General features: G+C 37.8%; 3 protein-coding genes and 1 pseudogene across 14 annotated transcripts; 2 read left to right on the top strand and 2 right to left on the bottom strand.

Moving 5' to 3' along the window:
- Positions 1 to 1,324: 1,324 nt before the first annotated feature.
- On the bottom strand, positions 1,325 to 107,683 carry ZZZ3 (zinc finger ZZ-type containing 3). Of its 8 annotated transcripts, none has more exons than XM_036255169.1 (17): positions 102,288 to 102,538; positions 100,792 to 100,872; positions 72,872 to 73,030; positions 63,804 to 63,937; positions 63,609 to 63,724; positions 62,413 to 62,566; positions 55,161 to 56,716; positions 25,708 to 25,846; positions 22,374 to 22,521; positions 22,083 to 22,198; positions 21,501 to 21,572; positions 20,225 to 20,326; positions 19,301 to 19,396; positions 18,073 to 18,225; positions 7,583 to 7,717; positions 4,767 to 4,867; positions 3,185 to 4,466 (listed from the first exon to the last, which is right to left on the bottom strand). In XM_036255169.1, the coding sequence occupies exons 7-17, from the start codon at positions 56,663 to 56,665 to the stop codon at positions 4,322 to 4,324; spliced, it is 2,712 nt and encodes a 903-aa protein (XP_036111062.1). In that variant the 5' UTR covers positions 56,666 to 56,716; positions 62,413 to 62,566; positions 63,609 to 63,724; positions 63,804 to 63,937; positions 72,872 to 73,030; positions 100,792 to 100,872; positions 102,288 to 102,538; the 3' UTR covers positions 3,185 to 4,321. The 8 variants fall into 8 exon arrangements, with proteins under 8 accessions (XP_036111069.1, XP_036111070.1, XP_036111062.1 ...); XM_036255175.1 differs by having other exon boundaries at positions 3,191 to 4,466; positions 22,083 to 22,195; positions 102,288 to 102,539; XM_036255172.1 differs by lacking the exon at positions 63,609 to 63,724.
- An 11,737-nt stretch (positions 107,684 to 119,420) lies between these two features.
- USP33 (ubiquitin specific peptidase 33) lies at positions 119,421 to 176,897 on the bottom strand. 5 transcript variants are annotated; one of them, XM_036255973.1, is made up of 24 exons: positions 176,807 to 176,897; positions 159,857 to 159,988; positions 159,618 to 159,671; positions 158,663 to 158,725; positions 157,338 to 157,490; positions 152,153 to 152,255; positions 150,604 to 150,673; positions 148,731 to 148,844; positions 144,754 to 144,832; positions 142,947 to 143,364; positions 140,160 to 140,300; positions 138,816 to 138,937; positions 137,487 to 137,659; positions 137,291 to 137,385; positions 136,117 to 136,150; positions 130,696 to 130,741; positions 130,328 to 130,508; positions 129,635 to 129,761; positions 128,534 to 128,703; positions 127,359 to 127,440; positions 126,517 to 126,625; positions 121,968 to 122,070; positions 120,123 to 120,191; positions 119,421 to 119,722 (listed from the first exon to the last, which is right to left on the bottom strand). In XM_036255973.1, the coding sequence occupies exons 1-24, from the start codon at positions 176,843 to 176,845 to the stop codon at positions 119,565 to 119,567; spliced, it is 2,835 nt and encodes a 944-aa protein (XP_036111866.1). In that variant the 5' UTR covers positions 176,846 to 176,897; the 3' UTR covers positions 119,421 to 119,564. The 5 variants fall into 5 exon arrangements, with proteins under 5 accessions (XP_036111866.1, XP_036111867.1, XP_036111869.1 ...); XM_036255974.1 differs by having other exon boundaries at positions 137,291 to 137,361; XM_036255976.1 differs by lacking the exon at positions 176,807 to 176,897 and adding an exon at positions 161,655 to 161,811.
- A 14,840-nt stretch (positions 176,898 to 191,737) lies between these two features.
- LOC118626739 lies at positions 191,738 to 192,508 on the top strand (annotated as a pseudogene).
- A 6,386-nt stretch (positions 192,509 to 198,894) lies between these two features.
- MIGA1 (mitoguardin 1) lies at positions 198,895 to 281,242 on the top strand. Its single transcript, XM_036256415.1, has 16 exons — positions 198,895 to 198,956; positions 205,012 to 205,125; positions 213,967 to 214,144; positions 216,383 to 216,519; positions 218,823 to 218,949; positions 222,858 to 222,991; positions 224,286 to 224,409; positions 249,811 to 249,911; positions 268,497 to 268,615; positions 268,876 to 268,948; positions 269,636 to 269,722; positions 271,647 to 271,745; positions 273,722 to 273,856; positions 275,833 to 275,886; positions 278,549 to 278,665; positions 280,434 to 281,242. Exons 2-16 carry the CDS (start codon positions 205,027 to 205,029, stop codon positions 280,650 to 280,652), a joined length of 1,803 nt encoding a protein of 600 aa, XP_036112308.1. The 5' UTR covers positions 198,895 to 198,956; positions 205,012 to 205,026; the 3' UTR covers positions 280,653 to 281,242.
- The last annotated feature ends 6,374 nt before the right edge of the window (positions 281,243 to 287,616 follow it).

The following is a 287,616-nucleotide window of genomic DNA, read 5'->3' as shown; positions in this document are numbered from 1 at the left end:
CTGGGACTCGGACCGAGCACTTCCACTCCAGTGCCCCTCCCATCACACTCATCTAAAACCATGGCTGAGACGCAAGACACATGCCCAACTGGGGTCCCAGAAAACCAACATCTTCTCAGCCACCAAGGCAACGACATCCTCCAGAGAAGATGGGACACAATTCTTCAGTCCTCTCAAGATTTCCTGCGGCGAACCCTCCACGGGCCCACCGACATGCTCAGGGAGAGAGGATGTCTCTTACCTTCCCAGAGAAAAATGTAATTCACTACAACACGGGTCATACTACCAACAAAATAGATTTATTGAGATCTAAGAGCCAGGCCCCAGGACCAGACCGACATGGACAGCCTCTGTCCTCATGGAGATGAATGTGACACCACTCTCAATAATCCACTTAACGAGCTTGCACGAACCATGAAAGAAGTTATACTCTCTTCTGAGATCATTAAACAGAAGTATATTTTTCATCCAGGTAAGATATTAAAAACAGCCCTGGCTGGTGTGGCTCAGTTGGGTGGGCATGGTTAGGTTCCTGGTCAGGGCACATGCCTGGGCTTCGGGCTCGATTCCCAGTAGCGGGCATGCAGGAGAGCCAATCAATGTGAAAGCAGAACATCAGTGTTTCTCTCTCTCCCCTTCTTCTCTAAAAATCAATAAAAATATTGTTTAAAGAACAAATACTTTACAGCCTAAAACAGACAATGCCTCCATGACCTTGTGAAAACCCCTGCTTGTCATCCAGACTTCCAGTCCCAAACAGTGCACCTAGGACAATGGTCTTCCTCTTGCCCTGGCAGGTTTGGCTCAGTGGTAGACCATCAGCCCGCAGACCAATGAGTCGAGGGTTCGATTCTGGTCAAGGGCACGTACCCTGGTTGCGGTTCATTCTCGGCCCTAATCGGGGTCATGTGAGAGGCAGCCAGCTAATGTGTCCCTCTCACAAAGTATTTCTCTCTCTGTCTCCCTCCTTCCCGCTCTATCTGAAGATAAGTAGAAAAATATCCTTGGGTGAGGATTAAAAAACAACAACAACAACAAAACACTAACAAAATAAGCAACTTTGCTATCCACAGTAAAATATAGTTTATATAGCATGCCATGTTATGTTTATAACTAAAAAATGGACATTTCACAAAACGTTTATCCTTACAACATGTGATGTACTATTTTCTCTTTTTAAAAAAATGTTCCTTGTACTTCAGTAAATTACTGTTCACAAATGGACAAGGCATACCGTTAGGTTAAGTGAGAGGCACCAAGCACGCTGGGAAACAAATGCTCCCGAGGCCGGAGACGCAAGCCTAGTCCCAGCTCTGCCTAAAGCCTCAGGCCACACGTTTGCTGCCGAGTTGGAATATGCAAATTCTGTGTATGTGTGCTTTCAAGGTCTGTTCATCACAGCAGACCACGTCAGTGTTTTTCCCTCATCCGCACACAGTGCTTCTCCAATCTTTGCTAAAAACCGGGGCATGTCTCAGGTTTGTACTTAGGAACCACACCACAGCAGGAAAAAAGAACTAAAAAGCAACCCCTGCGCACCGCCACCTCCACCACCTCAGTGCCGCCTGCCGCCTGACTCGAAGGCGGACAGGGCCATGAGGCAGGCGCTGCCGGCGGAGCAGTCCGTCTAGGTTAAAACCCGAGCATCACCACTGTACTAACGATACAACACAACCTCAGGCAAGTTATTTAACCTCTCTGACTAGATTTCCTCAAATGAAAACAGAATAAATAAGCCTGCCTCATAAGGTTGTGAGAATGAAATCTGTTCCTCTCTCCTGCTTGGCACACAGTAAACACTAGTATTATTAGTGCACATCTCACCCATCAAAACCTCCTTTGCCGAACCTTAATGCAGTGGTTTAAGGTGTCATTAAAAGTTCCTTCAGTTCTTATCAAATACTTTGAGCATATTATTTCAGGAAATACTACATCTGACCTACTGAATGCTACGGAACAAGTAGCCCTCTAACAAGCGGGTCTCTGTTGTTTCTTATGGCCATGCTGCTTCGTAGATGGAAGGCCTACCCTGCCCATTCCTGAGTCCTCAAATCAAACCACCACCATTACCACGACTACTACCCTGCAGGGTTTTTTAAAAGTATGAGGACTATTTGCCTGGAGCTGGAGAAAATGCAAAACAAATACATCTTTGCTCAAGCAGAAAATAATCCTCTTTGCTACTCAAATTTCTCAAAAATCTTTGCCCTTAAAAAATACATTTAAGTGGATTTATTTTGTTTATTCTGTTTATGTCATTCAAAGCCCTCTTCCAAAGCATACCTCATCCTTGATGGGATGTTTGAATGGCCCTGAACGGTGCTCCAAAACTAAGTAGTATTACTTCTATGCAAACAGAAGTTACGCAGGTTGCCATCCAGTGGTGCTGCCTGGCTACAAGCTGAAGACAGACCTTCTGGAATGTTCACTTGACATTTAATATCAAAATGCCCAGGATTCTAATAATTCCCCTCTTTATCCCCCAACTAATCATTTCAAGGTGAGAAGTTATGTTCAAGTCCATTTCCTTTCCTTTCTGATATATTTTATCAACATCATCGTAATTTTTAATTAATATATTATGTTAAAATCCTGTTTCTGTATTTAAAATTATATTACTTTTCTGAATTAAAAATATTCAGGGTATGGTTTTAGTACCCTACAATGTGTTAAAGAGGACTTGTAAATGATGTTCCCGTGATTTAAAGTTAGAAAATAACAGCAGAGTCTCAAAATTGGGTCAGTATAATGAATAATCTTAGAATATTTATATTGTCTTTTCCAATAGTCACTAATTTTCAAGGAATACAGTGGTTTTCAAAAAACACCTATTTAAACTAAATACATGGGGGGCTTATTTTCATCAAAAAGAACGAGTAAAATTTTCCACCTGTTTAGTTTTCCTATCTGAACACAATTGCCTTTTTCTTTGACCCTAGGATGTGCTCTTTCGTAACCTGGTTTAATTTAGTTTTTAGCACACACTGAGTGAAAACAGGACCATCGTTTACAGAGCTTCTCAAGTTCACCCTCTTTCCCATAATAGAGTCCTTACTCTTTTGAAGGGACAGATAGGTAAAGCAAACCCTTAAAAAATTTTTTTGTTTGTTTGTTTCAACACTGGTAAAAAAAAAATATATATGTATCCAAAATCTAACCAAAGGAAGTTACAACAAGCATTCTATAATAGAAACAGACAGTATCCACATAGTTTATTTCTCACAGTTCTCCTGACAAATGAACATTATTCAAGAACATACTGCATACACAGATAGGAAGAAACATACAAAATGTTTTAGATGATGCACAAGAAAATCCAGCAGTATAAAAGAATGCATGTGAACCCTTGCTCACTGTGCAGACTAAATTTAATCACTTGTTTAAATAGTAATAAAAATACAATCTTTTATGGATCTTGTGCAGACTACAAAAGAGGGAAATTATTACCATATATATGATCTTTATATTAGGCAGTTTTCTTTGATGAGTTGCACTGACAACTCCAAATACAGAGGCAGAAGGCTGTGTATTTTAAAGGAATTAATGTTGTGAATTAGACTTTACACAGTTACTACCACTGGCACTTTTCACCATAGTTTGTACACATCACATGATCATCTTATATAACATTACATTTAAAAAATATATCTGAGTGACCGTTTTATAACATTCACACACCCGGAGCTGGCGAAGGAAGCCCTGTGACGCTGCCCCTGCAGTGCTTCCTGTTGGTAATGAGGACAGTTCATTGTGGTTAAAAGAAATTAGACATCGATACGGTTAAGCAGCTCCAATGTACTACCGGCCGTCAGTGGCCACCACCGGGACAGTGAGTTCTTTTAAAGTGTATATTCTAGAAGCAAACACCTTCATTGGTTAAAACTTTGTCTAAAGAAGTCAGTTTCTGTGCTGAAAACTATTTTCACAAAACTGAAAGCTACTAAACTGTTTTAATATAAATACTTTTGTCTTCTCATTATCATATTTATGACCAAGTTCTTTGAAACCTTTGGAATTGCCTCACTTTTTAATGTGTGCTCTCATTTCCCTCTCACCTATTTAAGCCCACCTAGAAGACTTTAAGGTGGTGGTGAGAAACTCACCAAGGAAACCCTTTGCTCACCAGGAATGTTCAGCTGCTGAACAGTGATCTAGAGCCACAACAGGGCAGAGCTGGACTTGACGAGAACACTCAGGAAGCTGTCGTGCTGTGAGTGTCATTTCGGGGAAAGCAGAGAACCTTTCCAAACTGTGCACATAATTCACAATGATACCATTGCTATGTGTTGAAGAGGACTAGTATATGATGTTCTCTTCCATGTCATCTGTTTGCTGGAAAGTAGTTTGGGTCAAGGTAATTATAACTGGCGCCCTGGGACACACAGTAGTCTCTGTCTAAAAATGTCTCCGACCTATAAACAGGTTCTAATTGGTGATCTTCTTTGTGAATATCTGTTTCATGTAGGCTGCAAAGAAAACACACACACAAGCACATTATTATTACATGGCAGTGGATGTATTTTGGCCTAGATATTGCAGAACTTCCTCATAGCTTGACTGGTTTAAATCCATTAATCTATCAAAATCTCTAATGGAAAGTTACTTGAGACATATAATGATTAAGGACAATTTCTTTATTGCCTTAGAACAACAAAGTTTAACCCACTAGATATGGTGATTTTCTTAGCCTGGAAATCAAATTCACTAGTTGCCAAGGAGATTTTTACTTGTCAAAATTTAAGATCGGCAATGTAGAAAACACTTACCAGTCTGAACAAGAATCACAGAAATCCAAAGACATCTCTGGAGGACAATCCTGGCAGTGCCACCGAACACCCTGGATAGGTTCTACGCCACAGTTATCACACTATCAAAGATTCAGAGAGAAAAAGCATTAAACTACATTGTTCCCAAACTGTTTTTTCTGCTGGAAAACACATGATGTGCACACAGACATCCTCTCCTCTCGCCCCACTCACTAGAGAGTGGTCCAACACAAAAATGGTTGTGAGATACAATTTCTAGCACTAGCTGAAATTCCATCCATTTAAGAAATAAACTTTAGTCCTGGCCGGTTTGGGTCAGTGGTTAGAGCGTCGGCCTGCGGTCCAGAGAGACCTGGGTTCGGTTCCCACTATGGGCACGTACATCGGTTGCAGTTTTGTCCCCGGCCCTGGTTGGGTCATGCGGGTGGAAGCCCCTCGATGTGTCCCTTTCACGTCAATGTTTCTCTCTCTCTTCCTCTCTCTCCCTCTCCCCCTCTATCTGAACAAAAAAATGGAAAACCATGTCCTCGGATGAGGGTAAAAAAAAAAAGAAATTAACTTTAATATGTTTTAACTTAATTTTTTTAATTTTAGGTAGATCACCTACAAACTTGGCCACTTGATTACTAATCACTCATTTGAAAGGTACCTCACACACCAGTGTACAATGACTGTGATTAAGAACCATCCCTTAATACCGCAGTTAAAACGATCCGAACCTGTTACAGAATACTGAACAGACCATCGTACCTAACGGTTACCAGGTGAACACAAAATCCTCTCTGAACTTTTCTTCTACTGAATTCCTCACCAAAACCCGAAGCGTCCTCATGACCAAGGACCATCGTGAAGAAAGGAAGACTGAGCTCGTTCTCAGTGTGGTGGCATGTGGAAGCCCTCAGTGTTTTCTGTGCTGTTTTAGAAATCAAAGTAAATCTCATTTCTAGTTTCTTTGATCACCAGGCCAACAAGCCAATTTATGAGAAGTGAAAAGTTTCCTCTTGAAAGGCCAGAACTGTCAATTATCAAAATCTCTAAAAGAGAAGCAGGATTACTGAAAGACCAAGAGAAAAAATCATTTAATATAGTCTGGCAATGGCCACGCCAGAAAACCAGAGGTATAAAAATGTTATTTTAAATTTCAATGTATCCATCACAGCATACATCAGTATTTTATGTATGCCACTACCAGCAAGTCTCATTATATATCCTCCAATCCCATCAAGTACAGTTCATTCTAATGCCTCAAGTGTTCTTGAATCTGTCAATCTCTATTTCCACAGCCACTAGGCAAATTCAGGAAATTCTCCAAAAAGATTCTAACCCAGTCTCCCTGCCTCCGGCCTTCCTTTTTTCCTATCTATTCTCCATACTAAGGATAGAATAATCTTTTTCTCCTTCACTTTTTTTTCAATTTAAGCAACAGAAGTGAATACATTATTTAAAAAATTTAACAACATAGTGTTTAGAAATTAATAGTTATCCACTCTAAACCTACGGCCTTCCTAAAGATGACCAATACTAATAGTTTAAGAATGACCTTTCTGAAAATGCAAATTTCCTACTCCTTTCTGCTGGAAATCCAGTTCTTCAATCCTTTAGGAAAGTTTAAACTCCTTAGCAAAATTTCCAAGGCAGCCCTGGCCGGTTTGGCTCAGCCATTGGAGTGTCGGCCTGCAGACCAGAGAGTCTGGAGTTCGGTTCCCGCTAGGGGCACGTACCAAAAACAAAAAAATTTCCAAGGCACCTCAATAGCCCCTCACTATTCTCCAATATGCACTCTAGTCATTATCAAATATTTTCTTATTTAATTTCTCTGAACTCCTTGAGATGAAAACAGAATAAGAGCATAAACAGAATCTGTCTTGTTTATTGCTGAATCTCTAGCACTTAGCAAAGTGCCCAAAACATAATGGGCATTTCAAAATTGTATGGAATGAATAAATGTATTTCTACTAGCCCCTGAAAAAATAAGCAAAGATAATTGAATCCGAAAGGGAAAAGAAATTTCTGATCCAGGAACAACAGTAACAAAAAGAGAAATAGCTCCGTGGGTGCATGGATAAAGAAAATGCCACACACACGCACGGACGTACACACACACGCGCACGTGCACAATGGAGTATTGTTCAGCCATAAAAGAGAAGAAAATCTTGCCATTTTTGACAACGTGGATGAACCTAGAGGACATTAGGCAAATTGAAACAAGCCAGACAGTGAAAGACAAATGCTGTATGATCTCTCTAATAGGTGGAATCTAAAAAAGTCAAATTCATAGAAGAAGAGAGTAGACAGGGCTGGGGATAGGAAGAGGAAAAGTGGGGAGGTGTTGGTCAAAGGGTACAAACTTTCAATTATAAGATAAATAAGTTCTGGAGATATAATGTACAGCATGGTGAATATAGTTAATAATAATTGTCAAGTATGCAGTATTTAAAATTTGCTGACAGTATATCTTGTGTGTTCTCACCACATACCCCAAAAAACTGGTATCTATGGAAGGTAATTTTTTACACCTTTAATATATACAACTTTTATCTTCAATTATATCTCAGTAAAGCTAGAAGGTAAAAAAGAGAAACTGCAAGACAAAAACTTCTCACCTCACATTCTACCTCAAAGTATAAAAACCTGTATGTCTGTCTTCTCTCTTCTAACTGTGGCATACTCCTCTCCATAAATGGACAGGACAAAAGCTAAACTTACTTTTACCTGTATGCTTGGAACTTGTGGCATTTAAAGATCTGAAACCACCTTAAATATCTCTTATTACCCTTTCAAAAGCTAAATAAATAGTAAGATTAAGTAGAATTTACCTTGAAGCCCATGTGTTGTACAAATCCACTTTCAGCTTGCATTTGCTGAAGTTTCTGCTTCTTTAACTTTTTAAACTGTAATAGTTCCTTATATTCAGGTAAATTCCTATACATAATAGGAATACTTTCTTCATCCTATTGAAATAACAAAACACAAAACAAAAATGTTAGTCTGATAATTAAAGTGAATGATGTATAAGAAACAGTGATAAAAAATATTTTCTATCAACAAGATTTTTCACTTTTAAGACACCTCACCTTTTAGAAAATTAGCAGCGCAGAAAATTAGTGTTGCTATTAGCAATATTTCAGACGTATACTTTCGGAGGGCCTCTTAATGCAACAGCAATATTGAATTATAGTGTGCCACCTCACAATGCAAGTACCAGGGGAGCACGGCAAGACTTCCACCTCTGTCACACACTAATGCTGATGCACTCCATCCTGACACATTTGTGGCTACTTGAGAACCACCTGATAATCTACTTCTCCTTGATCAGCAGGAAGCGCCTCTTCTTCAATCTAACAGATTTTATGCTTCCTTGGGTAAAAATGACATTTTCTTAACAACAAGCAAACCAATCTCCGCTTTGCTTTCTACTCAGTACTCCCAATGATCAAGGCAGTACATATGTCTCTTACTCAAGGGGATGAAATGAGTTATAAAGATGATTATTTAGAATAGAGTATAAAAGAAATGAGTAGTAAAAACTATATAAATATGTGAAGTTGAAGTTGATAGATTGAGTCAATACTTCCTATTCCCCAATGTATTTGTGCTCTGTCACCCAGAACCCATTTCTTCCCTTTGCTACCTCATGACTGATCCCATGGTCACTGATTTGCACAGCATCCCTAAAAGCATACTCAATTTACCAAACCCATGTTTTATCAATTCCCAATCCTGAACCAGACAACCTCTGCCCCTCTCAGCCCTCCTGCTCTCCATGTTAGGTATTATTCAATTACAATGTTTATTTTATGTCAAGGAAACTGGCCTTTGTAAAAATTATAACATTTACCCAAGCTCAATAGCTTTGCGGAGTCTGATGGTTTAAATCTAGGTTGGTCTGACTCTTTAACTCCCTACATACTCAGGAGCCAAAGCCTATGTAAAAGAGTTATCCTTAATTTTTCACTGTCTCATATCTAATCCAACAAATTCCGTTACTACTTAACACTTTCTAATATCTCTCATTATCAATCCTCTACCGTACCCTCTCCACCATCACGTAAAATCTCCCAAATAGCTTCCTGACTGTCTACAGCATCAAGTCCAAAGTACTTGGCTAGATAAAACATTCTTTACAATCTCACACTTCATTTGCCTTATCTCCCACTATTTTTCACCCATTTAAAATTCTTGTCAATTAAAGATATTAAATAATAGCTATTGCCTTCCTATGTCACCACTAAGACAACAGGAGTAATCTTATAAATACACATAATACTAATAAATATGATATACCTAACCCTAAATAAATAATATAGTAAGAAATATTATAACACAATTTATTGAATTCATATATTTTAATCAAATACAAAGAGTACAGACTGTTAAATTTTTTAATTTGCATTTTAAGTCTAAGGATATTATTAAATTTGGTCAATAATAAGATTAAGAAAAGTTAAATTACCTCACACCCACTACCGTGGCTACTATCAAAACACACACACACACACACACACACACACCCATCCCAATCCATCATGCCTGGGACATAAATTGTTCCTTAGTCCAGGGTATCCAAGCTGTGTGTGCTACCAGCCTATTAGTCCCTTAGTAACAGTTTTGGGGATCATACTCCTACAGTATTGCAGCGTTTGTGTTCAAGTCCTTTATTTTACTTAATGATGTCCCCAAGTCACAAGAGTAGTGATGCTAGCAATTTGGAAATGCCAAAAAGGAGCTCTAAAATACTTCTTTGAAGTAAAAAGGTGAAAATTCTCAACTTAATGTGTAAAGAAAAAAATCATACGCTAAGGTAGCTAAGATCCATGGTAAGAACAAATCTTCTACCTGTGAAATTGCCTAATTTATAAATTAAACTTTATCACAAGTATATACATACAAGAAAATACATGGTATTTATAGGGTTTAGTACTACATGTGGTTCTAGGCACCCATTGGGGGGCTGAGGGGATATCTTGGAATGTATCCCGAGGATACATCTGAAGAGCTATTTTAAAGTAATCAGGATGATTTGAACTGGTGTTCATGTAAAAACAAAATCAACCAAACAAAAGTTAAACCTACTATATTATATTTTGCCAATGCTCTCAAATGTAATTCTTTTAAATATCCCGCCACTACTCCTCACCGGCTAAGTTTAATTGTCCTTCTATGGCCAGCCTGACTATCACTTCCTCAGGCCTCCCACTTAAATCCCCAATCTACACTAAGTGCCTCTTAAATAATTATAGGAGCACCTACTTTTGGAGCACTTTTTAAAACTCGTTATTGATGTGATTTTACATTTATCTCCCCTCACAAGATTAAAATTTATGAGAGCAAAGATCACAGATATTTGTTTACAACTATTTAGCTGAACTCTAACAGAGCCTGACACATACTAAGTGTAAATATTTCCCAAATAATTAATTCTAATATTCACAAAGTAAAAATTATATACAAATGAAATTGGACAGCTACTTGCAAAAAAAAATGAAGCTAGACCACCAATTTACACCATACACGAGAATAAACTCAAAATGGATAAAAGACTTAAATGTAACTCGTGAATCCATAAAAATTCTAGAAGAAACCACAGGCAACAAAATTTCAGACATCATACGCAACAGAATTTTCACTGACACAACACCTAAGGCAAGAGAAACACAGGAGAAAATGAACACATGGGACTTGATCAAACTAAAAAGTTTCTGCACAGCAAAAGAAACAACCATCAAAATGGAAAAGGATCCCACTATATGGGAGACCATAATCACCAATGATGCATTAGACAAGGGGTTAATTTCCAAAATATATAGAGTGCTCATACAACTCAACAAAAGGAAGACAAAGAACCCAATTAAAAAATGGGCACAGGAGCTGGGTTTGGAGACACCTCTCCAAACAGGACATACAAATGGCCAAGAGACATACGAAAAAAATGCTCAACGTCACTAATCATTGAAGAGATGCAAATTAAAACAACAACGAGGTATCACCTCACACCTGTCAGAATGGCTGCCATCAACAAATCATCAAACAACAGGTGTTGGCGAGGGTGTGGAGAAAAGGGGACTCTGGTGGGAATGCAGACTGGTGCAGCCACTGTGGAAAACACTATGGTGTTACCTCAAAAAGTTCAAAATTGAACTGCCATTTGACCCAGTGACCCCACTACTAGGAATATACCCTAAGAAACCTGAAACACCAATCAGAAGGAATATATGTACCCCTATGTTCATAGCAGCACTATTTACAATAGCTAAGATCTGGAAAAACCCAAGTGGCCATCAGTATATGAGTGAATAAAAAAGCTGTGGTACATGTACACAATAGAGTACTATGCAGCTATAAAAAAAGAAAGATCTCTTATCCTTTGAGATGGCATGGAAGGACCTGGAGAGTATTATGCTAAGTGAAACAAGCCAAGCAGAGGAAGACAAATATCACATGATCTCACTTATTTGTGGAATATAATGAACTAAACAAACTGATGAACAAAACTGATCCAGAGACACAGAGGTGGGGTACAAAGCCTCAGAGAAGGGGGTGTTGGGGGGGAAGAGATAAACCACAGAACTTATATGCATGTATGCATGACCAATGGACATAGACAACAAAGCTGGGGATGGGGAGGAGGGTGTCAATGGGGGAAAAAGGAGAAACATCTGTAACAAAAACAAATTAATAAAAATAAATAAATAAATTTTAAAAATTTAAAAAAAAATTATATACAAATGGCATATCTTAAGACATGGCAGATATTAGCTGTTTTCAAAAGACAAGTTAAAAAATTTTTAAAGAATAGGCATTTTTATCAGTACACTGTTACAGCACAGGCCTGCCCCCACAATCTGGAAGTGTCTCTCACACACAGAGAACTACAAGTAGACTGGCTTCCCTCTTCCTATGTGACCTTGACCTCTCCTCACAACTTCCTAACACTTATTAATTCATGAAACTGTTTTTCTCAGTGCAGTTTTGTGTGTCCATTGGATTACAAACTTTATTGAAAAATACAAAACAAAACCAAAAAAAAATAGGCATTTTATAATAGTTCAATACCAAAGTATATAATCAGTATCTGATTAATCTAGAAACAGAACAAAGGACACTTACTTTTATTTGCTGACTTTTCATTAAAATCTCCTTTTCCAATTATTATATATAATCAAAGTATTAAGAAAGATACAAATTAATTTCTATGTCCTTTAGGTAAGGAAACAGAATCATGTTAATTATTGAGAAAATGAATTTCAAGATAATAAAATAAAATCTATTAACAGCAATAAGAAGGAATAGCTAAAATAGAAAGTAAAATGAAAAGAATTAACTAAATTAGCATTCAGATGATGAAACAGAGAGGAATCATTTCAAGAGGATTTAAAAAGTGTAATTTGACTTTACTTCTATAGTAGGATATATCCTGAGGCAAAAAATAACTGAAAAAAAGTCTGTTTTCAGCAATCATATCACTGATGGTGGTGTAGGTATTATATTCTGAGACTGTTGTGAACAGTGTAAGATGAAGAAAGTGAGCATTACTATGTTAATGTTACTGATAAATGGGATTTTTTAAATGGGAAAAAGGAGATACATATTTAAGATCAATTGCGGAGCCCTGGCTGGTTTGGTTCAATAGTTAGAGCATAGGCCCTCGGACCAGAGAAGCTCAGGTTTGGTTCCCATTAAGGGTGCGTATCTCGGTTGTGGTTCGTCCTGGACCCGGTTGGGGTTGTGTGGGTGGCAGCCAGCCGATGTTTCTCTCTCTTCCTCCCACTCCCTCCTGCTTTATCTCAAGATAAATGCAAAAATGTCCTCGGGTAGGATAAGAAAAAAAAATCAATACGGGAAAGTAAAATTCCCATAGTCCTTAAGTTGAATTTAAAATAAAAATATGAGAGGTGGGTCAAGATGGTGGAGTAGGTAAATGCAGTATCGCATCCTCCCACAACCACATCAAAATTACAACAAAACTACAACACAATCATCATTCAGAACTGCTTGAAATACAGCTGAATGGAAGTCCTAGAACTACGAAATTAAAGCAGCCACCACATCAAGATTGGTAAGAGGGGCAGAGGTGCAGACAGGCTGGTCCCACACCCATGTGTGTCGGATAAAAATCAGGAGGGACATCTCAGCTGGGAAAGTCCTCCCTGAGGACTGAGGGTCCCCATCCCACACCAGGCGCCCAGCTCAGGGTTCCAGTGCCAGGAATAAAAGTCCCCATAACTTCTGGCTGTAAAACCAGCGGGAACTGAGACAGGGAGGCTAAGGCTGCGGAAGCCCCAGCAGTTCCTCTTAAAGGGCCCGCACACAGACTTACTCAGACCCACTCTTTCTAAGCTCCGAGAGGAGACAACTTGAGGGGCACCAGGGAAGAACTGAGCTGTGTGGCCTCCGAACGAGGGCTGGAGGGGCAGCTTTCTCCTGGACAGACGTGCTGGTGGAGGCTGTTATTCCTTTGGTGGGCCCTGCCCCCACAGGGCAGGCAGACAGCCGCCATATCTGGGACTCCAGCAACCTGGCTCACACAGTTGGCCCCACCCTAGTGATTCCCTGAGGCCCCACCCAACCAAGCTGTTTCCAAAGGCTTTAGCATAGGATTGGCCTGTCTTGGATCCTGCTTCAGAGATTTCTAAAATTTCTCAAACAAGCAGCACCTGGCACCATCGGGCCAGTTGACACCCTGTGTCAACAAAGACCAGTGCACAGTAGTGGAGCTGTCAAGGTGCCAGTTGCGTAAATCGCAAACAGCTGGGAGCCCAGCACCATCCCTGGCAGTAGCAGACCGATCAGAGTTGAGATATACCCCCAGCAACGGAGGCTGGGAAGCAGACATCCATCCCCAGGCAACAGAAGCACAGACCAGCAGCAGAGAACTGTCCCCTGCCAAAAAACTACAGCAAAGGCTGAGCAGGAGCTGAGCCCCACTGGGCAGTAGCACTCTCCAGCCACCAGCAGCAGAACCGGGGGCTCCATAGGGCCCTGTGTGACCCAGTAGCCCACAAGAGCAGTGTGGAGCCGGGGCTCGAGAGGGGCCAGTCTCAGTGAGCCCCATTCCTCTCGTTAAGTGGCCTGGCACTATAAGCAGCCAGCCTTGGTTCACAACTTGGCTTTTCCTGGACACCTCCAAGCCCAGCACAAGAAGCAGCCATCTGCAGTTCACGTTGTAGCTTATGCCTGGTGGCCCTGGATAGAGCACAGGCAGTGTCTGACCTTGCCCCAGAGCCAGCACACCTGGTGGAAAGCTTCAGAACACATCGAAACACCACCACCCAACCACCTCCATAAGGGACACACTCAATGAGTGGACTCAGTAGGTACCAGAGCCCTGCTGAAGTAAGTCTTGCTCTGTGTGGTGGGCCCCTATGCAGCTGATCCTCCAAGGTAGTGGCAAGTGGTCACAGCCAGTCCTTGCAGGTGACTAGCCTGAGTCAACCCCTCCCATTGATGTGCCAACAGTAATCAAGACTTAATTACAACAGAAGGGTATACAGTCCACACTAGGGGTGCACGAGGGCGCAGTTGGGGTGATCAGGGAGAATGTGCCACTGGATCCTACAGGACACATACAACAGAAGGCCACTCTACGAAGCCTGGGAGACATAGCAACTCTGTGTAATACACAGAAACAATCACAGGGAAGCAGGCAAAATAAGGAGACAAGGAAACATGTCCCAAATGAAAGAAAAGAATAAAACTCCAGTAAAAGAACTAAACAAAATGGAGATAAGCAATCTAACAAATGCAGAGTTCAGAACACAGGTTATAAGTTTGCTCAGGGAACTTGGTGAGACATCCAAGGGACTTAGTGAGACCTTCAAGGAACTTAAGGAGACCTCTGAGGAACTTAGTGAGAACATCAACAACATAAAAAAGGGCCTGTCAGAAATTAAGCATGCAATAACTGAAATAAAGAATAATTTACAGGGAATCAATAGTAGAGTAGGTAAAGCCAAGAAGCAAACCATCGATTTGGAAGGTAAGGAAGCAGAAAACACCCAACTAAAACAGCAAAAAGAATCCAGAAAAATGAGGATAGTGTAAGGAACCTTTGGGACAACTTCAAGCGTGCCAACATTTGCATCATAGGGGTGCCTGAAGGAGAAGAGAGAGAGCAAGAAATTGAGAACCTATTTGAAACAATAATGACAGAAAACTTCCCTAACTTGGTGAAGGAAACAGACATACAAGGTCCAGGAAGCACAGAGTCCCAAACAAGTTGAACCCAAAGAGGTCCACACCAAGACACATCATCATCAAAATGCCAAAGGTTAAATACAAAGGGAGAATCTTAAAAGCAGCAAGAGAAAAGCAGTTTGTTACCTACAAAGGTGCTCCCATAAGACTGTCAGCTGATTTCTCAAAAGAAACTTTGCAGGCCAGAAAGGAGTGGCAAGAGATATTCAAGTTGATGAAAAGCAATGACCTACAACCAAGATTACTCTATCCTGCAAAGCTATCATTTAGAATCGATGGCCATATGAAGCGTTTCCCAGACAAGAAAAAGCTAAAGGAATTCATCACCACCAAACCAGTATTATATGAAATGTTGAAGGGTCTTCTTGAAGGCGAAGTAGAACAAAAATATGAACAATAAAATGGCAATTAATACATATCTATCAACAAATGAATCCACAAACAAAATGAGCAAGCAGAACAGAAACAGTTTCATAGATACAGAGAACTTTTTGTTGCTTGCCAGATGGGTGGGGGCTGGGGAATGGGTGAAAAAGATGAAGGAATTAAGAAGTACAAATTGGCCCTGGCTGGTTTGGCTCAGCGGTTAGAGTGTCGGCCTGCGGTCCTGAGAGACCGGGGGTTCGGTTCCCGCTAAGGACATGTACCGAGGTTGCAGTTTGTCCCTGGCCCTGGTTGGTCGTGCGGGTGGCAACTACTTGATGTGTCCCTTTCACGTCAATGTTTCTCTCTCTCTCTCTCTCTCTCTCTTCCCCCCTCCCACTCTATCTGAACAAAACATAAAAAAAAAAATAATGTCCTTGGGTGAGGATAAAAAAAAAAAGTACAAATTGGTTGTTAAGGCTGATGAACCTCGCCCTGGCCGGTTTGGCTCAGCGGTTAGAGCGTCCGCCTGCGGTCCGGAGAGACCCGGGTTCGGTTCCCGCTAAGGGCACGTACTTCGGTTGCAGTTTGTCCCCGGCCCTGGTTGGTCGTGCGGGTGGCAGCCACTCGATGTGTCCCTTTCGCATCGATGTTTCCCTCTCTCTCCTTCCCGCTCTATCTGTACAAAGAGTGGGAAAATGTCCTCAGGTGAGGGAAAAAAATAAAAGACTGATGAACCTCAAAGGAAAGGGGGAGGGAGGGTAGGATGAGATAAACCAAAGAACTTCTATGCATATATGCACAACCAATGGACACCAACAATAGTATGGGGAAGGCGGGAGGGGGCAGGAATGGGGAGAAGGGGGTTAATGGGGAAAAAAGGGAGAAATATCTGTAATACATTCAGCAATAAAAATGAGTTTTTAAAAAAAATAAAATAAAAATATGAACTTATGATGTGCTTTATCTTTGAACAAAAATGTAATTCCCAGTTGTGGCCACTAAACAGGTCTAGAAACAATGATCAACCAAGCAGCAAGTAACATTCCCAGAGTCAGGATATAGTCTACAAATACCATTTCCCAATAAAAGAAAGCAGGACTGACATTAACTCTGAAGCAGGAGATACACAAAATGAACCCAGAATTTCCTTGTCATACCAGACAGTAGGAAAGCTATCAAAGATTACTAGAGTCTTATCAAAAGCATTCAAAAAAGAACGTGAACAGGTTACAACTATCAATGTACTAAAACACATTTAATGCATTTAAGACTAACAGTTCTTAAGAATACAAAATTTTAAAAACTTAGTAATTTTTGGAGGATATTAGAAAATAAATTCATTATTTTCAAAACAAAATAAAGGGACGAATCAAGCAATGGCCTAAGCTGCTCTAAAACTATCAAGTGTTCATGTTGGTGGCTGGGATTAGCTTTATTTCAAAGCTAATTTTTTAAAAATTACTAAAGTAATAAATGCTCACTATAATAAGCAAAGAGTAAAGGTATCCATACATAGTTTTTAAAAGAACAATTAATAATGCTCTTCCAACCTTACCCTATTCCCCCTCCCCCTCAAATACCAGTATGAACAGTTTCTTGTGTCTTTCCACTTCCCCTTCTCTCCCCCAGGAGTTATGCTGATTTTTCTATATGTAGAATAATCAAATAATTGATGAGAAGGGTTTACTTTATATTCTATCAAATAAATGAAGAAGAAATAAAAGAATATCACTATTTTGTTTTATTTTTATTTATTTATTTATTTTAATCCTCACCCGAGGACATTTTTCCATTTCTTGTTCAGATAGAGTGGGAGGGAAGGAGGGAGGGAGAGAAACATCGACATGAAAGGGACACATTGAGTGACTGTCACCTGCACGACCCATCCAGGGCTGGCACAAACCGCAACCGAGGTACGCGCCCTTAGCGGGAACCGAACCCGGGTCTCTCTGGACCGCAGGCCGAAGCTCTAACCGCTGAGCAAAACCAGCCAGGGCGAATATCACTATTTTGTAACATCTAAGGAATTAATGGATCTAGGCAATAATCAATGGTTGCTATGTCAAAAAGGAGATGCCCAGACTGATGAAAATACACACGAAATAGTCCTGCAAACCCTAACAAACAAATCTGAGTCTGATCAATTATCTAGACCTATCAATTTATAGGAAATTCAGGGAATAGAGAAACAGGTTAAATGACACCAAAGAGATGCAAACAATAAAATCCACAGTGGTAAATTCTACAAGACAAATGACCCAGTTTTTCAATAACAACAATAGCAAAAAATTGTGAGAGGGGTAAAAGGAGAGAGGGAAGGAGAAAATCTATTGCAATTTATGATTGGGGAGATGTGAACTGACTGTATATTTGATCATACAAAGAATTACCTTTATAAACATAATGGTACTATGTAATGTCTAGGACTTTCTCCAAAATAATTTTTGACAAAGCTGGGGTAGGTAGGAAATATAGATGAAAATGTAAGTTGCATTAATTGATAATTGTTGAGGTTGGTTGATGGGTGCATGTGGGTTTATTCTATTCTATTTTATTTATTTAAAAATATTTAAAATATATTGTAATAAAAGAACCATAAATTTGACTTGTTAATTTAAAAAAAACAAAAAACCCAACAATCTCTGAAGAGCAGGAATAATGAGAAAATCCTGGTGCTCTCGTTCTGTACCCTGACCTGCATAATGCACAGATAAGTACACACATACAGTATAGATAGATAGCTTACTGAAGCCTCCTCGATAGCAGTGCTCATGTGGCTATGAAAACAAGACCGGTCATCGTCTTCATCCATATACACTGGTGGTTCGTGGGAAGTCATAAAAGTGGAAGGTTTAAAGAGATGCTTATTAAGTGGGTGCTGCCGTCTGCTTGTTGAAGACTAAATGAGAAAACAAATTTTTAATTGGTACAGTGGAAAATCATTAAAAGAATCAAGAAGATAAAAATATAAATGTTACTTCCTACAAGTCTATTAGAAAGAATTCACCTCTATCTTTCATCAAACTCTTATGTGGCTGCTTTTTCTATGTTATGTGGATTTTTAAAGCACTATTAGCCTTAAAAAAAGAAATCCCCCAAAACAGAAATGGGGGGGGGGGGCAGTATCCAAATAACAAGACCACAAGCTCATTCTCTTTATGTCAAGGATGATGGCAGTGGTGGAGGAGAGGAAGTATGATTTACTAAGGAAATAAAATTAGGCCATTATGTACTTAATTTTTTGCAATTAAAGCAAAAAAAAAAAAAAAAAAAACACAAAACTGACTACAATTTGATGCAGTGTTCTATGTAGGAAAGGGACAGTAGCCTTTTCACTATAAAGATAAGCAGAGAAAAGGGGAAATGGCTTGAGATCATAATCAGAGGATCAACGGTTCCCGGACTTAATAGCTATGTGAGTAGACAATTTACTCAACATATCTTAAGGCCTAGTTTTCTCATCTATAAAAGGTTGTACAACAGTACCTGGCCCAGAGCATTCAATCATGAGAATAACAGCTAGCTACTAACATTATTATCAATAAAGTGAAGGTGGAAATATTACTTACACTTCTAAAATAGTAGTGAGGATTAAATAAAATATCTTAAATTTATTTCTAGTCTTGGATTTAAGTCACCTATCTAAAAAATGGAAACTGATTGTGTTTATTAAAGAGTCAAACATTCTAAAAACTTTAACATCACAAAGTCCTTTCTGATATACATTCCATCTAAAATCTGTAAAGTAGCACTCATTCATATAAACTAACCTACTCCTAAGAAAATAATGAACAAACATCACTAAAGCAATAATGCAATCCTACCCTGTTTATGCCCAATATAACGAAACACTAAAGTAGAATTTTAATAAAACAACTCTATTCTAATAAATGTATACACTTTTACCTAGCAATTCTGACTCTGACGAGTTTAATCTAAGATCTAAGGTTTACTTTAATCTATTTTCTTCTTACCTTCTTGGAGTATATATATAAGTTTGGTGTTCTGCCTGGGACTGGAATGCCAGCTTTGGTTAGCTTTATGAAATACTTTTGCACCCGGCTAGCAACCTAAGGAAACATGACAAGCCTTTTAACATGATGCTAAGACATGCAATACCTGAATAGTTTGGGGATTTTTGCACCACTTTGAAATTTATTCATCTAAGTGTATACGCTTTCCATTAAAATTTAAGTCTCTTGAGAGCAGGTACTGGAGGTCCTGAAGGACTGTCAAATTGGGATTCACCACTAAACATTCCACATTAATCTATTCTGTCTTACACCACCATTTATTCCCTTGCTACTGGACTGCTCCCATCAGCATACAAGAGTGTGTAATACCTGAACAGTTTCTGAAAATTAAAATGTATATGTGTACCTAAATGAATGCTAACAATTTAAAACATCATAAATCTATAAATAATTTTAAACTGCCACCAAAGATACTTACATTCTAAAAATGTTTGATTCTAAAGCTAATATATATTTTCAACGTTGTGATACTTATGCTTGTAACACAAAAACACATCTATTACTATCGATGGAAACGTGAAGGCAAAAATTGCCAGATTTTTTTTTGGAGAGGCAAGCAGGGAATACTAAGGCTATGTCATACATCTATTACCACAGTCTAACCAAAAAGTACATGACTGGTACATCATGAAGCATTCAACAGACACTAAGTCCATTACATTTTATTTAGTAATGATCCACAGCAGGATTATATCAAGTTTTTTCTGAAATCAACACAAAAACATGCAATGCTAATTTTAAAACCCTACATACTACAGCACTCTGTAGCCAAAAATGATGCTGCAGATCCACTGATGTCAGCTGCATTATCCTTCATAAAAAACTATCAAAAACAGACCAGCAATATGGGGCCATCTCAATTACCTGCTTTGCTGTCCTATTGCCCAGTTCATCAGCTATCTTCTGCCAGCGTCGTGATTCTACTTCTTCAGGAGGGTATTTCAGGAGTAGCTGTTCAAGTTTTTTCTACGCCAAATCCAAGACCACATATAAGAAAGCTTAATACTGAGTTTCTAAATAAATACGTTCACAGTTCATTTTAAATTATACTATTCCCTCCCCAACTTTGGGGGTTAGGTACTAGAAATCCTCATGGCAGAAAATTTTCTCATAAACAACTTAAATATTTCACAGGGAAAATGAGATTAGAGAATAAACCTACAGATGACCTTATAAAATTTTCTATTCAATTCAGTAAAAAGATAACGCAGCCCTGGCCAGTTTGGCTCTGTGGTTAGAGGATCAGCCTGAGGACTGAAAGGTCTCAGGTTCAAATTCTGGTCAAGGGCACATACCTGGGTTGCAGGGTCAATCCCTGCCCCCAGATGGGGCCCTGCGGGAGGCAACTAATCGATATCTCTCTCTCACATCAATGTTTCTCTCTCTCTCTCCCCCTCCCTTCCACTTTCTCTAAAAAATTGATAGAAAAATATACTCAGGCGAGGATTAACAAACAAAAAAAGACAGCACAAAAAATTAGTATTTTACACATCTTGGTGATTTGCACTGACCACCTTTTCTTGCCAGACTGTGTTTAGGCTCACCCTTATACATCTGACAAAAACATAAAATCATTTGGATTTAGACAGGAAAAGAGACTTTCCCTCCTTCAAATATTTAATTTTAATAGTCTGACCTATTCCTAAATCCTCCCACAGTCCTAAAGATGCAGAATAATCTGGATGATTCTTATGCTTTTAATAAACTCATTGCAGCTGTGCAGTTAACCCTCCTATGAGACAGAAGTGTGTCTCAAACCTACCCAGACAATCCTAGCTGTGTGCCAAAATGGAACAGAACACTCTGAACTGGCTGTGTCAGCTCCCCTCCACAGCAAAATCGAGAACTCACTGAGCCCCAAGTTTTTCTCTCACCCAGAACTGTATTACAAAAACTTTATTTTGTCCATTTCACGTTTTCAATCCCCCCACAACACCCAGGTTCCTTCTTTAAAAATCACCCCCAAACCGGATTTCATATGTTCTCAAAATCCAAAATTCTCGAAGTGTGCAAAATGTATACAGAAATAAGTTTAAATTCACAGTGAGGAGTGATTATATACAATAATATACATTTTATTCATAACACTGGCATTAATCTTAATTCTTTTCAACCTACACAGTTTGGGAATATCTATTACCTGTTCTTCAACAGTCCACAACTGGTTAAAGGTTTCAGGTTTGGTATCATCACACAGACGTCCTCTTATCATCTGCATATAAAACAAAGGCTTTTGTCAAAGAGAAAGTAACAAAGACTATCCTCTGATATAGTCAAATAACAAATTGTGAAACATTTTTATTAATTCCATGATATGTTAGTACATTTACTTTGTAAAGTGTACATGTTTTATTGTTTACAAAATGTTTTCACAATCCTTTACTTCATTTAGATTTATGAAATAAAACCACTGCATTGGGCATATTACACATTTACTCATTTAATCCTCACAACAACTCTACAACACAGGTAATATTAATCATATTTTATGTAAGAGAAAACTGCAGATTGGAGACCTTAATCATAAATAACACCTGAAGTTCCACAGCTAATTAAGTGCGAGAGTTGGGAATGCAACCCAGCTTTCTCTTAACTTCATAGTTCATGTCCCTGCTATCTTCAGTGAAAGACTGCTTGAATTTTAAGAATACAAACCAGCAAAATATTAAAATATTCTGTCTACAATTCAAATTTTCCTACTCCAACATTTTAAACTGCTTACTTGAGGACGACTGTTTGAGCCTTCCGGACCATCACTCAAAGGCAACATAGAGTATGAAAGGGACTCTCCATCCTTCTTAGGATCTGAAGGACTTTTTGGTCTAGCAGGTAAACCTACTAAATAGAAGACCATGTATAGGATTATTAAAGCAAGACTTTGCCAGGTATTTCTCTATTCAAATTCTTTCTTTTTTTTAAAATTAATTTATTTTTGTTACAGATGTTTCTCCTTTTTCCCCCCATTGACACCCTCCTCCCAATCTATTCAAACTCTTATCACATCATTTCTTACCTTTATCAAAAACTAGCTTAACTCTCCTAGTATGTCTTTTACGATTTTTAAATTCTCTTTCAAAGTTCCCAAGGCTATTGGTATATTGGTCCCATACGATCTCGGGCAATTGAACAACTCTCTGTGGATATGGAAGCCCTATATCAGCCTGGAAAAAAATAAAATAACCTAAGTTTAATTCAAGAAATTATCAACTATAGATGGCTCCAAAGCCAAATACTTGTCAACTGCGCATTTCTAATCACTGCTGAAATCCAATAGCCAATGAAGTTAAGATAATGTCATCTAAACATTAAATGGTAAAGATAAAGCAAGGAAAGAAAGGATCAATGTAACAAAACATAAGCACTATTTTTGGAGCTCTAAAGCTGAACTACATAGCTACATAGATATATTGTACATTATCACCAACAGAAATTTTTTTTTATCCTCACCTGAGGACATTTTTCCATTTTTTGTTCAGATAGAGTGGGAGGGAGAGAGAGAGAGAGAGAGAAACATTGACGTGAAAGGGACACATTGAGTGGTTGCCACCTGCACGACCCAACCAGAGCCAGGGACAAACTGCAACCGAGGTATGCGCCCTTAGCGGGACCTGAACCCGGTCTCTCTGGACCACAGGCCGCCGCTCCAACCGCTGAGCCAAACTGGCCAGGGTCAGACTTTAAATATAAATAGCAAAGCAAAGAAAGGTTTTTATGTCTAAGAACAGCATATGAAATGTGTCTGACTGCAACAGAGTTTAAATGTACCCCATGTTCATGACTTATCCATGAAACAGTGAATTATTTCCACAATATATACTCTCACAACATGTAAAAAAAATTATGACATGTTGAGAATCAAAATTAACCTTTAATTTACTTGGAATTCAGTTATTTTATCAACCACCTTTCGAGAAGTCATTAGTTGTCATAGGTACTACAACCAGGTCACTATGATCAATATCTTTTAATAGGGATTTGGGTATTATGATTCCTCTGTGAATTTCATTGTATGAAAATTTCACCTTTAAAAACCTTAAAAAAGAATTCTAGGTAACACTATGCATTCTGAGTGTTTTGGTATAAAGTTAACATACGTCTGCAACTTTGAAATGTATCAAAAGTATTCTATCTCAAAATAAGATGGAATGATGGATTGAAAGATTGATAGATAAGTGAGAAAGCAAATACAATAAAATGATCATTGTAGAATTTAGGTGGTGGACATGTGTATTAACTCTTCAGTACCTTCAATATTTTTATACCTTTAACATTTGTCAGAGTAAAACATTGAGGGGAAAAATCACATCATAAATTATGAAACTGGAAAGTAAAATCCACTTTTTGACACAGAATCTTAATGTTTATATTATTTATAACATATTCCATTATCATAATCATTATCATAGTAGTACCTATAAGCCTAAGGTTCAACTTTTGCAAAATTAAAGCATCTTTTAAAGTAATGATGGTACTACCAAAGAAAGCTAACAAGCCATAAATGTTCCCTGCATTCTATATACTAATATACACCACAAAATTCCTCAATTTGAATGAGTTTATACATGTCCACTAAAACAAACAGATCATGTCAACTACTTAATAGGGTAAACCTGAAGAAAACAGGCAAATGAAGTATACATGTGTAAACATAGAAAAACAAGAGTCAAACATCTAAAGTAAATCCAGTAGAAAAATTTCTAAGGAATGTAAGTTTTTTACCTTTATTAAAGTACCTGGATTTTATATACACCTAAACATTTTTTTGTTAATAATTCTTAAGATGGTCTATATCACATCTCTTACTGAGATACAAAGAAAACAAATTCAGTTTTAAACTAAACCTGAAAATGGAGAACCAGCAAATAACCAGCTGCACACAACTCTAGTAAATGTGCCTAACTCTACGTTCTGCCCACCCGGAAATGTGAATAATAAAATTAAGGTTAATAAATGGGTTATTAATATTTAATTTTCTTACACCATCTGTTTTACTTGGAACCTTTTTAAGTAATCATGGTAAGTACTCTATCTTCTTGCTACAGCAAACTGTTTAATAAAAGCAATGTAGAATCAATAAACACCTAAGTGGGCCTATAACAGGGAGGATGCAATAGGTTCCAGAAACTTTAAGTTTTAACAAATCAATATATAGATTCTACATCCATTAAGATACTCAGCGTTCTTAAAGCATGGAGAGAAAGAAATGTTTGCCAACTAAACAGTAGAGCTAGAAAAATCCAAATAATAAATTAATACCTGGTAGATTGCTTTTGTGTTTCATTAAAAACAGGTAACTAATAACTACACTAAAGTTGTTAGACTACACAAGCTAGGTTTTTGTTTTTTAAGGTGAAGAAGAGGATTCTCTTTTATAGTGTTACAGTTTCAATCTTTTCACACAACGCTGGCTAACAGTATGCAAATATATTGAACAATCAGTGGGTACCTAATTCAAGACACCTGCTATGGCATTATCTCCATATTTATACACTAAAAAGGTTATTATAAAAACTTGAATCACTTTCATATGGTTAAATGTTAAATATGAAATTTCTGTTTTAAGGAAAACAAAAAATTACAAGAAATTTTTACACTAAAATAAAGGACACTTCAAAATTAAGTAAAATTTATACCTCCACCTCATGGACTTGGCAACCATAACATTAAAGACATTTAAAACAGAGGTTTTTTTGTTGTTGTTGTTTTTTATGTTTTATTTATTTTTTAGAGAGAGAGAGAGGAAGGGAAAGATAGAAACATCATGTGAGAGAGAAATGTCGATCGGCTGCCTCCTGCACGCCCCTCTCTGGGAACCGAGTCCCCAACTGCATGTGCCCTGACTGGGATCAAACCAGGACCTCTCAAGTCCACGGGATGGCGCTCAATCCACTGAGCCACACCAGCCGAGCTAGAGTTTCTGTTTTAATTCACCACTGTTTTCTATCTATGTAAAGAATTACAAAAGTAACTTGAAACTAAAGGAGTTGGTAAGTCCTGAGGTTCTTTGTTTTGTTTTTTAGCTTCACTCAAATAAAGAAAACAGAAGAAGGAAACAAACTAAGATGGGGAAGGTAACAGGAAAAGACCATAACACTAGTTAGGGAATAGGACATCAAATTCCTCTATGAACATCCAAATAAAGTTCCTAGCAATTTTCACTAGGATATATTTTATGTGTATTTGGTGGGGCTTTTGTAATGGAAGACAAGTATCCTGCCTTCAGTAGTATGGTTACTTACAGAAGGGGGAAAATATTAAACATTTTAAAATATATATACCGTATTTAAAAAAAAACAAGTTGTTACCCAATACACCTCAGAAAATCTTATAAAGTGCTTCATATATACCTTCTTCTGGAGTTTCTCCACAAATCCAATGGGATTTTTTAGTGCTTCTCTCTGATGTCTGCTTAAACTTTCAAGGTCCTGGACTGCTTGAGAACGCTGAGCCTCAAGTACAGCAATCGTCTGTAATAGTCTCTGATAACTATAGAGACAAAGAAAAATACATCACTAAAATTTTCTAGTAACAATAATAAATAAAAACTGAGTTCAAGCCATTATCTACTATTAAGTCACACAGTCTTTTTAAAGTTACCTGAAAGAGTTTAGTAAAACATATTACTGGGAATAAATGAGGTCTTCCTGAGTTACGAAGTACCTAGTTAGAAAATATCAGTTAGAGAAAGCAAAGCCTTATTCCCCCATCAAATTTTTTTTTAACTTATATATTGATTTTTAGAGAGGAAGGTGTGTGTGTGTGGAAGAGAGTAAGAGAGAGAGAGAGAGAGAGAGAGAGAGAGAGAGAGAGAGAGAAACCTCGATCTGTTGTTCCACTTATTTATGCATTCATTGGTCAACTCTTATGTGTTGCCTGACCATGGATCAAACCTGCAACTTTAGTGAATGGGGATGACACTAACCGAGCTACTCGGCCAAGGCCTCCCCCATTTTTTAATTCTTGAAGCTGAACGAGTACAAAAAATAAGAAAGTATCTTAACTTTCTAACAATCGACATCATCAAGAAACTGCTAAATAAAAGAAAAATTAAAACCGTAAGATTTTAGCACTAGGAGAGATCACCAAATTCAGCCCCTCTATTGTACTCTATTGGAATGAGGAATCTGAGGTACACTTTCTTGTCCAGAATTATAGGAAACTGTCACATAACTCAACGTCATCTTATGTGTCATGCTTCTCATTTGCTCTATTATACCATTCCAGAGGAAGTTTACTTTCCTGTCGATTCTTAAGTATTAAATATTTTAAAAGAAGATAGGCCATAAAGATATTTTTTACTTCCCTTCCTACCAAAGTCCAGTTAGGGCAGCTAACATATAATTTTACCCACACAAATCTACTTACTACCTGCCATTATCCTGAAATTTCACTATGGTACATGTATATTAATTCCTCCCCTCCCCCCCATTTCCCTCTAGTTCAAACTGTTTAGCCTCTCTGACTAAGGTCTAATTTCACATGTAGATACAAATGTGTAAACCTGTTGACCTCAAAGCCCTAAATGCTCAAATACATTTTGCAGAATCAGGAACAAGTCATTCCAAGATCACTTCAAAATAAGTGGTTAAGTCCTTAAAGTATTAATGAAGCACACTTTTTCTTTATGGCCTCAAATAAATTGCATTATTTTGTCCACTGGACTGTAAACTCCACAATGGCAAACACATCTGAAAAGCCCACTGTGTTGTTTATCCAGTGTGCAGCACACTTCCCAGCATTAATATGTGCAATAAATATTTTTTGAATGAACAAATGAATGGACAGATATTCTGTGCAGTCAAAAATACACTGAATCTTTTAAGTTCAAAGTCAGCAAACTCTCAGAAATTGCAAGGATAAAAAAAAATGCAATTTTGAGATTTACAAACGTTGCATACTGCAACGTGACATCACAACACTTTCTCAGCTCCCTAAGACATAGCTAATTCTTGTTCTCAAGTCCCCTGTTAACTAATCCTTGGTGAAATGCTTAATAATTAAGGTTAAAAAATGCTAGCACTGAAGGGTGAGATTCCTCTCAAGCTAGAAATATTCTATTTAAAAGTTAGAACTGAGTTGGAAAGCAAGGGTTGTACTCAGTCACTCCGGGAGAGTTACAAAAGTTAAGTCTAAACTCACTTTCACTATGTCTCTGTTTGCTTAGAGGTGTGTATGGAGTATACAAATCTGCCTGTGCTGGCTGTTTTGTTTCTTCCAAGCAGGTTCACCTAGGCTCAGTCTTAGGGTGATGGCAGTGAGCTGAGTGTCAGAACCTATCCCCTCTATAATGTTCTTAACTGCCATATTTCATCTCTAGAACTCCTACTATGCTAGTTGAATAAGCAAGGATTTGTCATAGCATCTCTATAATATGACTGACCTGTTTTATTTTATTTTTATTTATTTTTTATTTTTTGGTACATGCCCCTAGCGGAAACCGAACCCGGGACTCTCTGGTCCACAGGCAGACACTCCAACCTCTGAGCCAAACTGGCCAGGGCTGACTGACCCGTTTTAAACAGGAGTTGCACAATTCTGTAGCATCAATATAAAAATAATTGTGAGTGTATTAAATTTCAGCAACTGCTGAAAACACAGTAACCATCAATAAGGAATAAGAGTAGTTACAGGAAAAACAAGCAGAGGCTGGAATAAAGTGCTACAGTCAGTTATCGACACTGGGTAGAAAGGCCTCTATCTGAAGCCAATAAATTTTAATAATTTTTACTGTATATAAATTATTATACAATAATTCTGACTTTAAAGAAATAATTCCAACAAAGATGACAAAGAAGGTATAACTTTTCAACTCCTATTTCTCTTCTCTTTAATTAAGATAAAATGATTATCAGATTGAAAAGCCTAAGATAAGCACTGGTAAGACTTAAAGTCCAGAATAAGTGAGAAGACCAAGAAAACAGTGAATTCAAGTCTTCTAGGAATTATTTCCTAGAGTACTCAGAGACTTACCAGTAAGATTACCATATACATCCCTATACAGAAATGGAAGGAATCATTAAAAACTGTGGTGACATCTAAAAACACAGTGTGATACATACAAATCTATTTTCAATCTTATCCACTTAACCTCCTAAGCAAACTACTGGAAGCTGATCTAGGCATCAATCAAGACATGATTCATTCACTGAATCAGTAATTATTTACCAAGAGAAGACACTATTCTAAAAGCTTCAGTAATTATGAAGGTAAATGAGGCATGGAGCTTAGGTATAACAGGGGAGCTACAATTACATCAGAGAGGGAGAAAAGGAATTAGATAAAAGGAAATGGGATAGAATTGGGCCATGCTGTTGGGAGTTGGAGGGTGGGTATGGAGAGTCCATCATACTAGTCTGTCTACTTTTTATATATTTGAAATTCTCCACAATGAATTAAAAAGAAAAGTCCAACTTCAGTCCATATTAATGGGGGACGTGACCACTGCACTCTTCCTGGGTTGGTCAGATCACACCTGCTACTATATTCAGCTCTGCTTTAAGATAAGACAGTTCAGAAACTATGTAATAAGAAAAAACAATAGTGTCTAACACATTACATTTACTGTGTACTATACAGGGTGTGGCAGAAGTAGGTTTATAGTTGTTTATATGGAAAATAATAATTAGTAAATAATAATACACGAATAAATTGTACTCACAATTGTATACCTACCTTTGCCCCACCCTGTATTCCAGACATTGTTTTAAGTGTAGTAACTCAATCCTCACAGATATATAAGATAAGGTACTATTATGCTTACTTTACAGATAAGGAAACCAAGGCACAGATGAAATAACTTGCCAAAAATTAGACAGGCCATTTATAGTATAGATGTGATGTGAGAAATGGTTAAAATAACTGAGACTATTTAATCAAGAAATGAAAACCTCCAACAGGAAATTATTCCAATCTTTACTTAACATGCAGCTATGTGAAAAAGAAAATAGACTTGTTTTATAGGGTACAAAGGGTCAAACCACAATAAAATTGTGGTAACTACACAATATGTACAAAAAGGCTTATCTCAGTGAAAATCAGTAAAAGATAGCCCTAAAGGCAACCCAAGCACTAAAAATCCCCAATCTCTTTAATTCCAGTATAAGATGCTACTTTCACTTTGGATATTCATAATACCAAGTAGGAGAATGAACTAACTTTTTGAATGTATACATTTTTACATGAATGCATATATAGTTATAGTAAGCTTACCTGTGGCAAAGAATTGTTCATTGTATTTTAAGTCTTGAACATAAAATATCGTTAGCTTTTATATTATGGAACTGTATTTGTCTAAAATATAAATACTCAAGTCTATGTCTATTTTCACTACCTTTCATTATCCAAGTCTTCTTTATTCACTTCCGTGAATATAAAAACATATGAAAGATTATAAAGGTAAAAATCCTGATGTCTGGAAGATAATACCAAGGAATTAGCAATCTAGAAGTTTAATTTTATTGTCCAATTTTTAAGCAATATTATTACACACACTGGGGGGGGGGGGGATTTTCAACTGAACCAGAATCTTTTTCAAGGAATCAGTTTTCCATTTCTATTATAAAAACAAGTCTTAAGGTTACACGGCATTTGTAATCTTAAAACATTTTTTTATTCCATTTTTTGTTCAGATAGAGTGGGAGGGAGAGAGAGAAAGAGAGAGAGAAACATCGACATGAAAGGACCATATCGAGTGGCTGCCATCCGCATGACCCAACCAGGGCTGGGGACAAACTGCAACCGAGGTACATGCCCTTAGCGGAAACCGAACCTGGGTCTCTCTGGACCACAGGCCGATGCTCTAACGGCTGAGCCAAACCAGCCAGGGCAAAAGATTTTTTAAAAATTCAGGCTGAGGGACAGCCTGCCAAAAAATTGGCCTGATTCTTCATACAGTCATTAAATAGTATCATTAAAGACAAAACAAAACCAAAAAAAAACCCAAAGCTATTCTAGATCAGGAATCTACAACCTATGGCTCGCCCATTTTTATAAATAAAATTTTACTGGAATACAGTCACACTCATTTGTTTACATATTGTCTATGGTTGCTTTCCAGCTACAATGAGTAAAGTGGCTGTAAAGTGGACTTGGTCCCCAAAGCCTAAAGTATTACTCTCTGGCCCTTTAAGAAAAAATGTGCTAGGCCTGCTCTAGATTAAAGGATACTGAGAGGTAACAACCAAATGTAATGCATAATTAGATCTCAAAGAAGGGGGAGGAAACATTTTGGGGGACAGACGGGAAAATTTAGATTGTGGATTATATCATTTTATTGTATTAATGTACGTCTGCTGGGTTGTAATAAGGTATTCAAGGTTATGCAGGAGAATGTCTTTGTTTTTAGCAGATAGATACATATACACACACTGAAGTATAAGGGTGATGAATCTACAACATACTTTCAAATGACTCAATAAAAAGTTTCAAAATAGCCCTGGCCGGTTTGGCTCAGCGGTTACAGCGTTGGCCCAGGGACTGGAGAGTCCCAGGTTCGGTTCCCGCTAAGGGTATGTACCTCTGTTGTAGTTTGTCCCCAGCCCCTGTTGGGGTTGTGTGGGTGGCAACCACTCGATGTGTCTCTCTCACATCAATGTTTCTCTCTCTCTCTCTCCTTCCCTCTCTCCCTCTCGCTCTATCTGAAGATAAATGTAAAAGTGTCTTAGAAAAAGGGCATACAGATGCTTATCATCATATATATATATATTTTTATCCTCACCAGAGGATATTTTTCCATTTTTTGTACAGACAGAGTGGGAGGGAGGGAGAGAGAGGAAGGAGAGAGAGAGAGAAACATCGACGTGAAGGGACACATCGAGTGGCTGCCACCCGCACGACCAACCAGGGCCGGGGACAAACTGCAACCGAAGTACGTGCCCTTAGTGGGAACCGAACCCGGGTCTCTCCGGACCGCAGGCCGACGCTCTAACCGCTGAGCCAAACTGGCCAGGGCTATCATCATATTCTTTTAGCTTTTCTAAGTTTTATAATTCTCCTAAATAAAAACTGAGTAATGAAGAAAAGAACAGCTTGATTATCCTATGAATACTGACCTTGAGCCCTGGCCGGTTTGGCTCAGTGGTTAGAGCATTGGCCTGCGGTCCGGAGAGACCCGGGATCAGTTCCCGCTAAGGGCACGTACCTTGGTTGCAGTTTGTCCCCGACCCTGGTTGGTCATGTGGGTGGCAGCCACTCGATGTGTCCCTTTGACGTCGATGTTTCTCTCTCTCTCTCTCTCTCTCTCTCTCTCTCTCTCTCTCTGTTCCTCTCTCTCCCTCCCACTCTACCTGAACAAAAAATGGAAAAATGTCCTCGGGTAAGGATAAAAAAAAATATACATTGACCTTGATTAAACACACTGGAAAAAACTAGAGGACATAAAGTGACATGAGAATAATTGCATTAGTCTAACTCCACTGTAAGTAAAGGGAAGTGGATATAGAAAAACTTACAATCAGATGAGTTAACCAATGTTTTCACCTATGTGCATATGTGCAAATGCACACATGTATGCACTGCTGAGGACAAGGAAATAAAAGAAGAGCAAGACATACATTAGATTTCATGACAAAACTACATAATGAAATGGTTCTCATGAATAACAATCAGGCCACTGATTTGTTGTAACAAATTCCATGCTAGCAATTTACCAGTGTAAAATAATTTAGGGGGAAAATGCCTCAATCTAACTACACCATCATTTTAATCAAGTGTGATATTTCTCCATTCTGGAAAAGAGTTAATTAGGCATACACATGACTGAACAGAAATTGTTTTTATGTGAGTGGCACAAACATTTTTTAAAAATTACCTATTTGGTGAAATAGGAACTGTATAAATGATACTTTCTTCATGAAAAGAGTTTTAAACACTGAAACTAAAGGATCTATAAATTCAACAGTTCACTGTAAATTCAATAACTCACAAATGATCTCTCACTCACTCTCTGTGAAAATAAAGAAGTCATCAAAGGGTGATCAAAAAGCCTTTTATGATATTCTCTGTTAAGAGAAAAACTAGTACAGGGATACCTCGGTTCTCGAACGCCTTGACTTTCGACCAAATCGGTATTCGACCAGGAGATTCGAGAAACTTTTGTCTCGGAATCCGAACAAATATTTGGAACTCGAACTTCCGAGATGAGCCGAGTTGAGCCGAATGGCGTTCATTCGGCCCAGCGCGCCTTGCTTGCGTCATCAGTGTGAGTGCAGAGAGAGAGTCACGCTTTGTGGAGTCACGCTTTACACTGAATTTAACCCTTAGACATACTGTACACTTTTATTTCTTGTTGAGACTTCTGTTTTTCTACATATTATATACAAATTAGGCCAGTAAATAGGCATTTTCTGGGGCTTGGAACGAATTAATCCAGTTTCCATTATTTCCTATTGGGTTTCATTGCTTCGGTTCTCGAACAATTTGGTTCTCGACCGTCCTCCTGGAACGAATTATGTTCGAGAACCGAGGTATCACTGTATCTGTTTCTGATAAGATGTCTTTCCAAGTATAAAGCTCAACTCTGTATTAAAAATAACTATGTTGCCCAGCCAGTGTGGCTCGGTTGGTTGACCATCGCCTCATGCACCAAGAGGTTGCCAGTTTGACTCCTGGTCAGGGCACATGCCTGGGTTAGAAGCTCAATCCCCAGTAGGGGGTGTGTAGGAGGACCTAATCGATGATGTTTCTCTCATGGATGTTTCTCTCTCTCTCTCTCTCTCCTTCTCTCTTCCTCTTTCTCTAAAATCAATAAAAATAAATACTTTTTAAAAATAACTAAAACTGTTGAATTAAAAACAAGAAAAATAACCCATGTACTTGTTCATTTTAAAAGCCCTAAAGGCAGCCCGGCCGGTGTGGCTCAGTGGTTGGGCTTCCACCCATGCACCAAGAGGTCGCCAGTTCGATTCCCAGTCAGGGGACATGCCCAGGTATGGGCCCAATCCCCACTGGGGGGCATGCAGGAGGCAGCCAATTGATGTTCTCTCTCATTGATGTTTCTATCTTTCTCCCTCTCCCTCTAAAATCAATAAAGAAAAAATATAAATAAATAAATAAATAAAAGCATTGAAGGCATAAACTGGGATAGTCAAATGGAGCACAAAACTGCTTTGGACTTGAGGGCAGATACTGAACCAGGCACGCCTGAGCTCAATTGTCTGTGTTTCACTTGGCCAGGGTACAAAAGACAAAGCCATCAAGGAAGGTAGTCTAATAGGAGACCCATTTCCAGCAAGCTGCACTCCTACCTCTCACTTCTATCCCATAGAAGAGCTGCTTTGGAACTGAGAGAAAAAGCTGATAAAAATTTCAACCATAAATAGCTGTTACCATAAGACAGTCCTTGTATGTATTTGCTGCCCCAAATCGTATTACCTGGGTGGCCTTAAAGAACTAAAGCCATGACTATAATTTAAAGCAGAGCGTCTGGAGTGGTTGAAACACCCCTATCCCCTGCCAAGCTATTCGCAGAAGCAAATGCAATTTTCTCTGGAGGAATACATCTCCATTGTAGGCCTCAAAGAAAACCAATAAATAATTTTCCAAAGAAAGTGAACAGTTCACATTCTAAAATTACCAAGCACACAAGAAAGTAAGACACAAAGAATAAAAGACAAGCTTAAAAATAGCTACAGGGAATAGGAAGCTACAAAAACTGTATGTAGGAAACTACAAAAACTGAGTATGTAGCTTTGAAAAGGAAGCAAATTCAGATTTTAAAAATACAATTAAGATGAAAAGCTCAATGAGAACAAATTTCTACTTCCTAAAAATGCAGATGAGGCAAATTCAAAACAAATTCTTCATTGAAGACAAACTGGAAAAAAAAAAAAAACACCAAAATTAAAGCTCTTAAAAGCATCAAAGAGCTAAGAGAATCATAAGATATTACCTAAGGTCAAGATCCAGGAGAAGATGAAAACCAGAAATTTAAAACACTTTTTGGGGCACTTTTGCCCTGCAGCAGTTTACTGATCCAGAAGATGTGGCCGAGGCTGAGCAGTGCTTTTGATAGCTTGCAACGGAAGAAGATCAAAGCTGGAGTCTAGGGCTAACCAAGGGTAGAGGCTCTGGGAAACCCGCCTACGCTTTGGCCTGGGATCCTGAAGGGCTACACCCTAGGAATAAGGTGAACAGGAAGTAAAAAGGCTTCTCAGAGAAGACTAGAATATCTGTTTGTAATTAACTAATAAGGCTGAAGATGCACATATGCACACAAGACATCCCATATGTAGCTAGGTAATCTCAAGAAACTCCTCAATATACATAGCAACATATATTTAAACAGCCTTACTCATAATCCAAACCCAGAAACAACCTAGATATCCATCTAAGCAGAATGGATACTGTGGTACAGGTACAATGAAATACTGTGCAGCAATGAAAATGAACAAAGTACATTGATTTATGTCAACACAGGTGCATATGAAAAGCATAATGTGTCATAAAAGAGTACAAGCAGTATTGTTCAAACTGAACTAAACTTTCTTGTTTAGGGACACACAAATAGGTGGTTTAATCTTATAAAATAGGAAAGAATAATTTTGAAAAAGACAGTGGTTATCTTTGAGAAGAGGAAGAGGGTGTAACTGAGAAACTATTCCCTGGGGACTTCTAGAATGTTGTCAATACTGTATTCTATAACCTGTATTGTGGTTGAACAATTATAAGCTGCTTGAGTTCATAATTACTCTATGTCCATATGAAAATATTTCATTACTGTCGCATGCATGAGATATTGCAGTTTTGTTTTGTTTGTTTTTTAACGAAAAATTTTCAAGGAAGTAAATGTTACAGAGGTCACTTCTACACTTCTAGAACTTTTAGATTCACATAGGAGTCCTGGCTCAAGTTCCAGCTCTATCAGCAACTAACTATGGTACCTTATTCAAGTAATTAAATTTGGGTCTTAGCTTCTTCAGTTATGAAATGGGAATGGACCAGATAAGTGACTTCCAAAAGCTTTTTTCAAAGTGAAACATTTTAGAATTGTAATTGCTTGACTTTGGTCACTCCTTATTATACATTCTTACTGAGTTAAAAATGAACTCACTTTGTATTGTAGACATAAATACAGCATTAAATCACTGTTTTCTTCATATAGAATTATATCTAAGACCGGACTTTATCAGCTCTGCCCAAGTGAGAAGTATGCCAAGTAACTGCTCTGAGAGGAAGGTATTTAAAAAGATATAAGGGATTAAGTTTCTCCTACTTCACAATGGCTACTCATGATACATTAATGGCTTTTCTCTCACAGCAGTTACTTCCAAAAAGAAATTATCTGAAATATAATGGCTGTGGTTTATAAGGAGACTGGCTATTCCCCAGTTCAATGAATAGTATACTTCCTGGAAGTATACTTAAAATGCAAATCTTAAAAAAAAAATGCAAATATTGTCTCATTTATTACATTGTGCAATCCTTGAAAGTCATTTTTCTACTTCTTTAATACTGTCCCATAGCATATTAAGGTTCAAGAGACATAAAGATAAAAACAAACAAAAGCCACAAAAGAATGCCCGACTGGTGTGGCTCAGTGGTTGGGCATCAACCCATGCACCAAGAGGTTGCCAGTTTGATTCCTGGTCAGGGCACATGCCCAGGTTGTGGGCCAAATCCCCAGTGGGGGGCATGCAGGAGGTGGCCAATCAATGTTCTCTCTCATCGATGTTTCTCTCTCTCTCCCTCTCCCTTCCTCTCTCTCTAAAATCGGTTAAGAAAAAAAAATTTAATAAACACAAAAGATATGAGCTGAATATTTATTTGAATGAATGACTTTTCAGTGGTTAAACAACTGTATACAAAACTGTTTTAATGGTATGTGTGTTCCTGAAGTATGCTAAAGGTACATAAAACCTTGATTTTTTTTTTTTAAGCTTAAGACTTGGACACACAAGAGGGAAAGGCATACTTACCAAATTCATGGATGACATGAAACTGAGGATAGCAAATACTGTAGATGAAAAAAATCAGGATTAAAAATAACAAGCCAGCTAGATAAAATTTACCACATAAACAAGGATATCTGGACTTGTAAAACAAAACAACCAGAGAAGTACAGGATGGCATGAACTTGCCTTAACAAGCACAAAAACTATGTGCCTCCCCATGGATCCTAAGTTCAATTATGAGGATAAAATGTAAAATGGCTGCTCAAAAAGTTTATATTAGCTTGAACCTGTATGGACACATTCAAACACTTACCAAGCATACTCGCTATATACAGCACTTCTTCAGCTGTTCTGAAGGGTATAAGAATAATCAATACGGCCCTGGCCGGTTTGGCTCAGTGGTTAGAGCATCAGCCTGCGGTCCCGAGAGACCCGGGTTCGGTTCCCGCTAAGGGCATGTACCTTGGTTGCAGTTTGTCCCCGGCCCTGGTCGGTCGTGCGGGTGGCAGCCACTCGATGTGTCCCTTTCACATTGATGTTTCTCTCTCCCTCCCACTCTACCTGAACAACAACAAAAAAATGTCCTCGGGTGCCCTGGCCGGTTTGGCTCAGCGGTTAGAGCGTTGGCCTGCGGTCCAGAGAGACCCGGGTTCGGTTCCCGCTAAGGGCACGTACTCGGTTGCAGTTTGTCCCCGGCCCTGGTCGGTCGTGCGGGTGGCAGCCACTCGATGTGTCCCTTTCACATCGATGTTTCTCTCTCTCTCTGTTCTTCTCCCTCCCTCCCACTCTACCTGAACAAAAAATGGAAAAATGTCCTCAGGTGAGGATAAAAAAAAAAAAAAATGTCCTCGGGTGAGGTTAAAAAAGCAAAAAAGAATAATCAATACGCAGCCCTACCCTCAAGATCACTATAATTTAGGTAAGAGAGTGTGCATGTATACACTGGTAGTTGCATATTTATAAGAATGATAATGTTTAAGATACTATAAGAGAAAAAGACATATGTAAAATTTAACCATAATGAGTTCATAGCATGCTATGAACAAAATGATCATTCCAGGGAGACCCAAACAATATTTCACATAAGAAGTAAAAACCAGCCCTGGCCGGTTTGGCTCAGCATTTGGAGCATCAGCCTGCGGGCCAGAGAGTCCCTGGTTTGGTTCCCGCTAGGGGCACACACCAAACAAACAAACAAACAAACAAACAAAAAAGTAAAAAACCAAGTTAAATCCTGAAAAATATGTGGTATTTCAAAAGGAAAGGCAAAGGAAGTTAATATTTGCCAGACAGAACAAACAGTGCAGGAAAAAGCACAGAGGTAGCTTAAGTGTGATGCAAGTTGAAAAAGTTGTCATAGTATGAAGACAACAGAGCATGAAGACAAGTCTTTAAATGATACTAAAAAGGACTGTAAATCTGATGAGACCAAGAAATGCAGGTTCTAATCCCATTCTGACAAGCTGTGGTCAAGACCAAATCAATTAGCCTATCAGGCCTTCAGTTTCCTCTTCTACAAAATAAGAGTCTCTAAAATCACCTTTTTTTTTAAGATTCACCATGAAAAATTAATTTGGTGTAAAAAATGTATAATACTGGCATCTACCCTTAAATCAGTTTATGTATGAAACCATTCTCTCTTGCAGAATACATACTGGCAAAGAAATGTAATGTAAAAATCACTTTCCACTTCTAGAATCCCCAGGAAGTACATACAGCTTTTACACAATAAAAAAAAAAAAAAAAAAAAATCCACAGGTTATTCTGAAACATGCCCTGCATAAAGAAGAGCCACTCTAATGCAATAAGGAGCTATTGCAAGTAGTAAATAATGAAGACATAAGAAAACATTTGCATTTGGAGGGCTAATATAGCTGCAATGAGTTAAGATAAACTTAAGAGATAAAAATGGCAATGAAAACCACATAGAAAGCTATGTAACTGATGTTTAAGATTACATTCTAACATCATTTTAAAACTTAAGTGTACCCAGAAGTTGTCAACAGCTAGAGTTCTGAAAAGGAGAAAAGTTAAGAAAAGTAACTAGCAGAAGAGAGCATATTAAAGCTGTCTTCAAGACATGAAAGCCTGCTATATAAAAAAGGGAACAGCCATACACACTCCAAGTTGCCCCAAAGTCAAACTCACATCACTGAGTAGAAGTTCTAGGAAGGAATCTGAGATCAATCCAAGGAAAGACTTCATAATGTAGTAAATTCCTTGTCACTAGGTAAGTTGAAATACATACTGAATGACCACTATAAAAGATGGTGCAAAGGTGTATTATTATATCTAGTTTGGACTAGATTTCCATCAAGGTCATTCCAAGATAGTTTATAAGGATACTAGGAAAGAGCTTTCAAAAAATAAAATCATTCAATCTAAAAGGCTACTACATATGTTATGATTCCAATTATATGACATTTTGTAAATATAAAACTAGAGAGACAACAAAAAAGATCAGCAGTTCCCAGAACTTGGGGAAAGGGAGGAGGATAGAATATATGATGCAAAGGGGATAGTTTTTATACCAGTTAAATTATCCTGTATGATACTATAATGTTGGGTGCATGGCATTATGCAATTGTCAAACCCATAAAACTATAAAGCATAAAGAATAAACCTTAATGCATGTACATTTTAAAAAATCATTTAGAAGGTTAGGGGATCCTAGGAAAGAATGTGACACAAGGACTTAACTTATTATAAGTGTGTGAAACAACCTCACTGAGAGGGGAAGGAAAAAGGTCTGACCTAGGTAACTCTGGAAACAAGTGGCATCTCTAAGAATAGAGGTAACAGGAACTGCACATAAAGCACTATTTCTAGTTGGCATAATAATTTCCCATGAGGGTGAGAGTTAACAATTAAACAATTAAATAAATGGGTGGTGAATGTCCGGGTTTGCCAGTGCTGGAGTGGGAATTTAAAGATAAGCAAAGAAAGGAGGCTAGAATGATCCATGTGGTAATATAATGGATTAGCAGTAGTCAAAATATGAATTCATGTTCAGCTTAGTAAAGATACAGATCACCTATAGAAATATTTATAGATATGTGTATATACACAAGTTAATACACACACATGTATTTTCTTGCTCTGTCAGCTGAGACAGCTAAATAAAAGCAAAAACAGCCCCCAGTAGCAATGAGCATACAAACTACCCAAATACTGGTTTCTAACACTGTTCTCAAATAAAGGGAACAAGTTTCTTGGAGAGACAGCTAATCCTAGAACAGCATCAAGAAATATAGAAGATGAGCTGGAAAGTTAAGAAACTGCTCAAAAAAAAAAAACATGCAACAAAAATATACCACTTTGTTGGGACAGAGGAGGCAACAGAAGGTCCCCAATAACCAAAGCTAGAACAGTTTGGGCAACAAAATAAAGTAGCACTAAATTTTAACTCAATGTATAAAAATAAATATTTGAGTCCATACTGCTATAGATCAATGAATTCAAAGAACAAACAAAAAGAAAAAGAAATTTCCCACACAGAATGCCAAATAATTTATGTAGATACTCTGTCCTCAAGAAGCGAGAATATAACTCCATGTTCCTAAGTGTGGGCTGTGCAGAGTGATTTCTTTCCAAAGAATACACTATGGATGGGGGAGGAAAAAAAGAGTAACTTCACAGCGGAGACACCTGACAAATACTAGCTCAGTCAGATCAAGGTCAACATCAACAGCAGTACATCATATTGATAGCATATAACCTTGTTATGATGTGATAAAAATGACACTCTACCTCTGTGGTCTTCCTCCTAATAATTCACAACTCCAGTCTAATCATGAGAAAAACATCAAATTCCAATAGAACGAAATCTATATATAATACCTGACAAATACCTCAAAACCACACAGGTCATCAACAAGTTTGAGAAACTGCCAAAGCCAGGAGAAGCCTAAGGAGACGTAAAAACTAAATGTGATGTGGTATCTTAGATGAGATTCCAGAACAGAAAAAGAATATTAAGTTAAAACTAAGGAACTCTGAATAAAATGTAGACCTAATTACGTTACATATTAATATTAATACATATATTACATATACATATTAGGACATATGTATATAGTTAATAGCAATATATCAGTTTATTAATTGTAACAAATATATTAACATCAGATGGTAATACAAAAAACTGGGTAACGAGTATATGGAAATTCTCTGGACTTCTTAATTTTTCTGTAAACCTAAAAGTACACTAAAAAATAAAGTCCATTAAAAAAAAACAACAAGAATTTTATAGTTTCTTCACTGGGGTAGTGAAATTATACTAACACCTTTAAGACTGATGTGCAAAAACAGTAAGAATAATTTAAAACTTTTATAAGAAATCAAGAGTAGAAAACACCTGACATGAGTCAGGACACTTGGAACAAGTGGCAACTCTGCCACTAGCTTTGAAATCTTGAATATGCTCCTCTTTTCTGGTCCAGGCTTCTACACCTACACATTGAGAGAGAGAAAGAGAGCTTCTGAAACCATTATCATCACACCAAGAGTAAAGTGTTAGAATAAATCGCTTTAGTAGATCATAATAGTAAACAAAGAATTGTGCTCTACCTCTGATTTCTAAGAGAAAAATAAAAGCCAGGTTAAATAACATAAACCATTAGCACCATAGCTCTGCCACTTCTATTCCTAGGTGTTGATTCCCACCACTGAACCCTAGATCTACCCTAGTCATCTATTAGATAAATGATTTATTAACGACTGTATCTTCTTCCTAAAGTAGCAAAGAAATAGAGGTGCAAGGGATAACTGGCTGTAAAAATCAGCAGTGTGTACAGGGTTATGACATGAAAGGAGGAGGAAGCGCCTAGGATGTGCCTGGCTTAAAGTTCCAAACCCCACAAAATATTTATGTTTATCTATTTTCAATTCAAAATGTAATTTTGGATTCTAACCATGGCTAAAGTTACAATCCACTTCCAATATTAGCAAATCAAATCTTCGGAGCAGCACAAAGAACAGGGTGGGAGAACTACACAGCATAATGACAAAGGCGGAGGCATCCATCCAGAGCCACCGCAGCCTTCACAAGTGCATCCTCAGTTGCTCCCTCTTCTTTTTTCTCTGCTTTCACAACTGATGAGCAGCAGACCAAATAATTCAAGGAAGCGTTCTATTGAACCCAAAAATGGCAATACCACCACCACCACAGTAAATGAATTTGGGATAGTCAGGGGTCACTCAAAATTAAACAGACGGAGAATTACAGAATATAATCAATGAGGGTGGTTTACAAACAGTATTTCACAGAATTTCTTACTATGATGGTTAGAGAAATGAGACAAAGGAGAAAAAAATCCATAAAACACTGTGAATCTTTAACAAGGATGGCAACAATTAAATCAATGTAAAGAAATCATATCATGTGCAACAAATTTGGTCCCTAGTTTTAAGAAATTAACAATCTAGACAAGAAAATAGTTAAATTAACAATTGCTCCATTCAGTATTAAGTGCTAAATGATGCAAATGCAAAATAGCTAGAGTTGTTCTGAAAATTTTCAGAGCCAAGTTTGAGTCACATTTAGTTCAGGTTAGTTAGAGATGAAAGAACATCAGTTCCTTTATTTATAATTTTACCTTTGACACAAAATATATATTTCACCATGTTATATTTCTACTTCAAACTTAATTAAGAATATTTATTTGGGCGGGGGAGGGGCAAACTGTGGAGAGAGATACATTGTTCAGTTGCCTCCTGTACACGCCAAACCAGGAATTGAACCTACTACTTGGGTATGTGCCCTGACCAGGAACCAAACCCTTGACCCTTTGGTGCATGGGATGATGCTACAACCAAGTAAGCCACATCGGTCTGGGCTTGATTAAGAATCTTAGCAAAAATTATCCTTTAAAAAGTATTGCCACTGAGGATGTTCTGCAAACTGTTAAAAAAGTTGAATTACAAAAATATTTTGAGCAATGATGGTTGAGTCCAGCAAAGTGAGGCACTAAAATCTGTAAGGTGAAAAACATTCTACTTCTTTTTGCTTTTAAAATAAAGCTTAGCAAATCAATAGTAGTACCTTATATTCATGGGGTACCTAATATAACCACAATGCAACACCTGTATGTCAAAGCCCCCAACAAATTAATTATTTCTGTTTAATCACACATTTAAAACAATAACCATAGCCCTGGCCGGTTTGGCTCAGCAGTTAGAGCGTCGACCTGCGGTTCTGAGACCCGGGTTCGGTTCCCGCTAAGGGCACGTACCTCGGTTGCAGTTTGTCCCCGGCCCTGGTCGGTCGTGTGGGTGGCAGCCACTCAATGTGTTCCTTTCACGTCGATGTTTCTCTCTCTCTCTCTGTTCCTCTCTCTCCCTCCCACTCTACCTGAACAACAACAACAACAAAAAAACAATAACCATAACACGAAACCTTCCCAAGGGCCTTAAAATCTACATACATTATATACTCTGCATTCTTTTTATCTTATTAACAATTTATCTCTTAAAGAATTCTCATTAATTGGCCAGGCATGCTTCCTATCCCCTCCCCCTTTGCAAAAATCTAATTCCTTTCCCCCAAAGAATTGATTTTTCTTTAAATATCTAGTGTTTGTATTTATTATCACTAGTACTATTGGCTTCACAGCTTCCTAGTATGAAGAATATCCCCAAGTCACAGTATGAAGATTATTAACAAGTCTCTAATTCCCAAGAACCCTTTGGTGTTCTTAGGAACAACTGTCATACTTAAAATGTCCAATTATAACATCACACAATTTAGCTAACCCAAGTCAGTTTCCAGGCTGAGTGGACGCTAGCTGAGCACTGCAGTTTCTCTAAACACATTATTAAGATTCTATAACCTGTCTACTTCAAGAGATAATCTGGTAATGTCTTTAAAAACTCCCTCTAAATATTGAAGCAAAAAATGAATGACTGTTCAGTAGTTTTTTCTTGTTTAAACACCGATTTTTGTATTTACACCAACCACTCCTACTGTTAAAAAAAATAAAAATTGAGGTATGTGCTTCTCATATAATGTATATTTACTTATAAATTGTTATACTATACTTATTATATACATTATAAACATCTTCAAAGAAACCCAGGATTTTTTCTTTCTTTCTTTTTTTTAATCCTCACTTGAGGACGTTTTTTTTTCCATTTTTGTTCAGCTAGAGTGGGAGGGGGAGGAGAGAGAGAGAAACATCGACGTGAAAGGGACACATCGAGTGGCCGCCACCCGCACAACCAACCAGGGCCGAGGTACGTGCCCTTAGCGGGAACCAAACCCAGGTCTCTCCAAACCGCAGGCCGATGCTCTAATGCTCTAACTGCTGAGACAAACCGGCCAGGGCGAAACCCAGGATTTCTTAAGAATGAGGAATAATAGTCGTAAATAGCATTTCTTCCTATCTCCCAGTAGATTATTTCAAGCATCCCTAGTATGCACATACCTCACCCATACTTTTTTTTTTGCCATTCTTATTGTATTAAAATTCACATAATATAAAATTAACTATTTATCCATTTTAAAGCATGAAGTTAAATTAAGCGGTGTTTAGTACACTCACAATGTTGCGCAACCACCAGCCCATGGCAACATTTTTTTGTTTGTTGTTGTTTTAATCCTCACCAGAGTATATTTTTCCATTGATTCTTGGATGGAGTGGAAAGGAGGGGCGGGGGATGTGAGGGGAGGAGGAGGGAGGAAGAGAGGGAAAGGGAATGAGAGAGAGAGAAAGAAAAAGACATCAATTGGTTGCTTCCTGCACAACCCCATCCGAGCCAGGGATTGTATCTACAACTCGGGTGCATGCCCTTGACCGAGAATCAGACCTGCAACCTGTCGGTCTGTAGGCAGATGCTCTTAACCGCTGAGCCAAACTAGCCAGGGCAAGCTCATGGCAACCTTTAATCTGCTTTCTGTCTCTATAAATTTGCTTACTCTGGATATTTCATATAAATAAAAATCACATAATGTGACCTGTTGCGTCTGGTGTCTTTCCTTCATCTATGTTGTAACATGTAGAAGTACTTCATTGCTTTTTTTTTTAATCCTCACCAGAGGACATTTTCGCATTTTAGATAGAGCAGGAGGGAGAAAGAGAGGAAGAGAGAGAGAGAGGGAGAGAATTATCTATGTGAGAGAGACACATAGCCTGGTTGCCACCCACACAACCCCAACCTGGGCCGGGGACAAACTGCAACCATGGTACATGGCCTTAGCAGGAACCAAACCCGGGACTCTCTGGTCTGAGGGCCAACGCTCTAACCACTGAGCCAAACCAGTCAGGGCAATACTTCATTCCTTTTAGTGGCCAAATAGTATTCCATTGTAATAATAATACCTCATTTTGTTAATCCATTAATCAGTTTATGGACGTTTGAATAATTCCCGTCTTTTGACTACTGTGAAGAGGGCTGCCATGAACATTTGTGTGCAAGTTTTTATTTGAATACCTGTTTTTAATTCTTTTCAGTAGAAAGGCTGGTAATTTTATGTTTAACTTATCAAGGAACCAACAAATAAATTTCCACAATGAACGCACCATTTATTTTACATTTTCACTAGCAATGTATAAGAGCATTATCCATTGTATGGACAGCTAAATGGGTAGGAATATAATTCGACCCAAAACATGAAATGGCCAGTAATGGGCATGTTTTGACACCCGTATCTTTTCTGAATGATATCCTTGTGGAAAGACAATGCCAATACAGACTTTACTTTCCCTCTCCTCCCTCCAATAACTCCACCCCTAACCATTTGTAATTTTGCCAGGGATGGAAACCTGACCCAGGGAAGTCAATTCACTAAACAGTCAATAACCAGGTCCTCTTGACACAATGTGAAGAGGTTCTGGAGAAGAGAGGTCATGTAGATTTGGGACCAGGATAAGCACATTGGGAAGTCATTGCCATGACTTACCAGAAAAAATTAAAAGTATGCCAAAAAAAAAAAACAACCCATTAGTAAAAAGAGAAAAATCAATCTACACTGCACAAAGAGAAGCAGAAGTAATTAAATAGTGACAGGTTACAATTTTTTGAAGCCTAGCTAGACTTTATTTTCTAACCTTGGATATTCATAAGACTGTTTTTTTTTAAAAAAAAAAAAACTTTTATTTGACATACTTTGACCAGGTTTTTGATTTCTACAACCAACAATCTCTTACTAAAACAAGCTCTAACTACCTCGACTTTGTTTATTGCCCTTGTTGGCTTTTAAAATAACCTACAGAGGTTCCTTACTAGTTACTGGATTGTAATAGCTGTGTTCAACTGAATACCTTTTGAAGTACCATTCAAAGGTTTTCACAGGGAATTTTTTAAAGAATGTGTCAGTAATTTTTTTAATCCACATTTTATTCAAACAATGGGTGTGTTTTTTCCAGATTTCTTGTGATAATAAACCTTAAAAGATGATCTTTTAACTTCTTTCTAGTACCTGTTTTTCTAAATCTATTCATAGAATTCTCGACCCTTTCTTCTTAAAATAGGAAGCTGAATGCAACTATACTGTGGTCAATATTATAAAAGCTGCACAATCATCTTGAAGAAATCCTGGCCACCTGGTCAGATCAAGAGTCACATATTCTCCCTTCTCCGGAGTTTTAAATCACCCATTCTAAGAAACAATCCATTGTAATATCTAAAAAGTTCACACTGTATTCTGGAATTGCAAATACATAAAAGTATCATATAATAGAAACAAGTTAGTAATGTCTAGTTATAAACTAACAGTCTAGCAGGCAACGCAGCTCAAATATAGGCAAACTACATATCTGTTAAGTTATCTGTATAAAATCATTTCACAGTTTCAAAAGCACAGAACATATTTTTAAATTATTTCTAGCATCTACTCAAATATGCATATAAGTTTATACAGAAAAATTTATACATTTTCTTTCAAGTCTTTCAAGTCAAATTCATAAAGGCAATCCCAACCAAACTCTTACCATTCTGTATGCTTTCTAAAGCCTAATGGTAAAACTCTAAATTGTGAAAATATATTTGAAACCATATGAAACATACTGATCATACCAAACTTGTACATTTGCTTTGTAGCTCAAGCTGGGTTGCCCCAGGCGTGGCATAGGCAGCAACTGACCTTGGCCTGTGCCTTCCAGGAAGCCTCAAAAACAGCACACTCGGTGGATGGCTTCAGATGAGGCTGCATCACCACCCAATGCCCTCTACAAGTGGCGCACTTAAGTGGACGACTTAGTGGGCACTAGAGCCCTGCTGAAGCGAGTGCTGCTCCATGGAGTTAACCTGTCATATCCTCCACAGTGGTCGTGGTCAGTCCTTGCTGCAGATCAGGTTGGGGTAAATCCTTCCCATTGACTTGCCAGCAGCAATTGAGACTGAACTACTACAGGAGGGTGTACACAGCAACAAGGAGGCTCTGCCACTGGACCCCACAGAACCCCTACTACATAAGGCCACTCTAAAAAACCCTGGAGATGTAGCAGCTCTAATATATAGAAACAAACAGAAGGAGGCTCTCACAATGGGAAACAAAGAAACATGTCCCGAACAAAAGAACACAACTCCAGAAAAAGAACTAAATAAAATGGAGACAAGCTATCTACTAGATACAGAGTTCAAGACACTGGTTATAAGGATGCTTAATGAACTTAGAACTTCAATAGCATAAAAAAGAACCAGTCAGAAATATACTAACTGAAACAAAGAATAATTTATAGGGAATCAATAGAGTCAATGAAGTCAAGAATCACCCTGGCAGGTTTGGTTCAGCGGTTAGAGCGTTGGTCTGCGGTCCAGAGAGATCCGGGTTCGGTTTCCACTAAGGGCACATACCTCGGGGTTGCAGATTGTCCCCGGCCCCAGTTGGGGTAAGTGCGGGAGGCAGCCACTCAATGTGTCCCTTTTACGTCGATATTTCTCTCTTTCTCTCTCTCTCTCTCTCTCTCCTCTCCCTCCCACTCTACCTGAACAAAAATGGAAAAATGTCCTCGGGAGAGGATAAAAAAAAAAAATCATCAAATCTGGAAAAAGTGATCTGAAATATAAGGAAGCAAAAAAACACCTAATCAGAAAAGCAAAAAGAAAATAATAAATGAATAAAATCAGGATTCTGTAAGGAGCCTCTGGGACATCTTCAAGCATACCAACATTTACATTATGGGGGTGCTGGAAGGAGAATACAGAGAGCAAGAAATTGAAAACCTATTTGAAAAAAATAATGAAAGTTTCCCTAGCCTGGTGAAGGAAATAGACATACAAGCCCAGGAAGCACAGAATCCCAAACAAGATGAACCCAAAGAGGCCCACACCAAGACATCATAATTAAAATGCCAAAGGTTAAAGACAAAGAGAGAATCCTGAAAGCAGCAAGAGAAACGCAATTTTTAACCTACAAGGGAGCTCCCATAAGACTGTCAGCTGATGTCTCAAAAGAAACTTTGCAGACCAGAAGGGATGGGCATGAAATATTCAAAGTGATGAAAAGCAAGAACCTATAACCAAGATCACTCTGCCCAGCAAAGCTAACATTTAGAATTGAAGGACAGATAAAGGGCTTCCCATACAAGAAAAAGCTAAAGAAATTCATTACCATCAAACTAGTATTACAAGAAAGGTTAAAGGTTCTTCTTCTTCAAGAAGATAAGTTAAAAAAATATGAATTAAAAAAAAAAAAAAAACTAGGGTAGTAATGCTTATACCAGACAAAATAGACTTGAAAACAAAGGCTATCACAAGAGACAAAGGACAAAGCTATTCTACTTCTGGATATTTACATGAAGATACCCAAAAACTTTAAATCAAAAAGACATACATCCATATGTTCACTGCAACATTATTTACAAAAAACAAGATATGGAAACATCCTCAGTGTCCATCAATAAATGAATGGATAAAGAAGAGGTGCATATTGTACAATGAAATATGACTCGGCCATTAAAAAGAATGAAATCTTGCCATCTGGAACAACATGGATGGACCTAAAGGGCATTGTGCTGAGTGAAATAAATCAAAGACAAATGCCATATGATTTCACTTATATGTGGAATCTAAAAAACAAAATGAATGAGTAAGCAGAATAGAAACAGACTCACAAATACAGAGAACCTTTTGATGGCTGCCAGATGAGAGAAGTACTGGGGGCGAAAAAAAGGTGAACAGATTTAGAAGTACAAATTGGTAGTTACAGAATAGGCAACAGCATTGGGAATATAGTCAATAATATTGTAATAACTATGTATGTCAGATAGGTACTAGATTTATCAGACTTATCACTTTCTAGTTATATAAATGTCTGATCTCTGGGTTGTACACTGGCAACTAATATAATATTGTGCATCAACTATAATTAAAAAATAAAGTTACTTTCAAAAAATTAGAAATGAAAAAAATGAAATAATTTCCATAGTGTTAACCAGCAGAGTGTCATAAAAAAACCAGTTAATGCATATTAAAATCAAATCACAGACTTCAGATTCCAGACATGACAAATTAAGTAACACCAAATACCCTCCTTGTCATACACAACCAGAAAAGTGGAGAAAATACAGAAACAATTATTATTAGACATCGGACAACAGGCAGCACAAGACTGTGATCTGTGAGAGGGCAAACAAATTAGATAAGCCCTATGATCACACTCACTCTCTACATGGAGGACCATCAGTACTATGGAACAGGTCTTCTTCTTTTTTTTTTTTTTTAACTTTTTTGTTAAATATATTTTCATTGATTTTAGAGGTAGAGAGACAGAAACACTGATGTGAGAGAGCAACATCGACTGGCTACCTCCTGTAATCCCTATACTGGGGATTGAGCCCACAACTGCAGCATGTGCCCTGACAGGGAATTGAATCATTGACCTCTCAGTCCATGGGCTGACACTCAACCACTGAACTACACCAGCAAGGCTGGAACAGGTTTTGATGAGCAGATACAGAAAACAGTTTGATGAAGCTGACGTAGCTGGAATTTGAGGGACAGAACACCAAGAGAAAGATGCAAAACAGAGACAGAAAATAAAGAAATCTGCAGAGATCCCTTGAGCCTTTGGCTGAATACAAAGCTGCAAGTGAAGAAAACAAGCAAAGAACAACTATCAAGGAGCTATACATGGAATAATTACCAGTGTTCTCCAGAGGTTAGTCATTCAGGTTTCAACCAGACAGGCAGAGTAAAGACCTTTTTAAATGAGACACAAGAAAGGCCCTGCTATAGAAGTAAATTAAACCTAGAATACAGGCTATCTGGACTTTCCCCCCTAACCCAGATAAAAACAAAAAGCCTTAAGAGGATCAAGCTTATTATCAAGTAAATTAACTGCTTGTTGGAACAAATTTTAACATTTTCTAAAGAACGAGAAAAAAAAGAGAACAAAATCCAGATCCTCAACAATATATTTATTGTGTCCACCATATAAGTATTACTAGACATGTGAAAACTAAACCGTAACACTATAGAGAATTCTGCTTGAGAGAGCCCTGAACAAATTACGCAGTCTCCTCTCACTACTTTACAAATTTCTCTATGTTAAAATTAGAAATTAAAGAGACAAGTTGAAGCAGCTTTCCATAATAATGTAAATAAAACAGGGGTAAGGTAAACAGATCCCACAGGAGAGAGGGAGGGAAGAGAGAAATAAAGGTCACAGACAGATCTTCCCATTAATTACTATATAATATCTGATGACATGATCATCACAGAAATAGATGTGGTATACTAGTTTGCTTAAGAAATATGTAAAAATACATTTTTGAGCCTATTATAAAATTATGAAATAAACTTCCTGAGGCTAAAGCTTCCATTAAGTCTCAAATGGTAATTGTTTTAGATGAATTTTATTTCTAATGAGTATTTATTACCATATATCAAGAAAAAAACTATTCTTTCTCCATTCAGAAATTTAGATAGCTGGTAAACTATGTAAGACCCAGCCTCCAAACCAGAAAGCAAGCAAAAAGAAAAAAAAAAAAATCACTCAATTAAAACAAACATCCCATGCACTAATACTTATCTGTACATTCAAAGATAAATTCTTCAGTGCACCATTCAAGAATCAAGTGACATAATTCTGACAAGCTTGGTTATTTTGATTTCCAAGTTTAAAGAGAACTAAAAGCAGTCACTTAGAAGGGAAGGATGAGTTATCAGAGGAAGGAACCATGATAACACAAGTGACTAATGAAAGCCAACAAAAATGAATATGAAGAGAATTATAGGAAGCCACAGAATTTAGAAAAGAAGTCAAATTATAAGAACTAAAAAGGCAGACAAGCCCAAATCCTTTACCATAGGCGAAAACAGACCTATTCTAGTAGCGGTTATGCAAGAAAAGTTCCACTACCTAACCTGTGTCCATAAAGATGGCCCTAAGTCAAGAAGAAAAGGTTAAATTATACTTAAGTACAAATATATTTGGATTACAGCAGAGAATTGTTTTTAGAAAACACTGACAGTTGAAATTTAAAATGTTGGTATTCAAAGGAAAAAACGAATTCACTGAATATTCTGATTCATCAATGACTTACTCTACTTTCAACCATAAATTTTATACTTAGGACACTTATCTCCCTCGTGCCATTATTAATTGAGCCCAACTAGAGGGGCCAACCAATTTGGCTATTATACTTCATAGCCTTTTCCAATGAGTTGAAAAAGTACACCAAGCTTGAGTTTTCCCTAGTAACCTTTGACTTTAATATACCTAACTGCATTCTAAATGCCTCCAAGTATTTTTTTGAAAACTATCCAAATCCTCTATTTAAAGTCAAGATATAGCTGTAGTTTATTTCCATTTGTACATGCCAATTATTCTTCACAGATATATTAACAAACTGTTCTTTACAATGAACGTGAAAGTATTTCATTCAATAAATAGAACAGGTTACTTACCTACAATGCTGCTTCTCTGACAGACAAAACCAAATAATCATGATGACAGTTACAGAGTTCAAACTAGGGCTAAAGAGTTTTGAAAACTGAGTATTCAAGATCTGCTCCATGAGAAATCTTAACCTAGAAACTCCAAAGTCCATGGAATAAGTCCTTATTGGATGAATTATCCACATGTAGTTCAGACTATGAATTAGTTTAAAATTTTTTTTTTCTTTATTGACTTTATTTTTATTTTATCTTTTAATCTCACCTGAGGATATTTTTCCATTTATCTTCAGGCACAAAGGGAGCGAGAGAAACATCAAAGTGAGAGAACATTGACTAGCTGCCTACTGTGTGCCCCGCCCCCCAACTGGGAATTTGGTCCACAACCAGGGCATGTGCCCTGACCAGGAACCAAACCAGTGACCTCTTGGTGCATGGATCGATGCTCACTGAGCCACTCCAGCCACGCCAGACTATGAATTAGAAAGCAGTAACTCTAATCCCATTTCTACCATCAATTTATCATGATACTTTAAATAACCTAAAAACATTAATTATGAGTTAGGAAATGTGAATTATACAATGCACCTATGTTGTCTACTTAAGAGTTGTTATATCAAATAGATGACTCCAGGATGACTCCTTTAGTGCTTTCTAAGCAAAATCCATCCCCAGTCATGAAAGAATTTACGTTTCACAAACATTAGAAGTAGTCTGAGAGGAAGTGAATCTAAATAACTGATGAGGACTTTCTCTATAGACTTCTCAAATTGATGAAGATATCAAATGACTCATCTTAAGTATGGTTCACTAGAAGGACATAATTATTTAGTACATTAACATTTTCAGAGGACCAAATCTGAAACTACAATTTTTATAAATATTCTTTAATATGGCTTGGAAATAAGGCTCTTACCAAAAGACCTCAAGAATCTAGTAACCCTAAAGCTGACTTTTCACCTCCTTTCTGGTCCATGAAAGGTTAAATCATTTAACAAAGCTTTCTAAGGCCCTTCAAATATATATACTTTAAAATATTCTTGTACAATGAGAATTCAGAGGCAAGAGACCAAATCACATTTTTATCTGAAAATTTATTTTCCAGTGATTACCTTCTAAATTGGAAGAAAAACTCTGAACGTTAGAACCCAGGACCTATAAAATCTTCCACACCTGCTCTCCCTAGAGCCAGAACTTCAAAACTTAGAGAGATCAGTTTCAGTTTTTCTGATTAAAAAATCAGCAAAAGGTCAATTCCCAAACAGAAAGGGCAATCTACAGTTAAGTACACAATCTCAGTCAGTCTGGCTATTTTGGTCCAGAAGGGAGTCACTAGGTATTATCTACCACTATAACAGATTTCATCAACCTTAAGATCAAAGCGTTTGAGATAAAGTATATTTCTTTTGATTCCCCATCCCCTAATCTTTGAGAAGGCACATCTGGTAAAATAATCCACAGCTGGAATCTTGCCAGAGAAAAAGATACTCATTAGTCCCTTGCTCACAGTGGAGTTTCCCATTTGGTAAAATAAATATATAAAAGCACACTGTAGATTTATGTCCCGGAGACGAGAGGAAACAGGGTATAAGTACCCAGAACATCTGCAAATTCATTTCACTGGCCTACGGCCTAATTACCATGAAATGGGTTTAAGGATAAGACTCTACACTCAATAGCTTTTCAAACATTTACAAGTGATTACATGATCCTATATGTGATATTGTCACAAACAAGATGAATAAATTGCAGACTGTATGCTAGGATAGAAGGTTGCTGATTAAATAATCAATGTTAATTTAGAGGATAGTAGCAACTGAAATAAAAAAAGAGCTACGTCCTCCTGGCTCCAGACAAAGAACTATGCCATGCTCATTTTTTTTTATTAATAATATACATGTATTTTTTAAACTGGCTACCAGGAAGTACTCATTCCCTAGTAGTAGAGATATTCGTGTGAAGGCTGGGCAATGCCCATTTCCTAGTTTCAAAAAGCAATTATCTGGAGAAATTTTCCAGTATGAGAAGAAGAAAAATAATATTTGATAGGGTGTATGTACATCCGTGTGTACAGAACAGTAATCCATCTACCCCATTTGTCTTTTATTTTTCCTTTACCTCAAGTGCCTTTTAACAGTTTTAAACTGCCAGAAATTTATTTGAGACTTGAAAGCACTTAGATAAGTATCATTACGCTATTACTAACAATGACAATTTGGGTTAAAAAGAGCCAACATTACATCCAACCATCTCTTGGCTCTAGACCAGCGGTTCTCAACTTGTAGGTCGCAACCACTTTGGGGGTCGAACGACCCTTTCACAAGGGTCGCCTAAGACCATTGGAAAACACATATTTCAGATGGCGATTCGTAATAGTAGCAAAATTACAGTTATGAAGTAGCAACAAAAACAATTTTATGGTTGGGGGTCACCACAACATAAGAAACTGTATTAAAGGGTCGCGGCATTAGGAAGGTTGAGAACCACTGCTCTAGACAAAAAGCATAGAAATAGGGACTTGAATCCGGCCAGTGTGGCTCAGTGGATTGAGTGTCATCCAATGCACGGAGGTCCCCGTTCGATTCCTGGTCAGCCCACATGTCCAGGTTTCAGGCTCCATCCCCAGTGGGAAGTATGCAGGAAACAGCCAATTGATGTTTCTCTCTCACATCAATGATTCTATCTCCCTCTCCCTTCCTCTCTCTCTCTAAAAAATCAATAAAAACATTATTAAAAAAAAAAAAATAGGGGCTTGACTGAAATAGATTACATCCAACATAATCAAACACCCTCACCCAATTTACCTTAAATTATCTCTAAATAAAATGTTAATCAAGACGCTCCCTCTCCACCTCACTTCTCATCATTTGTTTCCTTTGGGGGGAAAAAAGTCAAAAGTGAAGAGTCAAAAGGTTCTATTTCAAAAGATTTGAAATAAGGCAAAAAAGCAAGGAGTGATTTCCTTTTGCTCAAAGTCACCCAACAAGGCACTAATTTGAGAATAATAACATGGCTAATAATAAAGCAATTATTATCAAAATTCAAAGGACTACATATCCCAAGGAACCCAGGAAACTGCACTGCTCTCATTTTCAAAGCTTAGGACTATGGAACATCATTCTTTAACAACTGTTATACAGGAACATCATCCTTTAGCATCAGCATGAGGGGAAACCTTACCAAAAAGTAACATTAATGAATTCATGGGAAAATATTTTTCTTCATCATTAATCAGTAAAACCTTAAGAGAGCATCCTTTTTGCCAAAAACAAATAAAAAGGAAATAGAATTAACAGAATATCATTTTGTAAAAAATGCACATTTCTCGAGTTTTTGGTATTTCCCCAAGACATATGCTCTGCTTCCTTGCACCTGCAGATAAACAATTCTACTTTTAAAAACTGATACATAGTACTAATGATAATAACTCAATTTATCTCAAATTGGAAAAACTTCAATTATGAGTTGTTTTTCTATCTCAAATTGGACTTCAAACATTTCAAATACATAAAAATGCTAAAAAGTTCCACAAAAGAATGAATAAAATGCTCAGACAAAATGACGTCTCTATTAAACCCAGTAGTAAAATATTATTTATAAACCGAAGAAAATTTTCAGAAGACTTATGCTAAAAGGCCACCAAATCATATACAAATATGAATTATGTGTAATGCATGGCAAAATGATTTTTATGTTCCACAACCAGGATTTGATACTTTGTTCTGATACATACTAGGATCTAGCAATTGTCACAACAAAAGCATTACAAAGGTTCTTCAAATCAGTATTTTTATGTAGCCTATATAATCTGATTGTGATAGTAATTCAAAAGCGTTCTCTGTAACAGTAAAAATGATTAACATATATATACATATGTATATGTGTATATATGTCTATCTTTTTATGAAGGTTTTTTTTTTTATGAGTTGAGAAAATTATGGTAAACCTAAAACTTCAGTTAAAGCATTTACTTTTAGCTGTAATAAAAATGCTATGAATAGACATTTATGAATACCGACAACTTGGGGAATAATAAACAAAGCAGAATTCATGGTTACCATATTTACACATACTCTTTGTTGTGTTTCAGTGCCACATGATCTGATTCAAAGTAATAAACATCAGGATCATCATCTTCCTCTTCTGTAATGTGGGGATTGGCACTCTCTTTGGCAGATGGCAAATTTCCAATATTGAGTCTTGCCTCTGAGGGTGGCTTACTTTGTCCTTCACTCCCATAATTTTCAGAGTCACAACATATCCCTTTTTCATTCTGAGAAATTTCATCAGGATTTGTGGGAGATTCACTCGTATTATCACTAACAGTTGCATTTGTTTCATTGGGACTAAGATTATTCTCCTCAAATTGTCCATTTTCTCTGCAAGGAGAACTGTTTTTAGTGGGACTACTTCTGGTAGGGGCCGCCCTTCGTGGTGAAGTTCTCAGAGTATATCGATGTTCTTGAGGTTCTGACAAAGACATTGTTTGAGCTGAAACACAGTCTAGAACAGAAGATGGTTCCAGTTCTCCGGAGACTGGCATACTCTCAAGTCTTGAGTCCAAGGCGTTATTGGTGTTTTCATTACACTGCTCTTTTGAGGCACTGCTATCTCCCACCACATCTACTTCCTCCTCAGAATCCCTTAAAGATGACTGAACTTCAGGAAATGGGCCTGTAGCTGGCTCAGTAGTCAGCTGATTAACATGTTCCACAGGAAGGCAGGCAGTTACTATTTTGTGGTCCTCCAACTTGACCCGCACTTCTGAATTCGTGCAAGGCACGTTATGGTCTATACAACTGTCCTCCTTCCTACTATCAAGGAACACTGAAGTACGGGTGTCCGAATCCCCATTTTCAGCTACTGATTTTTCCTGCAACACATAGGAACCAGTGCTGTTTGGTTTAGTGTTCCCATCAGGCTGACAGTCATCAGAGTTTATACCAGCTGAATCACTGTCATCAACACCATTGACAGCCAAATAGCCTGTGATTTCTTCAACTACCGCAGAATTAACTGGCCCTTCCTCACTGACATTCACCTTTTTAATTTCCCTTTTCTCACAATCATCCAGTATAAGACATCGACAAGCTCGTTTAGTCCCTTGAAAATCTGCATCATTGTCCACTACTGTACTTCTCTGTTCTACTGACTCCTTGTCTGATTTTATAGGTGAATCTTCTTCTGAACTGTTTGGTACTTCAGATCTAAGACAGCGCTTAATTCTTTTTAAAACTGGTGAAACAGGTTCTGTTTGCCTTTTCTCACAATTTTCCACAGTCTGCCTTTCTACATTATCTTTTTCAGAAGAAGAAAGTCCTCTTTTCCTAGGGCTTACCCACGATTCTCGAGTACTCTGCTGTTTTAAATTAGTAGTTGTCCCACTACTATTTCCCTTCTGAATTTGTACAGGCTCTGGTCTCTTCTTTGGTGATCTTGATCGTACTTGAGAATGAGAAGAGATTTCTTCAGGGTGAGCAATGCTACGATTCCTTAAAGTTCTACCACAAAAAGATTCATCCAAGCCGTTTAACCCCACTGTTGATCTTGTAACACGAGTAGATCGGGAAGCAGCCATACTATGGCAAGTCCCTACAATACGGTCATCATGATCCACTCATTGGGAAACCTTCAAAAATGTAAACAAAATAATGAGAAAAAGGTAATAGTTAATATACCTAAAACAAAAGTATAAAGCTACAACTTTTTAATCCAAGTATAGTCAATATCAATAAATTACTTGATATAATTTATTTTATTAACATTTTCAAAAATGTTATTAATAATAGCTAACCATTCATTATATGGCAGTTAATGTGTTCCAGGAATCATTCTATATGCTTTACATACATTAACTCAGTTAAGTCTCACAATTAGAATAGGTGCTATTAACATCCCTACTTTACAAATGAGGGGATTGAGCCACACATATTTTAAATTATGTCCAAAGCCACAGAGCTAAGTGGCAGGGCAGGGCTTTAGAGACCAAGCTCTTAACCTATTTGGCTGTGGATCTGACCCAAAAGAGACCTCTCTCAAAGGCAGGATTTCATCTTGATTATTAAAATAATAATCTTGAATTTATACAGTAGCTATCACAAAAACTATCCCAATCATTTTTTGTTTTCTAAAAATATTCCCGGAAGGTCAAAGGACAGGAGTTGCTCTTTTTAATTCACTCTTACTACAAGGTTAAATCCTTTGACAAGAAACTATGTGGTATCCAAAAAGTTCTGGTGGTAGAATTTTTTGTAATTAAACAGATTGACAGAAATCACAATCTTAGCTTGCAGTGGCTAAGAGCAAAACAGAGCAAAGCCAAACCTCCCTAATTCCTAGAAGTAGAGCCATAAATTAGCAAGTGAAACAAAGTATTCTAAAGAGGACAGAAGACGAAAGGAAAGTCCCCGAAGCAAATACTATCTTTAAGAAATCAGTAGTACACATAAACCCCATCCTTTCCTTCTTAAAACTCCCATATGTGTGTGTACACCAGTTTTAAGGTATACTAGGAAAAGGAGCATTTTCTGATGTGAACGCTTGGTGTTTCTAAAATAAATATATGAGGAAAATTGAAAAATGCCCCCACTGATCCATTTGGATGAATTCTGAGGGGTTTAATGGTTCTTTTCCAAAGGCTCCCTTATCAAGCAGAATAAAGGAGCTGTTAACATTTCAAGTCTCCATTCTTCTGCTCTTCTGTTTAGCTTTCACAAGATACTTTGGCACTTCACTGTCTAACTGTGAATGAGGTGCAGGACGGACAGAGAAAGAAGCCAATAATGGCTGTAGTACAAAATTTCACAGTACCTCTCTCCCTTTTCCTTCCTGTCATCCTTCCCACAGCCTTCCTCTCTCCTACAACCTCTCAATTGCCATTCTACCCCTGCCCCCCAAAATTGAATACAATTTATCCTTTCTCTCAATTAAAAGTATCTAACAGTGGAAAGGTTATGAAGAACCACAGAAGACACAGCAACATGTTATCACATACAGAAAAAGAAACATTAAAAGAAATTGTCTTGTTGATCCTGCCTGCGGACAAACGAACCGAACCGAGTGAGAAAGTACCCTGTAACATGTAAATTGGCTGAATTTAGTTTTGTTTCAGAATATGGCATACTTTTAAAAGTTTAATTAACAATTTTTTAAAATTTTACAAGAATCACAAAACGAGCTCTGGAATAAAAGCATGAAATTTTGTTGTAGAGAATTCCACAGCAATCACATGAACAATAAGTGAGGGACGCCAATCAGAACTTAGAAATACATTCCTCACAGTAAACTTTTACTGTTTTGGGTTTCATTAGAGGAACCTGACATGTAATTCTCTTTGTTAAAATCATATTAAGATTACAGTCTATTATTTTTATTCACAGATAACAAACACTGTATGACCCATAAATATCCACTTTTAATTACAAAAAAAAGTAAGTTAAACTTTGAATGATGTTTCAAAAGAGCACAAACTAAAAAATATTAATATAAATGTATTTGTCTCATGTACCCAAATCTGGAGCTCTAAAATTTGAAGGTAATTATTTTAAAATATTAAATACCTATGTAAATATACAAAGAAAACAAACCTGACTTATAAAATCGAATGCAAACATCCTTAATGCAAATTTAATTATATTCATGATTTATTGCTCAAATATAATGTTGGGAATAGTAATATTTTACAAACACACAAAAACAATCTGGCAATCTTGACTTTTTAAAATGTGATGCCAATTATGGGCATATAAATCTTAAATGATTCCAGTAACAAGCATTCCTAACCCTTTTCTTTCCACACCAATCCGAATGAGAGCAAAATCCCTGCCTTGTCATTATAAATAAGTCTATTATTAGTAGTACCCAGAAGTACTATAAACATATATATCATTATAAAACACCACCAGTGAGGACCCATTTTATTTCTTCCCCATCCCAGTGATGAAAATACTGATGAATATGAGAGATTAAACCTTTTTGTTTCTTTTGCTAAAAATATCTTTATTCCATTCAACAATTACAGTGAAACCCACATTTTACAGTCCTTAAATCCTATGCTCTTGGGCCATATTTAAAGAGAAACTGTTTTATAACAAAGACCCTTTTGGTACCTCAAACTCAAAAGTGCGGCCTCAGGACATCATGGGCATCTCCTAAACGCTTGTTAAAATGCATAATATCAGGCCCTGCCCCAGACCTACCAATTAATCAGATTCCCAGTTAACTTATATGCCATGCCTATGAGGGTTTGAGAAGTAGTGCCTTAGACTACTGCAATATTATATTAAAATAACAGTGTCATCAAGTTTCAAACTAAATTAGACCTATTGTTAATATATCCTTTGAGTCTTTGTTTGATTCCAATAATAAAAAATAAATAAATAAATAAAACCATGATCTCTTTAGCAAAGGAAGCACCAAATAGAGGGCTGTAAAACTCTTGCCTAAAATTAGCATATTGCATGCACTTAAGGTAATAAATTGCTTAAATTTCTGAAGATGAAGGTTAAAAGAAACTTTTTTAATATTACTTTTTATTTTATTTATTTATTTTTAAAGATTTTTTTTTAAAGTTGAGTTTTAGAGAGAGGAAGGGAGAGAAACATCGATATAAGAGCAAAACATCCTTCAGCTGCCTCCTGTATTCCCCCCCTCCCCAATGGGGATTGAACCTGTGACCTAGGCATGTGCCCTGACTGGGAATCAAACCAGTAACCTTTTGGTGCACAAGACAACACCTACCTAACTGAGCCACACCAGCCAAGGGAAGTTAAATGAAATTTTAACACTCTTCCTTCTGATGATTTTTCTTCTGTTCTAACCTTTTTCTTCATCTTTTCTATTTTAGACAGGCATACCTAAGGGCATATACTTTCTGCAGTTATCTGATAAACTGAGTGCAAAATTCAACAACCAAAAGGGACTCAAAAAAAGTCCTGGTTACATCAACTAAGTCTCAACATTGTTTTGCCATGCTTAGGAAAGTATTATAGACTAAAGAAATTTTTTTTCCCATTTTAGCTGCCTAATACAGTTATTGAAGAAATTCAGAGAATTTCCTTGGAGCACAAATTATATTCCTGACAAAATTTAAGTTGCAAAGGGAACAGAAAAAAAACTCAGTTACAAACTAGTATCTCAGAAAAGATCTCTGCTAGCTAACTAAATAGGAGGCAATGAGGAAATCCTTAGCCAGCACTTAACTACAACTGGAAATTCAGTCACTCTAGTTTTAAAGTTAAAGGAAGCTGTCTGGCCGGTGTGGCTCAGTGGTTGTGCATCGACCCATGCTCCAAGAGGTCGCCAGTTCGATTCCTGGTCAGGGCACATGCCCAACTTGTGGGCCCGATCCCCAGTGGGGGGCATGCAGGAGGTGGCCAATTGATGTTCTCTCTCATTGGTGTTTCTATCTCTCTCCCTCTCACTTCCTCTCTCTCTAAGATCAATAAAGGGGGAAAATTTTTAATTTAATTTAATTAAAGGAAACTGTTAGTTAACATATTCATATGAGCAAAACCCAATCTAGCAACTAGAATAAAGTTTGCCCTATGTAATCCACCACTAATAAACATGGTGGTACTTTCTAGAATAGAGGAAAGCAAATATGATGAATCACTAGCATTAAACAGACCCCCTTCCTCTCTTCTCTACCATCATAAAGTTTTCATATTATTGGAGGGCTTATCTGAGAAGGACACCAGTCAACTAAATTTCAGCCTCTCCTTTCATATTAAGCCCCAAATCATACCCCAAATTCCACATATCTCGCTCATTTATTTTCTGTTGAATTATACTCCCCCCCCCCCGTTTGAATCTACTTTTACCTCAAATTTAATAGGGGTCTGAAACAATATTAGCTATGTTTTAGATCATAAATTTCTAGCCCCTGTGATCACATCACCAAAAGTGTATCAATAAGAACTGAAAGGAATAATAAAAATTAAACTAAAAGGGTCCAGCTGGTACAACTCAGCTATCACCTTTACTTAAGAAAAAGAAATCTCAAAATGTTATTTCAAAGACGCTGCCTGTAACTTTTGCTCTTACTATAATTACCAAACTAGTATAGTTTATTTTGGGGATTGAGGGACTGGTAATCTTCCATTAACATCAGTGTTCTAGCTGATATTATCATAATATTTAGTTTTACTAAATGAACCATTTTTAGGAAACTGGTCATGATACCAGATGGACAAACCAAAGTGAAAAGCAAAAAGAGCAAGAGCAGTTGGAAAATGTTATCAATATGATTCTATCTGTCTAGAACAGTATTTCAGGCAGACCGCTCTGATGGGAGTGGGGGGTTACAGGAGGTGGGGTCATTGAGTGAAAAACAAACAAAAAAAATAAGACATCATTCATGGACACAGACAACAGTGTGGTGACTGGGGGGTGGAGGTGGGGGTAGAGGTGGAAGAGGGTGGTGGGGGGATAGAGGGTGATAAAAAATAAAATAAATATTTTTTAAAACATACAGTACCTGACTATTTGATCAGGGGCACTAACCTCTTTTCCTTCAAATAAAAATGCCAACAGCCAACACAACAATAGCCATCCAGTATGAATGAATCAAACTTACACCTTTTTTTTTTTTTTTTGACAGATTGGCAAAAATATATTTTTTGGTGTGCTGCAAAATTTTAGTAGTTAGTTTATGTGTGCCATGAGATGACAAAGGTTGAAAATCGCTGCTCTAGAGCATAAGCATAAACTGATTAATAATGGTTCACACTATCGTTTTCACACAATTCTTTTAAGATAAATTTCTTCAGTCGAGCAATTACCATTATTTCTACTATCAGGTTAAAAGTAGGAGAGTGAAACCTTAGAACCACCTATGCAATTCAACTTAAGGTTCTTAATATTCACCTCTCTGAAGCCTGGTAACTCTATTATGTATTGTCTTATATAAAAGGATCTCCTTTCTTTCCCATTGAGACAGACACACGATAGACAGGATAAATAGGATGGATGGATGGATGGATGGATGGGGAGGGAGGTAGGTAGGTAGATCAAAATGAATACACACTTAAACAATTGGGGAGAAAGAAAAGTCAAGGAATTTCATAAGGTCCTGGAATCAAAAATACCTAGGGTGTCAAATATGCTCTAGAAATGCCAATGTACATAACTACTTCATATATTCCCCTGTTGGGAAAAGAGTGGAAACACATTTCCTCCCTACCCATTCCCTATAGCTCCACATTCCTATGAACTGCACAATTTTTCATGCAGAGAAGTACATAGAAAAATAAGAAGCTCCCGCCCCTTTGGGGGGGGGGGATTAAACTGTAGATATCTCCACTACCACAAAACTAAATAACTTACCTGTATAACCAAAGATCTATCATTGTGGAAATATTATCTCTTTTCCTTATATCCTGAAGGAGTTGGAGCTATGATCTAGAATAGAGCTTAAGCATCAGGGTTTCAGACTCTCAGCTTCGGCCATGGAGAATACTAGAACCTCCTAAATTCCTTTCTTTAAAATAAAATAATAATAAAAAAAAAAAGAATTAAAGAAGCACATTAACTTATGCTAATAGATTCACCCCTTCTATAATAAAAGAAAACAGCAGGTAACAGAGTATCCGTTCACTATAACATTGTTGGTGCTTCTTGGCAATTTTGTAGCCACAGAGATACTAAGAAACTAGAACAGGATTTCTGGGAACCAACAAAAAAAGCTCAAGCTTGACATATACTAAATCCTTATAACAGCTCAATATTAGTTTGAGTAAAAATGTGACTCAGTTCTTTTTCTAGAGTCTCAGGCAATATTTTTTGGAGGTGACCCAAAGACTGCCTTAGATAAGATATCCTTTACAGAGAATCTGGCTAAATGGGTTATTATGAATGCCCATTTGGAAACAAGGAAAAACACCAGGAAAAAGACTAGCGATGTTTATGATGGAGATGATCACTTTATTATAAACATAAAACTAGATATTCTAAATCCTTCACTATTTTTAGTGAAGGATTACAATTTTAAAACTGATGCATTTATCAAGCTTTGTAAACTAGAGTTTCTGTGTAATAAAAATAGATAATGGTTTTAAGTCAGCTACAAAGCAAATAGGGCTGATATCTAGTATCTATAGACGCAACCTTTCCCAAATATACCTTGTAAATTCTTGAAAAGCACAAGTTAGGAAAACTATCTACGTAAAATAACTTAATACATTCAAAAAAAAATGTTTGAAATTGATATGAGGAGGGTACATAGTGAAAACATGGTCCTATAAAAAAGTAACCCTTAATTTGAAAATGTACTCTTTGTATAACGAAGATTCCAAATGCCAGTTCCTTTGTACCCAACCTTTCACAAACATGTTAAACATTACATTCTATAGTGCGTGGTGGTGATGGCAATCATCAGAGACAAAGAGAATCCACAATATAAGATGTGTCTTGATATACACTAATATGCACAATCTAGCACTCGATCAAGTTCTAGTAGGTAGCCACATTACTACCTTTTTGTATAGGGTTTATATAGGAACATCATCCATTAGTATATTTACCAAGCAAGGATATCTGCAACTTCTATTTTCACAAAAGAACTGATATTTACAGCTGAGTTCTACCAGTTTTCAGATAGACAGGATCATGTAGATGTGTTCCTAAACAGTCTGATACACTAAAAAACAAAATTTAGTCAATTACTTCTACTAACACTACAGCCGGCTTGGTCTTAATTAATATTACATTTTTCTTACCTTTTAAAAAGTGTTTCGCCTAGTATTTGATTCCCAAGCGTCTGTATTTATCTGTCAGCAGTGTTAATGTCCATGTTACATTGAGACTTCAGGTATTAATTATTTATATGGTTGTACTAGCACAACTTGATTATCTGTGAAGGGAAACCACAATATAGTCACTATGGATGTGTAACTGTTTACAGATTTGTGGATAAAACTTATATTTCTAAATACACAGCATACTGCATTTTCTAATAAATTACAAAAACATAATTTCTTATATTTAGCTACAAAATGTACTATCTTTGATGATAATTTGCTAATAACACTCTTACAAATGCTTCTCAGAGTACCCACTCACATAAAATATTTCAAAATTTAAATTCTTAGGAACTCAAAAGCTCCTTAGATACCTTTTATCTACCAACATAGATATATATCTTTTTCCAGAAGTCTGTAATTTCTCAGACATTAATAGAAAAGTACTACTTTTGTGTTTTACAAAAATATTAGGGAATAAACTTATAATGCTTGTGAATGCAGTAAAAGAAGATCCCTTAAATGTGACTTTAATATATTCGATGCCTTTTAAAGTAATATTTTTGCTTTGGTTAGAGTACCCCTCTGACTAATTTGTCAACATTATTTTGGAAGTAAATAGAAAATAAATGTGACAAAATAAATGAAGAAATAAACCAAGATGTAACTGTACAAAACATTCCTTAAAAGTAAGCTTCTTAAAAACATAGACTTGGGCCCTGGCCGGTTTGACTCAGCGGTTAGAGTGTCGGCCCGCGGACCAGAGCGTCGGTTCCTGCAAAGGGCAAATACCTCGGTTGCAGTTTGTCCCCAGCCCCGAATGGGGTTGTGTGGGTGGCAACCACTCAATGTGTCTCTCTCACATCGATGTTTCTCTCTCTCACTCTTCCACCCTCTCTCCCTCCCACTATATCTGAAGATAAATGCAAAAATGTCCTCGGGTGAGAATAAAAAACAAAACAAAAACATAGACTTGGTTATAGATCACAAGTCTGAAAAAAACATCGATGTGCTTACAATGAAGAAAAGCATTATATACTTATTCTTATATATCAAAGACAGAAACCTATGAGTGGCATTCTAAAATGATTCACCATGGTATGTCATTACAAATTCCTATGTAATAAAAAGAAACCGAATAAAAATATACCAAGAAAATGCAGATAGCTGTTTCATGGATGTGCTTACAATAGTGCTTACAAGTTAAACAAGTCAAAACTCTTATATTCCCTACATTGTACAGTTCATTTCACTCACTCTACATTTCAAACTTAAGCATCCTGTACAAATGCCATATGCTTTTTGGAGCAAATAAACTACTCTGAATTGTGAAAATCTACCATTTTTATTTGAATTATTTAACTACTTACTTTTGGAAGTAACTTACTTGCAAAAATTGTTTAAAATTACCTATTTTGTGTTTTAAAAGCATACAAGAAGGGAAACAACCCATTTAAATCCTATTCCTAAGACCTCTTTATTTATTCCCTGCCACAGAGCTTTGCTTGTTTTCACGTACTAATAAAATTCATTGACTATTCAAGAATTTCAAAAGCAAATCCAAAAACCAATCTTGACTGAAAAGAATTACTTTTCCTACTGTCTGCAAGCTAACACTGGTACTACTGTGTCAAACAGATTACGGGACCTCAGAGTCATGGCACATGTGAAATCACTTCAAAAGACTACAGAAAATCTCACTAGAAAATAGTATCAGTTCTAACAATACAGCAAAGTTATAAGCCACACAACTTACTATAAAAATGAAACTCTGAGGTCTAAGCTAAATGCAACCTAAATTATAAGGCACTGAGGTTGTTTTTAGTTTAAGACCTTGAAAAAAACTCAAAAGAAAGATTATACTATATAGACTCATATTTGCTACCCAATTTTTCAGTGTTATAAGTGAAAATATCAAATATGTGCACTATTATGTCTTTAAATAATTTTAAAAGAAATAGAAAGGGATATTCAAAGTCAGTTGTAAAAAGCATTTGGGATAATGGTCAAAGACAGAAACACCTTTCCCATACAATTAAGCTTTTCAGTTACTTGCTATAGAGAGCTGAACTTTTTTTTTTTTTTTTTTTTTTTTTTTAAGGAACTAAAAAAAAAACAAAACTTTGTTCATTGAGGGCAAGAGAATGCAAACAATATAAAAATCAAAAACTTGCCCTGGCCGGTTTTGCTCAGTGGTTAGAGTATCTGCCTATGGACTGAAGGGTCGCAGTTTGATTCCTGGTCAAGGGCATGTACCTAGGTTGTAGGTTTGATCCCGGGCCCTGGTCAGGGTCATGCAGGAGGCGACCAATCAATGTCTCTCTCTCACATTGATGTTTTTTCTCTCTCTCTCCCCCACCCTCCCTCCCTTCCTCTCTATCTAAAAATCAATGAAAAAATATCCTCAGGTGAATATTAACAAAAATAAAATAAAAAACTTATCTGGCCTTACTCGGCTTTTCTTTCTCTGGTCAAATGGGGGAGGAATTTTATTTGTACATTTTCTAAGGGTCCCAGTCTGCTCAAGAAATCTTTATACAGGGGGGAAGGGAAGCTGTGGGACAGAGATTCCTTAAGTGACCCACTGGCCTAACTCTTATTAGGGCAGAAGTTAACTGCTCAGTGCTGCCAACTTCCTTCCCTTCTGCTTCAGGTGTACTACAAAATAGTCACTGCACACAATGGTGAACCTAGCAATTAGTGAAAAGAAGTTCTGGAATCCCACTGTCATTTCGGCACTGGTCCAGGTCTTTCATTATTTTGTCCCCAGTCAGATTTGATAAAAACCTAGGAAACTTCTTTTCCATGACTACTCTCAGGTCCTCCTTTGTTAAGCAGCCCTTATCCCCAGCAAATCTGTGAAACGTGAACATGATGGTTTCCATGGCATGTCCCACTTGAGATGGCATTTTGGTGAGGTCTTGGTCAGGGTCGTGGCAGGATCACTCACTCGGCTGGACTGAGACCCAGGGCCGTGATGAACCAAATTTTAATTTGTACAAAGTATGACCAAAAAAGAGCACATTTTCCTGGCCCATTTAATGTATTTGGAACCACAAGTCCCAGTGTCTTGGATGCTTTCTATAGATTTTAGAGATAAGCCTATTTCAGTGTCAACGGAGACAGCACAAAGAGCATCAGATTTGGTGGAAGAGATGTATGAATTCTGCCCCCAATACCAACTGATCGTAGGCAAATCACTTTGTGCTTCTGCATTTCATTTTTTCATCTATAAAACAAGAGATATAATACCAGTAAGGCTCAAAAGAGATTATGTCTATGAAGTACTTTAGTTTATTGGTTTTCACACTTCAGTGTGCCCAAGAAATTCTTGAAACCAATCAACCCAGAAATTCAGATTCAGCAGTCTGGACATGCATGCGTAAATCTTTATTTTTAATTAACCACTTCAGGTCATCCCCAGTCCCAATGGGGGCTCCCCAAGGATGAACATATTTTGAAAAAACTGCATCAGTTTCTTCTGAGACATTAGCTGTAAGCATTACCCTAGGTATTTGTTTGAAATGAAAATTTCTAAACCTTATCCTTAGAAATTTAGATTCAATAAACGTGGGTCAGAGCGCAGAATCTTAATTTTTTCATATACTACTGATGACTGAGATGTAAATAGTACATGATCTAATCCACCCTTTTAGAAACTCTGAACTAGATTCTCCTCCCTACATATTTTTCAAATCCTTCCTGACCTTTCTAGTTTCATCAACTATGACCAAACTTGGGCCTCATCATCATTTGAACTAATTAATGCACCTGCCTTGTAATTGATTCCTCCACTTTAAGTCTTGTCCCTTTCAAGTGCAAGGTCTACAGAGTGATCTAAAATGCACACTTATCTAAACCCAAGTGACTTCTGCTTCTAGCCAAGGCAGAGTAACAGAAATGAGATTTATGCTCCCACCTGAAACAACTAAAAATCTGAACAAATATATTAAAGTTGTTGTTCATCAGACACTGAAAATCAGATAAAGAGGGACAGTGATCAATGAAAGAGGTGAAACATAAAGCAAAGCCAATTGCCTCAGATTGCTGCTTAGTTTCCAGGCTGCAGAGCAGAGAGAATTATCCCAGACAAAGCATAGCAGTCTCCCTGAGTTAAGAAGATGAAATGAGGAGTCTGGGGAGACCAAAGTAGCTATGATCCCCAAAACACTGAACCAGAGTTGAGAGGTAGGAGCTGTGGAGAAAGTGAAATAAGACCTCAGAATATCGGCAGAGATCCACTTAAAGTCTTGAGCTGACTACTGATCACACTAGAAAATCACTCATAAGGAGTACAGAGAAAGATTATCCATAGCCAGGGATATGCTGGAAAATGTGTAACAACTGGGGGAAGTTGGTTTATAGGGTTAACAATGTCTGTGGTGTCATTATTCCCACCCATCAAGTGTTAACACTGAGTGTAAAGTTAGGAAGAGATACATTGCTGCACATGAAACACTGTATAGTATTTCTAGTACAGAGATACAATAGATTTAAATTACCACCAGAGCACAAAAATAGTAAAGTGTAATAATATAAGTAGAAGGTAATGAGTTTTGAGTATTTATTACTTTTGTTCTTAATATAATTGATTTAATTATAAGCTTATATGATTTAATTCTATTAAGAATTAAACCAGCTCATAAGCTTCCTGACATTTTAACAATTGGCCCACAGAAGGCCTATTATATCACTGCCCATGGCTCACACAGAGCCAGGAATACCTACCAAACAGAACAGAAAATATAATTTACAGGACATCAAGTACAGTGCTCAGAAGATCACGGCCTCAGTAGTAGGGCAAAATGAGATCTAAAATAAATATAGCTTTAGTCCCACCTAACAAAATTAAAAGTAAGTCTTAAAAGAATAAAGCCACTTCTAAGGAACTTAACTGTGTCCCACAACAAAGCTCAAGAATATTTATAGGAATACAAAAATGTCCAGCACCAAACAAGGTAAAATTGACAATGTCTGACAGGAAAATACCACCCATCATGAGAAAAATCAATCAAGAGAAAAGAACTCATACATGACCGATTTATCAAATAAGAACATTAAATTAGTTATTATAACTGTAGTTCATATGTTCAAAAAGGTAAATGGAAAGATTAAGTATGTTAGGTAGAGATAGCAAAGATTTTTTTAAAAAGAACTTCACTTACTGTATTAGTTTTTAGTATACATTTGGTTTTTAAAATAAACTTTAAGAATTATCAAGGTGCAGTCATCACTGCCTATGCCATTTGATATCTAATCAGATAGTATTGTCTTTCTGTACTTTGTTACATCTATTCTGTCTAGAGAATTAAAATAATTTTTTGTGTACAATGACTTTATGTGCTTTGTTATAATCCTTAGACATATCGTTTTCTTTGACAAATATAGAACTCAGGCTTTTATCCGCATTTTATATAACATTTTATGTTATATTCACATTTATTTTCTTCTAAATCCAAAACTATATAATTCCCGTCTTCTACCCAATAACATTTGTATACCGTATCTTCTTTTTAACATAGAGGTACATTATGATTTCTTTTTTTCAAATTATCTTTATTGCTGAGAGTTATCAGGGGAGAGTCAGAAGAGATTAACCAAGGAACTTATATGCATAACTCATGGACAGAGAATAGTGTAGTGAAGGCCTGGCTCGGGGGTCAGGGGTGGGAGCAAGGTGCAGGGGGGGTCAATGGGTAAAAGATATTTTTTTAAAAAACAAATTGAGCCCTGCCAGTGTGGCTCAGTGGATTGAGCGTCGTCCCATGGACTGAGAGGTCCCAGTTTGATTCCCAGTCAGGGCACATGCCCAGGTTGCAGGCTCGATCCCCAGGAGGGGACATGTAGGAGGAAGCCAATTGATGTTTCTCTCTCACATCAATGTTTCTGTCTCTCTCTCTTCCTCTCTCTCTAAAAAACTCAACAAAAACATATTGCCCTGGCCAGTTTGGCTCAGCAGTTAGAGCATTGGCCCGTGGACCAGAGAGTCCCGGGTTCGGTTTCCGCTAATGGCACATTCCTCAGTTGCAGTTTGTCCCCGGTCCTGGTTGGGGTTGTGTGGGTGGCAGCCAGTCGATGTGTCTCTCTCATGTTGATGTTTCTTTCTCTCTCTCTTCCTCCCTCTCTCCCGCCTGCTCTATCTGAAGATAAATGCAAAAGTGTCCTCAGGTGAGGATAAAAATAAAAACAAATTTTTTTTTTAAAACAACAAATTGATTCTTCTAGTAATGAAAAATGTAAAAAAAAATTTTTTTTTTAAAACAACAAATTGATTCTTCTAGTAATGAAAAATGTTGGTTGGGTTTAACAGCAGATTAGACACTGCAAAGAAAATGCTAATCAACATAAAGACATAGCAATAGAAACTACACAAAATAAAACAGAGAACAAGAATGAAAAAAGGAAAAAGCATGAATGAGCTATGGGATAATACCAAACACCCTAATATATGGGAAATAGGCATGCCCAAAAGAAGCAGAAAAAAAAAATGTCTGAAAAAGGTAACGGCCGCAAAATTTTCAAATTTAATGTAAATTATAAACCCACAAATCAAAGAGACTAATTACAGCCAAGCACAAGAAACATGAAGACAACTATAGTAAGTCACATCAAAACCAAAATGCTTTAAACCTGTAATATAAAGAATATTTTTAAAGCAAACAGAGAAAAATGACACACTGTATACCCAGAAGAAAAATAAGATTGACAGCAGACTACGCACTGGAGACAAGACAGTGAAGTTTATCTTTCAGATGTTGAAAGAAACTATCAACTAAGATTTCAAGAGCCAGAGAAAATATTTTAAATAAAACTAAGGTAGCCCTGGCAGAGTGGTTCAATTGGTTGGAGCACTGTCCAATACACCAAAAGTTTGCAGGTTTATTTTCCAGTCAGGGAATATACTTAGGTTGTGAGTTCCATCCCCAGTCAGGGCATGTATGGAAGGCAGCCGATCGATTATTTCTCACATCTCTCTCTCTCTCCCCCCTCTCCCCTCTGCTTTCCTCTCTAAAATCAATAAAAATATATTTTTAAAAGATAATAAAATGATAACAAAGAATGAAAGAAAATACTTGCAAAAAACAAAAACAAAACTCATAGACACAGATAATTTGGTGATTACCGGAGGGAAAGGAGGTGAGGTAGAAGAGGGTAAATGGTGATAGAAGGAGACTTGACTTGGGGTGGTGAACACACAATACAAAATATGGATGATATATTATAAAACTGTACACCTGAAACCTATATAATTTTATTAACCAATGTCAGCCCAATAAATTCAATAAGTAAAAAAATTAGAACCATTACAACTTAAAAAAAAAATCTCGGCCAGAATGGCTGCCATCAACAAATCATCAAACAAGTGCTGGCGAGGATGTGGAGAAAAGAGGGCTCAAGTACACTGTTGGTAGGAATGCAGACTGGTGCAGCCACTATGGAAAACAGTATGGTGTTTCCTCAAAAAATTAAAAATTGAATTGCCATTTGACCCAGTGATCCCACTTCTAGAATATATCCTAAGAAGCCTGAAACACCAATTGGGAAGAATATATGTACCCCTATGTTCATGGCAGCACTATTTACCATCACTGAGATCTGGAAACAGCCCAAGTGTCCATCAACAGATGAGTGGATAAAAAAGTTGTGGTACATATATACAATGGAATAGCATGCAGCTGTAAGAAAGATCTCTTATCCTTTGAAACAACATGGAGAGACCCTGAGAGTATTATGATAAGCGAAATAAGCCAATCAGAGAAAGACAAATACCACCTATCTCACTTATTGTGAAATATAATGAACAAGGGGGGGCTGATGAACAAAATAGACCCAGAGACACAGAAAGGAGTATGGTTCAAATTGACAAACCTCAGAGTAGGGGGGTGGGAGAGATGGATGAGATGAACCAAAGAACTTATATGCATGTATACATAACCAATGGGCACAGACAACAATGCTAGGGGGGCTGAGGGGGTGGGATAGGGAGAAGGGGGTCTAAGGGAGAAAAAGGAAAAACATCTGTAACAAAAATGAATTAATAAAAATTGGAAAAAAATAAAAAATAAAAGTTGAACCATAAAAGAAATTTTTTAAATCTCATTTAAAAACAGGCCCCAGTCAGGGTCATGAGGAAGGAAACTAATATATATACCTCTCTCACATATCTCTCTCTCCCTCTCTTCAAGTCTTACATGATAAAAAAAAAAAAAAAAGGTACATATACATATATATATGGATAAAATATCCTCCAGCGAGGATTCATTCACACACACACACAAAACACTTTTTTTGGTATGGTAGACTCATGAACCTTAAAGGGAAGGTGGAAGGGAGGGCAGAAAGAGATAAACCAAAGATCTTCTATATATATATGCATAGCCAAGGACACAAATAATAGTGTAGGGAAGGCAGGAGGAGGCAAGATTGGGGAGGAGGGGGTCAATGGGGGAAAAAAGGAGGAACCTCTATAATACATTCAACAATAAAATTTAAAAAAATAAAATTAAAATTAAAACAGATAACAAACTTGAACAGATATTTCTGCAAAGATGATGTACAAATAACCAAAAAAACACATGAAAAAAGTGCTCAACATTATTAGCATCAAGGAAATAACAAATCAAAACCATGATGAGCCCTGACGGGTATGGCTCAGTTGGTCGGAGAATCATCACATACACTGAAAGCTGGCAGGTTGATTTCCAGTCAGGGCATGTGCCCGGATTGTGGGAAAAGGCAACCAATCTATCCCCCCACCCCCCCACCCCACACACACCCCTCTCCTGTCCTCTAAAATCAATTTTAAAAAGTTAAAAAAAAAAAAAACCCGATGAGATAGCACTTCATACCCAGAAGGATGAATACAATAAAAAGATAAACAATAACAAGTGTTTACAAAGATATGGAGAAACTGGTACCCTCATACATTGCTGTGGGGATATAAAACAGTACAGCTGTTTTGGAAAAGTTTGGCAGTTCCTCAATAAGATAAACATAGAATTACCATATGATCCAGGAATTCCACTCCTAGATATATACAGGCATACCTCATTTTAATGTGCTTCTCCTTATTGTGCTTTACAGATGTTGCATTTTTTACAAATTAAAGGCAAGACCCTCCACCAGCAAAAAGATTATGACTTGCTTTATTGCAATCCTTTATTGCGGTGGTCCGGAACCGAACCCGCAATATCTCCCAGGTATGCCTGTACCCAAGAAAAGAAAACATGTTCACACAAAAACTTGTTCACAGATATTCATAGCAACATTATTCATAACAGGCAAAAAGGGGAAACAACTCAAATGTCCATAAACTGATGGATAAACAAAGCATGGTTTACAGTAGAATATTATTCAACCACAAAGAGAAATGAGGTTGTTAATACATGCTACAACGTGGATGAACTTTTTTTTTTTTAATCCTCACCTGAGGACATTTTTGCATTTATCCTCAGAGTGGGAGGAAGAGAGGGGCGAAGAGAGTGAGAGAAACATCGATGTGAGAGAGAGACATCAACTGGTTGCCACCCACATGATCTCGACCGGGGCCGGGGACAAACTGCGACCAAGGAACGTGCCCTTAGCAGGAACCAAACCCAGGACTCTCTGGTCTGTGGGCTGACACTCTAGCCACTGAGCCAAACCGGCCAGGGCTGGATGAACTTTAAAAACATTATGCTAAGCCAGGCACGGGTGGTCACATGATTCCATATATATAAATTCCCAGAACAGGCAAATTCACAGAGATACAAAGTAGATTAGTGGCTGCAGAGAATGAGAGAGACGGGAGATGGTAGAAAGTGATTGCTAATAGGTATGGGGTTTCTTTTCAGAGAACAAAAGTATTTTGTATTTAAATACTGGTGATAGTTGTACAATTTTGTGAATATACTAAAAATCACTTAATTATATACTGATGGGGTGATTTTATTTTATCAATTTTTTTAAACATCTTTATTGTTGAATATATTACAGATGTTCTCCCCCTTTTTTCCCTACTGTCTCCCTCCTCCCCAATCTCGTCCCCCTCCTGCAGTCCCCACACTATTGTGGTGACCCCTGGTTATTCATATATGCATAGAAGTTCTTTGGTTTATCTCATCCCTCCTTCCCTCCGCCCTTCCCTTTGAGGTTCATCAGTCTAAAAACCAATTTGTACTTCTTAATTCCTTCATCTTTTTCACCCATCCTCCCAGCCCCCACCCATCTGGCAAACAACAAAAAGTTATATCTGAGTCTGTTTCTGTTCTGCTTGCTCATTGTGTTTGTAGATTCAATTGTTGATAGATATGTTTTATAGTACATCTCAATTTTAAGATAACATAAAGTGTTCATGTAAATAAATAATTTAGATGAAAGGACAAATATTCCTTTAAAGATCACTAATTACCAAAGCTCACCCAAGGGGAAATGGATACATAAAATATCTCTATAAAGAAACTGAAATTATAGTTTAAAACTTACTAACAAATAAAACCAGACCCAAGGGGCTTCACTGGTGAATTCTAACTACACTATTATACATTTAAGGAAGAAATACAAATCTACTGAAACTCTTCCAAAATAGTGAAGAGAAATACTTCTCAACTCATTCTATGCGGCAGCATTATTCTGATACCAATACCAAAAGCATTACAAGAAAACAAAACAAACCCATATTCTTTATGAACATAGGTGCAAAATTCTAAACAAATCGACTCTAATAATATATAAATAGATAACACATCATGATCAAATAACGTTTATCCCTAAAATGTAAAACTGTTTTTTTTAAATCCTCATCTGAGGATATTTTCCTATTTATCTTCAGACAGAGTGGGGGGGAGAAAGAGAGAAACATTGACGTGACAGGGATACATCAACTGGTTGCCTCCTGCAAGACCCCGACCAGGGCCAGGGACTAACTGCAACTGAGGTACATGCCCTTGGCAGGAATCGAACCCACAACTCATTGGTCCACAGGCCGATGCTCTACTGCTGAGACAAACCAGCCAGGGCTGTGAAACTGTTTTACAAGTACATATAGTTGGTTCAATGCAATTCACCCTATGTGAACAGACTAAAAAACAAAACCTTAAGATCACCTATACAAACATATAAAGACCCTTGATGACAATCCACATCCCCATCTATAGTGACTAAAAGAAGATCAGTGGTTGCTAGAGTTTGGGGGAGAAGGGTGCAATGGTAAAAAGAAATTACAAAAAGGCATGAAGAAACGTTGAGGGGTGATGAATATGTTCATTATATTGATTGTAGTTATGGTTGCACAGTATATAAATATATAAAATCATCAAATTATTTATTTTAAAGTATTGTGCAGTGAATTATTCCTCACTAATATTCCAAAATAAACCCAAAAACAGAACATCCTTCTAGAGATACAGGTTAAAATCTAAGCTTCTTAATGGGGATGTACAACTTGTATCTGGTCGTTCCATCTCTACCCAATTCTACTCTGTATATCCCCAGCGGCCAATCTGATGTAAACTGCAATCTCCTATCATATAGTTTTTTAACCATGGCTAAGTATCATCTATAACAGGAAGGAAGGAAGGAAGGAAGGAAGGAAGGAAGGAAGGAAGGAAGGAAGGAAGGAAGGAAGGAAGGAAGGAAGGGTTTATGATCAAAGGGAATACAAGAATACATGACATTTTAAGCAAAAAAGTGACAGTACTGTCACTTGTTTTCATTCATTCAACAAATATTAATTGGGACCAACAGTAGTCCTGGCACTGTCTGGACACTGGGAATGTAAAGAAAAGTTTCTGCTTTCACAGAGATTATATTTTGAATAAATAATTCAACAGATGAAGTGCTACAAAAAATAAAGCAAGATAAGATAATGAAAAATGGAGTGGTCAGCAAGAAATTCTCTATTGACCTAACATATAAATAGCAATTATGTAGGGCCTGATAAACTACAGTAAGGACTTTGGATTTTTCTGAGTAAGATAAAAGGCACTGGAGAATTCTCATCAAGGGAGTAACATGATCTGACACTTATTTAAAAGGATCATCCACATTCAGCTATGTGCAGAACAGACTGTATATAGCAAAAGAGAAGAAACATGGAGGATGGTTTCAGAGGCTATTTATTACTATAGGAGAAATAATACTGCAATATCAGTGGAAGTGGTAAGAAATTATCCACTTCAACACAGATTAGAAGGCAGGCCCAACAGAATTCAGTGATACACTGGGGCTTAGAGAGAAAAATAAAATAAAATAAAATTTTCTTAAACTACTCTCCCCTCTGTTCAGGGTGTACTCCTCAAGGTTCTATCATAGTCCCCATTCTGTTACTGCCTTCTTTTATCCTTGCACAATAACTTCAAATACTGAGAGCACCTAAATCCATGTCAGCTTCTACATTTCCCCTCAGAGCTTCAGTTCCATAGATCCAACTGCCTGCTGGATGCTACAAAAACCTCAAATTCTACTTGTTCAAAACTGAGTTCACCCTCTTCCCTTCAGCCCCAATACCAAAACCTAGTTCCTCCATCAGAATTCCTTATCTAAATAAATTACATTATAAAATACCCCACTGTCCGAAACAAAACCCTGAGAGTAAACTTTTAAATTTCCTTTTCTGTTACCATCCAAATCAGCTACCCATACACATATCCAATCTTTCATTATTTTTTGGTACATAATGTGCATTTTAATAAATGTCAGTACAAGGGTGACTTGCTTTCTCTGACTTATAGTACATAGGTGAGTAGTATATAAATGAATGTTCTAATATTAGTTCAAAGAAAAATCCGAGGGAGTAAAACCTTCAGCAAAAGATTACATTGTTCCATTTTAGAAGTAGAAAATCTCAGGCTAATTCTCAAAACATGAATTGTCCACAGATGCATAACTTATGAATTACAGCTTCAGCCGTGAAAGCAAATTAATTCAACCAAGACAAGTTAGAATAAAAGAGATTTTTGACAGAAACTCTGAAGGTATCAGTACCCATGTACCAGGGTAGAAAAAAAGAGACAATACAAGAAACTGACAAAAACTATCAGAGAGATGGGACAAAAATCTGAAAAGAGTAACAATCAAACTCTGTTTAGGCTCTTGGGTCCCAACAAATTGGTCTTCAGAGAGTTGAGTAAAATACAAAATATATACTTCACTTTCCATAAAGCTAGATTTACTCAGTTTAAAGAATTCCATTATTCTGAATTTATGTCACTCCTCTTTAGTGTGAAATGAGGTTTCTGTAAGTTTTCTACTTGTTCTTTTTTAACAAAATTAAAAGTGGACAACCCACACTAATACCAAAAGATTTTTGAAAAGTATACTTTTGAAAAGTATAAAATTTTAAAAATATTTTGTTAGGGGGTGGGAGTGGGGAGAAGGGGGTCAAGGGTGAAGGGGGGGGGCATTTATAATATACTCAAAAAACAAAGGTCAAAAACAAAAACAAAACCACAGCCCAGCTGGTGTGGCTCAGTGAACTGAGCATCGCCCCATGGACTGAGAGGTCCTGGTCCAATTCCAGGTCAGGGAACATGCCCTGGTTGCAGGCTCAATCCCTAGTAGGGGGCGTGCGGGAGGCATCTGATAGATGTTTCTCTCTCTCTCTAAAAAAATAAAAAATAAACATATTAAAAAAAGAAACAATTACATTAACTATAAAAGGATTAAACACTCCAATCAAAAGGCAAACAAAATAAAAATAAAATAAAAATGTTTTGTTAATTAAATACAGTAACTTGGAACCACTGAGGTTGTAATAATACTGACATTATGACAGCATACACAATGAAGAACTAAAAAGACAAATAACTATCAGGCTGTCATTTCTAAATATTACTCAACAATTCCATTTTATATTAGTGGATCAAAGGAGTACTGAATAAAGTAAAAACATAAAACAAGTGAATCTAAGGAGGTAAGTGTTTTAAAAACCCATTTAGAAGCAATTTTTCTATAAGCTACAGACTCATTAACCAAGAAACTATTTCCCATGAATTTCAGAATTATATGCTGACTTATATGCAATAATTCCATTAATTCCACACTTCTCAAAATTTATTATTCATTCTTATGCTGATAATTTCAAGTAGTAAAATAACAAATTTTTATTTAGGTAGTATTTACTTTAAGAATATTATGAGACAGGATAACTAGTGCATCAAACCAATGATTTCATTAAAATTTTTTAAATTGAGGCCAGGCAGGAAACAGTTTAGTCAAAGAAAAGTCTAAAGTAAAGAATTATATAGATTATATCCAGATACAGTAAAAATGTAGTTGTAAAAGGATTAAGATTTGGGTAACAGTGTTATTATTTTGACCTACAAACACACAACAAATTATCTTTCATAAACACCTATATGTAACTCCACATAGAAGACAAATTCCAAGTTGTTGATAAAATTCATAAATCCTATTTTATTTTTCCAATGACTTATAAATTCACCTTCATAGATGAACTGTCAATCAAAAATCTTTTGTTCCCAAATATACAAACCTTTCCACACAACAGTCTTTTAAAAATAAATTTTAAATAAAGATATAGTGTCAAGCTCTGGTTGGTGTGACTCAATTGGTTAAGTATTTTCCCATGCACCGAAAGGTCATCAGTTCAATTCCAGGTCAGAGCACATGACCAGGGCTTTGGACCAGGGATCATGCAGGAGGCAGCTGACCGAAGTTTCACTCTCACATTGATGTTTCTCTGTCCCTTCCTCTTTCTCTAAAATCAATTTTAAAAAAATATTTAAGATACAGCACCAAGTGAAGGAGTTTGTTTGAATACTATCCATTTTACAGCAATGAAGTGAAATGTCAAAAGCTGTCATGTAGTAGGTACTTTGACTAAGACTACTTTAAAAGTATCCATTAGCTTTCAAAGTTCAAAAAATGGCCAGTGGGTCTCAGATTCCATTCCTGGTAAGGGGCACACACCTGGGTTGCAGGTTTGATCCCTGGCCCCGGTCCAGGTCCTGTGGGAGGCAACCAATCAATCGTCTCTGTCATGTGGATGTTTATCTCTCTTTCTCTCTCTCTCTCCCTCCCCAATCCTTCCCTTTCACTCTATCTAAAAACTAATAGAAAAATATCCTCAGGTGAGGATTAACAGATAGATAGATGGATTGATAGATGGATTGATAAGATTAGATAGATAAATGGCTACATCAGAAGGGGGAAAAAGAGCCTCAATATAGTTCTTCAAATTTCCCTTTAACAAATGGCTATTTCTATTTCCCCAGACTCAGAATTCAAAAACTTCACCCAGAAACTTTTAAGGCTAGGTACCTGTTCACTTCTGGGTCTTTTGACCTTTTCCTCTGATTATAAAGTCATTACAGTTTTGTATGTTAACTTCAAGTAAGCTCCTTATAAACAGAAATAAAATCAAATCATATTTTTCCATTTCCAGAGGTAAAATCTTAAATTACTCTGTAATATAGCTAATTCGGCCAGACTCAAGGAATCCAGTGGTTTGTAAACAAACCATTAACTGTTCTTAATTATATGTTAACAAAGCATGTTTATTTCGGTAGTAGAAGCTCTGGCCTACTGAACAAATTAAAGAAACCCAGGAATGTAGGGATAGAAGATATTTGAAAACCATGAAAATACACAAAGTTCAGTCTTTGAAAAATTCTGTAAACATACCAATCAAAGGTGACTTGTCTATATGATATAAACATAGCTAGAGCATAAATTTGAAAGGCATCTGAGTACAATGGGAAAAATAGTTTTAGGTTCCAATCCAAACTAAACCACTTACTAGTTATGTGACCTTGATCAACTGACTTCTGACACTAATTCCTCATCTGTGAAAAGGGGGGGAAAAGCCTTCGTACCACATGGAATTGTCCCATGAATTAAATGAAAGAATTTAAACACTCCGAGAACATAATGTATAATCAATAGATGTATATAATATTGACTGTTAACTTTTATGATGTCTAATATGCCAGGCACTATACTTTATATACTCATTATCTCATTTAAAACACTCAGAAAAACTATGGAGATAGGTATTATTTCCATTTTACACATGAGAAAATTGAGGCTTTCAAGTTAAATATTTTATCCATACACAGCAAATTAAGTGGCAGAAGCGTCTTAACCACTCTACTGATATGATGTGCTTTACAACAACAAAGAACTTTCTCATACCCGCACAATAATGTCAAAAGTAGGCATCTTCATTTCCAGTATATGGCAACAACTCAAGAAATGCCTATGATAATACAACTAATAGAACCAGAACTTGAATCTAGGTCTCCTGACTAAACCAGACAGAGTCCAATCCATGACTGTGGCTCTCTACATTATGCTAGTAATTCTATAAACACTGTCAATGAAGAACTCCTTCCAGGAGGAAAAAAGACAGATTATGTCTAAAAAACTAGATTGATACATGATATTTATTAATTAATGCTTATTCCCAATGGCTGTCAACATTCAAGTTTTCCAGAAGTTAAAATACAGATTCATTTGAGAATATCAACAACTTTATTTTTTTATTTATTTATTTTTTTAATCCTCACCCGAGGACATTTTTCGATATTTTGTTCAGAGAGAGAGAGAGAGAGAGAGAGAGAGAGAGAAACATCGACGTGAAAGCGACACATCGAGTGGTTGCCACCCACACGACCCAACCAGGGCTGGGGACAAACTGCAACCAAGGTACATGCCCTTAGCGGGAACTGAACCTGGGTCTCTCCGGACCGTAGGCCGACGCTCTAACCGCTGAGCCAAACCGGCCAGGGCGAGAATATCAACAACTTTATATTGCTTATACAAAATCTGTAAGAATGAAAAATAGCCCAATGTTAGTCAAAAACAGAAGCTATTTTGACAGGTCTATTTATTGTTTTCTGTAGTATGTTTCTTGCTTAATGAATGACATCACTGAACAGAACTAGAGAAGAAAGTTTTATACTTCTCTGTAAGTCATTCACTCTCTCCTGCAAAGTCATTCCCTCTCTTTGTTCATAAAGAGGGAAAGGATATCCATCTATGAAGAGATGTGAGCCCTGAACTTATTAAGGCAGTGCATAAGGCTTGCTACGAAAAGTGCATATCATTTTATTTACTTCCTATTATCTCCTAGAACAGAAAACTTAAGAGAAGCAAGCCAATTACATAGTCAATACTGATGCATGATCAAACAAAGGATTTTTAAGATCAAAATTATAATTTTTTATTCTAGAATTACCTTTACTTTTGATGTTAGCTTTGACAATATTTTTATTTATTTTTTTAATATGTTTTGTTGATTTTCTGAGAGAGAGAGGAAGGAAGAGAAAAAGAAACATTGACAAGCTGCCTCCTGCACACCCCCTTCTGGGGATCGAGCTCACAACCCGGGCAAGTGCCCTGACCAGGAATCGAATTGGTGACCTCCTGGTGCATGGGTCAACACTCAACCACTGAGCCACATGGACCGGGCTAAAATACATTTTTAAAATTCATATAAACAAGTAAGAACAAAACAGACAACCCAATATTTTTTAAATGGTCAAAGACCTGACCAGGCATTTTACACACTATGGATATCCAATTAGCCACTAACATGAAATGATGCTCTACTTCATCAGTTGTCAAAAAAACAAAAATCAAAACCACAATGAGTAAGATTTTTAAAATTTTTTTCTTTATTGACTTTTAGAAAAAGAGGAAAGGAGAGGGAGAGAGAGATAAAAACAAAAATGAGCGAGAACATCGATTGGCCGCTTCCTGCATGCCCCCCACTGGGGATCAGGCCCACAACCTAGACATGTGCACTGACCAGGAATCGAACTGGCGACCTCCTGATGCATAGGTTGATGCTCAACCACTGAGCCACACTGGCCCAGCACAAGTAAGACGTTTTTAAAAGACAAAACCAAATATTGACAAGAATGTGGAGAAACCAGAATTCTGATATGTTACTGGCAAGAGTGTAAATTAACACAACCACTTTGAAAAACTCTTTGGCAATATCTACAATTCAATAAATATAAACTATCTGACCCAACCATTTGAATCCTCAGTATATACCCACTAGAAGTACATACATATGAAAAAAAAAAGAAATGCCTGCACATATTCATCTTAAAACATGTACAAGAATGTTCACAGCAGCAGTATTTCTAACTACCTAAATGCCCATCAACACGATATATAACGTTGATTATTTACACAATGAAATAGTATATAGCAATGAAAATAAGCTAAAAGTTCATGCAACAATATAAAGCTTACAAGCAGAACTATTTAGCCAAAGAAGACACAAATGAGAGCATACTTTACATCTCTGTTTATGTAAAATTCGAGAACAGGTAAAACTAGTGTGGTAATACAGTTAATTTAAGTGTGGCTGACCCCATCTAGATGTACACATGTATATGTGTATACATGCATGCATGTGCACGCGCTCGCGCGCACACACACATAACATATGATGCAAGCAGCACCAAGCATAGTCCCTCCATGAGATCTGTTATATAGCTAATGAAGCAGCCTAACAGACAGGATTCTCTCTAGGGTAGCAAAAAACATGGCTGAAACTCTCAGTAGCCAAGCAACAGAAGGAAACAGCCCGAAAAGAACATCATTTAAACACTTTCATTTAGTTTTATCTGAAGCCAGATAAACAACCTGAACTTCTCAATTTCATAAATCAAAAAATTCCCATAGTTGACAGGTGACTTACAGGAAATGACATGAGAAAGCATCTATATATCATCCGCAGGTCCAACCTAACTTGGTTATTCCTAGAACAGACTAGCTCAAAAATGATTCTTGAACTAGCAAGACTGATCCATTTCAAGATACATTAATTAGGCACGTTTTGTTCTATGCACTTATCATCATCAAGACATGATCTCAGCTCTGTGCAACCATTTATCTTTAATGGACACTTGCAACTTAAATATTAATAATTCAGCAAGCCCTATGTGAAATGTCTGTTGTAAGGATCCCTCTATTCAAATTTTAAAAATGTTCTCCTTTTACCAATTTGCAGTTTTCCTCACTAAAGCTATTTTTCATAGTTGCCTAACTGTATATAGCATTTTTTAAATGCTCACAAATAATTTTGATTCTTAAGTTCTTGCTTTAAAATAGTTAAAACGAGTCTTACATTTATATTGACTTTAAATTCAAATTCCACAATTCTGTACTTAAAATGGTTATGAATTTGTCAATTAGTAAAATTTAGAGAAAATGCTAAATTTCCATTAATTTCATTCAGTGATGTTTATCTTTAAAGATGTTGTTTAATGCCAGTTTCTTTAAAAGCCAGTCACAGTTTTTTTTTTTTTGAATTTTTATTTATTTTTTTGTTACAGATATTTTACCTTTTTACCCCATTGGCACCCCCCACCCCACCCCACCTCCGCCCCATCACCGGCTTAGTTGTCCATGTCCATTGGTCATGCATACATGCATATAAGTTCTGTGCTTTATCTCTTCCCACCCCCCCACCCACCCACCCCCTCTTCTGAGGGATGTCAGTCTGTGCCCTACTTCCATGTGTCTGGGTCTACCGTATTCCTCAGACTGTTATGTTCATTATATTCCGTATATAAGTGAGATCATGTGGTATTTGTCTTTTTCTGCTTGGCTTCTTTCACTTAGGATAATACTTTCCAGGTCCCTCCATGTCGTCTCAAAGGATAAGAGATCTTTCTTTCTTACCGCTGCATAGTACTCCATTGTGTATATGTACCACTGCTTTTTTATCCATTCATCTACTGGTGGACACTTGGGCTGTTTCCAGATCTTAGTTATTGTAAATAGTGCTGCTATGAACATGGGGGTACATATATTCTTCCTGATTGGTGTTTCAGGCTTCTTAGGGTATATTCCCAGCAGTGGGATGACTGGGTCAAATGGAAGTTCAATTTTTAATTTTTTGAGGTAGCACCATATTGTTTTCCATAGCGGCTGCACCAGTCTGCATTCCCACCAGCAGTGTATTAGAGTTCCCTTTTCTCCACACCCTCGCCAACACTTGCTGTTTGATGATTTGTTGATGGCGGCCATTCTGACAGGTGTGAGGTGATACCTCATTGTTGTTCTAATTTGCATCTCTCTGATGATTAGTGATGTTGAGCATTTCTTCATATGCCTTTTGGCCATTTGTATGTCCTGTTTGGAGAGGTGTCTATTCAGCTCCTCTGCCCATTTTTTAATTGGGTTCTTTGTCTTCCTTTTGTGGAGTTGTATGAGCACTCTATATATATTGGAGATTAACCCCTTATCTGATACATCATTGGCAATGATGTTCTCCCATACAGTGGGTTACCTTTCCATTTTGATGATTGTTTCTTTTGCTGTGCAGAAGCTTTTTAGTTTGATGTAGTCCCATGTGTTCATTTTCTCCTTTATTTCTGTTGCCTTAGGTGATGTATCAGTGAAAATTCTGCTCCGTATGATGTCTGAAATTTTGTTGCCTACATTTTCTTCTAGAATTTTTATGGATTCACGGGTCACATTTAAGTCTTTTATCCATTTCGAGTTTATTTTTGTGTATGGTGTAAGTTGATGGTCTAGTTTCATTTTTTTGCATGTAGCTGTCCAATTTTCCCAACACCATTTATTAAAGAGGCTGTCTTTACTCCACTGTATGCTCTTGCCACCTTTGTCAAATATTAATTGAGCGTATTGCCTTGGGTCCATTTCTGGGTTTTCAGTTCTGTTCCACTGGTCTATATGCCTGTTCTTGTGCCAGTACCAGGCTGTTTTGGTTACAGTTGCTTTGTAGTATAACCTGATATCTGGTATTGTGATCCCACCTACTTTGTTCTTCTTTTTCAAGATTGCTGTGGCTATTCGGGGTCTTTTTTGGTTCCATATGAACTTTTGAAGTATTTGTTCTAGTTCTATGAAATATGTCGTTGGTATTTTGATGGGGATTGCATTGAATCTATAGACTGCTTTGGGTAGTATGGACATTTTAATGATGTTAATTCTTCCAATCCATGAACAGGGTATGTGCTTCCACTTTTTTATATCTTCCTCTATTTCTTTTTTCAATGACCTGTAGTTTTCTGCAAATAGGTCCTTTACTTCTTTGGTTAAGTTTATTCCTAGATATCGTAATTTTTTTGGTGCGGTGGTAAATGGGATTGTTTTTTCAGTTTCTCTTTCTGTGAGTTCATCATTGGTGTACAAGAATGCCGTCGATTTCTTGACGTTAATTTTGTATCCTGCTACTTTGCCAAATTCATTTATTAAGTCTAATAGATTTTTGATGGAGTCTTTAGGGTTTTCTATGTACAATATCATGTCGTCTGCAAATAATGACAGTTTCACTTCCTCCTTTCCAATTTGGATCCCTTTTATTTTTTCTTCATGTCTGATTGCTGTGGCTAAGACTTCCAGTACAATGTTAAATAAGAGCAGTCACAGTTTTTAAAGGATTATTTCACCCTTTCTAAAAGCCATTCTCTACCTGTCCTAAAAATTCTCAACAGTTTTAGTCAACACAACAATCAAAAACAATTAAGACTAGAAAAAGTCTTAAGAACAAATAATATAATCAAGAGGGGACAAAACAATGTAAAGATTTATCATGAGTCAGGACATTATAGCAATCCTCTCTCAGGACAGAGTCCTCCCATCAGAAATATTTTTTGATACCAATATCAAGGGCTGAATACCAAAATGCAAGGAATCTTATCAGATCTAAAGAAATTCCTGCATTTTTATTGTCATTTTCTCTCAAAGAGGACCAAAAATTTTCACCAGCACACAAATCTACCTCTAAGAGGATGTTCTACCACCTCTAAGAATCTATTGTGGAGGTTAAGGAGTTCCCAATCTAGTTTCAATTATTTCAAAAACTTATAACTGCCATACAAATTTCATATAGAGTTGAATCTTATTATTTGCAGTACTTGCATACTACTAAGTTGCCACAAACTCTGAATTAGCCAATACAGAACCATTTCTATTAAGGGAAATGCAGGGTTAAGTTCCTGCAAACCTCTGGTCACAGTTTCATCAGCCATTCAATACATAACATTGTTTTATGTGTGCTTCTGTTTAAAGATACCTTATTTAATATATACTGATTCATTAACACTGAATGCATTGCCAATAGAACTATGACTCATACTTGAAGAAAATGTATCTAACACATTTTCTCCACAAGATACATCATAACCTTATTGCACTTAGGAACACTACACAGCGCTTCAGCACAACACCTGGGGTAATTATATTTTTTATTTTTTTACTTTTTTGGTACGTGCCCCTAACAGGGACCAAACCGGGGACTCTCTGGTCCACAGGCCAATGCTCCAACCGCTGAGCCAAACCGGCCAAGGAATGGGGTCATTTTAAACAGCAAAACCTCACCCCCAAAAAAACACAAAATGCCAAAGATCTAACACTAAACAGACCATGAAAAGAACACCATTTACCATATGACTGCTGAAAGAAGGCAGGGCATAACCTTGTTCAAGCTTAGTTGAAAACATATGTCATGGGCTAACCAACTTATTATTTCATTTAGTTTTTTTCTAATAAACCAAATCAACATTTTAAATGAAAATATTTAATCTAATATTTTGATTAAAAAGAAGAAGAAAACTGGGGGGAGGGTTGAAGGGAGGTGGAAGAGGGCATAGAGGGAAAAAATAAAATAAAATGAAATACAATAAAATAAAGAAAACTTCCTTTCAAAAAAAAGTATGACTGGAGGTGTGTGGGTGGAGAAGGTCTCAGATTTATATTATTAAAAAACAAAAATCAAGCCCTGGCCGGTTTGGCTCAGCAGTTAAGAGCATCGGCCTGCAGTCCACAGAGGCCCAGGCTCAGTTCCCGCTAAGGGCACGTACCTTGGGTGCAGTTTGTCGCCGGCCCTGGTTGAGTCGTATGGGAGGCAGCCACTCAATGTGTCCCTTTCATGTCGATGTGTTTCTCTCTCTCTCTCCCTCCCACTCTGTCTGAACAAAATAGAAAAAAATGTCCTCAGGTGAGGATAAAAAAAAAAAAAAAAATCAAACCTGAAGATGGCACATCATAAATACAGGGTGGGGCAAAAAGTAGGTTTACAATTGTGAGTACTCAAAACACAATTTATTCTTGTATTATTAATTATTATTGTATTATTTTCCATATGAACAACTATAAACTTACTTTTGTCCCACTCTGTACAACAGAAATCAATAAAGGTTAAAAGAAACACATGCTAGAAACTCTAACAAAGCATTCTGATTTCTACTCAAGGTTACAAAATGGTTACAAATGCTGATTCTGACTGAGGTACTTTAATTTACCTAAGAAAATTTTTCTTATTTGAAAAACCAGAGTAACTGGACACTGAGATAGCAACATATATCAGAGAAACACACAGATTCCAAATATCAAATACTTGATTTTCAGAACCCGCAGTATAAAAATTATTTACTGAGGAACACAGGACATCAGGAAAGAAAAATATGTCAAGTGTCACCAAACTTCCCTACAAAAAGAAAGTTTTAGCCCTCTCTGGTCAGTTTGGCTCAGTGGTTATGGCGTGGGACTGCAGACCAAAGAGTTGTGGTTCGATTCCCAGTCAAGGGCACATACAGTCGTCCCTCACCACTCTGCGCTTTGACTTTCATTTCTGAAAAAAACACAATAGAGTGAAGCCATGAAAAGTCGAAGCACAAAGTGGCGAGAGACAACTGTATATAAAGAATCCTACTTCTCAGAAATTCATTTATCGTGGTAGGGTCTGGAACTGATAACGAAGTCCAACTATACCTCGGTTTTGGGTTCAATCCCCAACCCTGGTCAGGGTTGTGAGGCAACCAATCCATGTGTCTCTGTCACATAGATATTTCTCTATCCCTCCTCTCCTACTCTACCTAAAAAAAAAAAAAAAAGGAAAAATATCCTCAGGTGAGGATTAAAAAAAACAATAATAAGCCCAGCCAGTGTGGCTCAGTGGTTGAGCATCAAAGAGGTCACCAATTTTATTCCCAGTCAGGGCACATGCCCAGGTTGCAGGCTCGATCCCCTCTGTGGGTGTGCAAGGGGCAGCAGCCAATCAAAGTGTCTCTCTCATCGATGTTTCTATCTCTCTCCCTCTCCCTTCCTCTCTAAAAATCAAAACATATTTTTAAAAAATAATGAAAGAAAATTTTAAGCTGTCTTGCCTTACCAAAGTCTTAATTTCTGGTTTTAATTTCAAACACTTATCACTAAAGCCCTTTATCTTTTATATGTCTTTCCACAATACCCCTGATACCAGTATCAAAACCTTATAAGAAAACCACCTAAATAGGGTAATCCAAATTAAATCCTGCTTTATAATTAAACTACTTTGATAACTTTATTTTTCACTTAAAAATGTTTTTATCTTTACTCAGAAGAAATAAATTAATGTAATTTCTGTTCAATTCTATGGAAATGTCAGCATCAAGTTCATCATACAAAGCTATGAAATTTCTACACACTATTGGAAAAGTCAGTGCAGACTCACATTTTAAACTAATCAGACAAACCCAGGGGTGTGGCTCAGTGAATTGAGTATCTCCCATGGACCAAGGTCCCAGGTGGATTCCCAGCCAGAGCACATGCCTGGGTTGCAGGCTCAATCCCTGCAGGGGGTGTGCAGGAGGCAGCTCATCAATGTATCATTTCTCTCTCTCTCTCCCGCCCCCTCTCTAAAAATCTATTTAATAAAAATATACATATATTTAAATTAATCATACAAATACCTTTTCCCTAGAAGCAAAAGGAAAAACTTTCATGATTCTGTAATATTTAGGTTTAAAATCTTTCAAAATCGTATCATTTACATAAAGTATAAAATCAGAGGAAACTATTCATTATACCATTTCATTACTTGAAAACAGCTGTCCCCTCTCAGCCTTCACTAGTCATTCCTTCTCCACAGTAAGCACTTTCAGTTCCATCAGTGGTTCTCAGATACTACATTCTAATTACCCTCCTCTTGCACATTCAGTTTTTCATTTACTGTTCTTAATATGCAGCTTCCAGAAGTGAGGCCAACATTATAAATATGTTCTAAGCAATATGTAAAACATATAATATGTCTTATTATGGACAGAATTCTCTTAATGCTGTCTGGTAATTTTTCCCTCCCTTTTTAAGCAATTCACAGTTGGATCTCTACAATTATGCAAAACCAAACTCTTAAAAGTCTCCATTAAATCCAGCTAGTTCTTTCCCCCAATTCAAAGGTTTCTCTTCTCAGTCCCCACACCATTAAATCCCTCTGAATCTTTTAACCAAGTCTTCACTTCCCTCCTTCCTTTGAAACTACTATCTTTGACTTCCACTTCCTTCTAGTTTTCCTCCTACTTGTAAGGTAAATTTTCCACATCGCTTCCTCCCCACTTTTTCATGCATTGTGACTCTCCCTCTCTGCTGCCCCCAAAATGACACGCCCCTTTTGAATCCTCTCTCCATAGGTAAAATCATTAAAACTCTCTTACAGCTAATTTTGACCTATAAACAGTTTATACCTCTATCCCCAACCTCCACCACAAACTTCAGACTGGCATATTCTGAGCTCTCAAGCTAGATGTCCCCAAAGTACCTTGTATTCAACAAGTACAAATCCCTAGTCATTTTCTTCCTACCCCCAAAAAATGATCTCTTCCTATGTCAACAATTTCAATAATGTGTAACCACCAAAATTAAAAAACTTTGTGACATCTTAACTCTTTCCTTTTCCCACCAATATATCAACAAACCCTACTCATTCTACTTCTAAAATGTCTTAGAAAAAACTGTCTGCTCTTTCCATCCCAATGTTATTGCTCCAGTTCAGGCCATCATTACCCCATTAAACAAGTGTAATAGTCTAATAGTCTAATTAGTTTCCCATTCCAATTTGTTCTTTATCTGCTCACAAATATATGTCTTCATAAACACAGCCTTGATTCTAATTTTTAAAAAAGGCACAGTGACTTTCCCCCACCTTCAATTCCTGGAAAATTCCTCAAAGCCCAATTCAATGATCCATCAGAATTAACTGCTCTCTCCCTCACTCCCATAATGGTTAATTCTTCTATAACAGAATTTACAATGTATAGTTTCATACATCTGTATTTCCTACTTGATTATAGGCTCCCTGAAGGAACAGTGCTGCAATTCATTTTTATTCTTAGTACCTTATTTTGGTGAACTGAACAGAATTCTGCTCATAGAACTTTTTCAATTAAATTTCACACTTTTTAAAATTCCTTACTTTTAAGCAACTCACACTATAGGTGCCTGCCTGTGGTTTCAGGCAAAATTTTAAAAGTTGCTTTCATTATCTATCCTTGCATGCTAAGTTGTTTAGAAATGTTATAAGCACAACTGTATATTTATCCAAAGCATTAATAAAGATATTAAAATGGACAAGGACAAAAACAACCTTTTTAGATACATATCTAAGTTTGACAATGATATCTTTTAACACTTAATATAGGTTATTCTACACCTATTAATGTTGCATTCTTTTTTTTTTTTTTTTTTATCCTCGCCCGAGGACATTTTTGTATGTATCTTCAGATAGAGCAGGAGGGAGAGAGGGGGAAAGAGAGAGAGAGAGAAACATCTTCGTGTTCGAGTGGCTGCCACCCACATGACCCCAACGAGGGCAGGGACAAACTGCACCGAGGTATGTGCCCTTAGTGGGAACCGAACCCGGGTCTCTCTGGACCGCAGGCCGACACTCTAACCGCTGAGCAAAACCGGCCAGGGCTCTGTTGTATTCTTAATGCTGACGAGCTACCCTATATTTCTCTACCTCACCTCTAAGGACAGAAAATGATTTCCAAAACTACTGTTTTCTTTAAGACTTTTTATCTGTTTCTAGTCTTCTGGAATACTCTGAGTCACTACAAATTAACAGAAGCAATTAACACCTCAGTTTCTTTGTATCATTTAAATGTCATTTAAAACCTGTGGCATTAGCCAGATAGGTACTACAGTTTCCTGGAATACAATCAAGTGGTGAAGCAATGTGGGTGGGATTTACAGAACTTGATCAGGCAATGGAGTTAAAAAAAGAGTTACAAAATATTTACGAAAGGCTTAAACTTAAGAAACCCAAGGGTGCCCTGGCCGGTTTGGCTCAGCGGTTAGTGCATCGGCCTGCGGTCCTGAGAGACCCGGGTTCGGTTCCCGCTAAGGGCACGTACCTCGGTTGCAGTTTGTCCCCGGCCCTGGTCGGTTGTGCGGGTGGCAGCCACTCGATGTGTTCCTTTCACATCGATGTTTCTCTCTCTCTCTCTGTTCCTCTCTCTCCCTCCCACTCTACCTGAACAAAAAATGGAAAAATGTCCTCGGGTGAGGATAAAAAAAAAAAAAGAAACCCAAGGGCATTGTCTTAGAGTTCCACTGTAATTATAGGGACAATTTTTGTTAAAAGTTCAATGTGTCCATCTGTGGCATGAGAAAAAACCCCTGCACAAAGGCAGCTTCCAAGGTCAATGTCAGGCTGATCATCAGCCTGTCAAGATATGGTAACCGATCATGTCACAGAAATTTCAACTTGCTTGAGACAACAGAACACTGCCCTTAAATGACTAACCAACCTCCAAAATGAATTAGAATTAAATACTGAAATTAAGTATATCAAACCCATGATATTAATATTTCTTTTAAGTTTAAAGCTTTATTTTTTGAAGTTCTTATAATATTTAAGAAAAATTTAATGTTATAGAATCTGACAGCCTCATGATTCTAAATTTAAGATAGTAACTGACTTCAGACTTGTGACTTTAAGTTTAAAATTGTAAGAGTATTTGGTTTGGTTAATAAGCAAATTTGGAATGTTTAAGAGAAATTGTGACTCACTACATTTACAAGTTTCATTTATTAACTTGAAAAGAATTCTTAAGTATTTAGGAAAGTCTTGCTTGTTGAAATTTCACATTTATTCCATACGGCATATGAAGTGCTAAAAAAAATAAAATAAGGGCTAGTATATATTAACTGTATAAACATAAGGATTGTAATTAAGTTAAGCAGCATTAATAGTAGTAGTACTAATAGCTAACATTCAAAGTACATTTTCCTCCTGCTCAACATTGTTCCAAGTACTTTATAGTTAAGCTCAATTATTGAACAAATGATCACTGAGATTTACCATGAACTAGGCATCATTTCAGGCTCTGAGAATTAAATCAATGAACAAACATACTTCAACCTTCATTGGTCTTCTATTTAAATAAGAAGAGACAAATAATAACTATCAGGTATGATAATTACTATGAAGAAAAATAAACTGGGGAAAGTGAAAAAAGGAGGTACTGTTTTACATGGCATAATGAGGATCACACAAGTGAGCACCATTCACACAAAAGTTTATGTAAATGATGCACCTTAAAAACTCCCTCACTAGGGAGAACCTCTCTAGACCAGGTAACAACCGAACCTGAGAACTGAGAGGGCAAACGATGCAAGTATATCAGAAGAGTATTACAGGAAAAGAAAACAAGTACAGAAGCATTTTACCTGGGAAGGGTTATTTTAAGGAAGATTTATTTGTTCAACTAGAATTACTAAAATATATTAATCAAAGTGTCATCCCTCACCCCCACACAGAAAAATAAAATTATTTGTTTATATTAAACTTGCTTTTTTAAAAAAATCCTCACCCGAGGATATTTTTCCATTTATCTTCAGACAGAGGGGGAGAGAGAGAGAGAGAGAGAGAGAGAGAAACATCGACGTGAAAAGGACATGTCAACTGGCTGCCTCCCACATGACCCTGACCAGAGCCGGGGGAAACCGCAACTGAGGTACCTGCCCTTGATCGATTGGAATCGGAATCGGAGCAACTCAATGGGCCGATGCTCTACCGCTGAGCCAAACCGGACATGGCTCAATGGGTTTCTTTCTTCCTTACTGATCTTGCTTTGCATTTAGTTAAAACTAGCCCTTTCAGTTGTCCTTGAGCATTTTTGCAAACTTTTAACTCATTCAGAGCTCTAGCCTCCCCACATTCTTACTGATAAATAACTTTTTTGTACTAACCATTTATTACGTACAATTACTTACGTACCATTACTTTAGTGGGTATTTTTGATGTTTTCTTTTGAAAAATATTAGAAATTATTTATATGGAAGTCATAATAATTCCTTTAGATGACACCTACATTTTCCTTCCCTCAATGAAAATTTTTTTTGTAATTTTAATAACAGGTTTCATTTTTAAGAACCGGTTTGGCTGAGCGGCTGGAGCGTCGGTCTGCGGTCCGGAGAGACCCCGGATTCAGTTTCCACTAAGGGCACGTACCTCGGTTGCAGTTTGTCCCCAGCCCTGGTTGGGTCGTGTGGGTGGCAGCCACTCGATGTGTCCCTTGTTTTTTTTGTTTTTTTTTTAATCCTCATCCGAGGACATTTTTCCATTTTTTGTACAGACAGAGTAGGAGGGAGAGAGAGGAAGAGAGAGAGAGGGAAACATCGATGTGAAAGGGACACATCGAGTGGCTGCCACCCGCACGACCAACCAGGGCCGGGAACAAACTGCAACTGAGGTACGTGCCCTTAGCGGGAACCGAACCCGGGTCTTTACGGACCGCAGGCGGACGCTCTAACCGCTGAGCCAAACCGGCCAGGGCTCGATGTGTCCCTTTCACGTCGATGTTTCTCTCTCTCTCTCTCTCTCTCCCCCTCCCACTCTATCTTAACAAAAAATGGGAAAATGTCCTCGGGTGAGGATAAAAAAAAAAAAGAAAAGAACCTTCTATATATATTGATTGTTCATACCATCTGTGGTCATTACCAATCTCTTCTAAGTTTCTGAAAACAGCTTTTCTATGAATTCCTACCTAATATAAACTTCAGGCTGACATAGTCACTACCTCTGATTCCCATGACTTTGCATTTCTTTTTTTTAATCCTCACCAGAGGACATTCTTGCATTTATCTTCAGATAGAACGGGAGAATGAGAAGGAGGAAGAGAGAGAAAAACGATGCGAGAGAGAGACATCAAAAGGTTGCCACCCACACAACCCCAACAGGGGCCAGGGACACTGCAACAAGGTACATGCCCTTAGCGAGAACCAAACCCAGGTCTCTCTGGCCCGCAACCCATGCTTCAACCACTGAGACAAACCAGCCAGGGCCCATGACTTCCATTTCTATCTGGGAAGCAAAGAATAGCGTTTTGGAAAAGCATGAGCTTTGGAAATCAGGTATTTGTCACATAGAAGTGTAACAAATACCACATTAATAAAATAACAAATAGCATTTACTGAGCACCTATTTTATATCAAGTACCTTTGTATATTCTATATAAGTACTATATCATTTATAATGAGAAAAACAAGGCTTAAAGATAAATAATTTGCTTAAAGTTACAGAGCTCATAAATGCTACAGCCAGGATTTATTCAATTCAGGTCTGATTCTAAGCTCATGTTCTTTTCACTACACCACAAAGCAGTAACTAAAACATGGGTCTGTTTGCCCACAAGACATGTTCAGTGATGGTTAATTCCATATGCCCCTCACTGCTCTTCCATGTTGGTCAAAATCAATTTCACACCAGCAATTCTCTTCAATTTATAGATTCAGTGGCCAGCAAAGCATTTATTAAAAGCTCTGCTAATCTTTATTAGTGAATTTTATTAATCCACTAATTAAAACCAAAACGATATCACATTATGCCAAACACATTCTTAAGATATTTTTTTTGTTTAAAGAGCCTTACATACAAAAATAAAAACCCATGTTAAAAAGTCAGGAAGCCCAACTATCTAATTTGGTATACTGTGCTATTCTTCCTCAAAATTCTTAAAACACACAATGTGAAGGCTTATAAAAATAAGTCATTCAGCCCTGGCCAGTTTGGCTCAGCGGTTAGAGCGTTGGCCTGCAGTCCAGAGAGACCCGGGTTCGGTTCCCACTAAGGGCATGTACTTCGGCTGCAGTTTGTCCCCGGCCCTGGTTGGGTTGTGCAGGTGGCAACTGCTCGATGTGTCCCTTTCACGTCAATGTTTCTCTCTCTCTCTCTTGCTTGTCTCTCCCTCCCCCTCTATCTGAATAAGAAATGGAAAAATGTCCTCGGGTAAGGATTAAAAAAAAAAAGTCATTCAGGCTGGGTGAAGGGGGGCAAACGGGGTGGAAATGGAGGACATCTGTAATACTGTCAACAATATTTTTTTAAAGTCATCTGTGAATTATTCAGATCAAGACAACAGAAATACTTACAATGGTTTTCCAGAAACCAAGCAACCACCAAACAGACAAGAACTCTACAGTTGTATCATCATGGAACTATAAATAACAAGTTTCTCTTAATTATCTTCTCATTTTCTCTTCATACATTAGATTGTGAGTAGCCAAATTAACTGAATGAAAGAATGTCTCCTAGGCCAAAACATTACCATTCTTACCACTTCAAAACCTACAAATCAAGTAAACTGATCTGAATGGACAAAAATAAAGAGCTAGAATAATAATATATATTTCCAGTTTCTTAAAAGTGAAAAAAGAAAGGTTTATAAGTAGGTTTCTACAACTAAACTGTAGCATCATGGTTTTATACTGAAGAACTTCTAAATGCACCAACTGACTTTTTTTTAACCTACAATAGGCTGAAGTGAGAATGACTTAAAATAGGCAAAGAAAATCTTTTTGGATTGATGAAAATGTTCTAAAACTGAACTGTGGGGATAGTTGCACAACACTGTAAATTTAGTGAACATTACTGAATTATACACTCAAAAAGAACATGACTCAGATATCCTCCATCAAAAATCTCTAATTATTATAGTGTCCAGAATGCTCCTCCCTCAACTTACTATCTTGAAATTAACAACAGCATTTAGATCTATTGTTCTGTAAATCGGCATATCTTAAATCTTACTTGAACTGAACTCCACTTCAAGTAATTTTAGCATATCGGGGCCTCCAGGTACTGAATTACATTATAGTCCTTCCTCTTTTATAAACAAATGAAGTTTGACACCACAGTACAAAACTTTATCTAAAACACCGTAAGAAATGCCTTGCCCTGGACAGTATGGCTCAGTTGGTTGGAGCATTATCCCTCACTCCAAGAGGTGGAGGGTTGGGTTTCAGCTAGGGCACATACCAAGGTTGTGGGTTTCATCACCTGTCAGGAGTGTGCGGAAAGCATCAGATCGATGTTTTCCCTCTCTGTCTCCCTGACTCCCTCTAAAATCAATACATCAAAATAAAATAGAATAAAATAAAAGCCTTACTAAAATTACACACAGAAAACAAGATGTATGAGGAAACATAAGAGTTTGGATAAATAACATGACGAATGCCCTGGCCGGTTTGGCTCAGCGGTTAGAGCGTCCGCCTGCGGTCCGGAGAGACCCGGGTTCGGTTCCCGCTAAGGGCATGTACCTCGGTTGCAGTTTGTCCCCGGCCCTGGTTGGTCGTGCGGGTGGCAGCCACTCGATGTGTCCCTTTCGCGTCGATGTTTCTCTCTCTCTCTCTCCCTCTCTCTCCCTCCTACTCTATCTGTACAAAAATTGGAAAAAAAATAAATACATAACATGACGAATAACTTAAAAGTTCTACTTTTAAAGATCAAAGTACTGAAATCATAGCTACTTCCAGTTCTGATGGTTTTTATGTCTAAAAGTCCTTGAATATAAGATCTGGAAGAAAAGTCAAATATCACTTTAAAATGTGATACAAAAAGCCCTGGCCGGTTTGGCTCAGTGGTTGGAGTGTCAGCCTGCAGACCAGAGTCCCGAGTTCGGTTCCTGCTAGGGGCACACAAAAAAAAAAAAAAAAAAAAAAAGTGATACAAAAAAAGTCATTAAAATTAAACATATACTATGAATACTTAGGTTCATACCCCAAGCCCAGAATTAGCACCTGTGCAGCACTGAGCAAGATACTTAACCTCTCTGCTTCAACTTGCTCATTTGCAGAATGAGGGTAACAGTAACCATACTTACAAGGTTGCTGTGAGAACTAAATAATAATGAGTCATTCTGTGTTGTGTTATCTAGCACACAGAAAATTTTCAGTAAATTTTGACTAGTATTACTTTTATAGTAGTTTTAAAAACTATTTAGAGCAGTCCTTCACAATCTTCAATAAACATTCAACTACCTGGGAAACTAGTTAAAATGAGATTCTATTGTTTGGGACGATCTGGGTAGGGCCTGAAGTTGCCGTTTCTAGTAAGTGCCCAGAGAGGGACCAAGGAAGGGCACTTTTAAGTTACAAGGATGGTTCTCAAAACTTCAGCACACATCAGAACCACTTGGAAGGCTAGTTTAGCACATAGAATCCTGGGTTCCACTCCATAGTTGGAGAGAATTTGCATTTGTAACAAGTTTCCAAGTAATGCTATGCTGCTATTCCCAGGCGCATATATATATATATATATATATATATATATATATATATATATAATTTTAAGTTTATATACCTTTTTTTAAGATTTTTTATTTATTGATTTTTAGAGAGGGAGGGTGAGAGAAACATGGATGGAAGAAGGGAACATAGATCAGCTGTCTCCTGCATGCCCCTCCGGGGGATGGAGCCCAAAATCTGGGCATGTGCCCCGACCAGGAAGAGAATCAAACCGGCAACTTTTTGGTACACTGGCAACACCCAACCGAACCACACAGGCCAGGGCTGATATTTAGAGAACTACTGCTCAAAGGTTATCAGCTAGGATGTACATCAGAATCACTTGTGAGGTATTTATCTGTGTGTTTTTGATTAAATGTAGGAGCCCTAACTATACCCTAATATTGGTTCTCAAAGTGTGGTCTTATAACCTACTAAATCTGAAACTTGAGGGATGGGGCCCAGCCACCCATTATTTTTTATTTAAAAAAAAAAAACAAAACAGAAACAAACAAACCTTCTAGGTGATTATGATGCATGCTAAATTCTGAGAACCACTGCTTTATAGTTACAAATTAATCAGAATTTCTTTGGTGAAATTTTGCTTAACTACAGAAAGAAAAATATCTACCTATGTTGGCTTAGGTCTAACTGGAAAATGTCCTGGCTCATCAACTAAGTTAACAACAGCATTTATTCAAATTTAGTGGTAACTCTGTAACAGGTTACTTAAGTCAGTTACTCTCTATTTCATTCTTCATGAGATAATGTTCTCCTATACATTGCACCCTCCACCCCAGTCAGACATTTAAAATCTCCAAGCCAAACACACACACACACACACACACACACACACACACAACAAAACCTTTTTAAAGAAATAAATCAAAAACTCAGCCTAACATTTAATTTCCACAAACGCTCAGCAAATACAAGGATCACTAGAGTCTGAAATGTAGGTATGTGTTAATCTTAAATTATTCTGGAACAAAATAGCTAATTTCAACAGCTAAAGGCCATTTATAATATTCTGGGGCTAAATTACCGGACAGTAACCAAAATTTATTTATAGAGAAATTAATGTATCTTCCAGGCTAACCATTAGACTTATCTGAAAGAAAAAATATGTGCATGAACACAGTAATAAATCTTTCACTGTGCCTTTCTTAAAATTAAGAAAGCAAAATGGGAGGCATAGAAAAGAAAATACAAAGGGAGGATTTCTGATAAGAAAGTTGCATTCGCACTTGAAGCCAGCCTGAAATACTAAGTAAGGCTCTAAGCTGATTCTCAACATTTTAGTAGCCCACGGTTTGATTTTATAATCTGCATACCACAATGTTGTGTTTATAAATATAAAACAAATACCTTAAAAGTAAAATGGCTTAAACGTAAATTGGGATTTTTTTCTTGGCAGGTGGGGCACCCACAACACTCTCAGAAATAATACAGGATACCAGAAGGTGGCTGTCATAAAAATTAGAATGGGAATGAATAACTGCTTGAAAGGAATTCAAAGAATGAAAAGAAAGCTGCCAAGTCATAGGATAAAAGTCCAAAAAGCCATTAGCTGGTCAGGAATGCTGTACTAAAGTATTCAAAACAAAAAAATTTAAGTGGAAAAATAAAATAAAACTGAGATGCTGTTGTAGGCCATCAATGGCAGCAATTAAAAGTATCCTGTTTACCCAAATAACATTAAAACACAAACAGGTCTAGCACACTATCTGAAAGCAAAGCAAAGGGTTTTCTTTGATGACCAACCCTTTCTAGGGAATTCTTGAAAACTGAATGCCGTAAGAAAAAGTCTAAATCAAAGTGCTGAAATATCCAGGTATAAATTAGATTGAGTTCTAGGATTTCTCAGGTTACTCATATCAAAACAGAATAAAGATGCAATAATATTTATACATCAAATTGAAGTTCAAAAGCATGCAAAATGATGCTATAGTACCAAGACAACAAAATAGTGGTTTCCCATGGAGGAGAGGTGAGTTTTAATGACCAGAATAGGGCACAAAACAGTTCCTGGGATTTGGATAATGTTCTGTTTCTTACAGGTGTGTTCACATTGTGAAAATTCACTGAACTATACACTTCTGGGAACTTTTTGTGTGTATTATACTTTAATCATATTTACATTTTTTTTAAAAGCAGGGAGGGATAAAAAGGAAATTTCTCTCTCAGGAAATAAAACATATTACAGCAAACAAAACATTTAAATATTATATTCAATGAAGACAGTTAAGATTAAGAATTACAGGTCTGGGTGGGCAGCAGAGAGTTAATATAGAGAAGTATCACAAATTCAAAGACTACCAGTAGATAAATCTCACAAACACACACACCTTCTTCAGAAGGAAAAAGTGTTGCTATCTCTATTATACAGCCAAGCCAAATAAAGCATTATTTCACTTTATTTATGAAATACATTAAAATCTGCATACTAGTGGGACATATATACAAATTGCAGATCTGTTTTCCTTACACTTCTATCCAATTAAAAAACAAAAAACAGCAACTAATAAGGAGAATAAACAAGTGCCAGAATATAGCAAGAACCTGCTATTTCCTGGACCATTTCAGTGCCATTTCACAAACCATCTCATCTCTTTATGGGGTAGCTGAGTTGCAGTAGAAACAAAAGGTATAAATTATGTTCCACTCCCTTTAAATCTCATCCCAAACCAAGGGAGAAAGGAATTTCATCACATCAAGTTCTTCATCTGTAACGCTCTTTAAGTGATGATCCCCAAGCACAAGACACATCTTTTCAAATATTTACTATAGTTTCACATTCAAAGTTAATCTGGTTTTTCTTCCTAGCATTAATGCAATCATACTAATCTGTAAACAGCAGAAAATGTTAAAATAATAGATTTGGAGCCATTACAGTTTTGAAATGTAAATAAATACAAATATCTTACTTATAAGAATATCTTATAAGAATTATTTTAAGATCTTGAATAATTATTTCATAAAGGGAAAAGAGATCACACACTTTCAACATTAAAAATGCCAAGCCCCTCCTTGCATGGATGCCCTCACCAATGGTCACTTGGAATTTAGTTTATTCATTATTAAATTTCAGTAAATGTACCACATTGCCATTTTGTTAACAGCTGAAGATATGGTGATTCTGTAACTTGAGTACTAGAACTACCAATTTGCACTCTGTTATTAAATATATTAGAAGCGTTTGATGTCAACTTTTACATTACTGTATTTAACAAAGAAAACACCTTAAGCACACATTCTAAATTAAAGTTTACTAGAAATGTATTTATCTAATTCTACAAAATCACCAAAGTAGTTTTTCTCTTTATAGCCTCTAGTACTGTACTCTTAAGTAGTTTCATATTTTGTTCAAGAAAGAAATTGCTTCATTGAGTTCTACTAAATTCTGGAGTATGAGAAAGAAGTATTTCAAATTTTGGCTGACAAGAAAAGAAATTATAAACATTGTTTTGTTAAGAATGAGCTTTATTACCCTCAATTTATAAAGTGCTCTTAAAAATCAAGCAGAAAGCAAACAATAGAGACCAGGGCAAAGTATATTAAACATGTCAAAGAATCATTTAAAAAACAGTATTAATATTTTTTAAAGTTTAGGGTAAAAATAAACAGTATCAAATATAAACATTTAAAATGTAAAAATGAAACATAAAGCAATGAAACATAAAAGATTATTTAACAGAGTTAAGACAATTACCAATTTGGAGGAAAACATTTAGACTTTCACTTCACACCAGTATCAGATGAGGTTAAAAATGTAAATTTATTTAAATCTAACCTAGAAAAATTAAAGAAACAGTATTAAATCAGTATTGTTTATTTATTACATTTCTGGAGAAGAAGAAATTTCATAAGATTAGGAGTAGTACAAAATTAGGTCAAAAGATTTGTTTACATTAATTTTAAAATTGTTTATCTTAAAGATTCACAAAATAAATACATTTGTTAAACATAATGTTTCACCTCAGTATTAATCTAAGAAAAAATGTGATATGACCTACACCCTACTAAGTTTTTATAAATAATATCTAATGTTCAGTTATAGAGCAACAGCCACTTCAATCTAAACATAAATTGATACTTTTTATAAATATTATGACAACTGGTTGTAAGAACCTTTAAAATGTACTTAAAATAATTTCTAGCAATATACTAGACAGTAATACTATTTATAGGAAACATGTATAAACGTTCTTCACACTGTTATTTATATATGCAAAAACTTAGAACAGGGGAAATGATACATCTACACTTGGAACATCAAACAGCCGTTTATAATGATGATTATTATGAAGACTCATTGTGAAAATGGGAAAATGTTACCTAACATTAGGTTAAAAAGCTGGACATGAAATTAAATATATGTTTGATTTACAAGTATGTAAAACATGTATTTAAAAATAATAGAAGAAACCTATCAAAATATTAATCTAGTTATACTAATTCCCAACATTAAAAATTCTCAAACCAGCCATTAAAAGTTAAAACACACACACACCTCTTATACCTAAATCAAAACTATCTACCATCATTCAACCACTGAAGGAAGCTTGAGGTTTAAATTAACATATTAAAAGAGACTAAGAAGGCAAGCAAAGAAACAAAGAAAATCTACTACAATATGAAACATTTCTCATCTCAGGACACTCAGTATGCTGAGGATAAAGACTCAGTATCAGGGTTCAAAACCATATAACAGAATAATGCAGATAGAACATTTACTAATTCTAATTATCTGCTTTGAAAACTCCTTTATCAGTAAATGTTCTCTAGTCTTTAGACAATTGGTTAATTACTACTAATATCAAATATTAAATGTAACAGAGCCTTATTTGGAAGGTAATCCCTTGAAATATTAAATAGGGAAATAAATTAAGTACATAATGGCAACAAAATTAAACAAAATAAATTCCATACACAACAGCACCATTTTTATTTGGTACCATCAGATGAGTTCTTAAGTAAATGTTCTAGAAAACTGAAATGCATTAACAAAACTTTGAAAACATTTACTGTAAAACAATCTTGTTAAACGACACCAATTTCTTATTTCCTTAAACACAGTACATGGAATAAAAGTTTATTTATGACTGAGGTCATGATTGTGACACATCATGTACTACATACATCTCTACAATAAGGAATTCATTTGGAAATTAATGATTATAATACTGTATGTCTCCAGGTAATGACCTTATAGCACCATTAACTTCTATAGTTCCATCTTCTTTTTAATAGCTCTTCTTTCCTTCTCCCTTGAAATAAGATGACAGACATTTCAGCTTGTCAGTGTGCCTAACTCCAATGGCCAATTCTGTGGATAATCTGTGAGCTAAAAAATCAAATAAACCAACCCTGTTAGGGCTGCAAAAAGTAAAGTTATTTACTACAATTAGTAGTTTCTGAATAAAAACCACAGGATTATTGTAGTTGGTTACAGTTATTTTGAAGGCTCAAGATCCCTGCTGTTTCAAGTAGCTGGTATCACTAGTACTCAAAATGCCCTTGAATTACTAATAAATATACTAGAATCCCCCCAAAATGATCATAATAACGTAACTGAATATGCTCTTTGTTACTCAGGGACAGTTACTCAACTCGCTTGTCTCTCACAAGACAAAAATCACCTACATGAATGAGAAAGTAGAGCTAGAAAGAAAAAACACACACACACAGAAAGTGGTGAGACAGACAAGACAGACAAGTTCAAATAAAATAGCAAAGTCCATATTCCATGGACTTTAGAAGTCAAGGCTTAGGACTTTGGGAAATATTTACTAATACTGTTTTTTAAGTATAATTATAGTACTTACCAGAGTATTAACTACAGAAATTTGCACCACAATGTATATTAAATACTACTATAAAAATAAAAAAAGTCTTCACCCTGGCCAGTTTAGTTCAGTAGTTAGAACAGCCTGCCGTGCCCTGGACAGTTTGGCTCAGCGGGTGGAGTGTCGGCATGTGGACCAGAGACTCCCGGGTTCAGTTCCCGCTAGGGGCACATACCAAAAAGAAAGAAAGAAATGGAAAGAACAGCCTGCCAGCCGAAGGATCACTGGTTTGATTCCAGCCCCAGTCAGAGTTGTTCGGGAGGCAGCCAATAGCTGTGTCTCTCTCACATCGACGTTTCTCACGTTCGCATGCTCTCTCTCTCTCCCTCCCTCACACCCTTCCCCTCTATCTAAAAAGCAATGAAAAAATATTCTCAGGTGAGGATTAACCGAAAAAGAATAATCTAAAAGTCTTCTAGCAAATATTCTTTAGTTATTTTTTTAAAAAGCACCTGCAGTGTGCCCAGCTGGTGTGACTCCGTGGATTAAGTGTCATCCCATGGACTGAGAGGTCCCAGTTTGATTCCTGGTCAGGGCACATGCCTGGGTTGCAGACTCAATTCCAGGTGGGGGGGCAATGCAGGAGGTGGCTGATTGCTGTTTCTCTGTCACGTTAATGTTTCTATTTCTCTCTCCCTTCCTCTCTCTCTCAAAAGTAAATAAAAATATATTTTTAAAAAAGCGAAGGGGGGTGCCAATGGGGTAAAAAAGGAGAAAGATCTGTAACAAAAAAATAAATAAAAATATTATCATTAAAAAAAAATAAGCACCTGCAATGTACTTTTTAATTGATTTTAGAGAGAAGAAGGGGGAGAAAGAGAGAAACATCTATGTAGGAAACATGGATCAGTTGCCTCCCATAAACACCCCCAACCAGGACCAAACCCACAGCCTGGGCATTTGCTCTGCCTGGGAATCGAATGAGCAACTTCTTGGTGCATGGGACTGCACGCTCAACCAACCGAGCCACACCAACCAGGGCTGCAACGTACTTTTATTGAAGTTTCCAGTCAAATAATTTACTGTAATCTCTCTTGGACACTGATTCAAAAAGAGGTAAGAAATAAAATGTATATTCTTGATATAATTAATAGGTAATATAGATATAACATTATAGTTTACTAAGTTACAGGTCTATGGAAATTAGCATTGTGTTAGATCTTAAGAAAAAAATTCCAAGTGAAGACAAATTAGTTTTATATTATCAGTTATTAACTTTATCTGATTACTGAAGCTCATGTAGCTGTCATAGATCACTTCTATGATAGTAATAATTGACAAAAAGGAAAATAAAATTTCTTGGTTAAGTTTTACTCAAGCACACTCAAATCATGTAAGATACATTTCTCCTCTTCCTTGGATTTTCTTAGTATATTTCTTCCCAGTACCTCAGATAATTTAGTCTGTATCAGTCTGTAAAAGACTGGTAATTCCCAAGAACACTACCAAAAGCAGTTTATAAAACAAAGTTGTTAGTGTAAGGAACATATATTATTGTGAGGACCAGATGCACAGGAGAACTACCAAAGGCTCAATTACCAAGCAAAACTTTCTAGATACCTTTGCAAAGGCCATTATAGTTGTAACCTTTGTATCCATTATAGTTTTCACAATTTCCTTTTTTTATTTATTTATTAATTTTTAGAGAGAGAAAGAGGGAGGCGGAAAGAGAGAGAGAAACATCGATTTGTTGTTCCACTTATTTATGCAATTCATTGGCTGATTCCTTTACATGCCCTAACATGAGATCGAACCCACAACACTGGTGTATAGGGAGAATGCTCTAACCAATTGAGCTACCTGGCCAGGGCAACAATTTCCTTTTAAAAATAATAAAATGTATTCAAATAAATGTTATTTAACAAAAGGGCTACTATACCTAAATATGGTTTCAATAAAATATCAACCTCAGTTGCTGACTTTTTTATATAGACATCAAGCAATTTTGGGGGGGAGGACTGAAAACTGCCTTAAAATTTTATTTAACAGGAAAAAAATACCTCAAATACTGATTCCAAGTTCTGGTCAGCCCAGCTTTATGTGCAACAATCATCATCAGCCTGCCTATTCTTGGACCATAGCTCTGTCAATTTTCTACTATCCTCTCTGCTCTGCAACTTCTCCAACTCCATTTCAGTATCAATCTATACACTCCCATGTCTTCTTTCCTCCACATCACACCCTTCAAATATAGTTTTTATTAACTATAACCAATATTCCTACCTGAATTATTACAATATAAAAAACACACTGCCCAGGAAGAGTGGACATTTCTTTTTATGTGACGGGTCTAATAAATAACATTGCTGGTAAGCTTGGAAGGAAAAATACAAAACAATTGCAAAATGCTGCTTAGTGATTTTTGAATAAACATATATTTATATTTATATTAACTACTAATACATCAACCATCTGTTAAACTCACTACATTTCATGGTCAGAACATTACTTTAATTGAGCTGTTAACTTTTTAAACTTCTGGAAAACTCCTAGTCACATACTTGGGTTATAGTTTACAATATGAAAGTACTATAAAATATAAACATATGAATATAAAGGTAAATATATTACACAAATATTAAATATGAAAATATAAATACCAAGTCATAAAATATTTATTTCTTTCAATCCTATTTTACAGGAACTTCATTTTTACCAAGCTCATCATACTAAATCTCTAGCACAAAAATAATTTTATCACCCAAAACATTTTCATAAAACTACACCACCCAAAAATCTGTACATACAAAAAAATTTTTTTCATGCAAGAATGCGTATGAATCAAGACAACAGGCACATATCACTAAATAAAAATGTAATTGAGTAGAAAAAATTGTACTGAATATGCTAATATTGTGATGGTGCATCTTAAAACAACACCCCTCCATTTCCTTAACAAAACAAACTAATACACAGAAATATCTGAAATAATACACAGCTACCACTAAGAGGTCACAGAGATTTAAGACTAGGGAAGGCAACTGGGTAGAGTGAAACAGGGAGCCTTTACTCTCTACACTTCTCTGCATTAAGTGATGAGACAAATAACACTTTTAAAACCCTATGAATGGATTACTTAGTTATCTGATTCGTTTTGTAAGGAACTCCCCACAAAAAACACTAAATAAATCCAAAGAATGCTCAAGAATATGAAGTCTACTGTAATTCATTTTTGATAAGAGTTGGAGAAAAATGTGATGTCTAATTAATTTAAGAAAAATTGGACTCAAACTCTGATACCAAGTTTATGAAGAGACGTTTGCTCTTAATTAAAAATTTGACTTGAAACATTCCTCTACTACTTTAAATATGTAACCTAAAACTATCCTTGAATCAAAGATGGCAACCTTGTAACACGGTAATCAAAATCTCATCAGTAATTATGAGTAAAAAAGCACGTACGTACAAAAAAAATTAAAAGGACAATTTTATTCTGACATCAAGCATTGTCAAAGACATTAAAGGCTCCCTCCAAATACTACCAAAAGTTATTGTAAATACAAAAATAAAGTGATGAGGAATGGTCAATGACAAAATAAATGGGGGTAAATGATGCCAGAGAGAAGAAATGAAAGGCGCTCTGTTTTCAGCCTAAGAATGGCCAGTGGAGAAAGGTACCGCGGCAGAAACAAGCGACAGAATGGTTAACAGGTCTGGAATTCTTCAGAAAATGGCAACAAGGGGGAAAACTGACAAGAACGTTGGAAAGTACGAATAACGGTATCCAATGGAATCGTCACGTCAGCGTGAGCACAGCTCCAGACTTCCAGTGAGTTGGGACGGGGTGGAACCACTACAGCGCGAGGGAGAAGGTGCCGGGGCAGAGGGATGCACACTGCAGGTGGCGGAGCGCCCGCAGGGGGGTGGGGAGGAAGACCGTATCGCCTCAATGGGGTCAATGACTAGAGGAAGCTGACACAGCACGTCTCCCAGCACCGAGAGGCACACGCTCCCGGCCCCTCCCTAACAACTTGCCTTGTAGAAAGAGTTGCGGGTCCCAGGCCGCCGGAACCCAAGGCTCCGCCATCCAGGACAACTGCTCTGCCAACAAGGTCCCGCGAGAATCGAGGGATCTCGCGATACAAACCCACTAGTATCTCGCGAGTTTCCCCTAGAACAACATGGCGGCACAGGAAAATCAGTAGTTCAGAATTTCGAGAGTGCATCATTAATGGACTGAAAACGTGTAAAACAGAAAAAGAGCAGTAAGTCTTATCTGCGTTACATTTCTCATTCTATTTCCCCTAGTGTAAAAGAAAAGTGGCAAACGATCCTAAAGATCTCCGAGGACCGATTAGACTATACACACAGCATCCCTCCGCCTCAGCCAGCCTGTCACGTGGAAGCCGATCCTCGACGTGCCCATCACGTGGGCCGCTACAGAGCGAGCGCGCGTCCGCCGCCCTCCCCGCCCCCCTCTCGCCCGCGCACACGTGCGCGCGCACCCCGCCCCACGTGGGGGCTTCGCCGCCGCCGCCTCCAGTCCACCCCCTCCCAGCACTCTACTCCAAATCCGGGTTCCAGAGCCGAAGGTATCCCCGGTTCCTTCCTCTTCTTCCATTCTCCCTCCCGGGCGTCTGGCCTTCACCACGTGCCCCGAGCGCCTGCTCACCTTTCTCGTGGGGCCGGTCTCCGCGGGCCACTCGGGGAAGTGCCGCCGCCGTGGCCGCTCTCCGCCCCCGCCACAGCACTTGCTCCGGTGGCCGGCGCCGCCGCCGCAGGAAGCTCGACAGCGGGGCCGCGGCGCTTCCAGGTGGGTCCCCGCCTCCAGCTCTTGCCACTTCCCGCAGTACCAGCGGCTCCTTCCGGTCCCCTCCTTTCTCCTCGTCGCTGGGACGGGCTGGCGGCGGTGGCTGCAGGCGCGCTCACTACACCGCCTGCTGGTAGCTGCAGCCGATGCAGTGCCGACGGGCTTGGGGCCGCCGAGGTCCGCCCCCGCGATCCGCCCCCGACCCCGGGCGACGGTTGGTCTGAGGGCAGGACCCAGTCCATCCCTTGCGACAGCCTAACTTGGCCCTATTCTTGTAGGAAAAGTGTCCCAGTAGCTCCGCTGCTGGAAATCCGCTTCATCCTGCCCTCTGTGGCCTCTTGAGAGATTTGCACACCCTACCTCTCTTAGCAGTGTGGTCTCACGCTGGGAAAAGAACCATGTATGTTACAGATGCTCCTGCCTACCTCATCCCAAACCGCACGGCCCCCTCGCTCTCCCCTCTGGCTTTCAGCCTGTTCCTGCAACACGCAGGCTCAATCCACCTCAGGACTTTGCTGTTCCCTCTGTTAAGAACACGTCTTCCAGATTTCTTTTAACTCGTGGATGTTCAATGCATAAAGTCCTTTCTCAAAGGTCAACATCTGAGACTTCTCCGACCGCAAGAGCACACTTGCTCCGCTGCCCTCAGGCTATCAGCTTGTATTCCTTCATGAGTTATAACTTCGAGACCTTATGTTTTGGTCACCTGCTACCAAGAAAGTGAGAGAGATCCTGAGAGGCAGGAACTTTTAACTTTTGCTCATTGCTGTTATCCCAGACCTCTGGCACAAAGCAGTGTTTAATAATTAGTCTAATAAAACAAAACAAACTATTTTGAACATGCAAGAAAATAAAGCCCTACATACACTGTTTCCCTCTGTATGATTATAGAGCCAGGTTTTATTTATAACACTTGAGTCCTGTGTCAGGCAATATGCTATGTACTTTTTATACCTTATCCTATTTTAGGCTTGCAATTGTCCTGAGATAGATACCATTAGTGTTGGGCATTGAAATGTACTTCTCAGATCCCCTTCAAGAATGGAGGACTCATTACCCCAGCAGTCAAGATTGTTGCCCACAGCCTTCAGCTGTCAACCTCACTGGCATTGCATAATGTCATCCCCCTCCCAAGGGGGCCACATCCAATGACTAATCAACTCAGGGCTACAAATAGTATCAATCTAAGGATTGTTGGAGGGCCCAGCCTTCTCATCCCAACTTGGGATCATCCCATCTCCAGAACAACCTGCAACAGCTGCAAGTATACCATTAAAACTGCATCACAGCTCAACTTCTCTCTCTGCCTGATCCTTCCCTTCCTTCTCACCAGTGATGACTCCAAGAACATTTCCTAATAAATCTGCACACAAATCAAGTAAGAGTCTGCTTCCTGTGGAACCCAGCCCATGATACTATTCACATTTTTTCTGATGAGAAATTAGGCTTAGAAAGGTTAAGAAACTTGCCCAAGTTTGAACTGCAGAAAGTTCTATAAAGAGATATAAATAAAATATTGTAGGAACAGGAAGACTTGGAAATGGCTTTTTATAAGGGTTGCCATTTGAGTAACAGCATGACCTTGCAAAGCAGAGGAAAAAGACCATTCTCAGCTGAGGGAGTAAGAGTGTGTGGGGATGTGAGAGGGGAACTACAAGTAGCCCCAAGTGATTGGACCTAGGGTCTTTGCAGCAAGCCCTAAAGGGGTCGGGGGAAAAGACCACTTCATTAATGGTAAAGAAGCTAGTCAAAGAGATAAAACTATAGAACTGGGCATAGGTCCTAGATGAATAGAAAGGGATGAGACCCTCAGATCATTTATCTAAAAAAGGGAAAGAGGAACTTTCTTGCTTTTGGCAAAATGAACCACTGCCAGCCTCTTTAGCAAAGGCCACTCTCAAAGTATATCGCTATATGGGCTTTCTTACTTTCATCTAGGATCACAGAATATTGAAGATGGAATAGACTTAAGATCGTCTAATTCAGGGGTTTGTATGATATTTTCTGAAGCACTAGGATTCCTTTTACAGACCAGAATCCAATACTTAACCCAAATAAAAGATGACCTGGGAATGGGCAACCACTGACATTTTCCTTAGTCCCTTGCCATGGCACATAAGGCACTGCCTCAAAACATGCTTAGAAAACCATTGATGCAGATCATTTATTCTTTTCAATAAGTATGCCAGGAGCTGTACTAGGTGCTAGAGAATAGTGAACAAAGCAAGCAGAGGCCCTACTCTTACAAAGCCTATAGCCCAGGGAGGGAGATGGACGTTCAAGAAATAATACAGATACATAGATTCAAACTGATAAGTACCATGAATGGAAAGTGTAAGTTACAATGAGAATATTTCCATTATGCCTAAAAGAAAACGTTTAAGGTTTTTGGATAGAAGGAAAAGGAAGGCCCTCCTGAGGAAATATTCAGGCTAAATGTGACCCAAAGTATGAATATGCATTTAGGAATTAGGCAAAGGGTGGGAAAAACCTTCCCCAGACAGGCTCTGACCGGGTAGTCAGTTGGTTAGAGCATCATCCTGATATGTCAAGGCTGTGGATTTGATTCCCAGTCAGGGTACATACAAAAAGCTACTAAGGGATGCATAATAAGTAGAACAACAAATCGATGTTTCTTCCTCCCATTTTCTTTCTAAAATCAATCAATCAATAAAAAATTTTAAAAACAAACATCCCACAGGCAGAGGAGTTGATACAAAGGCCTCTATGAGATTGGAACTTCCACTAATACTAACAATACAACTACCAGAAGGAAGCCACCATTTTTTCTATGGGTATATATAAAATCTGATTAAATAATGTAACCTATCTCTCTCATAAGATATTCTCCATGTCATTAAATAGTTTTTTAAAACCCCAAGAGATACAATTTATTTAACCATTTTTCTATTTGGGGGCATTGGGCTATTCCACTTTCATGCTATTATAAATGATTGGTTTGCTGAATGTCCTGTGTCTAAATATGTATCCCGGTATTCTGGGAGTTGAATATCCAAGATTTGGGTAGCTGAATGAATTTGTGGGTAAATTAAAAGAGTCTAGGATTCCTAGCATGAGTGACCAGGAGATGGAAGTGTCAGTGGTGATCATGGGAAATACTAAAGTAGGAGCAGATTTAGGGGGGAAATGTGTTTAGTTAGGCTATGTTTTTCGAAGTTAATTCATACCTCCAAATGAAGCTGCCTAGGACTCAGTTGAATAGATATGTCTGGAATGCAGGTCCTAGATCTAAGCTGGAGGTATGATTTATGAGTCTTCAACATACAGGTAATAACTGGAACCTTGGGTTGGGTTTAGATTAGGTTATCCAGGGATGCACAAAGAGAAGAGCTGAAAATGAAGAACAAAACCCTAAGAAACTCTGAAATTTGGAGGCAAAGAGAAAAAGTGACATCTATAGAGGGGAAACAAGGGGCCAGAACAGTAAAGGAAACACTGGAATAGAATTGTACCTGCAAAAACCAGGGATGAGAGTATTTGAAAGAGGGAATCATCAACATTAATTAATAAAACAAATTTTCCAGATACCTATTTTGTGCCACACACTGGGTTAAGCACTGGAGGAACAAGACAGATCTTTTTGGAACTTACCGGTGGGGAAGACATTGTTGTACACCACTAAAAAGGTCAATATATTTGGCATATTTTTAAAATATGTTTTTATTTATTTTTTAGAGAGGAAGAGATAGAAATATTGATGAAATCATTTGATGCCTCCTGCACACCCACTACTGGAGATTGAGCCCACAACCAGGCATGTGCCTTGACCTGGAATCAAACCAGCAACCTCTTGGTGCATGGGACAACACTCAACCAACAGCCACACTGGCAGTTATTTGGCTTTTTTTTTTTTTCCCCCTTGATTTTAGAGGAAGGGAGGAGGAGAGAGAGAGAACATTGAATGGCTGCCTCCTACATGCCCCCTACTGGGGATTTGGCCCACAACCTGGGCATGTGCCCTGACCAGGAATCGAACCAGCAACCTCTTGGTTTGTGGATTGATGCTCAGCCACTAAGACACACTGGCCGGGCTATTTGGCATATTTTTAAAAATTATACCTTGCTGGCCTGGCTGGTGTGGCTCAGTGGTTGAGTATTGACCCATGCACCAAGAGGTCACTGATTTGATTCCCAGTCAGGGCACATGCCCAGGTTGGGGGCCCAATCCCCAGTGGGGGCATGCAGGAGGCGGCCAATCAATGTTCTCTCTCATTGATGTTTCTGTCTCTCCCTTTCCATTCCTCTCAAATCAATAAGGGAAGAAAAAAATATTTTTAAAACATTATACCTTGCTTATTTCTAAAACACTTATGTGGCTCAGGGGAAAAAATGGTATAATAGGTAAAATGGAATTTAAAATGGGAAAATTTGGGCAAAAGGAAAATAGAAGCAAGAAAAGTAATGTGCAATAATACATGTTCTAAGGTCCTGAACACTTGCTTAAATCTTTCTGGCAGATATAACAAGGAAAAACAAGATCAGTTATAACTCTGGGTTGCTCAGAGGAGGCATTACTATTCCTAGTACTAAGACCAAAGATACATTTCTCCCATGGTTTCTCAAAATCAGATCATGCAATATAATGAATAGTGTCCTCAACAGCATCCTTATAGTAAGTCTGACAATTTATGGGACTCTTTTCTTTATTACAACATCTCAATCTAGACTGAAGACAGTACTCTAGGCTTGGAAGAGGTGAAAAGCAAAGCCCCGGTAAGAAATTCTCTTAGAAGTCTGATTTAATACAAGGTAAGATTTCCAAATATTTAAAATGATGAATGATCCTCCATTCATTTAGTTGATATAGTCTATGGATAATAGTCTCTCACTGATCCCAGCTGACCCCAGGAACATCAAATAAGTACTGGTTTCAACATTTACCAATTACAAGTCCAGAACCCCTTTCCTCTTTTTCCACAATTCATTTACAGGGTTAAGGGTATTTTGAAAAAGTCCCTCAAAATGAATGCTGGAATTAGAAAATCATTTTGCAACCTGTAATGAAATCATTGATTTAGGCAATAATTATTGGCTGAAAAGATCAGAACTGTATAATGGAAGGATTAGGCTTTCACCATCTGTACCCATTGATCAATCCTTGTGTCATTAAAAGTGGGGTGACCAGATACTGTGTGACACTTTCCTGCTTCCTTCCCCTTGCTTTACCAAGCTGGTCAAATGGGGTAGTCGGTTATATAGATGTCTCCCAATGAACTATTCCTCCTGGTATTCTAGCCCTCATGTAGTTCCCTCCCAGTAAAAGATGGCAGAAATGACACTGCCAGTTCTAGCCCTAATCCTTTAAAAGCCTGCAGCATTTCCTTTCAACCTCTCGGAACCCAGCTGCATGCAGTGAGGAAGATCCGGCCATGCTTGAGGGAGATGCCCAATGAAGACACTCTGAAGGATGAGACCTGGTAGAGAGACCTTGATGAAGATAAATGTAGTGTCTCAGCCAATAGTCAGCACCAAGCCCAGTTGTTAGAACCTTGGACTTTCCAGCACAGCCTCTCACCAGTTCCATGCAACCTCATGACAGACTCCAGACAGCACATGAAACAGAAGAACCACCCAGACAACCCACAAAATTGTGAAAATGAATTGTTTTAAACCAGTAATTTTTTTGTTGAAAGTATTACAGATGTCCCCTCTTTTCTCCCCCATTGACCCCCTCCTCCCCACTCCCACCCTGCTCCTGCTTTCCCCAAACTATTGTCTGTGTCCACTGGTTATGATTATATGCATATATATTATTTGGTTTATCTATTACCAACCCCCCACCCCCCTTCCCTCTGAGGTTTGTCAGTCTGTTCCCTACTTCCATGTCTCTGGATCTATTTTGATCGACAGCTTATTTTGTTCATGATACTCCATAAATAAGTGAGATCACGTGGTACTTGTCTTTCCCTGACAGGCTCATTTCACCCAGCATAATACTGTCCAGGGCCCTCCATGTCATCTCAAAGGGTAAGAGATCTTTTTTCTTACAGCTGCATAGTATTCCATTGTGTACATGTACCACAACTTTTTTATCCACGCATCTACTGATGGACACTTGGGTTGTTTTCAGATCTTAGCTATTATAAATAGTGCTGCTATGAACACAGGGGTACATATACTCTTTCTGATTGGTGTTTCAGGCTTCTTAGGATATATTCCTAGAAGTGGAATCACTGGGTCAAATGACAATTCCATTTTTAATTTTTTGAGGAAACACCATATTGTTTTCCATAAACCAGTACGTTTTTTAAAAATACGGTTTTATTGCTTTTGGAGAAGAAGGGAAAGGGGAGGAGAGAAAGAGATAGCCATTGATGTGAGAAATGGCACAGGAATTGAACCAGCAACCTTTTCGTGCATCAGACAACGCTCAACCAACTGAGCCATAAAACCATAAGTTTTTGGCCAGGGCTAAAACCATTAAGTTTTGAGATGCTTTGTTATGCTACAAAGATAGTCTTCAATAGCATCATGACTTTACAGCTAGAGAATTACACCTGCTCCTATATTCATGAACAGTTTCACACTTCAATGTCCACAGGTTCTGTAGCAGAAGTTCTCCTTATGAGGGACAGAGAAGTGAAGGAACTTAAACCTAAAGGGCTCATCTGGTAAATCTATACTTGAATAGTTGCTCTCATAAATAATTATGCCTCCATAATTTTGCCAAACATATACACTTCAGACATGAATTATTGAAGTCATTATCTACTTAGTACTTTGAGCCATATTAGGAAGATGGACTGGTATCCACTGGTAACATGAAAAGCACTATAGGACTATGCATCTGGCAGGGCATGTTATCTGCAACAAAGATTGGAGAATAGTGATATTGTGCATTTACTATGTACTTTGTATCTTTAAAACACTTGGTTTCAGGCCAACTCAAGGAGATACTCATTTTCCAGGTGAGGAAAATGAGGTCAGAGAACTTGCCAACATCACAAAGCTAGTGAGTGGCAGAGCCAGTATTCAAATATAAGCAATTTGACTACATTAATGGCCTTAACTGTTCACATCTTTGTATCCACACTTTTTGCCATGACTTGCAGTTTTCTCATTTAAAGGGGAATCTGAACAGCCCCACCCATGAGTTCCATCATGTAACTTGCTTTGTCCAATGAAATATTAGTAGATACAACACATGCAGACTTGAAAACAACTTGCTCCTCTTCCATGACCAAGAGAACATGCCTGGGTTAGCCTGGTGAAGGACACAAGAAACAGTTTGCTCCAGTCATCTCAGAAGCTATCCTAGATCAGTTCAACCCAAGACAAAGGGTGAGCCCAGCCAAGGTCAGAAGACCTGCCTAGCCAACCCACAACTGACTGCATGTACACAAGTTAAGACAGCAGCGATCAGCCATGGCCGGATTAGCAGAACTCCACAGACTTGTAAAATAAATAAATGTACTTGTATACCACTGGGGTTTTTTTTTTGTAGTTGTTCCATAGCATTACTGTAGCAGAACTAACTGATAAACTGGTTCTGGAGCCCATACTCCTAATGACTATATTGCTTTTCAAAGGGTTGAGTTTTGGGTGATAGACATGTGACTAGATATATTCAGCAGAGTTAGAAATTTGAGACTAGAGTTTGGAAAAGACATTATGGGTAGTGAAATATACTTGAGAATCATTTAAAAAGATGTGATAGTTGAAAGAAAGGCAGTGAAGGAACTCTCTAAAGAATATATACAGGGGATGGCAAAAGTAGGTTTACAGTTGTAAATACACGTTTATTCTTGTATTATGTATTAATTATTGTATTATTTGTATCACAACTGTAACCTACTTTTGCCCACACCTGTATTTACAAAGGTAGCATGATAGAGATTTATCATCCAACATCCAGAGTGAAAAGTAAAAAGAGAAGACACAGTAGGCAGATATGCAATGGGGGAAAAGTTGATCAAATGTAGCACCATGCAAGTTTAGGAAGGAAGTTTCAGGATATAGTTGTGACTGAGAAACAGTCATTGGGTTTTCTATTGAAAATTTACTTATGACTGAGAGAGACATAGGTTTTGGAATTAGACACACCTGGGTCTGACTTTTGACACTTAATGTACTTGGCCATATTTAATCTGTAAATATGTTTAGGCTAGTGTGCCTGACATTTGCTAAGAACTCAACATTAGCAGTGACTAGTGTGGTTGAGTTATTACAACAGTTTTGAACAATAGCCCATTTTTCCCCCTAGAGAAATAGTTTTACCTAATCCCCTCACCCACAGTCCCTCAAAATGGTAACAAGTATATTCAAACTAATCACCTTCCTTTATGAGTTAGGGGAGTAGTTTCAAAACCCAAGGAAATTACCTCATTCTGATATAATTAACTACACATAATATTTCAGTTTGTTATGAGATGGTATGTTTACTAATAGGCCATATAAGAGAAAGATTTTTTGAGCAGGGTGACAGTAGTAAAAGCCAAATAGTGGATTTGAGAAGGAAAGAAGGTGAATATTGAAGTGGAAGCAAAGAGTGTAGTCCAATCCAGTAAGAAATTTGTTGATAAAAAAAAGAAGTCAGTATTCCCAGCCGGTATGGCTCAGTGGATTGTGCATCATCCCATGGACTGTGAAGTCTTAGTTCAATTCCCAGTCAGGGCACATGCCCAGGTTGCAGGCTTGATTCTCAGTAGGGGCATGCAGGAGGAGGCAGTCAATTGATGTCTCTCTCTCACATCGATGTTTCTATCTCTCTTTCCTTTCCACTCTTAAAAAAAAAATCGCCCTGGCCGATTTGGCTCCGTAGTAGAGCGTTGGCCTGCGGTCCAGAGAGACCCGGGTTTGGTTCCTCCCAAGGGCATGTACCCTGGTTGCAGTTTGTCCCCAGCCCTGGTTGGGTGTGCGGGTGGCAGCCACTCGATGTGTTCCCTTCACGTCGATGTTTCTCTCTCTCCCCCCGCCCCCACTCTACCTGAACAAAAAATGGAAACATGTCCTCGGGTGAGGATTAAAAAAAAAAAAAAAATCAATAAAAGGGTATTTTTTTAAAAGTCAATAAAAAACAGGTGTGGCACATTAGTCTGGTTAATATTCATTTCTCTCATCTCCTTTCCAGTAGGGGAATATATAGCACATCTGAAGGCAGGGGAAGGTGCTAGTGAAGAGTGAAAGTTTTGAGATTTATGGTGGACATTTGATTTCAAAATGTAGAGGGGCACGCTCTTTCTCGCTCTTGAACACACCTGCGCCTTTTCCCACCCCCATCTTTCCCCAGAGAGCGCTCTCTCTGGAGCACACTTATGCCATCCCCCTAGCCCTTCACATCCTCCCCATCCCACCCCCCACCCCGTGCATTCTCTCTGCCTTTTCCCTAAACTCTAAGGACCCTTCTTTTGCCTCTGTAACTTGTCTCCTGAGCCCACGCAGCCCAGCTGGCTCACTTCCTCTACCTCTGTAATTCTTAAATAAACTTTTGCTCATTAAAAAAAACCGTACAGCCCTGGCCGGTTTGGCTCAGTGGTTAGAGCATCGGCCTGCGGTCCAGAGAGACCTGGGTTCGGTTCCCGCTAAGGGCATGTACCTCGGTTGCAGTTTGTCCCCGGCCCTGGTCGGTCGTGCGGGTGGCAGCCACTCGATGTGTCCCTTTCACATCGATGTTTCTCTCTCTCTCTCTGTTCCTCTCTCTCCCTCCCACTCTATCTGAACAAAAAATGGAAAAATGTCCTCGGGTGAGGATTAAAAAAAACCAAAAACGTACAGGCAAGTGAGAGAGGGCATTAAAAGTACACTGAGTGCCCTGGCCAGTTTGGCTCAGCGCTTAAGAGCGTCGGCCTGCGGTCCGGAGAGACCCGGGTTCGGTTTCCGCTAAGGGCAGTACTTCGGTTGCAGTTTGTCCCAGGCCCTGGTTGGTCGTGTGGGTGGCAGCCACTCGATGTGTCCCTTCATGTCTATGTTTCTCTCCCTCTCTCCCTTCCTCTCTCTCCCTCCCACTCTATCTGTACAAAAAATGGAAAAATATCCTCAGGTGAGGATAAAAACAAAACAAAACAAAACAAAAGTACACTGAGTGAATCAACTAATTAATGGGGTAAGAGGAAATCAGAAAGGCAAAGAGAAGGGCTTTTTTCTCTAATCTAGAAAGACAAATATTAAGAGATGGAAACAAAAGGAAGAATAAGGAGTTTATAGCTCCTCAATCTTAGCAAAAGAGGGGTAAGGTTATCTACTACAGCCAGGTGAAGAGCAAGGTTTGGAAGAGCTGGGAGGTAGTATGCTATCCTAAGGAAGTCACATATTTTGTATGGTATATGTAATATATTTCTATGTTATTACAATAAAATAGAGAAAAGAAAATGTTATTAAAAAATCATAAGGAAAATATTCACAGTAGCTACAGTAAAAAAAATCCATGTATAAGTGGACCCACACAGTTCAAACTCATGTTGCTCAAGGGTCAACTGTAAAAACAATTTTAAAAAAATTCAAACAGACTTAATGGCTGATTAATAAGCTCATCATTTCATTAAACATCCTTCTGATTAAGACATAACAGAAGGACATAAATATTAACACTTTAGCCCCAGCCAGTTTAGCTCAGCGGCTAGAGCATCGGCCCGCACACCAGACAGACCTGGGTTTGGTTCCCACTAAGGGCATGTACCTCGGTTGCAGTTTGTCCCCGGCCCTGGTTGGGGTCGTATGGGTGACAACCAGTTGATGTGTGTCTCTCTCTCTCACATCGATGTTTCTCTCTCTTTCTCTTCCTCCCTCTCTCCCTTCCGCTCTATCTGAAGATAAATGCAAAAATGTCGAGTGAGGATTTAAAAAAACAAAAAATTAACACTTTATACCCTTCACTGTAAACATCAATCAAATAAATTCAACATCCAAGCTATACATTTTAAAATTGTTTTTATTGAACTAATTTAAACAACACTGTTTTAGTTGGTGGTAGATGCCCCCAACAAAAACAAAGCCATTGTGAATGCTATTCAACGTATTAAAAGTAACCCAGTTTGGTTCTGCACTTGGAATATATTTAAACTTTTGACATCACATAATCAAGCAAATAGCGGTGCATACTCTGTTAATGACTTTATGCATTTCTTTTAAAAAATCATTTTGCAAGTGGCTTCAGCTTTATAAACAACCTCACTGACACATTCCATACTTCATGCTCTCAAAATAAAAGTGCCCTAAAACTAAGTTTCCTTATTGATAATAATGAATACTATCCAAGGTTGTAGATAGGAATAGTAGTTTAATATTTTACAGTATAAGAGGCAATAAGTTACTGATATCAGCTGACACAAATTCCACTCAAACTAAATACATCCTTGATACATTCAAAAAGACATTTTGCAAATATTAATATGCTAGTTTATGTGCTGCAGTGCAAAAGAAGTGACACTCTAACGTTTCCTGAGCTTTAGGAAATTAACATTTTTCTGACTATGACTCAATTTAAAATAGGATCTTTATTATATGAAGCCATGTCAAAACTACGCAATTAAATTAGGTTTTTAGAGAACTGAAAAGATTGGTCAGAGTTATGATGGTTTACAGTAATGAAAACGTTTTCAAAGCAAAATTATTTACAAAACTATAAAGGATACTGTGGATTTGCACGTAGTATAAAGATCAAAGATAATCTACTGATTACCAAATAATCACAATTATTCCTCTTTCAAAAATATTACACTGAAAGACTATGTTAAGTTAAAGCATGAAATATACCAACCTGTAGTATATTAAACATTTTAACACATTTTTGCATAATGCCCAGTAAAAAGAAATGAGATAAAATATTAGAAATCAAGAAAATAAACATGCTTTTAGGAATGTTTCTGCATGTATATAGGACAGGGGAAGTGAAAATTATTTCTCATTAGAACACTATTATCTTCAAAATTACAAAGACCGAGTTTCTACTTCAATTTTTTCTTCTGCTTGTAGTATATCCGGGTCAACGTGAACAACTGGAGGTCGTAGAATAACTTCAGGCCCTCCACCATATATTGACTGTAGAAAATTCCATGTTTCTTCAGAAATTTGACCAGAATCTGCTCCTAAAAGTAAGTGTATATAGAAAGAATAGTATTTACAAATCTACAAATTCATATTGCAAAAGTTTTCATAATGTACCACCTTTCCCCCTCCCCCCACCCCAAAGCATAAATTTTCTATGGATAATTGAGACTTTTGGAACATGAATCTTCAGACTACCAGCCCATATTATCAAAAGCTGCAACTTTATGGTATGTCTTAAAAAGTTAAAAGATCCTTTTTCCTAGCTCCAATCAACAGCCTTAAAATCTTTCTTCAGAAAAATTAAACACTAGCAGCTTTTCCACTATTTGTCCTACTTCATGGATGAATTACATCATTAAGCTGAGTTTAAAAAATGGCACAGATGGCCAGTGATGTCTTAACAGTGACAATAAGTAAAGGCTTAAATGTCAAACTTACCTTGCCTGAGCATTACACTGCCACATTTAGTGATTGCTATTTTAGTGTTATCAATAGGACCTGGAGGATCTACGTTAACAGAAAAAAACAAATAATCAAAATGCATAGTTTTCAAATAAATGCACCAAATAAATGCACATTTCTGTGCCTGAACTAACTGAAGGGTATAACTATACAATCAGATTATTTTTTAGTCAGATTATTACACTAAATTCTCAACTGTCTTCTGAACTTCTTCTTTCTTATGTCTTAGTTCCCCCAAAACAGAGCCAGGAAAGAGAGACTCTCTTACTACCACCCAAAATCTAATTGAAATGATTTCTTAACTATCCAAGTAAAGATTACAGGTTAAAATGCATGTTTAATTATATAAAAGAACAATTCCTTTGTAATTTAAAAAGAAAATATGCAGTTTTTAATTTCTTTCAGATTGTCATTAAACTAAAAACAATAAAAGCATTTTAAAATGAAATGTTAAAATATATCCTTTTTAAATTTTTACTTTTTAATTGAATTTACTGGGGTGAATTGGTTAACAAAATCCTACAGGTTTCAAGTATACAACTCAACACATCATCATCGACATACTGCATCATGTGCCCATCGCCAAAAGTAAAGTCTCTTTCCATGTCCCCATTTATACCCCCTTTGCCCTCTTCCACCTCCCCTGACCCCACTTCCCTCTGGCTATCACTATACTGTTATCTGTGTCTACGTGTTTTACACACACACACACACACACATATATGTTTTTTTTGCTTAATCCCTTCACCTTTTTTCCCAGTCAAAATGTATCCTTTTAAAAAATATGTATTTTTTATAATTGACAGTATTACAGATGTCCCCCATTTTCTTCCCCTTGCCCCCTTCCACCCAGCCCCTGCTCTACCCCAGGCCTTCACCACACTATTGTCTTTGTGCATGGGCTATGCATATATGCATATACATTCTTTGGTTAACCTCACTCCAAAATGTATCCTTTTCTAAGTTAAGAAAACTCCTTATCTGTTTTCCCCTTGAATACAAAAGTACAGTGTGTGTTCATTATCAAAAGCTGTAAAAAAAAAAAAAAAAAAAAAGTACAAGGAAGAAAATACACTGTATTCCTGCTATAAAAAGATAAGCAAATTGTTTTAGTACTTGCGTGGTCTTTTTGCCTTTGCATATGTTTGCTAGTTTTTTAATACAAAAGGTACAAACTATGCATATTGTATTGCAATGTTTTTTACATATCAATAACTTATTTTTTGGGACAATATTACTAAATATTATCACAAAAATTATTTGTAAAGTCCATCTAGTATCCCACTGTAATGGATAAAACCATAATTTAACTAATCTTATTGTTTGGTGGATTATTTTTTCACTCTTCAATATTAAGATCACAGACTGGCCCTGGCTGGTGTGGCTCAGTTGGTTGGGTGTCGTCCGTGCCCTGAAAGGTTGCCAGTTCGATTCTCTATCAGGGCACATCCCCTAGTTGCAGGTTTGATCCCTGGTAGGGGGCTTGCAGGAGGCAGCTGATAGATGTTTTACACTCACATTAATGTTTCTCTCTGTGTCCCTCTCCCTTCCTCTTTCTCGAGAAATCAATAAAAACCACAGACTAATATTGTTTAGTTCCTTTATTCCTACTATGAATGTTATAATTGATGAAACAGATTTTAAGAAAATTAGAAATTCCCAGAACCAGAATATAAACTAGAATGTAAGATCCCTGAGGGCTGGGATTTTTTTTCTCTCTTGTTCACTGCTGTAATCCCAAGTGTATATAGATATTCAAAAAATATTTGTTAAATAAACAAGAAATCTGCACAGAATTTCATTTTTCCGTTAACCACTTACCTCCATCTTTACCCTTCACAAAACTTTCCCATTCTCTAAACCACTGCATACTGATGCAGTAAAAAGTAGCTGGAGAGTCCTCCTCTTGGAATGCTCTGTTGAGCTATAGGGAGGAAAAAAAAAAAATCATTCACCTAATATTTAGAACTTCCTTTGTAGCAGAACAATACAATCATCCTACTTCAGCATCTGACAAGGCCAATTTCTCATACACAAAGAATGTGATGTACACTGATGCTGTTACCTCAGTACTAGCATACATATAACACCTATTAAAAAACAATTCTAGATTATGTCTTAAATTTTAGCAAGTACACAAAGAAAGCACATAAAAGATTGGATAAGTGAAGACAGTCAAGGCAAAGTCTTCAAAACAAATGCTCTACATATTTATTAAAAATCTGATGTGTAAATCTTCTTTAAACATACCATAGTCACTGTCTATATATACTTGTGTTCACTTAAGATATTGGTGGACATGTTGCTATTACAAACACAATGCTGCAATGAATAATCTTATATACATCATTTCACAGACAATATACATATATATATAGAATACATTCTCAAAAGTGGTAGACAGTCCCTGCGATGTTCCACTCCTTCCTCTAGTCCTAATGCCTAAGGAATGGGTCTGTGACTCAAACAAGGCAAAACTCAATTAGAAATGTAAATCTTCAGAAAAGTGGCCTAATGGTTAGAAGGGAGTCATTCCAATGTCAATTCTGTTAGCTATATATTAGGAATACCTTGGTTCCTGAATTTCTGGAGGTCTGGCTATTCAGTTTTTCTTTTTCTTTAATATGTTTTTATGATTTGAGAAAGAAAGGAAGAAAGAGACATAAACATCGATGAGACAGTAACATTGATTGGCTATCTCCTGTATGCCCCACCACTGGGGATTGAGCCCACAACCCAGGCACATGCCCTGACCAGGAATCAAACCGGCAACCTCTTTGTGCATGGGATGACACTCAATCCACTGAGCTACACTGGCCAGGCAATTGAATTTTTCTTTTCAATAAATTTCTTTGTAGCTTAAGTTAGTCATTCTGGCTTCTACTGCTTTCAATTAAAGAAACTCAATTAACAAAAAAACTGGTATAGCCCTGGTCGGTTTGGCTCAGTGGTCAGAGCGTTGGCCTGTGGTCCAAAGAAACCCAGGTTCGGTTACCGCTAAGGGCACGTACCTCGGTTGCAGTTTGCCCCCAGCCCTGGTTGGGTCAGGGCTGTGTGGGAGGCAGCTACTCGATGTGTCCCTTCCACGTCGATGTCTGTCTGTCTGTCTGTCTGTCTGTATCTCTCTCTTCCTCTTTCCCCCTCCCACTCAAGCTGAACAAAAAATGTCCTCAGGTGAGGATAAAAAAAAAATAACTGGTATAGAAAGAGGTGGAGGTAGCAGTGACTGAGGAAAATGATGGGTATTTGGAATTTATCTAACTGTAATAGTGTGAAAAGACAGTGAGAGTCCTAAAAATATTTCATGATGGGCAACTAAATGCCCATAGTACACACTATTGGTGGACAAAAACAAGTTCAGACCATATCTCTCCTATAATCAAATCTAATCAAAACCCTGCCATTGTCCCCAAAGATCCTTATAATAGCCCAGAAGTACCTCCATGATCTGGCCCCATGATTTTATTTCATCTTCTAATACTCTCTTCCTCATTTATTCACTGTGCTCACATGGACCTTTGCTATACCCAGAATCAAGCAAACACATTCCTGCCACTCAAAGTTCTTTCATGCCTATCCCTTCTTTTTGCAGATATCTAAATATCTCCCTCACCTCTTTCAAATGTTTGCTTAAATGTCACCTTCTCAGTGAACCCCATCTTTATCATCCTACTTAAAATTGCACCTCACGCCTGGCAGGAGTGGTTCAGTGACCCATGTACCAAGTGGTCACCAGTTCAATTCCTGGTTGGGCACATGCCCAGGTTTCAGGCTCAATTCCCAGCAGGGGGCGTGCAGGAGGCAGCAGATCAATGTTTCTCTCTCTCCCTTCCTTTCTTTCTAAAATTAAAAAATATATATATACATATATATTTTTAAAAACTGTACCTCACTCCCCTATCATCACTATACTCCTGATCTCTCTTATCCTTTTAGATATTTTCTATTGCCACAGAACTCATCACCTCTACTAGTTACTTATTAAATGTATGTTCTTTGAGGTCAAGGATCTTTCTGGGCATAAGGTATCTGCTTCCACAGAACAATGAAAGGCAATGAAAAATGTGACTGTCTCTGATGGTTAACAAAGAAAGCATGTTTGTCTCAAGATATAGCATTAAAGTTAGGACTTTCTGTGATGTACAACTTATATCTAGAGAACTGAGAGTTCTGGAATGTAATGTCAGACTAATTCTCCCAGATGAATCATTTCAATTCATAGCATTACCTGGTCTGGACACTTTTAGGACTTTCTTTTTCTCTGGCATTAGGCCATTTCGTCCTTACGTGTCTAGGGGAGGACTTTTAAAATTTTAGTTAAGTATATCACCTCATTAATTTAAAAGCATCTGTTTATCTCCAGTTCTGAGAAATTTCTCTAAAATGTTGCTCTAAAAGTAGTTCTGCCCTCTATGCTCTTCTGAAATTCCTATTAAAAAAAAACATTGGAGCCCTGGCCGGTTTTTCTCAGTGGTTAGAGCATCAGCCTCTGGTCCAGAGAGACCCGGATTCGGTTCCTGCTAAGGGCACGTACCTTGGTTGCAGTTTGTCCCCGGCCCTGGTTGGTCGTGCGGGTGGCAGCCACTCGATGTGTCCCTTTCACGTCGATGTTTCTCTCTCTCTCTCTTCCTCTCTCTCGCTCCCACTCTATCTGAACAAAAAATGGAAAAATGTCCTGGGGTGAGGATAAAAAAAAACAAAAACAAAAACAAAAAACATTGGATTCTGTATCTATCCAATATGTTGAAACTTTTGTTTTCTACCTGTTTATCCTTGCACTTCATTTTAGGAGAAACTTTTGCTAGATCTTTCAGTACACTAATTTGCTCTCCAGCAGTATTTATTCTGCCATTCAATCAACCCATCTATTGAGTTTTGTTTTCAGGATATATCCTTATGCATCTCCCTAAGGATTAATATTTATTTTATGCGTAATCTAAGAAATCATAATTCTTTCTATCTAGGTGTTACAAGCCTTCTAGGCATTACACATTAAAGAAGGCTAAGATAGCCCTGGCTGGTTTGGCTCAGCAGTTAGAGCGTCGACCCACGGACCAGAGAGACCCAGGTTTGGTTCCTGCTAAGGGCATGTACCTCAGTTGCAGTATGTCCCCGGCTCCAGTCGGGGTTGTGTGGGTGGCAACCAGTCGATGTGTCTCTCTCTCACATCGATGTTTCTCTCTCTCTCTTCCCCCTTCTCTTCTTCCTGCTCTATCTGAAGATTAAAAAAAAAAAAAAAAAAAAGGCTAAAATAAAGCATTCTTTAACTGACCAAGTGTCCACATTCACTGCTCCATCCAAACAGACACCTTTATGCTGCTGCCTCATACAGTGCAGAGGAGAATGCTGAGGTCATTATTGTATGTCACTTCTAAGCCAAGAAGCCTGTGTGGTCACTTTATATAGCTTTGGTTTACTTTTTCAAGTTTTAAAAAAACTTTTTCTTTATTGATTTTAGAGAGAAAGGAAGGGAGAGATAGAAATATCGATGACAGAGAATATCGACTGGCCGCCTCCTGCACGCCCTGACTGGGGATTTGGCCCACAACCTGGGCATGTGCCCTGACTGGGAATCGAACCTGCGACCTCCTGGTGCATGGATCTACGCTCAACCACTGAGCCACACCAGCTGGGCTACTTTTTCAATTTGATCCTATCTGCTTTTATAATTTTTCAGAAACTTCACTTAATCTCCAGTCTACCAAAGGTACCTATTTTGTATTCCAGTGTTATTATTTATGCCAACACATTGCTTTGTTTAAAAGGTGGGTGTGTGTGTAGAATAAGATGAATTTGGATCATAAGTAAATAGTTAGAGCTGTGTTACTGACAGCGGCACTTTGAGGAGACTTACTTCTTGCAACCTCAATAAATGGAACTGTACTAGTCCTTGTCCATAAAACTTGGTTGTTCAGCCCTCCCTGCTGATTCTAGGATCAGACTTTCTGTAGCTTGCAATCAAGGAACACATAATAAACTCACTTTGAAGAAACTAGGTATATTTATAAGTACAGAGTGTCCCACAAAACAATATTATATCTCACAAAGGGATGGAAATAGAGAATGCAGTCTGGGTAAATGCTTACAGAAAAACACTAACTTAAGGAAACCAATAATTTACGGCCTCAACAAGGAGATTTCTTGCAAGTGCCAATCCATAAAACAAAATTTATTACCAATCCATGAAAACAAAAACCCACAAAAAGAGAACTAACTCATTTCATTGTCGTGATCTGCCCTGTGATATACTCAGAGCACTTAAAGTCTATTGCAACTCTTTCAACCAATCATTTTTAACATAACACGGTTCTGCTAATTGTCAGTTCATCCTAGATCATATTTATAATTTGAAAAGCATCACTTTTTTTACCCGAATAAAAATTTCCAATTCAGTTTTTCTTCTTTTTTCAATTTTCTCTGCCTCAATTTGGCAAGTGTGACAAATGTACAGATGGTTGACTGCTGGTCCTCCTCCATACCTAAAGCATAAAAATTTAATAATTATGATAATCTTGAAAAAGAGCTGATGCTCTAGAAAATTTGTCTCCCACTTTTAGACAATGGTTAAATCCCTAGTAAATAAATCCTCACAGAAAAATTGTCAAATTTAAACTAATGTAAAAATCAAATAATCATAATGGTTTGACTTTATGTTTATCAGGGTCAGCGACTTTATCAGTTTATTAACTAATCTGCTTTACCTATATTTCAACTTTCCCTTATAATTACTTCTGCTACAAATATGATTGAAGCAACAACACAAAGTAAAAGAAGTGGCTTTCAAAACTTAGCATAGAACATATAACTCTTAGTTATACTGCCATACTCCTCATCAACTTTTAATGAGAGGCTTCCCCTGACCTCTCAAGTAAGAATTTATATAATAAATTATTTTCAATATTTCACTAAGAAAATTACATGTAAAATACTTTAAAATAAAATGTAAAACTTTAAAATTTAAGAGTTAAATATCAGAGAATACTTTTACAGATGCAGATAATCAGAGCATAAGAATTACAATTAATTATCTAGACTAGGGACAAACTAGCTACAAAATCTACTGACTCACACTGAATAAACAAAAGAAAAAGGGGACATTCTACTTAAGCAACATAAAGCTCAAGAAGCATATATAAAATAATCCAATCCCCTTCTAATGAGTTTCACAAACTGATTTTCAAGATACCATATTGTCTGATTTAAAAAACAAACCTGCTATATAGGTTATCCCAAATGTTCTGAGGCAGCATCAAAACCAGGTCTTCAATACAACTAGCTTTTCGTGGAGGAACCCCTAAAAAAAAGTTTAGGTGGGTCTATCTCATTCTTAAATTGCTTTATATTACTCTCAAAAGTTAAACTCATTTTTAACTGATTAATCATTAACATTTTTCAATCATTATTCTTGAAATCCCTCCCCAAAAGGTTAAAAATTAAGTAACTAGAACATTTTTGGTGACTATGCTCCTAAAGATGAGTGCATTTCTTGAAATAGAGAAAAATCAGTAAACCAAGATCTTCAAGTATTTAACTTATATAAATCTTTACTAAATCTTAACTATGTAGTGGTGGAAGTCAGAGATAAATAAGAATCCTTTCTTCATGGAGCTTATTTAGTAGCAGAAGAAATGAAACACTTATATAAATAAATGTAATAAGAGGTAGGTACAGATAAATGGCATAAAAGGTTCATGGGGAGATTCAGAACAGGAGGAGCCTTATGTTAGTAGTTCAAGTTGGGGAATGAGAGAAAAATTCACATACAGATATATTTTCAAGGTTTGGGTTTCTAAATCCAATACAGGATATCCCTACTATCTCTTGAGTTTCACTGAAAAACATAATGAGAATATCAAGTCTTCAACCATGAAATGTAATCAAGGTATCACACCAGTGTTATTTTCATAGAAACAAACACTAACATAGCCAATCACAAGTACATAAGTTATATTTAGCGAATAACATTATGAAGTTTTTGTTAAATTCTAAATATATTTTCATACCTAAAAGAAACAGATTTTCATTTAGCAAAAGGGATAGGAGTCACAGATAGGCACACAGTTGGTAGCTGGGTGCCTCTTTGCTGAGAAAAATGGTGTGTAATATAAGTGCTCACTGTACCATAATTGCTTGTTTATGTAACTGTCTCTATTACGAAATTAGAGCTTTGAGAACAAAAATATCTGTTCTATGAAGAGACTACAGATAGTCTACAATTAGAAGAAAAAGCCCAATTTCTGAAACCATAGCAAATTAAACACATTTAAGTTAGATTGCAGATGGGGAAATCAGAAATAAGTGAAAGAGGAAAATTCCTGGGTCTTTCCTAATATGCAAATTACTTAACAGCAAATCCTTACCATTATTTCCATTACAGAATTTCTTACCTCCATGAATACAGAGAAAATCGTTATTTGAGATAGGGCCAGGTTCAGCAAAAGTCTTAAATTTATTCAGCCACTGTTGAGAAATATAAAACTGAAGGAGACTTGGTTCCATTATGTTCAACAAATTTGATATCCTCTGTCTCTCTTTTTGTGCCTCTTCGCTGCTCTTCCTATTAGGAACAAGGATTCTTTAAATTCAATGTGCATTTCATTCTATTAGACTAGTAATTGGGTTTTTTCCTCTTCCTTATTAAACTTACCATATATATTAATACTACTCTTATTAGATCTTGGGAATTATTCAAGCAAAATATACTGTGTATCAGCCCCCAAAACTACATTATACAATTCTAAGGGCAATACGGTATCTTAACTATTGGTATCCATATAAAGATTTATTAACAAATATTTGTTAATAAAATCAATCTAAATAGTTAATCTGTTTGCTGTTTCAGTAGCTAGCACTTAATCTTTTATAAAATTGGTATTGTCAGTACCTATATATTTTTTTTAATTAAAACAAATATTCCTAAAAGAAAATACAGTTGATCTCTGAACAATGCAGGGGATTAAAGCAACCAATACACCCTTCCCCTGTACATTTGGAAATCTGTGTATAACTTTCAACTCCCAAAAACTTAGTTGTCCCTTGGTAGCCACAGAGTATTGGTTCCATCCCCACTGCAGATAACAAAATCTGTGAATGCACAAGCTCCCTATATAAAACTACATAGATCAATACACAAAATTACATAGTTCAATGCATACAGTCAGCCTTCCACATCCACAGACTCCCAACCATGAAGTACAGGTATTTATTGAATACTACAGGTATTTATTAAAAACAATCCACATAAAAACCCATGTTGTTCAAGGGTCAACTGTATATTCCTTTGCCCTTTAATTAAATGATTTAACATTTTCTTAACTGATCGTTCTGCATGCAACCTTTCATTTTATTTTACTCAGATAATGAGAGTAAAACAATTTCTAATCTTTACACAGCAATCTATTTTGAAAGTCTTAGAAGTTACTGATTACCCCAAAGTGAGATGTAATTTTATATTTGTTAAAATAGCCTATCTGTGAGTTATTCCTTACCTGTAAAAAAGAACATAAGCTTCTGCATTTTGTACAGTAGATTCTGAAACACCAGTGACACTCTGATCGTCAAATTCATACCAGAGCTTATTTAAATTGTTTCGGCAGTAGGCAATATAGTGTCCACCTGAATTTAGAAGAAAAAAATTTGAATCAATCAGGAATACCAATAAACTACTTTTATATTCCATTCTTAGCAGAGACTAAGATACAGCAAAAACTATGCTAATATTCTCTTCCAGTATGTATGTAGTATCCTTACCACCAATATTTGAATAAATGTAAATAAGGGTAGAAAATGTAATCTTAAAAATACCCAGGGTAAAAATGATGTTAAAGAATTATTATTTAACTATATACAAAATACAATTTCTAGTATTTCAAACTTCAGTTAAATTATTTAATTTCCTAAAAAATTTTAATAACCAAAATTTTAAACTAAATAAATAAAATTCTATTTAAAAATTTTTTCTTTTGTTCAATCAGGTCTTACTTAAAAGATCAACTCAGCGCTGGCCGGTTTGGCTCAGCGGTTGGAGCATCAGTCTCTGAACCAGAGTCCTGGGTTTGGCTCCCGCTAGGGGCACGTACCAAAAAATAAAAATAAATAAAATAAAATAAAATAAAAGATCAACTCAGATATTTACTATTTTTAATTTAACCTAAAAACATATGTCAAACCTGTATACTTACTACTTGCAGTTCCATGATGACAAATGACTGACAGAAGATCATAGGTAACAATTTGAGCTGGACTATCTTTAGCAAGAAATGGCTGAAGATCTAGGCCTTCCAGTGGAAATGAAACATGGGTACTGATTTTGGTGGAAAACATCAGTTCATGTCTGAATCTTTTAAGATGGATACATAAAATCTAAAAGAGAAAGGCAATATTAAGATTCTGTTGCTAATTATATGCTAGATAAAGGATAATTTCAATAGGTTATACATAGCAACTAGTCAATAGAAATAGTCCATTCTTTACCCCATACTAAAAATTTACTACTAATGCTTTATGTTCCTACCAGATAAAATAAGTTGAATTATAATAAAGCCCATACCTCAGGAAACTTTTGTACTTTACAAAACTTTACTCCATTCCTCAACCTAAAGGAAGAAATGAGAAAAACAGTTAAAATAAACCCATTTCCCATATGAATTGACAAAAACTTTATATTTTCAAATATTCAATAAAATATTTTAGAAAATGCAGAGACAAAAGGCATCAGACTAGAAATGCTCACTACTGCCTGGCTGGTGTGGTTTCAGTGGATTGCATGTCATCCCATAAACTGAGAGGTCCCAGTTCGATTCCCAGTCAGGGCACACACCCCGGTTACTAGCTCAATCCCCAGTGGGGGCAGTGCAGGAGGCAACCTATCGATGTGAGAAACATAGATGTTTCTCTCCCTTCCTCTCTCTCTTAAAAAAAAATCATTAAATACATATTTAATAAAAGAAACATTAAAAAACGCCCTGGCCAGTTTGGCTCAGCGGTTAGAACGTCAGCCTAAAGACCAGAGTCGCGGGTTCAATTTCGGTCAAGGGCACATACCTAGGTTGCGGCTTGACCCCTGGCCCTGGTTGGAGTCGTCAGGGAGGCACCCAATCGAGGTGTCTCTTTCTTCTTTTTTTTTTTTTATCCTCACCCGATGACATTTTTCCATTTTTTGTTCAGGTAGAGTGGGAGGGAGAGAGAGAGAGAGAAACATCGACTTGAAAGGGACACATCGAGTGGTTGCCACCCACATGACCCAACCAGGGCCAGGGACAAACTGCAACCGAGGTACATGCCCTTAGCAGGAACCGAACCCAGGTCTCTCCGGACTCCAGGCCGATGCTCCAACTGCTGAGCCAAACTGGCCAGGGCTCAAGGTGTCTCTTTCACATCGATGTTTCTCTCTCCCTCTTCACCCCCTCCTCTCTCCCTCCCTGTATCTGAAAGTCAATGGAAAAAATATCCTCGGGTGAAGATTTTTAAAAAAGCTTACTACTGAATTATATGCTACACATTTAAAAATAATACACACTAATAAAACATGGGAGTACCTTATTGTAAAAAATTATTTAAACTAAGATTCAGTAATAAAAATGCAGTGAGTTGTGTGATTCTTTGAAGGAAATTAAATTTTTTATAATGAACAATCAAAACAGAAACAAACTCATAGATATAGGGAACAAAATGATGGTTGCCAGATGGGAGGGGGGTTAAAGGTGAAAAAGGTGAAGGGATTAAAAGTACAACTGGAAGTTACAAAATAGTCATGGGAATGTAAAGTACAGCATAGGGAATATAGTCAATAATATTGTAAAAACTATGTATGGTGTCAGATGGGTACTAACTTATCAAGGCAATCTCTTCGTAAGTTATACAAAGTGTCTAACCACTATGTGTACACCTAAAACTAATATAATACTGACTGTCAACTATAATTTAAAAGAAAATTTAATTTTTAAAAATATAAGTCCTACTATCTATGACCTGGTTACGCCTTTATCAACACCCAGATTATCATGTAAAACTGGGTAAAATAAAATCCCAATATAATAGAATTGTTTGGTCATGTCAATATATTATAACCATTATTCTTAAAAAAAAAAAAAAAATTTTTTTAAATTACCACAGAATTGGCCTGTCTTGGCTCCTGCTTCAAATATTCCTAAATTCTCTCAAACAAACAGCATCTGGCCTCAGTGAGCCCCATACATCTCACTAAGTGGCCCCAAGCCTGGCACTAGAAGCAGCCAGCCTTGGTTCACATCTTGGATTTTCCTGGGCACCACCAAGCCCAGCACAAGAAGCAGCCATCTGCAGATCACTTTGTAGCTTATGCTGGGTGGCCCCAGATAGAACACAGGCAATGACTGACCTTGCCCCAGAGCCAGCAAACCCAGTGGACAGCTTCATAACACGTCAAAGCAGTACTACCCAGCCACCTCCACAAGTGATACCCTCCAGGAGTGGATCAGTGGGTTTCCAGAGCCCTGCTAAAGTAAATCTTGCTTGGTGCGGTGGGCCCCTGCAGAACTGATCCTCCAAGGCAGGCAGAAGCCAGTGGTCACTAGGCACAGCCAGTCCTTGCAGCTGATCAGCCTGAGTAAATCCCTCCCACTGACGCACCAACAGTAATCTAGACTCAATTACAACAGAAGGGAGTACAGTCCACACGAGGGGTGCACCTCGAGGGCCCAGCTGGGTGATCAGGGAGGCTGTGCCACTGGACCCTACAGGACACCTACTACAATAGGCCCTATGAAGCCTAGGAGACTTAGCAACTCTATCTAATACATAGAAACAAACAAAGGGAGAGAGCCAAAATGAGGAGACAAAGAAACATGTCCCAAATGAAAGAATAGAACAGAACTCCAGGAAAAGAACTAAACAAAACGGAGATAAACAATCTAATACATGCAGAGTTCAAAACATTGGTTATAAAGATGCTCAATAAACTTAGTGAGGACCTCAAGAGCATTAAAAAAGGGCTAGACAGAAATGAAGGATGTGCTAACTGAAATAAAGAATAATTTACAGCGCCCTGGCCGGTTTGGTTCAGCGGTTAGAGCGTCGACCTGCGGTCCTGAGAGACCCGGGTTCGGTTCCCGCTAAGGGCATGTACCTCGGTTGCAGTTTGTCCCCGGCCCTGGTTGGTCGTGCGGGTGGCAGCCACTCGATGTGTCCCTTTCACGTCGATGTTTCTCTCTTTCTCTCTGTTCCTCTCTCTCCCTCCCACTCTACCTGAACAAAAAAATGGAAAAATGTCCTCGGGTGAGGATAAAAAAAAAAAAAAAAAAAAAAAGAATAATTTACAGGGAATCAATAGTAGAGTCAATGAAGCCAAGAAGCAAACCATCGATTTGGAATACAAGGAAGCAAAAAAACACCCAATCAGAACAGCAAAGAAAAAAAAAAAGAATCCAAAAAAATGAGGACAGTGTAAGAAGCCTCATGGACAACTTCAAGCGTACCAATATTCACATCATGGGGGTGCCAGAAGGAGAAGAGAGAGAGAAATTGAGAACCTATTTGAAACAATAATGGCAGAAAACTTCCCTAACTTGGTGAAGGAAACAGACATACAAGTCCAGGAAGCACAGAGAGTCTCAAACAAAATGAACCCAAAGAGGTCCACACCAAGATACATCATCAAAATGCAAAAGGTTAAAGACAAAGAGAGAATCTTAAAAGCAGCAAGAGAAAAGCAGTTAGTTTCCTACAAAGGAGCTCCCATAAGACTGTCAGATGATTTCTCAAAAGAAACGTTGCAGGCAAGAGATATTCAAAATGATGAAAAGCAATGACCTACATCCAAGATTACTCTATCCTGCAAAGCTATCCTTTAGAATCGATGCACATATAAAAAGTTTCCCAGACAAGAAAAAGCTAAAGGAGTTCATCACCACCAAACCAGTGTTATATGAAATGATGAAGGGCCTTTGTGAAGAAAGAGATTAAAAATGTGAACAATAAAATGGCAATAAACAATTATCTATCAACAATTGCATCTACAAACAAAATGAACAAGCAGAACAGAAACAGACTCATAGATACAGAGAACTTTTTGATGGTTGCCAGATGAGAGGGGTGTTTGGGGGATGGGTGAAAAAGGTGAAAGGATTAAGAAGTACAAATTGGTTGTCAGACTGAGGAACCTCAAAGGGCAGGGGGAAGAAGGGGAGGCAAGAGATAAACCAAAGAACTTATATGCATATATACATAACCAATGGACACAGACCATAGTGTGGAGAAGGCCAGGAGAGGGGTGGAAGTGGGGAGGAGGGGGTCAATGGGGGAAAAAAAGAGGGACATCTGTAATACATTCAACAATAAAGGTAAGTTTAAAAAAATAAAATTTAGCCATGGCTGGTTTTGCTCAGCGGTTAGAGCGTCGGCCCACGGACTGAAGAGTCTCTGGTTCAGTTCCAGTCAAGGGCATGTACCTCGGTTGCAGCTTGTCCCTGGCCCTGGTCGGGGTTGTGCGGTAGGTAACCGATTGATGTCTCTCTCTCATGTTGATGTTCTTCTCTCTTTCTCTCCTCCCACCCCCACTCTATCTGAAGATAAATGGAAAGATACCCTTGGGTGAGGATTAAAAAAAAAAATTGGGGGAGGTAACTTTGGTCAATTATTATTTAAGTTTCAAGTGTACAATTCTATAATACATCATGTGCTGACCACCCAAAGTCTAGTCTTCTTCCATCACCATATATTTGACCCCCCTTCCCCTATGGTAACCACCATACTGTTGTCTGTGTCTATGAGTTTGTTTGTTGGTTTTTTTGTACATTTGTTGCTTTCAGTTTTATATCCCACATATAAGTGAAAAAAATTATATGGTTCTTGTCCTTTTCCATCTGACTTATTTTGTTTAGCATAATACTCTAAAGACCCATCCATGCAGTTGCAAATACAACCTTCACTCTTAAATGTGGAAACAACTTGAGATAAATAAAGGCTGATTATTACTAATAATTGATATTAATATATACTTGACAGATCTCTACTTTGGATTTGGGAGTAGATGCAAGATTCTTTTCCATCTTCTCTAGTATTATCTTTGTCTTAGTTGGTGAATTTTTTTCAAACCAGGTCCCCCCCGAGGCCAACACCCTTTAGATATAGCTTTAAGGACAAACTGACAATACTTTCCAATTCTCTAAAAGTGTAATTTTTTCTAGAAAGTACAAGGCAGCCTTTCATCCTTATTGACCAAGTAGCTGCTGATCAACATTTCTCTGTGGTTACTGCCAACAGTCAGAGTTTGTATTATAAAGATTCTAGATCTTTTTAGGAGGTAATTATTTTTCTATTACAGAGATTTAAAAAATATTTACCGTTTCACTATCCCAAACATACTTGCCTTCAATTTACCAATTACTTTTCTAACTTACCACCAAGCCTTAAAAACATGAATTTATTATAGCACACAACAAGGCAACTACTAGTAGATATAAAGAAACAAAATAATGCTTTGCTTAACTGTTTTTCTATTCTGCCATCAACACAGCAGTAACATCAAAGTTGGTAGAACCTTTCTCAGTTTTACATAGATTTGAAACTGGGTACATTTACAACTACCTTCACTTCCTGGATCTAGTCTGATAACATGATAATCCATAAGAGAATATCCCTTATTTATGATGATAAAACTTAATCTATGTAATGAAAACATGTTATATATTCCAGTATAGCTTTTATAATGCATGTGTAATGTTTTATATAAAATTACATTTATTTTAAATCTCAAAATATACTTTCACATATTAGATAAGCCTATTAAATTTAACATTTTGCCTCAAATTTGTTTTACAGAACAACCAGCCTCTCTATTTTTATTAAGACAAAGTTTTACTAGCCTTTATTTTTCTAAATAAAGCCAAATTTTAACTCCACATGCCCAATTCAAATAACCAAAAAACCTCCCCAAACCAAAACAATTTAAAATACAGAACATGCAATTAAAAGCAATGTCAATGACACTTACTTTTTGCATTTTTCACAACTGTACATATTGTCACCTGAAAACAGAACAGATCTGGTCATTCCTCTCAAATTAAAAGCAGTGTCTTTTCTTTTGGTTCTGCAATTATTTTGAGCTTGCCACATGCTAACCTTGTAGCACAGTACCACACGGCTCACATTTTTTAATCTCTGCTTAAGAGTCAGCCCATATTGTGTACCTTGCCTAAAGCACTTTTGACCTCCCTCTCTTTTTAACCTTGAAGGCCTCTCTTTTTCAAAATTCTTTTCTTTATTGATTTCAAAGAGAGAAGAAGAGAGAGGGAGAGAGAGATAGAAAGAGAACATCAACTGGCCACCTCCTGCATGCCCCTCACCGGGGATTTGGCCCACAACCTGGGCATGTGCCCTGACCAGGAATCAAAACGGCGACCCCTTGGTGCATAAGTCGATGCTCAACCACTGAGCCACACTACCCAGGCATTGAAGGCCTCTCTTAAAGAACATTCTTTCCATTTACTCACTCAACAAAATTTACTGACTGCCTGTTAGATATCCAAGCAAGGTGCTGGACATATAAAAATACTGAAAGATCTTAAATATTATGGAGGAATTCCCCTTCACAGAGTAGTTCAGATATATATAAGTCTTTTAATTAGTTGAATTTCCCCTTCTTGGAATCCCTGAGCAGTCTTAAGACACCTCACATATCGTCTTGTACTATAGGAACTTCTATAAATTATTTCAGGATATGATTTGAAGTATTTATATCACCATGGTAGATACTGGCACTATGGCAGTAAGAGCAAGTACTACTTAAGCTCCTTAAAATTTAGCTTTTATGAATACATTTTTAATTTAGTCCTACTAATATTTTAAATAATTTTTTTTATCCTCACCTGAGGACATTTTTCCATTTATCTTCAGACAGATTAGGAAAGAGGAAGAGAGAGAGAGAGAGACAGAAACATCAATGTGAGAAAGACACATCGAATGGCTGCCTCCTGCACGACCCCAACCAGGGCCGGGGACAAACCACAACCGAGGTACATGACCTTGGCCAGAATTGAACCCAGGTCTCATTGGTCTGCGGGCCGACGCTCTAACCGCTGAGCCAAACCGGCCAGGGCAGTCCTACTAGTATTTTAGATCACTCACAACAATTTAGCCATAGATGAAAACTGTTTTATATTTCTTACCTTTTAGTTCATCTCTAGTGAAGAAGGCAGCTAGACAATCTTGCAAGGTTACTATTGGACCCCAAAACCAGCTAGGGACACATGAGACAACAAACCTGAAACATTATTGATAGAAAAAGAAAAAGGAAGTGTTCTGCCAGTATAGCAGAAACAGCAGTTTCAACAATCAATCAATTTTTTAAAAATGCACACATACCTCTTCACATATTCCATGAAAAAAGCTATCCACCCTTGTGGAGCATATGCTTCTCCACATGATCCTGCTTTGACTATGGAAGTTGGATGACTCGATGAATGCAGCTTAGCAAGGTCTTCCTTGCCAGGAATAGGCAAGGATAGATCTTGAAAGGTCTCCAGGGTTACAGACACCTAAAATTGTTTGTGTTTTAAGGATGGGATGGAAACAATCCAGTAAACACATTTATGAGGACAGATGTTATACTGCAAAGATCAAATCAAGTTATAATAAACAAACATCAAACTGCTTTATGGTAATAACAACAGCAAACTATTTGCTCTGTACCAAGTGCTGTTCTAAATTTAATCTTCCCATATAAACCTTGTGAGATAACTACTAAGATCCTATTAGTCAAGGACACTGAAGCATGGAGAAGTATCACACATCCAACCACTGTGACGTGAGGTCCAAACTCTTAAGCACTACTGCATTTATTTTTGGAAATGACCTCTCATGATAGTTTTTAAATGTTGTGTTTTTTTTTAAAGTTGTAAAACCTAGCATGTAATTTTTAAACAGCTGAAAACAGTTCAGGATAAGTCCATTTAAATATTTGGTACCAAATTAGCATACATTGAAATGACCCTACTGGAGGTCCTTAGGTTTGACTTAAGATTTTCACACAATGATTGAAAACTTACTTCTGTGGGGTTTTGTTGTTGGTTTTTTTTTTTTTTTTTTGAGAGATGTCATTTTAATTTCAGTAGTTATATTCAATCCTGCACTGAAGTAAAACCATTCTTAAGAAAAGTTCAGAGAAACTCAGGGATTTAGAGGTATTATTAAAGCACTAATGATAATTTTAATGTATGCTCTTATGTATGAATCTGAACCTTTATTCTCCCATTCCAATCTTACGGGAAAGTATTCACAAGCTATACAACCAAAAGTAGAAGGTACAATCACAGTCTAGTGCCTGTGAACAGCAACAGTTTCCCAGCATATTAATTTCATCAGCCTTATAAGAATATGCATGCTACCAGTTCTTATTGCTGAGCAACATATTACCTTTATATGTGACTAGAGATGAAGAATGGCGTTAATTCTTCCTGCTAATGCAAGCCTGTCCAATGATGGGTCAAGACTCATCCTTTAAGAACTATGTTGCTATTACTTCCAAAAAACAATTCTACTCTTAGAATCAATTATACTGATGTAAACACAAGAAACACTCATCAGCAGCTCCTTGCTACTGATGAGGAGTTAAACTTTTCATACCACTTTGTCATTTTTTTAAAAACCAACATTTAACAAAAAATTTGTGTATTATAATTCCTTCATACTCACCCGGTCACAAGTTAGACACTGCACTGAACTAATGATTGTTCCATCAAATATGTCTGAAATAACACTTCGGTATTTCTTGTGCTGTTTTTTTCTCTTTGGGGATGATGCAGATTGAGCTAGGACTGAGAAACAAGTGTTGAAATTTATTTTAAAAAATCAAAGTAGTTCCTTTAGCATTTTTCTCTGGAATCTTTAACAGTAAGATTTACTATGCTGAAGAAATACCATTCAAGAGCACTGCTTAAAAGAGAGAGAAACCAAGTGAAATAGAAGAGGTTTAGTCTCCCCATCTTGACTTCAACCAGAACAGTTTAGCTTTTACTTGTTTGTTTTTTATACTAAGTAAAGCTATATTTGAAGAATTGATTCTATAATTAAGTTCTGAGAGTTCTTTATATAGTCTAGATACAAGTGCTTTGACAGTTACGTGATTCGCAAATATTTTCTCCCCATCTCATCTTTTTTTCACTCTTAATAATGTCTTCTGCCAAGAAAGTTTTACATTTTTTTCTTTTATAGATCATGCTTTTGATTTCTTTAAATAATTCTTTGTCTAACACAAGGTGATTAAGACTTTTTTCCTATGTTTTATCTAAGAGTTTAATAGTTTTACAGTGTATAATACTGGAACTCTCATTCATAGCTAGTAGAAACACAAAATGATATAACCACTCTTGAAAACGTTTCATACGACATTAAGCATAAAACCTAATAACCCCACTTCTAGGTCTTTACACAAATGAAAAATTATGTTCATAGAGAAACCTATATACAAATGTTTATAGCAGCATTACTCATAATTGCCAAAAACAGGAAACAATTAAAATTTCCCTCAATGAGTGAGTGAATAAACAGTAGTATAGTCAGGCAATGAAATAGTAATAATATAAAAAGAAACTATTCAGACATGCAACGTGACTATTATCTCAAATGCATTACACTACATAAAAGAAGCCTGTTTCAAAAGACTACATACTGTATGATTCCATTTATATGACATTCTGAAAAGGCAAAACAATAGAGAAGAGGGCAACAGAGCTAGTGCTTAGAAAGGAGTAAGTGGATGGTCTGAACAAGAAATAGTATAAGGGAATTCTTTGGAATGTTGGAATTGTTATATATTCTGTTTGTGGTGGTGGTAACAAGAATCTATGCATTTGCTAAAACTCAGAACTCTAACCAAGAGTAAATTCTGTTGTATGCAAATTTGTGCCACACATAACAAAAGAAATTAAATCATGGCTGTGTAAAATAATGCTGTCAATGATAAAGGATTGAATACGATTTCATAACTAATACTTTAGATGATCAAAACAAAGTAACCTGAGTAACTGAAACATCTACCTTTTTTCTGGGTGGGTGCCATTCCTGGCCACAAATTGCCTGATTTGGGAGGGCTTGCTGATAAACGTGGATTAACCCCTTCATTTGATGGAAGGATCTGTGGTGTGGACAGGTCATTCAAATGGACATCAGTAATATATTCTGTAATATTTAAAATTTGTGTTATTACCTTAAATAGTAAATTATTCCACCTGTCAAATAATTATGTTAAAGGTTTCTTCATTTGAGATTTTGAACACAAGTCACATTAATAAATGTTGGGTGAAATACTTGATAGACAAAGTGCTAAGGGAAGTAACAGTGATTTTCCCCCCTATGAACACAATTAATATTTATAAGACATTACTGTTGTAGACAATTCAGAAAGTGAGTAGTGGAAATATAAAGCCAAAGAGAATCATATTTGTCCTTATTAATATTTTAAAAAAGATATTTAGGGCATTTGTTTTAAAAAAAAAAAGCTTTTAAAACAATGTGGGAGAAAAAGATCATCTTCCCAAACTAACATAGTAATCAAAATCTAAGAAGAAATTTAGGCATAAAATAATTATAAAACTATTTTATTCTTACTTTGATAAACAAAAATTGACACCTGTCGGCGAATAACCTTTTTGGGAATTAAATTATGAATCAAGAAAATACAAGTTCTATGAGTGCTATCTTGATAGTTTGCTGTTGGAGTCTCAGTACAAAACATGCATTCCAGAGTAAGGGACTGTGCTCAGTAAGTTTTTGGGTAAAGAAAAGAAAATTGTGCCCTGGCCGGTTTGGCTCAGTGGTTAGAGCGTCGGCCTCTGGTCCAGAGAGACCAGGGTTCGGTTCCTGCTAAGGGCACGTACTTCGGTTGCAGTTTGTCCCTGGCCCTGGTTGGTCGTGCGGGTGGCAACCACTTGATGTGTCCCTTTCACATAGATGTTTCTCTCTCTCTCTCTCTCTTTCTCTCCCTCCCACTCTACCTGAACAATAAATGGAAAAATGTCCTCGGGTGAGGATTAAAAACAAAAAAATTGTTCCTAAGAGACCCTGAAACAGAATAACCGCAGGAGTTTTTCCAGATAATGCAAAATAAATTACTTCACATAGGCATTCCTCATTATCTCCACCAGGACTAAAAGCAGACTGCTTTTAGAGGGAGAGAGGGGAGGAGACTCACTCTAGGCCTTTCTGAAGGGAATAAAGTTAACATGAGCTAGGTCAGGGATTGGTAAATGTTTCTTGTAAAGGATCAGATAGTAAATATTTTAGGTTTTGTGTGCCATATATGGTCTTTATCAAATCAGGTCTTTAAAAAATGTAAAAGCTCAGCTTCCTGTTCTAGGTCATCAATTAGTTACTATGTATAAGAACAAACCTACTATGGAGCAATAAACAAGGAGTATATTCCTTAACCAGGCTTTTTACAAGGACGGCTGGACAGCAGTCTAAGCTAAGTATTTCAGTGCTGACATTTCATATATTTATTAACTATTCAACTTCTAAATATATCTAAACTTCTAAACATAAAGACAGTATAATTAAGGAGCCTTACACATTTTCCTGACTAGAAGGCATTTATGCACTGTACACAGGTCAACCACAAGCATTCCTCTGGTTAAGAAAACATCCTTTTCCTCAAGGAATTTTGGGTTCATTCAAATACCTAAATAAACTGTTTAGCAGTTCTTACTCTTCAGTAATTACAGAAGATAATACACTATTTTTGGTACTTGTCTGCCACTTATTTTAAGATCAGAAAATCTGAACCTCTGATGATTTAATTTTACGTGCTTTGGAGAAGTAAATACCATATTAAGCAAAGGTAAGTTAACTCTTGAAGAAATAAATTTAAAATACAAAGCAGTCTAGCTCAATATCTTTCATTTGACCCACTGCTCTTTCTCAAAGGAACACTGACTATTCTTAGAATATATCATATGAGGTTCAGTATAAACTCCTACACTAACACCAAATATTTCGTAGCTGATATGACTCCAATCTAAATATAATAGTGTATAAGTTTACAAAACTGCAATTGAATTACTTTGCTTTTTCCCAGGATCTGAACAGAATCTGTTTGAAATGTCATAAACTTAATACTCATATGCATATACTGTTAAACTCTACTAGTTAGAAAGCCCAAACATAACTATTTCATTCTCTTTTTCTTCAGATTAGTATGGTTAAACTATAATGTCACACACTACACACAAAATACTAAGCCAAAATTATTAATCATTCTATTTCGTTTTTATTATGCTAAATATAAACTGGTAAATTAGAACTGTTTTTTAAAAATATGTTTTTATTGATTTTTTAGGGAGAGAGACAGATAATCATAGATCTGAGAAACATCAATAAACTGCCTCTTGCACAACCCCTACTGGGGATTAAGCCTGCAACGCAGGCATGTGCCCTGACCAGGAATTGAACTGGGACCTCTCAATCCACTGAGCCACACTAGCCCGGCAGAAGTATGTTTTGATTTTAGCCATATGCCATGATAATTTTCCCTCAGAAAATCTGAAAATGATGAAATTAAAAGTATAATCTTAAATACAAATATAGTATCATCTTACACCCACTGTGTACCAGTGAAACACTACCATTTTCAAATTATTAAAATCGTCACCTGAGCCCGGTCAGGGTACGTGCCCAGTTGTGGGCCAAATCCCCAGTGGGGAACATGCAGGAGGTGGCCAGTCAATGCTCTCCCTCATCAATGTTTCTATCTCTCTCTCCCTCATCCTTCCCCTCTCTCTCAAATCAATAAAGTAAAAAATATATTAAAAAATAAAATAAACTCGCCACCTGAAGCTCTGCTGTGGATTTGCACTTTGACCGTCTCCTGGTTATTCAAATCAACTGTTTCAGACACAGAGTCTTTATCTTTATCTAATTCTCCTTCAGAATTTACTTTAGTAATCTTATTACACATCTTCTCTTTTTGCCAATCTTTTGACATTTCTGAATTGTTCTCATCATCTTGAATTAACATCGTTGTCTCATTATTATCTTCAGAAAAGCCTCTAGAGCCATTGTCATTTTCAGCTTTATCACTGCTGCCACAAGATTCACAGGACTGAAAATCTACATCTGATTGGCTCTTGTCTTCTTCCATGGCCTCCTCAGTTGTTATTGTTTGAGGATCTTCTTCTACTTCCATGACCTGTTCTTTCAATTCTTCATGAAGCAGATCCATTAAACATCGAAGGAATTCTTGAGCATCCTAATATAAAAGCAAAACAGATATTACTGCTTCATTAAAAATGTCTATGCATGTAGAAACTTAAGGAAAAATATGCAGAATCTGGTTATCAACTACATGTGTAGCATTATACTGAGGAAACACAACTTTGTAGAACCATAAGGTATTGGAAGTGTGGAAAGCACTAAGTTCTAAAAAGTTATATAAACAAAACAGAAGTAATTATAAAACTGAAGATGATCTGGAGGTCAGCTTTAAGTAGTACTGCTAATTTTAAAAAGTAGAGGAGTAAAGTATAAAAAAAACATGGATTTGCTTCATGTGACGATTCCAAGAGATGTCCTACATTCCAATATTTTATAAGTGTAGCTTAAAATTAAAACTTTATCCCATCTTGTACTACATCCAAAGAGAAATCCTTAATCAAGCTGAAATGCTTATTAAATATATAAATTTGTAGGTCCCACCTCATATCCACAAAATCAATCTCTGGTGATCCAGGAATTTGCACAAGAAAAAATGAACAGAATAGGTATTGTTTTGAAAAAGAAAAATATGTTAGGGCCGGGTAAGAATATTTGGCTCAGCGGTTAGAGCGTTGGCCTGCGGTCCGGAGAGACCCGGGTTCGGTTCCTGCTAAGGGCACGTACTTCGGTTGCAGTTTGTCCCCGGCCCTGGTTGGTCGTGCGGGTGGCAGCCACTCGATGTGTCCCTTCACGTCGATGTTTCTCTCTCTCTCTTCCTTCCTCTCTCTCCCTCCTACTCTATCTGTACAAAAAATGGAAAAATATCCTCGGGTGAGGATAAAAAAAAATAAAAATAAGAATATTAAAAGATATTATATAAAGCTACAATAATTGAAACTATCATTGGTACTAATAAAAAAAATGTAGGTCAATGAAATAGATTAGAAAGCCCAGAAACAGACTATTTTTTATATTAATATAAGGAAGAAATTTTTAAAATCATATTTAGAAAGTCTTAAATTTAGTTTGGTATAATTTGTTAGCTGCTTATGAAAAATAAAATTTGGATCATATTGTAATATGAAATAAATAACATTTATTGAAGAATTAAAGCTTTTAAAAATGAAAGCATAAAGATATAGAAGTATAGATGAAAATGTATCTCTGATGTGGAACTTTTCAAAGCTAAAAGCGAAGAAATATATTGATATATTTACCCACCTAAAATTTAAAATTTGTAAAAAAATATAAAATTAAAATAAGGTTAGAAAAATATATGCAAAAAATAAAAGATTATCCTTGGTTAATAAAGATACAAAGGAAGAAAATAAAAATAAATTATATAGGAAGAAATACAAATCATTACATAATAGCATAACGTATAATGGCATGTTGCAAATTTATTAAAGATGAATATTATGAATAAAAAGCAGTGAAGACTTACCTGCTGAGAATACCCTCGAAATGTTGGATTTACAGTTTTAATTCCTTGAAACAGATTAGTAGGCACAACAGATCCTGGTCTAAGGAAAAAAACATTTTTAATGAGAAATTTGTGATTTTTTGTTTACTTAGAAATTAGTAATCAAGAATTGAAGGCATTAGCCCTGGCCGGTTTGGCTCAGCGGTTAGAGCGTCGGCCTGCGGTCCGGAGAGACCCAGGTTCGGTTCCTGCTAAGGGCACGTACTTCGGTTGTAGTTTGTCCCCGGCCCTGGTTGGTCGTGCGGGTGGCAGCCACTCGATGTGTCCCTTTCACATCGATGTTTCTCTCTCTCTCTCTCTTCCTCTCTCTCCCTCCCACTCTATCTGTACAAAAAATGGAGAAATGTCCTCGGGTGAGGATTAAAAAAAAAAAAGAATTGAAGGCATTAAATTGGAAAGTGTTTGTTTCAAAAAAGCATTCAAAATTGCCCAGTATTGTGTTTCATAGGCTTGTCAGAACAGCTTATTGCTGCTATTTAGGGTACATTTTATTGTTCTGTTCTCTAATGAAATGATCATACTCTACTACATAATGTTTCAAAAAAACTTAAGTACTTAAAATAAAATTTCAATTACTTAAAATTTCTGGGTTAATTAAGGTAAGTGTACCTAGTATGCTATCTAAATAAAAATTTAAAACCAGACATCAAATACCCATGAAAAGTAAACCAATATATGAGATTTAATTACTTAGAAGTCTGTACTATGACACTTCTGAAGTTTAGTAAACTTCCAGGAATATTGAGTTTAAAGTTGAGTTCAGGGCGAAGAAGCTTAAACATAGCAGTTAAGGGCTACTTCTAGCTATGTAGAAAGGTTCCTTAGAGAGCCTATAGCAGCATTGGATAATACCCAATAGGAATAAAGGACAATGAAGAATCCCAGTTCTTTCATGTTAACAATGTAAATGACATTTACTTTCCAAAGAACTCTTTAAAACCATCCTCTTGTCCTAGGATACTGAAATGACAGTAGCAACAAATTTTTGTTTAACTTAAGAAATACTCTTAGTAGAGTCAAATATTGCAAAGAAAACTGGGTAACTTATGGATATAAAATGTTAAAACTTGAAAAACTACTAAAATTTTTTTAAAAAAAAATTTTTCCCTTTATTGACTTTAGAGAGAGAGGAAGGGAGAGGGAGAGAGATAAAAACATCGATGAAAGAGAACATTGACTGGCCGCCTCCTGCATGCCCCCCACTGGGGGTCAGGGCCACAACCTAGGCATATGCCCTGACGGGAATTCAATCAGCAACTTCTTGGTACATGGGTCAATGCCCAACCACTAAGCCATACCAGCCACACAACTACTGAAATTTCTACATTAAAAACTATTAAGCTCTCAGCAGCCTTGCATAAAAGCAAAATTTAGTCAAGATTTTAAAGATACAGCTTTGGTGTTTGTTTTCTTAGGGGTTAAGTTGGGTGGGCAGTTCTTAGGAATCATCAAAAAGGGCTAATGGTAAAAACAGTTTTATGAATAGCTTTAAAAGAAAATTAATAAAATATTACAACAATTATTCTTCTAATGCTACACTTTAAAGCAAATAAACATAAGCAGAAAAATGAAAATTCGTACAGGTATCTAATGGTCTGATTTTAGCACTGTGAGAATGCTTACTCCTTCACTAAAACTCAAGTTTCATCAATAGGAGCTTCAGCAATTCAACACTGTATTCCATATTCAGTTTCAAATATAACATGCCCCAAAGTGAACTTGTCTCAAATCAGTCTCTACATTTTTCAGCTCTACAAATGCACCAGCATCCTTTTAATATTTATGATATTTTTATAAATTTTTTTAAATTTACTGATTTTAGAAAAAGAGGAAGGGAGACATCGACTTCTTGTTCCACTTATTTATGCATTCATTGGTCGATTCTTTTTTTAGTTTACTATTGACAGTATTACAAATGTCCTCAATTTTCTCCCCCTTGATCCCCCTCCAACCAATCCTGTCCTTCCCTACACTATTGTCTGTGTCCATGGGCTATGCATATATGCATATATGGTCTTTGGTTAATATCTTCCAATCCTCCTTACCCTCCTCCCCTCTGAGATCTGTCAGTCTGTTCCATGAACCTAGACCTATTTTGTTCGTCAGTTAATTTTGTTCATTAGATTCCATATATAAGTGAGATCACGTGATTTTTGTCTTTCTTTGACTAATTTTGCTTAGCATAATAATCTCCAGGTCTTTCCATGCTCTCACAAAGGGCAAGAAATCCTTCTTTTTCACAGCCATGTAGTATTCCATTTTGTAAATGTACCACAGCCTTTAATCCACTTATCTACTGATGGGCACTTGGGCTGTTTCCAGATGTTAGCTATTGTAAATAACACTGCTATGAATATAGGGGTGGATATATTCTTTCTGATTGGTGTTTCAGGACTCTGAGGATATATTCCCAGAAGTGAGATCTCTGGGTCAAAGGGCAGTTCCACAGTGGTGGCACCAGTCTGCATTTCCACTAGCAGTGTACTAGGGTTCCCTTTTCTCCACATCCTCATCAGCACTTGTTGTTTGTTGATTTACTAATAGTTGCCATTCTGGCAGGTGTACCTCATTATAGTTTTAATTTGCATCTCTGATGATTAGTGACATTGAGCATTTTTTTCATAGTATTTCTATTGGCCATCTGTATGTCCTCTCTGGAGAAGTGTCTATTCAGGTCCTTTGCCCATTTTTTTAATTGAACTATTCATCTTCCTGGTGTTGAGTGTGAGTTCTTATATATTTGGAAATTAACCCTTTATCATATGTATCACTGGTGAGTGTGTTTTCCCATACAGTAGGATGCCTTTTCATTTTTTGGTGGTTTCTTTTGCTGTACAGAAACCTTTTAGTTTGATGTAGTCCCATTTGTTTATTTTTTTCCTTTGTTTCTCTTGCCCTAAGAGATGTATTGGCAAAAAATACTGCTATGTGAGATGTCTGAGATTTTACTGCCTATGTTTTCTTCTGGGATTTGTATTGTTTCACAACTTACATTTAAGTCTTTTATCCATTTTGAGTTTTTTCTTGTGTAGGTGTAAGTTGGTGGTCTAGTTTCATTTTTTGCATGTACTGGTCCAAGTTTCCAACACCATTTATTGAAGAGACTCTTTACTCATTGTATGCCCTTACCTCCTTTGTCAAATATTAAATGACCATATTAACATGGGTCAATTTCTGGGGTCTCTCTTCTGTTCCTTTGGCCTATGTTCCTGTTCTTGTGCCAGTACTAGGCTGTTCTGATTACAATGGCTTTATGGCTTTGTAGTATAGTTTGATATCCGGTATTGTGATCCCTCTAAGTTTGTTCTTCTTTCTCAAGATTGGTTAGGCCAGTGAGGGTCTTTTTTGGTTCCACATAAACTTGTGGAGTATTTGTTTTAGATATGTGAAATATGCCACTGGTATTTTTTTTTTTTTTTTTTTTGTGGTACGTGCCCCTAGCAGGAACCGAACACCCAGGGCTCTCTGGTCTGCAGGCCAATGCTCGATCGCTGAGCCAAACTGGCCAGGGCGCCACTGGTATTTTAATAGGAATTGTGTTGAATCTATAGATTGCTTTGCGTAGTAAGGACATTTTAATGATGTTAATTCTTCCAATCCATGAACACGGTATATGCTTCCACTTGTTTGTATCTTCCTTTATTTCTTTTTTCAATGTCCTATGGTTTTCCAAAAACAGGTCTTTTACCTCCTTGGCTAAGTTTATTCCTAGGTATCGTATTTTTGTTGTAATGGTAAATGGGATATTTTTTAGTTTCTCTTTCTGAGAGTGAATTATTGGTGTAAAAATGCCATCATTGGTTGATTCTTGTATGTGCCCTGACCCGGATCAAACCTGAAACCTTGGCATTCGGGAGGACACTAACCAACTGAGCTACCTGGCTAGGGCATTATATTATTTAAAAACAATAAAGAAAACAAATATATTAAGTACATACCTGCTTTTATGCCACAGTTCTGTCATCAGTTTGAGATAACTTTTACAAATGGCTGGTTTCTTATCTGTTCGAACTAGTCCTCCACAATCAAGAAAAAACTGTGTCAACGGTGGGCTAATTTAAAACAAAGAAATATGTTAATAGAGCATAATCAAGCTTAATACTGATTGCATGTCATCATTCAATGTACTAACAGTACAGAGATCCCTGTATCTATTATTTCTTTGTTCTCTTTTATAGCTTCACATTCATTTCTTCATATTCTTGCTCAACCCATTCAAACCAGATTTGACTCCACCATATCAGAGTCCTCAATGCTGTCAGATCCAGTTAATACCTTTCACTTTCCTTTGAGTAGCATTTGTCACAGGTGACTTATGCCCTCATTCCTGAGCAACCCTTCTCTTGACCAACTGAATGTACTTTTCTTCTTCATGTCTGTGACAACTCTTTTCTCTCTTTATTGTTCTTTCTGCTCTTACCAGATATCTAAATATCAGGGTTCCTCAGGACTGGATCCTATAACTTTTCCTCTCTTCCCTACATACACTTTTCCCTGGGTAACCTTTAATTTTCACATATGCCAATGACAGTCAAATTTTCCAAAGTCAAACATCTCATCTAAACTCCAGATTTACATCAAATGCCCAAACAAATGGCTATCTTGGGCATCTCAAATTTAACATGCTCAAAATTTAATTTTCAAGTGAGTCAGCTTGCTACTATATCCCAGTAAGTGGTACTGATATACATCCAGTGGCTCAATTTAGCAATTTATAAAGCAATGAACTTGATTACTTGAGGTAAACTCTGAGAATTTATTCACTTATAGGAAACTGCCAAAGGACCAAATCCTGGCCTGCAATAACTAGCGTAAAAAGATATCCCATGCAAGTGGAAAAAGAGAACATGGGTAGCTATACTTATATTAGACAAAATAGACTTTAACTCAAAAGCTGTAATGAGAGATAAAGAAGGTCATTATATAATGATAAAAGGGTCAATTCATCAAAAGGACAACATCTGTAAATATGTATGTGTACCTAATATAGGAACACCTAAATATATAAAGCTATTAATAAGAGATCTATTACACCAGTAGTAGAGTAATAGTAGAGGACTTCAATACTCCATTTTCAACAACAAACAGATCATCCTATCAGAAAAATCAGTAAGGAAACATTGGATTTAAGTTACATGTAAGACCAGATGAGCCTAACAGACACATACAGAACATTCCATCCAATCCAGTTTCTTGCCTACTTTATTTTGAGAGTTACTCAACAAGAAAGAGGAGGTAACTTTTCAGGACTATTAAAATATTTAGTTTTAGTTAATCCACATAATTTTCTAAATGGGGGCAAGTCAGAAAATGGGAAGAAAAAAATTATGTGTTGAGGTGGGTAAGGGAAGAAGTAGAGCCAGAAATTTATAGACTTCTGCTGGCTAGGGGAACTGAACAGATTTGTTAACTCTTTCCCATGGTACTATTAAAGTGTATTTATTTTCTCCTCCCACTTCTTTTTAAAAAAAAATCGTACTACAGCTACATGGTTCTCTGCTCAGAGTAATTTTAAAAAGCTATACAAACTGCCCTGGTCAATTTTTCCCAGTGGTTAGAGCGCCGGCCTGAGGACCGGAGAGTCCCGGGTTCAGTTTCCACTAAGGGCACGTACCTCGGTTGCAGTTTGTCCCTGGCCCGGGATGGGGTCGTGTGGGTGGCAACCACTTGATGCGTCTTTCTTGCATCAATGTTTCTCTCTCTTTCTTCACCGCCCTCTCTCCCTCTCTATCTGAAGATAAATGCAAAAATGTCCTTGGATGAGGATAAAAAAAAAAAACTACACAAAACAAAATTAATTTCTCTACTTACCAGTTAGAAAGAGCCTGCAAAGCTGCATTCATATAACAAGTGTTGCCAATATTTTTCAAACCTGTAAGACCTATCAAGACAAAGCAGAAGTTATGTCATCATTCAATAATGCAATGATTCAGCCCTAGCCAGTTTGGCTCAGCGGTTAGAACGTCGGCCTGCAGTCCGGAGAGACCCGGGTTCGGTTCCCGCTAAGGGCACGTACTTCGGTTGCAGTTTGTCCCCGGCCCTGGTTGGTCGTGCGGGTGGCAGCCACTCAATGTGTCCCTTCATGTCGATGTTTCTCTCTCTCTCTCCCTCCCACTCTATCTGTACAAAAAATGGAAAAATATCCTCGGGTGAGGATAAAAAATAAAAATAAAAATAATGCAATGATTCAATTTTATAAGTGTTTACTGAATATGTAACTATGTATGGTAATTATTATGGATCCCAAACTATAGTAAGAAAATATAAAATAGCCTGGCCAGTGTAGCTCAGTGGTTGAGCACTGACCCATGCGGCAAGAGGTCGCTGGTTCAATTCCCAGTTAAGACACATGCCCAGGTTGTGGGCCAAATCCCCAGTGGGGGGCCTGCAAGAGGCAGACAGTCAATGTTCTCTCTCATCAGTGTCTCTTCCTCTCTCTCTCTGTCCCTTCCTCTCTCTCTAAAATCAATAAAGGAAAAAAATTCTTAAAAAGAAAATACAAAATAGCCCAGCTGGTGGATTGAGTGTCATCCCATGGACGGAGAGGTCCCAGTTTGATTCCTAGTCAGGGCACATGACTAGGTTGCGGGCTTGATCCCCAGTATGGGGTTTGCAGAAGGCAGCCAATCGATGTCTCTCTCTCTCTCCCTTCCTCTATCTCTAAAAAATCAATTAAAAAAAAAAAAAGGAGCCCTGGTCAGTTTGGCTCAGCGGTTAGAGCGTCGGCCCGCAGTCCAGAGAGACCCGGGTTCAGTTCCCACTAAGGGCACGTACCTTGGTTGCAGTTTGTCCCCAGTCCCAGTTGGGGTTGTGCGGGAGGCGGCCACTCGATATGTCCCTTTCACGTCGATGTTTTTCTCTCTCTCTCTCCCTCCCACTCTATCTGAACAAAAGTGGAAGGATGTCCTCAGGTAAGGATAAAAAAAAAAAAGGAAGTACAAAATACTTTATGGAAATATAAAATAACAACCTGCACAACTCAGAGGGGTCAGACTTATACCAAAGTGTTAATTTTCAGACAGTTATTTAAATATACACTTAAAATTCCCTTATATCAATTACAAAACAGAAAATTTGTGCTAAATTATGTACAGATAATTTATACTAAAAACTTTGGTTTTTGTAAAGTGATGACAGAGAAACCAAACATCACTCAAAGTTATCAGTCTGCTTTTTTTGCAAATACAACTTTACTAGGCTGCATTTCAAAAAAAAAAATTTTTTTTTTTGGTAATTATCATCTGTAGAGTTCCTTTCTCAACTGTGTAATGTGAAAATTTTGAAATTTTCCACATTACACAGTTTACTAAAGAAATGAACAGGACCATACAAAGAGGGTTACATAAGATAATTATTTTACCTCTTGCCTTAAGCTTGTCTTCTTCTTCCACTTCTATATCCAGATCATCAAATACAGCAACCCGAGGAGTTTTTAATGTCGTGTTACTGGATATTTTAAAATCCTTGATAACAGAAAAGATAGTAGACTTAAATCTATTATGTTAAAAAGTTTTAATTTTACCTCATATACCTCCTACAGTCTAAAACTTAGGAGATGTTATTTTTAGTAAGAATTCAAGATATTATCAATTAGAATAAAATTTACACTTATATTTTGAAACTAATAAGGATCTATACTTGGTAATAGCATGCCATTCTACCTTTATTAACATATATACTTGAATAACAAAGCCACTTATGACTTTTCTGAATTTAAACACAATTCACTCCAATTCAGTAAGGTCACATCATAACATAAAAGACCTAAGTGCACATATCCTACATCGTCTTTTTCTAAATTTTTACAGGAAAAATAAAATACTAAAACTTTTCCATCATAACTTATCTGTAGACTTCTATAATATCTCCTTATACTTGTTAATATACTTATTTTGCATCCTTTTATGCATATAATTTGTTTTAAATAAAAATAAAATATTCCAATATTAATTTCCAAGAATTAGCTTAACTTATGACAACTTAATTTATGCAACTGGTGACCTGTTGGTCAAATGGGAACCCATACTATTTAACAGCAAAAGCAAAACTTTGAGCTAATATTTTAAAAATTGGGAAAGCTCACATAATCAGATTTGGCAAGTTCTCTTATAATAGCAAAAGATCAAAGTATATTTAGTTGGAGAAGGAAACTGAATAGCAGCATGTTCTTAGCATGTGCTCTGGTTCTCCAAGTTATAGCTTTATTCTGCCTGTATAATGCATGCATATTCCCTTACAATGACACACTTTATATGGCCACTTCATCTTCCTGGCACTTGCAGATACTGAACACTTGAGTAGGCCCCATATTCTCATTTTGTGGTATTTAAATACAGAGAAATGCAGTCTTTTAAAAAATTCATTCCACATCTTACCTCCTACAAAAAATTTTCTATTTGAAAATTTTTAATGATATTTGAATGGTTTCCAACACTTATTTTATAACTAATGCTCTGAGGAAACTGGGTTCAAACAACGTATAAATTTTGTACCTCAAAAATTTTGTACAAGTAACTTTTTTTCCTCTAGTAATTTCTTCAACAATGGATCATCAGTAAGTTACATGAAAGTAATGTATTTTAAGTACTGAAAATATAACTCACTGGAGAATTATATATTTACAAACCACCAAAGAAGTATCAATACATTTATTCAACCACACTCAACGTTCACTAAGAGTCTGCAATCTTCTGACAGAAATGGCAACAGATGGCTGTTTTAACTTACTTTTCTTTAGTTAGTGATGATTATTTTCTCAATGTGTTTTTATTTGTACTTCTTTGTGAATTATCTGCACTTATTCTTTCAGCCACCTTTTGAGTATTGCCCTTATAAAAATGTTATCAGCCCTGGCCGGCTTGGCTCAGTGGTTAGAGCATCAGTCTGCGGACTGAAGGGATGCAAGTTCGATTCCTGGTCAAGCGCATGTACCTCAGTTGCAGGTTTAATCCAGTGGGGGTCGTGTGAGAGGCAACTAATCAATGTGTCTTTCTCACATGGGTGTTTCTCTCTCTCTCTCCCCCTCCCTACTTCCCTTCCACTCTACCTAAAAATCAATGGAAAAATATCCTCAAGTGAGGATTAACAAAAAAATAAATATATAAAATAAAAAATAAAAATTGCTATCAGTTCTTTAGTTATCACATTTTTGTTAATAATGTAAGAAGGGCCCTGGCCGGTTTGGTTCAGCGGTTAGAGCATCAGCCTGTGGATCAATGAGTCGTGGGTACGATTTCTACCAAAGGCGTGTACCTCAGTTGCGATTCGTCCCCAGCCCTGGTTTGGGTCATGCGGGAGGCAGGCACTCGATGTGTCCCTTTCACGTCGATGTTTCTCTCTCTCTCTCTGTCTCTTCCTCTCTCTCCCTCCAACTCTATCTGAACAAAAATGGAAAAAAGGTCCGTGGGTGAGGATTAAAAAAAAAAAAGTAAGAATGTTCAAGAAAACTTATTCTCAAACTAAGAAGACACTCAAAAATAACAAAAAATACATTTCTGAATGATAAATAGGTATCAGTGGGAGAAACAGTAATAGTGGTAATTTATTAACTAGAGCCATTAGACTGTGAATCTAGAGATGCAAGAAATAGACCTTGTCTAAAATCTAGTCACCTTAAGTTATATGTGTGAGGCAAGCAAATTTATTATCATAGATGTCTACTATCAGAATGTAATACAAATACACAACAGAAAAATCTAAGAGAGCTGGTGTCAAGAACAAGTATAGAAATACATAACACTTTTGAGGAAAAACTCACTAATGTGTTAATTAAAACATACAGAGCAAATGATGACTAGAGTAAGTTAGAAGCCAACTATTTTAATTTTTTCATTTCCCTTTTTCTATTTTCTTATAACTAGAAAACTCTCAAAATTAAGTGGGCAATCTTCCCAAGCTTATACATATTTTGTAACCAAAGACTGATGGTAAGCTTTAATATATTCTGATTTTCAATAAATTGTAAATGTTCACAGTAATGCAAATGGGGGTGGAGATGGGAAGTAAACGAGGAAAAGGGAACTGAATTATATTTGTTACTCCCCATCAAAGAAGGCTTCTAGAATCAGACTTGCTAGAAAAAAGATTTAAAAAAAAAACACACTAGTTTAAATAGTGTTTAAGGTTTTAAAACATATCAGGTACCTTCCCATTTTCAGTGAGATGGACTTCAATCTCACCCTAACCTGTCATTCTATAAAAAAACAAAGGCCAGGACTTCCGGTCAAGATGGCGGCGTAGGTAAACGCGGTATCACGTCCTCCCACAACCACATCAAAGTTACAATTAAACTACAGAACAACCATCATTCAAAACCGCCTGAAATCATCCTGAATGGAAGTCCTACAACTACAGAATTAAAGCAGCAGCCACATCCAGACTGGTAGGAGGGGAAGAGGTGCGAGGGCCGGAGGCCAGACGGGCTGGTCCCACACCCACGTGTGGCGGATAAAAATCAGAATACTTGGGCTGGGAAGGTCCTTCCTGAGGACTGAGGGGTCCCCATCCCACACCAGATGCCCCACTCAGGGTTCCAGTGCCAGGGAGAGAAGTCCCCATAACTTCTGGCTGGAAAAACCAGCAGGAACTGAGGCTCAGGGAAGCTGACACGGCTGGAGCCCCAGGCAGCTCCTTAAAGGGCCCGCACACTGACTTCTCGGACTCTCTCCCTCTAAGCTTGGAGGGGAGGCAGCTCCAGGGGTGCCAGAGACACACAGGGAAGAACTGAGCTGTTTGGTATTGGAGCAAGGGCTGGACAGGGGGCTTTATCCGGGACAAACGTGCTGTCAGAGGCCTTTGTTCCTTTGGAGAGCCCTTCCCTAGGGCGGCAGACACCTGCCATATCTGGGACTTCAGCAACCTGGCTCACACCGGTAGCCCAGCTCTGGTGACTCCCTGAGGCCCCGCCCCACCCCACCTAACTTTCAGGCCCACCCAAGCTGTTGCCAGTTGCTTAACCATAGGATTGGCCTGTCTTGGATCCTGCTTCAGATTTTTCCTAAATTCTTTCAAACGAGCAGCATCTGGTCTCAGCTAGCCCCATACCGCTCGTTGAGTAATACACAGAAACACACAGGGAGGTAGCCAAAATGAGGAGACAAAGAAACAGGTCACAAATGAAAGAACAGAACAAAACCCCAAGAAAAGAACTAAGCGACATGGAGATAAGCAACCTAACAGATGCTGAGTTCAAAATACTGCTTATAAGGATACTCAATGAACTCAGTGAGAACCTCAGTGAACTTAGTGAGGGCCTCAAGAGCATTAAAAAGGACCAGTCAGAATTGAAGGAGGCATTAACTGAAATAAAGAATAATTTACACAGCTTCAATAATAGAATATGTAAATCCAAGAAGCAAACCATCAATTTGGAATATAAGGAAGCAAAAAACGCCCAATCAAAACAGCAAAAAGAAAAAAGAATCCAAAAAAATGAGGATAGTGTAAGGAGCCTCTGGGACAACTTCAAGCGTGCCAACATTCGCATCTTGGGGGTGCCAGAAGGAGAAGAGCGAGAACAAGAAATCAAAAACCTGTTTGAAACAATAATGGCAGAAAACTTTCCTAACTTGGTGAAGGAAACAGACATACACGTCCAGGAAGCACAGAGAGCCCCAAACAAGATGAACCCCAAGGGGCCCACACCAAGACACATCATCATCAAAATGCAAAAGGTTCAAGACAAAGAGAGAATCTTAAAAGGAGCAAGAGAAAGGCAGCTAGTTACCTACAGGGAGTTCCCATAAGGCTGTCAGCTGATTTCTCAAAAGAAACTTTGCAGGCCAGAAGGGAGTGGCAAGAAATATTCAGAGTGATGAAAAGCAAGAACCTACAACCAAGATTACTCTATCCTGCAAAGCTGTCATTTAGAATCAATGGACATATAAAGAGTTTCCCAGACAAGAAAAAGTTAAAGGAGTTCATCACCACCAAACCGTTATTATATGAAATGTTGAAGGGTCTTTTTGAAGAAAAAGATACAATATATGAACAAACAAAATGGCAATGAACACATATCTATCGACAATGGAATCTACAAACAAAATGAACAGGTAGATCAGAAACATTCTCATAGATACAGAGAACATTTTGTTGGTTGCCAGATGGGAGGGGGTCGGGAGAATGGGTGAAAAAGGTGAAGGGATTAAGAAGTACAAATTCATTGCTAGACTGACAAACCTCAAAGGGAAAGGGGTTGGGGGTGAGAAGAAATAAACCAAAGAACTTATATGCATAACCAATGGACACAGACAATAGTGTGGGAAAAGGCGGGAGCGGGGCAGGAGTGGGGAGGAGGGAGTCAATGGGGGAAAATGTGGAACATCTGTAATACATTCTACATTCAACAATAAAGATTAAAAAAAAAAAACTTAAAAAAACAAAACAAAGGCCAGCCTCAGTGTTTGAACTGAGAAAAAGAGGCACATTATGAACATTTTTTACAGTACAAGTTTGGTGGGGTTCTTTTAAATTTCAACAACATAACAAATTCTGAAATTATTACCTGAAATATTTGATATTTTAATTAAATAAATTCAGATAATTACCTGGACACTATTTTCTTGTGTTTGGTGAAGCGGTCTTACATGAGGCAATGAAGGCTGAGTTCCTAATTTCCTGTCCAAAAACACTTCTTTGCTGCAAGCATAACACCATACTCGAAGAGTGGTAAGGTTCACAGTTAAATAATGCTTTGTTTCCTGTATAATTTCACAGGGACAAAGAGAGGAAACAGAATTAGGTATAGTTGAAAACATTTCAAAAGAGCATAGAAGATAAACTACTGGCCTTTGATGAGTAACAATATATTCAAAAGAGAAGAGTTAAACTCGAACACCAAAATCATTCTTTCAATAAACTGATAAAGTATAGTGAATAGTAACAATATCTACATCTATTCTAGAAGTTATTCTATTGTAATTTTTCACAACTATTCATTATGAAAATAAAACACAACAGTATAAGACTCTGCTTTGCAATTAGCAAATAAGCATACTACAAGAAAATACCTGACAATAACAGTAACTATTCTAGGATATAAGAATGGCAAAAGAATAAACATGGCATGAGTTAAAGCACAAAACAGCTCAAGTAATAGCGAATATGTTATCTTAGGTATGTAAAACTCTTGCCTTTCTCAACTGAATTGCTGTAAGAGAATTATGTCCTCTGGAAAATGAACCGAGTAACTAGTTTCTCATTTCTCCCAAGAATGGTACACAGCACTACCATTCTAGATGCGTAAAAAAATTTAAGTAAATTAAATACAATGATGCCTCTGAGGGTCTTAGGGTGTTAAGGCTTAATTAGCTCATTTGAGGAACCCTGGTTAAGAACAGTGGATGCTGTAGAGAGATAAAGGTGAAAAAAGACTGTTCGTTCTCAAGAATCACAGTTTAGAATGGAAGCTCTACCTAACTCCATAAAAGAGGCACACCAGAATTATGCAAGAGCACCAAAAAACTAGGGTGAAGGAGAATGGGAACTCCAATTTCAGAATGTGCAAGAAAAGGTAATGAGTTAAAATTTGAAGTTAGCCAGCAATGTCATAAGCCAAGGCATTCACTCCTACTTCCATCATATCCTCGTAATATTCCAGCTATCACCTCCATATATCAGGAGGTATAACATCAGGAGAAATAATTCTTAAATCATTACTATTAATTACAATCTCATTCTAATACTGATCTTTTTAGCAATTCCCCTCTTTATACTCCCTTTTAAAGAGTATAAACTAAGCTTTAATTCCTCTTACATAAAAAAGGGCAAAATTTCAAATTATAATTTCAATAAATAATGTTGAATTTGCTTTCCTCTCCTTCAGGCTTTCTTAAAAAAAAATGCTCTGCATGAAAATTTTCTATATACATACCTGAGAATGTATGGTGCTGTGATCTACTTGTGATTCACCACAGCCAACATACGAACATCTACTCTGCAATTATACAGAAAGGGAAATAAAATATTTTACAACAAATTTCACATTACAATAACAGCATTATAATTACATTTATAATTAAATTCTTATCGCATTTTAAACTTAATGATTAACTGACTTTCCATAGTTATTTTAACTAAAAGATACTAGGCACAAAAGAATAAACCCAGAATATTTATAAGCTAAAAGTTATGTCACCTCTAATAAAAAACGTGTAGCCCTGGCTGGTTTGGCTCAGCGGTTAGAGCTTTGGCCTGTGGTCCAGAGAGACCCGAGTTTGGTTCCCACTAAGAGCATGTACCTTGGTTGCAGTTTGTCCCCGGCCCTGGTTGGGTTGTGCGGGAGGCAGTCACTCGATGTGTCCCTTTCATGCTTATGTCTCTCTCTCTCTCCCTCCCACTCTATCTGAACAAAAAATAGAAACATGTCCTCGGGTGAGGATTAAAAAAAGTGTAAAATATTTTAGTGATTTACTAAAAGTCTCTCTCCCTTCTTCCCTCCCTTTAAAATCAGTAAAATCAGCCCTAGATAGTGTGGCACAGTTGGGTGAGCATCCTTCCATCCAAAAGGTTGCTGGTTGTATTCCTGGTCAGGGCACATGCCAGGTTATTGGCTCAATCCCCAGTAGGGGGTGTGCAGGAGGCAACTTATGGATGTTTCACTCTCACATTGATGTTTCTGTCCTAAAAAAAAAATCAGTAAAAACATATCTTTAGGTCAGGGGAAACTCGATTAAAAATATGTTCATTTATAAAATATTTTAAGTGTCAAAAAACCTTCTAGTTAGCCTTATTCAGATACAAATTTTTATAATATCAAATATTTGGAAAAAAACACATATAAGAAGAAAAAAATAAAAAATAAAAAAAGATAAGAAACACATATATACCTCCAGGCATGCCCAAAGATTTGGTCCTCTGACTTTACAATCCTGACAAGTACTCTATGAAACAAAAACCACATAGAAAACATTATCATTATCTTGACACAGCCAAACACATACAATTTACTAGTATTATCATATATAAAAAATGTGGACTTCTGAACATAGAGTATGATAGTAATTTATAAAAAACATATATTCAGGAGAAAAACAATTTTTTAAGGAAGAAAACCCTATTTTCTTACATGAGATTTTTGTATTAACTCTTCTTTTGTTATTTCACCAACCGAGTCCAAATGTGAACAATGATTTCGAAAACCTGACATTTTGTTACAGATTTTTTCCTGTTTCTCAAGGTTTTCCAAATGAGGTAATACCTATGAAAGAAATGACCAAAAGTTAATTTGAAAATGCTAATGTTAAAAGACAAAATAAGAAACACACGCAAGAGTATATTTTCAAATATACTTAAATCGTTTTCATAATTGAACTTAATGTAAACACTGAGAATGTCTCTACTATTTTATTAATACTGACACTCGTGATACCATGTAAGTTTATTTCTTCATCACTTTTACTGCTTTTCCCCCTTTCTCCATTTTTCTTTTTAGAGATAGATGAAAGGGGAAAATTCAAGTTATTCCATTTAAGTATTTTTATCCTTTAAAAAAAGATGAACACTTAGGCTGAAATTGAAAAGAAAGAAAATTCAAATGGGATAATATAAATGAAATTGTCTGGTATCTTAGTAATATAGCAGGATAGTCATTTTATATCAAGGTTTTTCAACCTTGTACCACTGATACTTTGGACCAGATAATTCTTTGTTGTGCAGTGCTGTCCTGTGCATTGTAAGATGTTTAGCAACATTCCTGCTAGAACACCCTTACCACCACTCTGAGCTTTAACAACGAATATCACTACACAGTATGAAATTGTCCTCTAGGAGGCAAAATCATCCCAAGTTGAGAACCACATTATTATATGATTCTTTCAACAATCGTGAGGTAGGTACCATTATCTTCATTTGCATCTAAGACTGAAGGGGCAAATTTGACAGAGTTCACGTTGTTAACACCTGGCAGAACTAGGATTTAAATGCACTCATATATATTATGGGTAAGAGCAAGGACTCTTAGGTCAAATAAACCCAAGGATACCAGTAAGAGCAGAACGGCATACCTAACTTATGGAGTTACTGTAAGGATTTAATGAAGTAGTACATGTAATATGAGTGTCTGAGTGTGCATGTGTGTGTGTTTGTACACAATATTGCACAAACATATATACATATATTCACTCTGAAGCATCATTTCTTTATACAGTGTTTTTTTAATGACCAGTAAGGTCTGATACCTCCCTCTCCATGAAATCACCAGTTTAAGACTATGGTAGTTTCCCAAATCAATTATAATTTTCCCAATACTCTTCAGAAGTTTCCTCCATTCCATTAGAGTAAACAGAAGATCAAGTGTTTTGTAATAGCAATCCACTTAATTTCCTCCAATAACCTAATGAGGTAAAGAATGATCAGAATACTATGATATCACTAAATTTTATCTATCTCCACTACAATCTTATACATTATAGAGCTAACTGGATATACAGAGTCATTTCCAAGGAAAAGACTCAGATCTAACTCAGTATTTCTCCATCTTCTTCGGGTTATAAATTCTTAATAGGGCTTTTCATGTCCTTAATTCATCTTTGGGGTTTGAGAACACTGGGAAAAAATTTAGAAACTTACAAGGAAAAAATTAAGATTTATTAATGTACGGAGATATTAACATATTAGTAAAAACATTAAACAAATTAGTAAAAACGTTCAATAAAATCAAATCAATGAGTCCAATATTACATTGTTACCTACAAAATACAACAGAAATCACTCTAGGGTTAATAGAGAATACATCATTATTACTAAACATTAAATAATATTAAATAAGCTATGATCTGAACATTCAGAGCATGAAGTTAAAACAACTGTTAAGATTTTCTATTTCTTAGTATTTGGGGAAGGGGTTGGCAACCTTTCCCACCCACCTCTCACTTCCTTTTGTGGTTAGGTATCTCTTCCCTCTTAGACAATTACTTCTACTGCCGGCCATGATGGAGTAACAGGGAGCAGATTTACTCTCTCGCCTTAAATAACTAAAAGGCCAGACAAGATACATCAAACAATGGTTTTCAGACACAGCACAACAGGAAGTGCAGGACACTGATCCCCTTAAAAGATAAAAAACAAGTCGACTGTCTCAGCTTATTGCCTGGAGAAAATGTCTAGGACACAGTACAGATAGAGAACAGTTGAAAATCCAGGGAGACCAAGGTAGCTAAAAATCACAAAGCAGAGTAACAGAGAGGAAAGAACTAAATGGAGTAAACTCACAGGATTTAGAGAGAGAGAACAATTGTCTTCAGCATGCTCAAGTGATTAAACTAAGCATTCCCAGCAGGTGTGGTTTAGTGGACTGAGTGTTAGCCCATGGACTGAGAGGTCCCAGTTCCATTCCTGGTCAGGGCATATGCCTGGGTTTCGGGCTTGATCCCCAGAAGGGGACATGCAGGAGGCATCCAATTGATGTTTCTCTCTCACACTGATGTTTCTATCTCTCTCTCCCTTCCTCTCTCTCTAAAAAAAATCAATAAAAACATATGTAAAATAAATAAATAAACAAACTACCCTAAGCAGGAAAGAACTACTGGAAAGGAGTAGGCAGAACAATTCTCAAAGCCAATACAAGTTTGTGTTTCCATCAGCCAGAGTTGAAAGACTCTATAATATACAGGGAATAAAATAAGAGTACTCAGAAGGCTCTGCCTTTAAAAAGCTCAAAAGCTAGTATTATAGGGTCAAACTGTTCCTAAGAAATGTAACTGTTTCCCAGAACAATGCTGAAGGATATTTAAGGGTATGAAAAAACCTAGCACCTAACAAGGTAAAATGACAATGTCTGACATCCAATAAAAAAATTTAAGACACACAAAGAAGGAAAATCTGACCCGCAGTGAGGAGAGAAAAAAAGAAACCCAGAAAAGCCCAGCTGGTGTGGCTCAGTGGTTGAGTGTTCACCCATGAACCAAGAGGTTGCTGGTTCAATTCCCAGTCAGGGTACATGCCCAGGTTGCGGGCCCAATCCCCAGTGGAGGGCATGCAGGAGGCGGCTAATCAATGTTCTTTCTCATTGATGTTTCCATCTCTCTCTCCCTTCTCCCTTCCTCTCTCTCTAAAATCAATAAAGAAAAAAATTAAAAAAAAAAGAAACCCAGAAGTAACAGATGATGGAATAAAGGACGCATGCTAAGGAAAGACATGGAAGGAAAATAAAAAAGACCTAAATCAAGTTACTAAATGTTTAAAATGAAATAGTGTCTGAGGTGAAAATTACAGTGGATGAGATTAACAGTAGATTAGACAATGCAAAACAATAATGAACTTGAAGAAAAAGCAAAAGAAACTATTCAAATTGAAACACAAAAACTGAGAGAATTAAGTAAGAGCATTACTCAGCTGGGTGGAAAAGTCCAAATTTGATGAAAATTAAAAATGTACAATTTTGATGCAACACAAAGTTAAAGCATAAGACATGAAAAAACTATACCATGGCAACATCAAAAACAAGTTGCTTAAAACCAGTAATAAAAACTACATCTTCAAAGCAGTCAAGAGAGACCGATAATGTTTACTAGAAACAATGCAATGGGAAGACAGTGGAGCAACATTTTTACAGTACTGAAAAAAGACATGTCAACTTAGAATTCCATACCTAGGAAACACCTTTCAAAAATAAAGACTTCTTTAGACATACAAAAACTGAAAGAATTTAACACCAGCATACCTGCACTATATAAGCCTTGTATGTATGCTTCAGTATTTTTCCATTCTTTTTTTAAATTTTTTTTTCTTTATTGATTTTAGAGAGAGAGGAAGGGAGAGGGGGAGAGAGACAGAAACATCGATGACAGAGAACATCGAATGGTCCCTCACTTGGGATCTAGCCCACAACCCGGGCATGTGCCCCGACCGGGAATTGAACCTGCGACCTCTTGGTGCATGCTCAACCACTTAGCCACACAGGCCGGGCTATTTTTCCATTCTTATAAAATCATACACAAAATACAGAGATATATATGGCATTTTTTTTGTCAATAGTACTTTGACATCTATCCCCCTAATGTTAACTTTTTCATGAATACACATATGTCACGATGCATATATTGTATAAATTATTCAATTAACTTTTCTCTCAATAAACATTCACTTTGTTTCCTTAACCTGCCATTAAAAACATTTCTATAGCACTGGCCAGTTTGGCTCAGCGGTTAGAGCGTCGGCCTGCGGTACAGAGAGACCCGGGTTCGGTTCCCGCTAAGGGCACGTACTTCGGTTGCAGTTTGTCCCCGGCCCTGGTTGGTCGTGCGGGTGGCAGCCACTTGATGTGTCCCTTCACGTCGATGTTTCTCTCTCTCCCTCCCACTCTATCTGTACAAAAAATGGAAAAATATCCTCGGGTGAGGATAAAAAATAAAAAAAAAAAAAAAAAAAACATTTCTATAAGTACAACTTTATATGGACCAGTTTATAAAAATAGATTTTGCAAAATTATGTTCCAAAAATGTTAGACAACTTACCTTTCCATTAATAATATAAGGCAATACCATATTCTGCACAGCACCACCATTTTCTCTACTAGCAATAGGTATCACTGTTTGTTTTTTTTCCCTTTTTAAAGAATTTTATTGAGCCCAGCCAGTATGGCTCAGGGATTGAGCATCGACCCATGCACCAAGAGGTTGCCGGTTCGATTCCGAGCCAGGGCACATGCCCAGGTGTGGGCCCAATCCCCAGTGGGGGACATACAGGAGGCAGCCAGTTGATATTCTCTCTCACCGATGTTTCTATCTCTTCCTCTCCCTTCCTCTCTCTCTAAATTCAATAAAGAAAAAAAAAGTTTTGTAAAAAAAGAATTTTTATTGACTTTTAGAGAAAGGGAGAAAGAGAAACATCTATCAACTGCCTTCTGCACATCCCCCACCAGGGACTGAGCCCACAACCCAGGCATGTACCCTGACCGGAAATTGAACTGGCAACCCCTGGGTGCATGGGTACACCAACTGAGCAACACTGGTCAGGGTTGCTCCTGTCATTTGATGGGTATATCGCTATATTTGACTAGTATTTTAATTTGCATTACTTCACAATCAGTGCATTTGAGTGTCTTTTCATAAATTTTACAGCCTCCTAGATTTGCTCTTTTATTAACTGCTTCCTTAAATCTCTTGTCCTTTTTTTTTTTTTTTTTTAAATCCTCACCCGAGGACATTTTTCCATTTTTTTGTTCAGATAGAGTGGGAGGGAGAGAGAGGAAGAGAGAGAGAGAGAAACATCGATGTGAAAGGGACACATTGAGTGGCTGCCACCCGCACGACCAACCAGGGCCTAGGACAAACTGCAACTGAGGTTCGTGCCCTTAGCGGGAACTGAACCCAGGTCTCTCTGGACCACAGGCTAATGCTCTAACCGCTGAGCCAAACTGGCCAGGGCTCTCTTGTCCTTTTTAATATTAGGTCATAGCCTCTTCTCATAAAATTAATCTTGCCTTCTATACTAAAAATATTTTTCAAAGTTACTATTTGTTTTTAAGTGTTTATTTAATTTTGCTAAAATACAGATAATATAAATTTATCATCTTAACTTTTTTGTTAATCCTAACCCAAGGATATTTTTCCATTGATTTTCAGAGAGAGTGGAAGGGACAGAGGGAGAGGGAAGAGGCGGAGAGAGAAAGAAAAACATCGATGTGAGAGAAGCACATCAATTGGTTGCCTCCCAAATGAACCCAACCAGCCAGTGACAGAATCTGCAACCCAGGTACATGCTCTTGACAGGAATCAAACAGGAGACCCCTTCGGTCCTTAAGCCAATGCTCTAACCACTGAACCAAACCAGCCAGGGCTCATCTTAACCATTTTTAAGTGTATGGCCCAGTAGTATTAAGTACATTCGCAAGGTTGTGCAACCGATCTCCAGAACTCTTTTCACCTTGTAAAACTAAAGTTCTACAGCCATTAAACTGCAACTCTTCTACCACCCCCTAGCAACCACCATTCTCCTTTCTGTCTCCATGAATTTTACTAGTCTGGGTACCTCTTAAGTGAAATTACACAGTAAGTCATTTTGTGACTGGCTTATTTTACTTAGCATAATTTCCTCAGGGTACATCCATTGTAGCTTGTTAGAATTTCCTTCCTTTTCCAGGTTGAACAACATTCAATTGTATGTATATATCACGTTTTGTTTATCCATAGCAGGACACTTGCATTGTGTTTAACCTTTCCTTTTGCTTACTGTGAACGTGGCTATACAAATAATTTCTCAGGTCCTTCCTTTCAGTTCTTTTGGGTATATACTCAGAAGTGAAATTGCTGGATCACATGGTAATTACATTTTTAATTTTTTGTGGAATCGCCATACTATACATGTACATATATACTCATACGGCTGCACCATTTCACATTCCCACTTCAGTGCACAAGGATTCCAATTTTTTCACTTCCTCATCAACACTTATTGTTGTGTTATTTTCTGGTTCCCTGAAAGGAGCCATCCTAATGGTGTAAGGTGGTATCTCACTGTGGTTTTGATTTTCTTTTCCCAAATGATCAGAAATACTGAACATCATGTGTTAGCCATTTATTTATATACCTTCTTTAAAGAAATGTCTATTCAAGTCCTTTCTCTGTCATTTAATGGGATTGTTTACATTTTTGTTGTTGAGTTGAAGGAGTCCTTTATATATTCTGTATATTTATCTCTGTATCATATATGATTTGCAAATATTTTCTCCCAATCCGTAGGTTGACTTTCATTCTATTGTGTCCTTTCATGCAGATAAGTTGTTAATTTAATGTAGTCCAATTAATTTCTTTACTTTTGTTGCCTGTGCTTTTGGTGTTATATCCAAGAAATCACTACCAAATCCAATGTCACAAAAGTTTCCCCCCTATGTTTTCTTCTAAGAGTTTTAGTTCTTATATTTAGGTCTTTGATTCATTTGAGTCAATTTTATATGTGGTATAAGGTAAGGGTCTAACTTTATATTATTGCATTTGAATATACAGTTTGCCCAATACTCTTTGTTGAAAAGATTATCCTGCCGGTCACCCCCCTTCCCCCTTGCAATCGTCTTGGCACTCCAGTCAAAAATCATTTGACCAGCCCTCAGCGGTTAGAGCGTCGACCTGCGGTCCGAAGAGACCCGGGTTCAGTTTCTGCTAAGAGCACGTACCTCGGTTGCAGTTTGTCCCCGGCCCTAGTTGGTCGTGCGGGTGGCAGCCACTCGATGTGTCCCTTTCACGTCGATGTTTCTCTCTCTCTCTGTTCCTCTCTCCCTCCCACTCTACCTGAACAAAAAATGGAAAAATGTCCTCGGGTGAGGATAAAAAAAAAAAAAATCATTTGACCATATACAGGTTGGGGCAAAAGTAGGTTTACAGTTGTTTCTATGGAAAATAATACAGCCTTGGCCGGTATGGCTCAGCAGTTAGAGCAGCAGCCCATGGACCAAAGAGTCTCGGGTTTGATTCCAGTCAAGGGCATGTACCTTGGTTGCAGTTTGGTCCCTGGCCCTGGTCGGGGTCATGCTGGAGGCAACCAATCGATGTGTCTCTCTCACATCAACATTTCTCTCTCTCTTTCCCTCCAACTCTATCTGAATATCAATGGAAAAATATTCTCGGGTGAGGATTTTTTTTTAAATAAATAAATAAATAAATAAATAAATAAATAAAAATAATGGTAAAAAAAGAAAAATACAATAATGAATAAGTAATAATACAAGAGTAAACTCTGTGTTTCACATACTAACAACTGTAAACCTACCTTTGCCCCAACCTATGCAAGGATTGTTTCTAGGCTCTATACACTGCTATTCCATTAGTCTGTATGTCTGTTTTAGCGCCAATATATTATTAACTTTCTTATGGTATACTTTATTATTAAAGGTTTTAATTTTTATAAAATCAATCACATCTTTTATATTATAATGGCTTCTGAGTTTCTAATCTTTTACATAGCTAAAGCTATAGCATAACCTTAAGTCTCTCTTTTTTTTTTTTTACAATGAGTCAGCTTTTTTTGTGTTTTCTTTTTTAATTTTTTTTCCCCTTTGTTCATTTCATAGAAAGAGGATGGGGGAGAGAGAGAGATAGAAACATTGATGAAAGAGAACATCAACTGGTGCCTCCTGCATGCCCCCCACTGGGGATCTGGCCCATAACTTGGGCATGTGTCCTGACCACGTTGAACCCATGACCTCTTGGTGCGTGGGTTGACGCTCAACCACTGAGCCACACGGGCAGGACACTTTAAATATTTTTTACAAGGTTTTAATCCATCCAGTTTATTAAGACAGAAAACCAATCTTATTTTCTTCCAGATGGGATGACAATTTTATTTGTTCCATTTATTACATAATCTACCCATTTCCCAATAACTGCAATACTATTTTTACGCCTTATTAAGTTTGCACATAATATTTTCTGGATGTCCCATTTTGCTCTATTAATCTGTCTATGCCAACACCATATTAATCTGATTACAGAGGCCATACAGAATATTTTGATAACTGTAAGATCTTTCACTATTCCTTTTCACAGTTCCCTTGGCTATTCTCTGAGTACATGGAAAGCATGATAGTTTTATCTGACTTTCCAATATTAATAATAATTTAATCGTACTGTTTTAATGCATTTACTGAAACTTTAAAAGCAATCTTCAATATAAACGTGATCATAAGCATCCATGTTTGGGTCTTTATTTTAATGTTTTTGCCATTTAGGACATCTGCTATAATTTCCTTTTATTCTTAATTTACTTAGTTTTTTAAAATTAGAAATGACCTTGATAAAGTTTACCAAATGTCATCTCAGCATCTATTGATGGCTTACTATATTCCTTATTTCATTTATTGATATAGTGTATTATATTAACAGACTTTATACTAACGATCCTTGCATTAGTGTAATATTGGATCAAATGCACTATTAGTCTGATGCTTCATATCTATATTCTATTGCCTAATACTATATTTAGAAATTTTATATTTCAATACATAAGTGAGTTTAACCTTTTTAAGTATCATTTTTATCGGGGATAAAAATGTGTGCTTGACAGATGCACTGAGTAGCTTTATATATATGACACCATAAAACAGAATTTTAAAAATTTATTTATTATAGTATGTTCTTTATAAATTAAATGAAACAGCTGTGAAACCATCTGCTCAACTGCCTCTTTCAAGAACAGATCTTCAATAATCTCTTTGATCCTTTAATGAGAATTAGTTCAAGTTTTTCACTTATTGGTCAATTTCACTAATTTACATTTTGCTATAAAATCATCTATTTCCTCTCAATTTTCAACTTTTGCATCATAGCACTGCATGTAATAATCTCAAGAAGATGTGCAAAAAATTCTATTAATCACTCATATCTGGGTATCTATGGTGTTTACTTTCTTTCCTAGTCTTGTATATTTTTACGCCAATATTTTCTTTTTCCTTCTCCAAGAGGTCTAGCTAATTCATTGGTCTTTGCCAAGAACCAACTTTGGGATTTATCCTTTTCAGTATTTTTGTTTTGTTTCCAATTTCATTAATTACAGTTTTATCTTTAACCTCCATGTCCTACTTGGTTTTGGCTTTATTTTTCTTAATTCCTAAACATGAGTTCTGGATTCTTATATTTTTATTTATTTAAAATAAAAGTATTTAAACTAAACATTTTCCTTTAAATATCAATGTTAGCCAATGAAATAGAAATGTTCTCCATCTCACTGTTTTCTAGATAGTCTATAATCTCATTTTCGATCTTAAAATGTTTTAAATCTATCATTAGAAGAATGAGTATATAAATGGGAATATTTGTCACTGAATATTACACAATAGTGTAACTGCATAAACTTGGATAATTTATCAACATGGACAGATCTAAAGGATATAATATTGAACGGAGAAAAAAGGAAGTTGCCGAATGATACATACTGTATGATACCAGTGAGATAAAAATTAAAAACACACATAATAGCACATTGTACCTGGATGTATGTACATCCACTATAAAAGCATAAAAATACAGACTTGCAGGTTATATAGAATGTTGCCTCAGAGCAAAGAAATGGGAACTAGGAAAGATTAAAATAAATTTGCTTTGTTTGGCTATTAATTTTCTGGTATTGAAACAATAAGAATTAATGCATGTAAATAAAAGCTAGCAATTTGTACCATGGCTACTTAGTATTCCCTACAATTAAATGAAACACTATCAAAATAGAAGGCACTTACTATTCTCAAAGGGCAAAAACTAGAGAACTTGGTACATGTGTTCCAATTATTTGGACATAATGACCAAAATAAGAGAGATCTTTTTTATGTGACTTTAAAGAGTTAGAAATAGCAAATCCAATCAATTATGAAGATTTTCAATAATTAAGAGCTATACAAAAATGGAAGGTTAAACCTTGGGAAGGGGGATGTTCCTCATCACTTTTACACACAGAGTTTGGATGACCAACTGTCAGAGGTAGTGTTTCAAAGGACAGAATTTTGCACTAAAAAGTCAATTCTAAGATTCTGATTACAGAAAAACGGATTTATCTATCAGTAGTTTCAATCACTACTGTTCCATCACTATAACTAATCTAGCTCATCCAAGAGTACCATTTTAAATATTAGGCTTTAGAATTTTTTTTATTATCACCCAGGGACATTTTTGCACTTATCTTCAGATACAGCAGGAGGGAGAAAGGGAGGAAAAGAGAGAGAGAGAAACATCGAAGTGAGAGACACACACCGACTGGTTGCCATCCACAGACCCCAACCAGGCCGGGGACAAACTGCAACCGAGGTAAGTGCCCTTAGCGGGAACCAAACCCAGGTCTCTCTGGTCCGTGGGCTGATTCTCTAACTGCTGAGGCAAACTAGCTAGGGCTAGAATTATTTTAATTGCAGCCCAGTGGTGTGGCTCAGTGGTTGAGCATGGACCCATGCACCAAGAGGTTGCCGGTTCGATTCCTGGTCAGGGCACATGCCCAGGTTGTGGGCCAAATCCCCAGTGGGGGGCATATTGATGTTTCTATCTCTCCCTCATCCTTCCTCTCTCTCTAAAAATAATAAAGAAAAAAAAAATTTTTTTTATCCTCACCTGAGGACATTTTTGCATTTATCTTCAGATAGAGCAGGAGGGAGAGAGGAAGGAAGAGAGAGAGAAACATCGACATGAGACACATCCAGTGGTTGCCACCCACACGACCCCAACCATGCAGGGAACAAACCACAACCGAGGTATGTGCCCTTAGAGGGAACCGAACCCGGGACCCTCTGGTCCACGGGCTGGAGCTCTAACCGCTGAGCCAAAACGGCCAGGGCAAGTAAAAAATTTTTTGAAAAAGAATTATTTTAATTGCAAAAATGCAATACTATAATAAGCTTCTGGCTAATTTTCCCACATTTACCATAGAAGAATTTGCTACACAAAACAGCAAGCCAAAAAAATAAAAATAAAAGACAAATGAAAGTATTAGTGAAAAGAGTAAACAGGCAGAAAAGATTATTTCATTTTAAATCAACCCATAGTAAGTGTTTGTTAGGAATTTTAACCTATGAAATCTACAGGTAAATACTTAAAAAACGGTTTCTTATTCTTTAAACAAATATTCTGGCAAAAATAAACTTCTAATCTCCCCACAGATCTCACGGTTCTATAAATCTTCCCCTAATCATTCTGAATTTTCATTCAAACCATAACATAGAAATAAAAATTTAGTACATACCTCTAATTCCCTTCTTCCTAGAAACATGTCCCTTTGACCCTTAACAGTCGAATGAGAGCCTTACTAAATCTATTAAGAGAACTATATAATCTGATTTCTCTGACAATCTATCTGTTCTAGAATCTATTCTTAACACCTGCCACAATAAATCATCCAAAATAATAACTCCAATGTGGCAACTCTCGCTCTAAATAAAATCCTTTGAGAGCCCTGGCTGGTTTGGCTCAGCGGTTAGAGCGTCGGCCTGCGGTCCAGAGAAACCCAGATTGGGTTCCCGCTAGGGGCACGTACCTCGGTTGCAGTTTGTCCCCGGCCCTGGTTGGTCGTGCGGGTGGCAGCCACTCGATGTGTCTCTTTCACATCGATGTTTCTCTCTCTCTCCCACCCACTCTATCTGAACAAAAAAATGGAAAAATGTCCTCAGGTGAGGATTAAAAAAAAAAAAAAAAATCCTTTGAGATTTGTGAACATTAGTTAGTACTGAGATTTGTGAACATTAATTAGTATATCCAATAAAGGGCAAAAAAAACGTGCAATAAAGGCAAAGGAGTCAACTGTAGCCTTATCTAGTTGAAATAAATGTGACAAATACTAGGTAGGAGAAGAGCGGAAGAAAGAGGAGAGGGAGAGGAAGGAATAAAGAGGGAGAACAAAAATAAATGAATATAACAGAATTCTAAATGAGAGTCAAACTAGCTGATGGTAATTTTCACTCTAAGTCACTTCTGAGAAAGTTGAAGGGGTGATTAAATAACAGTACATCAGCATTATGGGACAGTCATTAAAAATACTTATGCAGCCCCGGCGGGTTTGGCTCAGCGGTTAGAGCGTCGGCTTGCGGTCCAGAGAGACCCGGGTTCAGTTCTCGCTAAGGGCACGTACTTTGGTTGCAGTTTGTCCCCAGCCCTGGTTGGTCGTGTGGGTGGCGGCCACTCGACGTGTCCCTTTCACATCGATGTTTCCCTCTCTCTCTCTCTTCCTCTCTCTCCCTCCCACTCTATCTGTACAAAAAAATCGAAAAATGTCCTCAGGTGAGGATTTAAAAAAAAAAAACAAAAACTTATGCAGATCATACAGAAACATGGAAAGACAAATGCAACCACCATATTCAAATGAGAACCAAAGAATTTTTATCAATTTTTTTTTACAAGACTATTGGTAATTTTTTTATAAAGAATAAAAATGTATTCATTTAAATAATGCTTCTACTAAAAATAATCAGAAATTCCCACTTAGGAATTTTATAAATCATTAAGAACTATTTTTTAAATGGTCTTATTTTTGCCCTGGCCAGTTTGGCTCAGCGGTTAGAGCGTTGGCCTGCGGTCCGGAGAGACCCGGGTTCGGTTCCCGCTAAGGGCATGTACCTCGGTTGCAGTTTGTCCCCGGCCCTGGTTGGTCGTGCGGGTGGCAGCCACCCGATGTGTCCCTTCACATTGATGTTTCTCTCTCTCTCTCCCTTCCTCTCTCTCCCTCCCACTCTATCTGTACAAAAAAATGGAAAAATATCCTCGGGTGAGGATAAAAAAAAAAAGAAGAAAAAAAAAAAAGGTCTTATTTTATGTCACATTCAGTACCCTATTTTCAACATATTACCATATTTCAGGGTTGTGCTAGACCCCAGGAATAGAGACTAATTTAACAAAGGCTTGCGATCAAGGATGGGTCAGACATGATAAATTTAGTGGGAGTGGCAGCACTGTTCAAATCTCCACATTACTTTTCCCTTCTGAGTGAGTGACTGGTCATCTACACTGTCCTTTATCAACACTCTTCAGCACCCTGCATTCATGTGGATCATATACTTCTGATCAAAAGCCTTCAATGAAGTCTTTCATAATTTGTCTTTTTCATCTCCTATTACTAACTCATACAAATCATACCATTATCAGTCAAAATGTTCTACTGATCCTTTTCAGATATAACTTGTAACTTTTCGGGAACCCAATAATCTATTTATTTTAGAAATGTCCTACAATACTCACCTGTTGAAAACCTTTCAAATCTCACTCATCTCAAATACCATCTCTACCAAGACCCAATCACAAGTAATTTCTCCCTCACCTAAATTCCTGATTATACTCAAGGCACTTACAGTAGTTGTGTTAAAAAATAAATAAATAACAACAAACAAACAAAACAACCTACTCTACTTGACTATAAGTTCTTTGAGGGCAGAAACCATGTTTCATTCTTGTTATATTCTACTTAGCCTTCCAAAGTAACTTTTTAAAGGGACATTTATTTTTATATATACATTACTTCTTTTTAACTTTTTAAAACTGATTTTTAGAGAGGAAGGGGGGGGAGACAGAGAGATACATCTATGTGATTGGTTGGTTGCCTCCTGCATGCACCCCCACAGGGCCTGAACCTGAAACCTGAATATGTGCCCTGACCAGGAATTGAACCCACCACCTTTTGGTGTACAGGATGATGCTCTAATCAACTGAGCCACTCCAGCAGGGCTATATATGCATTGTTTCTAAAATATGAGTTCTCTTAATACATACATACTATTTTGTACAAAATTCATGCTCCTTTTTTAAATTTTTTTATCCTCACTCAAGGGCATTTCTTCATTTTTTGTTCAGATAGAGTGGGAGGGAGAGAGAGAGAAACATCTACGTGAAAGGGACACATCGAGTGGTTGCCACCCACACAACCCAACCAGGGCCAGGGACTAACTGCAACCGAGGTACATGCCCTTAGTGGGAACCAAACCCGGACCTCTCTGGACCGCAGGCTGACTCTACCGCTGAGCCAAACCGGCCAGGGCAATTCATGCTCCTTTTAATAGACAAACCATTGTACTCATCTTAGACTCTTCGAAACTATCCTATGTATCAAAATGTTCCTGCAATCACATATACACTTTAAAAAAAAGTTTAAAAACTACACTAAAAAAGGCTGTTAGTCCTTTCTTTTTCAGAAATGACATTTCAAGTTTCTCACCAAAAATCTTTCACCAATTATGCACTTCATATTCTTGCCAAAAGTCCACTGTCATTTGCTATAGTTCCCAGGGCTCTGATATCTATCTGAATTCCAATTTATATCAAAGGTTAATTCAGCAAGATTATTTTAGGCTTTAAGGAAATTCTGATCCTTACACAATCTCAAAATGCTTCTGTCATGGGAAAAGACTTTCCTTCTTGGCATTTCTAACTCAGTGGATTGGCATAAGGATCAAATATGTGAAAGGTCAATAAAAATTCTAACAGCGCAGTGGCCATTTTGGCTCAGTGGTTAGAGTGTCAGCCCGAGGACAAAAGAGTCTCAGGTTCAATTCTGGTCAAGAGCACATACCTCAGCTGCAGTTCATTCCCCGGTCCTGGTTGGGGTTGTGTGAGAAGCAACCAATCGATGTCTCTCTCTCTCACATCAATATTTCTCTCTCTCTCTCTCCCTTCCTCCCACTTATCTGAAAATCAATGGAAAAATATCCTCAGGCCCTGGCCGGTTTGTCTCGGCGGTTGGGTTGTGGGGGTGGCAACCACTCGATGTGTCCCTTTCACGTCAATGTTTCTTTCTTTCTTTCTTTCTTTCTTTCTTTCTTTCTTTCTTTCTTTCTTTCTCTCTTTCTCTTCCTCTCTCTCTCTCTCTCTCTCTCTCTCTCTCTCTTCCTCTCTCTCCCTCCCACTCTATCTGAACAAAAAATGGAAAAATGTCCTCGGGTGAGGATAAAAAAAAAAATCCTCAGATGAGGATTAAAAAAAAAAAAATTTAACAGCAATACAAGAATTATCTCAACTCAGAATTAAAAATTAAAAAAAAATTTTTTTTTCATTTACTGATTATTTTTTAGAGAAAGAGGAAGGGAGAGGAAGAGAGAGACAGAAACATCAATGAGAGAGAACACTGACTGGCAGCCTCCTGCATGCCCCCCACTGGGAATCAAACCAGTGACCTCTTGTTGCATGGATGGACACTCAACAACTGAGCCACACCAGCTGGGCAGAATTTCAAATATTTTTTAAAAAATCTACTTACTAGAATATAATGCCATTAAACTGCACTGTTAGATTATTTAGTTATTTGTAGTTTATAAAGAGCTCACAAGAGACAAAAAAGTGAAAGTTGGCAATAAACCAGATCAAAACTAAGAAGCAGTCTTAGGTAGACTATTCCTCTTGCATACAGCAGAAAGTCAAATATTTTATTCCTGAAATATATTTTGTACTTTTTTTTTTTAATCCAGCAAAAATAAATAACATAAAGCTCCTGGCACGGTGTGACTATTATAACGTTTTCTTAAAATTAGTACTGCCTTTCAATAAGAGTCCTACTTTCCCTTTATTTATATTATTAATACTATGAATTCACTTACAACGTTTGTATAGTTTCAAACCCAATAACCTATTATCTGATTTGGTCAGCCCTTTCCAGATGATATAATTGTCTCCATCAGAAATGAAACTAGGAAACCTCAGTTATTTCTTGAAACAGGTTTTTCTTAAAGAAAAATGATTAAACTAAAAAATTCTATACATCTATTAAGCAAGAAGTCTAGAGATCCTTATGGTAAAATTCATCCTCAATTTAGAACCTATGCTCCAGCCAGGATATTCCCTACAGGCCCAATTTTTAAGCCTAATGCTGATTATATGAGAATGTAAACCCTAAATATACTTAAGTTTAAGTTGAATGTAAAACACAGAGAAGAATCTCATCCACCAGCTCAACCTGCACTCTGTAAAGGGTAAACAGTCAAATGAAGAGCGTTTTGTAGTTATTAAATATCTAAGAGTAAAGGTCTAGGAAACAACACTGAAAATTTAACCCAAACAAAAACTGCAGATGGGACAGACCGTAAGGGATAACCTCTGAAACAGTACGGATCAAACACTAGTGGAAGAAAATTTCCAGGGACAATGACACCTAGGTTTTCCGTTCACAACAATGAATAACGGGGGCCTTGAGCCTGCACCAATGGGTCCCAGCACCCCAACTGCGCCGCAAGGTGAAACCAGAACCAGGAGCCAGCGCGCCGCAAGCTTTCAGTCGCCTGCACGTCGGAAGGGGGAGACCTCGAAGAAAGGGCTGAGCCCCTCTCGGGGACTCGCTCCACCCCTCTCGCCTCCCACTTCCCAGGGGAGCGCCCCTCAGGGACCCTTCCTCAAATCTAGGACTGACTCGCGTCCTCCGCCGACCCCTACCGGCGCGGCCGCCAGACCATGCCTGCCACGCACAGAGCACTAGGAACGGCGAGGCCTTCTCTCGCCCGCGAACCCACCGCCATCCAGCACCAGGAAAAGGCCGCTGCGGCGGCCGACCGCCAGCGCACAGGAGCGAGCTGCGACCGGCTCCGGCTCCGGCGAGGCGCCCTAAGGGCCTGCGCCCCTCCCAGCAGCGACGCGCTCACCTCCACGGCCTTCCCTACGGGCCCCGCCAGCGCGGCCATCAGTGGCCTGCGGCCGCACCTCCGCAAGCTCCTTTTTAACTGCCCTGGCCTCCGAGAGGGGCGGTGTCGCGTCAGGAAAGCCGGAAAACCGCTCGGCACCGCAACCCTCAGATCCCCGCCTCCCGTACCGGCCACTTCCCGCAGCCTCTTCGGCCCCTTCCGGTGCCTCCGCAGCCGCCGCAGGCTTATCGGTTGTCGCGGGACTGCGGGGGGAGGCGGGGCTGCGAGGAGAGCCCGCCCCGCCCCTGGGGTGTGGCCACGGCGTCCGGCCCAGGTGAGGAGACTCAGGCCTGTCCTCACCTCTAAATTCGTTAGCTGTTCACGCACCGTATACTTGTAGAGCACGGTGACCCTTAGGGATTAGTAGGTCTTGCTTGATGCGTTACAGAGTCTGCATTAAGGGTGGCCACCGAAAAGCCTCAGGTTTCTGACCTTGTGCAAAGAAATAAACAACTCAATTCAATACTGTTTTCCATCTTCTCCTCTTTTCCCAACTTCTTAGGACCTAGATTCTCTGAAAGTAATTATATTTCCTTTTCCACATCAGTATAGTAGAAGTTCATCTCTCCCATTTTCCCATAGACCAAAATCCAGACCATCAAATAAAATATTTAATGAAACCTTAGTATCTGCTTAGTGCCTAGAGCATTGGAAGAGATCTGCCTCCTAATTTATGTAACTGTTAAAATTCATTCAATTGATTGATATGCAAACAATAAAAACAGTTAAATTAATAAAATTATTGTTAAAATTGCCCATTTCAACTGTTTGATTACCTTTTAGTCTCCAAAATGGGAGCATTGTAGCCAAGAGTTGTGCAAAATGCTCAATCTCCATCAGAAACAAGTAGTTTCCTTTGTTTATGAAAAACATATTGTTAGTACTTTTTAAAAATAATGTTTTAGCCCTGGCCAGTTTGGCTCAGCGGGTAGAGCATCGGCCTGCGGTCCGGAGAGACCCAGGTTCAGGCACGTACCTCGGTTGCAGTTTGTCCCCGACCCTGGTTGGGTTGTGTGGGTGGCAGCCACTCGATGTGTCCCTTTCACATCAATGTTTCTCTCTCTCTCTGTTCCTCTCTCTCCCTCCCACTCTACCTGAACAAAGAATGGAAAAATGTCCTCGGGTGAGGATGATAAAAAAAATAAAATAAAATAAAAATAAATAAATAAAAATAATGTTTTATCTTTCAATTACACTGAACATGAAATATTATATTAGTTTCAGGTGATTCGACATTATATAACATACTAAGTGATCATCCTGATAAATCTCATACCCATCTAACACCATACATAATTATTAGAATATTATTGACTATATTCCTTTTGCTGCACTTTACATCCCCATGACTATTCTGTACCTACCAATTTGTACTTCTTTCTTTTTAATCTTTTTTTAAAACATATTTTTATTTATTTTAGAGAGAGAGGAAGGAGAGGGAGAGAAACGTCCATCATATATTTGATCCATCCCAACAGGGATCAAACTCGCAACTTGAGTATGTGCCCCCTCACCAGAAATTGGTGACCTTTTGGTGCACGGGATGATGCTCAACCAACCGAGCCACATCAGTAAGGGCCCAATTTGTACTTCTAGATCCCTTTACCTTTTTTACCCACCCCCCAACCCCCATCCCATCTGAAAAGCATCAAAATGCTCTCTGTATCTATAAGTCTGTTTCTGTTCTGCTTGTTTGCTCATTTTTATTTTTAGATTCAATTGCCATTAGGTATGTATTTATTGCCATTTTATTGTTCATAGTTTTTATCGTTTTTCTTCTTCTTCTTAAAGAAGACCCTTTAACATTTCATGTAATACTGGTTTGTTGGTGATGAACTTTAGCTTTTTCTTGTCTGGAAATGATTGGTATTTTTAAGCCTCCTGTACTTGACAAATATTGTGATGACCACCTGGCTGGTGTGGCTCAGTGGGTTGAGCATCATCCCATGGACTGAGAAGTCCTGGTTTGATTCCTGGTCAGGGCATGTGCCCAAGTTGCAGGCTTTATCCCATGCAGGGGGATAAAGGGGGCATGCAGGAGGCAGCCCTTTGATGTTTTTCTCTCACATCAATGTTTCTCTCTCTCTCTCCCTAAAAAAATAAAATAAAATAATAAAAACCAATAAATACATATTTAAATATATATATATACATATATAGGGATGATCAATTCCTCACCATTAAGGTGATTTTTTTTTAAGCCTCACCAAGAATATGTTCATTGATTTTAGAGAAGAAAGAAGAGAGAAAGAGAGAGAAACATTAATATGAGAGAGAAATATCAATTGGCTGCCTACCGGACATGCCCCAATCGGGGATGGACCCTGCAACCGTTTTGGTGAACGGGACAGCACTCCAACCACTGAGCAACCCCACCAGGCTAAAGGTGATTTAAAAAAAAAAAAAAAAAAAGCCCTGGCCGGTTTGGCTCAGCGGTTAGAACGTTGGCCTGCGGTTCAGAGAGACCCGGGTTCGGTTCCTGCTAAGGGCACCTACCTTGGTTGCAGTTTGTTCCCGGCCCTGGTTGGGTTGTGCAGGTGGCAGCCACTTGATGTGTCCCTTTCACTCCAATGTTTCTCATTCTCTCTCTCTTCCTCTCTCTCCCTCCCACTCTATCTGAACAAAAAATGGAAAAATGTCCTTGGGTAAGGATTTAAAAAAAAAGAAGAAACAATAGAAAATATGGGAGCTTCTACTTCTATTTCTATGGTAAAAATTGAGTAAATGAACCTGTGCCAACATTCTGTAAAGGGGTTAACACCAAGTCCTCAATTTGCACCACAAGTGGTTACCTATCCTGGGTTCACTGAGCAAGAATGGAAGTTTCACAATTTGGAGGGTGCAAATGGTGCTACTACTCCTCCGTTTATTTTCAGCATATTTCAAAATATTGCATTTTTCATGGTACAGGATGTCAGCAATGCGGTTAATTTTTATTTTAAAAAATCAAATACCTAAATGTTTGAAATATTTAGAGTCCTTTTTGTAAAGAGATAAAATAATGATCAGGAAAATCATTTGTTCTCTGATGTATTGTGAGAAAAATATTGTCTGACTTAAAGGAGAGTTTTATAGGTTTATTTGAAAAAAGTCAAGTGTTTTAAATTTTCTGACCTGAAAATTCTGAGATGAAAAGTCAAGCCAGGAAATAAGATATTTAAAATATGTATAAACTAATAAAGAGCTTATGTTAATACATACATATATATATATCCATGACTTAATAATACAGTCAAATAGTTAAAAAAGCAAAAGTCATTGCTTCCAAAATTCCTGCACTGAAAATGTATCAGACATGTTCTGTTATTGCAGTATTCAAGGAAATTTATTTCAAAGTCCCTCCACCAACCTTCATGGTAACCAAGGTCCTTTCTGGCTTATCTTTCCTTCAGGGGTTCTAGGGCACAGAGAAGACAAATGATGTGACTGTTCAAGGCAAGTGTGACTCATGGCTATATGAAAGTAGGCAAGTGCTTCTCCTGTGGACTCTAGGTCAAGTCCTTGCTGTGGACCAGTCCTCATGAAGCAAGTGCACTCTCACAATGCAGTATATCTCCTACTTTTAGCTTCCATGGATTCCCACCTTCTCTGCCCACCCTTAGGTGTTCAAATTTATCCTTTTATCCTTAATCCAGAATCCTTAATCCCTTACCTTTCTTCATAATATCTGGATAGGCTATAAGGAAGGATATCATCACTGGGAAAATATCAACTCCCTTCTCAGAGAGGAGAGATTTTACATTCCATAGATGCCCAGGTAAATCACACTGATTCTGGAATAGAACTCTAGAGATGCCATTTGTGTTCAATATGATATGAAATGTAGACCCTGGAATTGTGCAGTAGGCCAGGCACTGAAAGTTCTCCTAATGCAGTGTTGGCGGGCGTAGGATGGGAAAGAAGACAATTGAATTGTCATATTAAAACAAACACCTTCTCATTTTTGCAACTGAGTAATGGCAAGTAAAAATAACAACACACAAAACATGCATTTTGATGCACATGTACCTGAGACCGAATAAGCCTTTGCAAATACTGCTCCCTCAGTCAGATACACTTTTACTACATACCCCAAACTCCTCTCCCTCATTCACCTGGCTAACTCCTGTTTTCTATTTAAAGCAGCACTCTTCTCACATTATTTCTCATTTTTTAATTTTTTTTTGTATCCTCACCCGAGCACATTTTTCCATTTTTTTGTTCAGATAGAGTGGGAGGGAGAGAGAGGAAGAGAGAGAGAGCGAAACATCGATGTGAAAGGGACACATCAAGTGGCTGCCACCCGCACGACCAACCAGGGCGGGGGACAAACTGCAACTGAGTTTGCGCCCTTAGCGGGAACCGAACCGGGTCTCTCTGGACTGCAGGCTGACGCTCTAACCGCTGAGCCAAATCGGCCAGGGCTATTTCTCATTTTTGTTTCCTTCAAAAAATTTGTTATAAATTTTAGTTATTTTCATTTTTTTGTATGTACTTAATTTTTTGCCTATCACCTCTGAACTGTAAAGTTAGTGAGAGCAGTGACTAATTCTGTCTTAATCACAATATTCTCAAGTCCAGCATTGAAGGACTCAAGTGTTTGTTGTTTCTCAACTAGGGGTGATGAATATTTGCCCCATGGTGGATATTTAGCAATATACCTGAGGACTGGAGAAACAGTCACATTTCTTTGAATTAACATGACAGGATCGTCTAAAGTGTCTTTAGTGTCACTATTGAGAAATCCTAATTTAAACTGAGGCTTTATAATATGTTTTTTGGTTATAAGTGACAGAAATTTAATTAAACTGTTCCTAATTTGATAAACAAGCTAGATTTTGTATGGGACAAGCAGAAAACAATTTTGTTCTTTCTCATTATTGTCTGAAAATCTCTGAGGATCTCTCTCTCTTCCTAGGACAAAACCTTATGCAAAGCCTTTAGTTTTTCCAGCCATTCTCAAGTAACTAAAAAATCTTCCAGGCATTTTCTAGTAATAAGCAAATGGCCTCCCCCCCCCACACCCGTATTAAAAAATCCTGTCTAGCCCTGGCCGGTTTGGCTCAGCAGTTAGAGCGTCAGCCTTCGGTCCAGAGAGACCAGGGTTCAGTTCCCTCTAAGGACATGTACCTCGGTTGCAGTTTGTCCCTGGCCCTGGTTGGATCGTGCAGGTGGCAGCCACTCAATGTGTCCTTTTCACTTCGATGTTTCTCTCTCTCTTCCTCTTTTTCCCTCCCACTGTATCTGAACAAAAAAGTGGAAAAATGTCCTCGAGTGAGGAAAAATAAATCCTGTCTAGTGCAATATACAGACTCATGCAGTTAAAAAATTCTCTGCAATTTCTTCCCCATTACCCCCACATCCACCCCGTGCTTTGGTCTACCTTCTCCCTGGCTAGCTTTTCGTTTTGGGTCCCTCCAGGGTTGGAGAAGACAGGGACAGAAAGAATCTTTCTTGACTGGAATAGTTTTAGCCTGATGTCAGTGTCTTTGGGTGTAGCTGACGTCTGAACTGACCCTTTATGTTATTGAGTGCCTTTGTCAATGCATCAGTGGAGAACCCTCATCAATGTGTCTTGGCTCAGCAACGTATCTTCTGGTATATCTTATGACGTATACCTCAGTCCTCTGGTTTCCAGAATCCATCCTTAGGGACAGCCTCTCTCAGGATGACTCAGTCCAGCTCTCTTACATGTAGTCCTCACTTGGTCCACAAAAATCACATGTGTATCTTGCACAGAGTATAGGCTGTTCTCAATCAGCCCTGTGTGCTTCTGCTTGTAGGCAACCTTAGTCTCTTGACTCAGGACTTTTCAAATGTAGATCAGTTACCAAGTTTTGTCTCTCCAAGATGCCAGGGGAAACATGTCATCTTTTCAAAATGGTCTTCTTAAAGTCCCTCTACTTGGCTTGAGATGAAGGAGAAGCATCTACTTCCCCACCCCCATGGTGGTACCTTGATTTGGATGTGGAGGTATTTGGCACTGAATTTGGGGCCTCCGCCAAGAGTCTCAACTATCATCTGTTTGCTCTTAGGTTAGGGTAATGATTTGGGTTATTCTAGCTCAGGGTTTCTTAAAAATGACACTACTGGTATTTTAGATCAAATAATTCTTTGTTGTGGGGTATGGTTCCTTTGCATTGTAGGATGTTTAACAGCATCCATAGCCTTTATCCACTGGATGCCGGTAGCACCTCCTGTCAGTGGAGACCAACAAAAATGTCTTCACTCATTAGCAAATCACCCCCTATTGAGAGTCACTGCTAGTTTAGGCTAGTGCTGCTCAAGCTTTTTTCAGATTATCAGATCAGATCATTCAGAAAATGATAGTCTACTGATATTAACAAACAAGAATGCTTGCAATTACAATGAGAAGTTTCCAGTAGGGTTCACTATCTGGTTATACCTGTAAGCCCATCACTGAAGCACAGCAGAGAGACATACCAGTTAAAAAACTCTAAGGCAAAAAATAAAGAAAAGAGAGATTTATTGGCTCATGGACTCCAAGGAAGGATAGCTGGGGATTTAAACATTACTAGGACTCTGTTATGATCTCTTCATTGCTCATTTCTTGGAATTGCTATCTTATCATTTTCTCTAATAGCAGTGTTTCTAGTTTTAAAAAAATCCCAAACAATGCATTTATTGTCTTCACCAGAAGCATTCAGCAGAAGAATCAGAGTCATGGAAGAACAGAGAAGCTCTAATGACAATTACATGAATGGATAAAATGGAAATTTCCAAGAGAGAAAATAGACTGCCAGGTCAAACCAATATCATAAAAAACTGATACTGGCTTAAAGGTTGTATAAAAAGATTTCTGATAGGCAAGAGGACGAAGGATTTTTTAGGCAGATGAAACAACAGAGGCAAAAGCACATCCTCAAGAGACACTATGCCAACCTTGGGAACCTGTAAGGGTTTGGTATTATTAAGAGCAGAAATTGAAGTCAGGGGGTCAGGACAGACTTGACAGAGAAGGCAGATCATGAGTGATCTTGTAAGTAAACTTTTTCCTTTAGAGACTCAAGAAGAATTTTGAGAAAGGAAGCAACATGATAAGATTTATGTATTACTTGGAGAGCAGAGACTGGCAAAGATTACAGGCAGACTATTGCAGAATCCAGACAAGGGAATGCAAGGGCCTAGAGGTGTAGATGGCTATGAGAGCTACTTAAGAGATAAAATCAGTAAACTTTCGGATGAAAAAAAATGGCGGCGGAGTGAACGGAAGCTACACAGACCGTCTCCCAGAACCAAACTGGAAATACAACTATAACACAGACAAACTAATGGGAAAAAGCAACAGAAAAGCAGCTTGCAAGGACCATACGACGAGGGACACTGACTCCATCCTGGTAGGCTTGCGAAGGCGCTAGACGGGGGCTGGGAGCCCACGGTGGGCAGCTCGGCAGCGGCCTTAGCTGGGAGCAGCGCCCTCGGGTTACACTCCCAGGCGGCTCCACAGCGCAGCCGGGACAGAGGCTAAAACAGCCACAGCCACTCACCTTGGGCTCCGGCGGAGGGAGGGCAGACTGGACTGGAGCGGTGTGGGGACACTCAGGATCTGGAGGGCGCTCAGAGCTTTGGCTGAGTGCAGCCACTCAGGACGTTGGGCATATTGCTCCTTCCCAGGGCTCTGGGGAGAGGCAGCAGCCCCTCCCTCGGAGATCCAACCCCACCCTGTGGGCCACTGAAGTGCTAATTGAAGCTCATTAACAACCAGCATCTGCCCCACCCTCGGGAAATCCCCTTGTGCTGAGCACCTGAGGGAGTTTTTCAATCAACTGACAACCCAAAACTCATCAAGTAACCTCAACTGCTAGCCTCCAGGCAAAAAGCTAGAGGATGACAGTACCTTTCCTGGGCTGGCAACTTTAACCAGGAAAGTAAGACTTGACAGTGGTGTTTAACGTGGGTCCTCCCTCGCTCATCAAAACACAGGAGAGGGAGCCACAAACAGCAGAACACCAAAACCCACAAGGAAAAGTTGACAGGCTCCAAAGCCCACAGTAATAGCCAAAATGGTGAAACACAGAAACAGAAGCCAAATGAAAGAGCAAGAGACCTCCACTGAAGATGAGATCAATGTGGAGCAGTTAGGCATGTTAACAGAGCTAGAATTCAGAGCCATGATCTTGAGGAAGCTGAACAGCATGAGTAAGGCCATAGAGACACTGAAAATAAGCCAATTGGAAATTAAAAACCATCAAGAAGAGATAAAAAATGACATATCAGAAATGAAAAACACATTGGAAGGTTTAAAAAGCAGAGTAGAGGAAGCTGAGGACCGGATCAGTGAATTAGAAGACAGGGTAGAAAAAATCAACCAATCAGAAAAACAAAGGGAAAAAACTATTAAAAAACAGGAAGACAGCTTAAGAGAACTATGGGACAACTGGAAACGTAATAATATTCGCATCATAGGAGTCCCCGAAGAAGAAGAAAATGAGCAAGGGATAGAGAATATATTAAAAAAAATAGTGACAGAAAACTTCCCTAATTTGGTGAAGGAAGAAGGCATTCAAGTTTAAGAAGCACAGAGAGTCCCAAGTAAGAAGAACCCAAACAGGCCCACACCAAGACACGTAGTAATTAAAATGCCACAAATTAAAGACAAAGAGAGAGCCCTGGCCGGTTTGGCTCAGCGGTTGGAGCGTCCGCCTGCGGTCCGGAGAGACCCGGGTTCGGTTCCCGCTAAGGACATGTACCTCGGTTGCAGTTTGTGCCCGGCCCTGGTTGGTCGTGCGGGTGGCAGCCACTCGATGTGTCCCTTTCACATCGATGTTTCTCTCCTCTCTCTCTTCCTCTCTCTCCCTCCCACTCTATCTGTACAAAAAATGAAAAAAAAAAATTAAAAAAAATAAAGACAAAGAGAGAATCCTAAAAGCAGCAAGAGACAAGCAACAGGTTACCTACAAAGGAAACCCCATAAGGCTCTCAGCTGACTTCTCACAAGAAACACTACAGGCCAGAAGGGAATGTCATGAAGTAATCAAAGGCATGAAAAACAAGAATCTGAATCCAAGACTACTCTACCCAGCAAGGCTATCATTCAAAATAGAAGATCAAATAAAGAGCTTCCCAGACAAAAAAAGGCTAAGGGAATACATTAGCACCAAACCAGCACTGCAAGAAATGTTAAAAGGACTGCTGTAATTAGCAGTAGAAATGGGAAGAAAAATAGAACCACACTAAACAAAAATGGCAATAAATAAGTACATATCAATAATCACATTAAACATAAATGGATTGAATGCTCCCATAAAAAGAGAGAGTAGCTGATTGGATAAGAAAGCATGACTCATCTATATGTTCTTTACAAGAGACCCACCTCACAACAAAAGACTCATAGGTAGAAAGTGAAGGGATGGAAAAAAATTTTCCAAGCAAATGGAAAGCAAAAAAAAGCTGGGGTAGCAATTCTCATATCTGATAAAATAGATTTCAAAATGAAGACCATAACTAGAGACAAAGAAGGCCACTACATAATATTGAAAGGATCTATCCAACAGGAAGATATAACCTTGATAAACAAATATGCACCCAATATAGGAGCACCAAAATATATTAAAAATCTTCTGGAGGACTTCCAAGGAGAAATCGACAATAATACAATCATAGCAGGGGACTTCAACACCCCGTTGACACCACTGGATAGATCCTCTAGGCAAAAAATTAGCAAGGAAACAGAGACTCTAAATGAAGCACTAGACCAAATGGATTTAATAGATATCTACAGAGAATTACACCCCCAAACTACAGAATACACATTCTTCTCAAGTGCACATGGGACATTCTCAAAGATAGACCACATGATAGGACACAAACTAAATCTCTACAAGTTCAAGAAGATTGAAATCATATCAAGCATCTTCTCAGATCACAATGGCATGAAACTAGAAATCAATTGCAACAAGAACATGCAAAGACATTTCAACACATGGAGGCTAAATAGCATGTTATTAAACAATGAATGAGTCACCGAGGAGATCAAGGAAGAAATTAAAAACTTCCTGGAAACCAATGAAAATGAACACACAACAACACAGAATCTATGGGATGCAGCGAAAGCAGTTCTGAGAGGGAAGTTCATAGCACTACAGGCCTACCTCAAAAAACAAGAAAAACCTCTAATTGACTGTCTAACCTCACAACTTAAAGAATTAGAAAGCAAACAAAAAGAAAACCCCAGAGCAAGTAGAAGGAAGGAAATAGTAAAGATCAGAGCAGAAATAAATGACATAGAGACCAAAAAAACAATTCAAAGAATCAATGAAACAAAGAGCTGGTTTTTCGAAAAGATAAACAAGATTGATGGACGCTTAGCTAGACTCACCAAGAAACAAAGAGAGAGAACCCAAATACACAAAATCAGAAATGAAAGAGGAGAAGTAACAACCAACACCACGGAAATACAAAAGATCGTTAACAACTACTATGAACAACTATATGGCAACAAATTCGACAATCTAAGCGAAATGGACAAATTTCTAGAAACACACAGTCTCCCAAAATTAGACCCGGAAGAGATAGAAAACTTGAACAGACCAATAACAACTAAGGAAATTGAAGAGGTAATCAAGACTCTCCCAGCAAACAAAAGCCCAGGCCCAGATGGCTTCACGGGGGAGTTTTACCGAACATTCAAAAAAGAACTAACACCCATTCTCCTCAAACTATTTCAAAAAATTCAAGAAGAAGGAAGACTTCCAAACACGTTCTATGAGGCCAGCATAATTCTAATTCCAAAACCAGAAAAAGACACTACGAAGAAAGAAAACTACAGGCCAATATCCCTGATGAACATAGACGCCAAAATCCTGAACAAAATATTAGCAAATCGGATCCAGAAATACATCAAAAAAATTATTCACCATGACCAAGTGGGATTCATTCCAGGGATGCAAGGCTGGTACAATATTCGCAAATCAATAAACGTGATACACCACATAAACAAAATGAAGAATAAAAACCACATGATCATATCAATAGATGCTGAAAAAGCATTCGACAAAATCCAGCATCCATTTCTGATAAAAATGCTCAGCAATGTAGGAATAGAGGGATCCTATCTAGACATAATAAAGGCCATATATGAAAGACATACAGCCAACATAATACTCAATGGACAGAAACTAAAAACATTTCCATTAAGAACAGGAACAAGACAGGGGTGTCCACTTTCGCCACTCTCATTTAACATTGTACTGGAAGTCTTAGCCACAGCAATCAGACATGAAGAAAAAATAAAAGGGATCCAAATTGGAAAGGAGGAAGTGAAACTGTCATTATTTGCAGATGACATGATATTGTACATAGAAAACCCTAAAGACTCCATCAAAAATCTACTAGAGTTAATAAATGAATTTGGCCAAGTAGCAGGATACAAAATTAACGTCAAGAAATCGACGGCATTCTTGTACACCAACGATGAACTCACAGAAAGAGAAACTGAAAAAATAATCCCATTTACCATCGCGGCAAAAAAATTAAGATACCTAGGAATAAACTTAACCAAAGAAGTAAAGGACCTTTTTGCAGAAAACTACAGGTCATTGAAAAAAGAAATAGAGGAAGATATAAAAAAGTGGAAGCACATACCCTGTTCATGGATTGGAAGAATTAACATCATTAAAATGTCCATACTACCCAAAGCAATCTATAGATTTAATGCAATCCCCATCAAAATACCAACGACATATTTCATAGAACTAGAACAAATACTTCAAAAGTTCATATGGAACCAAAAAAGACCCCGAATAGCCACAGCAATCTTGAAAAAGAAGAACAAAGTAGGTGGGATCACAATACCAGATATCAGGTTATACTACAAAGCGACTGTAACCAAAACAGCCTGGTACTGGCACAAGAACAGGCATATAGACCAGTGGAACAGAACTGAAAACCCAGAAATGGACCCAAGGCAATACGCTCAATTAATATTTGACAAAGGTGGCAAGAGCATACAGTGGAGTAAAGACAGCCTCTTTAATAAATGGTGTTGGGAAAATTGGACAGCTACATGCAAAAAAATGAAACTAGACCATCAACTTACACCATACACAAAAATAAACTCAAAATGGATAAAAGAATTAAATGTGACCCGTGAATCCATAAAAATTCTAGAAGAAAATGTAGGCAACAAAATTTCGGACATCATACGGAGCAGAATTTTCACTGATACATCACCTAAGGCAACAGAAACAAAGGAAAAAATGAACACATGGGACTACATCAAACTCAAAAGCTTCTGCACAGCAAAAGAAACAATAATCAAAATGGAAAGGCAACCCATTGTATGGGAGAACATCATTGCCAATGATGTATCAGATAAGGGGTTAATTTCCAATATATGTAGAGTGCTCATACAACTCCACAAAAGGAAGACAAAGAACCCAATTAAAAAATGGGCAGAAGAGCTGAATAGACACCTCTCCAAACAGGACATACAAATGGCCAAAAGACATATGAAGAAATGCTCAACATCACTAATCATCAGAGAGATGCAAATTAAAACAACAATGAAGTATCACCTCACACCTGTCAGAATGGCCGCCATCAACAAATCATCAAACAACAAGTGTTGGCGAGGGTGTGGAGAAAAGGGGACTCTAATACACTGCTGGTGGGAATGCAGACTGGTGCAGCCGCTGTGGAAAACAATATGGTGTTAACCTCAAAAAATTAAAAATTGAACTTCCATTTGACCCAGTGATCCCACTGCTAGGAATATACCCTAAGAAGCCTGAAACACCAATCAGGAAGAATATATGTACCCCCATGTTCACAGCAGCACTATTTACAATAGCTAAGATCTGGAAACAGCTCAAGTGTCCATCAGTAGACGAATGGATAAAAAAGCAGTGGTACATATACACAATGGAGTACTATGCAGCTGTAAGAGAGAAAGATCTCTTATCCTTTGCGACGACATGGAGGGACCTGGAAAGTATTATCCTAAGCGAAAGAAGCCAAGCAGAAAAAGACAAATACCACATGATCTCACTCATATACGGAATATAATGAACATAATAGTCTGAGGAATACAGTAGACCCAGAAACATGGAAGTAGGGCACAAACTGACATCCCTCAGAAGAGGGGGTGGGGGGGTGGGAAGAGATAAACCACAGAACTTATATGCATATATGCATGACCAATGGACATGGAAAACTAAGCCGGGGACGGGGCGGGGTTGGGGTGGGGAGGGGGGTGCCAATGGGGTAAAAAAGGTAAAATATCTGTAACCAAAAAAAAATAAAATAAAATAAATAAATAAATAAATAAATAATTTATAAAAAAAAAAAAAAGTTGATCGAGACAGTGAAAATGCTACAGCGCATGCTCGGTTGTCTGAGTCAATTATACACCCCTGTATTACAATTAAAATTAAAATTACTGTACGTATGGACTGTAGGCCTACAGTTCAAGCACCTCAGGAATCCTTCAATGCCAGGTGCAACTGCTAGAGTCTGGAACCGATTAACCGTGGTAAATGAGGGACGACTGTACTTCCACTCAATAATAACTTGAGAAACTCAAGCAAAAAAGCATTAATTGTATATGTGTAAAATGTGGCAATACCATGTACTGTGGAAAGTCTAAGAATATAGTAAGTTTATCCATATGGCTTAGTCAGTTGTGTGAGAATAAGAATTGGAGAAGGCCCTGACTGGTTTAGCTCAGCACCAGCCCACACAAAGAAGGGTCTTATGTTCGATTCCCAGTCAAGGCACATACCTGGGTTGCAGGTTCAATCTCTGCCCCAGTTGGGGTTGTTTGAGAGACAACCAATTGATGTGTCTTTCTCACATTGACGTTTCTCTCTCTTCCTCCCTCCCTCCCTTCCACTCTATCTAAAAACAAAACGAAACAAAACGCAACCCCGGTCAGTATGGCTCAATGGTTGAGCGTCAACCCATGCACCAAGAGGTCGATGGTTCAATTCCTGGTGAGGGCTAAGGCCCAGGTTCCAGGCCTGATCCTCATTGGGGGGTACGCAGGAGGCAGCCAATCGATGTTCTCTCTCATCGATGTTGCTATCTCTCTCTCTCTAAAAAACAATAAAGAAAAAAATTAAAAAGAAATAAATACAAATAAAAAAGAACTGGGGAAGGAAAAAAAAATCAGTAAACTTTCCACTGACTATATGGGGGATAGAAACTAGGAAGTTTCATTCGTCTGTACAGATCCTCTTTATTCTTACCTGGAGTGTGTGTGTGTGTGTGTGTGTGTGTGTGTGTATGTGTGTGTGTGTAATTCCCTAGCATGTTTTTCTGACTCTAGTCTCAGTTTATTGTAATACAATGCCATGTTTCAGAATATAACTCTTTCTAAAGCACAAATCCAATCTTGCAACTCTTCAATGACTCCTTGTTGCTCCAGCGTTTTGTTTTGTTATTTCTTTTTCTCCCAGGGGCCTAGGATGAGACAAGTATGTTGCCTAGTGTGCAGTATCTAAGGATCTTGCACTTGCCTGAACCAGAGAGCACCTCTTCAAGTTGTGTGGCACCTACTTGTTTCATTGTAGTCCCTCATAGCTTTAGTTTGACCCAAATTTACTTCTCCTACCTCAACTCTTGTTATACCCAATTAAATACCCTGTCCTTTAGCTATTCTAATCTGCATCCTATTTTCCAGAAAGCCAAAATATTTGCTTGTGCCTCTCTTATTTAGTGCTGCTTTCCATAACCCTAAGTTTAGAATGCCTGTTGGAAAAAAAAAAAAGAATGCCCTTTCTCTCTTTTTTTTTAAATTTTATTTTTTGGTACGTGCCCCTAGCGGGAACAGAACCCAGGACTCTCTGGTCCGCAGGCCAAACTGACCAGGGCTGCCCTTTCTTTTAAAGGTGAACTCCACTCACCCCTCAAGAGTCACCACTTTGGAGAAGCCTTCGTCAACTCTTCCAGGACATGAAGGCCCTCCCTGTATTCTATGACATATTTTCTAGTGATGTTATACTGCTGATTATAAATTATACATTGTACCTTGTGCAACAGGTGTGGGTCACGCTCTTGCTAGCTCTCTTTCTTGGTTCAGCATCCCTCTCCCATGAAACCACAGAAATTGTCCCTGCTTCAGAACAGGTGTTGCCACAGCCACAAGCTGTGACAGGGTCTGGAACAGAATCTGACAGTGATGACTGAGTACCAGAGTTGATGTAACAAAATTCCACACAGACAACCACACAACAAACCCAGCAGGCAGCAGCAGCTAACACTGATGAAGAACCAAACAGGAAAGCAAAACACAGCCGGAGTGAAAAAAGGACATGGAAAGCTATGTCCACTGGATCTTCGACAGGTTACGAGGGTTACTAGGGTCACTATTTGGAAATCTAAGAATGTCTTTTTTGTCATCACAAAACCAGATATCTACAAGAGCCCAGTTTCAAACACATACATGGTTTTGGAGGAAGCCAAGATCAAAGATTTATCTCGGCAAGCACAGCTAGCAGCTGCTGAGAAATTCAAAGTTCAAGGTGGAAGTGTCTCAAACATTCAAGAAAATACACAGACTCCAACTGTACAAGAGGAGCGTGAAGAAGAGGTTGATGAAACAGATGTGGAGTTAAGGACATGGAATTGGTCATGTCAGAAGCAAATGTGTCCAGAGCAAAGGCAGTCCCAGCCCTAATGAATGGCAGTGATATTGTAAATGCTATTATGGAATTAACAATGTAACCATCTAAAAACAAGGAACATTTTTGTCATTTCAAAAGAGTAATTGCAGCTTGGTTTGAAGTTTGTAATTTTTTTTTTTTTTTGTATCCTCACCCGAGGACATTTTTTGTTCAGGTAGAATGGGAGGGAGAGAGAGGAAGAGAGAGAGAGAGAGAGAGAGAAACATCGACGTGAAAGGGACACATCGAGTGGCTGCCACCCGCACAACCAACCAGGGCCGGGGACAAACTGCAACCAAGGTACATGCCCTTAGCGGGAACCGAACCTGGGTCTCTCGGGACCGCAAGCTGATGCTCTAACCGCTGAGCCAAACCAGCCAGGGTGAAGTTTGTAATGTTTTTATCATTAATAAAGTTCTGGCTTTTTGTGGGATGAAAAATATAAATTATGCATCGTAATGTCATTACAGTTGACCTTTAAAAATCCAGAAATTAGGGTTTCCCACCCCCATGCAGCTGAAAATCCATGTGTAACTCTTGATTCCCCCGAAACTTAACTACAATCATTCATTTCTCAATATCTGAGGGGGATTGGTTCCAGGACCTTCCCCTACCCCCAACATCTGTGGGAATAGGGAATCTGTGGGAGTAGGGAATCCTCAGATGCTCAAGTTCCTTATATAAAATGTATAAAACAATGCATACAGGCATCTCTCCACATACATGGATTCCCAATCGTGGATTAAAAGTACTGTTGGTTGAATCCTGGGATGCAAAACCTGAGGACAATATGGGCCAACCTTATTGAAAAAAATCCACGCTTAAGTGTAACCTTGCAGTTCAAACTCATGTTGTTCCAGGGTCAACTGCATTATATGTTGCAATAATTCATTCACATTTCCATCTCCTGAATCAAATTATAGGCAGGGATTTTTCTTACTCATCCTAGTATTTCCAGTATTCAGCACATGCATGGCACAGTGTAGGAAATGGACAGCTCGATAAACCTGCTATTGAAAAGATGAATAAATGTGAAAATATGTAAGAAATAGAAAATATATTTTATAACTTGGGTAGACAGTGATTTTCTTTTTTTTATCCTCACCCGAGGATATTTTTTTCCATTTTTTGTTCAGATAGAGTGAGGAAGAGAGAGAGAGAGAGAGAAACATCGATGTGGAAGGGACACATCGAGTGGCTGCCACCCGCACGACCCAACCAGGGCCGGGGACAAACTGCAACCAAGGTCTGTGCCCTTAGCAGGAACTGAACCCAGGTCTCTCTGGACCACAGGCCAATACTCCAAACACTGAGCCAAACCAGCCAGGGCGACAGTGATTTTCTTATACTTTTCAAAATGTTCATCATTTGAATATATAGACAGCAGATGCAGGCAGCCCTTTGCATTTTATTAAGTTTAGAAATAGCACATGGTTTTTTAACTTTTTAAAATACTTTTGAAATGTTATTTTTAAATGTGCAAAACAGGAACTCTTATTTCCATGTGGTTTAATGTTAATGTTATTGTTCTTTATGTTAAAGTAACTTCAGAATAAACTGATTTACCTAAGGTCTTGCTAGAAAACATCTGCATTATTTACTATTTATTTTATATTTCGATATAAATGCCTCCCAATGGAATTCATGCCTGTTATTAGAGCAACACAGCATTTTGACCACTGATGCACTGCAGGGAAAGCATGATCATTCTCTGGCCTTAGATCTCTAGCTTTTACCTTTTTCATAATGTCTTTAAGCCTTGCTTTTGTGATCTAATACACTGCAATAATAATTTTTGGAGCCACAAATTAATTGGATTATAATTCACATGCTTTGCAGTTCATACATTTAGAGCATACAATTTAATATTTTAATATATTCACAGATTTGCACAAGTACCACAATCTAATTTTAGAACATTTCACCACCCGCAAAAGTAGTCCAACACACTTTAGCAGTCACCTCCCAACCCTTTCAGCCTGAGGCAACCACTAACCTACTTTCTTCCTTCCCTTTTTTTTTTTAAATCCTCACCCGAGGATACTTTTCCATTTTTGTTCAGATAGAGTGGGTGGGAGAGAGAGGAAGAGAGGGAGTGAGAGAAACATCAATGTGAGAGAGATTGACTGGTTGCCTTCCGCACAACCCCAAGGAGGGCCAGGGACAAACCACAACTGAGGTGCATGCCATTGACCGGAATCAAAGCTGCAACTCATTGGTCCGAGGGCTGATGCTCTAACCACTCAGCCAAACCAGCAGGGGCCACTAATCTACTTTCTATCTCCATATATTTACCTATTATGGATATTTCATATCAAAATATCATACAATATGCAATCTTTCATGACTGGCTTTTTTACTTAGCATATTTTCAAGTTTCATCCATGTTATAGCTTGTATCAGTACTTCACTCCTTGTATGGCCAAATAAATTTCCATATATGAATATACCACATTTTATTTATCAGGTCATCAGTTGACAAACATTTGGGTTATTTTCACTTTTTAGCTATTATGAGTAATGCTGCTATGCACATTCATGTACAAGTTTTTATGTAGCTCTATTTTCTCGTTTCTTTTGGGTATTTATTTTAAAATAATTTTAGATTTGTTTTGTTTGTTTGTTTGTTTTTTGTGGTATGTGCCCCTAGCGGAACCGAACCTGGGACTCTCTGGTCCGCAGGCCAACTCTCAACCACTGAGCCAAACCAGCCAGGGCTCTTTTGGGTATTATCTAGGTGTGGAATTGGGTCATATATTTAATATTTTGAGGAACTGAATCTGCGATATTTGAATGTATATAGAATAGATGTTTTAAATTAGCATCTAGAATCGTACTCTGAGTTCTAGATGCCTTGGTTGGCTTAGTTCTGACTTGTAGAGGAGTCCTGTCAAACACTTTTGGGTGGGTGATGAGAACAATAGCCAGTATAAGCCCTATGGCATTGTGTGGATTTGAAAAGAGGCTCTGAGTTAATTCTGGGGACTCTGCCAGGTTTTCAGTAGTTAATGGAAAAAGTAATTGGATATGTGACTTACCTAAAAGAATTCATCTACTTAGGTGATGTCTTTGTTTTTAACTTCTCAAAGTGCTAGACTTTGGTCAGGCTTAATGTTGTTACTTGATAAGTGCTGTTTCCACGAATAATTCATGAAGTACACTGACCATATATTGTTTCAGCTACAGTGAGCAGTGATCCTACATATCCAAAATAAAATATCAAATACACCCAATCCATGCAGTTAAATCTGACTTTGGTGCTTTCTGCTTGTGGCCCACTCCAAAATGCTGGCTCTTTCCTTACAGGGCCTTTTGGTGGGTCCCTCAATGACTGCTCACAGTGCGGGGGACCTCTCTCTGTTTCATTTCCTAACAGTGGGGTGGGGGGGGGAGTCTGTGGCTAACCACTTAGATGGTCCACTTAGCTTCGGGTTTGGAAATACAACCTTTTAAGATAATTTAAGCCTGGCTAACTTCATTGGCATTTATATGGCCCACAGGAAAAGTTTTCTTGCAAAATTGCAAGTACACACCACTTCCGCAACCCTCTCTCTCTGCTCTGCCATCAAAGGCCTCTTTGGAAAGTCTATTTATTGACTTTAGACTTTTCCAGGTGACATAAACTGACGGGCACAGAGGTCAAGTTGTCTGAGTTCCTTAAGGCTCCTTTGCTTGACTTGCGGTGGGGGTAGGATGGGATAAGCACTCTGTTCTCCCCACTCTTGGGGAAGAGGAAGGAAAATGCACAGCACTCCTGAAAACTACCACCTGGGCATTTTCATTCTCCACTCTTTCTTTTTAAATTTTTTTTTCTTTATTGACTTTAGAGAGAGAGAGAGATAGAAACATCAATGAGAGAGAACATTGATCGGCCGCCTCCTGCATGCCCCCCTCACTGGGGATTGGGCCCACAACCTGGGCATGTGTCCTGACCTGGAATCGAACAGGTGACACCCCCACCCCACCCCCGTGCATGGCTCTACACTCAACCCCTGAGCCACACCGGCCGGGCATTCTCCAGTCTTTTTTGACCTGTTCTTCCATTTAATTCCCTGGAAGTACATGAGGACGGAGGATTGTTAAATGGGCTTTATGTTCTCTTAGCATATCCTGTGAACTGGTCTAGCATCCTTTTTCAGAATGCCAGAGGCACTTGGCATCTATTTTTCTTAACTATGGAGCTTCTGCCAAAGACATAAAAAAGTCCCACTTAAAATGCCATTTATCTTAGAAGTATTTGCCAGAATTGTTCTAAATTTTTAACCATTTTTTTGGAATCATGGAATCCTTTGACATTCTGGTAAAGCCTGTGGACTCCTTTCTCAAAGTAATGTTTCTATGTGTATAAAACAAAATACTGTATATAGGATTACAAAGGAAACCAATTATTTGGAAATAGAGTTTTATTCTCGGAGTCTATGGAGACACAAGTAATCCAAGTTAAAAACTTACATAATAATCTACATTCTTTACAATTATCATTACATTTATCTTCCCAACACTTCTACAAGGAAACTGGGGCATAATGAGGCTAAGTGCCTTGCCTAAGACCACATAAGTGACAGAGAAAGAATTCACATTTTGACATTGTCCACCTGTGGCTGCATCCATGTGGAATACCCTATCCTATGGTTGAAGCCACTATTTGCTTGGTTTTCTTTCTTTCTTTTTTTTTTTTATCCTCACCCAAGGACATTTTTCGATATTTTGTTCAGATAGAGTGGGAGGGGGAGAGAGAGAGAGAAACATCGATGTGAAAGGGACACATTGAGTGGTTGCCACCCACACAACCCAACCAGGGCTGGAGACAAATGCAACCAAGGTACATGCCGTTGGTGGGAACTGAACCCAGGTCTCTCCGGACCACAGGCCAACGCTCTAACCGCTGAGCCAAACTGGCCAGGGCTGCTTGGTTTTCTTTTGTTTGTAGCTAACAAGATCCTGATATACCCACCAATGATTAAGATTGAGTATTCTGGCAACCCAGGAGAATGGAGGCTTGGAGCAAATTACATTGATTTAAAAAATAAATAAAATATGGCACTTCTTATTCTCCTATTAGAGTAAAAGTGGTACCCAGTGTTACATCTCTCTCATGTTTGCTGTGGAATTAAAGGGGATAATGTTCTTAGAAAGGTCGCATTAAGTGGTAGTGATCATTATTACTGCTTTTCCCATTAGATGGAATGTTTGGAAGTTGTGGGAAACAGGGAGGAGGCAGAAGAGAGGAGATGGGAGAATAAACAAAAATAGCTGTACAGATTCCAGGTTCTTCAACTGTCAACAGAACATTTACTTTATAAATTTAAAATATTTCCACATAGAACTCAGTTTGTGCATTTTTACTTATTATTTATCTAGTAACATCACACATTACTATTGCCATTCTCCCTATTTTCCATTTTGAAAACTAACAGAAAGAATTGTTCATTATAGTTCCTTAGATAGGAATAGTAACATTTGCTCTCATGTTTTAACTATCTTTATAAAATTACTTTGGCCTTTCACCACAGTATTTTTATTTATTAAAAAGATTTTTTTTCTTTATTGATTTTAGAGAGAGAGGAAGGGAGAGGGAGAGATAGAAACATCATTGAGAGAGGACATCGGCTACCTCCTGCATGCCCCCCACTGGGGATCAGGCCCACAACCTGGGCATGTGTCCTGACCTGGAATCCAACTGGCGACCTCTTGGTGCATGGGCCAGCGCTCAGCCACTGAGTCACACAGGGCGGAGCTCACCACAATATTTTTAAACTGGCAGTTCTGATGGTTTGGGCTTGGGACTGCACATAGAAACAGCATCTGGGTTTGTTGTCCTACCCCCTACAGTTTACTGTATATTAAACAGTGCCTCAGAGCAGTGAGCACCCTGCCCAACCCCTCATAGCTGGCCATATTCCCATTATTTGGTAGCCTAATTCAGTATGAAATGTGGAGAAAAGCTAAAGAGTAATTTAAATCAATAACTTCATTATAATATAGGGTTGGAATGTCTCTGAATATTCATTCGTTTAGGGGTCAAGGGGCCATAGTAGTACAAGTTCTTAGTCTGTAATCTATGGATTGGTTTCTGGCATCTGAACCTTATATATATAATTTTTTCTTTTAATACTGTATAAGGATGTGTCTATGTACAATTTTCTGAGGGAGAAGCCCCATATTTTTCACCAGATTATCAGAATGATCCTAGATCCCACAAAAGGTTATGAACAATACATACGAGTTCTTGACAGCATTTTAAAGGGATGCAATTCTTCTCATCTAGTTTCTACATTGACCTGGCAAGGGCACGGGTGGGGATTGGCCTCACCGAAATAAAAATGGCAGGAGCTGCTTCACACGCAGCCCCTCACGCGGAAAGGCTAGCCGGCCCCCGCCACAGTCTCTCCACCTTCCCACTCCTGACCCCGGAAGGACTCCGCCCTCGTGGCCAAGCTGCGGCTGCTCGGCTCCCGGCTGCAGCGGGGAAGCAGGCGTGGGCCGGCGGCACCTGCCTGCAGCGCCAGGTACGCGGGGCGGGGGAGGGGGTCGCGACGCCCGCGGGACAGGGGCGGCGGGCGGGGCGGGGTGGGGGCGGGGTCTGCTCGCGGTTCTCGGCCCTGCGGTTCCGTGAGCGCGCCGGAGCAGCGGAAAGCCGGAGGACTCCCGGCACCAGCGGGAGGCCCGCAAGCGGAGCGCTGAATCAGGATGAGCTCGCCACCGCTCCGACCCCAAGTGAGGGTCTGGGCGGCAGAGCCGGGGGCGAGCTCCTCCTTTGATCCTCTCGGTAAAGGAAAAGGGAGACTGCAAAGGACAGCTCGGTGGGTGGTCAGGAGTCCTGCCCGAGGTGGGGCAGCTGGCGTGGTCCAAGTTTCTGCCTGAATGCCGGTGATTTGAGCAGGGAGCGGTTTGGGATCGGGAAGATTACGCTTTCCAAGAAGATGCTTTAGCATCAGGATTGTCGTGTCGGAGCCCTTCTGTAAATAAAGTTGTTCGATTATTTTCTGGAGGATAACTCTTACAAGATCTTGCACTTGCGCAGACCTTTATCATTATTTTAATTTTATCATTATTGCAAGTAAGCATTTTTTGCTGTTTATCTTCTCAGAGTTAGGTTGTACAGATTTATGCTTCAGGTCCAAATTTGGGGGGTATTTCAGACTTTCATTCTGGCTTTGATTATAAATTCAAGCTGTAAAATAGAATTTTAGGGTGTTTAAGAAGCAAACTCTACTTATGACACTTTTTTTTTTTTTTTTTTTAACTCTCCAGTCGTTAGAATGGAGACAAACGAGCAATATTACGTAGTACAATATTTTTGGTGATGTTTTTAGACCCTGTCTACAAATGTGAATAGTCATGAAACTGCCTTCATGTTTATTTTAATTAATACATATGAAAGCAACTGAAGTGACTGGTTTTTAACAGTTGTTCAGTTATTAATGGTTAAATTTGGAATCACTTCCCCAGTGAGTTTAAATGAAAGGTAATGAGGTAGTTAGAATGCAAAACTACAGATTTGTCAGAATTCAGGTAAGAAAACCCTTGCAGCAAATTGGAGTGTTTATTTGCTTTCCCCTCTGCTTAAAAATGTGGAATCCCCTATTATGGAAAAAATCACTCGGGGTGAATTACTCTCGGTATTTTTTCTTTTTAATGCTGTAGCATAGATGGCTTAATGATCTAGTGTCCATTTAATTACTAAACACTTTTCCCAAAAAGAAGTCAGTTGTGGGGGTGGGGTTGAATAAATGTGCTTTTTTTTCTTTCTTTTTAGTGTAGCATTTGAAAAAACTAATGCATGCAGGGCATTTTTGTTAAAAATCAAGTAGTAGAGGACTTACAGGGAAAAGTAGTGGTTCCCTGCCCACCCTTCCAAAACCCCTAGCCTCATTACCCTGAGGACCATTTTCCACTTGTTTAACTGTTTTGATATGGTTTCCCTTGTATTTCTCTTTAATGTCTATGTCACAGGTTTGTTTGATTTTTTTTTTTTTTTTTGGTTTGGATAAATATACTGTACTTGAGTTAGAACTAATTATACTGAGCCTAAACATTGTAATTGAATATGCTTGAGGGTGAATTAAATTTACATTGTGTCACTAATAGGGAAGAGGGTAAGTATTAGTAGTAGCAGTAACCCACCCTAAAAGTATTACTGTGTTTGATATGAAACGAAACTACTTCATCAGTGGTTTTTATACTTGTCCCAAAAAGGGCGTGTGGGGGGGTAATTAACAGAAGGAAATACTCTGCTGCAGTCCAGAAAAATAGAGCAGAGAAAATAATATGCAGAAATGTAAGACTTATAGAAAGTATAGCAAATAAAGTTTTATTTTATTTATTTATTTTATCCTCACCTGAGGACTTTTTTTGTTTGTTTGTTTGTTTGTTTTTTATCCTCACCTGAGGATATTTTTCCATTTTTTGTACAGATAGAGTGGGAGGGAGAGAGAGGAAGGAGAGAGAGAAACATCGACGTGAAGGGACACATCGAGTGGCTGCCACCCGCACGACCAACCAGGGCCGGGGAAAAACTGCAACCGAGGTACGTGCCCTTAGCGGGAACCGAACCCGGGTCTCTCCGGACCGCAGGCCGACGCTCTAACCGCTGAGCCAAACTGGCCAGGGCTGAGGCCTTTTTTTTTGCATTTATCTTCAGATAGAGCAGGAGGGAGAGAGGGAGGAAGAAGGAGAGAGACACATTGACTGGTTGCCACCCACACCACCCCAACCAAGGCCGGGGACAAACTGCAACTGAGATACATGCCCTTAGTGGGAACCGAACCCGAGACTCTCTGGTCCACAGGCCGACACTCTAACCGCTGAGCCAAACTGGTCAGGGTTATTTTATTTTATTCTTATCCTTACCTGAGGACATTTTTTTTTTTTTTTTCATTTATCTTCAGATAGAGCGGGAGGAAGAGAGAGAAAGAGAGACTGGTTGCCACTCACATGACCCCAACTGGGGCTGGGGACAGACTGCAACTGAGGTACGTGCCCTTGGCAGGAACCGAACCCGGGACTCTCTGGTCCACGGGCCGATGCTCTAACCGCTGAGCCAAAGCAGCCAGGGGGCAAATAAAGTTCAATAGAGGGATTGTTGGTCATTCGTTTTTCTCTTTGGTAATATTTATATAGCACTATCCAAGGAAAATAAATATTAAATTTAGTAGGCATAAACATACTGGAGAAGCCTATATTCTGTTGCACCAGAGATAGTTCTCAGGCTTTTTCTTGGCCTGCAAGACCCATTAAATTTGTACTTACCAGAAAGCCTTTATGACTTATTATTAATTCAGCTCCCTATAGTCTTTTATTTCAGAGAGGGTATGTTTTTATTTATTTATTTTTATTTTTGTTACAGATGGTTCTCCTTTTTCCTCCATTTATACCCTCCTCCCAGTCCCCCCACCCCAGCACTGTTGTCTGTGTCCATGGTTACACATACATGCATATAAGTTGTGTAGTTTAAGAGAGGGTTATTATTATTATTTTTTTTTATCTTTATTATTGAATGTATTACAGATGTTCCTCATTTTTCCCCCATTGACCCCTTCCTCCCCACTCCCGCCCCCTTCTGCCTTTTCCCACACTGTTGTCTGTGTCCATTGGTTACATATAAGTTTTTTTATTTATTTCTTCCCACCCCAACAGGCCCTTCCCTTTCAGGTTTGTCAGTCTAACAGTTTGTACTTCTTGATACCTTCACCTTTTTCACCCCTTTCCCCAACCTCCATCCCATCTGGCAACCAACAAAATGTTCTCTGTATCTATGAGAATGTTTCTGTTCTGCCTGTTCATTTTGATTGTAGATTCCATTGTCGATAGATATGTATTCATTGCCTTTTTGTTCATATATTTTATCTTTTTCTTCAAAAAGACCCTTCAACATTTCATATAATAATGGTTTGGTGGTGATGAACTCCTTTAACTTTTTCTTGTCTGGGAAAGTCTTTATATGGCCATCGATTCTAAATGACAGCTTTGTGGGATACAGTAATCTTGGTTGTAGATTCTTGCTTTTCATCACTCTGAATATTTATTGTCACTCCCTTCTGGCATGCAAAGTTTCTTTTGAGAAATCAGCTGACAGCCTAATGGGAACTCCCTTGTAGGTAACTAGCTGCCTTTCTCTTGCTGCTTTTAAGATTCTCTCTTTGTCTTGAACATTTTGGATTTTGATGATGATGTGTCTTGGTGTGGGCCTCTTGGGGTTCATCTTGTTTGGGACTCTCTGTGCTTCCTGGACTTGTATATCTGTTTCCTTCACCAAGTTAGGGAAGTTTCCTGCGATTATTGTTTCAAACAGACTTTCCATTTCTTGTTCTTTCTCTTCTCCTGGCATCCCCAAGATGCGAATGTTGGCACACTTGAAGTTGTCCCAGAGGCTCCTTATACTATCCTCAGTTTTTTCAATTCTGTTTTCTTTTTGCTGTTCTGATTGGGTGTTTTTTGCTTCCTTAGATTCCAAATCGATGATTTGCTTCTTGGTTTTACCTACTCTACTATTCAATCTGTGTAAGTTATTTGTTATTTCAGTTAGTGTCTCCTTCATTTCTGACTGTGCCTCTTTCATTTCTGACTGGTCCTTTTTTATGCTCTTGAGGCCCTCACTAAGTTCGCTGAGGTTCTCACTAAGTTCATTGAGCATCCTTATAAACAGTATTTTGAACTCAGCATCTGTTAGGTTGTTTATCTCCATGTTGCTTAGTTCTTTTCCTGGGGTTTTCTTCTGTTCTTTCATTTGTGATCTCTTTCTTTGTCTCCTCATTTTGGCCGCCTCCCTGTGTTTGTTTCTATGTGTTACTTAATGAGAGGTATGAGGCTATCTGAGACCAGATGCTGCTTGTTTGAAAGAATTTAGGAAAACCTGAAGTAGGATCCAAGACAGGCCAATCCTATGGTAAAGCAACTGGCAACAGCTTGGGTGGGCCTGAAAATTGGGTGGGGTGGGCCTGAAAATTGGGTGGGGTGGGGCGGGGCGGGGCCTCAGGGAGTCACCAGGGCAGGGCTACCAGTGTGAGCCAGGTTGCTGGAGTCCCAGATTTGACCACTGTCTGCCACTCCAGGGAAGGGCTCACCAAAGGAACAAAGGCCTCTGACAACATGTGTGTTCCGGAGAAAGCCCCGTCTCCAGCCCTCGCTCCAGTGCCAAACAGCTCAGTTCTTCCCTGTATGTTTCTGGTGCCCCTCGAGCTGCCTCCCCTCCAAGCTTAGAGGAAGTGAGTCTGATAATTGCGTGTGCGGGCCCTTTAAGAGGAGCTGCCTGGGGCTCCAGCCGCCTCAGCCTCCCTGAGCCTCAGTTCCTGCTGGTTTTTCCAGCCAGAAGTTATGGGGACTTCTCTCCCTGGCACTGGAACCCTGAGCGGGGCGCCTGGTGTGGGACGGGGACCCCTCAGTCCTCAGGAAGGACCTTCCCAGCTGAGGTGTCCTCCTGATTTTTATCCGCCACACGTGGGTGTGGGACCAGCCCTTCCGCCTCCGCCCCTCCTACCAGTCTCAATGTGGCTGCTGCTTTAATTTCATAGTTGTAGGACTTCCATTCAACTTGATTTCAGGTGCTTTTGAATGATGGTTGTTCAGTAGTTTAGTTGTAACTTTGATGTGGTTGTGGGAGGACTCCCTACGCCACCATCTTGACCAGAAGTGTCGAGAGGGTATGTTTTGATAGCGTAAGTCTTCCTTCACTAGATAGTATATTTCCTTACTGTAAATGAATAAATTTATAAACTAATTTATACAGCAATACTGTGTGAATTTGTTTAATATGTGTCTGGCTTGGTACACTGATAAAATTGGGTTTCTAGTGCTACAAAGCCTAGACCCAGACCCTGAACCATTATGTTTCAGTCAAGGTTCTGCCACCTTTAAGGAAGGGTCTCCCTGAGTCCTGGCCTACTTGGCTCAGCGGTTAGAACGTCGGCCTGTGGACCAGAGAGTATCGGTTCAGTTCCCACTAGGGGCACATACCAAAGGAAAAAAAAAAAAAAAAGCTAAGGGTCTCCCTGAGTGACAGCTGCCTCATCTGTAGACATCTGACTTTCTTTGGTTTCTGTAGAAATAGGCATTAAAACAATATCTAAATTTTATAGCATGTATATGATACCTTTTTAAAGATCTTTAAAATAGGACAATAAATGAATGAGTTCTGAAGTTCAGTGAACTTTGAGGTTCCCTTCTAGCTCCAGGAATGATGATGCCAATCAAATTCCTTTCATTACCCACCCCCACTGTTATTTGAAGGAGATAAGTGAGAAGAAACAGATTTTAAAGTATTATGTAAAAGTTGAGATGTTTATTCAACTGGGAAAGGCAGACTCTAGAACCTGCAGTTTTCCAAGGAAAATTTACTACCTGAACTCAAAGTTCAAATCTCATTCATTTACTTTTTGGCTGCTTTGGTGATTAATAAGTAAACATTTAACTCAAGTAATTTGGCTCAGAATGTTATTTTCTTCAGGTAAATGTAATATCATGAATTATTAACTGCAATAAAAAGCTGATAGAGTTAAAATTTTAATTTGGTAGAGTAACCAGAAATATTTGTGGTTAATATATTTTTATGTTTCATTTAAGAAGATTAGAAGAGGCGTCATGTCAGAAGAAACAGTAAGCGAATCACAGTTTTCCTTGAAGACGGTAGCACGAAGAGTGTTTGATCGTCCTCTGTCTTGGTACTCTTCTCTCTCCCAGGTAAGAAATTGTGCAGCTAACATGAATTGAATAATAAGTTTATTGCTCAGGGCATATTTTGTTTACAGTGTTTAAAATTTAAAAAAATATATTTTTAATGATTTTTTTTAGAGAGAGAGGAAGGGAGAGAGAGATAGAAATATCAATGTGAGAGAGAAACATGCATCAGCTGCCTCCTGCATGCCCCCTACAAGGGATCAAGCCTGCAACCTGGGCATGTGTCCTCACCAGGAATTGACCGGGTCCTCTCAGTCCATGGGACAATGCTCAATCCACTGAGTCACACTGGCTGGACAACAGTGTTTAAATTTTAATTGAGGTTTTAAATGGTTCAGTCAAAATGTTTGTTAAAGTAGTTTAAAACTTACTTGGCTTTATTTTGTGTTTTTTTTGTTGTTGTTGTTATATTCATAACTCTTAAAAGGGATCGTAACTTTTAAATAATCTTCCTACCTTGCCCTGGCTGGGTGGCTCAGTTGGTTGGAACATGATCCTGTATACCACAAAGGTTGCAGGTTTGATTCCCTGTCAAGGCACATACCTAAGTTGTGGGTTTGATCCCTGGCTGGGTTGTGTATGGGAGGCAACTAATTGATGTTTCTCTCTCTACCACACCCCCTCGCTCAGAAATCAATGAACATCTCCTCCGGTGAGGATTAAAAAAAAAGCCCTGGCCAGTTTGGCTTAGCAGTTAGAGCGTCAGCCTGCGGTCCAGAGAGACCCGGGTTCGGTTCCTGCTAAGGGCATGTACCTCGGTTGCAGTTTGTCCCGGCCCTGGTTGGTTGTGCGGGTGGCAGCCACTTGATGTCTCCCTTTTATGTCGAGATAGTTTCTCTCTCTCTCTCTCTCTCTCTCTCTCTCTCTCTCTCTCTCTCTCTCTCTCTCTCTCTCCCTGCCTCCCTCCCACTCTATCTGAACAAAAAATGGAAAAATGTCCTTGGGTGAGGATAAAAAAAAAAATCTTTCTACCTTAAGTGAATATACACAGTCCATTACAGTTATTTTCAGTGAATTGTTATTCGAATTGACCTTTTTCACTATTTAAAAAAAATTTTTTTTTCTTTATTGATTTGAGAGAGAGAGGAAAGGAGAGGGAGAAAGAGATACAAACACCGATGAGAAAGAACATCAACCAGCCGCCTCCTGCATGCCCCCCACTGGGGTTTTGGAACCTGGGCATGTGACCTAATTGAACCAGTGACCTCTTGGTGCATGGGTCGATGCTCAACCACTGAGCCACATTGGCCGGGCTTTTTTCACTATTGTTTAAAAATATTTATATACTGATTTGAGAGAGAGAGAGGAAGAAAGAGAGAGAGAGAGAGAGAGAGAGAGAGAGAGAACAATTTTGTTGTTCACTTATTTATGCATTCATTGGTTGGTTCTTGTTTGTGCTCTGACTGGGGATCGAACCCATAGGATGACACTGTAACCAACTGAGCTACCCAGCCAGGGCCTCACTATTATAATCTTTTAATTTTAATTTTATTTTATTGTGGTAAAGTGTACATAATGCAAAATTTATCATTTTAACCACTTTTAAATGTGTGATTCAGGAGCGTTAGGTGCATTCACATTGTTGTGCGAGGCATCTCCAGAATGCTTTCATCTTCTAAAACCGAAACCTACACCCATCACACAGCCACTCTCCTCTCCTCATCCCATTAGCCCCTGAAACCACTACTCGACTTTGTTTCTAAGAATTTGGTACTTCATAAGCGGAATTACACAGTATTTGTCTTTTTGTGACTGGTTTATTTTACCCAGCATAAAGACCTCAAGGGCCCTGGCCAATTTGGCTCAGCGGCTGGAGCGTCGGCCTGCGGTACAGAGAGACCTAGGTTTGGTTCCCGCTAAGGGCACGTACCTCGGTTGCAATTTGTCCCCGGCCCTGGTTGGTCGTGCGGGTGGCAGCCACTTGATGTGTCCCTTCACATCGATGTTTCTCTCTCTCTCTCTCTCTTCCTCTCCCTCCCGCTCTATCTGAACAAAAAATAGAAAAATGTCCTCGGGTGAGGATTAAAAAAAAAAAAAAGACCTCAAGGTTTATTCACATTCAGGTTTATTCACATTCACATGTGTCAGATTTTTCTTCTTTTTCCAGGTTGAATGACATTTGATTATATGTATATACCATATTTTGTTTATTTATTCATCTTATCGCTGGACATTTGGGTTGCTTCTACATGGTTCAAAAATTAAAACCACACACATACATATTCACATATGGAGATATTTTACTCTATCTCAATCCCCTCTACTTAATACTTTCAGGGTTTCTTTATTCAAATATCAGCAAAAGCAATTGTATGTTCTTATTTTCTTCTTTTCCTTATAGAAGGTAGCATATTGTAGCTTACCTGTGTTCTTGTTTTTTTGTTCTTATTTCCTGGATAGTTTTTCATATTAACCTATGTAGGTCTTTTTCTTTTTTTTTTTTTTTTATTATTATAGCTACATAATGTCTCTATACATGGGAATTTGGGTTGTGTCTGATTTTATGCCGTTACAAACAGTGTAGTAGTGAATACGTGAATAAGCTTGATATACTTCAATTCTTACAGGTATAGATACAGGAAAAAGTTTTAGAACAAAGAGCATATATGTATTTGAATTTTGATAGATATTACCAAATTACCCTCCACAGGGCACTGTTTTGTACTCCCCAAATTTTGAAATTTTTGCCAACTGATAGGTGAGAATGGTATTTCACCATGGTTTTAATTTTTATTTTTGTTATATGTTAGGTTGAGCATTTTCTCATAGATTTTTTTGTTTGTTTGTTTTGTTTTTTTCCTCACCTGAGGACATTTTTCCATTTTTTGCACAGATAGAGTGGGTGGGAGAGAGAGGAAGAGAGAGAGAGAGGGAAACATCGATGTGAAAGGGACACATCGAGTGGCTGCCACCCGCACGACCAACCAGGGCCGGGGACAAACTGCAACCGAGGTACATGCCCTTAGCAGGAACCGAACCCAGGTCTCTCCGGACCGCAGGCGGATGCTCTACCCGCTGAGCCAAACCGGCCAGGGCCATTTTCTCATAGATTTAAGAGCAATTTGTATTCATTTTGAACATTTTGAAGGTTTTTTTTGTTTTTAAAGATTGGTAAATTACTTTTGAGATTGGCTATACCAGCCCACAATCTCACTAGTATACTTGACAATGTCTATTTTTTCACAGTCTAGATATAAAAAAAAAAACTTTATTAACATTTTATATGTATTTTTTATGAATTATTTTTGTATCCTTTGCCATACTGATTCTACTATACCACTTGCTTTTTAATCCTAAGAATAAATTTCTGAGGCCAGGACTATTGCCCAACTTGTTCCATGGAATATTTTTTAAAAATGATATAAAGGATCATTGCAGGTAAACTTGAAGATCCATTCTTTACTCTCAGTCATGGTACATAGTATCCAAAACTTATTCCATGGTGTAGAACACACTAAGTGGGTCACCAAACTACAGCCTAGGGGCCTAATCAAGGCTACCACCCATTTTTGTAAGTAAAGTATTATTGGTACACAGCCATGCTCATTTGTTACGTATTATCTGTGATTGCTTTTGCATTGCAACAGCAGAGTTAAGTGGTTGCAGTAGAGACCGTATGTTCCACAAGTCTAAAATATTTACTACCTGACATTTACCGAAAAATTTTTTTGACCTCTGTACTAAGAGAGCAGGCTATAGTTTGAATACCATCAAAGGACCAAGAAAGGACCAGGAAAAAGGTCAGAGTTCTTGATTGAACAGTCAGTAGTGTTAGAATTGGACTGACTTTGTATGAAAAACACAAACATGAGGTTTCCTGGCTGGTGTGGTGCAGTGGATTGAGCATTGTCCCATGCACCAAGAGGTTGCCAGTTGGATTCTCAGTCACGGCACATGCCTGGGTTGTGGGCTCGATCCCCAGTAGGGGATGTGCAGGAGGCAGCCTATGGATGTATCTCTCTCACATCAATGTTTCTTTCTCTTTCTCCCTCTCCCTTCTTCTCTCTCTAAAAATCAATAAAAATATATTTTTTTAAAAAAAAGCATGAGATTTTTGTTGTTGTTGTTTATTTGTTCAGTCTCAAAAAATAAATAATCCATGTTGGATGTGATTCATTTATATAATTAATTATAATATAATTATTATATAATATAATAATAGGGAAATGTCATTGTGACTAAAGTAATTTCAACACATGATACATAACCATGAATTTAAACACATATGATGTATTTTGATTAATTTCCAACACTGGAATTGTGTGATAAGTAACTTAACCTCTTTATTTTTTTGTTATTATTTTTTAAATCATCACCCAAGGATATTTTTCTATTTATTTTCAGATCAAGTGGGAGGGAGGGAGAGCGACAGAGAGAAAAAGACAGAGAGAGGGGGAAAGGAACATCGACGTGAGAGGGACATTGACTGGTTGCCTCCCGCATGACCCTGACCAGGTTGAAGGCAAACCACAACCGAGGTACATGCCCTTGACTAGAATTCAACCCACGACTCTGGTCCGCAGGCCGATGCTCTAACCGCTGAGCCAAACCGGCCAGGGCACTTAACCTCTTTGGAACAAATTTTTATCATCTACATAGCACACAGTAACAATGACTGAGCACCCCAATAAGTGTTAATTCCTATTTTACTTCCCTGTGTTATTTATTTGAGGAATAATACATTTTCCAAGTATTTTTTCTTGCATTTAATGAATACATGCTCTAAACAAAATACTTAATTCTCTTTAGCTTCTGTGGTTTCCTTAAGGGTTGTTTTGGTAAATTACAATATATCATGTTAATACAAATAAACTGTTTTTCAGTTGGAAATCACCACATGAAGGGGTAAGTAGTTTAGTTGATTGCCCAAATTCAGAGTGTTGAGTGGGAGAGACTAAGAATTAAGCAAGCACTTACAAATCTGTCTAAATGCAGTGTGGTATCCTGAATTGGTCCTGGAAAAGGAAAGAGCATTAGTAGAAAAACTGGTGAAATCAGAGTAGGGTCTACAGGTCTTTTTTTCTTTCTTTTTTTAAAAAAATTGATTTGGGAGAGAGAGAGAGAGAAACATCGATTCACTGCTCCACCCATCCATGCATTCATTGGTTGTTTCTTGTACATGCCCTGACCCGGCATCGAACCCACAACCTTGACATATCAGGACAATGCTCTAATTAACTGAGCTACCAGGCCAGGGCAAGGTCTATAGTTAGTAATAGTATGCTAATGTTAATTTCTTAGTTTTGACAGTACTATGGTTATAGAAGATGTTAATATCAAGAAAACCTGAGCGATATGGGAACTTCCTTTACTATCTTTGCAACTTTTCTATAAATCTAAAATTATTCCAAAATAAGATGTTTGTTAAAATAAAATATTAAGAGCTCACATTTTTGAATGCCTGCTGTGTCAGATATTACTTTATATATGCTATATCCTTTCACCACAACCCTCTGAGGAAGAAATTAATACCCCTATTTGTCTAGAGTTTGCAGTTAGCATGTGACATGTGATAGGCTCCAGTTATCAGAGAGATTTATTCAAAATATATTTATTAAGCATCACTCTGTTTCAGTCAAGCTACAAAGTGTTGAGCAAGATCTAGACATAGTCCCTGCCCTTACTGAGCTTAGAACCCCCACCCCACCAAAAAAAAAGAAAAGGTGTGTGGTAAGTACAGTGTTTGACCCAGAGGAATAGATCGATTTAGTTCTAGTGAGAAGTTTATGCTGTGTAAAGTGATATAAGTTTATTGGAACAGAAGACTTGTATGTGACTAAATCACTATTCTGTTTCCAGAGAACATCAGATGAGGGAGGAAAAGTTGACAAGAACATTAAACAATGGCATCAGGTTATGGAGTGGGGAGGATAGTGAAATATGAGCACAAGGGAATGGTGTCTTATTCCTTTCTTTGTATTCTCAGTGTGTGGCCCATAAGTTGATGTTCAATGAATAGAGCACATGTTTAGTTTTCATTTTTTCTGAAGGTAAGGCAATGGACTATATCACCTCAAAAAGCCCCTCTGAGTTTTGGAATTTCTAGTATTCCAGGGAATGATATAGAAGTAATTGGCTTTCATATGGAGAAAAAAAGTAACATATGAAAAGTGATAAGCAGGAGTAATATTAGAAACTTTCAAACCTTGTGTCCAGATTAATTATAAACATCTTTCCCTGGGAAATTTGCTTTATTTTTGTCATAGAAAAGGTTTCTTTTTTCACGAGGTTAGGACTGTAAACTTTAGTGGGTATTTTATATAAAAATAATACATGACATATAAACAGAATTTATAGCTTAATAAAAGTGAATTGCTTTCTATTGTATTTTGAATTCATATCAGTAAAGCACATATATGTAGTTTTAATTTTCTATTTACTTTTTCTAATAGTTCTCTAGCCATACAGTGCTCTAACATACTGGATTTAAAAACACGTTAGCTGCCCTGGCTGGTTTGGTTCAGCGGTTAGAGCATCGGCCTGCGGTCCAGAGAGACCTGGGTTTGGTTCCCGCTAAGGGCACGTACCTGGGTTGCATTTTGTCCCCCACTCGGTGTGTCCCTTTCACTTCGATGTTTCTCTCTCTCTCTCCCTCCCACTCTATCTGAACAAAAAATGGAAAAATGTCCTCAAGTGAGGATTAAAAAAAAAAAACCATGTTAGCTGTGGCTGGGCCTGTGTTAATAGATTATGTTTTAATGGAGGTCTTATTTTTATTTTACATTTACTCATGCAGTAAATACTAATCTTTACATTTCATTTAAGAAGAATGTTTGTTAATAATGAAGTCATGGCAATTTATAAAATCTAACGAAACGTAAGATGTTTCTAATAATACTATTTTAAGAATTTATTTTATTATTGGATCTTTAGCATCAAAATTCAAGGATCTATTTTTATAATTTGTGAGAAGAAAAATCTGAGGCCGTGTTGGGATGTTTTAATATTTTGTGATAGTTTTAGAGGAATTTAAATGGACTTGGAAGAAAGATAGAGTAAGGATAGTTTAAATTTTTAGATCACAGTCACTGAGGCCAAATGCTAATGGCAAGTGGAAGTAAATTATTTCTGGTATACTAGAAAGTAGGGAATTCTTTTGGATTTATTTAAAGAAACAAGATACTATTTTTAAAAAAAACAGCTTTATTGAAGTAGGATGGACACACATTAAACTGTACATATTTAAAGTGTGCAGTTTAAGTTTTGACATATATGTATATATACCTGTGAAATCCTCACCACAATCAGAGTAAAGAACAATTTCATCATCTCCATACATTTCTCATTTCCCTTTATATTCTCTCCTTTTGCACCTCCTTGTTCAACACCCCCCCCCAAGTTTCTCTAGGCAATCAGATATGCTTTTTGTAACTATAGATTAATTTGTATGTTCTCTAATTTTATGCAGTTTGTTCTTTCTTTTGTCTGGGTTTTTTCCATTCAGCCTAATTATTGTGAGATATGTACATGTTGTGTATACCAATCGTTAATTCTTTTTATTACAGAATAGTATTTCATTGTATGGTTGTGCCACAGTTTGTTCACCTCTTCACATGTTGATGGATATTTGGGTTGTTTCCTGTTTTGTTTTTTAAATTATAAATAAAGCTACTAAGAACATTCCTGTACAAGTCTTCATATAAATGTATGCTTTCATTTCTTGTGGGTAAATACTTAGGAGTGGAATGGCTGAATTCATAAGTGAATTATTGTGTATGGTGAAACATGGATTGAAGTTCCATTTGACTACATATAGATCACCAGTGTTTTTTTCCTGCACCAGTTGTTGAAAAGACTATCCTTTCTCTACTGAACTGCCTTTGTACCTTTGCCAAAAATTAATCACCTGTGTATGTGTGGGTCTATTTCTGTACTCTCTTCTGCACTATTGATCTATTTGTCTCTTCTTATGCCAATATGACTCTGTCTTATATATTGTAGCTTTACAATAAGTCTTGAAATCAGGTAATATTAGTCTTCCAACTTTGTTTTGACTATTCTAGGTCCTTTTTATACATGTGAATTTTAGAATCAGCTATCAAAAACAAAACAAAACTTTCTAGGTTTGTCATTAGGATTCCATTGAAACTAAAGTTCAGTTTGGGGATAATATTCATCTTTATTGAGTCTTTTAACCCATAAATGTATTACAGCTTTCCATTTATTTAGGCTTTATTTTTTTTACCCCCTCAGCATTATTTGCTAGTTTTCAGGGTACATGTCTTTCATATCTTTTGTCAGATTTATCCAAGTATTTCATATTTTATGCTGCTACTGTAAATGGTATTTAAAATTTTTTAATTTCCAATTATTTGCTACTAGTTATGAAAATGTATATTTTTGTATATTGATCTTGCATCTTACAACTTTATTAAGCTCACTTATTCTAGTAGCTCTTTGTGTTTCATAGGATTTTACTACATAGATGATGGGCATATGTTTTTTTTTTTTATCCTCACGCGAGGACATTTTTCCATTTTTTGTTCAGACAGAGTGGGAGGGAGAGAGAGAGTGAGAGAGAAAAACATCGATGTGAAAGGGACACATCGAATGGCTGCCACCCACACGACCAGCCAGGGCCGGGGACAAACTGCAACCGAGGTACGTGCCCTTAGCGGGAACTGAACCCGGGTCTCTCCGGACCGCAGGCTGACGCTTTAACCGCTGAGCCAAACTGGCCAGGGCTAAAATTCAAATTGAGCTAGCCATATTGACTGAATAAAATAATATTTCCTGGGTAGTATTTAGTACTAGATTAGCTTAAGAATAATTTTTGTGTTTATGTCTTTATTTTAAGTAAACAAATAAAAGATTTTTTTTTCAATCTAACTGCGTCTTTTCCAGATCAGGTTTTCACCGGTAGCTAAAAAGTTGTTTGTGGTAACTGCAGTGACTGCCGTATCTGTAATTTTTCTGGCTCATCACTTTAAAAGAAGACGTGGGAAGAAGAAAGAAAAAATATTGCCATGGGAACCAGAGCACCTCATACTTGAATACACAAAAAGAGCAGCATCAGACAAAGGTATGTAGAAATAGCTGAATTAAGTCTACAAAATAAATTTTACATGTAAATCATAACTGGAATGCAGTGATTTCAGTGGTTTAGTCTCCAAAATGTTCTTCCTTAATATTTAACTTGCCAGTAATACAGATTAATTTTAGAAAAATTAGAAAATTCAGATGAGCAAACAGAAACAATGAAAATCACTGGAAACTTTGCTACTCCAGAAAAAACTACTGTTAATATTTTGCTGTATATCGATCCATTTATATTTCCATTTCAAAATCATATTGAGACATACAATTTTATCCAGTAGTCTCCCCTGTCCATGGTTTTACTTTCTGTGGTTTCTGTTACCTACAGTCTACCATCAGAAAACATTAAATGGAAAGTTCCAGAAATAAACAATTCATGTTTTAAGTTGTATGCCAATTTGAGTAGTGTGATGAAATCTCATGCTGTCCTGCTTCATCCAGCGGGGGACAGAATCGTCTGTCCGGCACACCCACGCTGTATCCACTACCAAAATGCCCATTAATCACTTGGCAGCCATCTCAGTTATCATACTGACTGTTACAGTATCACTGTGCTTGTGCTCAGTTAACCCTTATTTTACTTAATAATGGTCCCAACACACAAGAATAATAATGATGCTGACAATTTGGATATGCCAAAGAGAAATCATAAAGTATGTATGTATAGGTAAAAACAGTATATGTCGGGTTCAGTACTCTTCATGGTTCTAGCCATCCACTGGGTGCCTGGGAATGTATTTCTGGCAGACAAGGGGGGGACTACTGTATTATGTTCAAGAAAATGATTTATATATTTTAGGTAAAATTTTGATAAAGACTTTTTGTAATATGATCTTAAAATATTTAATAATATGTAAGAATGTTCTTCCAGGTCAGTAAATCTATCTCTATGCTATAATTTTCATTTTTAACATTTTATTAATTTTCAGTTTTATTGAAAATAATTTGACACGTGTGCTTTCATTTTTAATATGTATTTAATGTTAAATTTGTACAAATAAACCCTAATTTATTTAGTTTCCTTTGGGATGTTTTTTTTGCTTTTCATGTACTTGTCTATTTCCTTAGTATATAAAGTTCTAGAAGTAGAATACCTTTAAAGCATATGTAGGTTTTTTTTTTTTTAGTGATGTAGTATGTATTGCTAAATTGTATCAAAATAATTTCTTGAGCATGCTAGATTTCTTCTTTATTTTAAATTAGTTTTAAATTTATGACTTAGTATATGATATGTTTTTGTGATTCATTTGCACAGCAAATAATTAACAAATGGCTATTTTGTATCAAGTACAGTGAACATTGCAACAATAATGATGGCTCCTACTAAGATTTTATTAGATTTCAGCTGCAGTGCTAAATGCTATATATTCACTGTCTTAGTTAACCTTTATAGCAATCCTATGAATTAGGACTATAATTTATGTTATTGTTCCCATTTTATACATACAGAAAATTGAGATATGAAAAAGGTAAATGAAATGTTCAAGTTCATGTAACTAATAAATGGCCAACATTTGAATCAAAGAGTGACTTAATTGCTGTATTTAGATAAACTAAAACACAACATCTTCCCTAGATGAATGGATAGATAGTTAAGGAGACAGATGTGTAAAAAAATAATTACAATATAATGTGACATGAATAAGGTTTTGATGCAGTTCAGGAAAGAAAGTATTTATATTGTTCATTTTATAATTTAAAAGTTCATAGTTGGCGGTATATATATTTTTTAATCCTCACCCGAAGATATGTTTTTATTGATTTTTTTTATGAGAGAGAGGAAGGAGGAGAGGGAGAGAAACATCGATCAGTTGCCTCATGTATACACCCCGACTGGGTATGCAACCTAGGTATGTGCCCTGACTGGGAATCAAACCTGTAACCTTCTACTATACAGGGTGACGCTCCAACCAACTGAGCTACCTGGCCAGGGAGGTTCATACTTGTCAATATTTTTATAAAAATTATAATAGACCATCAAATACCACCCTGATTAATTAGATGAATGTTTTATTCTTCATTTCAGAAGCAGATTTTAGTAGTATTAAAAGCATTGTATAGAGATGTAGATTTTAATAATGGTGTACATTTAATAATTTACACAATTGAGTGAAATGCATTTTAAAATCAGCTTTCTGGATGAATATAACATAAACTTTGAGATTTTACCTGAAATTTATCATTGGACTTATTGCTGCTTGTAATATTTATGTTTGTTTGGTAGGTTCAAGTTGTTCCAGTAGTAGACAGAATTTGACATTGTCTTTAAGTTCTGTCAAAGACAAAGGATCTCAGTCTTGTAACTATGCCAATGGAGGACTTTTCAGTAAATACTCAGGTTCTGCACAGAGTTTGGCCTCTGTAAGTAAAGAAGAACATTTATTATTCTTTTAAGTGTATTTGTCTATTGTTATCTATTGGTTTAAATGTTATACAATTATAGGTAGCTCTTAATATGGAAAGAACCTTAAATCAGATTGAGCCTATTTTCTTCAGGCAAGTAAAATGATCCTTTTGCTAAATATTCAGCCAGTTTGCTTCCAGGCTTTTTGACTAAGTGATGTGGTCCCTGGGGGTCCTATGATAATGGTGGTGATATGGAAATGTTGCTTCAAAGCTACGTGTTCTGCAAAAAGCTGGAAGATACATCCAGACTTTTTACTGGGTCATAAAACTCACTTGATGAGCCTACTTAGGTAAAAACGTTGCTGAAGCCAAGTATGGAGTTCCTCACCTCTGTCTGGAGCATTAATATAGTATGATTGACAAGTGAAGAATGAAGTTACTATTTGTTTAAATGTAGTAGTTTAAAAATAATTTAAAAAAACAGGTAGAATATGCACTTGCAACTGATAAAGAAGCAAGAAATGTACAGTGAAAGCTGTGTTACTGATCCTCCCCTCTTCCCTCCTTGGGACAAACATTGACTGTTTCTTATGTATATTCTTCAGGGAGTGCATGTCTCTACCATCATGTATATTCATTTTTTAAAAAATTTATAGAATGCTGTATTTTGTTCTGTACCTTCTATATTGTATTTTGTTGGAATACATAGCTGCCCCATTCTTAAATGCCTAAAAATATAGTACATTTTTAAAGGCACTCTATGGTGGGAACAACTAGATCAAGGGCCTGCAGGCTTTCAATTCCTCTGTGAAACTGAGCAGGATAATGAAGTATATGGCCATTCTCTGTGTCAGAGAAGTGCCTCTGTTCTGAATTTTCTCAATCGAAAGTTGAAGCTGTTCTTGAGAAGAAAAGAAGGTGGAAAAAAGGGAGTTTCATGATACCATTGTGAGTAACGAGTCTTTAGAATCACCTTACTATACTTGCCTCAGCTGACCTAGTGAGGCCGCTGTCAGGTCTGTGAACCCTGATTTCTGCCCTTTAGTGAATGTCACCTGAATGAGGGTCATGACAACAGGAGTGGAACGGAGGGGACAGGGTCTACAAAACTTGGTAGTGGATATGAGAGGTGTGGGAAGAGAAGTTAAAGGTGACTTTTTGTTTTCTAGTTTGAGAAATCATGGGCATGGACGTTTGTACTATTGGTAAACTTGGGAGGGAGAAGAGCTTTTGTTGTGCTTTTTTGATATAGTCTGTTTGAGATGCCAGCAGCAGAGCTAAGTGGAGTTACCAGGTAGGCAGAAGGGAATGTGAGGTTAGAGTTCTCACAACAGGACAGCACTGGGGTTACAGACTTGGGAGTTACCTGCACAGAGGTGACTGAAATGATGGGCTCAGTGGACCTTGTTAGAGAAGGGGAGATGATAGAGGCTTTTAAATTTTAGTTACCAATGACCAGGGAATGAGCACTGTGATACATTTAAAAGGAAAGTAAGCTAGTGTAAAAAATAATGTAAACTGAGCCACTTTAAAATGGAATCAGAGCTGCCATCCCAGAAAACTGCCTTCCAAGTCTTATTCCTCAAACCTTTGGAATGTTAAACCAGGGTAAAATAACTCTGTACTAGGTCTAAAGCAGCATCGTACCCCAAATAATTGTAAGGATAACAAGAAATCAGATATTCTATGACTACCAGACTGGTGACTGCCAGATTGAAAAGTAAAAACATTCTTTAGAATTAACGTCACTATGTTAGTTTATCTGCACTTGCAGAAATGCCTTCCTTCACTGAGTAATGGCCCTCTTTTCTTTCTCATACGTACCCCGGGCCTTTCTTTCCTGCTCAGAACAACTGTTGGGACTTCTGCCTGAATCAGTGCTGCCGGCGTAGCTATTCCTATGGTTCTCAAATAAATGCTTGTTGCCTCTCTCTTTAGCCTTTTATTTTTGGGTTAATGCTAGTTACCCCAAATCAAAGTAGGTGTGGAAAAAATTTATAAGTAGATATGTAATTAAACAGTAAACTATAAAAATCTGCTCGATTTTTTTTATTTATGGAAATAACTGATTTATGTTCAAAATATTGTTCTGCTTCTGTATTTTTGTACAAATAAAGACTTAGAATTTTTAGGGTCTTATGACTCCTAAATTTGATGAAATATAATCAGATTTATTTCTTCAGGTAGAAATAACATGGATTGTTTTACCAGGAATAGGATTTATATAAATAATTTATAACTATGAAAGGTCACAAAATACTAAAAAAAAAAAAAAAAAAGACAGATTTTGAAGTAACTTTTGTGCATCTTAATTTTAGGTCCAGAGTGTCAATTCTTGTCATAGCTGTGCTTGTGGCAATTCTAATTCCTGGGACAAAGCAGATGAAGATGATATTAAACTTGTTAATATTCCTGTGACTACTCCTGAGAACTTATACTTGATGGGTAGGAATAACATAATAAAGTTTTAAGATATTATACTCACATTTAATGAGAAACTAAAGAACTATGAATTGTTCTGAGGGAAACAAATATAACTTAAAAATGTTCTTGTATCTGTGGAATCTAATGTATATAACACAACTTTTTGTATTAGTTTCCTGAGGGTGCTGTAACAAATTGCCCCTTGGTGGTTTAAAACAGCAAACATTTATTCTGAGAGTTCTGGAGGCAAGAAGTCTGAAATCTTTATCATTGGGTTGAAATCAAGGTGTCATTAGGGCCATGCTCCCTCTGGAGGCTTAGGAAGGAATCTGTTTCTTGACTCTTCCAGCTTCTAGTGACTTCTGGCTTGTGGCCTCCTGATTTCAGTTTTTGCCTTTCTCTTCATTTAACCTTCACCTCTGTGTATATCAAATCTCCCTCTGCCTCTCTCTGACAAGTTATGAGTGAATTTAGAGCCCACCAAGTAATCTGTTTCCTTATGTTAAGATGCTTTAATTTAGCCCTGGACAGTTTGGCTCAGAGGTCAGAGCGTCAGCCTGTGGTCCAGAGAGGCCTGGGTTCGGTTCCCGCTAAGGGCATGTACCTCGGTTGCAGTTTGTCCCCGGCCGTGGTTGGGTTGTGTGGGAGGCAGCCACTCCATGTGTCCCTTTCATGTCGATGTTTTTTTTCTCTCTCTCTCTCTTCTCTCTCCCTCCCACTGTGTCTGAATAAAATATGGAAAAATGTCCTCAGGTGAGGATTAAAAAAAAAAAGAAAAAAAGATTCTTTAATTTAATCACATCTGCAAAGACCCCTTTTCCTTGTAAGATAACATTTATAAGTTCCAGAGACTAGGATCTGATGTCTTTGGGTGGCCATTATTCAGTCTATTACACTACCAAACTCAATCTGTTGACTCTTATTTAATGAATCTACCAGAACCCACTTTACTTACTCTGTTTTATCTAGCTATCATTTGCTTTCTTCTTATATTCAGAGAAGATTTTAAATAGAAAGAGGCCTGTGTTTTAAATCTCAGTATTCCTCTTGGCTTGACCATGAGCATGTCTAGAATGTTCCACTGGAAATCAGAAAAAGAACCAGAGAACGTAACACCGAGTCAGATCAAATACTTTTTCAAATGCTTTTCACTGTTCTTCTCTATTCTAGTTTAGGCTATATTCCTTTTAATGAAAGGAAATTCATATTAATTAAAAAACAAAACCCCAAAACTTTGATGTAGCCCCTAGCCAATGAGAAGTAAAGGAGATGATGACTTGGCAGAAGAATTGTGTGCCTCTGAATGCATTCCCACAGTCTAGAGTAGTTGGGGACGAATCATCTCTAGGGGTGTCACAGTAGGTACTCCTGCCCATGGGGAAAGATGTAAGAGTAGTTCTTTTGCCACCTTTTCCAAAGGTCTTCAAAGAATTAAGATCACTATGCTTCTAGGTTACTCTGATTATGTCTAGTAAACCTACCTCACAGCTGCTGTTGGGATAGTGTAGAGAAATGGAGCAAAACTAGCGAAGCTACTAGGAGTCTGAGTATCACAGAATCAGGATTCGTAAGAGCCCTATGGATCACCCGGTCACCCACCTATTGTTTCAGTTCCCTTTATGAGACTGATGACATATAAAAAGATTGGTGACATATGTTTGAATTTCTGTTACACAACTGATGATATGTGACCATTGTTCCTCAGTGAGGTAAGACCCCATACTTCCCAAGAGATGACTGCTGTTAGATAATTCTTCTTTATGTTTAGCCAAAATAATCAGATGGATAGAGAGTGGATGGAGTGAGGAAAGGCTGAAGAATTAGAATTGTATAGTTTGGAGAAACGAGAGTAGATAGTGATATATAGTCATTGTCTTTTAAGTGCTTAAATTTTTTAGAAGGATGATCTAGGTAGCGATTCTTTGCTACAAAAATAAAACAGGAAGGAAAGACCTAAATTGCATTTGAAGATCATTTTAGTTTTTTAGAGTTGTAGGTTCTCTAGGTAATTGAAGAAATTATTTTTTGTTTGTTTGTTAATCCTCACCTGAGGACATTTATTCATGGATTTTTTAGAAAGAGTGAAAGGGAGGGAGGGAGAGACAAAGAGAAGGAGAAACATCGATGTGAGAGAGACACATCGATTTGTTTGCTTCCTGCATGACCCCATCAGGAGTAGTTATTGAACCAGCAACCCAAGTATGTGCCCTTAACTGCCCGTGACCCTTTGGTCTGAGGGCCAATGCTCTAACTGCTGAGCCAAACTGACCAGGGCTGAAGAAATGATTTTAGAGGAGAGGTATTCTTTACCTATCATATCTTAGGAACATCTTGAGAACAACTTGCCCAGATTCTTAAGCAGCTTTTAAAGATATTTTTCTGTTATATGTCTAGGAAAATTAAAGTTTTAAAATATTTTTGTTTTGGTAAGCCTTTTTTAAAACATAATCCAACCACTGATCAGTAAGGCTTTTATTTATTTATTTTATTTGTAGAAAAAGAGGCGCATACATATTCCCCTACTTTTCCACATCAGCAGGGATATGAAATTTCAACTTGAACTATTCTTTATGGGTTCTCACCATAGTGCTGTAGATTTTTAACTCTGGCTCAGCAATTTATTCACCTAGATCAGCAAGTTGGTATCTTACTCATTTAAGACACCTTTCAGCCTAGCCCGTGTGACTCAGTGGTTGAGCATCGACCCATGCACCAAGAGGTCACCAGTTCAATTCCCGGTCAGGACACATGCCCAGGTTGTGGGCCAGATCCCCAGTGGGGGGCATGCAGGAGGCGGCCAATCAATGTTCTCTCTCATTGATGTTTCTGTCTCCCTCTCCTTCTCCCTTCTTCTCTCTCTAAAATCAATAAAGAAAAAAATATAGCCCTGGCTGGTTTTGCTCAGCGGTTGGAGCGTTGGCCTGCGGTACAGAGAGACCCGGGTTCGGTTCCCGCTAAGGGCACGTACCTCGGTTGCAGTTTGTCCCCAGCCCTGGTTGGTCGTGGGGGTGGCAGCCACTAGATGTGTCCCTTTCACATCAATGTTTCTCTCTCTCTCTCTCTTCCTCCCGCTCTATCTGAACAAAAAATGGAAAAATGTCCTCGGGTGAGGATAAAAAATAAAATAAAAAATAAAAATAAAAAAATATATTTAAAAAAAAAAAAAGACACTTTTCAGTGGGAAAAAAGAGAAGACTATATTCTAGACTTCTATGCTATTATCTTTTCCCTTAGCTTTATTCTTTCCTTTGGAGAACCTTTATAAACCTGATGGATTATCAACTAGTTTCTTCCTTTACCTATCAGTTTCCATTTTAACATAGGGGGTTTGGAAAGATAGTTGTGTGACTATAAACATTAGCCATTATTGTTGGACTTTTATTTATTTATTTATTTATTTATTTAATTTATTGATTTTACAGAGAGAGGAAGGGAGAGGGAAAGAGAGATAGAAACATCAATGAGAGAGAACATTGATTGGCCACCTCCTGCGTGTCCCCCCACTGGGAATTTGGCCCACAACCTGGGCATGTACCCTGATCAGGAATAGAACCAGTGACCTCTTGGTGCATGGGTCAGCGCTCAACCACTGAGCCACACTGGCTGGGGTATTGTTCGACTTTTGATGAATTTATGATACTGTTCTGGAAAAATTCCAAGCAACATATACATTTAAATTACATTTTTTTAAAAACAGAAACATTAGTCATTGTTCTCTGATTTTAGGTTGACTGTGACTACTGGAATACATTGGGAAATTAAGATTATACTTTGAAATGTGAGCATAAAATTGTTTTTTAGTGCTGAAATTAACATTTAGACTCTGTTTGCCACTGATGATAATGGTATGAAAAATACTTCACACCCCAAATGATTTTATTTTGGCATTGGTTTTGCTTACTTAGTGTTGTTCTGTGCTTAATTTTTAGGTATGGAATTGTTTGAAGAGGCACTGCGTCGATGGGAACAAGCTCTAACCTTCCGAAATAGACAGGCTGAAGATGAAGCCTGTGGTTCCATTAAACTGGGTGCAGGAGATGCCATTGCTGAAGAAAGTGTAGATGTAAGATAAGGGTGATTTATTTGACTGTAGTCTTCATAGTATTGGAGGAATCAAACTATGTTTTATTTTATTTATTTTTTCTCCTTCCCAAGGACTTTTTTTTTTTTTTCATTTATCGTCAGACAGAGTGGAAAGGAGAGAGGGAGGAAGAGAGAGAGAGAAACATCCACGTGAGAGACACATCAAGTGGTTGCCACCCACACGACCCCAACAAGGGCCAGGGACAAACTGCAACTGAGATACGTGCCCTTTAGCGGGAACCGAACCTGGGCCTCTCGGGTCCACGGGCTGACGCTCTAACTGCTGAGCCAAACCGGCCAGTGCACAAACTATTTTTAATGTTGATTCAGTGTACTTGCTTTCTAGGGCATTTACTAGAAACCTTATTTTCTCCCTTGGGATTTTTGGAGGCTATTTCTTTTTATTTTTATTTTTATCCTCACCCGAGGACATTTTTCCATTTTTTGTTCAGGTAGAGTGGGAGGGAGAGAGAGGAACAGAGAGAGAGAGAGGGAAACATCGACGTGAAGGGACACATGGAGTGGCTGCCACCCGCACAACCAACCAGGGCCGGGGACAAACTGCAACCAAAGTACGTGCCCTTAGCGGGAACCGAACCCGGGTCTCTCAGGACCGCAGGCCGACGCTCTAACCGCTGAGCCAAACCGGCCAGGGCTGGAGGCTATTTCTTATTGGGCTTTTTTTGTTTAGTTAGTTGTTAAATTCCAAATTTGCAGTTTATCATCAAGTTTCCTGATTTTCTAAGAATGTATAAAACTAAGCAGTTTGATTTCTAAAGGAATTTTTAAAAGTCTGTGTTGTGTTTTGGGTTTAATTAAGTCCATTGTATTCATAGAAATCACACAGTTAGAGCTGTGATGCTCAAATTTGGGCATGTATCATAATCATCTGAAAGGCTTGTTAAAACAGACTTGAGGACCCCACCCCCAGGGTTTTAATTCAGTGGGGCTGGGGTAGGTCTTGAGAATTTGCATTTCTAACAAGTTCCCAGATAATATGGATGCTGCCGGTCCAGGGACCTTACTTTGAGAATCCCTGATCCTAGTCCAACTCAATTTCACTGGTAAAAAAAACTGAAACCCTGAGAACTGAGCCGGTTTCGCCAGAGACACAGCTAGAGCCCAGGCCTCCTGACTTCTGTTACAGTACTCTCACCACCCAACAGTCGTTTTTATATCCCTCACTGCGCTGCCTTTCATTTTAAAATGCAGAATGTTTCGAAGTTTAACATTAGAATATCATTTGGCTGTGTATACTCTTTCTCTCTCTGTAGGATATTATTAGTACTGAATTTATCCATAAACTTGAAGCTCTGCTGCAAAGAGCCTATCGTCTCCAAGAGGAGTTTGAAGCCACCCTGGGGGCATCCGATCCTAATTCTCTTGCAAATGATGTTGGTAAGATGGGTAGCTCACATGGTTTTTGTGAAATGTGTGATTTTCTTTTTTTTACGTTCTTGTAATCATTTAAGTGGTTATATATTTTCTATGAAATAGTAAAAAGCAAAAATGTCCTATCATATTTATTGGGTTTTTTCTTTAGTTTTATTTTTCAAGTGAACTTAATACCTTTAAGATATAAATTCAAGCCCTGGCTGGTGTGGCTCAGTTGGTTGGAGCGTCATCCTGTGCACCAGAAGGTCATGGGTTCGATTCCTGGTCAGGGCACATATCTAGGTTGAGGGTTTGATCCCTGGTGGGGGTGCATATGGGAGGCAACCGATCGATGTATTTCACATAGATGTTTCTTTCTCTCTCTCTCTCTCTCCCCCTTTTTCCCTCTCTAAAATCAATAATAAAAAAAGATATAAATTCAAGTACTTACAGTAGATAGGACTGTGACACTATTTTGAAATTACATCCTAAGTGAAAGAATCCCAGTTAAAGTGCTAGAGGGAGGAAAAAAAATAATATAAAAATGAAACATAAACACACCACCTCAGAAAGGTGCATGTAATTCATGGCACACCTTTAAGATATTTTAAGTCATTCTATTTCTTGAACTCCATTTTAATTGCAGGCTAGATTTTGATGTAAGTAGTCATTACATACATTATTATATACCATTGCCTTTGCTTCCTATTTTATTTTATTTATTTATTTTTTTATCCTCACCTGAGGACATTTTTCCATTTTTTGTTCGTATAGAGCGGGAGGGAGAGAGAGGAAGAGAGAGAGAGAGAGAAACATCGATGTGAAGGGACACATCGAGTGGCTGCCACCCGCACAACCAACCAGGGCCAGGGACAAACTGCAACTGAGGTACATGCCCTTAGCGGGAACCGAACCCGGGTCTCTCTGTACCGCAGGTCGATGCTCCAACCGCTGAGCCAAACCGGCCAGGGCTGCTTCCTATTTTAAAGAGAAAAGAACTTTGAAGAGACTTCTTAAGTGAAGTCTTCCAAGGAATGATTAAAATTGCTTCTGCCTTGGCTGGTTTTCTCAGTGGTTACAGCATTGCCCTGTGGACCAGAGACACCTGGGTTTGGTTCCCGCTAGGGGCACGTACCTCTGTTGCAGTTTGTCCCCGGTCCCGGTTTGGGTCGTGTGGGTGGCAACCAGTCAGTGTGTCTCTCTTGTATCAATGTTTTTCTCTCTCTCTTCCTCCCTCTCTCCCTCATGCTCTATCTGAAGATAAATGCAGAATGAAATAAAACAAAATTATGTCACATCTCTTTTTTAAAAAAGTACTTGAGTCTTTTTATTGAGGATTGTTGTTTTCTAGTAAAAAAAAAAAAAGTTAAGGAATGTTAAGTTTTTCCACATTCATTTCTGAACATAAAGTACTGAAAGTGCCTGCAGTTTGAATTGTTTACGTGTCTATATATTTTGATTTTAGGTAAAAGATTTCATTTGTACATGCATAGGGCAAGGTAGGGGGAATGGGCATAGAGTTTTCATGCCCTCTCCATACCACCCTCCCAGCACCTGGAGGTGTTCACCAACCTGGAAGCTCTCTGAACTCTGTAGTTTAGCATTTTTATGGAGGCTTCACTATGTAGGCACGGTTGAGTAAATCATTGGCCATTGGTGATTAACTTAATCTCTGGCTCTACTCCCCTCTGGGGTCAGGATTGGAGCTTAAGATTCCAACCTTTTTTTTTTTTTTTAATGTTTTTCTTTATTGATTTCAGAGCGAGAGGAAGTGAGAGGGAGAGAGAGAGATAGAAACATCGATGAGAGAGAACATCAATTGGCCGCCTCCTGCATGCCCTCCTATGGGGATCTGGCCCACAACCTGGGCATGTGTCCTGACTGGGAATCGAACCGGTGACCTCTTGGTGCACGGGTCGACGCTCAACCATTGAGCCACACCAGCTGGACAAGAGTCCAACCTTTTAATCACATGGTTGGTTCCCTTGGCCATCATCTCCCACCCTCCAAGAGTCACCTGATTAGCTTAAACTCAGGTATAGTTAAATACTAAATACTAAAAGATGCTCCTGTCACCCTTATCACTCAAGAAATTTCAAGGATTTTAGGAGCTCTCTGTGGGTAAATTGATAATTATATATTACTTATTATATCACAGCATTATGTCTAGAAGTGGGTGGAGCCAGCATCTGATACGTGAGGCAGGATACGTTCAAGTTACCTTAGGTACCAAAATCATTATTTAAATATAAAATTTAAAAAAAAATTTAAAGTACAGCCTGGACGGTGTTGCTCAGTGGTTGAGTGTCAACCCATGAACCAAGAGGTCACAGGTTCGATTCCCGTTCAGGGCACATGCCCAGGCTGTGGGCCAAATCCCCAGTGGGGGGCATGCAGGAGGCGGCCAGTTGATGTTCTCTCTCATCAATGTTTCTATCTATCTGTCCCTCTCCGTTCCTCTCTCTTTAAAATCAATAAAGAAAAAAATAAATGTAGAAAATTTTTTAAAAATTACATTTGACAACAATATTATATTAGTTTCACCAAGAATTATTAGGACACTATTATTCAACCAGCTATATATTCAGCTGATTCTACTTACATATTTTTTACCTTGATCACAAAGTTATCTTGGGATATTTGATTACATATCATACTAAAATGTATGTGTATTTATCTCCTTAACCTAGTAATTCAGGAAAATGTAAAAATTCTTTTGAAAAAGAGGTTAATATCAATTCACATTTTATTTGGAAATATTGCCAATGCTGAGCGTTTTTATTGGTAGGTCTTTGCCCTAAATTTTCATAGCTGGTTTTATACTCCCTTGCAAATCATCTTAGTTTTGGAATGCACATGTGTCAGGTTTTATTGACAATAGTAGATCCTCAGCAAAACTGATTTCATTAATTTGGAATTCAAAATATAAACAGTACAGGCCGTTTCGATCCTGGGTTGGGCACATACAAGAATCAACCAATGAATGCGTAAATATGTGGAACAACAAATCGATGTTTCTCTCTCTCTCTCTCTCTCTCTCAAATCAATCAATAAAATAATTTTTAAAATGTATGAACAGTATTTAATTTTACATTTGTATTATGTATAGTAGAGTAGCTTGCCAAATTACATCGTGGACAAGATAATAGGACAGTTTAAAATCCTCCTCATCATGATTCTTTTAATATGTTGAAAATAGTCAGCATTGAGAGGATAACAGTACCATTCCTGGGCTAGCAACTCTAACCAGGAAAGTAAGACTTGACAGTGATGTTTAATGTGGGTCCTCCCTCGCTCATCTAAACCCAGGAGAGGGAACCACAAACAGCAGAACACCAACACCCACAGGAAAAACTTGACAGGCTCCAAAGCCCACTGTGATAACCAAATGGTGAAACACAGAAACAAAAGCCAAATGAAAGAACAAGACACCTCCACCAAAGATGAGATCAATGTGGAGCAATTAGGCAAGTTAACGAATATAATGAACATAACAGTCTGAGGAATACAGTAGACCCAGAAACATGGAAGTAGGGTACAGACTGACAACCCTCAGAAGAAGGGGTGGTGGAGGTGGGAAGAGAGAAACTACAGAACTTACATGCATATGTGCATAATCAATGGACATGGACAACAAAGCCGGGGGACAGGGTGAGGGGGATGGGGATGGGGGTGCCCTGGGGTAAAAAAGGAGAAACATCTGTAACAAAAATAAAATTAAAAAATTTTAAATAAATTTTTAAATTTATTAATTAAAAATAAATAAATAAATTACCAGAAAAAAAAAAGAAATTATGAAGCATGAATGAGTAAACTCAGAAGGTGATTCTAGTCTCAAAGCATAGGTTTTAATGGAATGGCACAATGTATCTAACATATTTAGTCTTCTTCAAAAAATAGACTTTCAAAATAAAATCCATGGCAAATGTGTAATAAATAAATAAATAAAAATAATAAAATAGCATTTTTTTTTTTAGATAACAATGTGTTTATTGAAGGAGAATATATCTATTCTTTAAAAAAAAAAAAAAACAGAGCTTGCCCAGCCAGTGTGGCTCAGTGGTTGAGTATCGACCCATTCATCAAGAAGTCACCAGTTCTATTCCTGGTCAGGGTACATGCCCAGGTTGTGGGCCTGATTTCCAGTGGGGGATATGCAGGTGGCCAATCGATGTTCTCTCTCATCAATGTTTCTGTCTCTCTCTCACTCTTCCTTTCTCTCTTTCTCAGAATCAATAAAAAGAAAAAAAAAGAATTCCCCATGGCAATGGGCAGCTTTAAAACAAATAATAACAGAACCTGCCCTGGCTGGTTTGGCTCAGCAGTTAGAGCATTGGCCCATGGACCAAAGAGTTGAGGGATTGATTCTGGTCAAGGGCATGTACCTTAGTTGCAGTTCAGTCCCAGCCCTGGTTGGGGTCATGCGTGCGGGAGGCCTGTCAATGTGTCTATCTCATATTGATGTTTCTCTCTCCTGCTCTCTCTCCCTCCCTCCCTTTCTCTCTCCCACTCTGACTGAAGATAAATGGAAAAAGTATCCTCTGGTGAGGATTTAAAAAAAAAAACAGAGACAAAGAACTTTTGAGTTGTTAAGTATAACAAGTCATTTGGTTACTTTAGATAGGTGAAGTTAATAACAGTTTAAAAATTATATAGTATGATTCTAACACTGAATTATGGTAATGGTTACACAACTCTATACACTTATTAAAACTCATTGAATTTACACTTAATAAAAGGAAATTTTATGGTATGTAAATTATATTTCAATAAAGCTGTTAAAAAACAAAATAAGCCCTGGCCGGTTTGGCTCAGCGGTTAGAGCGTCGACCTGCGGTCCAGAGAGACCCGGGTTCGGTTCCCGCTAAGGGCATGTACCTCGGTTGCAGTTTGTCCCTGGCCCTGGTTGGTTGTGCGGGTGGCAACCACTCGATGTGTCCCTTTCACATTGATGTTTCTCTCTCTCTCTCTGTTCCTCTCTCTCCCTCCCACTCTACCTGAACAAAAAAATGGAAAAATGTCCTCGGTGAGGATGATAAAAAAAAAACCAAAAAAACAAAATAAAAAGGTAATGTTTCCTACTAGAAAAATAATAAAATAAAGCTGTTAAAAATAGAGTATGGTTCTGTTAAGCTAATTTTAAGTAAGTGAATTTTCATGAATTAGAAACCATGCAAAATAGCACTTTATGCTAACAATTTTAAATAATGCAAATCCCAAAAATTTAAAAAAAAAAAAAATCTCATCAAGAATCACTTAGTGCCCTGGACGGTTTGGCTCAGCAGTTAGAGCGTCGGCCTGCGGACCAGAGAGACCCGGGTTTGGTTCCCACTAAGGGTGTGTACCTTGGTTGCAGTTTGTCCCCGGCCCTGGTTGGTCGTGCGGGTGGCAGCCACTCGATGTGTCCCTTTCACGTTGATGCTTCTCTCTCTCTCTCCCTCCCACTCTATCTGAACAAAAAATGGAGAAATGTCCTTGGGTGAGGATAAAAAAAAAAGAATCACTTATTGTCAGGGCTGGTAGGCCTGGTGAATTATAAACCATGTTTACTCTAGGTGGGGCCACTTTAGCTGGTAACCAGAAACGTTGAGCATCCTTTGTCAATAGCCTGTGAACCATACTACTGTTTTACATGCATAGGAACTTCTGCACCTGGTTTCGGTGATTATTTTGCTGTTATTTTTACTTTTATTGAATCCTCTGGCTTCCTGGCTCTAAAATCACAGCCCCCTAATGCACTCCTAACCAAGGTATCATTTGTGTTAAAATAGGAAATATTTTTGATACTTGGGAAGTAAGTGATAGTGATATAAAACATCTTACTACAAATACTTCATGTTTTTAAAGCATTCTTAAAAACAGATTTTATTATAGTTGTTTATTGTGCTTTAAAACTATCCTTGAAAAAAAGGTACAGTACAGTACTTGCAATGTACTTCAACCTGTGTTTACATTTATTCCTGTAGGGAAAAAGCTTTGAAATAGGCAGGGTTTGAATTGTGTTTTAAGGCATAAATCCCTTGCATAAAATGTAACCACCCTGTATTCTCTTTATTTATTTTTCTTTTTTTTAATCTTTATTGTTGACTGTATTACAGATGTTCCTCATTTTTCTCCCATTGACCCCCTCCTCCCCACTCCCACACTGTTGTCTGTGTCCATTGGTTATGCATATAAGTTCTTTGGTTTATTTCTTCCCACCCCGCAACCCCCTTCTCTTTGAGGCTTGTCAGTCTAGCAACCAATTTGTTCTTCTTAATCTGTTCACCTTTTTCACCCATTCCCCCAACCCCCCTCCCATCTGGCAACCAACAAAATGTTCTCTGTATCTATGAAAATGTTTCTGTTCTGCCTGTTCATTTTGTTTGTAGATTCTATTGCTGATAGATATGTATTCATTGCCATTTTGTTTGTTCATATATTGTATCTTCAAAAAGACCCTTCAACATTTCATATAATAACGGTTTGGTGGTGATGAACTCCTTTAACTTTTTCTTGTCTGGGAAACTCTTTAAATGTCCATCGATTCTAAATGACAGCTTTGCAGGATAGAGTAATCTTGGTTGTAGGTTCTTGCTTTTCATCACTCTAAATATTTCTTGCCATTCCCTTCTGGCATGCAAAGTTTCTTTTGAGAAATCAGCTGACAGCCTTATGGGAACTCCCTTGTAGGTAACTAGCTGCCTTTCTCTTGCTGCTTTTAAGATTCTCTCTTTGTCTTGAACCTTTTGGATTTTGATGATGATGTGTCTAGGTGTGGGCCTCTTGAGGTTCATCTTGTTTGGGACTCTCTGTGCTTCCTGGACTTGTATGTCTGTTTCCTTCACCAAGTTTGGGAAGTTTTCTGCCATTATTGTTTCAAATAGGTTTTCAACTTCTTGTTCTCTCTCTTCTCCTTCTGGCACCCCAAGATGCGAATGTTGGCACGCTTGAAGTTGTCCCAGAGGCTCCTTACACTATCCTCATTTTTTTCGATTCTGTTTTCTTTTTGCTGTGCTGATTGGGTGTTTTTTACTTCCTTGTATTCCAAATCAATGGTTTGCTTCTTGGCTTTACCTACTCTACTATTGAATCTGTGTAAATTATTCTTTATTTCAGTTAGTGCCTCCTTCATTTCTGACTGTGCCTCCTTCATTTCTGACTGGTCCTCTTTTATGCTCTTGAGGCCCTCACTAAGTTCATTGATCATCCTTATAAGCAGTATTTTGAACTCAGCATCTGTTAGGTTGCTTATCTCCATTTCTCTTTCTTTTCCTGGAGTTTTGTTCTGTTCTTTCATTTGGGACCTGTTTCTTTGTCTCCTCATTTTGGCTGCCTCTCTGTGTTTGTTTCTGTGTATTACTTACCGAGAGGTATGGGGCTATCTGAGACCAGATGCTGCTCGTTTGAAAGAATTTAGGAAAACCTAAAGCAGGATCCAAGACAGGCCAATCCTATGGTTAAGCAACTGGCAACAGCTTGGGTGGGCCTGAAAGTTGGGTGGGCCTGAAAGTTGGGTGGGCCTGAAAGTTGGGTGGGGCGGGGTGGGGCGGGGCGGGGCCTCAGGGAATCACCAGGGCAGGGCAACCAGTATGAGCCAGATTGCTGGAGTCCCAGATATGGCGGCTGTCTGCTGCCCCAGGGAAGGGTTCACCAAAGGAACAAAGGCCTCTGACAGCAGTTTGTCCTAGAAAAAGCCCCCTCTCCAGCCTTCACTCCAGTGCCAAACAGCTCAGTTCTTCCCTGGCACCCCTGGAGCTGTCTCCCCTCCAAGCTTAGAGGGAGCAAGTCTGAGTAAGTCCATGTGCGGGCCCTATAAGGAGCTGCCTGGGGCTCCAGCCAGGTCAGCCTCCCTGAGCCTCAGTTTCCGCTGGTTTTTCCAGCCAGAAGTTATGGGGACTTCTCTTCCTGGCACTGGAACCCTGAGCTGGGTGCCTGGTGTGGGACGGGGACACCCTCAGACCTTAGGGAGGACCTTCCCAGCCGAGGTATCCTCCTGATTTTTATCTGCCACATGTGGGTGTGAGACCAGCCCATCCACCTCTGCCCCTCCTACCAGTCTGGATGTGGCTGCTGCTTTAATTCCGTAGTTGTAGGACTTCCATTCAGCTTGATTTCAGGCGGTTTTGAATGATGGTTGTTCTGTAGTTTAATTGGAACTTTGATGTGGTTGTGGGAGGACGCGATACTGCATTTACCTACGCCGCCATCTTCAAGAATTTTCAAAACATGCAATCTCTATTCTCTAATTTGTCTTTCACATGTTCTGTACTGGTATTTCCTTAAACATTCATTCATTATTGAATATATTTCTATATTTGGTTTTACACACTAAAAGTTTACTCTGGGCTTAAACAATAGTTATTTATTTTATTTATTTCATCATAAAGTGAAATGAAGATTTGAATTGGTTCTCTAATAATAAAAACTTTTTTTTCTTCATTTATGAGACTGTTCACTGTTAAATGGAAGGTGTTGAACTCACTAGAGGGCAGCACATTTTATCTACATATTAGATGCCTATGACTCATAAATGCCATTCTGTGCTGCTTCAAGCATTGGAAGTTAAATTTAGGTCACCACTCTTTTTCTGGCATGTCTTGTATACACCTGCCACTGTAACTCAGAGTGACACAGAGTGTGGAGGTTATGCACAGAGAGTTGACAAATCTTTGGTGTAAATTTCCATTAGTGTGCATGTTCTTCTAGCTAACAGCATCAAGTGTTATGCTTATTTGTAGTCCTGTTTTTTCAGTGAATTGTTAAATTGCAATTGTTAATTCATAATTTTGTTATTATAATTTTTTTTTAAATCCTCACCAGAAGACATTTTCCCATTTATCCTCAGATAGAGTGGAAGGGAGGGAGAGAAAGGAAGAGAGAGAGAAAAACATCGATGTGAGAGAGACACATCGACTGGTTGCATCCCAATGACCTCGACAAGGACCAGGGACAAACTGCAGCCGAGGTACGTGCCCTTGACTGGAATCGAACCCGCAACTCTTTGGTCCACGGGCCGACGCTCTAACTGCTGAGCCAAACCGGCCAGGGCTGTTACTGTAATATTTGAAGCCTCAACCAAAAAACTCCAATATGGCTTCAGTTATAGACAGTATGCTTAGTGGTTAAGAACATGGGCTTTAGAATTAAACAAGCATGGGTTCAAATTCTGGCTCTACCACTCTTAACTGTGAAACCTAAGCAAGTCTTGACCTTTCTTAGACTTAGCTTCTTTAGCTCTAAAATGCAGGACTATATTAGGATCAACTTTATAGAATTATGAAGATTAAATGAGATAACGTGTATCGTATTTTAGTATTGGCACGTGGTAAACACTTGTTCTCTATATTGTAGTTATATTCTACAATTTTTATGAGGCCTGTTCTAAGATTATTTTTAAATCGAATGATTATAAGCAGATGGATGTCACATGTTCATAACTTACTTTACAGTAATGTTATTCAGTTATATCTCTGGACAACATTCATTTTTTCTGAGAATTTATTGAATTTTCTCATAGTAGTAACATAAATTTGCATTTCCTGAAATAAGGTATTTAAGCCATGTTTAAAGTTATTTATTCAAGAAAGTAAGTAGGGCCCTGGCCGGTTTGGCTCAGTGGTTAGAGCGTTGGCCTCTGGTCCGGAGAGACCCGGGTTCAGTTCCCGCTAAGGGTATGTACCTCGGTTGCAGTTTGTCCTCGGCCCTGGTTGGGTCATGTGGGTGGCAACCAGTCAAAGTGTCCCTTTCACGTCGATGTTTCTCTCTCTCTCTCTCTCCCTCCCAACCTATCTGAATAAAATATCAAAAAATGTCCTCGGGTGAGGATAAAAAAAAAAAGAAAGTAAGAAAGTAGGATGTTTTTTATAAATCTGCTTTTTCTCTGTGTTAGGAAAGAAAAGTATCATCTGAAGGACAGGCACTTTGCAAAATTATTTATTCTAAATGTAGCTAAGATTATTGGCTTTCCTTAATCTCTGATCTTGCCATATGGCTAGAAGGAAAACAAAAATGGTAATTTTTGCCTTCACATCCAATTATTTAGCAAAGTCTGTTGATTCTGCCTCCATAATATAGCTCTCATTCATTCTCTTTTTTCTGCAACCTCATTATGTTTTGCTTGGATTTGATGATCTCCTAATTGGGTTCCTGCCTCTGGTCTCATTCCCTGCTGGTACACCTAGGCCTTGCTTTGGAGTTTACCTTCTCGGTACAGAGCTCTCATCTCGTCACTGCCAGGTTCTCAGACCACTGTCTGGCCTATCTGTTTTACTTTTCCCCGTATAATCCAGCCAGTCTAAATAAGCTCTTTTCCAGGACTGAAATTCTCTAAGGTTTTAGTCATATAATCAATTTCAGGGTTTTAGTTTTTCTTGTGTTTCTTTTTGCATTCTTTTGCTGATGCTGTTTCACTGCATAATTCATTGTGCTCTGAACCATTTTTTCTGCTTACAAAACATAACTCTCCTCAAAGTTACTTCATCTATGTGTTCTTTGCTTTTCAAGCCAGAGGAAACCTCTCATACCTTCCTTTGTTCCATAATAATGGCCTTTTGAGGGAAGGGTACCATTTAAAGATTCATCAGTCTCTCTGGTTTCTGAATAAATTGAGAACACAAAAAGAGCCAGATGTTGATGATAAAATAGTATTAACTTCATTTTGAACTTTTTTTTTTTTTTTTTTTTTACTAATGGCTATATTATTAGACAATGTGCTAAGGCTTCCTTACCCTCAAAAAAATTCTTTGGAGAAGAGGTGAGAAAACAGAGCAGATTCCTAATACACTTACCCAGCCAGCTGCATAAGGATTCCCTGCCTGCTTTATAATCCCTGCTAACACTTGTCCAGCTCAGTAGAGGGAGATCTAGTACAAAAGTGATAGGTCTTCAGACCTAGATCTTTTTTAGAAGATGAGTGAGTGAGAGAGAGAACAGAGAGAGAAAGCTAGTGCACACCAAGCACCATACGTTGAACAATGACTATATCTGATTTTCTTCTGTCTACCTAATGACACTCAGGTTCTCAGCATTAGCTAAATTACTCTTCCCAAAGGGAGGACCAAATGGAAAGGTAAGGGAGCAACTTTAAGTGTGAAAGCAGCATAGCTTCTTCCTGGAGGATGGAGTAGAAATCCCACATGAAATAGGAAGCTGTGGGAGGTTACTGACTGGTTTCCTCAATAGCATTGGTTACTTTTGACAGTACATTACAACTATTTATGTACATATCCAGTCCCTTATGTCAGACCTTAAATACCTTGTGGGCAGATGGAACATTTAATTCTGTTCTTTTTAATGCCTGAAACTGTGGCTGCACTATAGTATAGATACTGAGTAGATCTTTGGGTCTTAATAAGATGTTTATCAGAAGCACCTTTGTTAGCTTTCCAACAGTGTGTATCCTAGGCTTTGATCCAAATATACTGAATTTGAAACTTAGGGGTTGCAATTATGACATACATCTGTATGTCATAGTTTAGCAGGTGATTCTCATGTGCATTTCTGTTCAAGAGGCTTTCAAGTAATATATGAATGATCTATGGATGGATAGGTAGATAGATAAGATGGATGACATTAAGATTTTCTGCAATACATTTAAGTAAGTTGGTGTTATTATTTCAGTGTATTATTGAATATAGTTTAGTTTTAGGTAGGTTTAATCAAGACTAATTTTGTTGCCTGGCCAGTATGGCTCAGTGGATTGAGCACAGGTCCATGGACTGAAAGGTCCTGGTTCAATTTCCCAGTCAAGGCACATGCTTGGGTTACAGGCTCAATCCCCGGTGGGGGTGTGCAGGAGGCAGCTGATCCATGTATCTCTCTCACATCAATGTCTCTCTCTCTCCCTTCCCTTCTCTATAAAAACATATTTTTAAAAACACAACTAATTTTGTTAAAGGATATGAGGAAAATATAATGTTTTCATTTTAGCCTTAAATATATAGTTAAAGCACTGCTACCCTTAAGTCTATTTCTCTATATAAAAAAATTGCAGAAACTACCAGTGTTTTAGTCCTTTTTCTTTTCCTCTCTGTAGAGGATTATCAGGCCTCTAAGCCTGTAAGGTTTGTTGTTACTTGTTTTGAGTTCCCATGCTGTTTTCTATAAAGTGATAGACCAAGCATAAAAAGTATAGAGAATATTTTTTAAAGTTTTATCAAATACCACATGCCACAAATGCTTCCAATTTTGAAAGTAACGAACTATATAATTGCAGATATCGTTGAAGTAATCTATGAACCTTTTCCTGATTCTGATTCTCTTTTCTTCCAGAGTTACTTATTTTGGTGTTTATCATAACCCTGTGCCCCACTTGTAGTGTTCCAGTGAACATGCCTGCCTGTGTCTCTGTGCACATTTGCAGGCATTTTTCTTTTCTTTTTTTTTTTTATCCTCACCTGAGGACATTTTTCCATTTTTTGTTCAGGTAGAGTAGGAGGGAGAGAGCGGAAGAGAGAGAGAGAGAAACATCTATGTGAAAGGGACACATCGAGTGGCTGCCACCCGCACGACCAACCAGGGCCGGGGACAAACTGCAACCGAGGTACGTGCCCTTAGCGGGAACCGAACCCGGGTCTCTCTGGACCGCAGGCCGACGCTCTAACCGCTGAGCCAAACCGGCCAGGGCTGCAAGCATTTTTCTAGGACAGTTTTTTATCATCCTCACCCGAGGACATTTTTCCATTCTTTGTTCAGATAGAGTGGGAGGGAGAGAGAGGAACAGAGAGAGAGAAACATCGATGTGAAAGGGACACATCGAGTGGTCGCCACCCGCACAACCAACCAGGGCAGGGGACAAACTGCAACCGAGGTACGTGCCCTTAGCGGGAACCGAACCCGGGTCTCTCTGGACCGCAGGCCGACGCTCTAACCGCTGAGCCAAACCGGCCAGGGCTGCAAGCATTTTTCTAGGACAGTTTTTTATCATCCTCACCCGAGGACATTTTTCCATTCTTTGTTCAGATAGAGTGGGAGGGAGAGAGAGGAACAGAGAGAGAGAAACATCGATGTGAAAGGGACACATCGAGTGGTCGCCACCCGCACAACCAACCAGGGCAGGGGACAAACTGCAACCGAGGTACGTGCCCTTAGCGGGAACCGAACCCAGGTCTCTCCGGACCGCAGGCCGATGCTCTAACCGCTGAGCCAAACCGGCCAGGGCTCTAGGACAGTTTTTTAAACTGGTGGTTGGGGAATCAGTTTAGTGGGTTGCAGTTAACATTAAAAATATATATATATACAGGATGGGAAAAAGTGGGTTTACAGTCGTTTGTATGGGGAAAAAATTATGATCATTACAATAGCTTTATTAGTCAAAAGAATGTCACAGTGCAACTGTAAATCTACTTTTGCCCACCCCTGTATATATACACATAGACACATATGTGTGAGTGCATTATATATAGCTATATATGTATACCCATGCCAATAAAACATACATACCTATATAATACATACACACATATACTTGTACATATATAGTAGTTTTACGAAACTTCTATTTTGTTTATATATTCATATATTTTTGTCTCCTGGGTTTCAAAATACATTTGTTGCATTGGATCAGGGACAAATAAGAATGACAGTCACTGCTATAGATGTAGGATTGGTGGATTATCAATTATTATTGTTTTTAGCTTTAGCAGATAGTAACAAAGCACTCTCCAAAGTATTTGTAACAATTTAAACTTCCACCAGCAGTGTATGAGAGTTCCTTCTCATATCTTCATTTTGTTTAACATCTCTCTGGTTGTACTAAAATTTTTAATTTTAATGTTATCCCATTTATCAATTTCTCCTTTATGGTTTGAGCTTTTTGTGTATTGTTTAATGGTATAAAGAGAATTCTTTTGTACTTACTTTAGAATGTTTGCTTCTAATACTTAGGTTTTTAATCTTCCAGGAGCTGGTTTTTAAATGTATATTATTATTACTTTTTTTTTTTTAACATTTGGATAGTTGCCTCAGCACTATTCATTGAATAATATCTCCTATTCTCACATGTCAGGTTGTCTTATATGAGCATGTTTTGTCTATTTGTTTCTGCATTGGCTTCACAGTATCTTAATTACTGTAGCTTTATATAGTTTTATGAGTCTTGACACCTGGCAGGGTGAGTCTATTCACCATGTTCTTGTTTAAGAATTGCCTTGGCTCTTCTTTTGCCCATGTGAAGACAGCTTGCCAAGTTTCATGAAAACCCCTCTTGGGATTTTGATTATTACACTGCATTTATAGGTCGGCTTGTGGGAGAATTTAGGTTTTTATAATATTAATGTTTCCATCTATGAACATGGTATGGTTCTTCATTTACTTACATCTTTTATGTCTTTCATAATTTTTTATAATTTTTTTCATGGAAGTCTTACATATCTTTATTTCTATGTCCCTTATAGTTTTGTTGTCATGGTATCTTTTTAAAATTTACATTTTGTAATTTTTGTTGCTGATATCTAAAACGTTGATACTTGCATTTGAATATTATCAGCAACCCTCTGAATGCTTATTAGTTCTGCCACCAGTAATTTATCATAGGTTCTTTTGGAATTTTTATCTAGACCCCATATTTGTGGATGATAACCCTTTTATTTCTTATTTCTTTTTCAACCCTTAGGCTTCCTCACCACCTGCCCCCCCCCCCCCCCATCACACTATGTACCTTACATGTGAGGAAATAAGGGCTAAAACCCTTTCTGTAGGTTTCTTCTGCTCTTATTGGCCAATTAAAACTTACTCTTTTGAAGCAGTTAGAAAGCAATATAGGTTAGTATAACCTCATAACATTCAGAGCCTAAGCTCCCTCCACAAAGTGGAAGATCTTTTAGCTTTTCCTTCCCACCTCCATTCTTTCCTATACTTTCTATCTGAAGTGCCCTCAGCCTGTTTAAGTGCCTAAGAACTTAAAAGTAACAGATCTGGTTTGAGACATGAGGTTAATCTTTGGGTATCTGCTGCTGTTTTTTTGCTGAAATATATGAATATCTGTGACTTCTTATAATTCATATAGAGATTTATATATCATGGGTATCAGGTAAGAAGAAGATAGGTACAGTACTGTCCTGGCATGATTATATTATTTTTCTCTTTAAGTAAATAATTTTGTAAATTTGAAAAGTGGCTATAAATGGGTGATAGATTTACAAATGTTTGTTTCAGTATTTTGATTCCAAATACACAACTATGGCATATGTATAATTTGTGTACATTTCAAATATTACACAATAAAAGTATATTTATCTTTCATATTAAATAGAAATTTGTGTTATCTGCATTATTTTGGTAAAAATTAGGCTCTAGTTGGTCATAAACACTAGTGAGAGACTGGTAGAAAACGGGCTAAAAGCTAACACTAAGGAATGATTTGCACTCTAGGAGACATCTGTTCTCATTGTACCGTGAAGGCATGTATGCATAATGATGGCTTGGTAGTTTATTTAAATATTAGTATATTCAGACATTAAAATTACTCTTTATTCACTTAGGTTAGGCTATTAGGGGAGAACCAAATTGCTTAATTTAATACCAGTGTTCAAATAAACTTGATTGCCAACAAATGAAGCCTTCTCACAGTTTCTTGGGGACATTATTTAGTTGCTATGGTTTATACAAATAAAGTTCAGGCTTATTAATCTGTAGTTTCATTAGATTTCTTCTGAAATTAATTGGACTTCATAGTTTGTATGCTTACATTTTCTGTAAAGAGTAGTATGTATTTGCAACAGCAGTATTAGCAGGCAATTCTTAAGGCATAACTTTAATAGATGTTGTTTTTTTGGCTGAAGCAAAGGACTCTGAAATACTTTCATACTGATGTGTAGGAACAAATTTAGCCCTTAAAAACAAACCAGGAATTTTCATAGCTTAACAACATTGCTTTGCATATTTCAGATATGTATTTGGGCCTCTTTATAATTTTTTTTTTTTAAACAGAATGAACTCATAGACTCTTGGGTCTGGATTATTTAGCAAACATTTGATTGTCTAGTATATGTCAAACATGCCATAAGACACTTGCTTTTAGGCAGCACAGAGTGGTTTTAGAGATAGGCAATACAAATTATATAGCCAGTGGAATAAGTGCTGTAATTGTTTAGAAAGTGCTATGGAAACACCAAAGAAAAGTATATGATTATTCATAGGGGCGCAAGGAAGGCTTCACAGGTGTGACACTTGAAGCAAAAAGGTCCACCAGGAAGACGACTGAGAAAAGACCATGCCAAGCACAGGAAACCACATGGAGGTTTATGATAGAGCCTATTTAGGGAACTCTAAGTAGTGCGATAAGTCTTGGGAACACAATATATGTAGGAAAGTGGTGGGAAAGAAATCTAAAAGGTGGGCAGGAGATAAATCATGAAGGTCCTTGTTTTGTACCTTTAGGCTAAAGGGAGCCACTGAGAATGATAAGAAGTCATCATCAGATTTATGTATTTGCAGGAGAGTGTGGAAGGGTTGACCGGTACAGTTTAAATATTTTATCCATTCTTTGTTTCTGTTCTTTTATGTGGTGGATTTCATTGAGATAGTGAGACATCTTCTGAGGGAAAATCAGAGATTTTTTTCAGCATAGTACTAATTTCACAAATTCTCTGGTGGAGAACAGGAAAAGCTGTAAAGTGGGACCTCCTGGCCACGAGAGAGACGTTATTCTTCTTTTATGGTAAGCAGCCAGCTAGAACATTTAGCAATATTGGAAAAGCTTGGCAGCAAGAGCAAATACCACAACCTATCATCTTGAGTCAAATGTCCGACGGCCCAGAGCTGACGCTGTAGGACCTTGTCCTTTTCCTTTTGTGCACAATCACTGTGGTTGGAGGATGAACTCCCTGAGGGTTTATTTTTAGGGAATGACATGAATTACAGGCTTAACTTGTGTACTCAGACCTCTAAATATACAGAGTGCAGATTGTAGAACATATGAGAAATTTGGCCTAGTAATTTCCTCGTATGCATTAAGGCTTATAATCTTAATTTCAAAGTATTTAATAATACTACAAAGTGAACTCTAACTGGTATTACATGCAAGTCGAAATAGGTTCAGAGACGAAAGCAGTATGAAAATTGCCAGGCTGTCAGAAACAAGAGAAAAGCCTGCTGCTTGCCTTTGCCTCCTTTGTATTTAAGTTACATTTTAGCAGCTTGGATTTTTAAGTCTAGGACCTTCACTCACACATACAAGGCCTTTGTGTGATTTGGAAAAAGGCCCATGTAGCCCCTTGGAAAGGGCACCTTTGTGATAAGAAAAAGGTTCACCTTCCAGGAAGCTGCAGGTCCAGGATATGGGCTGGATGTCTGCTGCCACTTATCACATTGGCCTTTGTGTGGTGTACAGAGTGACCAACTTTTGCAAGTAGTCCTGTTAAGTTCTCTAACTGCAGACCTAACCTTGATTAGTTTTTGCTACACTTTGGGTTATCTGGTCACTTCTTTCTTCTAAAAAAAAAAAGGTAGAAAATGCTGTTAGTCCTTTCTCTTTCCTTCTCTTAATCATTTTGCATTGGCAGCTGTATTTTCCAGTTAGGAATCATAATTGTTATGTCGGCCAATCATGGCATTATGGAAAGCTCCTTTTGTGTAGTGCCATAGTAGCAGGCTGTTTTTGTACATGTATTATTTCACATGGGCACAACTGTGTAAGTCATAACACATCAAGAACTGATCACTTCTCCTTTCTTTTATTTAAGTGGGTTTCATTGTTACTCTTTTCAGTGTCAAGGTACATTGAAAGGAAAATCAAGAAAATATGTCTTAGCTCTTTCACTTTGTGAAATTGTACTGTTTTTTATTTTTATATTCAACTCTTTTCTCTCTAAAACTATACTATAGCGTTTTCAAACAAATTGGGACAAAATATTACAGTGTGGGTTGATAGTCATACAAGATACCCAAAGAGCAGCAATAGTTTTCTAGATTTGTTAAGTATTTTAACATTATAGCAGACTCTGGAAAATAGCTTATCTTGTCAGCAGCAGGAACTTTCCATTTCTAATAACATCATAGAAAAGACAATGTTCCAAACCATATTTAAATTGCTAAAAATCATCTGGAGAGTAGCTGCTGACATCGAAGTCAGATGGTATTGAGACATTTGGCAGGCTTCCTCTTCTTGCTGGTGTTACAGAACCCACAGTGGACAGCCTGATTTTAAAAGAAGAGTGGCATCTTTGGAATCTCTGCTAGAATCTGCTGAGGTTAAAATAGACCTGATGCCTTCTAAGCGACAGAAAATAGAATGTGCCCAGTGATGGCCAAAGTGAGGCATGCATAAAACCCACTGCATTGGTTTAAAGAAATACATCTGAGCCTGAAGTTCCAGGGCTCAAGTGTCTTTCTTTCTTTCTTTCTTTCTTTCTTTCTTTCTTTCTTTCTTTCTTTCTTTCTTTCTTTCTTTCTTTCTTTCTTTCTTTCTTTCTTTCTTTCTTTCTCTCTCTCTCTCTCTCTCTCTCTCTCTCTCTCTCTCTCTCTCTCTTAAATCTTTCAAGCAAATTCTGCTTTGGAAAAAACTTAAGTAAAATGTGAATTAGGAGATTGTGAAAGAAGGAGGAAGGCTTGAATCCAGTCAGATTTTTGGCCTAAAATATATAACTGTTTAGTTAAAAGTAAACATACTTTCAGTGTTCTTCCAAAGAAAAACATAGTTTATGTCTAGGCATGAATGTTTAAAAAATTCTAGGTGGTTGACACAGGTAAGTGTTTTAAAAAATTTTTAGATTTACTATTTTACAAGTTTAGGTAAAAAAAAAGAAATAAAAAGAGCTACTCCACCAAGTGCCAGTATGGTAACTTATAGCACATTTTTTATATTTAATCACCCAATTATGTGGAAAGCTTTTTTAAGGCAATTGAATGTTAATGACAAGTCATTAAGTGGCTGAAGCAGCATATTTTAGGTTTAGAAGATAGTATCATAAGTTTAATTAATTTAAGTCTGGGTAGTAGAAACATAAGAATTATAACAGGGCTCTGAAAACATATAACAGGCCAAATAAGAGGAAAAATGAGAGGCTTTTTAAATTAGGGATTTCCATGTCTTGGGGATGGTCAGATTATAATAACAACTTTTAGTTTATATGAACAAGTATTTAAATGTTGACAGTGTGTTCCATGTTCTATTGAGAACTGTAGGAATCATCAGAAAAAAATAAATAAAAGTAAAGTAAATTCAAGTAAGTTCATCTACTTACGTTGTGTCAGTCCAGCTGGGCAGACAGTCTGTATATCAGGAAACAGTTAAATGAAAATTCAAATAGTCTGTTAAAAGGTACATACTTACCTTTTGCCTAAGAATATGAATAGCTAACATGTATTGAATGCATACTTTACATATATTAACTTGTTTAATCCTCACAAACTCTTTGATGTACATACCCTCCACCCCCTTTTACAAACCTAAGGAACTGAGAAGATGAGAAGGTTACACAGCTAATAAGTAGCAGTCAGAATTTGAATCTAACCTGTATGGGTCCAGAGCCACAATTTAACACTTTTGCTGTACTGCCTCACATAAAATTTAAAAATTAGCTAATTTTTGGAGGATACTTACAGGGGATAGTACTTGAGCTGCAAATTATGAAGCAATATGTGTTCCTGGGTTGCATGGGGCAAAGGATCAGAAGGAGAGAAATTTGTATGTTGGAGAAGATGCAGGAGGAACCAAAAGCTTGAGTAGAGAATGCGTATGGCAATAACACCAGAGAAAAATTATTTAGTACTTACTATGTAGCGAGGTCTATACCTTCATAAATCTCTCATTAACCCTAGGACAACTCAGTGAAATCCATATTGTTATCCTCAGTTTACCCAGCTAGTAAATGGCAAAGCTAGGATTGGACTCCAAATCCTTCCCGGCTGACTCCAAAACCCAATCTTGTAACCATAACGTTACTCTGTGGCAAGTGGGACTATAGTAAATGTACTCAGATAAAGCCGAGGGCCTTATCTATATAGTAGTTAATAGAAAACAAGATTAGATAGGTAGGGTGGACAGAGATTGTGGAAAGCTTTGAAAACCAGAGGAGGAGCCATTGAAGATTTTGATTAGGAAATGGCCTTTTGTTCTAGTTACAATAAGGCACTCTTGTACATAATTAGGCTAGTCTGTTTAACAATTACCTATATTAAATGAAGTAAATAGTCTGTGACAGCACTTAGCAGAATGTCTTGGGCACATAGTAGTCACTCAAAAAATATGAGTTGCATCCGAATCCTCTAAAGAACTTGTAAGCATTTGGGCCCGGAGACAAGGTACGAGAAAGGAAGCTCTGACAGTGCTAATAGAAACACAGTGCGAGCCTCACATGTGACTTGTCATTTCCAGTAGTCACATGGAAAAGTAAAATGAAGTAGTGAAATTAATTTTAATATATTTTCTTGCTCTGTCTGGTTTGGCTTAGCAGTTAGAGTATCAGCCCTTGGACCAAAGGGTCATGGGTTCAATTCCTGGTCAAGGGCGTGTACCTGGGTTTCAGGTTCAATCCCTGGCCCTATTTGGGGTCATTCAGAAGGCAACCAACTGATGCGTTTCTTTCACATCAATGTTTCTCTCTCTCTCTCTCTCTCCTTCCCTCCCTCTCTCTCTCCTTCTCCCTCCTTCTCTTCTACTCTCTCTAAAAATCAATGAAAAAATATCCTTGGGTGAAGATGAGCAACAAAAGAAATAAAATAATATATTTTCTTGAGCCCAGTATTTATTAATAAGATATTTTATATCTTTTGTGCAAAGTTTTCAAAATCCATTGTGTATTTTACACCTACAGCACATCTCAGTTCTTACTAGCCATATTTCATGTGTTTGACAGACACGTGGCTAGCTGCTACTGTATCGGACACTGTACTCCATAGTTTCATAGCATGGACTCCGGTGTCAGGTGACCTGGGTTTGAGTCCTGCCATTCCAATTCTTAACTATGGAAGTATGGACCAGTCACTTAACCTTTCTGTACCTTAGGCTCTTGATATATAAAATGAAAAAAAAAAATAACATTACCTACCTCAAAGGATTATTGTGAGAATTATGAAGTAATATATATAAAGCATATAACTTGGTTTCTGGCAAGTAGTAAGTGCAAAATAAATGTTTATTAATTTCATCACACTTCCATTGTTGTTAAATAGCAAGCATCTCTTATTTTCTATGTCTTCTTTCTGCAAATAGTTGATTATCCTCACCTAAACATTCCCATTTACAATTCTAAACCAATCACTAAATAGCAAAGAAAGATTGATGAGCTAGGAGAAAAAAGGTTGGGAGAGGTATATGCATGGCCTTAGACTCTACTACTACTGTTGGTATTTCTCTGTAGGGCACAGAAAAATTATTTTCAATTTGCTGTTATACTTAACACACTCATCAGATCTTTTCACGTTTAACCTAGCATCATTATAGATGCTTCCTCTACCAGGCAATAAAATTCATGTTTAATAATAATTTGCAGCTTTCCTGCCAACATTAAAATGCAGAAGGTATTGCCCTGGACGGTTTTGCTCAGCAGTTAGAGTGTCGGCCTGCGGTCCCGAGAGACCCGGGTTCAGTTCCTGCTGGGGGTATGTACCTTGGTCGCAGTTTGTCCCCAGCCCTGGTTGGGTTGTGTGGGTGGCAACTACTCGATGCGTCCCTTTCACGTCGATGTTTCTCTCTCTCTCTTTCTCCCTCTCACTCTATCTGAACAAAATATCAAAAAATGTCCTCGGGTGAGGATAAAAAAAAAAATGCAGAAAGTATTTTATTGTATTTTCTGCTTTCAGCCATTTGGGGCCAAAATATAAATTTATTGTTTTCTTTCCTTCTAAGCCCTAGAGGAAAGTGCGTACAACAAAAAAGTACAGTGATTTATCACACCCTCTTGTGTAATTATCATGTAGATAAAAAAATACAACATTGCCTAATTCCTAAAAGACCTCCTTCTCCCCCCTCCCTATCAATAACTCTTCCACTTACCCCCCAAATTAACCACTGTTCTGTTGTTAATGTTAATTACTTCCTGGTTTTTCTTTCTTTTTCTTTTTTTGTTAATCCTCACTTCAGGATATTTTTCCATTGATTTTTAGAGAGAGTGGAAGGGAGGGAGGGAGGGAGAAAGAGTGAGACAGAAACATCAAACCTGAAACCTGGCTCTGACTGATTTGGCTCAGCAGTTGAAGCATTGGCCTGTGGACCACAGAGTCCTGGGTTCGGTTTCCGCTAGGGGTATGTACCAAAAAAAACACAATACCCTGAAACCTGGGCATGTGCCCTGACTGGGACTCGAACCCACAATCCTTTAGTACAAGGACAATGCTCCAACCAACAGAGACATTCTGGCCCTGGCTGTTTTTGAATTTTAATGTGAATGAAATCATACATATAATTCTTTGCTCAACATGTGAGATTCATTCTCATTCTTGCTTGTAACAGCAATTCATTCAGTGTTATTAATTGTGTGGTATTTCATTGTATGAATACACCACAGTTTGTGTGTTTTATGATATATGGACTTTTTTTTTCCATTTTGGAACTATTATAAATATTGTTATGAACATTGTTATGCACATAAGCATACATTTTTGTAAAATACATCCAAGGATAGAATTGCTAGGTAATGGAGAAGGCAGTCTTGAGCTTTAATAGATAATTCCACGTGGTTCTACCCATGGGCATTGCTGCCAGTGGCCTGTGAAAGTTTCCATTGCTGTATGTTCTTAACCAAAAAAATGGCCATTTTCCCCAAGTTCGATAAGTCTGGTAGGTGTGGAATTATATCTCATTGTGACTTTAGCATTTTTTTCTGCTAAGAACAATTTGGTGAGAAAATATTTCTGCAAATATTGACTAAGATGAAGCCTTTGGTTTCTAATTTTTTATGGTGTCATTGTCTTTCAGTTCCATAGTCAAGAGTATGTAAAAAATTTATTTTTTAGAAAGAGTATGTAAAAAATTTATTTATTTTGTTTTTCAATTATAGTTTACATTCAATATTATTTTGTATTTGTTTCAAAAAATATTTTAAATTTTAATTGGGTGCATGAAAGCAGTTAGTTTGAGATATTGCCCAATATTCTTTCTTTATACTTTTTATTGGCTTATCTGAAAAACAGATGTATTATTTCTCTTCATAATTATTAAGCTGCCATTCCAGGAATCATAACAATTACTGAAATGAGAGGTATATGGTCTGTGGTTTACAAAGTTGGATTTAATGAATAAATCTTTCCAGTTCCTCTGAGCTATTTTCTTTTGTGTGTGTGTGTGTATTTTTTTTTTTTTAAATAAAGTACAATCATGATAACTGATCTGGATGACATTGAGTGGCTGGTTTCTGTTGAGTGAAGTAAAACAGACTTTTAGCAGCTCATGGGTAATGTCTGAAAGGTAGAGTGACATTAGATAAATGTCTGTGTTCCATTCTGAAAATAGCTAAAGGCATATGGAACCAAGATTCAACTTAATTGACTAGTAATTTAATCCTGCTTTAAAAGTGCTTTGGCAAAAAGAAAATTGTACTGTGATTTCTTTTTGAACAATTAATACTAACAATGGAAAACAATTAAAGAGATAAAGTTTTGAAAGTTGTAAATACCAATTCAGTTTTATAAATAATTAATCTCTCAGTTTGTGTATGCATTTAAAAATTATATATGCACTAAAAAGAATAATTGAAAAATTTCTGGAAAATCGAATTTCTAAAAATGGCAAGTTTAAAGAAAATATTTTAAAAGAACATGTATTTTTGAAAATAGAATCATTTAACCTCAGATTTTGTTCCATTAAATAGTCATTTAGTAGTAGAAGGATTTTTAAACTGATAAATTAGATGTTTTAAAAGGATTGATTTAAACTTCATTTGAAAACAATTATAATTTTAACTTAGAAGATACATGGTTAAAATGTTAACAAGGGTCTCACTGAATATAAAATAGTAAAAAAAAGAAAAAAGAAATGCTAGGTGTATGATTATTTTTGATACTTAATAGGAATCAATCTTTTACCAATTAAGGTTTGTTTGCTTTTCTGATTGGCTTAGAGCTTGGCATATAAATTGATTGCAACACTTTTTGAGTTTAAACTCAATTAATGGTTTGGATTTTTAAAAACTTTACACTTCCTGTATAGAATCACAAAATGTTTGTGTTTTCTGGTACTTGGGAGTTTTAAATAGGACTTGGGAAATTTCTGGTAAAGGTAATGAATTTTATTTTAGAAAAAAAGATGGAATAAAAATTTGGATGAATGAAAGGCAAAGAGAGTTCTTGTTTCTTTTTGAAGGAGACAGAATATCTGACAAAATTGGCAGAATCAAAGTAAGAAAAATCTCAATCTATTTTGTTGTTTTCTTTTTCATTGTGATAAATGTTGAGGCCTATCATTTATTTGCCATAGTGTTGTCACATCTGTAAGCAAGAACAGTCAGTATTCTTTGAAAATTTCATGTGAACGGATCCCAGGTGATCTGGCATCCACATTCAGAATGTTGTGTGTTGCTCATAGGTAGCCTGTCAAGACAGATAAACTATTTACAAATATATTTAAACTTTTCCAGCCCTTTAAAATCATAGGAGCAGTTATATTTGACCCTCAGGTAAGCACAGTAAGTGTGAGGGATTTAGATCTCATCATTTTTGGCCTTTCATTGTTTTCAAGTGGCCTTAAAGGCTGGGAGAACTCAGAGATATCTTCTTGAATTGTTATAATTGATCAGCTTATCACAACTGATTAGCCAGACAGCATTTTTTTTTTTTTTTATCCTTATCTGAGGATATTTTTTGCATTTATCTTCAGTTAGAGTGGGAGGGAGAGAGGGAGGAAGAGAAAGAGAGAAACATCGATGTGAGAGAGACACATGGACTGGCTGCCACCCAGACAACCTCAACTGGAGCTGGGGACAAACTGCAACTGAGGTACTGCCCTTAGCAGGAATCGAACCCAGGTCTCTGTGATCTGAGGGCTGACACTAACCACTGAGCAAAACTGGCCAGGGAACATTTTATGTTAATAATTCATTTAATTTGAATGAATTTACTAGTTCTTTCAATGTGAGCAAGGTCACTTGCAATTAAATTACTCCGTTTTAAACTGTCTTTGGTATATGCTGATTTTACCTTGTATGGTAAATGATCTAATTCTAGTTATTATATACCAATTTAAGTTATTAAATACCAATTTAAGTTATTATATACTCAAAAGCTTTTTTAATTGAAACTTAAGTTTAATCTCATTTTAAAACAAAAATGTCTGTAGCACTTTGTTCTCTGCTTGACAGTGTTCCAGAATCAGTCAGACAGTGAATACACTTTGAGATATCTCAGATTATGTCCCACTGATTTGTATTGTTGTCCTTTTTGACCCCAGTAGTCTATCTAAAGAAAGACTGGAGTGAAAAAAGAAAAAGAAAACCAATTATAGGGCAGGGCATAAAATATGGTAGTGAAAAGGAATATCAGTTTCTAAATCTTTTATCTTTTACTTTTAAGATAAAGATACGGATATAACTATGAGGGGGAATGTGGATGACTTTGGCCTGCGAGACACCTTGAGCATCGCATCAACCGATTCCTTTGCTTCTGCAGCAGAGGTAGGACATGTATCTTCCTAATGAGGATGTCCCATTCTTTTTCAGCTTGAGAGTACAGTTTTGCCATTAGTTCACTAGCCATTTATTTAGCATGTGGTAGATACCAGTACACAAAGATGAATATAACACGAATGTAAGTTCCCACAGGAGCGCACAGTCTCTGTAGGGAGGCGGACATGTAAACACATACTTTAAATGGGCACTGTTATATACTGTGGAGTATGGGTGAGGCATATAAGTATCTTAATGGAAAACAGTTGACCTTATATCAAGAGTCTTAAAATTGTTCAGATTTTTTTTTTTATCTTCACCTGAGGACATTTTTGCATTCATCCTCAGATAGAGTGGGAGGGAGAGGGGGGAAGAAAGAGAGAGAAACATTGACATGAGAGAGACACACCTACATGACCCCAACCGGGGCTGGGGACTAACTGCAACTGAGGCACGTGCCCCCAGCAGGAACCAAACCCAGGTCTCTGATCCGTGGGCCGGCACTCTAACCACTGAGCCAAACTGGCCAGGGCAATTGTTTAGATTTTTCAGCTTAGAAATTATACTTTTAGATATTTTTTCCCCCAGGGAAGTGATCAGACTCAAAGATTTATATGTAAAAATATTCACTTTATTATTTTAATAATAATGAAAAGTAGAACAAGTCTAATGCCAAATCATGGTACATCCATAATCTGAAATATTATAATGCCATAAATATGTTTCTAATCATTTTTAATGACATGGAAACTCGTGTTAAGTGAAAAGAATAGTATGTAGCCCTAGCTGGTTTGGTTCAGTGGTTGGAGCATCAGCCTGTGGACCAGAGAGTCCCGGGTTTGGTTCCCGCTAGTGGCACGTACCAAAAAAAAGAATAATATATAAAGCTTATATAGAGAATATGATCGTGATTTTGTAATAGGAAAAGAAAGAAAAACACTATCCTCATTTTTTTTTATTCTGTTTTCTTTTTGCTGTGCTGATTGGGTGTTTTTTACTTCCTTGTATTCCAAATCAATGGTTTGCTTCTTGGCTTTACCTACTCTACTACTGAATCTGTGTAAATTATTCTTTATTTCAGTTAGTGCCTCCTTCATTTCTGACTGTGCCTCCTTCATTTCCAACTGGTCTTTTTTAATACTCTTGAGGCCCTCACTGAGTTTACTGAGCATCCTTATAAGCAGTATTATGAACTCAGCATCTGTTAGGTTGCTTATCTGCATTTCGCTTAGTTCTTATCCTGGAGATTTTTTCTGTTCTTTCATTTGTGACCTGTTTCTTTGTCTCCTCATTTTGGCTGCCTCTCTGTTTATTTCTGTGTATTACTTAACGAGAGGTATAGGCTATCTGAGACCAGATGCTGCTTGTTTGAAGCAGGATCCAAGACAGGCCAATCCTATGGTTAGGCAACTGGCAACAGCTTGGGTGGGCCTGAAAGTTGGGTGGGGCAGGGCCTCAGGGGATCACCAGGGCGGGGCAACCAGTGTGAGCCAGGTTGCTGGAGTCCCAGATTTGGCCACTGTCTGCCACCCCAGGGAAGGGCTCATCAAAGGAACAAAGGCCTCCCATAGCAAGTCTGTCCTGGAGAAGGCCGCCTCTCCAGCCCTTGCTCCAATGCCAAACAGCTCAGTTCTTCCCTGTATGTCTCCGTCGCCCCTGGAGCTGCCTCCCCTCCAAGCTTAGAGGGAGCAAGTCTGAGTAAGTCTGTATGCGGGCCCTTTTAAGAGGAGCTGCCTGGGGCTCCAGCTGCCTCAGCCTCCCTGAGCCTCAGTTCCTGCTGGTTTTTCCAGCCAAAAGTTATGGAGACTTCTCTCCCTGGCACTAGCACCCTGAGCAGGATGCCTGGTGTGCGATGGGGTCCCCTCAGTCCTCAGGGAGGACCTTCCCAGCTGAGGTGTCCTCCTGATTTTTATCCGCCACACGTGGATGTGGGACCAGCCCATCCGCCTCCGCCCCTCCTACCAGTCTCGATGCGGCTGTTTCTTTAATTTCATAGTTGTAGGACTTCCATTCAGCTGGATTTCAGGTGGTTTTGAATGATGGTTGTTCTGTAGTATAGTTGTAAATTTGATGTGGTTGTGGGAGGACACGATAGTACATTTACCTACGCCGCCATCTTGACCGGAAGTCGATTCTGCCTTTGTTAAAGCTCTACTGACCGTAATATTTCATTCTCTCAAGATTTTTCTGTATGTGTATTATTTAGCTGTTGCTTATAGTATCGTCTTCTGAATTGTTTACATTTTTAAAAATATTTTTATACTTGTAAGTTTGCAATAGACAGAATATATCTATTTGTTTTATGGAAAAGCCATTTCCTCTTCCTTTTACTATTTGGTATAGATTTCTTATCTTTCTGTTCTTTTTTTTTTTTTTGGTGTTTTTTCCAACTTTATTGAGATATGATTAACATATAACATTGTGTAAGTTTCAGATGCACAGTGTAATGATTTGATACACATATATCGCAAAATAATTATCACAGTAAGATTGGATAACACTTCCATCACTGCATATAATTTCCTTTTTTTTTGGTGGTGAGAACATTTAAGATCTACTCTCAGCAACTTTTAAGTATATAATATGGTGTTATTGGCTATAGTTGGCACAGAGTACATTAGATCCCCAGAACTTACTTATCTTCTCACTGGAGGTTTACACCCTTTGATCAACGTCTCCCCACTTTCCTTACACCTCAGCCCCTTACAACCACCATTCCACTCTCTGTTTCTATGGGTCTGGCCTTTTTATATTTCACATGTAAGGGATGCTGCACAGTATTTGTTTTTCCCTTTCTGATTTACTTCACTTAGCGTGATGCCTTCAGGTTCCATCCATATTGTCGAAAATGGCAGGATTTTCTTCTTTGTCATGGATGAATAATGTTTCATTGTACATATACTATAAGTGTGTATATGTGTACACACACACACACACACACACACACACACACACCCCTCATGTCTTCTTTATTGATTCATTCATAGATGGACACTTAAATTGTTTCCATATGTTGGTTATTGTGAAAAATGTTGCAATGAACATGCAGATACCTCAAAATAGTGATTTTATTTCCTTTGGATATATACTCAGAAGTGGGATTGCTGAATCGTATGATAATTCTATTTTTACTTTTTTGAGGACCCTCCATATTGCTTTCATAGTAGCTATACTAATTTATATTCTCACTGATAGTGCCCAGGAGTTCCCTTCATATCTTCACCAACACTTGTTATCTCTTGTCTTTTTAATCATGGCTGTTCTAACAGGCATGAGGTGATATCTCATTGTGGTTTTGATTTACATTCCCTAATGATTAGTGATGCTGAGCAACTTTTCATGTACCTGTTTGGCCATTTGTGCCTTCTCTGGAAAAATGTCTATTCAGCTCCTCTGTCCATTATTTTTTAAATCCTCACTTGAGGATATATTTTTATGGATTTAAGAGAAAGAGGAAAGGGGCAAGAAAGAGAAACATCAAAGTGAGAAAGAAACATCAGTTGTTGCCTCCTGTATTTGCCCCAATTGGAGTTGGAACCGGTGACCTAGGTATGTGTTCTGACCAGGAATCAAACCTGCAACCCTTTGGTGTTTGGGATGACACGCCAACCAACTGAGCCATCCTGCCAGGACCCTCTGTTTATTTTTTAAACTGGATTGTTTGGGTTTGTCTTTGCTATTCAGTTGTATGAGATCCTTATATATTAACCATATATATATATACATATATATATGATACTAACCATATATATATATACACACACACACACATATATATGATACATGGTTTGCAAATATTTTCCTTCACTCCATAAGTTACCTTCTCATTTTGTTGTTTCTTTTGCTGTGCAGAAGCTTTGTAGTTCGATGTAGTCTCACTTGTTTATTTTTGCTTTTGTTGCTTGTGCTTTTTGGGTCATATCCAAAAAATCATTGTCAAGGAGCTTTTTTTTTGCGAATGTCAAGGAGCTTTTACCCTATGCTTTCTTTTAGGAGTTTTATGTTCTTTATTTAGTCTTTAATCCATTTTGAGTTAATATTTATTGAGTGATGTAAGATAGGGATTAAATTTAATAATTTTGCATGTGGTTCTCCAATTTTGCCCCCATATTGAAGAGGCCATTCTTTCCCTATTGAGTATTCTTGGCTTCCTTATCAAACATATATTTTTTCCAGTTTCATTCAGATAGAGTGGGAGGGAGAGAGAGAGAAACATCGATGTGAAAGGGACACAGCAAATGGCTGCCACCCGCACGACCAACCAGGGCCGGGGACAAACTGCAACTGAGGTACGTGCCCTTAGCGGGAACCAAACCCGGGACTCTCTGGACCGCAGGCCGACGCTCTAACTGCTGAGCCAAACCGGCCAGGGCCCTTATCAAATATTGATGGACTTTATTGCAAGGGTTATTTCTGGGCTCTTGATTCGTTCCACGTGTCTGTTTATATTTTTATGCCAGTAAACTACTGTGTGATTACTATAGCTTTGTAACACAGTTTGAAATCAGGAAGTGTGATGCCTCGAGTTTTGTTCTGTCTCAAGATGGCTTGGCCTCTTCAGTGTCTTTTGGACTATATATAAATTTTAAGATTGTTGTTTTTGTCAAAAATACCATTGGAGTTTTGATATGGATTACAGTGAATTTATAGGTGGCTTTAGGTAATATGGACATTTTGACAATATTAATTCTTCAGATCCATGAACACATGATATCCTCCATTTATTTATGTCTCTTCCATTTTTTCATCTTACAGTTTTCTTTCTTTTTTTTTTTTTTTATCCTCACCCGAGGACACTTCTCCATTTTTTTGTTCAGATAGAATAGGAGGGAGAGAGAGAGAGAAACATTAGCATGAAAGGGACACATTGAGTGGCTGCCACCCACACAACCCAACCAGGGCCGGGGACAAACTGCAGCCGAGGTACGTTCCCTTAGCGGAAACCGAACCCGGGTCTCTCTGGACCGCAGGCCGACACTCTAACCACTGAGCCAAACCGGCCAGGGCTCATGTTATAGTTTTCATAGTTAAATTTATTCCTAAGTATTTATTCTTTTTTGATATTATTACAAATGGAATTGTTTTCTTAATTTCTCTTTCTGATTGTTGTTAGTGTATAGAAATTCAACTGATCTTTGTATATTTGTTTTGTATCCTGCAACTTTACTGAATTTTTAAATTAGTTCGAACAGTGTTTTGGTAGAGTCTTTAGGATTTTCTATATATAAGATCATATCATGTGCAAACAGGGTTTTGCTTCCTTCTTTTTAATTTGAATGCCTTTTTTTGTTTGTTTGTCTTTCTTACCTAATTCCTCTGGCTAAGACTTCCATTACTATGTTAAATAGGAGGGTTGAAAATGGGCACCCTTGTTTTATTCCTGTTCTTAGAAGAAAAGCTTTGAACTTTTCACTGTTGAGTATGGTGTTAGCTGTGGCTCATTGTATATGGCTTTTATTGTTGAGGTACATTCCATCTATTCCAGTTTGTTGAGATTTTTATCATTAAAAGATGTTGTAGTTTTTCAAATGCTTTTTATCTTTCTGTTCTGTAAATGCTTATGTCCTAGATGGTTTATAGGGAGAATAATTGCTAGTCATGTTGCATTTTTTTTTTTTTTGCTGTGAAGAACAACATACCTAATTTCTCTAATGTTTCTTTATAATGTACAACTTAAACAGATATTTTGCCAAGTGTTCATTGTACTCACTTTGAATTTGTTGTAAGTCACAAAGGTTTGATAAAATTTTTTAAAATCCTTATGGAAAACAAAATACATGAATACCACAAGAAGGGCTCAGTATCTGAGAAACATCCTAGGAATGCTTCTGGGGTATGAATATATGATCTCAGAATGTGAACATTCCAAGATAAATTCTTTTCTAAGAAATGTTTGTTAAATTATTTTTAATTGCATTTACTATATGCCAAGCTCTTAAATTAGGGAAAACTCTTTTAATGAAGAAAGTTATTAAGAAAATAAGATCTGAACTGCTTGGGAAGTTAAAGTTTGTGGTCATTTGGAAGCTTTTTTCAGAAATACCAGAAAGAGTTCTTGCCTCTTTAGATTAAAACTAGTCCTGGCACAGGCTTTTCTCTAAGCTAGGTCAGTCATTTGTGAAAGTGATTAACAGGATTTTCCTATATAAGCTTTGCCAAACATTAGTTTGGAACCTCATCCTTATTTTCTCAGAAAAGTCTTTTTTTAATAATAGCTTTATTGAGATATAATTCTAATACTATAAAAATTTACTCTTTTAAAGTATACAATTCAGTGGTTTTTAGTATATTCAGAGTTGAACAATTAGTACCACTTTCCTATTCCAAAATATTTTGATCACTCTAAAAAGAAAAAGAAACTCTATTAATAATCACTCTTTTCTCACCTACCCCTCTGGTCCCTCACCCCTTGCCCCAGCTCTTGGCAACTACCTTCTGTCTCTGTGAATTTGCCTATGGACAGTTTATGTAAATAGATTTGTACAGTATGTGATCTTTGTGTTTGATATCCTTTCACTTAACACGTTTTTAAATTCTGAAAAGTTTTTTCAGTGTTAGGATACCACTGCATTAAGTATTCCCCTACCTCTATCATCTCTTAAAGAAACTGTCATTTAATAGAAATTAATATTAAGGAGAGAGCTGTTTTCAGCCTCAGATTTAGTTTTTCTTAGAATAACCCCTCTTTAAGGTATGTATGTGTTTAATATATAAATTGTAGGGGTTCTTTTTTTGTAGACTGCTCTTTAAGGAAATCATTTTATTTCTTATAATTCAGATACGTCTACTAATACTCAAGCTTGGAAAGCCTTTGCTAACCCCTCCACCCCCAACTAGCTAGCATTTGTTGATAGCAATACAAAATAATACACTAACAATAAAATACAAAGTGACAAGAATAAACATTTAGAATAATCCTATTCTGAGAAGGGAGGGTTATATCTGCCATTTAAAATTTCAATTTAGTGAATTATCTTACTTTCTCTGGAGTCAATTTTGTTTGTTTATCCTGGGGCTTTGATTCTTGTGCTGATGTTGTTTTTTTTCTCTCTCTCAATTTTAAAGTGTAATTGGTGACTGGATTGATTTTCTTAGGTAGAGTATGTGGGTTTGCAATGTTTTATGTTTCTTTCTCCCATGAAAAGGTGAACAGGAGAGCAAACTGGGCTCATGTGCCCCTGTGAGGTGTGTTGATTGGCAGGCTTTTCTTTAGGATTTATGTTCTGGAAATAGCCTGCTAGGCAAGGTGCACGTGACGGCAGATGAAGAGGGCCTTGTTCTGGAAGCCCATTACTTACCCTAGCCGACTTACTCTCTCCAGTCATTTTTAATCATTTTTAAAAAGAAATGTTCTCTGGTTGAGTTCTATTTTTTGACAAACTGCCTTCTATTCAGGGATGGAGGGAAAGGGGCAGGGAGTAGAATAAGATATGGGATTGCTGTAGGTGTTTGGACACAGACTTTCATTTAACCTCCCATTTTCAATCCCTCTTCCTCACTCCTGCTCTCGCGCCTGCCAACTCCAGGCCTGGTGCTTTTGAAGGCTGCTGCTTAGCAAATGTCTACGCTTGACAACTATATTCCCTCCTGAACTTATTCTGGACTATGGCTTCCTCATCTGTTCCTTCTGTCCACACACTTCCATTTGCTTTTTAGTTTGGGGAAATTTGTGTGTCTTTTTGTCACTCTTAGTGTGGTTTCCACTATTATATTACTTATCTGTTAGCTGTATAATAAATTACCCAAGATTTAGTGCCTTAAAACAATAATAAAATTCAGGTATGGGCTTGGGGCTGGTGCTGAGGCTGAGAGCCCTGACCCAGGCCTCAAGGGTGTGTCCTTGAGAGTGAGACCCCCATGCCCCTAGATTAGATTAAATCCTGGGGCTTCCATGCTTAGGGTTTAATGGAGGCTTAAGCATTTTAGGAGTTACCTTCTTAAAATTTAAAGTTTGGCCCTGGCTGGTTTGGCTCAGCAGTTACAGCATTGGCCTACAGACCAAAGGGTCGCGGGCTTGATTCTGGTCAAGGGCACGTATCTTGGTTGCCATTTGATCACCAGCCCTGGTCAGGGTCGTGCAGGAGGCAACCAATTGATGTGTCTCTCTCACAATGATGTGCCCCCTTCCACTCCATCTGAAAATCAATGGAAAAATATCCTCGGGTGCGCCCTAGCCAGTTTGGCTCAGCGGTTAGAGTGTGGGCCCACAGAATAATGAGTTGCAGGTTTGATTCTGGTCAAGGGCACATACCTTGGTTGCAGTTCGTCCCGGCCCTGGTCCAGTCGTGTGACATGGAGGCAACCAGTTGATGTGGCTCTATGACACTGATGTTTCTCTCTGTCTCACTCTCTCTCTCCCTCCCTCCCTCCCTCCCTCCCACTCTATCTAATGATAAATGGAAAAACATACTCTGGTGAGAAATTTAAAAAAAAATCCTTGGGTGAGAATTTAAAAAAAAAAAATGAAGGTTTGTTGGGGTGGTTTTCTGGATCTTGGCCCTTACAGTTAATCCTATGAGAACTGAGTCCTAAGGGCTAATCCAAGGAGCTCGTTGTTTTGGTATTTATTTCTTTATTTTTAAAATATTTTTTCTTTATTGATTTTATAAAGAGAGGAAGGGAGAGGGAGAGAGCAACAGAAACATTGATGAGAGAGAACATCGAACATTGGCCTGATCTTCAAGATGCCAAAGGAGGTCAGTGAGGGCACCTGCACTGAAAAGAAATGCCCCTTTGCCAGTAATGTCTCCTTTTGAGGGTGGATCCTGCCTGGTGTGTTCACCAAGATGAAGCTGCAGAGGACCATGGTCTTCTGCAGACTACCTCCACTACATCCAAAAGCACAACCACTTGGAGAAGTGCTATAAAAACATGTCCATGCACCTGTCCCCGGTTTCGGGGACGTCCGGATAGGAGATATCATGGTTGGTGAGTGCTGGTCCCTGAGCAAAACCGTTTGCTTTGCTGTGCTCAACGTCACCAATGACAACAGCACTAAGAAGCCATTCTAGAAGTTCTGAGACTGGATGCCTGACCACTTCCCCTAACAAAATTCTTTTCCATTCAAAAAACAATAGCGATGACAACCCTAAACATTTATTATCTTACCATTTCCAAGGGTCAGAAATTTGTAAGTGGCATATCTCAGTGGATCTGGCTTGAGGTCTTTTGTGAAGTTGTAGTCAAGTTTGTTGACTGGGGCCACAGTCATCTGAAGGCTTGACTGGAGCTGGAGAGTCTGTTCCCAGGATAGCTCACTTACAGGAATGCCATGTTGGTGCCACCTACGGCAGGAATCCTAACTTGCTCACTACACGGTCTTTTCTACAGGACTGCTTGAGTATCTTCACAACATGGCACTTATCTTCTCCCAGAGGAAGTGATCCAAAAGAGAGTGAGGTGAAACAGTGACTGTTACGATCTAACCTCAGAAATCACACTCCATCATTTCTACAGTATTCAGTTGGTTACACATCTTAGTCCTGTTCAGCGTGGAATGAGATATTACCTGGAAGAGAGAAATCATTGAGGGCCATTTTGGAGGGTTGTTTTCTTGTTTATTTCTTTTCTGTTAGTGATATATGGTATACAGTCAGCCTGCTTTCTTTAACTGTAATTTCTATTTGTAATTTTCGGTGGTTGATCTGAAAGGAAAATGTCAACAGTAAAAAATAGTCCATATTAAAATGGAACTTAGCCTGTTTCATGACCCAACTTATAATAGTTTTGAGACTTTTGATATTTTTTTCATGGTTGTTCAGAGGCTTTTAAAAATATTAAGGCTTTAAAAAATAATACCTTACATCCAGCATAACCATTGCTTGCCAAGGAAGATAAGGTTCAGCCCCTCTTGCACCTCATGGAGGGCAAGGGAGAAGTAATTTAGGATGTTTGAAATCTTCAGCTAATCCCAAAACATTGCTTTTACTGGTTGGTACATCTTTGGGTTTTATCTATTTTGTCTGTTTTTATTGTTGCTGTTGTTACTGACTTGTTTAATTCCTCACATGGTCATTTTTATGGTACTTGTGAACTATGGGAGATAATTAATAAGGTAGGATGGTGCTTTGGTGGAAACCAATATAGTATTTATTTTTCTGTTTGAAATTTTTTAAATGAATTTTTGAAATGTACTCTTTTGGGGAAAGAATGACTTAGAAATAAAGGACATTTCAAGAGTTTTAACTAGCAAATGAAAAATAACCCCTTTTCAAGGTAAATTGCTTGTTTTCATACACTGGGATTAAACTATGTTACTGACCTCTGTTTCTGAAGACACATTTCAGCTCTCATAAAATGTTAATCTTTTTCTGAAACCTCTTTAAAAGTTTTTGGAAATTTGGTAAAAAAAAAAAAAAAAAATCTTCCCCTGGAGAGTATTATGCTAAGCGAAACAAGCCAAGCAGAGAAAAACAAATATCACATGATCTCACTTATTTGTGGAATATAATGAACTAAACAAACTGCTGAACAAAACTAACCCAGAGACATAGAGGTGGGGTTCAGAATGAAAAGCCTCAGAGGAGATGGGGTTGGGGGGGGAGATAAACCACAGAACTTACATGCATGTATGCATGACCAATGAACATAGACAACAAAGATGGGGATGAGGCGGGAGGGGGGTGGGGAGGAGGGTGTCAATGGGGGAAAATGAGAAACATCTGTAACAAAAACAAATTAATAAATAAAAAATAATTTATTTTAAAAATCCTTCCTAGAAACTAAATAGTAGAATGAGAATTTAAGCCTTTATTTTAGTGATTTTGCTTTTTGCTGTGAAAAAACATGATTCATGATTTAAATAAATGTTTCTGAGTTGTCATTTTCTCTTAGGAAGAGTTGATGATAATGTTAGCCAGTGTCAAATCTTTAATATGATGTATTTTCACAGCTGCAAGCCTATTTTAAGAGACCTATTTAAATGATCACCTCAGCCAAACCGACAAATAAGCAAGGTAGACCAATAAATCAAGACTTGACTCTGGAATCTCTTATTCTTGGATTTGTTCACTTTTTATTAGTATAAATTATTTTATGTAGAGTTTAATTGGAGCTCCAGTTTCCTCCTTAGGATTTTTTCGTACTGGTAAGTGTACATAGATCCTATTTGTTTTGACAGTGGTTCAAAACTTTAAACTATTTCATATCTAAAGAATTTCCATTCTAAGTTATTTTTAAAAACCTGTTAGTTTTTTAAACCTCAAACACTTTCCATTAGCATAATATATTTTCCTTAAACTATGAGAGGAAATACTACTTAAAGCAGAAAATATATAGTGTCAGGTATTGTTATTTCCATTTACCTTTTTTTGTTTGTTTCTGATCTGATAGACATATTTATACTACCTTTTTTTTTTTTTTACTTTTTTTAATTGATTTTTTAGAGAGAGAGGAAAGGAGAGAGAGATAGAAACATCAATATGAGAGAGAAACATTAATCGGTTGCCTCCTACATGCCCCTACTGGGGATCGAGCTGCAACCAGGCATGTGCCCTGACCAGGAATTGAACTGGGACCTCTCAGTACATGGGATGATGCTCAATCTACTGAGCCACACCGGCTGCGCTATTTATACTATCTTAAATGTTGCTGATGCCTAAACTTTTTCTTCCTTGGCTTTCTGGATAAGGTTGATAGGAAAGTACAGTTTGATATTTAAGAGTGTAGCTTTAGCTGGTGTGGCTCAGTTGGCTGGGCATTGTCCTGTGCACCGAAAGGTTGCTGGTTGATTCCTGATCAGAGCACATGCCCAGGTTTTGGGTTTGATCTCCAGTGGGAGGCATGCAGGAGGCAGCCAAACAATGTTTCACTCTCACATCGATGTTTCTCTCTCTCCCTCTCTCTTTCTCTCTCTCTAAAAATCATTTAAAATATATTTTTAAAAAGTGTATAAGCTCTGAAATAAATGCCTGGACTTAATTTAATTTCTACTATTTAGTTGTAGGACTTGGGGCATGTACCTGCTAATCTAAATCTATTTCTTTATCTATAAAATGTGGATCATAATAGTATCTACTTTATGAGCTTTTAGAAAGGGTAAATGAGATAGTCAAGTTAAAGCATTTAGCACAGCAGTGGGTGCATATGAAGTGGCAGAACCAGAGTGTAGAGAAACACTTTCAGAATAGTAGAGTAAAAACCTCTAAAAATCTTCACAAAAGCACAAAAACACTAGCAAAAATTGTCAAAATAAAAATGTTTATAACTCTGAAAAGTAATGAAAGACTTGTAAAAATTCAACAAATTGAACAAATGCTCAAGAGAAATGGCTGAATCTCCTTAAGAACAGTGACCTTTGTGGATATTTAACTTGCTTTATTCCCATCGCCTTCTTCATAGTAATCTTACAAACCATCAGTCTTGCGGCTATGGTAACTTTGAAAACCAGAGGCCCAGCAGCCACTGGAAGAAACTTGGTGGCTTTGGAGCTTCTCAAAAGCCCCATCCCCAGAGAATTGTCACTATTTGACCTGCAAAGCTCCATTCTCAGGACTTGTCTTTATTTAACCTGACTTAGAGCTTGCTCTATACAAAGAGTTCTATACCTTGGGTCTTTGTTTAAAACAATCACTGGTAATTGTCTAACATTGCAACTGACTGAGGTGGTGATACTACTGGGGCTAACAAGAGGTTGACCAAAAAACTTAAAAGGAAAAATTGAAAAACTCCAACATATGCCTGGGAATCTAGAAAACCACAAACATGGCAGGGCTCTGCATGTGTGCAGGAAAAACCACAGAAGTCCCTAACCTCTCACCTCTGGCTGACCTTCATGTCCTTTTATTTTTTAAATAATTAAAAAAATTAAATTACAGTTAATGTGTAATATTATATTAGTTTTAAGTGTACAGCATAGTAATTAGACATTTATATAACTTATGAAGTGATCACCCTGATAAATCTAGTACCCATCTGACACCATACATAATTATTATATTATTGACTATATTCCTTATGCTGTACTTTACATCCCCATGATGATTTTGAAATTACCAATTTGTACTTCTAAATCCCTTCACCTTTTTCACCTATCTCCCAATCCTCCCTCCCATCTGCCATCTGTCCAAATGTTATCTATATCTCTCATTTTGTTTCTGTTCTGCTTGTTTATTTTATTTTATTTTCCACATATAAGAAATCATCTGGCATTTGTCATTCTGTTTGACTTATTTCACTCAACACAGTACTTTCTAGGTCCATCCGTATTGTTGCAGATGGCAATATTTCATTCTTATATTTAAAAAATATGTTTTTATTGATTTTTAGAGAGAGAGAGAAACATCAATGTGAGAGAGAAACGTCAATAGGCTGCCTCCTGCATGCCCTCAACTGGAGATTGAGCCCACAACCCAGGCATGTGCCCTCACTGGGAATTGAACTGGGACCTCTCAGTTCATGGGACAATGCTCAATCCACTGAGTCACACTAGCTGGGCAATACTTCATTCTTTTTTATGGCTGAGTCATATTCCATTTTATATATGTACTGCTTCTTTATCCATTTATCTGTTGATGGGCACTTAGGTTGCTTCCATATCTTGGCTTTGGTAAATAATGCTGCAATGAGTATATGAGTGCATATGTCTTTTCAAATTGGTATTTATCAAATTAGATAAATACCCAGAAGTGAAATTGCTAGGTCCTTCTTTGTCTCTTTGCATTCTTTATTTTAAAGTCATTTTTGTCTGGTGTAAGTATTGCTACCACAGCTTTTTTATTGGTTCATTTCCAGTTTCCTAAAATACCTTTTTTTATTCTTTTACTTTTAGTCTGTATGTGTCTTTCAATCTGAAGTGAGTTTCTTGTTGACATCATATGTAAGGGTCTTGTTTTTTTATCCGTTTAGCCACCAGATGTCTTTTGATTGGAACATTTAATCTCTTTGCATTTAAGTAATTATTGATAGATATATATTTATTGCCACTTTATTGTTCATATTTGTTATGTTCTTCTTCTAGAAGACCCTTCAACATTTCATATAATACTGGTTTGGTGCTGATGAACTCCTTTTGCTTTTTCTTGTCTGGGAAGCTCTTTATCTGTCCTTTGATTCTAAATGATAACTTTAATGGGTAAAATACTCTTGGTTGTAGGTTCTTGCTTTTCATCATTTTGAATATTTCTTGCCAATCCCTTCTTGCCTGCAAAGTTTCTGTTGAGTAACTTTGGGAGCTCCCTTGTAGGTAACGAACTGCTTTTCTCTTGCTGCTTTTAAGATTCTCTCTTTGTCTTTAACCTTTTGCATTTTGATGATGATGCGTCTTGGTGTGGACCTCTTTGGGTTCATCTTGTTTGGGACTCTGTGCTTCCTGGACTTGTATGTCTGTTTCCTTCACCATGTCAGAGAAGTTTTATGTCATTATTGTTTCAAAAAGGTTTTCAATTTCTTGCTCTCTCTCTCTTCTCCTTCTGGCACCCCCATGATGGGAATGTTGATACTCTTGAAGTTGTCCCTGAGGCTCCTTAAACTATCCTCATGTTTGTTTGTTTTTCTGTTCTGACGGGGTGTTTTCTGCTTCCCAGTCATCCTGATCGCTGAGTTGATCTTCTGCTTCACCTACTCCACTGTTGATTTTCTGTAATCTATTCTTCATTTTAGTTAGTGTATTCTTCATTTCTGACTGGTTCTTTTTTATGTTTTCTATCATTTTGTTAAAGTTCTCACTGAGATAATTTTGCAGCCTTATAACTAGTGTTTTGAATTCTGGATCTGCTAGATTGCTTATTTCTATTTTGTTTAGTCCTTTTTCTAGAGTTTTGTTCTGTTCTTTCTTTTGGGACATGTTTCTTTTTCTTCTCATTTTGGCTGCTTCCCTGTGTTTGTTGCTATGTATTAGGTAGAGCTGCTACATCCCACAGTCTTAGAAAAGTGGCCTTATGTAGTAGGTGTCTTTCAGAGCCCAATGGTACAGCCTACTCAGTTACCTGATCTGGGTGTTCCAGGTGTGTCCCTTGTGTGGGTTGTGTACACCCTGCTTTTGTATTTGAGTCTTGATTGCCTTGTCACATGAAGGGGAGGGAGTTACCCACTCCCAGGCCCATCAGCTACAACTACAGTAGAGGTTCTGCTTGTGTGGTGGCTGACCCCACAGAGCAGGACTTACTTCAGTGGGGCTCTAGTGCCAGATACATTTGCCCTTTGAATGTGTTTGGTGGAGATGGTTGGGTGCTGCTCCCTCATGGACTGAAGCTGGACTTCAGGTGCACTGGCTCTGGTGCCTCCCGGGAGGTGCAGGCCAAGATCATTTGCTGCCTATGCCCAGCCCGGGGCCACTTAGCATGAGCTACAAAGTGACCTGCCGATGGTTGCTACATATGCTGAGCTTGGAGGTGTCCAGGAGAGGCCAAACTGTGAACTGAGGCTCGCTACCACTAGTGCCAGACCTAAGGCCACCTAGCAAGAGTTATGGGGCATGCCGAGTCCAGATGCTGCTTGTTTGGGGTTTGTGAACCTTTGAGAGATTTTTTAGGAAGGTCTGCAGCATGAGCCAAGACAGACTATTTGTATGGAAAAGCCTCTGGAAACAGCTTGTTTGGGCCCACAATTTAGGTGGGGTGGGATCTCAGGGAATTATCAGTCGAGGCAAACAGTGTTAGCCAGGTTGATGGAAACTGAGATATGGGCCCACTGGCCGGCTGTGTGGGGGAGGGCTTAGCAAAGGAACAATGGCCTCTGTCAGCACTTCTGTCTGGGAGAAAGCTATCCCTTTATCCCTCTCCCCAAAGATATGTAATTCAGTTTCTCCCCATATGTCCTGGTGCCTTTTGAGCTGCTGCTTTAGCCCTGGAGCTCAGAGCCAGTTATTTCGAGTAAGTCTATGTGTGGGCCCTTTAAGAGGAATGCCTGGCACTCCAGCATCCCTCACACAGCCACAATTTCACAGCCCGGAGTTACAGAGCCTTCTCTTCCTGGCACTAGAGTCCTGGGCTGGGGGACTGGGACTCCTTGCTCCTCAGTGGGCCCTTTGTAGCTGAGATATTCCTCCTGGTTTTTATCTGCCACACGTAGGTTTGGGACCAGCTTGTTCTGCGTCTCTTAGCAGTCTTGCTGTGGATTCTTTATATCCTCAGTTGTAGGAGTTCTGTTCTGCTAGATCTGAGGTGGCTGTTCTGTAGTTCGGTTGTAATTTTGATGTGGTTGTGGGAGGATGTAAGTACCTTGTTCACCTATCTGCCATTCTTGACCAGAAGCCTTCTAACCTCGATGTCTTGATGTTCTGCACAAGCAGGAGACAAAGAAAAAAATGATTAATTGGAATTTGGCAAAAGTAAGAACTTTTGTGCTTCAAAGGACAAGAAAGTGAAAGAGACAGCAGATGGGGAGGAAATATTTGTAAATTGTGTATTTGATAAAGGACTTACATCTAGAATACATAAAGAACTGTTACAACTCAACAATAAATAAACAACCCAATTTAAAACTGAGCAAAATATTTGAATAGACATTTCTGTAAAGAAGATATACAAAGGCCAATAAGACGATGAAAGATGTTCAGCATCATTAGTCATTAGGGAAATTAAATCACTTTACATAGACTAGAGTGCCTGTAATAAAAAAGATAGACAATAATTATTGGCAAGGGTATGGAAAGATTAGATTAATTATATATTGTTGGAAGGAATAAAAAATGATATGGCCACTTTGCAAGACAGTTTGGCAGCTTCTCAAGAAGATAGATACAAAATTACTATCGGACCCTTGCATTCTTCGTATCATACTCAAGAGAATTGAAAACATAAAAATCTTGTACACAAATGCTCAAAGCCACCTTATTCATGATAGCCAAATGGTGGAAACAACCCAAGTATCTGTCAATGAGGAATAAACAAAATGTGGTATAGTCATACAATTCAGCCATGAAAAAGAATGAAGTACTGATACATGCTACATCATAGATAAATCCTGAAAACATTGTGCTAATGAAAGAAGCCAAACACAAAAGGGCACATATTATTCCATTTATATGAATAAATGAGTTTCCAGAGTAGGAAATGCCATAGAGATTAAAAAATTAGTGGTTTCCAGGCCTAGAGAGAAGGGGCAATGGGGTGTGACTGCTAATGGTAGGGGGTTTCTTGTTGGGGTGATAAAAATATTTTGGCCCTGGCCAGTTTGGCTCAGCGGCTGGAGCTGACCTGCGGTCCGGAGAGACCCGGGTTCGGTTCCCGCTAAGGGCACGTACCTCGGTTGCGGTTTGTCCCCGGCCCTGGTTGGGTTGTGTGGGTGGCGGCCACTCGATGTGTCCCTTTCACATCGATGTTTCCCTCTCTCTCTCTTCCTCTCTCTCCCTCCCACTCTATCTGATCGGGAAAAAAAAAAAAATTTTGGAATTTGAAAGTGGTGCGGATTATACAACCCAATGAATATACGGTAGTCTCCTCTTACCCATGGGGGATATATTTTAAGACGCCCCCCTCCAGTAGATTCTTGAAGCCATGGATGATACTGAAACTATACCATGTTTTTTCTATACCTTTTCGCTTAAAGGAAGCACTTTACAACTTCTCTTTAGCATATCTGAATTGCTAGCATCACTACTCTTATGCTTTGGGGCCATTATTAAGTAAAATAATGGTTACTTGAACATACATGCTGAGATTCTGTGACAGTAACTGAGGCAGTTACTATGTGACTAACGGGCAGGTAGTTCACACGGCACGGATACACTGGACAAAGGCATGATTTGCATCCTGAGCAGGGCAGTGTGAAATTTCATCATGTTACTCAGAACGGCAAGCAATTTAAAACTTAAGAATTTTTTATTTCTGGAATTGTTCACTTAATATTTTTGGACCACAGTTGACCACAGGTAACTGAAACCAAGGAAAGCAAAACTGTGGGTAAGGGGAGACTATAGTATTAAAAACCACTGTATTATACACATAAAGGGTGCATTTTATGGTATGTGAATTATATCTCAATAAAGTTGTTATTAAAACATTTAAAAACCCTACAGTGTACCATTTAAGTGGGTCATGTGGTATTGAAAAATAAAATTATTCCAACGATTTCTTGCTTAGCTGGTTACTCTGTAGTGTTTGCAGTTGTTTTTTAATGAACTGTCAGAAGACTGGAATTGCGTTTGTTGGAATTGTTATACTAGCGAGAGATACAGGACTATTTTTCAGTTATACAAAGGTGAGTCAAAGACACATATTAGAAAAATTCCTTAGAATTAGCTAAATTGAGATTGTATCAGGGTTTGTGTAGAAAGTTTTACTTCATTTACAATTGTGAGTTAAAATACTTTTAAGCGTTCTTTTGATAATAAAATCCTTTTCTGTTTTTTTTCAGTGCTTCATCTTCAGTTATTTTTGTTGGTGAAGTGTAAGGGTAAACTGCTTTTCTGTGTACCCTGTGGATTTAAGTAGTTGGATTCAAAATGAACTAAGCTTGTTATCCAGTTTTACTCTTTTTGACAGCTAAATTTTGAAATATAATGAATTCAGATCTTACTAGCTATAAAATCTTCTTGAATGGTTTTTATGGTTTAATGAAATTGAGTACACTTTGATGTTAGTGAGATCCAGTCTTCTATCTTTTATGGTTCTTTTTCTTATATCGTTGTCTGTTCTAACCCACTGTAATGCTTAGCTTGCAGAACACAGAGAAGTCCGGCATTCTTACAGTCTGGAGTCCCTTTGCCACTGTCCTTTTTACGAAGAAGCTATGCATTTAGTTGAAGAAGGAAAAATTTACTCAAGAGTGCTTAGGTACCATTTCAGTTTTGCTTATGTTTGTGAAAAAGATTAAGGTGCTACTGCTATGTTTATATGATATTTATTTGAAATGTTCATGAGAATAGGGGAAAGTATATTTTTAGGCTCAAACAATATTTTTAACATGTTTCATCAGTATTGGAAAGACATGTGTTTTATATTAAGGTCCTGAGGTTAAGCCTTATTTGAGCCCACATTTATAGTGGGCTTGCTCTAGAATGCAGTGTAACTGTTGTCTCCCGTTTCTTACATAGAACTGAAATGCTGGAGTGCCTAGGAGACAGTGATTTTCTTGCCAAACTTCATTGTATACGACAGGCTTTTCAGGTATCTTTTTAAAACATTAGGTGACTTTACCCAGCCACTCATCCCCGCCCTCATGCTATAGAGTCCAGCTGCATATAAACAGGACAGCTCTTTGCTGTTTGTTATTCTCATTCCTAATGGCACATATAAAGTCTACCAAGTTTATGTTTCCTGCCTGCTGTTTCCCTTCATTTGGCTTCGTTTGTCATTGTCCTCTCCCATGGCTTCCCAGGTCCACCGCACTTTGTCAAAACAGGATATTTTGATGGTGGGTGTGTATAAATGGCTGCTTAAAATTAAAATCCTACTTTTTAAAATTATCAATTGATTGTTTTTGATTTGACTCAATTTTAAAGTCATTGATTTTCTAAAATGAAATAAGGGGATTAAACAACAAAATTATCATTATTTTTCTTATGTTTTGGGGCTATGTATCATTGATTTTGGACTTTCTAATATTAAATTGAACAGAATTTAAATTCAGATTTATCCCCCTTTAATCTTTTTTGATTATAGGTTTCAAGAGCTCCTTTTATTTTAGTAAATTAGAACTTTCTCTGTGGTCTGCCTGCTGAAATCGTGCCACGTACGATGAATGCAGTGGCCGCATTAGGGTTACTTGTGCATAGATGTGCTCTGAAGTCACACGTTTATTCAAATTCATTACAGGTCTCTTTTTCCTTTGTTTGGGGATGGATATTTTTTCAGGTCATTCTTTCAGAAACAGCCAACAGGATATTCCTTGCTGAGAGTGGAAGGAAAATTTTATCGGCCTTAATTGCGAAAGCACGAAAGGTAACTTGTTTTGTTGGCAGGTTTTTTTTTTTTATTGTTGTTTCTGTTGAACTGAATATTAAAATACATTACTTTTTTTTTTTTTTTTTCTTTATCCTTACCCGAGGACATTTTTTCTTTTTTGTTCAGATAGAGTAGGAGGGAGAGAGAGGAAGAGAGAGAGAGGAACATCGACGTGAAGGGGACACATCGAGTGGTTGCCACCCGCACACCCCAACCAGGGCTGGGGACAAACTGCAACCGAGTTACGTACCCTTAGCGGGAACCAAACCCAGGTCTCTTTGGATTGCAGGCTGACGCTCTAACTGCTGAGCCAAACCGGCCAGGCCAAAATACATTACATTTTTAATAGAAGAAACAGTTTTTGTAAATAGTCGCAAAGGTTCACATAAAATAAATAAGCCAAAGGGTATTGATTTCTACTTGGGCTGAATTATTTTCTTTTCTTTTTTCTTTCTTTTTTTTTTTTATCCTCACCCGAGGATATTTTTCCATTTTTTGTACAGATAGAGTGGGAGGGAGAGAGAGAGAGAAACATCGACGTGAAGGGACACATCGAGTGGCTGCCACCCGCACGACCAACCAGGGTCGGGGACAAACTGCAACCGAAGTACGTGCCCTTAGCAGGAACCGAACCCGGGTCTCTCTGTACCGCAGGCCGACCCTCTAACCGCTGAGCCAAACTGGCCAGGGCTGAATTATTTTCTATGTATGAAGCCCATTCTGTTTTGATCCAGTTGTTTCTCATAAATTATCCCAAAATTGCCATAAAGTCTATGAATGTCATGGTAAGAATCATTATTAGATCTGTTAACAGTAACCACTATTATTATTTCTAATACCTCTTCTCTACCTCCCTTAATCCTGTTCAGTAAGAAGGTTCTGGGGAATAGTATAGATCTCAGAAATCTGGAAATACAAATTGAGCTGCCTCTTATTCTTATTTATCTTCACAGAACTGAATGAGGCAGAAGCAATGAAAAGAACTTCATTAAGATGATAAGGAACCACTTTTCTATATGCAAGGAGTGTCCAGATGATGAGGAAAACCAACATAAAACAGGCTTTCCTTGAGCCGTTTGAACACCTGGTTTTCAGACCCAATCTATTTGAACCTCAATCCATCATTTGAATAATAACTATATTTGTGATACCCTATTTCAAAGGGTTCTTATGATGATTAAATAAATGAAAAATAGGAAAGAAAATTTTTTACAAAGTGCAAAATAAATAAAAGGAGATATTAACAACTTGCAATTCGCAGTGTTAATATGTATTATGTTGCTTTCTTGGCCTTCCCATGGCAGGCAGCGGTTTGGACCGGAATTCCTCCTCAAGGAGTAGAACTGCATCAGAAACATCAGATGGTATCTTTTGCAGCTATTTTTCATCTTAAGGACTGACCTAAATAAGCATACATGATCGAGTAGTAGACACTTTGCTTATAACATTTTACTAATGTTCTTAGTCTTGGCTTCTTCAAAATAGTGGAACAACGGAATATTAAACCAAATGAATATGGCATACCTTGAAAATGTATTTTAACTCAGTAACCTAATCAAATGACGATCTAGCAAATCTACTTGAAGAGTAACTCGTGCTTTGCAGGCTTGAACCTTCCTATGAGGTTGCATTTAGGACTGAAGTGTGTTTCCTTGCTCTGGCCTGTTTGGCTCAGTGGTTAGAGCGTTGGCTCGCGGTCCAGAGAGACCCAGGTTCGGTTCCTGCTAACGGCACGTACCTCAGTTGCAGTTTGTCCGCGGCCCCGGTTGGGGTTGTGCGAGAGGCAGCCACTCAATGTGTCCCTTTCACATCAATGTTTCTCTCTCTCTCTCCCTCCCTCCTGCTCTATCTGAACAAAAATGGAAAGATGTTCTCGGGTGAGGATAAAAATAAAATAAAATAAAGTGTGCTTCCTTTGCAGAATCCTAAGAAGTTTGAAGATGTTTTTGATGAAATGATCTATTTTCTAGAACAGACTGATCACTGGGATAGCACTGAAATGGAACTTGCTGCTAAAGGAGTAAGTTCACATTTTTAAATAATATTTATTCCCCCTAGTTACTTGCACATAATATTTACATAATTTGAGGCCACTGTTTTTTTTGTCCTTGTTAAATGACAGTAAAGCCATTTGTGTGGTGGTGGATCTGACAGACTCATAAACATTAGCAACCACAGGCTTTATACATTGGGATAACAGTTGAAAATAATTTTTTAAAGCCTTTTTCTTCCCTTACTTCCTTCCTCCCTCCTTTCCTTCTGTTTTTCCTTCCATCTGAAAGTCAGGAGCAGGCCCTAGCAGGGAAGTAATGGTGGCCTGTGCAGAGATGGTTTCAGATGGACAGCTAACTGGGGCCAGGGTATTGGCTACATATACAGGATCAAACAAACAAATATTGAAGATAATTGGAGCCAGGCTTCTGACTGTCGGAGAAGGGAGGTATAAAAAGCTAGGATTGCATTTGGAGCTGTCAGGGTGACTTCATAGTTTTAATAAGTATAGATAGGTATAGAAATAAATATAAAGGCTTGCATATACATAAACATACATGTACTTCCCAGCTCTGTTCACTGAGAGGGTCTGGGAGCAGCAACACCTCAGAAGAAATGACTCCTCGAGGGCATACAGATCTTGGCTTCTAAGTACCACTCTCCACTGAAAGGAACTAGGACTCTGGAAACACGGCTGATTTCAGCACTGGGATAGGGCAAGTACACGATGAGCCTGGAACATTTTGTTGTAACAGAAGCTTAAAGAATGAGTTTGCAAGGAACTAAAAGTCTTTCTAGGCAGAGAAAACAGTAGGTACAGAGACATGGAGGCATAAACTTTCCTTCTCCAGTGTTCCCTCACTTGGTGAAGGAATCGGCATCCATTCAGTTGTACAGGCAGGACACCTGGGATCCTCCTTCACCTGGTCCCCACCTACTTTATCATATTGCTCTCTTAAGTTTTGTAATTTTAACTTCTGTACATCTTTCAATTTCTTTAACTTTCCTCTGTTCCTGCCAGCCCCAATGTAGTCTGGGTAACTGCTGTCTTTTCCTGGACCACCTCCGTCTTCCCTGCCTGCTCCTCCCCTCCCTGCATTCACTTCCTCCTCTCCATCCCCTCTTCACATTGCTGCCAAGTTGTCTTTAAAAAATACAAATGTGATCATCCACCTCCCCTCCACCACGTCCCTCCTAAAATACTATGAAGGTAAAATCCAGAGTCATCAGCATGGGCCATAAACTCTGCAAGACTTGTCCCCTCCTCTTTGTTGCCTCTGTGCACTTCTGTAGCGAGCTGGGGCGCACTTGCTGTGATTTTCTTTGACTCAGCATCACTGTGTTCCTTCTTACCTTAAAGTCTTTGACAAGGTATTTCTTGTACCTGGATGCGTCCCCTTTGTGATGTGAGGGATATCACAAAGCCCTCTGTGATATCCAATCTAGATTAGAAACTTCACCATAAGCTCTCATCGTACCATACCATGTACTTTTTTCCTTTACTGTGCTTATCAGTTTGTAACTGGATTTGAGGGATTATTGCTGTCTGTTTTCCCCACTAAACAAAGCATCTGGTTTACTTACTCTAGAAGTCTGAGCACCTGGTATAGCATGTAGTACAATACAGTATGCGTGAATGAACGAAAGAGTGAGAGGTTCATGATGTTGTGGGGAAGACAGATACACCAATAAGTCAATGACAAAGCAGAATGATCTTTGTGGACACCATAATTAAAGCACAAACAAAGGACTCCTACTGTAGAGTGAAGGGAGAGATTAATTTCCCCTGATGAGATCTAGGAAGGAACAGCTGTCATGTGAATTGTAATTTCAGGGGTTGAGTTGTTTTCTTATTTGTCTCTCCTCTTCCTCTCTTTTTGTCATTAATATAGTAATCTGATGCAACTAAAATATCCAGCTGTTGTAGTAAAGTATGAAGCCCTGGCTCAGATTTTATTTTAGCTTTATGTAATAATTTCTGTTTTAACTCATAATTTAATGCAGGTGAAAAATCTAAATTTTTATGATGTTGTTCTGGATTTTATATTAATGGATTCCTTTGAAGATTTAGAAAACCCACCCACATCCATACAGAATATAGTAAATAATCGCTGGCTAAACTCATCCTTCAAAGAAACTGTAAGTGGTGGTTTATCTTTTTCAACTATGTACATTTAATGAAAAAAGTTTAGAAATGAGCCCTGGCCGGTTTGGCTCAGCGGTTAGAGCGTCTGCCTGCGGTCCGGAGAGACCCGGGTTCGGTTCCCGCTAAGGGCATGTACCTCGGTTGCAGTTTGTCCCCGGCCCTGGTTGGTCGTGCGGGTGGCAGCCACTCGATGTGTCCCTTTCACATCGATGTTTCCCTCTCTCTCTCTCTTCCTCTCTCTCCCTCCTACTCTATCTGTACAAAAAATGGAAAAATGGCCTCGGATGAGGATTAAAAAAAAAAAAAAAAAAAAAAAAAAAAAGTTTAGAAATGAGAAGCTTAATAAGATTTACATGTATATCGCCTATGGAACTAGTGTGGACACTGAGTTCATCCTTTGATATTGTGATCAGATGTGTAGAATATTCAACATCTTCAGATGAAATTTCCTTTTTGGTTTTTCTGTCAGTCCTTCCCTTGACCTGAAATAGTCAGTATTTCTTTAGATCTAAAAACAAAAACAAAAAAAAATGTTACCTCAGGCTTCAGACTAGTTCAGATCTAACAGAAAATTGTCTGTAACTGAAATGACTATGACTAAACTGAAATATAGCAGCCGCAGTTGGAGCACTGGCCTGCGGATCAAAGAGTCGCGGGTTCAATTCCGGTCAAGGGCACGTACCTCAGTTTCAGTTCCATCCCTGGTCCTGGTGCGGGAGGCAACCAGTCGATGTGTCCCTCTCACATTGATGTTTCTCTCTCTCCCTGCCCCCTCTCTTCACTCTATCTGAAGATAAATGGAAAAGTATCCTCAGGTGAGGATTAAAAAAAAAAAAAAAAAGACAGTATGTATTTTTTAGAGAAAATTATGAGGATTCTTGTTCCCAAATACTATAAAAAACTAGGAAAGAAAAAAAACACAGGTTTAAACTATATTTTATACTTACAATGTTTTTAGTGTCTATTGTTTTTCATACTCAAATCTCTATTTGCTGCTGTTGTTTATTTTTTTGGAGGGGGTCTTTAAGTGTGTACCTGAAAGTAGGTGGTATAGCTATTCATGATGAAGTTTGAATGCCTTTTTAAAATGTTTCACTGGGTTCTGGCCGGTATGGCTCAGTTGGCTGGGCTCGTCTTGTGTACTGAAGGTTGCTGGATCAAGTCCTGATTCATGTTCCATTCTCACATTCATGTTCTCCTCTCTCCCTCTCCCTTCCTCTTTTCTTAAGAATCAGTTTTTTAAAATGTTCCAATGGGCTATTTCACAAGTTTTTTTTTTTTTGCTAATTTCTGCTATTAAATTTTAAAACAGTTTTAATAAATCCACGTTTCCTTCAGTGTATGTTTTACCCATAAAAGGTACATGTTATTTCCATTTCCATAACTGCTTTGGTAAATTGACCTTGATCAAAGTTGGGTCCTGTCAGAATAGAGTCAGATTTCTTCAGGATCCATTTAGGTGTTTTGTCCCTATCATTGTGGTTATACTTTTTAGTTCTTTATTTGGATAAAACTGTTAGCTTTATTCACAATTATTTCCAGCAGTACTATTCTTTTTTTTAAAAAAAGTACTTTGTCTTCATTTTTATGCATAAAATATTTACTAAATATGTGCATCTATGTATACATATTTTTACTCTTTTCCCTTAGGAACAGAATTTAAGAACTCTGGGAGTTGAATTATAATTGCGACGGTCATTGGTACCAGAATTCAGCCTTTTTTTCTTTAGAGACTTTGTATTTCTTTAATTCTAAAATTTATTTAATTCTAAAATTTATTTAATTCTAAAACACTTCTTTTCATTAATACTTAACAAACAATAGAAGGAACTGGTTCTTGGTTAATGTTTTGAGCAATTTAGACCCATCAACTTTGAATTTCTAATAAAAATCACATCACTCTTTTCTAAATGGAAAGTCTATGTAGTTATAAATTGAAGTCTTGTTTTTCTCCTCTGCATATACTTAGGCTGTGGCTTCAAGTTGTTGGTCAGTGCTGAAACAGAAAAGGCAACAGATGAAGGTAAAATACTTTGGACATCTTTGTTAAGTAATTTCAGGCTCCTGTCAAAGAAACATCTGAGTCGGTTCTCTAGTGGGAATGGCAGGTCATAAGTCCCTAAAGCTAGATGAGTGATTTATCGGTACATGGTTGGCTCCTCCTGTTTTGAATTCTTTCTTCCTCTCCCTTAACTTCTGTAGAGTTCAGTATCGCAGGCATTTAGGGGTTTCTAAGTGGAAGAGGGTTCAGGGTTGGAAACAGCTCTGACAGAGTTTTAGTTTTTGTTTTTTTACTTACTGACGTTTCAAAATTTGTTTAATATTGTGGTTTCCACTTCATGTAATCCAATTGAGAAATAACTATTTGATTTTGATAGCTGTTTTATTCAAATGAGAGGCTCCACCGAAAAGTCTCCAAGTTTATATCCTGTCTCCATGGCGCACACCCTTCAGCCCATCTCACCACCACTCCCTCCCATGCAGAGGGCGTGACTGCAGTGAGACGGCCTGGCTCCAGATGCCTCTCTGGCCATGACCTCTGGGAGGGGGCTTGACCTCTCTGTGCCTTAGTTTCCTTATCTCTCAGAAAGAGTATAGTACCTACTGCATGGGGATTTTGAAGACTCAATGCATAAAACTTAGAACAGTGTTTGACATAGTGCATTTTGCAAGTGTTGGTTATTATAGTGTTGTTATTTATCCACTGACCTGTAGTATTTGATCACATCCATATTTCTCAGTTTGATCCTTGTAACTTTGGGATTATATTGCCAAGTGCAGCATTTTCAAAACACAATTCTCACAGCATCTTCAGATGGTGCTTATTAAAAATAATTCTGAAGACCATATCTTTGAGTAATTCTTATTTAAAATGATTCCAGAGACCCAGTCCCCTAAATGAAGATTATAAACAAGTTCCCTAAATCATGATTATAAACTGTAATGTTTGAGAACCTCTGGTTTAGGGCTAGGAAACAGACCTGTAGACTGGGTTTGATTCTCACATAGCCAGCATGATGATGGGCAAGTTACTACCAGCTGACATTCCGTTTTCCTGTTTGCAAAATGGAGTTAATGCTTACTTCACAGGGCTGCTGTAAGGATGAAATGAGATAGTATTAACAAGCTTAATTTAAACATAAAATTAAGAGTAAATATTAGAAAGTTTTTAATAAGTGGTAGTTTCCATGATTGTAACATTATCATTATATCTAACTTTATTTGTTCTTAGCATGAATCTTGTGCCTTAGCCTTCTTTCTGTATCCACAGAAACCTATGTATCTTACCTCTTGGGGAACTACTTCCTATGCCTGGCATGGCATACTCTATTCCCTGTACTTAAATACATCTTACCTGCTGTTGAGTTCAGCTCAACAATTATTCCTTGGTGAAGCATGTCTCTTCTACTACAGCCCATGCTAACTTCTTACCTGTCTGAACACCTAGTACAGTTAGAGTCTGTATCGGTTTTAGAACTTGAATGTATGCAGAACATCTCTTATACTAGAGTAATAACTTAAGTACATCCCTCATGACGTTTTGGCCTTCACTAGATAGTATGTGATTTAGGACAGGTTATTCAATCCCTCTGAAGTATCACTTTTTACATATTAAAACGTTGACGTGACCTACTTTTTCAGGAACGTTTTATTAAATAGAACCAGCACATTATCTGGAATATAATGAGTACTCATTAAATGCTAATTGCTGCTATAATATATTTCTTAAATTGAGGTTTAGATATCTTAGAGCCTATAAAAGAGAAAATAACCCCTCCACAAGACAGAATCTTAAGGCATAGTTATCCCCAGTGGATGTTATATGATACATCCCATCGGATCTTATTTAACCAGGACATTCAGAAAGTTATTAATAAACTTAGAGTTTTCTAAATCATAACTGTTTGTGTTACTGTTTCACAAGAAGAGGCAATTACACATTTCAATACTTCAATAATATCTGGTTCCTTAACTAAAAGTTAGGAGTCTAGTGAGCACAATTTTGTACTTAGGACTTAATCATTTTAAATTTGTTTTACTGCCCTGGCCAGTTTTGCACAGTGGTTAGAGCGTCGGCCTGCAGTCTAGAGAGACCCGGGTTCGGTTCCCGCTAAGGGCACGTACCTCGGTTGCAGTTTGTCCCTGGCCCTGGTTGGGTCATGTGGGTGGCAGCCACTTGATGTGTCCCTTTCATGTCGATGTTTCTCTCTCTCTCCCTCCCACTCTGTCTGAACAAAATATCAAGAAACGTCCTTGGGTGAAGATAAAAAATTAGTTTTACTATTTTTCAGATAATCTGATTAAGTGGTTGAGTAGAAATTTTTCATAGCTGAAACCCTGGCAATCTCATTAAAAATCATACCACTAAGGAACGTGTGCCATTCTTGTTTTTACTCGGTTACAACACTGATAGGATTGCTTCTGTGTGAAGTGAAAATGCCTTTGAGAAATACTGTTTCTCAGCATATATGAAACTTTTGGCTGGGTTATGAAATCTGCAGAAAACATTCTGTGACTAAAAGTTACTTGTAAGTTTATGAATTTTCTTATTAAGCCGGCTCATCCTTGACCTTTGGTTTTCCCTCAAAAGAACTGGTCATATGCTGGAAAGCAATTTAAGTTTCTAAAGAGAAAGCAAATTCAAATAGGTAAAAATAACTCAATTCTCCTTTTCTTCCCAACAGATCCCAGATGGATTTTTTGCCCATTTTTATGCCATTTGTGAGCATATCAGCCCAGTCTTAGCCTGGGGCTTTTTGGGTCCTAGAAATTCTCTCTATGATTTATGTTGCTTCTTTAAGGTATGTCCAGTCATTGAACCATTTCGTTTTTCTAAATAAAAATATCTGTTTTGTTTTTTGCGTTTGCAGAAGAAAGAATGTTATTTAAAGGTAAAGTGATAAAAGTTGCCTAAATCCAGTGTTTTAGATAGATGGGGTGCTTTACCCGGAGTAGCTGCAATCCCATCACGTGTCAGTCCCTCTGTGATGGATGCCTGTTCTCGGATGGCGTTATGATGCTGCAGTCAAATTGCTGAAGACAGTTTGTTCTTCATGCCTGGATGCTTTTGAAATTTATAAAATAAGTAATATTTGTCTTTATTTGCTTATGTGGCCATGTAGAAAGAAGTTCTGGTCCAAGGTAATATGAACAATAAAATCCCAGTTGTAAGAAATAACATGAGAGTTTAAAGTTGCATCCCAAGGTCAGCTGTTTAAGCTTGCCAAAAAAAAAAAAAAAAAAAAGTTATATAGCTCATTGCAGAATTTTCTGCTTGGCACAGTGCCAAGAAAAATCTCACTATTTTAATAACCTTCAGTTTAGGCTGAGTTTCAAGAAGCAAATAAAAAAGTAAATATAACCAAGTATGAATTAGAAAGTTTTTGATGTTTAAAAGTTTGGATGTTTCACTATACCCTTCATTAAAAAAATAAAGTTATGTTTATGTGCTGTTAATGTAGTATTCATGTAAATGGTTTAGGAAATATTTATTTTGCTATCGTTTAAAACTCATTATTTTTTGACTAGTTTACTTGACCTCTCAAATGTAAGTTAAGGTATGTGTTTCGGGGGAAAGATTTGGACTGAGAATTAAGTCTGTTATTAATGAACAGTCTGACTCTGGGAAATTCTGCTTTGTCCTCTTTTTCTTTATCTATCTATCTATCTATCTATCTATCTATCTATCTATCTATCTATCATCTATTTTTTTTGGTACGTGCCCCTAGCGGGAACCAAACCTGGACTCTTTGGTCCGCAGGCTGACGCTCCAACCACTGAGCCAAACCGGCCAGGGCTTTTTTCTTCATCTATAAAATGAAGAAAACTTCCAGTTTTTGAAACTTCCAGTTACAAAATCCAGTGATGCTAAGAGGTGTGCCTTCTTAGTACTTCTTAATATTTGATTTCTGTAGGGTAGAAATTAAATACTCCTGATTTTTACTCTTTGGAATTACTTTTATTTTCATGATAGTATAACAACCTGAGACTTAATACTTAGTAGGATACAACTTGTTTAAAGTGAGTTTCAGCCTAAGTATTATTAACTTACTGAAATGAAATATTCTTGTCTTCCCCTGATTCAGACCTGAAATTATATTAATTTCACAAATATCCTAAGTTTTGTATGTACAGAAAAATATACATTTAAAACTTATAAGTTATAATTATTGAAAATAGTTTACTCTTCTGTCTTAAAGTAGTACCATTTTTATAGGTAACATTGAAAACGTCAGTTATTGGGAAAGGACTAATAATAGCCCCTTTACCTTTATACAGTGCTTTTGGTTTACACACATTTTCTTTAGATTTTTTTTTTTCATAACATCAGCCCTGAGTAGTACAACTAATGATAAGCAGTATTGTCCCTTATTTTACAGAAAAAGAAAATGAGACCTCAAAGAGGTTTGATCACTTGTTCACTGTCCCTCTCCCACTGAGACAGGAAATTAGCACTGGAACTCAGACCTTCTGCCTCTCATTCAGTGCCTGTTACAACGTTAGACACTATTCAGATTTAATGCAAGTTTGATCTAATAAGTGCCAATTTGTTTTGTGTTTATTTTCCAGAATCAGGTTCTTTTCTTTCTCAAAGACATTTTTGACTTCGAGAAAGTGCGCTATTCCAGTATAGAGACTTTGGCCGAAGACCTCATGCAGTTACTTGTTCGCCGCACTGAACTTCTCATGGCCTATCTGGGAGCTGATGCGCTGAGGCATACAAGTAGTTGTATAAGTGGTCATGGCCACGTTATGTCCAGTGGCCTGGTGGAAGCCAAAGCGCAATAAGTATCATAACAATCAGACAATTTGAGTGTGCAATGAAATTTTTAAAGATAACTGTTGATTCTGTAAGATATATTGCACAGAATTAGTGGATATGGGCTCAGGGAAGGAAAAAAATCTAGTGAAGAATGCGTGGCCGTACTGTACTCACACAGAAGTTCTGTCATTGAATCCCTGTGTAGTGTATCCAAAGCAGCTGTTCACAGTTGAGGTAATAATTTAAGTCATGAAATGTTGCATATTTTGCTTGACTTGAAGCCAGTACTTGGGAGTTAATTGATTTGTCATCTTGAAGCTGTCTGAAATGTCTAGTATTATTTTTTAAAGCTCTGTTTTTATGCTTTGCACCTTGAAATTATACACTTTAGCTAAGACCTGTGTGGCCTACACATACAATGTATTACTCCTAGTGTCCACAAATTTAACTTTGCCTGAAAATGTATTTTTAATTGTAAAGTTATTAATTTGTTTAATCAAGTTTAGACAGTAGTGGTGTTTAATATGTACTGCTTACATTATTGCTTGTGCGTTTGCTTATGTATTTGAATCAAACAAATTGTAATGGCTGAGTATCATTATAAAACATTTAAATGAATTGACACTGAGAAGTTTACAAGTTATAAGTTTATATTAGATTTACTACAGTTTCCAAAATATATTACTGTTAGTCCTGTAAGTTAAAATAGGCTAAAGGAATTTTTTTTATCTTTTTATAGATTAGAGCATTTTTCTCTTAAATGAATATTGATTAAAAAGATAAAATTTATTAACTATGACAGGCAATTAAAATTTTTTCTGTGTAGTTTTGAAACTGTCTCCCAACATCTGCAGTTATTAATCTTGATACAGTAAAGTCATTTCTCATTTTTCCTTCTATAAAACAAGTTTTTAGTTATTCTTATAGAGAATTTAGCCCATTTTGTCATATTATGTCCATATTTTTAAAATATTCATACTTTGAGCCTTAGTGAGGTCTTAAAGGAATTATTTTCCCTATGAATGTAGAACAAAATATTTTTAATGATATGGAAGTATATTTCATGTCCTTTATGATGAATCTATGAACAAATGGGTTGTTCATATAAGTAAGGTTCTTTAGAGTATATTAGATACTTTTAGAGTTGTATTAATTTTGTGTCTAAATCATATACCATTTATTTGGAGTGGCTGACTCAGTATATCAATGAATTCAATTTGTTGATTTTTTTTTTTTAATCCTCAACCAAGGATTTTTTTTTTTTTTCAACTAGAGTAGGAGGTAGGCAGAGAGAGAGAGAAAAACATCAGTGTGAGAGAGACGCATCCAATGATTGCCTCCTGCACAACCCCGACCAGGGCCGGAGATCGAACCCACAACTGTGCCTTTGACCGGGAATCGAACTTGTGACTCTTTGGTCCAAGGGCCGATGCTCCAACCTCTGAGCCAAACTGGCCAGGGCTTGTTGATTTTGTTTTTAAAGTGGGCTTTATCTATTTTAGGAGTGAGTTACTCAGAAGGATTTAAATATATATTTTTAGAATGCATTTTTAGATTAAAGTGCCTAGTTTCTGATTAGTAGAAAATGAAAAGGGGGTGGGGGAAGCATAATCTTTTCAGGTTTTAAATTTATGTATGTGCCATGTTTAGGTAAGAGTAGTTACAAAATGTGAGATTCAGCATCTTCATTCTGATTGCATGTACTGTATTCCATAACATACAGTTTATAGTATTAAACAGTATGAAATATTGCTGTAATAATTTTTGAATATATAGTTCCTTGACTTTTCTTATGTTCTTAATTTAAGAATTGGCTATTCATCATTCTTATTATTGATGGAAGAGTATCATTAGAAGTATCAAATCTAAAAATTCCATTATGTAATGCTTTACTTTTTAATTTATGTCTTGTATTTTTAGCTTCTTATTGAGGTACCACTGGCCTTGAATGATTCACACACATACACACATATGTGCACATACACATTCACAGTATTATGTAGGCAAGACAGTTATTGCTTATATGAATTTTCCTGTGTGTGGAGCTAATGTTTTAAGCTGTGGTTTTATAAGCAAAGTTATAAGTAAACTTGATTACTCTTTTATTTGAGGAAGATATTTGAAATCTATTTAGAAGAATTGCACTATTTTATAATGCTGCTACTACGTGAGATAACTGAGGAATTTATTTCATCAGGTAAGATGAATGGCTTTCCAGAGGGTTTTTTTTTTTTTCTTTTATAGTTTATCTTTTGAAAAAGTTGCCCATATTCAACAGGTTGGTTTGTCTAATTAAGGGCTTGAGTTTGATTCGTTTTTGGTCAGTTTAGGACCTATTACTAGAGTAAGATACTTTCTTTGGTGGCCTTTAACAAGAGTCAGGAATGACCAAATAGAGTTTCAGGATAATGCATATAGGGAAAAAACCTCTATTGTAAGAGGTGAAACTTGACCTTTTAAAAGAAGTATCTCTCTCTTTTTTTTTATCCTCGCCCGAGGACATTTTTCCATATTTTGTTCAGATAGAGTGGGAGGGAGAGAGAGAAACATCGACGTGAAAGGGACATATAGAGTGGTTGCCTCCCAAACAACCCAACCAGAACCGGGGACAAACTGCAACTGAGGTATGTGCCCCTAGCAGGAAAGGAACCCGGGTCTCTCTGGTCCGCAGGCCGACGCTCTAACTGCTGAGCAAAACCGGCCAGGGCAAAAGAAGTATCTCCTAAAAATGTTTTTGACCACAGAAGAGTTCTTATGACCTATGTACCAATTTCAGTTTGCTTTGACATTGAGTTAAACAGTTAATGTTTTTAAAAATTAAAAAAAAATCACTGAAACTAGTTTAAACTTTTTAGGGTAAACTCTGTTTAACATTTACTCATGGTAACATTATCAGAAAATTGCCACTTCCACATGAGTCCACCACCTACTTCCCCAGGTAGATTATAAGAGGATCTTGAATTAGTCCTGAGTAAATGGATCTTCTCTCTTCTGTTTTTTGGAAGAAAAAAAGGTAAGTGTTCAGGTGATTTATACTTGGTAATTTCTTTTCTGTTTTTGTTTCTCTACATTTTTGTTTATCTAAAAGGCTGGTTACTTTTTCTCTGAGACTTAAAATATGTTTATTAAATGTTAAAATGAGATTATCTTTTTAAAAAGAAGCTAAGCTTTTCATGCTGTTATAGTCAGCTACAAAGAACTTTTTCTCATAAAGTAGTAGTCTTTATTTGCATCCATTTACTTATGATTACAAAAATTTGTTGAATTAATTGACTTTATAGAAAATATTTACAATTTTCTTGCCTTACGTGAGTATCTAAGGAATGATTATTTGCATTACAAAAGGATACTTTATCATTCCTTTGAACATATGAAATAGGAATGCCAAAGTAACATTTAATATACTTCTCTGTGACCTTTCATGACCAGAAATTTTAAATTATGTTCGTTAACACAGTTTGCTTTTATTGTAATGTGAACACATTAGGAAATTATTTGGAATATACATTTCAAAGTGATTATATACAGATTAGGCTGAATTCAAAATTGTGGTTATTTGCTTGGATTAATCAAATTTAGAAATATCTCTGTTATGTGAGACAGGAAATTTGTATAATCTGTGATTAATGGAGATAAAGGTATCCTTTTTATGTTCCTAATGATTATGTTATTGTTTTTGCTTGGTTTGAGAATAACCATGTATTAGCTTTACTTGGCTGATATCAGTAAGTGTGTCTATTTCCTAAATGTAAGGTCTGCACTAACTAATTTATGTAAAAGTGAAACACTACAGTAGCAGAAAAAAAATAACACTGGCTCTTTAGCCAAAATAAGCACTATAACATGGATGTATTTCTACTGCTGCCAAATAAAAAAGTGATGGTGTATCTTGCTGATGTATTCAATATTTTATACGATGCTTAAACATTTGAAAGGTCACACTTGTTGCACTTTCAGTCTCCATAGGACCTCACATATACAGGCATAGAAAACACAGACAACAGTAGAAGCATTGAAATCAAGTGTAAAAGTTGCCCTACTAATTGGAAGAAAAGACAGTTTTGTAATGAATAAATTGAAAGTGCTTGCATTTTATTTTATTTATTTTTATCCTCACCTGAGGACATTTTTGCATTTATCTTCAGATAAAGTAGGAGGGAGAGAAGGAGGAAGAGAGAGACAGACATCAACTGGTTGCCACCCACATGACCCCAACAGGGCCGGGGACAAACTGCACCGAGGTACGTGCCTTTAGCGGGAACCGAACCCAGAACTCTCTGGTCCTCGGGCCGATGCTCTAACCACTGAGCCAAACCGGCCAGGGCGAAAGTGCTTGCATTTTATTTAATAAAGTGTTTCAATTAATAATGCCATCCAACACAATATACAGTGATACCTCGGTTCTCGAACGCCTCGAATTTCGACCAAATCGGTATTCGACCAGGAGATTCGAGAAACTTTTGTCTCGGAATCCGAACAAATATTTGGAACTCGAACTTCCGAGATGAGCCGAGTTGAGCCGAATGGCGTTCATTCGGCCCAGCGCGCCCTGCTTGCGTCATCAGTGTGAGTGCAGAGAGAGAGTCACGCTTTGTGGAGAGAGTCACGCTTTACACTGAATTTAACCCTTAGACATACTGTACACTTTTATTTCTTGTTGAGACTTCTGTTTTTCTACATATTATATACAAATTAGGCCAGTAAATAGGCATTTTCTGGGGCTTGGAACGAATTAATCCAGTTTCCATTATTTCCTATTGGGTTTCATTGCTTCGGTTCTCGAACAATTTGGTTCTCGACCGTCCTCCTGGAACGAATTATGTTCGAGAACCGAGGTATCACTGTAAATGTATAAATGTATCCTATTGAGGTACATGCATCCATCCCTATGCAGACATCTCCCTTGCCACCACTTCTTGATTAGTATTCAGACACCGTTAGTCAAGGAGAGGGATGCTGCCTGGCTACCACTGTGGACACCAGATGGTGAGAAGGGTTTACCTGGATATAAAAATAGTACAATATTACTCTCTCCCTCTCCCTTCTTCTTTCTCTCTAAAATCAATAAAAACGTATTTAAAAAAGAAGTTTATTTTAGGATAATTAAATATGTACAGTATAGATAAGTATATAGTTACATTTTTTAATTATTAAATTAAACAAGCTGAATTATATAATTTAATAAGCAAACCATACAAATATGAGTGGAATCTCTTCTTAGCTAGGGTATAGGGTTGGAGATAGAATGAGGAACCAGATCAGAATCTCAGTCTTATCTTCTGTTTTTTGGTCATCTGACATACTCTATTGTCTCATGCCATCCTCTTTGATTCTGCTACATGAACTGAAGGTTTTGCACCTTAAACATCTCTCTCTCTCTCTCTCTCTCTCTCTCTGTGTATGTTTAAAATACTTCTCTACAAGCATCTCAGTGCCCTATTATTACACAGTTTGTAGGGCTTTGCTAGAAATATTTATAAACTCACTTGGTTTATACACTGTCATTCTTACTGTTCTTAAGTGGCTTTTGACTTCTAGTTTTGATGTAGTGTTTCTTCCTATACCCTGTATTCTGTAATACTTCCCCCTGCCACTTCTCCTTTAACCTCTTCTTCCCCTGGTGCTACTGACATCTTTGATCAGGCTGCACAGCTCTTTTGCTGAGGTTCTCTCATTTTCTACACCTGAACAGTGAAAACCCTTAGGCATCCTTCATCTTTTGGGCAGGAAAGGACTGATTTCAGGACAGAAAAATAAAAATCAAACGTTTCTTCTATAACACTTTTTATTTTTTACTTAAAAGCTACAGCAAAGTAACCGGTACATCAAAAACCACCTGAATGTTTTACTTTTAACTGTCCCTTATGTGTGTCTCAAAGCCTTTCACAATGTACATTTATATATAGAAAATTCTAGAACTTTTATAATGTACTATATTTGAAATAATACTAGAATATGGAGAGCACTTTGACACTTGAAAGCACTTGAAATATATGACTTCCAGAACTTTGCTAATTATTTTATTTAATAACATTCTGTGAAAGAACAGGCCCAGGAACATAAAAGAGGACTGAATGCTTGATGTGATAGAAGGGTGAATAATTTAAAAAATAGGTTAAAGCAGGTGTATTTGTTATCTATTGCTGTATAACAAATTACCCCCAAATTTAGCAGCTTGAAACAACAGACATTATCTCACACAGTTTCTGAGGGTTGGGAATCCAGAACGGTTGGTTTTGGTGGTTCTAGCTTAGGGTCTCTCCGGAGGTAGCAGTTATTTGAAGGTTGGACTAGGGGTGGAGGATTTGTTTCCAAGATTGACTCACTCACATGACTGTTGTCAGGGAGCTTTAGGTCCTTGCCGCATGAGCTGCCTAAGTATCTTTAAAACATAGCGGCTGGCTTTTCCCAGAGCGAATAACCCAAGAGATATCAAGGCAAAAGACACAGTGTCTTTTATTACTTAGACTTGGAAGTGACATAACATCACTTGTGCTATATTAGTCACACAGACCAACCCTGACAGTGTGAGAGGGGATTACACAAGGGCGTGTTTTCACTAGGAGGCAGGATCACTTGGGGTCATCTTGGTGGTTGGATGCCACAGCAAGGAATCATAATAAATTATACATAGAGAGTGTAGGCATTTTAATTTTAAAGGAATAACTGTATACTTTGGCTAATCTTTTGATGTAGGGTCAAGGTTTCTACTTGGAATATGGATCCACTTGGTGTTCTGAGATAACGGTTGCAGAAACTATATCTGTAAACCATTTGGGATTTTCAGTTTCCCTTACTTTTTATTATTTTTTCTTTTAATTTTATTTTTTAAATTTATCTTTATTGTTGAAAGTATTACAGATGTCCCTGCTTTTTTCCCTTACTTTTAAAGGAGAAAAATTTACTTGAAAGCAATGAGTGCTGATTCCCCTTGATTTTAATAATTTTGTACCTGCTCTAACTCTCCTTGCTTTTATACTTCTTTTTGTA

This window comes from Molossus molossus, unplaced genomic scaffold (assembly GCF_014108415.1).
Source record: "Molossus molossus isolate mMolMol1 unplaced genomic scaffold, mMolMol1.p scaffold_m16_p_12, whole genome shotgun sequence".
Taxonomy (NCBI): Eukaryota; Metazoa; Chordata; class Mammalia; order Chiroptera; family Molossidae; genus Molossus; species Molossus molossus.
Note: the sequence above shows the minus strand (reverse complement) of the source record. Positions and strands in the feature narration are given on the sequence as shown.

Bases quoted from the DNA above. Each gene is read 5' to 3' on its own strand.
- ZZZ3 (XM_036255173.1), bottom strand. From the start codon at position 56,665: ATGGCTGCTTCCCGATCTACTCGTGTTACAAGATCAACAGTGGGGTTA. The intron at 22,522-25,707 runs GTATATATGAAG...ATTTTTTTCCAG, and splicing joins TGGAGAAACTCCAGAAGAAG to GCTGATATAGGGCTTCCATA. The intron at 22,199-22,373 runs GTAAGAAATGAT...TCTTCTATTTAG, and splicing joins TAAGCTAGTTTTTGATAAAG to TAGGTTTACCTGCTAGACCA.
- USP33 (XM_036255973.1), bottom strand. From the start codon at position 176,845: ATGGCCGCGCTGGCGGGGCCCGTAGGGAAGGCCGTGGAG. The intron at 150,674-152,152 runs GTAAAATAATTA...TTGTCTTGATAG, and splicing joins AGACAAGCTTAAGGCAAGAG to GTCTTACAGGTTTGAAAAAT. The intron at 127,441-128,533 runs GTAAGAAATTCT...ACTTTTTTTTAG, and splicing joins TTTTCTCTGTATTCATGGAG to GGGTTCCTCCACGAAAAGCT.
- MIGA1 (XM_036256415.1), top strand. From the start codon at position 205,027: ATGTCAGAAGAAACAGTAAGCGAATCACAGTTTTCCTTGAAGACGGTA. The intron at 214,145-216,382 runs GTATGTAGAAAT...TTTGTTTGGTAG, and splicing joins AAGAGCAGCATCAGACAAAG to GTTCAAGTTGTTCCAGTAGT. The intron at 216,520-218,822 runs GTAAGTAAAGAA...TCTTAATTTTAG, and splicing joins CTGCACAGAGTTTGGCCTCT to GTCCAGAGTGTCAATTCTTG.